This window comes from Maniola jurtina, chromosome 17 (genome assembly GCF_905333055.1).
Source record: "Maniola jurtina chromosome 17, ilManJurt1.1, whole genome shotgun sequence".
NCBI lineage: Eukaryota > Metazoa > Arthropoda > Insecta > Lepidoptera > Nymphalidae > Maniola > Maniola jurtina.
In genome coordinates, this window is record NC_060045.1 from 8439678 (window position 1) to 8719176 (window position 279499).

At 36.3% G+C, this 279499-nt stretch overlaps 11 protein-coding genes across 17 annotated transcripts; 5 read left to right on the forward strand and 6 right to left on the reverse strand.

Moving 5' to 3' along the window:
- Nucleotides 1–1307: 1307 nt before the first annotated feature.
- On the reverse strand, nt 1308–4714 carry LOC123874040. Its single transcript, XM_045919199.1, has 4 exons — nt 4613–4714; nt 3042–3412; nt 2147–2216; nt 1308–1645 (listed from the first exon to the last, which is right to left on the reverse strand). The coding sequence occupies exons 1-4, from the start codon at nt 4674–4676 to the stop codon at nt 1437–1439; spliced, it is 714 nt and encodes a 237-aa protein (XP_045775155.1). The 5' UTR covers nt 4677–4714; the 3' UTR covers nt 1308–1436.
- Nucleotides 4715–8432: 3718 nt separating this feature from the next.
- On the reverse strand, nt 8433–24427 carry LOC123874043. Its single transcript, XM_045919201.1, has 4 exons — nt 24271–24427; nt 13179–13264; nt 11633–11750; nt 8433–10467 (listed from the first exon to the last, which is right to left on the reverse strand). The coding sequence occupies exons 1-4, from the start codon at nt 24329–24331 to the stop codon at nt 10256–10258; spliced, it is 477 nt and encodes a 158-aa protein (XP_045775157.1). The 5' UTR covers nt 24332–24427; the 3' UTR covers nt 8433–10255.
- Nucleotides 24428–62505: 38078 nt separating this feature from the next.
- Nucleotides 62506–116666, forward strand: LOC123873692 (protein spaetzle 3). The gene is made up of 7 exons (XM_045918673.1): nt 62506–62777; nt 81203–82143; nt 89507–89628; nt 112539–112663; nt 113222–113425; nt 113797–113922; nt 114576–116666. Exons 2-7 carry the CDS (start codon nt 81381–81383, stop codon nt 114730–114732), a joined length of 1497 nt encoding a protein of 498 aa, XP_045774629.1. The 5' UTR covers nt 62506–62777; nt 81203–81380; the 3' UTR covers nt 114733–116666.
- A 787-nt stretch (nt 116667–117453) lies between these two features.
- On the reverse strand, nt 117454–119560 carry LOC123873696 (NFU1 iron-sulfur cluster scaffold homolog, mitochondrial-like). Its single transcript, XM_045918678.1, has 5 exons — nt 119361–119560; nt 119042–119268; nt 118393–118578; nt 117977–118164; nt 117454–117699 (listed from the first exon to the last, which is right to left on the reverse strand). The coding sequence occupies exons 1-5, from the start codon at nt 119429–119431 to the stop codon at nt 117568–117570; spliced, it is 804 nt and encodes a 267-aa protein (XP_045774634.1). The 5' UTR covers nt 119432–119560; the 3' UTR covers nt 117454–117567.
- Nucleotides 119561–122630: 3070 nt separating this feature from the next.
- Nucleotides 122631–138377, forward strand: LOC123873555 (piwi-like protein Ago3). The gene is made up of 17 exons (XM_045918419.1): nt 122631–122706; nt 123045–123170; nt 123682–123754; nt 124678–124768; nt 125162–125291; nt 126685–126856; nt 128565–128692; nt 129002–129165; nt 130215–130412; nt 131286–131435; nt 132466–132643; nt 132998–133255; nt 134068–134295; nt 134714–134897; nt 135989–136154; nt 136427–136645; nt 136977–138377. The coding sequence occupies exons 2-17, from the start codon at nt 123051–123053 to the stop codon at nt 137239–137241; spliced, it is 2724 nt and encodes a 907-aa protein (XP_045774375.1). The 5' UTR covers nt 122631–122706; nt 123045–123050; the 3' UTR covers nt 137242–138377.
- A 32703-nt stretch (nt 138378–171080) lies between these two features.
- On the forward strand, nt 171081–222362 carry LOC123873597 (protein drumstick). Of its 5 annotated transcripts, XM_045918482.1 has the most exons (4): nt 180543–180753; nt 207688–207948; nt 219467–219540; nt 219930–222362. In XM_045918482.1, the coding sequence occupies exons 2-3, from the start codon at nt 207731–207733 to the stop codon at nt 219489–219491; spliced, it is 243 nt and encodes an 80-aa protein (XP_045774438.1). In that variant the 5' UTR covers nt 180543–180753; nt 207688–207730; the 3' UTR covers nt 219492–219540; nt 219930–222362. The 5 variants fall into 5 exon arrangements, with proteins under 5 accessions (XP_045774436.1, XP_045774437.1, XP_045774434.1 ...); XM_045918480.1 differs by lacking the exons at nt 180543–180753; nt 219467–219540 and adding an exon at nt 171081–171412; XM_045918481.1 differs by lacking the exons at nt 180543–180753; nt 219467–219540 and adding an exon at nt 180068–180416.
- LOC123873594 lies at nt 172327–174678 on the forward strand. Its single transcript, XM_045918475.1, has 3 exons — nt 172327–172804; nt 172970–173073; nt 173980–174678. Exons 1-3 carry the CDS (start codon nt 172522–172524, stop codon nt 174595–174597), a joined length of 1005 nt encoding a protein of 334 aa, XP_045774431.1. The 5' UTR covers nt 172327–172521; the 3' UTR covers nt 174598–174678.
- LOC123873592 (protein ALP1-like) lies at nt 173072–175330 on the reverse strand. Of its 2 annotated transcripts, XR_006797716.1 has the most exons (3): nt 174720–175330; nt 174427–174552; nt 173072–173896 (listed from the first exon to the last, which is right to left on the reverse strand). XR_006797716.1 is itself a non-coding variant. In XM_045918472.1 (2 exons), the coding sequence occupies exons 1-2, from the start codon at nt 175155–175157 to the stop codon at nt 173087–173089; spliced, it is 1248 nt and encodes a 415-aa protein (XP_045774428.1). In that variant the 5' UTR covers nt 175158–175330; the 3' UTR covers nt 173072–173086. The 2 variants fall into 2 exon arrangements, 1 of the variants encoding a protein (XP_045774428.1); XM_045918472.1 differs by lacking the exon at nt 174427–174552.
- Nucleotides 179761–185502, reverse strand: LOC123874037. Its single transcript, XM_045919195.1, has 3 exons — nt 185430–185502; nt 180400–180596; nt 179761–179980 (listed from the first exon to the last, which is right to left on the reverse strand). Exons 1-3 carry the CDS (start codon nt 185500–185502, stop codon nt 179885–179887), a joined length of 366 nt encoding a protein of 121 aa, XP_045775151.1. The 3' UTR covers nt 179761–179884.
- On the forward strand, nt 211611–214511 carry LOC123873595. The gene is made up of 2 exons (XM_045918476.1): nt 211611–211957; nt 213753–214511. Exons 1-2 carry the CDS (start codon nt 211690–211692, stop codon nt 214430–214432), a joined length of 948 nt encoding a protein of 315 aa, XP_045774432.1. The 5' UTR covers nt 211611–211689; the 3' UTR covers nt 214433–214511.
- LOC123873593 (protein ALP1-like) lies at nt 212269–215164 on the reverse strand. Of its 2 annotated transcripts, XM_045918474.1 has the most exons (3): nt 214708–215164; nt 213167–213381; nt 212269–212902 (listed from the first exon to the last, which is right to left on the reverse strand). In XM_045918474.1, the coding sequence occupies exons 1-3, from the start codon at nt 215004–215006 to the stop codon at nt 212493–212495; spliced, it is 924 nt and encodes a 307-aa protein (XP_045774430.1). In that variant the 5' UTR covers nt 215007–215164; the 3' UTR covers nt 212269–212492. The 2 variants fall into 2 exon arrangements, with proteins under 2 accessions (XP_045774430.1, XP_045774429.1); XM_045918473.1 differs by having other exon boundaries at nt 212269–213381.
- Nucleotides 222363–279499: the final 57137 nt, after the last annotated feature.

Sequence of the window (279499 nt, forward strand, 5' to 3'; positions counted from 1 at the left end):
GCAGCAGGGTTACTGCCCGCCTAAGTTATCAAGATTCATTTTTTCAATTGTATTTGATTTTGATTTGAATTAAACACATTACAAACATATTATTATTTTTTACGCAGACTGACGTAGCAGACTGGGCACAAACTCTAAAATAAAAGTATGCATTCATTTTTTTTTTGTTATAGTTAATTAGCAGGTACAGCCACAGGCGAATTAGGTACGTACTAATAATATTAAAAAATCTTAATTAAAATAAAACTTCATAATTATTATGTACATTTTTAAAATTAAAAACAACATCGTAAAGGACAGCAAAAATCGGTCAAGTGTGAGTCAGACTCGCACACGAAGGGTTCCGTACAATGGTAAAAGATATAGACTACCTACTCTGTTTAAAAAAAAAATGCGTGGTGGCCATTTTGAAATTCGCCAACTTGCCTTTTTATTATTTGTTGTTATAGCGGCAATAGACATACCCACTCTGTGACAACTCTCGACCTACGGTTCATGAAAAACAGACAGAAGGACAGAGAGCGACGGCTTAGTAATAGGGTTCGTTACGTACGGAACCCTATGAATGACAAAATAACAATAAAGCATAGACATACAATTTTCGCTTCGCAATAAAGTATGTAAACTTATATAACATTTATCTTCATATCAGTCATCATCACCATCATTTCATCCGCAAACACTTTGGGATTCAAGACTCAAAACAGACGCTCCGCATTTCGACTGCAAATTCGCATGCAGTCGGCGTGCATTTGCACGTAGAGAACTTAGAACTCAGTGAGCGCTAACCATTTTGAGTCACCAACCAATTATAAACGGAACTATGTTTTCTGTACTTATTCTATTAGAGAACCTATGTTTTCAAAACACATTTAAAATTTAATTTGGAAACATAGTTTCGTTTGTGATTGGTTGTTGACTCAAAATGGTTAGCGCTCATTGAGTTTTTGTGTTTGTCATTTGAATGGAATTACGTAACAGAGAGAGTCCTATACTAACTGCTTTCCGTATAGAACAGGCAATTTGTCAAGTTTGGCGTCTCCAATTGAAGTATTTTAAACCAACTTCCAAAAAAGGAGGAGGTTCCCCGATTACTCAAAGACCCCTGGACCGATTTGGATTTTTTTATTTTATTGAAAGGGTATACTGGGCAGGTGGTCCCATATTTTGGTGAAGATCTGATGAATATCTTCGGAGATGGCGAACAGAACTCTTCAATGGATAAGAGCTGATAATGGGTGAGCTTCACTCTTGGATTTCTAATTTTGTTTTAATATGCTCGCTCGACTTCATATTTAGGTACATTACACGTGTAGCTAAACAAAAGTTATTTTTTACTTTTTAGTGTTTGTGGTATTTGAAGTCGGTTTTTTTTTTCTTTTGTTTTTTTTTTTTACATTTCATAGCGAATAGAAGCCCTGGGAATGTATTAACACCTAAACAAAATTAAGGACTAAGCCCATCACAATGGGTATAGATGCTACCGTGAATTTCATAGCGGAATTACAATTATCTTCTTCACAAACTTGGCAATCTATTAGGTCTAGTTTCGCCGTGTCTTTGTTTTGGGTTGCACATCTTGTTTTGTCATCGACACTTTGGATTTCATACGAACACCCTCGATTGATTCTTGTTTTCTCGCCATCTGAAAAATAAACACATTTATCGAATCAAGTCATATTGCTTTGCTACTCATATTATACTTAGAAGCAAAACTGTGTTTGTTTGTTGGTTTGCCCTTAATAACATCATAAGGGATCAATGGATTGATGTGATTTTTTTCTTCGATATAATATCACCTGAAGAGTTGGTATAGGCTACTTTTTATCCCGGAAAATCAAACACTTTTAAAAATGTATCAAATCGCGTGTATCAGCAGTTTTTTAATAAATTAGCCAAAAAATTGGTTAAAATCAATGGCCTAATGGCCAGCTCAGGTACGGACTGGGGTGAAAATAAGGATGAAACATAGTAGTTCGTATACAATTTAGTCCGTTATTGTACAATGCGGCATAGAATTCGATTTGGAATCTTTTTGAAAATTGTTACCTACTTTATAGATCAAATTGATCCAGATATTTTGGACCTCGAGCCAGGTAGACAAAATTCTCCCTGCTCTACGAATTATTCATTCAAATATCAGTACCTTCAAAGACGACTTTCACACACTTTGCGATCTTCGGTTCAGCTGCAGTCGCCCTCCTCCTTCTGCTTGACTGTAACGGTGGATAAGAACGTTTTACATTATTTTCCTCCCTGTTTTTAGGGTTCCGTATCTCCAGAGACAAAGAGGAACCCTTATAGAATAACTTCGTTGTCTGCCTGTCTGTCTATCTCTATCGTGTCTGTTAAGACCCGTCAAGGGAATGAAAACCTAGATACTTCTCAGTGACTTAAAGTCATGAATTTGGCAGGTAGCACTGTCTTATTAGCACAAGGGAAAAATCCAAAGATCGTGAATTTGTGGTTACATTAAAACGAGTCAGACTCACGCACTGAGGGTTCTGTACTCGGGTTTCCAACATTTTGCACGATAAATCAAAAACTATTATACATAAAAATAAATATAAATATAAAATAAATCTGTTTTAGGATGTTCCTACAGGTAAAGCCCTTTCATATGATACCCCACTTGGTATAGTTATCTTATTTTGAAAATTGAAACACATTTTAATTTTTTTTAAATGATATAACCACGAATTCGCGGTTTTCAGATTTATTTCTTTACTTGTGCTATAAGTCCTACCTACCTACCAAATTTCAGGATTCTAGTTCAAAGTACCCTATAGGTTTTCTTGACAGACACGATAGACGGACGGATGGACGGACAGACAGACAGACAGATAAAAAAAGTGATCCTACAAGGGTTCCGTTTTTCTTTTTGAGGTACGGGGCCCTAAAAATAACAGTTTTTCTTCAATTCTAAAATTTGGCCTCTCTGATGGATTGCCAGACATGCCATTAAAAGCTGAAAGTAACAGATCGCTGACGCGCAGTTTTAATTAACTAAGCAGTGAAAAATAGATCTGAGGACACACTACCTTTTCTGTGTTCATTGTGGCGTCTACTTGCTTTGTGGTAGCTGGGTCCACTTTTGCCACAGTTTCGACGTTTGTTTCCTCTTTGACTGCTTTACCCTCTGCGGCGTTTGTTTCCTTTTCAACCTTTCTATTAACTTCAGTCACTGCATCTGCTGCGGTGTTTGTAGGCGCTTCGGTCTTTTTGTCCACCACGTTATCTGTCACCTTATTTTCTTCTACTATGGGCTTTGTGTTCTCTTCGCCAGTTACCTCCGCTACATCCTTTGCTGCGGGTTTTGGGGCCGGCGCTGGTAGTGGGCATGTCTTTAAAGAATTCTCATAGATCTCTTTTGCTTCACAGTCTTCACACTGGTAGCATTGCAAGGAGTCCGCTGTTAATTAAATCATAAAATAAAGTAAAGTATGAGGTAATTTGATTCATGGAGCGGGCTATGTTGGGTTCTTGCTGAAGAAGGACTTAAACTAATCACGATATAGTTAGAGGACAACCTGCTTACTATGAACACCGCGAAAATAAAGTATGTGTGCAGTGTGCTTCAGTACATCAATTAGAAAGAATTATATTATATTTTTTAAGGTTTTTAGTTTTAGGTTCATTATTTTAATAATTTAGATTTTAGATGTTGTAATTGTAAATTAATTTTAAAGACACTACGTTAATATTAGAAAGAATCCAGTTAAAGACTTTAAACTTTCTATTCACACTTATCCTTGTAATCGGAAAAGTGGCCTAGACGTTTGTTATAGCTGTGACATTTTGACCAAAGAGGCAACTGTTAAATATCTTGGAATTACAATAGATGAACATCTTAAGTGGTCAACTCATATTCATAATGTCCAATGTGGCCGATTATTTCGCGATTATTGGATCTCGGGTTGCGGCTTCTTGGTCCCGCATCCGCAATTCTCAGAATGAGATTCTCGGGTAGGTATGCTCTGAGTGTCCTTTTGGGTGTTTTCAAGATTTTAGGCAGGATTTTTAGGAGATTTGCGAGAGGCTTGCTGTACATTGTGGCAACAACGGTAATAATATTAATTAATTAATGATTGAATTAAACTAATAAGAATTGATTTTATTGATTTAGAATAGATTTTATTTCATTTTTATTTTATCCAGATAATCTAACCAGAGCAATTAACAGCTGGCTGGCATGCAAGGATTATGATTTATGACGAAACAGAAAATATTTTAAAAGTTAGGAAATAGATTCAATAAATTATACTCTCTCGATATTTTACTCATACCTAAAAATAACAATTAGTGCATTATTTCCTCTCTATAGATTAAATTAACTAAGGGGCAATCAATTAAGGAAGTCTAGATACCTATTGAAAAAACAGGAAATTAACATTTAAAACCCAAATAGTTTTTACGGAAAATGGAAAAAACAGGAACTTATCATTTAAAACCAGAATAGTTTTTAAGCGCACAGCTCATACCACAGTTTTACGATATAAAACTGTAATAAATGTAAAGCTATAATAATGTTGACAACCTCTTTAAATTCAATATCTGGGGGTGAAATAGGAATTTGAAGTTAAACTAGTCATAAATACTGAAATAAAATTACCTTGCGTTGATGCCGCTATGACGAGGAAAAGAGGAAGGATGAAGATCATCCTTAAACCAGCCATGTTTGTGTTCGTTACTCCTAGCTCCCAACTGTACAGGATTACCAATAATAATGAGGCTTGACCAGTGTGATAACGAATTTATATACAAACATAACGCCTTATACAGGATGTTTCAAAGAACATATATTAATAGCGTCAGAATAGGTACGCATAAGGTAGGGTTCTAATAATAATACAAGTGTAAATTAAAAATTTATAACACCCCCGACAAGTGAAGGTTACATCAACTAGAAAAGAGCTGATAACTTTTAAACTGCTGAACCAATTTTCTTGGATTATAGCTCGGTTCATTAGTTTAGGAGCTACGATGCCACAGACAGATACACACGTCAAACTTATAATACCCCTCTTTTTGGGTCGGAGGTTAAAAATAACAGAAACAATATATTTATTATCTCCCGTTGTGAATTTTTTACTCTTTATTATACCTACTGGTTGCTTGAAAATTCCTCTTCATCTTGATTGCCTATAGCTGTAGCTCGATTCCGTACAACCAGCATCAATCATTATTACAATCGCAATTGTTGTTATTGGCTAAATGTATGTAAGCAAGTGTCAACCAATCTGAAGTGATTGCGATCGTGACGTTGCAGTAGATGTCATTCTACCGCAATCGAGCTGTGCAGCTGGTTAGTTACTGGTCTCACAATACCCGTAATATTATTATGTTTCTTAAAACTTCTTACCTAGTATGTGCTAATATCCTAGAACTTTTAGATTTTTAGAAGTAGGTATAGTGGTAGGAGTTAGAAGCTGGGACCACAGAGTAAGGTCTGGGACATTCATCTCGTAAACCTCCTCCTTTTTAGGGTTCCGCACCTTAAAAGGAAAAAAGAACCCTTTTAGGATCACTTTGTTGTCTGTCTGTTTGTCTGTTTGTCCATCCGTCGTGTCTGTCAAGAAAACCTATAGGATACTTTCCGTTAGTCAAGAATCATGAAATTTGGTAGTTAGAGTAGGTCTCATAGCACAAGTAAAGGAAAAAATTCAAAAAATGTGAATTTGTTGTTACATCACAAAACAATAATTAAAATGTGTTCATGAACAAATAATTAGTATTTCAACTTTCAAAGTAAGATAAGTATACCTATATTCAAAACAGAATTTTATTTATTCTTATGCGTAATAGTTTTTGATTTATCGTGTAGAATGTCGGAAAAATACCCGAGTACGCAACCCTCGGTGCGCGAGTCTGACTCGCACTTGGCCGGTTTTATTGAAGTCAGTTAAAAAGGGTTCCTTGTTTTACTATCAAAAAGATCATGGCTATATTATTTCATATTCAACTAGGTATATGGAGGAAGTATTCAAATTCAAATTCAAATTCAAAATGTTTTTATTCAATTAGACTTTTACAAGTTCTTTCGAATCGTCAAAAGCATCTACCACTGGTTCGGAATGCCTTTCCTACCGAGAAGAACCAGCAAGATTCAAATTGTATCCCCTTTTATTTATGGGGTTTTACGTAGGATAATGATAAGAAGTTGCTTTATCCAAATTCCTAATTAAATGCATTTTCCCGTAGTTAAAAAACACGTGTTTAATAACTAAGTAGGTATATTGTATAGAAATAAACCCGGCCCGGAACCTGCATGCTTGTGACTTCTAATGTGTAAAGTCTGTTCAGTAGTGGGCAAAAGAGGGGGGACGGGATGGTCTCTAAAGAGATTGGGCTATTGGGCTACTCTGGGATGGGTAAAAATTAATAGATATTCGGAGTGCCTGATCTAAAAATTAAACGAATGTTAATATGGTCTTAATTAAAAAATTATGAAATTTTAATTTTCGATAGGTTTCTAAGTAGTTTCATGTTTTCACTTCTGATACTTTTTTCGTTAGCTGTTTTTGCATGTCTATCCACTAATATAAGGGGCTCTGTTAAAGCAGATGGCTGTCCCATTATGCAATGGTTCTCTCTGGAAGTTGCAGAGAGTCCTTTTCGAGATGTATAGATTTTAATTTTAGACTTGACGGACTAAAGGAAAAGCCCTAAACCACATTCCTATACTTAGCCACGTAATCGGTACAAAACCGTTTATTTTACCTACACTCAGTACTTTATAATTAACTAGCTGATACCCGCGACTTTGTTCGCGTGGATGTAGGTTTTTTAAAATTCCCGTGGGAACTCTTTGATTTTCCGGGATAAAAAGTAGCCTATGTGCTAATCCAGGGTATAATCTATCTCCATTCTAAATTTCAGCCCAATCCGTCCAGTAGTTTTTGCGTGAAGGAGTAACAAACATACACACACACACACACACACATACAAACTTTCTCCTTTATAATATTAGTGTGATAACAAACAAGTTGATTATAAATACTTGCCTAACAAAGTCGACAAAGCTGTGATAACAGTAGTTAAGACTTCATCCTCCTATTCGGGGAAATCTGGGTTCAATCCCCGGCACCAACCTCTAACTTTTCGAAGTTATAATATACCTACTAGAGGATGCCCGCGACTTCGTCCCGTCCCGTTCATCCCGTGGGGACTGATTGATTTTCCGGGATAAAAAGTTGCCTATTCAATAACAGGGACGCAAGCTACCTCGGTAGCAAATTTCATACAAATCGATCAAGCGGGTAAGTATTTAGAAATCCCGCGGGAACTCTTTGTTTTTCCGGCATAAAAAGTAACCTATGTCCTTCCCCGGAATGTATCCTAAGTCTGTACAAATTTTCATTAAAATCGGTTCAGTGGTTGAGCCGTGAAAACGTAGCAGACAGACAGACGGACAGACAGACTCACTTTCGCATTTATAATATTAGTAAGGAAGTAAGGATTAAGCAATTAAATATTACTTGATTTAACGGTGAAGGAAAATTACACGCCTAAGAGTTCATCATAATGTCTTCAAAGGTGTGTGATGCCAATGCGCACTTGGCTAGTGTGAGTCGGGAATCGAACCCATGACCTGTTCATCCGCAGACAGACATGCTAACCAATAACTATTTACTAGACCAACGGGGTCGTATACAGTGCGTCACACATAACTCGTATACCTACCTCCAAGGCAATAGTGTACACAGACATCTTCTAGGCAGTGTTTCAAAGCTAATAAAGCATCAATGCTTTCCAAAATTCGTTGAACGCAATCCTATCTTTTTTTTTTTTTAATCTTTATTTTAAGAGATTATATTCGCTGGGCGAATATGCCTCTCTATATAGCTGCAATATAGTGCATTCTAAATCTAAATGAATCTAGATTAAAATCTAGCCAGTAATCTAGCCAGTATCTTATATACATATGAAAGAAAGAATAGGATTGGCATCGAGAGAAAAGACAGGAGTTGTTGTTGTCTTTTCTCGATGCCAGTATCTTGCCTAATAAATAGCTCTAGGATACATAGGTATCCTAGAGCTATTTATTAGGCAAGATATATAAGTAGGTTTTCCTAGTATTGTAAGTTTGTTCGGGATGAAACGAAAATCTCTAGATCTAAAACCTGTATATATCTGTACCTGTAGCCTGTGTATATCTGTACATACGCGAGGCCAAAGATCTGAAGTTCTACGGAAAAATCTTTTTTTTTATTCACTATAGGTAAGCGCTTGACCACAATCACACCTGATGGAAAGTGATGATGTGGTCTAAGATGGGACGCGTTTACCTAGAAGGTGCCTAAGACAAAGCTTTTATCATTATATTCGTCAAGCGCACTCTTAACTTGCATTAAAAATACAAAACCTTATGGTTAATTATTTATTACAATAATTAATTAATGTAGAAGGCAAAAAATAAAAATAATGTACAATTTACTTTTATCGATTTTATTAAAAATGGATACGCTAAGGTTTAAACGGACGGTCGACAAATGTTTTGCGATACATAGGTAATTAAATGCTTATATATTTTGCAACATTTATCGACTCTGGTTTAGATACAATATTATAAAAATAAATTGTCTTCGATGTCAGTGCCATTTTTGCTTATGGATACTTAGATATCTTTGGAAATCAAACACCTGTTATTTTCTTTCTACATTATAATATTTGTACAATTGGATAGCAGGTACCTACGTTTTTTTTTTGGTTAATACGGTTTACATTTATCGTAATAATATTATAATATCAACACGTCGTAGATGGTAACACTTAAAATATTTTATTTACGTTAAAGCCATTTTTATAGTCCACTTTTGATAGGTCATAGCGGTACCTACATAAGGTAGGTATATAGGTATGCAATGCACACAGAAATCCAAATAATACGGGTATACACTTGGTAGGAGCACCCACATAATATTATTGAAACCTGCAATGAAAAATTAAATACCTTTATAAGTATAGCAGAGACTATGTAGTTTTTATATACTTAACAAATTAAATAAATTAGATAATAATATTTTATTGGAAGTCAATCTTTTAGAAACCGAACTGTATGTCTGCCTATTCTTTTTTTACCATGTACGTCCTTGCTTCTTAACCATTGTCAAAAGTGGCTTATTAAAATGGTTTTATTATTACTATAATAAAGTAGGTAATATTATAACTATTCCAACAAGCAAAATGAACAACATTAATATTGGACGGGTTTAATATGTTGAAGGCAATGGTACAACATTGTATAAGCTTTTTATTTAATGACAAGTTTGTGTTTAAATGCGATCTCATATAAGACGATAATAAGTATAGACCTAATAAGTAAAGTCTAAGATAGCAACCTGGAACGGGTAATAATGGCAGTTTATTAAACTGATACCCTCAATAGAATCATAAGCTGCATAGAAAATTGATGCTTGTAGCAACATGGTTTAGAGTCGATCCATCGACATACAAAAACAACTTATGCAGTTTTTCTACAGTACGACCTTTCATTCCTTCTGTATCGCAGTTTTTTTTTAACACCGAGTCACAGTTTACGACTTAGACGGGAACTGGTGACAGAACGTTGTCACAGTTTACGATCGGGAACTGGTGTCTAAACTTTGTGGCTACGACGTTACTGGCAGGCGTCAAAATATGTTACTTACATTTGACTGTTTTTCTTTGATTTCACGTCTCCTATTAACTTAATATTTGACAGATCGTTGATTCAGGATCAAGCCAAGATTTCCCTATCTAGAGCGCTCACTATTGACACAATGCATTATTGCAACAAGAAAAGCATAAATTCAGCCAATCACAACAATCGGTTGTAATAATGATTAATGCAGGATATAAAAAAATTGCTATCCCTTTCACAATTTAGGAAAAGGACAGCATTATGTATTCTTAGACCTCTCAATATTGTAGTTTACTAGAGTTTATGTGCAACCGAAAGCTTAAATTAAGATTTATTTTTAAAGAAATTACAAACTAACAAAAATAGAATAAAGTAGGTACCTACATAAAAAATATGCAAAAAAATAAAGTGGTCTCGAATTTGACTTTTAATGTCAAATTTGCACTTACTAGCCATATATTTTTAATGCTGGCAGTGCTCTTCTTAGTTGAAATTTGAAACGCGTAGTTCGTATTCGACATTAGCGTGGGAGGAATTCAGGACCAAAAATATGGCGGTTTAAAGCTGGCCATAGACAAACAATTATTAGTACAATATAATAATTATTATTATATAATTCATAAATTAATATTTTTAATGCTTGCTGTAAAGATAAGTAGCAATAGCTGCTGCGAACGCAAGTGGGAGGGAGACGGAGATAGATCCAGCTCCATTGCAGAGGTCCTTGTCACACACGCTGCAATATTTGCTCTGTTTGTTGACATCCTGCGACATTTTCAGAGCATTGCACGTGGTCTGGCTGGCCGGGTTCACATCCAAGCAAGTACGGATTGTTGTTCCGGATTCTGAAAAGAACAAATTTTTTATAATTCAATAGAGCCGGCTGCACGCACGAAAAAACATGACTCATGCGGCGTTACCTCGCTCTGAGGCGTTCCATGTAAGGCTTGAAGTGCAAGCGAGAGCGCGGAACGAGCGACAAAGAAGCACAATCGGCCTTTGTTGTCACGTTCAACTATCGTCAGTAAACCGACTTTACAGACAACCAATTTTTTTCAAAGGGAAGTCAGTATATTTTGACGGATGACAACGACCATACATCACCCTCAGTTCTACTAAGTAAATCTAATATTATATCCGTAGGCATGATGTAGGATATAAAAAATACACTATGTTTATGGCCACGACGCTTAACTAAACTGATAGTTCTAGAATTAGTGCTAACCTTTCCACAGTGTTTTTGTGAAAATAGATACCTACCGAGCATTTTTTAGATCTGTCAATTTCGAGAATGTGTTCAACCGGATTAGCACCATCGGATATCGAAGAACAAATCAAAAGAACAGTTATATTATTGAAGCTGGTTAAAAATACTGCATCAATGTTAAGTAATAATGAAATTATGGAACATAATATAATACTCGTAATATGAAAATTTTCTTGAGTAGGTATTTCAAACAGATGAACCTATTGGAAATTTGAATACATTATTCACTAGTCGAGGGTGATTTATATCTATTATACTGATACCCGCGACTTCGTCTACGTAGACTACAAATTTCCAACCCCTATTTTACCCTTTTAGGGGTTGAATTTTCAAAAATCCTTGCTTAGCGGATGCCTACGTCATAATAGTTATATCCATGTCAAATAGGCCCATTCGTCCGGTAGTTTTAGCTGTGCGTTGATAGATCAGTCAGTCAGCTTTTCCTTTTCAACCCCCGAACCAAAAAGAGGGGTGTTATTAGTTTGACGTGTGTATCTGTGTATCTGTCTGTGACATCTTAGCTCCTAAACTAATGTTTAGGAGCTACGATGTCACAGAAAACTTTAGTTTCTTTTGTTTGAAAGGTGACTTGATCGAGAGTGTTCTTAGCTATAATCCAAGAAAATCGGTTCAGCCGTTTGAAAGTTATCAGCTTTTTTCTAGTTATTACTGTAACCTTCACTTGTCGGGGGTGTTATAAATTTTTAATTTACACTTGTATATATTTAGATTTTGATACTAACGCATGATGATTTTGTGGCATTGCCTCGGCGCGCCGGGCACGGAGTGGATCAGCTCAGCGGGCAGGATCTGGCTCAAGTAGCCGCGGTTGAAGTTCACAGAGTCCTGGCTGTTGCATTCCTGGAATCAATATTTAAAGTATTTCAAATAACTATAGCTACATTACATAATATTATGTTATCGGGAGGTCGAGGGTTCCGGGCACGCACCTTTAACTTTTCGGAGTTATGTGCGTTTTAAGCAATTAAGATAATAAATTATATCACTTGCTTTAATACAATACGATAGCGAAATCTTTATACCCATTTTTTTAAACAAAGTATAATTTTTTAATACTAAGACAAAAACAATATTATTGTAAGAGTTACACATTTTCGTACATATAAATAGATAGATGGATAATTATATAGTTCGATAGATAGATAGAAAGATAATAAATATATTACACATAAATGTATATATAACATTAAATAGAACAGAAGAAACTAACTTTACAGGTAAGTTTTGATTCGTCAATAGATTTACTGGTTTGGAATCCCTGACCGAAAAAGCAATAGCAAGAAACTCGGTTTATATCCCTATAAGTAGGTGCGGTATGTTTGCGCTCCCGATCGGCCTGTGACCTCACTAGGGGGACAGTTTTACGATGTCCTATCGTAAAACTGTGCTAGGGGTCATGCCTGAAAACCAGCGCTGCAGTCGACTGACTGCCGCATCAAGCTTAGGCAGCGCCCCGTTCAGCAAAATTAGATTAAGTTAGTTTTAAGAGGGCTCTCTCCGTCACTCGTTTCATACAAAATGTGGTTTTCCAGATTTCTGTTAAAATATTCGGTTTCAAAGTTACGCGGTCTTAAAAATTCACACACAAATCTTTGAGCCCTTGTAATTTTAAAATTACATATTTTTAGAAAAATCTAAAACACTATAGACACAGATATTAGTTTCTAGAATATGTCTGCAAAACATGGACTTTGGTTGCTTAGTATTCAAATGAATTTGGAACTACGTTTGTATGAAACGAGTGACGGAGAGAGCCCTGTTAAGAAGTGGGTGCTTGGGTCTTAGGTAACCAGAGAGCATAAACGTTGATAGGCTCCTTAGTTCCCTGGGAACTATGGCACCCTATATTCTGTTTGTAATTATCATGTTATAAAATTTTGGCTGAATAAAAGATATTTATTATTATTAAGGAAAACATCGTGAGGAAACCTGCATGCCTGCGAGCTCTCCATAATGTTCTCAAAGGTGTGTGAAGTTTGCCAATCCGGACTTGGCCAGCGTGGTAGAGTATATTTAGCCAAACCCCTTCTCATTCTGAGAGGAGATCCGTGTTCAGTAGTGAGCTGACGATGGGTTGATGATCTTATAACAATTATAAGGGAAAGTGCCCAAACATTACGATCGCATCGGTACTTTTCGTAGGTGGGTAGGTAACTTTTCCAAGCAGGTACTTAACCTTAATGGGAAAAGGTTCATAACAACCGGCGCTTTCCCTTCTACTAGTCAAATGAGTCTAGACCTCGAACAAAAATAAAACAATTCACGTACCACTAAAAGACTCTGGTTGGGGACGAAGGGGTCCTTGCATTTGGGGTCCGACTGGGAGTTGCATTGGTAGCATCTCATGCAGGAACCTGAAATCAAAACGAACATAACATTAAATAATAGTATTTTAAAAATAAAGTCTTCTTCAGTGTTTATGTTTTGGCACTAAAGTAACTGGACTGTAAACTGGAAAGTAAAGGACTGGACAGACCCCTCAAATGCCCTCAATATAATATAGGCACTATGTCCATTACTATTATGGGTTGACAATGACATCAAAGGTAAAGCCTACGTTGTCGTATTAGTTTACAAATTGCGAAAAACCAAATTAAATTTGAATTTCACGGGCAGACCCGTCGCAACCACCTTAAAGGAAATAGAAGAAATGGACTGTTTCCTTTTTTCCTACAAAAAAAGTCGATTGCGCAACAACGCTAGGTACCTACGTTTGCGACACGAATGAGTAGGAACAACGAAAACATGAGTAGATAGATATACGTGAATGTGCGTTTCGTTAGACTAAAATAGAATCGGGTGTGGCATACACCGGATGCCGGTTAAATTAACCATGAGCGGATCAACCAAACTTATCAGTTATTTGGTATACCTATCCATTTAGGACTGTCATCTGTAATGTTGACATTTTATTTCTACCTACCTATAAGAACAAGAAATTTACACTACCCAACTACCAACTAGGTTTTACTCTTACTACAAGAAATTTAAACTCAGCTGGGACATGCGTACTTCTAAACTACACCACGATCTCAGCTTAGTAGATTAAAAATAGGCCCTGTCCTAAATACTATAATCTTGCCTACATGATACTGTGATCATTGTTCTATTTTTAATGGTGAACTATAAGGTACAGTGACCTTCCAATAAATAAGTTTAGTAAAATTTTTAAACTAATCTATGTCTTCGGTTTAAAAATATCTATTAGCTCGAACATTCAAACATTTCTCGTTACAGTGTGTTAGTGTTAGAAAGAATTTGTTTGGAATTGAATTCCGTTGTGGGATATGTAACAGATGTTGTTCACCTGTGTTATTTTCGGTAGGTATGTAGGTACGACCTGTCGTCATGTAGTATGTACATGTACTACAAAACACAAACACACTAGTGCAAAAACTGTTTTTTACCTCCACCAATTGGTCCGAGAGGCCGGAAATTAGGAGGTGCTTGATCAAAGTTGTTAGAACTATTATTTTGTTTTCTCTGCATTTTGCTTCAGTATTCTAATAAATAAAGTAACATAACGCCATGCGTGGCAGGTTCATGAAGGATTAACACGAAAATTAGCTCATTCATTGCAATAATATATTTATCATTGGTCAAAAGTGAGAATTCTTGTTACAAAAGACCATTTTAGCCAATAGTGAGTGTCATACTATAAAGAGGATTGTCATAGCTACAGTGCAGAGAACAGTCTCTGTATCTAGTTGCCAAATTTTGTCGGTTGGTGGTAGGTCTAGTAACTAGTTTCAGAAGTAACCTTACAAATATCCAACAGTATCTAATTCCCTCAAAATCAATGAATCAAGTACCTCGAAATATGTTAAAGTACCTATAACCGAACATAGGTCCTTCCTTGAAACACGTCTATCCTAACGCATTTTTTTTTAATAATTTCAGTTTAATCTTTATTTGATACTAAACTTCATAATTTTTAAACATTTGTGTTGTACTTTGTTTTTCATAATATTATTACTAGCCATGACACCATACACCTATACCATTCTTCATGACATCATTTTTCATGACACTTGGATCGGTAAGATAAGGCTGACGATTAGTATCGTCAACTAACTATGATACTATGTATCTTATTTGTATTAGAATCGAATACAGCGGGAATCGATTAGGTACAAGGTGTTAGATATTGCTCCAGGCAAGCTGAGGTTAGTACTGATGTGTACATGTAACCTACCAAAAACTAATACCCATGGAGATTATGACTTAAAGAATTTGTTTAAAACTCCAATGTAACACCCCTGTAAACAGCTGATCACGGAAATTAACTCGTACAAACTTCTGTGAACTCGAGCGAGCGTTTGAACGTTTGTCAAGTAGCAGGGACAACGAAAGAATCTATGGCACTAACTATTTGGAATCAGATAATAATTTATCTATCTAATGTATACGAGTACTGCCAAACTCTACCCTTCCGTACTCGGGTAGTAATAAATCTAAGTAGATCTGTTTGTGTAAGTTCAAACGAAGTTTTAAGTGAGTCGAGTATAGTTATTATAACTACTATGTAAGTATCAAAGTAATATTCTATATCCATTCAATAATTTATTATGTCAGACGCAAACAAAGTACTTAAGTAGAAATATGAATTCAGGAAAGGAATTGATAAAAGGGAATTCGAAATCCGTGACATCTCTGCGTGATAAATCGTCATGGAATTGGATCTTCAAAACAAATATATATTTTCCAAGTTAACTAAATACATTTTAATATTATATCGAGTGGACATTAGTTTTGCGAAATATTACCTATTTTAACTTTTATTGTATCAATTTTGTGGTTTTTATGGGGTTTTCTTAGAAAAATTTTGCTTATGACGTTTTCTTTTATGCTTTTTTAAATTGAGTTTAGTCAATTTAAGAAAAACTAACTGTTTAGGTAAATAAAAAACTAAATAATAACAAGCGAAATAATCAAGTGGCTTGGTTTTTGCAACATTTTGTACACAACTTCTATTGACATCTAAGACGTAGGTGCGCGTTTTTTTCACCGATGACATCAGCGTAGGTACCTTTTATATATTTAGTTCATGATCAAACGCCTCACCTTCGAGTTTACACTAGGTATATAATAAACATGGTAAGCTAAATGCCGGCGGAATATTTTGCTTTACTTACTTGTTCACAGGATTAACCTCTGTTCCATTCATGATGGTCCCAATGTGGTAAGGGTCATCTACATTCCCTATATGCAAAACGAGATCGCCTATACCTAATATAGTCCTAGTGGATTAATCTGTACAGTTTACCTCTCTATATGAATAAAAGAAATAAGATCACTGTAGTGATAAGGTGTATCTTTGCAGTTTGCACCCTAGCGTAATTGTTTTTCTTCTTGTTTTTGAAGTCTATGTTCTGTGTTTTGTCGCAATAATTTTTTATACTACTTACTACTATTTCTACTTCTACTACTATTACTAGAGACCCACCCTGGCCTATCTATGTTATAAAAAATCTCTATGCAAAATGTCAAGTTTTTAGATAAAGCGCAGTGTAGCGATTTAAATTTCGTTAATGTTCCTGTCTTCCCACGAATAAGATATAAACACCATATAGGTAGGTATAATAGGCCAAAATTTAAATAAAAGCCATCGCTTAATCTCAAGGCCACATTAAGCCTAACTTATGAGGGAACCGACAACCATAATACCTACTAATTTTTTTTTATAAACTTTCTGGCGGCTTCCCAAATTTAGCACATTTAACATCATTGCTCTTAATGTCCCGTAATACTAGTTTTTTGTGTAATTATTTATGGGTGATAAAAAAAATTCAGAGAGCGTTTTTCATGGCCACTTTTAATAATGGTTAGGTATTTTTTGGCTGTTTTTCGCAACACAATTTTTTTCCATAACAAGTTAGACCTTGGCTGAAAATGACGCAGAGATGGAAGCGTTTAAATAAATAAATAATATAGGTAGCTATTTATATGCAAGAACGTTGGTACAAGGAAGATAGAAGTGTACAATTATAATAGTCAGAGGCCTATAACATTCGAATAAATCACATCTATTCTCAACGTATTTAAAGGTTTCTTAGAGAACACCTAATTACACTGAAGATCAAAATCATCTCAAATTAAAATTACCTGGCCTGAAAAAAGTAAAAAATCGCAAAAAATGCTCTAATAGAAGGAGTCATAACCTTCAGTACCTAATCGAAATAACAACACAGACATCGAGGAATTAAGACAATGTAAGCCAGAAAAGGATCAGAAACAGCTTGTTAATTTCGCAATAGACACAAACGACGTTTCTCAATTGATGTTAAAAAGGTCTACCTAGGATGTTTCGCACCAATTTCCTAATTGGACCAGTCATACGACTCACAAGAGTACTTAATATTCTCTTTAGTAGATTGGTACTTGCATGTGTGCCTCTTTGTCTCATTCCTTGATAAGTAGTGACCTCGTTGAATATAGTATCTTAATGGGACATTTTTTATTTCTTTTTAATTGCTTGACTGCAAAATGGAATGAATGACGTAATAATGTAATAACTCATTATTTAACAGAAACATCAGTTATCAGTTTTTATTTAAGTGTTTATTTAAGTACTAGATGATGCCTGCGACTTCCTCCGCGTGGATGTTGAGTGTTGACTCTTTGATTTTCCGGGATAACAAGTGTAAATTAAAAATTTATAACACCCCCGACAAGTGAAGGTTACAGTAACTAGAAAAGAGCTGATAACTTTCAACCAGCTGAACCGATTTTCTTGAATTATAGCTAAGAACACTCTCGATCAAGCCACCTTTCAAACAAAACAAACAAAATTAAAATCGGTTCATTAGTTTAGGAGCTACGATGCCACAGACAGATACACAGATACACACGTCAAACTTATAACACGTCTCTTTTTGGGTCGGGGGTTAAAAAATAGCTGTCCGTTCCCGGCATGACCCGTCCTTTTATTTGTGCTATAAGACATTGCTATCTGCCAAATTTTACGATTCTCGGTCAGCGGAAAGTACCCTATAGGTTTTAATTTCCTTGACGAAGTGATCCTATCAGAGCTAGTCCGCACAGTGAATAAAAATCGCACGATTTTTTTCGCAATTTTGTAACACTTGCAATCATATAGAGCGACACTGCGATTTAAAAGTCGCGCGGAATAAAGCTGTGAGTTGATACGAGTATTTTTTGCAATATGGAATATAAATCGCGCGTTTAAAATGCGCGAGAATAAAAATCGCTGTGCTGGCTAGGCCTAAGGATCTCTTTCCTTGCTCTGGAGATACGGAAACCTATAAATCAACGAGATTACCTAATCAACGTAATGTCTACGAATTAGAAATCCTAAATTTTCGCGAACGAAGGTAACTTAGTGAACGGACTAAGGTAGGTATATTACGTTTTTCTAGTAAAAAGATCCCATTTAACTAATACTTTAGGTATAATTTGATTAAATAAAACGCACTATGCATGAAATGAGTTAAATAAAGAGTGCGGTGAATCAACAGCGGTTTATGAAGAAAAACGTAGCTATAATAATACAAAAACACTAAGGTACTTAAATCCTAGACATATAAGTAATCTTATGGTATTTTCCATGATTACACCTACGCTACTTATCCTTCCAAAGGAAAATAAACTGCCAATAGCTATAAAAACAACATGTATTTTCCCGCGATTTCATCCGCTGGACTGAGGTTTTTTGAAAATTTCTTAGGAATGCTTTGAATTATCCGTAGTAAAAAATATCTATGTCTACAGATTGCTAGCTATATCCATGCTATATATATGTGCCAAATGTCAAGATGATTTCGGTGGTTGAGCCAAACTATTGATTTGCGGCGGATACGCAACGGAGATCACCGAAAAGCTTAATGTGGACCCACCCTAAGGTTGCGTTCAGTTGAAAACGAATTACTTATCTCTGAAAAGCATCTCTTTGAAAGATGAAAAATGAAATTACTGAACGCGAGTAGCGACTAGCGAGGACGAAATTGAATTAACTACTTAATGCAGAAGGTGTAAAAATGAATAGAAGCATATTTTTAAATCTAATAAACTTTAGATATTAATATCTACTTCAGAGTAAGTAAAGTCTAGTCTAGGGGTTTCACTGTGCTTTGCGATAGCCTGGGGAATGGCGGAACTGTGCAAGGCGCATCGCATGTTAGAACTATTTTGTGATACGATTTGATAACTTAAGATAATTTATTTAAATAAGGAAAAGAGAGTACTTAGCTATTTCCAATTTCATTTCAGCCCTAATTTGAGCTATTGTGCTCAATATCTATCCATCTTATTCATTGTAACTATTGTTTTTCCTAACGATTATTCGTTATATTATATTATCTAGTTAATAATCGATATTAAGATATTAAATTCTTTGGAGCTTTCTTTGAAAAAATAAATCTATAGCTACACACAAAAAAGGCAGGTAATTAGGTAGGTATCTTCTTTTACAAGGTTGTCCCAAAAAAATCACAACATGTGAAGAAAGTTGCATTATAAAAAAGCTTGGGAATCCCTGGTTTAGTCCATTACTATTGGTAATTAGTAAATCTAGGTTAGGGTATAGGCACATAGGTAATGTGAATTTCGCACGAGCAGAGATGCGAGTGATAGTAAAGGCATGCATTGTTATTGCAGTGGCTTTTATAGTGTAACTAATTAACGTGAATCGATGACTAACAAAAACAATTGACATGGTCTTGTGAACTATTCCTAGGTAACCTAACTACCTAAAGAACCTTTGTTCTATAATAGGTATCCTCATTGCTCGTAAATACTTGAAAAATATTGAACTGTGTGAATGTGAGTCAGGAGTAACATAAACAAATAAATATGGCAAAATATGGCATTAGACTCTTCACACTGATATTAAAATATGACAGATTTATTTCAACACGCGTCATTAATAGACCACCTAGAGGTACAAAAGTAGATACTCAGCCATAAAACGAATTTTTCAATGAGTAAGTATTAAAAATGCATGCAACTTCAGCATCAAAATCTTTATCATCGACGAAATGTCAATGAAATCAGCAGAGGGGCTGAAATGATCTCGGCTCACGTATTTTACGGCGGGACTAGTGCTGCTGTCGTCGTCGGCGTCGTTTAGATTTGCAGTGCCAAAAGATACGTCTCATTGCGGTTCTAGCTCTTGTCTTCTGCGGGTCAGGCCGTTTACGATTTTCTACTGGTTGCGATCTTCAAGCTGTTTTACGTCGAAGCAACAACGTGCAACAATGTAGCATGCTACAAAGGATAACATTAATTTTGCGACCTACAGCACGCGGTAGTCTATTTTATGCCGCTGTCAACGCGCAGTCATAGCGTTTTTAGGGTTCCGTACCTCAAAAGGAAAAAGGGAACCCTTATAAGATCACTTTGTTGTCTGTCTGTCTGTGCGTCCGTCCGTCCGTCGTGTCTGTCAAGAAAACCTATAGGGTACTTCCCGTTGACCTAGAATCATGAAAGGCAGGTAGGTAGGTCTTAGCACAAGTAAAGGAATAAATCTGAAAACCATTTTGTGGTTACATCATTAATTTTTTTTTTAAATGTGTTTCAATTTTCAAAGTAAGATAACTATACCAAGTGGGATATCATATGAAAGGGCTTTACCTTTAGACTCTAAAACATATTTTTATTTATTTTTATGCATAACTAGCTTATACCCGCGACTTCGTTCGCGTGGATGTAGATTTTTTAAAATTCCCGTGAGAACTCTTTGATTTTCCGGGATAAAAAGTAGCCTATGTGCTAATCCATGGTATAATTTATCTCCATTCTAAATTTCAGCCCAATCCGTCTAGTAGTTTTTGCGTGAAGGAGTAACAAACATACACACACACACACACAAACACACACACACACACATACAAACTTTCTCCTTTGTAATATTAGTGTGATAGTTTTTGATTTATGGTGGAAAATGTCGGAAAAAATACTCCAGTACGGAACCCTCGGTGCGCGAGTCTGACTCGCACTTGGCTGGTTTTAGTCTAGGCGCGCAGTACAATTAGAATATTAACACTAGTACGACAGTTTGGCAACGATTCTTACTACATTTTAAATACTTGTACCAAGGGACCCTGTGGCATGCAAATTACTCTGGCGTAAATGAAGCTTTAATTCTAATGTCGATGACTCGTCCAAAAAACACAATAAGTAGCAAAAACAACAATTCCAAATTCAAAGCCACGTTACGAAACGTGAGTAAAATTTTGAACCGATATAAGGAAAACGTGTAAATTGCATGATCAATGAGTTTGTATCTTATAGGTATCTATTAAGTACTAAAATTTAGATAAAATAATTATAGACTAGGTTTTTCTCGCCAAAGGTTTTAATAATCGCACGGGAACCTTTTGTTTTTACCCCAGGATGCTAAACGGTTAAAGAGATGGGCCGTGAAAAGAACAGACAGATAGACACACTTACGCATTTATTATAATAAATATGTCCTTGATAATGTTATTTGTGGTCGAGGGCCGAGGCCGTTCTATGCTATGAGATCATCTGATGATAATAATGATTAATATAAATAAATCTGTCCGTCCAACTATTTATCTATGTGTGTGTATATATGTGCAAGTGTGTGTGTGTTATGTATGTGTGCTTGTTGTTATGTAATTTTAATGGTCAAACTGATTAATGCGCCAATTTAGTTCCTACAAAGTAAATTGGAACTCAAGGACAATTTATTAATTACCAAATGTAAGATTACAACAACTATAGGTACAAAACGTTAGTACGTATGTCAGACTGACGGACTGACATATCATCAACGTACACGTACAGCTCAAACTGAAATACTAAACTAAACTAAAAAACTGAAATTTGCATGTACCTACTTGTAAGTATCCTGCTCAGATTTTTTTTTTTTCAAAAATTAGGTGTATCGAACTTTGGTCTCTCAGAATTGGCCGACGCGTGACGTCTTAACCACTAGGCCACTTAACCACTATAATGCATACAAAATGAGATCTCACTTGCCTATTTAACTTTGTGTCAACTGTCATGTTAATAAAGTACGATTTCAGTCCTTATTTTATAGGTGAACCCACAGAGTGAGCCGCACTTTTGACATGACAGTTGACACAGAGTTAAAATGGCGAGTGAGTTCTCATTTCGTACGGACTATACAGAGTTTAATCTAGACAAAAAATTCGTTTAGTGACGCAGTCGTTAAGTCTGTACTCTGGACTTACGCCAAAAATCGAAACAAAGTAGGTATGCGTGTACCACATAATTTTAACGTTTATTTCGAACTATTGTTCCAATCCAGATACATACCTAATTATTCATATTGTACATAATTGTTCGGGGATTCAGTGAAAGAATTTTCAGAATCGCTTAGCTCTGGATAGGTACTCCACATTAAATACAAAATCACCGACCTCTTTATATAATTACCTAGTGTAGATATATTCCACATACACCGGAATGCAAAATTAATTACTTCATAATTGATGATAGCAAAGTTGTTTATCATTCACTCTACCAACTTAAAATTATAAAAGGTGCAAGTTGCATAATTTTAATGTTTAATTCAAACAATTTTTGCAATACATATAACTACTCACATGATATTATGTAGTCCGCCCACATGGTTATGTAACATACAATTAATTATTTACTTAACACTTAATTGATGATAGTAAAGTTGTTCGTCATCCTTTATTACTTTAAATAATTGTAATTGGTGCGTAAACCGCATAATTTTAACGTTAATTTGGACTATTTTTCCAGATGGTAAAGTCACTTATGTAGATCACATGTATAGCTATGTATAATATGATTAATTAACTCTAAATTGATGTTAATAAAGTTGTTTGGCGCAACCATTACTTTAAATTATAATAGTTATGTTGCTACATCACGAAATTGGTACCTACTCGAGTCTCTGCTAGCTATTGTATTGTAAACCTAATTTGGCAACAGTTTCGTCACATCCTATTAGATCATAAGTCAGTTTCTCTTCGCATGTAGCAGTAGCTTTCATTCATGGCTTTATTCGAGTTTGTTTTCATTCATTCACCTACCTATTTACGTCGAATGCACTAAGTAGCCCTTCCCGAAAGGTAGAGAGTTGCTCATTCAAATTATTGGTACCTAATTACCTACTAAGTATGTACATTACATTCTTATTTATTTAAATCATCGTGTAGATATAGGTTTTTGCAAAATTTATGATTCCCTTAAAAATTCCACTGGGACAAATTAAATTATTTAAAAAAAATGCAAATGACATGTCTGTCTGTCTGTGTATTACTTATTTCATGACCAATCCGATAAACTGATTTTGACGTTTGTAGAAAAACATCCCAGTGACGGACGTACAGACTACAGACCTGCGTAGGCTACATTTTAGTCCGGAAAATCAAACTTCTAAAAACTAACCCACGCGGACGTATATTCTCTATCGGAGTTTGTTTTTGTGGATTTTTATGGAATTTTGGAATTTAATAAAAAAAAATTATTCATAGACAATGTGACGAATGACGACACTCTAATGCTACATAATTAATTATCTATTCGTACTACCATGTACTACTTACCGCTTCAAAAGTACATACAGATTAAATAGAGAAATAAATAAGGTTTTAATGTCTGAAGAAACCTTGACAGACAAACCGGATTTATTATTAGTCATAGGTACTTACCTACATTATATAGCAAGGATTAACAATGAGCAATAAAAAATTGATTGTTCTTCATACAAGTTTCATAGGTTGTACCTAATTGGTACATACATTGGTACATTGGTTGCATAGTATATATACTTAAATAGATAGTAATGAATAAGATACAGACCAACCATACTGTAAAAAAATTGTAAATAAATCAAACTATGGTAATTTTTGTTTGTTTGCATGTCTGGAACGCCTAAACCGCAACAGAAAATCACATACGAAATTGCACCGGCCTATTTGAATATACCTAAGCCAGTTATTTCAAACATGAAAGACCAATTTTGGTATAGGTAGGTACCTACTTAAGGGCTTACTAATACCACTAATACAATCGATATTAATTAATATTATAAATGCGAAAATTTATCTGTCTGTCTGCTCGCTTTTTACGGTATCTATTAAACCGATTTTGACGTAATTAAGGCGGAAAAAATAGTGGAAAACTAACTAGTTTCCACGGGATTTTTGAAAAACTAAATCCATGCGGACGAATACGTGAGTATCAGCTTAGTTAGTAAATAAATTAAACTAACTAAAGCGTATCAAATAAAATCACTGAAGGTACGTTTTAAAACTAGTGAATCGTAAAACTATTTTTTGTATAATATTGAGGCTGAACTTCGGAAAACTAATCATAGTACCTAGTTCTATTCTTAGAACTAGAGCTTTTATAAAAAAGTTTCATTTTGAAATACCTATTTCCAATAGAGCCAGTAGGACGGCAAAGCTGAACGCTGTCACTCCACTTCGGGCCATGGTAATTGGTAAACTATCGACAGGACTTCAAGTTAATATACGGGCGAACTCTCGCGACGTGTTGTAGGGACTGAGACGCCGACGCTCTCACCGACATAGCGTCGCCGGCTAACGCATTTACGGTTTACGCGTACGGTGAATGTGCTTTGTGAAAATTCCGGACAATCCTGCTTTTCATTGGGCATTTAATGTTACCTACACTGACGCCAGGAAGGCTTTGATTTCATATCACCGGTAGCCTATTACAGGATCAAACTATTCCTCAAAATGGAAGCTCAGAGTTATTCAGTGGGCAATGGAGAGAACTATGCTTAGAGTTTGTCAACGTGATCAATTCAGAAACGAGATATTATAGGAGAACCAAAGTAACCGACTAAATGGCAGTGGCCGAGGCTCACAGTTAAAAAAAATCGGTATACGTTAGGATCCCAAGGTGCTAGAATGGCAGCCTAGGAGCAGAAAGCGTCGAATCGATTTTCATGAAACTCATCTGATAAATAAGATTTCTATGACAATAATATTATATTCTATACGCAACGACGCGATGTGTTGTTGAAGTAGGTTGGCGAGTATCAAGTAAGTTTCTGTTTTATGTATGTACCTATGCATTTATTAGTTGTATTGCAATTCCCCGCCTTACAGTTCTATTAGATAAGTTCTTAAAAAGTAGGTACGGGTTGCCTAGAGGAGATTTCTGTTAGTAGTAAGAAAGGTTGTTTCTAATAGCAATAAAGATATTTAAATAAATAGATAAATAATTGACATGGATCGAGGAAATCTGAAGGGAAACGAGAGTTACCGATATAGCTCAAAAAATTAACTAGCTAAGGTACCAGTGGGCAGGATTATGTACGTTGTAGAATCCATGGACGCTGTGGCAGACGTGTTTAGAACTGACGGTCTAATGGTGGTGGAAAGTGACTGGACGAAAAAAGCGGAGGACCGAAGTGCGATCTATGTTCAGAAGGAGATGCAAATGGTCTAATCACGATGACGATAATGAAGCTAGAAACTTATTAAAAGTGATCAAATTATATCTAAAACTATTTATGCCATTCCTAATCCTCTCGAACTCGTGGTGACATTACTTTTCTTCTACTGGCGATAATAAATACCAGCACATAGTAAAGTTTTTGAATATGTAGCCACTAGCTTTACCCAGATATTTTTCCATCTATTTTCATGACTATTGCAGGCGTGCCTTATTTTTCGGAAAACAAAATAATATCATTAACCTTAATGTGCCCAAAGGTGTCAAGTGAATTATTGTAATTCAAGATGGCAATAAAGTTTGTTTACTACAGTGGAATAGGTGGTGAAGTTGAGGCCGCCAACTCCAAGGTCTAACACAATATGACGTATTCTAAATGTAGTAGGTACCTATTACATTGTTGCGATTTTTTTTTGCACTAAAAAAAGTTTTTACACAAAACTTCTAAAATACTTGTGAAATTCTGTTTGTAAAATTTTTTTGTTGGCGTGAACAACATGCCAACAAAAAACACGGTTTGGGTAGGTATGAGGCGGGGGGACGCCCCGCACAACCGAATGTCACCCGCACTGTCCCGCACCGAGTTAGCGCGGAGGCTTTCCGTGGGGTTTCCCCACCCCGATTGCCATCTCCACCTGTCGTGTACTATAGTACGCTTTATATAGTACTATAGTCGCTTTGGTAAACTAGAGGCTTAAAATGTATTAGGTACATATTAGATGCCCCAGCTTCGCACGTGTGGAATTTTCAAAAATCATCTCTCACGTCTACGGGGGTCTACGTGATCGTAGCAACAAAAAACCACGGATCATTGAGCCGCATCAACATTAGTCAAGTGGACGGCTCATGAAAAGGTAATGACTAATGACAGACAGACACGCTAATCGGATTTAATAGTGGGTACCTAGTATGGATACTAAATTGAGTTGTTGACGCGTGGATATTTGGCCATGGATCCATAAAATTATAATGGCACGGACTTACATTGCATCAAAACAAGTTGATTTCAAATTCATAAATCTTCAATGCACGATAAATTGCATTCCGGTTAGAGCTTTGGAACATAATAACAAATAGATATTATTTCCAATATAATAAATAGTTTAGTGCTCGCTTTCAAAGTGTCGTTCGTATGTGATAAATTGATGATGTTACCTCTTTCACTTTTGGTTTGAAACTACTTTCATCGTTATCATCATCCTTATCAACCGATAGACGTTCACAACTGGAAATAGATCTCTTGTCACGCGCCTGAATCCAACGGCTCCCAGCGACAGTTTGATGTATCTACCTATTGGGGGTATAAAAAGTAAAAAAAGGCAAAAGTCAAAATCATTTATCCAAAATAGGAACTATTGTACACCTTTTGTTTGTCCGATTTGTTGAATTTGAAAGATGACATAGTGGTGATAATTAATTACGTTAACTTAAAACTAAAGCTACGAGAGTTCCAAACGCGCCCAAGACTGAGAAGAGCCCACAAAAAACTCAGCCAAGTATTTTTTATTATTTTAGTACATAATAGTTCAATGGTGGGGGTCTGCATACTGCGTTTCCTGCTTGAAGAGTGAAGACACAATCTTTGGCCTTTAAGCACTAAGGAATTTTGGACAAGTGGACATCTCGAACGCTACCCAGCCGAATTGGATTGGCGGCTAAACTCTTTCTCGAAATTGGACCTTGCTGGATTGCGTGTCCCAGGTATAGGTACATATTCGTCTACAATTTCGAGTGCAGAGCTCTCAATAATTACTGGGTAAGACATGTGGTGGGCATTAGACATGATTTTCGTTATACATACTCATGTTCATTTCTAGGGTCACCTGTTGAGAAGGTACCTACTCTTGGTGATATAATAATTTCATTAAACATCAACGTAAACAAAAACCACAACTAGTTGGTAGTTACGCCTAAAATGACACATTCAACCCAAATGACGCATCAGGTTCAGGAGGAAATACAGAATTTGACATTGGTGTTAATAGAGTCACGTAGTCTCCTTGAAATAGATGAGATGGCTAGCTTTTTTCCATGACTTTGTCCACTTAAAAAACTATTGGAGTTTCACAGAAATCCATGTTTAGCCTTATAGAGAATATAAATGCAAAAGAAATGCTTAAATATTTGATGTTATAGCGTAGAAAACACATCAAAATTTGCTTGATCAATTTCGTGAAAAACCAGTTTTTTCCTTTTAGTGTACCTTACAATTGTTTACCTACCTACTCTGCTGCACTAGAAGAAAAATATACTTAGCTCTTATAATATGGGAAGTGTAGGATGATGGAAGGGGTATGGTAATTAAACCAATACCCCTTTGGTTTCTACAAGGTATCATACCGGAACATAAAATCGCTTGGCGTAGGCGTAGGGTGGGAACTAGCTACGACCGAAGCCTTCCACTAGACCAGACCACTGATTTAGAAATTATAAAATTCCAAACCCTACCGGGAATTGAACACCCTCTCACTAATAAGACCACAGCTCTTACCACTGTGCACTTCGTGAGCTCGAACTTGTACTGGACTTGAACGTGTACTTGAACTGGAAAATAAAAACATCGACGACCCATACATGTATCTAATCTGCATAGTATTGCAAAATATCTATACTTACTTAATTTTTTTAAATCACAGAGACTTAAAATCTTTGCAATTATGTTTATAAATCTAATCTTACTCTTAATCTTACTTATAAAAACACTAGTCTATCCCCGCGTAGATACGTCCGGATCGATTTAGGTTTTTAAAACTCCTTCATTTGCCGGGACAAAAAGTACCTCAGGTATATATATTACATTAATCTATGGTGTAATCCAATTCCTTTCAGCTACATCCGTCCAGTAGTTCTTGCGTGAAAGACTAACAAACATATTAAACAAACACACAAACTTTCACCTTTATAATATTACTAGCTGACGCCCGCGACTTCGTCCGCGTGGATTTAGGTTTTTTGAAATCCCGTGGGAACTCTTCGGTTTTCCGGGACAAAAAGTAGCCTATGTGCTAATCCAGGATATTATCTATCTCCATTTCAGCCAAATCCATCCAGTAGTTTTTGCGTGAAGGAGTAACAAACATACACACACACACACACACACACACACACACACACACACACACATACAAACTTTCGCCTTCATAATATTAGTGTGACTGTGATGCGTTGTGATTAAGGTACTTTTAACACAAGTATGTACCTACCAGGTATACTACACTTGTATGAATAAAAATATAAACGTACATGCATAGCATATTCATATAAACAGTGTGAAAATTTAGTTAAGGTCGTTAATGTTTAGAGACCTTGTAGTGGATAATGAGTATTGAGTCAGTAGAGTGCGTAGTATTTTATCCTATAGCTGATACCCGCGACTACGCCCGCGTGGATTGTTAGATTTTTAAAAATCCCATGTGGACTCTTTGATGTTCCGGGAAAAAAATTACTGACGGCACTCTTCAGGTCTACTATACTCATGCAAATAAAAATCGGCCAATTGCGAATCGGACTCGCACACGAAGGGTTCTGTACCATCGTACAATAAATAACACTTGATAATTTTTATTTTCATAGCCGCCATTTTGATTTTTTTATTATTTGTTGTATTAGCGGCAATAGAAATACGCATTTCGTGACAACTCTTTACCTATTTATTACCTATGGTTCACGAGGTTACAGCCCGACAGACGGACGGACAGCGACGGATTAGTACCTATAATAGGGTCCCGTTTGCACCCTTGGAGTAGGAACCCTAAAATATCACGTCGATCCGTTGCCCCGTTGCGACGTGATTGAAGGACAAACTAACAAACAAACAAGCATACTTTCGCATTTATATTATACGTAATGATTACATTACACCTATATTATATGCCAAGGTGTATAGGTACTAAGGTTGTACAAAGGGACATACTGTGATTGTACATATGGAATAACATAATGGAATTATTTGTGATAGGTACTCACTGTTCTCATAATATCGACTAGGTACCTACCTAACTCTTAGTAATAGTTAATTGTTTGAAACATAGTAATTATATGACTCATTTATAATGTCTATATAGGTAAATGGAGCCATAACAAGCCAATATTTTATTAATGACTTTGAACTTGATGTCTTTTAGTGTACCTGCTCTGCTATTCTTAATTCTTTTATAATCCATACTAATCACTAGGTAGTGCCCATACCTATTATAAATGCGAAAGTGTGTCTGTCTGTCGCCTAGTTTTTCACAGCACTTTCAATTTTACATTTATAACAATACTAGCTGATGCCCGCGACTTCGTCCGCGTGGATTTACTTTTTTCGAAATCCCACGGGAACTCTTTGATTTTCCACGGTATAATCTATCTCCATTCCAAACAACAAGTCCAGTAGTTTTTGCGTGATTGAGTAACAAACATCCAAACATCCACCCTTTCACATTTATAATATTATAGTAGGATTAGGATTAGGATTGATGGTGACAGTTTCCAACAATAAATACTCAGTAAAAAGTTTTCCATTAGATACTTAGTTAATACTGATCGGTTCTTTTATATCTAAGCCCTGCTTCAACTTGCCTACTTTCTATTCTATACCATCAATCTTAATCCATCAAACTTTATAATTTGTGTACCCTAGGTACTCTAACCGTGTGAATTATTTCTATTTTATCAAAGTTCATGCATAGTAATATTATTATGTAGGTAGATACATAATACTCACATAATAAGTACTTAACTATTATAATATTTCCAGAAAGAAGAATTATTTATTTCAACATCTATATTGTAATAAAATTTGTAACCAAATTACCACGAGGTGAAAACGTCGAAAGTTTTCCGAAATTTTCCTTCTATTGTATGTAAGTATAACTCCAAAGTATTTGAATTATTCTGAAATATATGTTCAATTTTATGAAAATTTAAAAAGTTCTGCACCTGGGTAGAGCCAACTTTCCTGGATTACCTAGTGCGCGCTTCGCCGCCACCATTGTCATTTCATTCCAATGCTCGACACCAAAATGAAATATAACCTACCTTACACCAAGACGTACCTACCTACCTACAAAACAAAAAAGGCATCTAGAGAAGATTAAGAAAAACTAGTCTTAAAATCTTTACTTTTAATAAAACTGTAACTGGACGACTTCTGTTCCTACATTAAATTTATTTTAAAACAATTTAATCAAAGCAAGCATTATATTGATAAAGAGCTCAAAACAGTACTTTTTGTGATTAGATAGGGATGTTATGACTCGACCGGATTTCGCCCACGGCGCGAGCGGCCAATTTCCACAGAGATTATACGCAATCGCCACGGCGGTGTCGCGACGAGTCCGTCCGACTATATAATCGATTAATCTCCTCGATACAACGATAGTTCCGCCAGCGTGTCGTCACGACTCGCAACGATACGCGACGAGAACGCAACGGATCGCCGCGTGACATAACCGCAACACTCTACTCATGTCCGCAACGCCTCGTTGGGCCTCTCAACTGTGGCGTAACGAGACGACATATCGTCGCGAGACGCGAGTCCACGACGTTATACTCGTCTAGAGTCACTCGTCGTATCGTCGCGATAGTATTGCTCCGTGGAGACAGGCCCGTAGAGGTTGTATGGGATTTGGTGGCATAGCGAGACTGTCGATGTCGCCGCGATACTCTCGCTTGTGGAGATGACGCCTTAGCCACTTGTACGGGAGATATTAAGTGTAGTGTACCTACAATTAGTGTACGCAAGCAGGTGCATTCTCATAGCCCGATGGCGATGGCATAGCCATATTTTGATACAACCAGAGAGGGGATCAGAGGACCGACGGCTTTAGGTGCTCTCCGAACTCCGAAGTACGTGAGCACAGAATCTATACTTCCATACTACGTATAAATGCGAAAGTCTATCTGTCTGTCTGCTACCTTTTCTTGGCAGAACAGTTAAACCGATTTTGATGAATTTTGGTTAGACAGGATTCTTAAAGGACCATCCGTCGAAGCGATTTACATGAAATTTGGTTCAGAGGGCTACCTCTGCCTATGTCAATTTAGGAACTTTTATCCCGGAAAATTCAAAGAGTTCCCAAGGGATTTTTTCAAACCTAAATCCCGGACGAAATCGCGAGTATCATCTAGTATATTATTATAATTATAGGTACACGGGGTGAACCAACTTCCTAACTAGTATCTACAATCTACATGCGTTTATCCTAGATTTATCGAATAATGCATTTCGAATAGCGCCGGTTTTGTTATTCCTTGGCGATGTAGGGCAGAGAAATGTATTCGTATTGTGTATAAAGTTCACAGCCAAGCTATTAAAACACGAGCCAACACTGAACTGTGTCATTTCGCATTTTGTAATATTACATCGGAATAGGTAGGTATTACAGAGTATTTTGATAACCTCGACAAGGTCTGGCGTTCCACGTGCTGGGTACAAAAGCATTTTCCTAAAGTATCAGGCATGGATTTAGGTTTCCCAAAACCTCGTTCCTGTGGGAACTCTTTGATTTTTCGGGATAAAGCGTAGCCGATTTCACTCTTCATCTATAACCATGCAAAGATCACGTCGATCAATTATTGCTCCGTTACGGCGTGATTGAAGGACAAACCAACAAACACACACACTATCGCAATTTATGTTATAAAATATTAAGTAAGTATGGGTATTGGGTAATGCTGATAGAACTCGATGACTTCTATGTAATGGATAGGAGCCGTTTGTTATAATTTTTTATTTTACCTTCCTTAAGACACAGCCTTATGCCATTAAGTACTCGTATATCATCTAATAGATATAGTTTATGTGATAAGTACGTTTTATGCTTATGAGATAAGTATGTTTTATGTCCTTACCTAATTTTTTTTAAAGTACTTTGCAAGTGTCCTTAAGCATTAAATATGCCTAAGCTGTGATAAAAAGGATTTAGATAATACGCCTATCGCTCACAAGCACTTTTAAAGAAGGCAAAATGAGTCCATGTTAAACGAAAATATGTAGAAAAAATCATAATTTTATTCAAAATGTATCCAAAGGCTAGCCTTATCTGATTTGTACAAATCATGCCCGCATGGAATTGTACTTTAGAATAGCTGCATTTCCATGCTGGACAGCTAGGCCGATTCTTTGCACAAAAAATGAGCAGCCCTTCAGTCACCAGTGAAGCTATTAACCACGGTGAAATGTCTTGTAAATTTTTTTATGCACTAAGAATCTATGGCCCCACGGCAAACGAACAAAAATGTAACTCTCGACTAGTGTGGTAGACTATGACCTAAACCCTTTTCATTCTGAGAGGAGACCCGTCTCAGTAGTGGACGGCAATTGGTTGATGATCATCCTGTGGATGATAATATTTTGAAAAATAGGATTTATCACATCTAAGTACATAAAAGCTTTAAACTATCCATTCTACCACAGTAGTTGTTTTATGAAAATCATTATTTTTAAAAATTTGATAGATAGATTCCACCACAGTTGTTGTTTTATGAAAATCATTATCTTTAAGATAGATCGATCAAAGCTAAATCAGTCAATTCGATAACGAATGGACTTTATGGTTGTACTGCAATAAAGGAACCACATTTATCAAGTTTTCTGAAAACTGGATAAAGTCTAGGCGTTGCAGAAAATGGAGGTTCACTGTTAAGGTGAAATGCCAACAAGTAGATAGTAGATACCATAGTGCCATAATGGCCTATTTTTATTCAACTTGTTGACTAGATATTGTTTGTCTAGCCTAGTAACATATTATTATTATGTACGTGAACGTTTGACGTCCAATCCAATCCACTTCAATCAGGGACGGACCGTGACTTTGCGGGGCCCTGGGGTAATACTACTTCGGTGCCTGCCCAATTAATCAACTAATTGCTATTTTGTCTAACCCCCGAACCAAAAAGAGGGGTGTTATAAGTTTGAGTGTGTATCTGTCTGTGGCATCGTAACTCCTAAACTAATGAACCGACTTTAATTTAGTTTTTTTTTGTTTGAAAGGTGGCTTGATCGAGAGTGTTCTTAGCTATAATCCAAGAAAATCAGTACAGCCGTTTGAAATTTATCAGCTGTTTTCTAGTTACTGTAACCTTCAATTGTCGGGGGTGTTATAAATTTTTAATTTACACTTTTCGATAATGATGACAGTACATGACACGCCAAATAGATAGAAGCATGAACCCTATTCAACTGTGAATGACTGTGCTTGTGAGAAAATACACCGAAAATAAATGCCGGGGAGTATACTATAATAGTTCAGTATTGTAGGAGAGAAGGGCTTAATAAATATAACGAGAAAATACAACCAAGAAAAGCTTCGGTAGATCCCCCGTTTCATGTCATAGACGTGCACACGCTTTAATTGATTTCAGGATTGCTAACCTTATGACACGATTTTATTTTTAACTAGATTATACTCGCCACTTCGTCCGCGTGTATTTAGGGTTTTAAAGATCCCGTAGAAACTGTTTGATTTTCCGGGATAAAAAGTTGCCTATGTCAATTACAGGGACGCAAGCTACCTCGGTACCAAATTTCATACAAATCGGTTAAGCGAATGGGTCTTTAGGAATCCCGTGGGAACGCTTTGATTTTCTGGGATAAGAAGTAGCCTATGTCCGTCCCCGGGATATAAGCTGACCCTGTTCCAAATTTCGTCAGAATCGGTTAAACTGTTGGGCCGTGAAAAGGTAACAGACAGACAGACAAACAGACAAACAGACAGACACTTTATTATCCATTTTCTTTAGTCATGGGGCTCTGGGCTACAGTACAAAACCCTTATACCTTAGAATAAGAACCCCTTATACAGATCTGCCCATGACTTCAATCCATCAGCCTGTTTGCGTCACTGCCTACATGCCTTTTCGAGAGTATGCCACCATGCCACCACACACGGTACTCCGCCTTCCTCATCCACTCGCTACCCTCCATCTTCTTCAAGTAATCAGTCCAGTTTGGGGTCTAGTGTTTTATTTACAGTTGAATTTTATAATGTCACACGACAAGGCTATTCTAAATACTAAAACACAAACACGTACCTAATTGAGAATTTGCTCTTGAACTAGATACAAGATTCCTAAGTAAGGTTCGTACTTCGTAGTTTGTATTCATACGAAAGTTGTTTCTTCCTATAGGAATATACGCTCTCATAGTCTTTTCAGCATACTCTCCTACATAAAACTCAAAGATAGGCATTTGAAATTGAACGACTTTACACACCTTTAAGATTTTTTTTATTCCGATACAAGTTAGCCCTTGACCGCAATCTCACGTGGTGGTAAGTGAGAGAACTCTCAAGTATGCAGTTTCCTCAGGATGTTGTCCTTCACTTTTTTAATTGGTTTTACAACGATATAGTATGAAGTTAGGTATGTTTGAATACCCAACCAAATTATAAAAATATTTTTCCCATTTCTCTAATATGATTGTCCGGGCACGTAGCCAATCACTCTTCATTATTTTAAACTACTTCACTGAATACCAATTTGTGTTGTAACTAAATCTATCAAGCCACAGAAGATAGGAGCACATTTTTAGGTTGTCGTGCCAAAAATTGTATGAACTTATGAAGCTCAGAATGAAATATAATATTTTTCGCCGAGGAATAGACTTTTAATCGCTTAATGTATTTTTAGGAAAATAATAAATAAAAAAATGTACTGTGCATGCTTAAAAGTACTGTTTATTTGACATTCATATTAAAAGCGAGTGATTCCTAACTTGGAGTTGCATCCCTTATCTCCCCAATATATTCAACAGATCTTTACCACAACAATACCTTTCAAATGAATTCGGGTAAAAAAGAAATAATTTCTATATTAAAATTTTCAGATTTTTTTGAAGTTGTTTAAAAATATACACCTGTGTGCGATCACCTTAACAATGAAAATTATTTGCCCGATTGAAAAAGGAAACTGAGCACCTATAGACTACAGGCCCATGTTTAAAAATGGGTGGGTCATATGAACCACCAGGTGACGTATACAGGACGATATAAGAGCATAAAATAATAAGTTTCAGCACTATGCCGTCACTTGTAAGCTGTCCAACAGAGTGCTGGTGAGAATTGAAAAGTGCAGGTAGAGTGAGTACATTTTGGTCATATATTTTTGTACGGCATTTTTACCATCGATAGATCCATGAAAAATAATAAGAAAGCGCGCAGTGCCGTAAAAAAATGGTGCGCCACAAAGTCAGTAAATGTTTTGATTTTCTGACAATTTCCGGGGTAAATTTGGTCATTTAATTCTGTACGGCACTAGTTTCATACTGTTTCAATACAGCCTCTAATCCATTATTCCGCAACGCCGTACAAAAATCATGCGACAAGGGGAAAAAATTGAGGGTAGCAACCCCCTCTCTTTCCGTGGTCCGGGGAGGTGATTTGAAACAACATAAAATTAATTTATTTTGAAAGTGTTTTATGCATAGATAATATTTTTTTACATGCCGTACATTTTCGTTGGTCCAAAGGTTTGATGTGGATATTATATACACACCCGTTCACTTCAGTTAGACGGCATAGTGATTTTATCATATTATCAATTGTTCTCTTCAAAAATATGTTAATGCCGTACAGTATCAGATGGCCATAAAGTACTACCCTTAAAATGGTAGCGTCATTTTCATCAGCCTAAAAGATATGGTCTGCATTAAAATGTACGGCATAATTTTTTCCTAATTTATTTATCTTAATACTATTTAAAACAAGGGAAAAGCGTAGAAAATTGCTATATTTTATTAATCTATGAATATTTAAACTTTTGCAATAATTTGAAAAATTTCAGTTTTTGTATTTATCTATAATTTTTTTTAGAACAGTTTCTTTTGAACGGCAATACTATATAACAATAGTATTTTACACTATCATGTTAAAAAAAAGTTGACGTACAGAGTCAAATGATTTTACAGCTTTAAAAATTAAGTATACCATGAAATTAAGATAATTATTGATACACATTCAAATGAACACTAATTTTTTTACGGCATTATTTTTAATAGTACTTTTGAGTGCTAGATAATGTTTTGGAACCAAAGCCGTACTTTGTCAAATCACCCCCCGGACCACGGAAAGAGAGGGGGTTGCTACCCTCAATATTTTCCCCTTGTCGCATGATTTTTGTACGGCGTTGCGGAATAATGGATTAGAGGCTGTATTGAAACAGTATGAAACTAGTGCCGTACAGAATTAAATGACCAAATTTACCCCGGAAATTGTCAGAAAATCAAAACATTTACTGACTTTGTGGCGCACCATTTTTTTACGGTACTGCGCGCTTTCTTATTATTTTTCATGGATCTATCGATGGTAAAAATGCCGTACAAAAATATATGACCAAAATGTACTCACTCTACCTGCACTTTTCAATTCTCACCAGCACTCTGTTGGACAGCTTACAAGTGACGGCATAGTGCTGAAACTTATTATTTTATGCTCTTATATCGTCCTGTATACGTCACCTGGTGGTTCATATGACCCACCCATTTTTAAACATGGGCCTGTAGTCTACTATACAAATAGGTAACTAGACTTTTTGAAGGTTATGGAATACGTGCTCATAATAATGTAGTATCACTACTTCGCAAATAATGATTGCTGCATCCTTCAACGTCATTGGTCTACCTACCCGCGATCTTTATAAGGCAAGTGATTTTCCTGCACCATTTTATAGTTCTACGTGTGACCAATAAATTAAGATATAACAACAGAATTGTAAATAGATAAAAGAAACAATATATTCTATTATTATTTTCAGCTACTCTTATGAATGAACCTACAAAAATAATTATTACGCCTGCACATAAATCTGTAACATCCTAAGCAACGCAAATTAAATTGTATATAATTTAATTGTAAGTATGCAATTACGTCTGTTTTTACAAATTTTACAATACTTTTACAATTTTTCCAGAATAGAACACGCCCAAGTTTCGCTAGACATCTGTCCTGCGCGGCGACAACCTCGGGCTCCTTAACCACTTCTATGCTTACTTTGAATTCTGTGGTGATAACTGATGTTACTCATGCAATTGCATAATGATTGACACTGGTTACAACGATGAAACTTTTTCAATCAGTAAGTAGGGTCACGACTTAACAGGGCTCTCTCCGTCACTCGTTTCATACACTCGTAGTTCCAATTTCATTTGAATATTAAGCAACCAAAGTCCATGAAATGCAGACATATTCTAGAAACTAATATCTGTGTCTGTGGTGTTTTAGATTTTTCTAAAAATATGTAGTTTTAAAATTACAGGGGCTCAAAGATTTGTATGAAAATTTTTAAGACCGCGTAACTTTGAAACCGAATATTTTAACAGAAATCTGGAAAACCACAGACATAGATATTAGTTTCTAGAATATGTCTGCAAAATTTCATGGACTTTGGTTGCTTAATATTCAAACGGAGACCCTGGGGCCATGGAGTCTTAGTGCGAAAATTTTTTTACGAGACATTTCACCGCGTTTAATAGCCTCATCGGGTGACAGAAGGGCTGGCTCATTTTTTGCGCAACGGATCAGCCTGGCTGTCCAACGCGGAAATGCAGCCAGTATTCTTGGCACCATTCCACGCGGGCATGATTTGTATAGTAATTAGATAAGGCTTAATCAAGGATAAGCTCTAAGTTTTATTGTAATATTTTCAATAAAAAATATAATAAAAAAAATATTCAAATGAAATTGGAACTACGATTGTATGAAATGAGTGACGGAGAGAGCCCTCTTAAATGCAAATAGATTCTATTAGACTGAGGGTTGTCAGGTAGTGTGGCCTAGTTGAGAAAACGTGTATCTGTCGTGCTGGTCAAGGAACGTTGACCTCATTCCATAACAGGATTTGTGATTGACTCCCGAAGGCCGAATTTTCCATCATCTATTTCAAAGTAAAATTTAAATTTAAAAGAAATGCGTAAGTGATGCATTACTAATGTTTAAGTACCTAAGTAATTATTTAGGTACCTTTTAATAATAACATGAGTGAGCAAATAAAATAACTCAAAAAAGCAGATAGTACTTATATAATTATTTTATGTGATTGCGATGCCGAAAACTGGATACGGAAATGGAAAATAACTTGAATAATAGTATTTTAGACTATTAGTAACAAAGGATGTATCACGTAGGTAAACTTTAAATTATTTTACAAAAACACAATTTCAAACTTAACTTAATTTACAAAAATAAGTAACACTAGATGATACCTGCGACTTGGTTCACGTGTCGCGTGGATTGAAAGGTTTTTAATAATCCCGCGGGAACTTTAAACTTATAATACTTAAAACAAAATCTTTCTAATTTACAAGCAAACAAAAGATTCAATTTGTGTTAAATACAATTTAGTTACAGTTTTACAAATTATTAGCTCTAGGTATATTTGTAATAAAATTTTATTCGTTAAACGTGAATGCTAAATTGTTTAAAGATTAACTAAAATATAGACTTTGTCGTAGGTCCTAAATACTTATTATATTATTTTATTTAAGAATTACTATTATTTTAATCAAGTTAAGAGTTTATTTTAGAAAAAGATATGGCTAGCTTGAAAATAATTGGCTCTGTTTTAGGAAACTCCAAATATATAGTTTTTTTCACTGGCGTAATTGCTAATAGCAACTCTTACGTAAGAATATTAGAAGCTCGGGCCAAATTCAGATTGGAATAGGAGACAACCTTGAGTAGAGTATAATAAATTGCTATCCTGTGTCCTCTGAGTTCTTTAATATACGTTAGGTATACTGTTGCGTTCTTTAGGAAAAATTAAGACTATTTTACATAATATAGCTACTTTATGAAATAGCAAGTAATTTTAACAGGAATACATTCTATCATATTATAGCATATATACTAATTTGTATATTTGTATGGTTGTATTGATTCCTCGGATTAGTTTAGCCTAATTTAAGATATTTGGTGGGTCTACGACCTACGTATGGTAGGTATGGTAACCTCCGCGCTAAGCCGTTGCGAACGCATCATCGCAGCCGTCACATACATTTTCAGTACCGAAAAATGCTTCCTACGCCTTTTGCAGCTCTCGCATCCCTCCGCCTTCTATAGTACCTAATTGAAAGAATTTCATCGATGTCAATTAGTACTGTACAATATGGACAGCCTTTATGGTTAGGCGGGTGGTCTGTATTTTGCTAGTCAACTGCACAAATACTGTAGCCTTTAATTAGTAATTTTGCCTATACAAACTTCGTGATTTACAACTGGTGCCATGGTAATGTAGAATCTAGTAGGTCCTGTTTGTTGACCGCATAGCTTCAAGCACATGTTATGCTAGCTAGGGTCCTGAAGTTTTTAACCCCCGACCCAAAAAGAGGGGTGGTATAAGTTTGACGTGTGTATCTGTGTATCAGTCTGTGGCATTGTAGCTCCTAAACTAATGAACCGATTTTAATTTAGTTTTTTTGTTTGAAAGGTGGCTTGATCGAGAGAGTTCTTAGCTATAATCCAAGAAAATCGATTCAGCCGTTGGAAAGTTATCACTTCTTTTCTAGTTACTGTAACCTTCACTTGTCAGGGGTGTTATAAATTTTTAATTTACATTTATTGAAGTTTTTCCCAGCTATAAAAATAAAATAAAATCCAAACAAAAGCATAAACAATGAAACCCGTAGTTTGAAAAGTTTTAGAAAATCGACTTACTTAATTTTATAGTTTCAACTTTCAACCTACATTTTGTAGGTTGACACCGTAGCAAAACAATGCAAGAGTAAACTACAACAATGCCTTCTTGTCTTTATGGTTTTGTACAGTGACTGTTTAGCTCCCATTGTTTTTTACTTTATTTTACCTACAAGCTCGGTGCGTGAGTTCCCGATTAGGCCCAGTTGGCAATTGGCACAAAAGGGAAATTTAGTACCGTGAATAAAATCACCATAACCATTGTGAACGGTAAAATTTATCACCCCGTTTGATACCGCTTTTGATTGCCTCCAAAACAGTGCTGTAAGTTAACAAAGTTTTATGTTTGGGGTAATCTGAGGCCTGAGGGTAACAGATAAGACTAAAAGTTTAGATAACTTTCATGGTTTAATTGATTTGCTGACTAGTTATATAGATAATAGGATAAAGTTTATTGCAACAAAACCACAACACACATGGAGCATAAGCACTAAGCAGACATAAAAATAAGAAGAAACACAATTATTGTGCTAAGGTGCAAAAGCGGCTTTATCACTAAAGTGATATTTTTAAAGACAACCCATATTATGAAGCTAGAAAGCAAACACTAGAATACACAGACATCATTTTTGTATCACTGCTAGAATACAAGCGGTTGATGCACAAAGCAGATTAAGGTTAGAAGAACTATTATAACCAGTTTTAGTAAACTTCATTTATTTCAAAAGCACTAGTAAAAGTTTAATTGAATAAAAACATTTTGAATTTTGAATTTTTATTTAAACAACTTTATTGCCTAATACTAAAATACTATGATAAAGAATAAAATACAGGATCGACTTAAACTTTATATTGATATCAGGATTATCAGCATTATAATTTTTCTAGTGAATTTACTTTTAGAAATTTTTAATATTTTTTTCCCGTTCGGTTCCGTATTTTTGATATACGTTAGTACTTATGTAGGTACCTATATAAAAAAAAATTTAGATATCAGCGTATCATACTATAAATGTATGGAAAATGAAAAAAATATGTTATTTTCACCAGTAAGCCTCTACTCGGGTCCTATGAAGGTCATATGGGAAACGGAACAACAAATTATCTGCTTGTCCTTGATTTATATAAGGTACCGGAAAGAATTTATGGCTTTTGTTTTCACTATCGCCCAAGGATTATCCTCCCTAAGCGGATTTATGTAACCGCTACCAAAATAGACTGTTGCGTAAAATATGGGAAATAACTAGGTTACTCATGTAGATACCTACCTACTAACTGAAATACGTCCCTATTCTGTGTATATGGAATAAATACTACACAAGTGTAAATTAAAAATTTATAACACCCCCGACAAGTGAAGGTTACAGTAACTAGAAAAGAGCTGATAACTTTTAAACGGCTGAACCGATTTTCTTGGATTATAGCTAAGAACACTCTCGATCAAGCCACCTTTCAAGTTTCAACCAAAAAAAAAACTAAATTAAAATCGGTTCATTAGTTCAGGCGCTACGGTGCCACAGACAGATACACAGATACACAGACACACAGATACACAGATACACACGTTAAACTTATAACACCCCTTTTTTTGGGTCGGGGGTTAAAAATACATCGACTGAAATTCGAACCTACAAGACAAGGACTACATAGCGCTATCGAGGGTTTTGATTTAGATTTCATGTACCTACTTAACTACTTAATCAAAATAATATAAACCAGCAGGTAAATGGGGTAATTATTTAAAGCCCAGGATGGGCCTTGGTTTAATCAAGCACACTAATTCTTCGTTAGATATGGTCAGCAATGTCTTTACGAATCAAAACTCCCAAAAACCTCTTGTCTTTAGGTCTTTCTTGGCCTCTACTGCCCTTAACGGTGCAGCAGATTTTCGGGGGGTTTTTTATGCCGTTACAAGTTCGCGCCTGACTGCGGTCTCACCTGGTGATAAGTGATTGATGATGCAGTTTAAACTATGGCAGCGGATTAATTTTCGATTCGGAGTCGAACTACGACTTTGCTGATAGGGTGGTAAGTGGTCACGCTCACGGCTGAAGTTCCACCAGACAATTTGGTGCGGTCTGTGTTGCACATTATCCTACCCGCTTTCTTGACAGTTTTATATTCTTAACTCTACTTGATAATAGAGTTCCATGGATTTACCAAAGTTCATGGTTATGGTATTTTGCATATAGCTACTTATTTTTGCATAAACCTTTGGATTAAGTAGATGCAAAATACATAGAACATGATTGGCAAAATAGGTACAACGGGGACGATAATTTGCAGAGCATGAACTTTGAACCCTGAGTAAGTTCCGTCGATACAAGCTAATGAACGTCCGGCGCCGACATTCCTGCCGAAGTAGGTCGACTCGATGGTGCTTTTAAAAACTTTTTGTGTAGAAATTGGATTCTCAATCAGAGTTCTTTATGTGTATCCACCCTTACCTTGACTGGCTCGATGAAATAATAATAACGATTGTCAATTAAAAATTTATAACACCGCCGACAAGTGAAGGTTTCAGTAACTATAAAAGAGCTGATAACTTTCAAACGGCTAGACCGATTTTCTTGGATTATAGCTAAGAACACTCTCGACCAAGCCACCTTTCAAACAAAAAAAAAAACTAAATTTTAAACCGGTTCATTAGTTTAGGAGCTACGATGCCACAGACAGATACACAGATGCACACATCGATCGGGGGTTAGTAAAAATATTTATCCTGACTAACTAGCTGATTGACTGACTGCTCTATCAACGCAAAGCCTAAACCGCTGGGGTGCTGGGTTGGGGTTGGACTTATTTGAAGTCCAACAGTGGATCTGAAACTTTGGACAGTTTTCTCTTGTTATATTATGTAGGTATAAGTAAAAGAAAACTATCCAAAGTTCCGTTCACAAATGGATACTTCGTAAATCTATTTTAGCAACCGGAAACAATAAAATTTCCTTGTTTACCCGTTCTCTCTATAAAATTATTACTGCTGTATAAGATTTTCCATTGGGTTTATGAGAAAATAAAATTATTAGCCACGAGTTAGTTAGGTACCTACCTATTTACCCCCCCCCCCCCCTCCCGACCCAAAAAGAGGGGTGTTATAAGTTTGACACCTGCATCTGTATATCTGTGTATCTGTCTGTGGCATCGTAGCTCCTTATCGAATGGACCGATTTTAATTTAGTTTTTTTTGTTGATCGAGAGTGTTCTTAGCTATAATCGAAGAAAATCGGTTCAGACGTTTGAAAGTTATCTCTTTTCTAGTTTTGTTATAGAAGTTTTTGTGTCGGGGGTTTTTTAAATTTTGAGTTATTCTGATGAAAATGGTAGAGTCACATAAGTAGGAAAGTGGTTGTCTAGAACTCTAGTACAAAATGGACAAAATATTGTGAATATTATTATAAATAATGATGAAGAAAAACTTATCAATAAAAAAGATACATTAAAATTATTGAATCTATTGATTGCATTATATTAACTTTTTATTTTTATACCTGTAACGCCATCTCTGCTGAGTATGCTAAAGCTCGTCAGCATTTAACTGGTACCAAGCCCAGTCTCGGAGACCTCGACACCGCGCGGCTAGTATGATCTAATCTGATCATACAAGAATAGTGTAATAGATGGCTCTGATACAGTGATACACCAATGACATCTAATAATAATTGATATATCATTTATTAAGAGGGCTCTCTCCGTCACTCGTTTCATACAATCGTAGTTCCAATTTCATTTGAATATTAAGCAACCAAAGTCCATGAAATTTTGCAGACATATTCTAGAAACTAATATCTATGTCTGTGGTTTTCCAGATTTCTGTTAAAATATTCGGTTTCAAAGTTACGCGGTCTTAAAAATTTTCATACAAATCTTTGAGCCCCTGTAATTTTAAAACTACATATTTTTAGAAAAATCTAAAACACCACAGACACAGATATTAGTGTCTAGAATATGTCTGCAAAATTTCATGGACTTTGGTTGCTTAATATTCAAATGAAATTGGAACTACGATTGTATGAAACGAGTGACGGAGAGAGCTCTGTTAAATACGTGTTGGTTATATAATAATTACCCATCTACCCTTAAATGGAAACGCATGACGTCCGCCCCCTAACGAGAGGTCGGGGTGTGATCTCGGGCACCTCTAACGTTTCGGACTTACCTACTTATGTCACTTGACTTTTACCCGACTGCGGCAAAGCCCACAGGAGGGTTATGTGTTTGACCTATATGTATGTATGTAATGTATGTATGTAATATATGTATGTATGTCCGTTCCTATGTTGGCTTGTAACTACTGAACGGCTCAAGCGATTTTGATAAATGATACGATATTAGACTCGTCTTGATGGCGCAAGTGTCACTGGGTACCTTAAATTCTTAATTTATTTTAAAACTAGCTGATGCCCGCAGCTTCGCCCGCGTGGATTTAGGGTCTAAAATCCCGTGGGAACTTTTGATTTCCCAAAAGTCAACGACAAAGTCTTTACTTGGTACAGATACCTTCAATATCAATCAATTTATAACCGACAGTTTCTAAATCCCATCAGTATTGATGGTGAGGTATCCTGCAGCGTCAGGATTGAGGAGTTGGAATCCAATTTTTTTATGAAACAATGTCACAAAGTTCCTTTATCGATTAAAAAAAAAATTACGCAAATCAGTTCAGAAATCTCGGAGATTTCGGTGTACATAGGTAGAAAAACACAACTCCCTTTTTGAAAGTCGGTTAAAAAAGTAGCCTATGTTACACCCTGGTCAATCCTCTACTTATCTGTGAAAATCCCGTCAAAATCGGTTCAGCCGTTCCAAAGATTAGCCTTTTCAAACAGACAGACAGACAGACAGACAGACAGACAGACAAAAATTTTAAAAACGTGTGATTCAGTGTTGGTATCGTTCAAATAACCATATGAGCTTAATATGAGGTAGTTATTTCGAAATTACAGACAGACACTCCAATTTTATTTATTAGTATAGATTATAGGTATCTAACTTACGATAAATGAAATTTATTAAAAAAATCTCAAATCTTGTAAAATAAAACAAGGCCAAGCGTGTTCTACGAAACTTGTCAACGGCATTATGGTGCTGAGAGGAAATGCGCATGCGTCGACATCGAGGCCGCCTCTGATCGATCATTTTCGCCTCTTCCTGTCCGCTAGAGGTCAACCAGAGGCGAAAGCTCTAATTTTTTTGATAACTCTACTGATATTTATGTGGTGTTTTATTGTTGTTTATATTTTAGCAATGCTATCTATTAATTAGCATGTATCCAATATCTCTTTTCTGTGGATCCATTCAAAGAGACGTAGACGTATCGTTACAATCGAACTACTAGGCATAGCCCTAGGCCTGCAATATGCATCCCCGCATAGTCGAAGTCCCACAGTCCTGTACGAGGCGATTTGCTTCCTCGTTTCTGATACGCACTGCTAAAATATGCAACGCCCTTCCGGCTGCCGTTTTTCTCGCTAGCTATAATATTGGTACCTTCAAAAGAAAAGTAAATAGGCACCATCTGGGCAGGCGCGCTCCACCTAATAGGGTGCATCATCTTCTGCTTAGTGCTTGCATAGTGATTGCAGTCAAGCGCAAACCCATTTAATTATTTAAAAAAAATATCTCATCTATTTCTCAATGTCTTGCTATAGGGTTTGCTAGACAACAGTAGGCAGTTAGTAGGTAGGTTATTTTAATTGGTTAAAATAATTTATTCCACAAATACACCAAACTCTACTTAATCAAATTTTCAAATGGTCGTAGGAAAGAAATAGCCAAAATAACTTACTTAATTGCCTTTCTAATTAATTCATTGCGACAATAATAGCCACTTGTAAAGCAATTTAGCTTGAGTAGCATCGCGCACAAATATGTTAAAAAATTATTTATTAATAAAACTATCTAGTTAAATTTAACTACCGCAATCCTTTCGATCTATTTGACACTATACCTAATATTCAACGACAGTAGTATTGATATTTTCATTCTAGAATTCCTAATTCCTCTAAAACTATCCAATATTTTTTTACAAACATAGCCCGTCTGGGAAGATTTGGGGTTTTCAAAATCTCATTTATCATTGATAAGTATTTTTTTAATCTCATATTTTAAGAGCCTAATTTTTCCTAGTGGGTGAACCTATGTGCCTATTTCAAGTAGCTTGGGGTATAACCTTGATATGTTATAGCTAGCCAGTTTCTCTTTTTATACCTTACATAACTCACATTATAAGATGTCTATTATAACATTATTATTTATGTAGAGAATTTCTCGATATCACTGTACTCTAAAGTTATATTTTTAGCACATAATAAATAACAAACATGTCGATTCACAGACACTTGTCACTCACAGTTCCTTTGTACTAAATACAATATTATCTGAAATATATTACCTAACTGTAGCAAGCAAAAACGTATAAATACACAGCAATGCATCATTATAATAAGATCTAAAATTGCATGGCACATTTTAACTCTTTAGTGTAAAATATGGCGATTACCCTACCCAAAAGAAATACATATATACCCTATACACAAGCAGGTACAATAACTGTCAAGGAATTGTTATGACTCGAAATCGCAATAATTTGATCTTAATCGTTTAATAAAGTTTGTGTATTTAAATTACTTCCTGGGATTTTTATTATGCGCCTTTCGAGAAATATTAAAAGTGGATTGACATAATATGTGTGGACTTAACGTACCTAATCAAAATAAATTCTTAAAGCTCGATCTCAAATTAATCCATGCTTCCCAGAAACATAGGTACTCTATATTTTTTTTATATTAATGAATAATTAATTTATTTTTGAAAGCATTTTCCAGACCCACCATTATAACCTGTAGGCTGTAGCTTTATGTCATGCATGAAATAATTTGATAGCTTGTAGGTAAGAAACAAAAGAAAGACAAATATGATTAAACCACAATTCTATAGGTATATAATAACGATAATGATCTTATTATAAAATAAAATGAATGTGCTCGGAAATTAGATTGTGTTGTCCTTAGATAATTTTAGAAATTGTTCGAATAAGAATGAAACACATCTTTTTTCTCCTTTATTTATTTAAGGGCTTTTATACCTATGTACATACCTGTAGCATTAAAGAATGCGTTGTATTGGCACTAGCAGAGTCCGTAAACACCCTTTTTACACAATTTTACCCGACTGCGGTGAAGCCCAAAGGAGGGTTATATGTTTGACCTGTATGTGTGTATGTAGGTCCGTTTCTATGTGAGCTTGTAATTTTTCGTTGGAAATCCTCATGGATTTCACCGCGCCCGGGGAGGCATTTAGGTTATGTTGGACTCTTACCGACTAAAACCTCATGGTGTTCCATCGCCTGGTGGCTGGGCTAACACCTAGATCGACCGTTCCTACTTGTATTATTTTAGTTCTTAACTTAATACACGACATCTAGAGCTGGACTTAGGTCATGTAGGTCACTGGAATATAGTATAAGGTTTAATAAACCCATAAGATCCACAGACACAGTATAAAGTTCACGGCTGCCGACAGAGCGTCTCGACTGGCATTAAATTGACCTTTCACATCGAGACATCTATTGCGAAATTGCGACCATGCGACTCCGCTGAATCAATACAGTTATTGTATCCAACACCCAACAATAAAACTAGGTAGGTATAGTAGTTGAGTACAGGCTCGAAGATAAGTATACAAATCTTTGCAAGTAACTGGTTAGCAAAAATGGCATATTGATGCTTCCATTTGTTTAAAAATTATATTTACCTACTATCTATACGTCCGGTTAAAGTCGAAAAATTTTGCATCCAAATTGTTTCAACATACCTTGGCCAAATAATTCAATTACGCAGAAGCAAGTTCGACGGGTAAGCCAACAGAAGAATTCGGCTAGGTTGGGCAGCTTTTGGGAAATTAAGTCAAGTCTTCTCAGCGTCAATTTTTCAATGCCTGAAAACTTAAATCTTTAACCACTATGTCCTTTCCGTCCTCACCTATGGCGCTGAAACGTGGACACTGATAAACGGCCTTGTCTACAAATTCAAAGTTGCTCAGTGAGCTATGGAGAGGGATATGTTAGGAGTTTCCCTAAGGGATGAAATCCAAAATGGTAAGATCCACAGCAAAACCAATGTCATTGACATAGCCCAAACTATTACCAAGCTGAAGTGGTAGTGGGCAGGCCATGCCTGTCGTAGAGGCGATGGCCGTTGGAGACGGAAAGTCCTTGAGTGGAGACCGCGTTTAAGCAAGCGTAGTGTGGGATGCCCTCCAGTACGATGGGCTGACGATATGAAGCGGCTGGCGGGAAATGGCTGATGAGGAAAGCTGAGGACCGGGTGTGGTGGCGCTCTTTAGGGAAGACCTATGTCCAACAGTGGACGTCCACAGGCTGATGATGACGATGATCTACACACTTTAATAAATGATACGATTAAGTGCCATATAGTAATCTTGTCGCAATTACGGATAAAAATGATTTTAGTTTAATTGCTGTAAGCTCTTGAGCTTTTATACTTACTACTTCATGTTATTTCCTTAAAGACGGTAATTAAGTATACTTACCAACCTAGTTAATGTAAAAGAGCTTTTATTTAATCCAAGGAGGAAAGAGCTTATAAGTAACTACCTATACGGATGTAGGTAAGTATATTATATCTACTTCATAAGAAACAAGGGTGTAATAAAAATTTATTTAAGAGGAGTCTCTCCGTCAGTCGCTCCATACAAACGTAATTCCAATTTCATTTGAATATTAAGCAACCAAAGTCCATGTGCAGACATATTCTAAAAACGAATATCTAACCTTTTGTTTAGATACACGGTTGTGGTAGGTGACGGAGAGAGCCCTGTTAACGTTCTCAATTCTTTCTTTTTGTGATTAGTACTATTCAGTAGATTAGTACCTACCTTCTCCATATATGGGTATTTAAAGTAAGATGGAAAATGAAACCTGCATGCCTGAGAGTTCTGCATAATGTTCTCAAAGGTGTGTGAAGTCTGCCAATCCGCTCTTGGCCGACGTGTTAGACTATGTCCAAAGCTTTCTCATTCTGAGAGGAGACCAGTGCTCAGTAGTGAGCCGGCAATGGGTTGTTCATAATCCATACCAATATTATAAATGCGACAGTGTGTCTGTCTGTCTAGCATTCCACGACCCAAGATCTTAACCGATGTTGATGAAATTTGGTACTTACGTCCCGAGGAAGGATTTAGGCTACTTTTTATCCCGGAAAAACAATGAGTTCCCACGGGATTCTTAAGGGCCCGTATGTTTAACTAATTTATCTGAAAGGTAGCTTGCATGCCGGAAATTGACATAGGCAACTTTTAATCCCGGAAAATCGAACAGTTCCCACGGGACTTTTAAAAATCTAAATTCTCGCGGCCGAAGTCGTGGGCATTATCCTAGTAATTAATAATATTTTGTTACTTAGTAATAGGTACCTATACATACTACCTAGTACCTACCTATTTTAGAAATCTTTCATGTTATCAGTAATGTTAATAGAATATATCTATTAACATCACTGATCACATAGATCTCCTAGGTCTCGACGTCTCGGCTAACATCAACTTCGGAAGATCCATCGAAGCCAAAGCCAAGACCGCCGCAAAAAAACTAGGCATTCTTAACAAGGTCAAGCAGTACTTCACGCCGCGCCAACTCATTACTTTGTATCAAGCACAAGTCAGGTCGTGCATGGAGTACTGCAGTCACCTCTACGATGGCTCCGCTAAGTACCAACTAGCGGCTCTGGATGCCGTTGACCGTCGAGCTAGGAGACTTATAGGCGAAGACTCTCCTTTGTTGGCGAAACTTCAAAGTCTCGATCACCGCCGTAAGGTCGCCGGCTTATCCGTGTTTTATAGGATATATTTCGGAGAGTGTGCACAGGAACTTTTCGATCTTGTCCCCCCTTCACCATTTTACCACCGAACCGCAAGACGTCGGGCGAGTTTCCATCCTTATGTCGTCGACATTCCATCTACACGCACGAAACGTTTTGCGTCTTCATTCCTCATACGCATGGCTAAGGTTTGGAATACCCTTCCGCGATCAGTGTTTCCTACCAATTACAATCCGGGTATCTTTAAAACAAGAGTGAATAGGCACCTTCTAGGTAAACGCGTCCCATCTTAGACCACATCATCACTTTCCATCAGGTGTGATTGTGGTCAAGCGCTTACCTATAGAGAATAAAAAAAAAAAAAATCACATGTCGCCTTTCTTCAATTCGGCTTCAACATGTCTTGAGCCATAATATAATAAAATAAAAATCTTTTTTCATCGCAAAACTGTATTTCGAATTTTGGCTCTCAATGATGTTTTACTTTTAGGCAAAATTCGCAACGACCTCATTCTATCATGAGACCAAAATTAACGACTGCACCGATCTTACGAAACGGTGTGATTTATGCTTATTGAATTCAGAGTAATGTTCGATATTTGTGTGATATTTAGAGCTTATGTTTTGCAAGACAAATAAATTACTGACGAAAATAAAAGTGGCTGTGTGAAAAAGACAAGCTACCTGTGTACCAAATTTCACATAAATCGGTTAAACGGATGGGCCTTTAAGAATCCCGTGGGACCTTTTTGATTACCCGGCGTAAAAAGTAGGTAGCCTATTATGTCCTTCCCCGGGATGTAAGCTCACTGTCTACCAAATTTCATCAAAATCGGTTAAACTTTTAGGCCGTGAATAGCCTAGCGGCGGACAGAGAGACAGACAGACTTTCGCATTTATAATAATAGTATGGATAGTATGGATAAGAATGGGCAAAGATTAAATAGGTAGTGAGTGAGCATCATTTTAGTGCACAAAATAAAGTAAAGTAGGTTTAAATACCACTAAAATATGTAATCTAGCGTGCACTGGTTTATGTCGAAGTCACGACTGAGTAGGTAAGTACCTACTACCTAGTTAGCTCTCATTCATTCTATTATAGAATATTTCGTTAAACTAAAGGGCTATAAAGTATTTAAGTACCCTTTGTTGTTATCCCTTTACTCGTATCATGAATTCAACTGCACAGACTGAAGTGTAGATTAAAAATTTATAACACCCCCGACAAGTGATGGTTACAGTAATAACTAGAAAAGAGCTGATAACTTTCAAACGGCTGAACCGATTTTCTTGGATTATAGCTAAGAACGCTCTCGATCAAGCCACCTTTCAAACAAAAACAAACTAAATTAACATCTGTTCATTAGTTTAGGAGCTACGATGCCACAGACAGATACACAGATACACACGTCAAACTTATAACTTTTTTTGGGTCGGGGTTTAAAAATAAAAATCAATGGTGAATATTATAGAAAGTATATTGATAACATAAAGGTCACAACTCACAATACACTCTGGTACAGATTTCCTCATTTTCCTGCATTATGACTTATGAGATAAGATTGTTCCGACATTCCTAGCAAGCCGTAGATACCTTGCTGAATCCTTTCACTACGACATTATACGACACGAAACTAATTCTGGGAACTGCACCAAGGCGCTAATGTTAACAATCATTGAAAACGCTCAAGGTTATCGATCAGTCATCGGGCTTCATACATAAAAGACTCATTTTTAGGGTTCCGTACCTCAAAAGGAAAAACGGAACACTTATAGAATCACTTTGTTGTCTGTCTGTCTGTCTGTCTGTCCGTCTGTCGGCCAGTCGTGTCTGTCAAGGATACCTATAGGGTAGGTACTTCCTGTTGACCCAGAATCATGAAATTTGGAAGGTCTTATAGGACAAGTAAAGGAGAAAAACCGAAAACCGTGAATTTGTGGTTACATCACAAAAAATTTGTTATAGGTAATGTACATATTTCAATTTTAATTGTGCATAATGTCGGAAAAAATACCCGAATACGGAACCCTCAGTGCGCGAGTCTGACTCGCACTTGGCCGGTTTTTTATTCGTCAATAGGAAACACATTCAGGGTGAGAGCGATTTCTAAGGCCATCAACACTGTTCATTACCTCAAGCATCAGAAATTGTTGGTCAAAAAACTTTCTCTTGCACTCTGCGAACACCAGAAGCGTATAGGTCGTATTTTCTAATGATTAAGTTACAGCTTAGAATATTATAATTTTGATACTCACAATTTGTACTTGACTATCGTAATAAATTAGATCGATGCCCGAAAAACCGATATACGTTCTTTTGCGCACCAAAAGTCAACTGAGTAGCGATGCCACGAGTCCCGCGTCCTTCTGTATTCCCTCAAAAAAAAAACAGGATCTATCTGATTTAGATAAACATAGTTTATGTTTTATATGAGTAGTTTTTATTACCCCGTGGTTCCGATTCCCCCGTGTTACCCTAATTGACTGATAGTCCACTGATAGCAATGCAATCCTTGTATTGAATATTTACCAAAAATCCAGCTCTTTGCCTCATTACTGTAATTATTTCAAAAAGAGATATTTTTATGATACTATAATTTAAAGAGCAATGCACTCACTTGACCGATGACACTGGGTTGAGATCGAAAGTGGTTAATTGATGTTTTCATTTTGAAAGTACAAGAAATATTTAAATTATTCTTATAGGGTTTTTATAAAGCCATAGGAGATACAAAAACTTTTAAAGTTTCAGTACAGTTCAAAGGGCGCATTTAAAACAAAGTCTTCAAAAGACAGCAATATTGTACGTGTGCAATGTGTTGCAATTTTCATGTGTCCCCTACATCATCACTTAACATCAGGTGGCCCGCCCAGCTCGTTTGCTCGTTATTCGGGAAAAAGCAAATCGAAGCCGGTAGACATATTCATCGAGATTCACGTTTATGGCGTACCTATATAAAGGACAATACTAATTAAGAGGGCTCTCTCCGTCACTCGTTTCATACAATCGTAGTTCCAATTTCATTTGAATATTAAGCAACCAAAGTCCATGAAATTTTGCAGACATATTCTAGAAACTAATATCTATGTCTGTGGTTTTCCAGATTTCTGTTAAAATATTCGGTTTCAAAGTTACGCGGTCTTAAAAATTTTCATACAAATCTTTGAGCCTCTGTAATTTTAAAACTACATATTTTTAGAAAAATCTAAAACACCACAGACACAGATATTAGTTTCTAGAATATGTCTGCAAAATTTCATGGACTTTGGTTGCTTAATATTCAAATGAAATTGGAACTACGATTGTATGAAACGAGTGACGGAGAGAGCCCTGTTAAAGAAAGTCAGAAAAATTCGTAAGAGAGAAGTAGGTGTAACATTGTAATTATGGATATATTTAAGTATTGACATCTCCTTAATTTTAACTGTGTTGTACAATTTCTAGTATGTTGTAACATTTTATTGATTGCAAGTTGTATAGCTAAATATTTGGTTAAGAATTTTATTTAATAACTCATTTGAAATTTTTGTTCTCTCTTTTAAATTATTTGCTCACTATTAATTTAGTCGATGTTATGGCCTATGATTATATTACTTCCATTTTCTGCTACCAACTTTCTTACATATAAATGATTATTTATTATTATTGTTATTTAACTACTTAGTAGGTAAGTACACCAGTGGTAAGTAGTACGACATAGTAGAAGGAGACCTCGAGGCGTTTAGCTCGCTACCGGATCGGGATATATTCGTGCCGGTATTTGTATCTGATTATATCTACATTGTTTTATTGGTACATATGTAAAAAGTATGGTATCATGATGTTTGTCATTGTGTACCTACTTACATTTTTTGTTATGGGGATTGATGGGCGCAAAAAAATAATTAGCGAATAATAGGTGTTTAAATAAACAGGCCAAAGAAACGTTTGTTCTTATTATGAAACGCTTCCTATTTTTTCATATTAGTTTTCTTATATTTATGTATTTTGTTTCTTTATTTGTTAAACACCTAGATCTATAAATAGTAATAATAAATATCTAGTGTAGTAAAGTGACTCAAATAAATAAATAATTAAAAACAATTGTGTTTTTTATTCAATAATTTACTTACAATCATACTGTAGGATCATATCAAATGTAGTCAAATTTAGGTATATAGTAGTCATTATACTAAAACCGTTTAGTATAGGTTTTCTTGACAGACACGACAGACGGATAGACGGACAGACAGATGGGTATACCTACCGATGGACGGACAGACGGACAGACGGACAGACGGACAGAGCGACAGACAGACAACAAAGTGATCCTATAAGGGTTCCGTTTGTCCTTTTGAGGTACGGAACCCTAATTAATCTTTAAGTAATTATAAAACAAGCACAAACCCCATTAATTTATACTTACCATAATCCGTATTGTTATGACCACGTGAGTCAATTGTTTAAAATGCAAAAACCTATCCACCATGGTTTTACCGGCCGTGCGGGGCCTGTCCGACCCGTTTTCAGTTCTTCGAAGCCATTTCCTCGCTTCAGGAACTGTTAATTGCTCCACTTTGTCATCACGCAATTTGTACCTACCGAGATAAAAATAGAAAAAAAAATCGTTATGGGGAAGAGATGTTTTCACCTACTATAATGGAAAATTTATTGACGACTTAGATGCGTTTTATTAGCATTATAATTTTAACACCTGAAACACGTATATTAATTAGATTTTAATTCCTAAAATGTGTTCATATTGCCCATGCGTAATAAAATTTATGAATGTTGTACACATATATTATACGTAAATTCTTTAAAAAAAATCTAGTTTCTTGTATGCAATGCGTTTGAGCGGTTTCCAATTCCAACAGATTGATCAATATTTAATTAATAATATCCAATAATTTCCGTTACCATATTAATTTGATTGGCATACACGCATTTTTAATTACTTACCCATAAGCTCATTTACGTCAATCATAAATTCATAATATGTTATTCTGTGAAATCACTACACTTACCTATACATTTGCAATTTTATACATATAATACTCTAACTAACGCAGATGACTAAAATAGACATAATATACAACTAGCTGATGCCCGCGACTTCGTTCGCCTGGATTAAGGTTTTTAAAAATCCCGTAGGAACTAACTAATCCCGGTATTAAAGTAACCTATGCAAAAATCATGTCGATTCGTTGCTCCGTTGCGGCATGATTAAATGAAAACTAACAAACAGTAGCGATATTGGCTGGTATTGATAATAATATGGGTAATGATAGCCAAAGAAAAACGCCTCCATAGTGAATTTAGAAGAAATTAGTCGTGACTCATTAGTTGTAATTTTATAATATAGTATAGAATGTCATTGATGAAATACCAGACTAGTGTCGGGAACAAAGAATGTACTGCCCCGCCCCCGCCCTAGCAACAGCTACTGAACTGTCGCCTTTATTAACCCCCGACCCAAAAAGAGGGGTGTTATAAGTTTGACGTGTGTATCTGTGTATCTGTGTGTCTGTGTATCTGTGTATCTGTGTATCTGTGTATCTGTGTATCTGTGTATCTGTGTATCTGTCTGTGGCATCGTAGCGCCTAAACGAATGAACCGATTTTAATTTAGTTTTTTTTGTTTGAAAGGTGGCTTGATCGAGAGTGTTCTTAGCTATAATCTAAAAAAATTGGTTCAGCCGTTTAAGAGTTGTCAGCTCTTTTCTAGTTTTCTTGTGATAAAAAAGGTTAGATAACCGTTAGGTTCATAATATTATGTCAATAGACAAATGTCAAGCTGTCAAGATGGACGTTGCCTAAATACATAATTATTTATTTGAAAATGATATTTTGGAAAACTCAAATACTTTGGATCGTCGGGGGTGTTATAAATTTTTAATTTACACTTGTTAAGGCGATGTGATTAGGTTTCATTCTCTCTCGCACATTCTAACATTTTTAATGATTGTGGAAGTATCACTACATTTTTAACAAATATGACTCAGCCAAGTCCTAAACAATAAAATTACATTAATTTTAGGCATGTCTTCATTGTATTTTCATTGTATTTCATAGAGAAAAACGGGGAAAACGTTCAGATTATTTCATCCCCATTTTGCTCTATCAAAACTACGTATATTACGATAAAAATATGTTTAAAAATGAACGTTATTTTATTGTTTAGGACTTGGCGAGTCCCATGTGTTAAAACTGTACTGATGCTTTTACAATCATTGAAAATGTTAGAATGTGTGAGAGAGAAGGCAACTTAACTGATCACAAAGGCGGGCGGCGGGGTAGTATATTCTTCGTACCCGACAATAGGATTTTCCGGTATAAAAAGTCTCTATATGTCTCTGTTAGAGTGTCTATGTATAAGTTATCTCTATATTTTAATATCCTTTACATCCTTTGCTCTACTTGGATTGAAAGACAAACCAACACAAAAGCACACTTTCTCATTTATAACATTAGTAGGGATTGTAAGTAGGGATTGTATATATATAGGTACTCGTAATTTAACAAAACAAACGACATTGTAGTAAAATATTTGTGACCAACAACGCAACGTTTTACCAGGAAACCTTGATTGAGAGAATACAGAAAAATAAGTAAATACACATACCTACTGAATATTATTTACGCATTTGTTAATAGGTAGTGACATAAATAACCACATATAATTCAAAGAACATGTAACTTTCTTAGATTTTTCATAACTTAAACACAAAATAGTAATATTGTGCAAGAAACTTGGCCTTAATATTGTCACTCTGCTATGCGACAAGCGTGATTCGTTGGCCACGAGCCTGATTAGTAATTACTTTAGTAACGAAAATAACAATTTAATAATAATAATTTATATATAATCACACTAAGTGCCTACTAATATTATAAATGCAAAGTGTGTTTGTCCGTCTATATGTGTCTGTCTGTCTGCCTGTCTAAAAAATACGGGAGCTTTACTTACCCCGTATTTTATTTTCGTAACTACGGGGTTCTGTATTATCATACCCTAAAATACGGGGTAACCCATAAAATACGGGGCAGCTGGCAAGCCTAGATATAATTGCTTTAAAAGTTTAAACGTACGTAACATCCAAAAGTGAGAGGTATCTACCAAGGAACCAAGAACCCCCCAAATTAGAAGCCAGCCTCTTAACCATTAGACTAGCCCTGCTACTAAAGGCCTAGCAGGTAAGTATTTATTTATTTAACATTGAATATTCATGAGGCATATGGCATCTACATAGTCTGGCATACCTCGTAAACTAAGCTAACGAGGAGATTTTTACGTTTGTATTTGTTTTATCGTGGATATTTATATTTAGTTTTGCGACTCGGCAAACGTCAGTGACCTTACCTAGCCACTTGACCATTCTCTGTAGGCTTCAGTGTACTTGGCATTTCAATGTATTAGGAAGTTTTTTTTGGTGTAGAGACAGAATATGCAGACCGTACTTATAAAGAGATCTATATTCTATACCAAAATATCCGTGACACAACTTGAGACAAATTCGCTTTATACTATACTTATTACTACTACTATAATTAATACTATTTCTGACTTCAGAACTTTGCGAGTACGTCCCTAGTCCCTACCTTTTGGTTCGGGGGGAAATCTTTTTAAGATATCCGACGTCCTAGGAAACACAGGGTTATGTATTTTACCTATTAAAACTTCACCTAAAAGTGCCTGGATGAATAAGGCTGAAGACTCTGTGATGGTACTCTTTAGGGAAGGCCCAAGAGTGGACGTCCACAGGCTGATGATGATAAAGATGCTGATGAAAAGCTCAGCTAATGTTGGGAGGCTCCAAGCTCTCTGACGAACACATCGGTGACCCCCCTTGCGTGACACCTATTGAGCTTGTCCCAGAGAAAATAGACCATGTCTTGCATGTCGGTATGAGATATGGCTGCGTGTGCCACAGCAAGGGGTCATCTCCAGGTACTGATTTATCTATCTGCGTCTGAGGGTTGTGAGTAGTTTAATACCCCTATCATTAATCACTCCATGGTAGAGGTTTTCTTAAGAACAAGTGTAAATTAAAAATTTATAACACCCCCGACAAATGAAGGTTACAGTAATTAGAAAAGAGCTGGTAACTTTCAAACGGCTTAACCAATTTTCTTGGATTATAGCTAAGAACACTCTCGATCAAGCCACCTTTCAAACAAAAAAAACTAAATTAAAATCGGTTTATTAGTTTAGGAGCTTCGATGCCACAGACAGATACACAGATACACTCGTCAAACTTATAACACCCCTCTTTTTGGGTCGGGGGTTAAAAACGGTTCTCAGCGCTAGTTTTAGATATAATCCAGATAAATCATATCAATTATATTTTGCAACATCAATAGTAGTAACTACTTACCAGTTAAACACTTCAGTAATTATTAAACTTTTAAAACAATTATTATCTTAACAATGATACAAGAAGTCAGCAAAAAATATATCAGACTTAATTAAAAACGGAACGCATTACAAAAACCGGAGCAGCAAGAAAACCCGGGCACTTGCGGAAATGCGGAAATCCCCCAACAATCAATTATTGTCATTATGCTACGACACAGGATAATGATTTTGTATGAAAAAGAGTTGACTTACTGCAGGTACAACGTCTTATCAGCACTGAAAGTGGGTAGCATGTAGTCTCAGTTATTGTCGTGTTTTAAAGTAGGTATACTATGTACTTATTGTATCAGGGCTATTGTATATCAGAGTACATACTACTAATGACAATACAGACGTGATGTAAACACGTGATGTTGAGATTAAATCACTTTGATAACATTCGTATCAATTAGCATCTATTCTTATTTATAGGCTTTTTTCGTAGATGTAAAAAATGACAATATAATAACAAGAAAATGATAAATTATGTGAATAGTTAAGTTTATCTCAGTTATACCTACGTATAGTAATTATATCATAATCAACCAATCGCCGTTCCACTACTGAGTACGGGTCTCCTCTCAGTTAGAGAAGGCCATAGCCTGCCACGCTGGCCCAGTTCACTTCACACACCATTGAGAAAATTATGGAGAACTCCCAGGCAAGCAGGTTTCCTCACGATATATAATTGCATATAATTAAAAAGCACATAGCTCTGAAAAGTTATAGGTGCGTGCCCGGGATCGAACTCCCGACCTCGCAAATAGAAGACCGACGACTTAACCAACAGGCTATCACCGGTTGATAGTTATGTATTAGGACCATGTAAAATAGTCTCGGATATGTCAATATTACGTCTTAGTTCCGTACACAGTAAGCTCTAGGGTTGGCAAAAGCGTTAGAATATAGAGCATACATTAAAAAAAAAAAAAAATTGTCGTTTATCACCTTGTGACGTTGATCGCCTTCCATACAGCGTGACGTTTATAATTAACAATGTTTAACACTTAATTTTTTTTAAATCATATTCTTTAATAATGAAATCTAGCCGCATAAAATATTGCTATACTTTACATCCCATCATTTTATTACTACAGCCCCTATTAAGTACCTATGTATACATAAATTACTTCACGATTTCATCCTTTTTTTGTAGCTGAATAGGAACATCTAATTGAACTATATTGAACGAATATTATTTCCTCTAATGAATAATTTCATAAAAATTCTTCTTCATCTCTTGGCAGAGCGGTCGTGGTCATCACGAAGCAACGTCTTGAGGGCAGATGTTATACGCCTCACGAGCATTCAGCACTTCTCCCTGCTGGCCGACAGCCTGGTACACTCGTGCATGGGACCGCCCACAGTGCATGGGCGACCTACAATCTGGTGCCCTCCAATTTGCTCTGCATGGCAAGACGCTCGATGGAGTCCCTCTCACGCCGGAAGACATTTCCGAAGAATTTTAATATGTGACTCCATACTAACTACAAAAGTCCTTAGTAATAGATATCCATACTATACATATAGTATAGATAGATAGATAGATGAAAGGCAGAGAGTTAGCATACATCCCGGAAACTGACATAGGCAACTACTTTTTTCCCGGAAAATCTAAGAGTTCCCACGGGACTTTTTAAAAAACCTAATAATCCACGCGGACGAAGTCGCAGGCATCATCTAGTCGGTTATAAGTAGTACAGTACAACCACGTACAACCAAATTAATAATGCGCATAGAAATCTTCGTCACTGTTCGGCAACAGTCGTATTCCCCGAGCGTCAGAAGACGATATGTATAATATAGAGTGGTTAAGTGCATTTTTAACAATTTTGTGTTTTGTGCTAAAAGAGATAAACATTGATTTATTTATCAGTAACGAAATTTTATTCATGCATGCATGCGCATTATTAATTTGGTTGTACTGTACTTAATTTTACCCGTGATAATGAACAGTATTATTGCTAACCCTATAAGATTGACAATGGCTGTAATATCCGCGACACCTAGAAGCGGCAATGGAAAACCCAAACTAAAACATGATAAATTTTCCATGATATAAAAGTGTATCCTGATTTGTTTATTTATACCGGCTCAAAGTGATCGTTCCAGCATATTATGTAAGGGGCAGTTTTGTATTACTTTACTTTAAAATTTTAGCAGATTTGCATTAAGTAATTAAACAAAATCGAAATAGGCACACGAGACTACAAGACCTTTGTAAGCCACCCATAAAATTCAATTTCAAATTCACGCTCGATCATAATTACACCTGATGAAAAGTGATGACGTGTCCTTAGATTTAGGGACGTGTTTGTCTAGAAGATGCCTATTCACCTGATTGTAATTGTTAGGAAACACAGATCGCGGAAGAGTATTTCAAACCTTAGCCATGCGTATGAGGGATGATGACGTAAGGCTTTCGCGCGTGTAGTTGGGATGTAGATGTCGACGATAAGGTTGGAAACTTGTCCGGGTTCTTACGGTAACGTGGTAAAAAATGAAGGGACAAGATAGAAAAGCTTCTAAGCATTTTCTTCTATTCCTTAAGACACCGACAGCCGGCAACCTGTGGTAATCAAGGCTCAGAAGTTTCGTCAATAGTGGAAGTCTTCGCCTATAGTCTCCTAGCTCGATGACCAAAGGCATCTAGAACCGCAGGTTGGTAATTCGCGGAGCCATCAGGCCTTAATGAGTCTTCTAGTGTGACGTTCCATCGAATGCAATGCATCAAGCTGCCAATATTTGGCGGAGCCGTCCCTTACATTGCTGCAACTTAGGTACTCCATACACGATCGAACATGAGCTCTGTGCCAAATTGAAAAATTAATTTTTGATGTCAACCCTACCTATAATTTTCTCATAAAGATTAGATACTTTTTATCAGTAATTACTTAGCAACAGATGAATCAGTTGCCATAAATGTGTATTAACATATTGCGTTTATGGATACGTAATAGGTACTTATCGTATTAGTCATTTTCTTCGTAACACACTATTTTTGGTATGTTGTTCTTGTAGTGCTAAGTAATTTTTGAGCTGTTACATGACATGGCGTTGTTTTAGGCAGTTTCTATATCTGGGATTTGCTTATGCTGAAATGTAAATTGAATATATTTTTCTTAGAGGATCATAATTCATGTCAATTTATGCCTAGAAAGCTTATAATTTGAAGAGTTTGAGCTTGAGTTTTCAATAAACTCAGTACCTATTCCTATATAATGCTTTATGCTACCTACTTAATTGGTAGAGCAATTAAATAATATTCCAAATAAAAAAACTTAAAGCAACTTTTTTAATTAGGTGTAGGTAGTAATTTAAATGTTAAATTGATTTGTTATACTTAATTGCATTTTACAAGCACGTATAAACCTTCTCATATAATTCAACCTAACAACGCTATTTTTAATTTTTCTAAACTAAGAGATGCTTCGATGACGTTTATGTCTTTTCTTCGAACTCTGGAGTTCGCGCTATTTATCAGTAAAATTTTATAATGTCTAGATATTTTCTTCGTGTACAAACTCTGCATGACGTACCTACTACCTAGGTATATTTTTACATTTAAACATCAGATTTTTATTTTTAATTTTAACCGACTTCCAAAAAAGGAGGAAGTTCTCAATTCGTCGGAATCTTTTTTTTTTAGGTAGCTCAGCATCTAAAATAAAAATAAAAGTAGGCTAATCCCTAGATTGAATAATTACGTTTACGAGTAATGTCCTCCTATCAGAGTTTTTATGTATTAAGCAGGTTTTCTATAATCAAATACAAATGCACAGTGACAACTTTACTCATCATGTAAATAGAGTACTACGAGTACTACTACGAGACAATGTAAAGGATTATTTACTTAAATGATACAAAAGCTCGGAAAATAGTTGCTTCAACAGCTTTCATAGTTATTTCTAAGAAGTTGTAACGGATAAGTATTGTGAAATAGTTAAATGGTGATGGTAAAAATAATATCCGGCTGAAAACTCAGGCCATCCAGGGCGCATTTGGAACCCTCCGGGCTTTAGTTTTACTTAACACCATTACATCAATAATTATTATCTTACATATTCAACGATTTACATTCAAAAATTGTAAAACAGTACCTATTTTGAATAAATGGCTGTAACTTTGACTTGGTAGGAAGATACAACCTATCAGTGATGCCTGAGTAATCCGGAAAGCGGTAACCCCATAAAAATCACCGTAATTCCCTACCACAAAATTGTACTCGGAGAAATTCGATCCGCTACAGTTTCCGCATGTTATTGTACACAGATCATAAATACCAGCCGGAACACATACATCATCGGAAGTTTTAAGGCTCTATTCTATATCTCGTACATACTGACCAGTGACAATAAAACTCTCAGAGTAAGAGGTACGCGTCATTTTGCTGATCCTAGTGTTCGCGCGACTAGCTGAGAGCGAGCACGCGCTTGCCCCACGATTACCGATAAATTAAAAAAAAAAGCCCGCCAAATTTTGACGTGAACATTCCGAAATCGAGTTTTAAAATTTCGACACGAAACAGTTTCGTTCAGTATTTTGTTACCTGTGGACATTTAAATTTCGAAGGAAAATAAACAGTTTTTTAACGATTACGTGAAGGCGTAAACGAGGACAATAAAGGTAAAATATTATGAGAGTACAATTTATTTAATGCACATGTTGAGTACACAGTTGCTGTTTCGGATATTTCTTCACCTATGGCATTTTGCTGTAAGGTTTATTTTCTATGGAAACAGACATGCAATGGTACAAAATGTGAAAAAGGTTTTGTGTGATGTAAAATAATAAACTTGGTGTCTTAAATTCAATATTGATTTACTTACAACCGTACTGTTAAGCAACCTTAAAAGTCGACTACAGTCTCGTATGGTGTACCTACCTATACTCGTAGATACCTAACCCTTATGAGTTAATTTTTAATTAGCTGCCCCTTTTAGCAAAGGCACAATATCATACAGTCTGAAGCTCTTTCTCGAAAGGTGATTCTCGGGGATGGTCATTGGCTACTTTTTATCCCGGAAAATCGATATGTTCCCACAGGATTTTTTTTTTAAACTAAACCCTCGTGGACGAAGTCGTGGGCATGATCTAGTACTTAAATAAAAAGCCATTTCTTGTATATAAGTTTGGAATCCGTTAATGTAGACTTTTAGAGGTAATGTTGAAATAAATAAACAAACAAGCGTTTGAATGCCCGCCGCGGCAGATACCTAAGTCATTGGCAAAATCTGATTGGATCGATGCCGATGTGAGGTTTGCGTAAATACCTACCTGTGTCATCTGACCAAGGCTGTTCTAATTGACTACCTCCACCGTTTAAAGTTAAAAGCTATGTGATGAAATTTTTAAAGTAACAGTTTAATAACGTAACATCTTGTATTCAGAAGTTTTTACCCGACTGCGGCAAACTCAAAAGGAAGGGTTATGATTTTAGCTTTGTAAAGCATGTATGTATGTACCTTCCTATGTATGTGGGTATGTATGTTTGTATCCAGATTCTGTGTGTTCCACCGTAGCGCCTAAACTACTAGGCTAGGCTTTTGATGAATGAGGTGTTAATCGATTCGTTGTAAGGGTCCGGGTGACATAGGCTTATACGAAAAAAATTGACCAAACGGATATTACATTAAAAAAAGTGGGGGTCTTCAAAAAAATTTTTTTACTATTGTATCGCGTGGCATCTTAAATGAAAGAGAAGAAAATTCTGAGTTCATAAATATAAATGTACTACAACATTAAAATATACCAAGTGACAGAAAAATAATTTTACTATAATATTACAGCGTTTATTATGACGATCGCAGTCGGGTTTTAGTTTCAACTTTATCTTGTTTTGATTAATTTTCAATATTACATATCAAAAGCACTGATAGCCTAAACGAGCCGTGGTAGCCTAGTGATTAAGACGTTGTTCTGCTATTCGGAATGACGGGGGTTCGATCCCGGGCAAGCACCTCTAACTTTACGAAGTTATATGCGTTTTTAGTGTTCCGTACCTCAAAAGGAAAAACGGAACCCTTATAGGATCACTTTTTTCTCTGTCTGTCTGTCAAGAAACCTATAGGGTACTTCCCGTTGACCTAGAATCATGAAAGGCTGGTAGGTAGGTCTTATAGCATAAGTACAGGAATAAATCTGAAAACCCCGAATTTGTGGTTACATCATTAAAAAAAATATTAAAATGCGTTTTAATTTTCAAAGTAAGATAACTATACCAAGTGGGGTATCATATGAAAGGGCTTTACCTGTAAATTCTAAAACAGATTTTTATTTATTTTTATGCATAATAGTTTTTGATTTATCGTGCAAAATGTTGGAAAAAATACCTGAGTATGGAACCCTTAGTGCGCGAGTCTGACTCGCACTTGGCCGGTTTTTTTAATGATGAGGGAAAACATTGTGGGATACCCGCATGCCTCCATAATGTTTTCAAAGGAGTGTGAAGTCTGCCAATCCATACCTGGCCAGCGTAATGGACTATGACCAAATTCTTCTTATTATGACACAAGAGACCCGTTCTCAGTAGTGAGCCGGCACGTGATGGATTGATGATAATGAAGGATAACTTATCTCTACTGGAGATATTTCTCCCAGCCATCCTAAGTGCAATTTCTAAAGAAAAAATATTTTTTCATTTCATTCCATTCAATTTATTCATCTGATTTTTTTACGTTTGGTTTGGCGATCGTTAATCATAATATGAGAAGAGGCGAAAAGCAAAATATATGTAAAATTAAAATAATTATGTAAATATATACAAAAATATTATATTTTGTTCCATGGAACAAAAGATTTCGAAATACATAATATTTCTTTAACTTAAGTAATTGATAGCCACAGAATATTGGCATTTAAATGCAAAGTGTTGCGAAACAATATACTTAATAGTGGTGTGTTAAAACCGTAAAAGTAATATAACCGTTCAAACCTGATTTTATTTGCTGATTTTTTTTATTATTTGAATCATCATCATCATCATCATTATCAAACGATAGACATCTCATGTAGGGACTTCTACACACTACAGTCTTGCGTGTATAACCTTAAGAAAACTGGCCGGCAATCACCCACGTGAATTTATTGAACCTACAGCATTTTTGAAGTTTTTTTGAATGAGAAAGTTGAAATATATACATAGATACATTGTTCATGACCTTAGACTAATTAATGGTTAAGGTCTGTGGCGGTAATTTAAATTAAACCACGAAAAGTAACAGGTCATAATGTGTCACCGCATACCTGTCTTAAGTCAGGTTTACACTCGTTAGCTGTTGATGTAATCGGCAATAACCTCGTTTAATAATAAAGTTATACCTAATAAAACAAGCTCGGTCCAGTGAGTTTGTGGATTATATGAAGCTACAAACTTAATTTGTTACAATCCACCAAAACAGACAAATCTCTATACAACGTGCAATATGCAAAATGTACCGCCCACCCTTCAACTACTAAAGAAGTAGGAAAAGCAAGCTAAACCACCAACACACAACACCACACATACGAGTATGTATCTTCTAGGACACAGCGTAAGTTTTACGCCGATAACGATGCATCGTCAGCAGATGTAGACTCCACATTAGATTTAGATTTGCCTTTTCACGAGTTTAAGAATATAATAGAAGTGTGTGTGCTCGTAAAAAAAACATATCACTTAATTATACAATCGAAGAAGAAGAAGGGAGATTGATTAGTGCGGGGCAAAGTCATACAACGCCATCTTTTATGACTTGAGGTGCCTACAACGAAAATCTATAACACTTTTTTGGATGGATTTAAATGAAACTTAAGCATAGTAATATCTTAGAAGCTTATGCATGTGATCTAGGAACACCTAATATACCCCCTTAGGGATTGAATTTAAAAAACCTTCCTTAACTGATGCCTGCATCTTAATAGCTATTTGCGTGCCTAATTTCAGCCCGATCTGATGAGTAGTTTGAGTTGTGAGTTGATAGATCAGCCAGTCAGTCAAACAGTCAGGTCAGTCAGTCACCTTTTGCTTTAATAAAGGTGTTTAGATTAATGTTGTAGTTCCTTGTATATCATCACATTCCGCAAAGCAGAGCCTGCTTCTATCCTACATACATTATGTCATTTACCTTTTTTGGTAAGCAGACCAGAGACATATTATTATTATAGTTGCGTAACATCAATTTTCAATGTAAAATTTAAGAGTTCACCTTGACCTTAAACTAATGGTTACTAATTTATGTGAGACGAAAGTAACGTGTCATATTGTGTCATCTTTGTCAGATACACAGCTCTGTTTCGGTTAGGTGTGATCGCCAGTCGCCAATTTTAACAACACCACAAGAGTTAGATATACAAGTGTAAATTAAAAATTTATAACACCCCCGACGATCCAAAGTATTTGAGTTTTCCAAAACATCATTTTCAAATAAATAATTATGTATTTAGGCAACGTCCATCTTGACAGCTTGACATTTGTCAATTGACATAATATTAAGAACCTAACGGTTATCTAACCTTCTTTTCTACAAGAAAACTAGAAAAGAGCTGATAACTCTTAAACGGCTGAACCAATTTTTTTGGATTATAGCTAAGAACACTCTCGATCAAGCCACCTTTCACACAAAAAAAACTAAATTAAAATCGGTTCATTCGTTTAGGCGCTACGATGCCACAGACAGATACACAGATACACAGATACACAGATACACAGATACACCGATACACAGATACACAGATACACAGACACACAGATACACACGTCAAACTTATAACACCCCTCTTTTTGGGTCGGGGGTTAAAAATATTATTATGAATATTACTAATACTATACGTGTGAATTTTTAATCACCGAATGATTAATTAAACTTATAAATTATTTACTTTTATGAATAAGTAGTGCTTACTTAGTTACATAATTTAGATAAGTAAGTAATTTTTATTCCTACTTAGTACTCAGGTATAATAATTATTGTTTGCCAATTATTTATTATATCCGGTAATAATGGCAAATATTTTTAAGAAAGTGCCACAAACCTATCCCACTCGTATGTATGTAGAATCTATGCTAAGAAGATGGAAAAAAATAACAATACTTTCCTATCGAAAAGCGAAGATTCACTTAAGATTTACTTAGGTACCTAGATCAAGAGTTAAATAAGTACCTAGGTACCTAAGAACCAACCATATTATGTATAGTTATTATGGGTGTAGTGTCTTGGATGCAATGTCTAAAACTTACATCACAACTTTTAAAAGTTATGAAATCTAGCAGCCCATAATTTATTACAGATTTCACATTTAGACTAGTTCAAGACATTAGCTTTGCATCTGTGTCAAAGTTAAACAGCCTTATTAGAACGTCTTCAAAATACCACGTCGCTATTAAAAACCTGTTACAATCCATACAAAGTGTGCGTAAGTGTGTCTGTCTGTCTGCTAGTTTTTCACGGCCCAACAATGTTAATGGCCTTAACTTGTATGCCGAGGACGGATAAGGCTACTTTTTATTTCGGAAAACCAAAGAGTTCCCACGGAATTCTTAAAAACCCATCCGCTTGACCGATTTATATGTATATGAAGGAAGCTTGTATCGTGGAAATTGGCATACCTTGAAAAATCAAAGAGTTTCCGCAAGATTTAAAAAAAAATGCACTGAATCCACGCGGATGAAGTCGCGGTATCGTCTGGTTTCCATATAAACAAAAAATCAATCTCAGTCATCAATAAAATGTTGCGTTACCTGATTGATGTAATGAGGTCGACGCATGGGACTTTATCTGAACTGAACTCAGATATAAGTTGTATCGTATTTAATGGTTTTACACATGACGACATTTTCATCACGCGTTTTCCGAAAGCACGTCGACTTAGCTGCAAACACTATTATCAATGTATGAGATACAGGCTGCTGATAACAGAAAGAGGCACGGTCTTCAAAATACTAAGTCGTCGCCTTACCACGTAAAACATGTTACGATTTCCATATAAACAAAAAACCAGCCAAGCGCAAGTCAGACTCGCGCACCGAGGGCTCCGTACTCGGGTGGATTTCCGACATTTAGTACGATAAATTAAAAACTTTTATGCATAAAAATAAATAAAAATCTGTTTTAGAATGTACAGGTAAAGCCCTTTCACAATATGATACCCCACTTGGTATAGTTATCTTACTTTGAAAATTGAAACACATTTTTTTTAATGATGTTAACACAAATTCGCAGTTTTCAGATTTATTCCTGTGCTTGTGTTATAAGACCTACCTACCTGTCAAATTTCATGATTCTAGGTCAACGGGAAGTATATAAGTTTTCTTGACAGACACGACGGACGGACGGACGGACGGACAGACAGACAGACAGACCTGTTGACCAGACATGTTGGAAAAAATACCCGAGTACGGAACCCTCAGTGCGCGAGTCTGACTCGCACTTGGCCGGTTTTTTTCATCGCGTATTTTTTGAACGTAAGTCGATTGCGCTGTAAATGGCATTGCCAATGTATGAGATACAGCCCGTTGACAATAGACATACGAACAGACAGCGGAAGCTTAGTAATAGCCTCAATAGCTCAACGGTTATAGGAGCGGACGAAATCCGAAAGCTCGGCGGTTCAAACCCCGCCCGTTGCACAAAATGTGAATGATTATATGCTGATTATATTAGTAAAGTCTCGTCACAAAAAATACTGATTCGAAAGCACAGTAATTATCTAATCTAATCTTTTATACAATCCCGAGCAAGTTAAGTATAATTGTTACGCTGTGTAAATGTGTATTTTTTAACTATTAGACTATGGGTAACACGCAGCACTAAGCATCTGTGTGGCAAAAAGCTCTCTCTTTACTATTTCTATAACTAATCTTCTGAATTCTGTGATTTTAACAAAATTATTTGTTAGTAATAAATCATTCAAACGCTTACCTACTTATTTTAACGCCTAGTATATGATTAATAACAAAATTGATGAAGGGGCGTACATTAGTGTAGTATAATTATTATTTCAAGTTATAAAATATAATATTTATTGCTTCAATTAGAAGGGTGCAATTTAGCATAACAAATAGACAATTTTAGTAAATTTAAATTACCTTCATTATAATCTATCACCTACCTGTTCTGTCTCTATGTTGTTGTGTTCTGTTTTGAATGCAGAAATATAGGTTTGTAAAAAATTAGGTATATTTATAGGCTCGAAATTCTAGGTTGTTAATTGTATTATAAATCTATGATAAAACTGCACTAGATTTCAAATATTATCTAAAAACTAATAAGTATAGATATTTTTAACATTATGACCGTTAGAAGTTAGAACCAAATAAATAAATGTCTGTTTTTTAATGGCGTGGACCATTGAAAAGGAACCCACGCCCCACCCCTTTCTGTAATCTGTGGTGTGGATTCTAGTTTCCTTGTTCAGGTGCCATCAAACCAGCATGTAACTGAAGTTTTCAAAAATAAATGTTAAATTTAAAATATTTCCTTTCATTCCAATTAAACAACAACTTTATAAGTGCTTTAAGGCTATCGTTGTCAACGATCCCCCGTCGATTTCCTACGTATGATATTATTGTTCTTATCTCTATCTGCCCTGGTTCGTGCATTCTCGGTTCCTAGATCGGTACATTTGTGATAACCAATTGAAATTGCTGTGATTGGCTGAATTTACCATGTTCTTGCTGCGACAGTGAGTTTTAGCCACTAGCGGAACAATGTTAGCCGGTCAGAAATGATTGCAATTAGTCAACCTGTTTGACGTCCGTGTTCTGTTTTCGATTACAAAAAAGAAAAAATTGTTGTTGCAATCATCAATTTTAGCAAATAGTGAAAGAGAGTCGGCCAATCAGAGGTCACAACTACCGTCACACTTTCTGTCACACTATGGCAGTAGGCATACCGAGTAATGAAAACAATTTTTAAATTCTGTCTAGGAAGTAGTAGGGTTGCCACCTGCCTCTTTTTGATTTACAGGCTACCACCATCAAAAATACGGGGTTTAGATTTGAAGAAATTTGAAAATTTGAAGTATTTAAAGAAATAGGCGGTGGTTCTCTCTGAAATGCATGGAAAGCCTATTTAGATATTTTAGTTTATTTGTAAGTTTTGTATTTTTTCTCCGTATGTTGCCGTATCTTGATTAGTGAACTGTGTTTGCAATGTGGTTTTAAATAAAAGATTTATTTATTTAAATAGCTTTTAAAAACTCTTAAGTTTTGTAAAGCAAAATGTTATACATTTCATGCATACAATCTTTTCATTTTAACTTAAAATTACATTTAATTTGTAATTCCACCTTCACAGTATCAATACTATGGCCGTAGCCAGGAATCGATTGCGGGAGAGGTTTTATCAGGGCCGGAACTGAATCCTGTCATGAGGAAAAAAACATTCGCTCAACTTTATGGGCTAATTACCTGGTTAGTGAAATTTCACCTTTCAATTTGTCAGTGAGATAAAATACAACAATAAAAAAGCGCGAGCGCAGTGAGCGTAAGTGTTTTTGGTTCAATACAGAAAAAATTAAAGTGAAAGGGAAACGAGTTTAGCCATAGCAAGATTATATTTTTAAAGCTTCCTATCCATACTAATATTACGAATACGACAGTATATCTATTTGCCTATCTACCCTTTCACGGCCCATCTTCTTTACCAAAATTTTGGTACTTACTATTCAGAGGTAACTTGCATCCCAGACATTTTTTTTAGGCGGCTTTTTAGCCCGGAAAATCCCCCACGGAATTTTTTAAAATCTAAATTCATGCAAACGAAATTGCGGAGTTTACACCAAGTAATACAAATTCAAAGCGCGAGTGAAGTGAGCGCGAAAGGTTTGATATATTTCCAAAAAAAATTGGTAAGCAAATGCAAGAAATAGTGTAAGTATTATTTTAGGCTTAGGTTTTTGACGGATTCCCAGGCGCAGTCGCCATTTCTAAATTTCTGGTCTGATGGGAGGCTTCGGTCATGGCTAGTTATATGGTTACTATGGCCCTAACGGCCAAGAAATTAGACTGCATCATCACTTACCACTAGAAAAGATTAAAGTCACGGGCTAACTTGTATAAAAAAAGGCTTACATCCTCAAACCAAGCCCCGCTGCCTTGGCTACGACCATGATCAATATCGAGTGGGTTTCGGCTACGCATTGCCGCAAAAGGAAAATATTCTTTCTACTGGACATAACGTCAGTGTTTGATTTCGCCAGCCAGGTTTCTGTATCCCGAAATACGGGGTAACCAGTAAAATACGGGGCCTCTGGCAACCCTATTCGGAAAACACTGTCACATTCAAGTTAATGTCAAATATTTTGTTTTCAATTACAGAAAGCTGCATCAATCATTATTACAATATTTTCTTTGTTGTGATTGGCTGAATTTTTGAGTTTGAGCCAATAAACAGACTGTTTGCCAATTAAACGTCATAACAATATAAATGCCAGAAAGTTTAACCAAATAAAACAAACTTAATGAGAACCTAGTGAGAATGCAAACGGCACACAATTTATAATACATATTATGTTAGTCGTATATAATAGATATTATAGTAGTCGTTCACTTTGGTAATAGTCAGATTGTCATCAGTAAAATTGATATTGGTTGATGTATCGTAAATTATTGTTTCGGTGACAAATATTTTTATTATCTATTTATCTTTGAACAGAATGGAATAGAATGAAATGGAATGGAATACAATGATAAATTTTTATTCCTGTAAACTTTTAGGTAAACTTCAAAGTGTTTTTGGATGGTCAGACAAATTTACCACTGGTTCGGAATGCCGTTCCTACGTTTTCTAGGGTTTCGTACCTCAAAATGAAAAACGGAACTCTTATAGGATCACTTTGTTGTCTATCTGTCTGTCTGTCGTGTGTGTCAAGAAAACCTCTAGGGTACCCGTTGACTCAAAACCATGAAATTTGGCAGGTAACCTAACTGCGTAATTTTGGGTAGTTTTTTTAATCGATAAAGAAAGTTTGCGACATTGTTCAATAAAAAATTTGGATTCCAACTCCTCAATCCTGATGTTGCAGGGGACCTGACTACTAAAGCTAATGGGATTTAAAAAGTGTCGATTATTAATTGATATTGAAGGTATAGGATGCTGTAAGAAATTGCATTCCTAAATCCTGGTGATCCCTCGGGATTTGAAAAGGATCATCCGTTTAAATATTCTTACGTGATACAGAAACAAGTTGCATCCCGGGGACGGGCTATTACGGAGAGGCAACTTTTGTTCTGGGAAATGAAAGGATCGGGATTTTTAAAAACCTAAATCCACGCGAGCGAAGCTGTGGGCATTAGCTAGTTGTAAATATATTTAAAAGCTACTATAAGATAATAGATAAGGTACTTATTTCCTTATATTTTTATTGTATGGCAGCGCGCGGTTTTAAATTATAAATTGCACGTCCTGTCCTTTTCTGTAATACATTTTTTTTTCAATATCTACCGCTTTATCTCATAGCAAGAGTCCGTAAGACATAATACAGTGAAAATAGGCAAAATATACAATTTTTGCAGTTTCCACGTCAGTACCTGTCGAATTTTTCTAACAGTGTAAGCAGCAGAGCTGAGTTTACCATCAAGTGTTGATATGTGGGTGTTCCATAGAAGCTTTGCATCTAACATTATACCGAGAAACACGGGGTTCTCCTTTATTTTCAACATATGATTATTTATCAATGAAATTATGTCATTTAAGGTCCTGGTATTGGGCAGTGTGAATTCAACACACTTAGATTTCTTTGCATTTGGAAGTAAATTGTTAGCAATAAATCAGAGAGTGACCTGTGATATGGCATTACATATAGTATACATTGTCAAAAATTATAATATTAAAGCTGTGCGTATTGCGTGAGGAATAGGTTGCAAGAGAGTTGCAACTTGCAGGGTTTGATGCATGCGCTATTGCCAGCAAACATGAGACATATTTTTATCTACAGGCAACGTCTGAGTAGGTAACGCATACGTCTAACGCAAGTTGAAATGTACCAGTGTATTTAGTTAGACCTATCGACAAGTTTGGAGTTGGGTGCAGTCTAAATGTGGCCCGTGTGTTTAGACTGTCAGTTTCTGTCAGTTTCACGTGTCGTCCCCCGCACTTCACCACCCCGCTTGCACAAATCGAGACAGCACGAAATTTTCAAGATTTCTGGGTGTAATTTCTGGTTTTCGTAGTTCCCACACAATTATAACAATATAAAATATATAACGATAATTTTTTTACTACATAATATTCATTAAATTTTCTAGGTCTGTGGTTTTTCCAAATTTCATTAAATTGCTCCATTGTCTAGAAAAACGAGCACAAAGTTGGGCCTTTTTTTAAAGAAAAATACAAATCTTTGAGCCCCTGTAATTTTAAAACTACATATTATTAGAAAAATCTAAAACACCACAGACACAGATATTAGTTTCTAGACTATGTCTGCAAAATTTCATGGACTTTGGTTGCTTAATATTCAAATGAAATGGGAACTACGATTGTATGGAGTAAGTGATGGAGAGAGTCCTGTTAAGCCATAAAATTCCGGAAAAACGTGCGTGGGTGAAAACTCGTCGGTTGCGATCGCAATAAAAATATTTGACATAGGAATACCAACCGGGCCTACATTTTATTATCGTAAAATTATTGCTATATAAGTTTGCGTTTTTTTTTAATTGCAATAAAAAATCGCGGCATTCGCATTCACGGTCATTGCTACATTCCAATAAGTTCCAATGTAAAGCTAGCGACTGACCTGTGTTATTCGAATGTAATGTAAACACTAAACATGTTACAATGCGAGCATAATATGTTTAATCAGTAGTTACAGCGATGGTAGCTGCTTACCGCGAGCTCCGGACGTTCGCAGCGAGCTTCGCGTTGCATTTTTAGCAAAAGCCGTAGCGTGAAAAGTTTCTTGCGAACGTTATTTTACGATAATATTAAGGTTAGTTGGTGCCTTTACAAGTACAAGCTTGGTCCACACAAATATCATTTTGTTGTTGCAAAGGAATCATGATTCCTAGTTAGGGCATAAAATGTGTGGTATGTACAATGTTTTTTTTTTTTTTCCATACAAATAAGACAAAAAAATTTACAAAAATAACATCAGTATGGTTGTCAATTACAGGTGTATAGGTACTTTATAATAAAACTAATCTAACACTAACCTAAAGTACAAATTCTTAATATATGTATACAGGGTGGTCAAAAAGTCGTGGATCAAACGCAATAGGGAGATAGAGGAGGACATTTCCAGCAAAAAATATTTCTACAGCATGGCCTTATTTAAATTGCCCTAAGAGTTATGAATATTTTTGAGATTTTTAACAAAATACCAGATTCTCTTACAATTAGACTAATTTAAAAAAAAATGAGATAAAAAATAATAAAACAAACGATGCTGTGTCATTACTAGATAATGTATCAGCACTACAAACCTTCTATTGAGGCTCTGGGTGCCAAATTACAAGAGCAATTAATTTTTTTCCAAAACTTTTAAAGCGTTACCAAAAATTTAATGTCACTTTAAAAGCGCACTGTGAAAAAAAAATGTACTACGGAAAAGTGACCCTGCATCAGAAAAACTTGCTGATTTAATGCCAATTTAAATGAGGTATAACACATTACTCTTTGTTTCGTAATTCTGGTATTATAATTGTTTTTTCATATCAAGGTGCAAATTTCAGTAGATTAGTTTAATTCAAAATAATTTTGAAGATTATCATGCTGCTAGTTAAACTGCTAGTTTTTTGTACGTTGGAATGCTAGAAACATCACTGTGCTTGTCACACTTAAAATTTGTGAAAAGAACAGAAACTGTTCACTACCACCACGTGCCAGAACTACCCAGAACGCCCTCTTTTCTAGGAAACAAAAGGATAAAAAAACTATGCCTCTCTTTCACATCCTTCCTTATTTCAACAATGCAAATAGAAATGATGATTAGTGTGAACGAGAGGCATAGTTTCTTTATCCTTTTGTTTCCTAGAAAAGATGAACTACTTGCAAGACGGGCGTTCTGGGTAGTTCTGGGTGGTTCTGGCACGAGGTGGTAGTGAAGAGTTTCTATTCTTTTCACAAATTTTAAGTGTGACAAGCACAGTGATGTTTCTAGCATTCCAACGTACAAAAAACTAGCAGTTTAACTAGCAGCATGATAATCTTCAAAATTATTTTGAATTAAACTAATCTACTGAAATTTGCACCTTGATATGAAAAAACAATTATAATACCAGAATTACGAAACAAAGAGTAATGTGTTATACCTCATTTAAATTGGCATTAAATCAGCAAGTTTTTCTGATGCAGGGTCACTTTTCCGTAGTACATTTTTTTTTCACAGTGCGCTTTTAAAGTGACATTAAATTTTTGGTAACGCTTTAAAAGTTTTGGAAAAAAATTAATTGCTCTTGTAATTTGGCACCCAGAGCCTCAATAGAAGGTTTGTAGTGCTGATACATTATCTAGTAATGACACAGCATCGTTTGTTTTATTATTTTTTATCTCATTTTTTTTAAATTAGTCTAATTGTAAGAGAATCTGGTATTTTGTTAAAAATCTCAAAAATATTCATAACTCTTAGGGCAATTTAAATAAGGCCATGCTGTAGAAATATTTTTTGCTGGAAATGTCCTCCTCTATCTCCCTATTGCGTTTGATCCACGACTTTTTGACCACCCTGTATATTTTTAAAACAATGGAAAGTTAAACTAAAAAAAAACACAAAAATATCCACTATCAATGATCACTAATTAAAACTATTCTCTTTTTAAATTTGTTTAATTTGTCGTGAAAAATGTCCACATCACTAGCGCCTGACACACATACGTCATTATAGCATTTAAGAGGGCTCTCTCCGTCACTCGTTTCCACTCGTTTCATACAATCGTAGTTCCAATTTCATTTGAATATTAAGCAACCTAAGTCCATGAAATTTTGCAGACATATTCTAGAAACTAATATCTGTGTCCGTGGTTTCCCAGATTTCTGTTAAAATATTCGGTTTCAAAGTTACGCGGTCTTAAAATTTTCATACAAATCTTGGAGCCCCTGTAATTTTAAAACTGCATATTTTTAGAAAAATCTAAAACACCACAGATACAGATATTAGTTTCTAGAATATGTCTGCAAAATTTCATGGACTTTGCTTGCTTAATATTCAAATGAAATTGGAACTACGATTGTATGAAACGAGTGGAAACGAGTGACGGAGAGAGCCCTGTTAAGCATGCGAGGAACGGGTGAGTAGCTACACGACAAGGTCCGATTATATGAAACATGAAAGAGACGAATGTTAACATACATATGTCCTTACTTCTATGTAGGTAGACGTATAGCATTGGGCCTTCGTGATGGACATAGAGTAGGTGCACCAGAATAAAATAAATGTGGCCAAAGCCTTACTACTGCTCGAGATGTGGTGACAAGGTCGTTAATCATACCAAATACTTGGTACTTGGTTGCTACCAAAAAATTTTTTTAAATGTATTATTGTTTGTTTTAATAGCAGTTTTTTTTCAACGCAAATACCTATCAAAGGCATTGGACTTTGTTTCATTTTTTTTTACAACGACATAATAATATTATCACCGCCCTTTGATTAGAAACATTAAAATACTATCATTTGTATAGAGCTACTTTTACTGAAGGTCTAATCTAGAGAAAGAGTCGTATACTTATCACGCCTCTTTTTCCCGTTACGTAAGAATTCCATTGGCACAAACCATGTATGAAAGGTAATGGATAATAATAGAGAATTCATTAAATATCAGTCTATCAGTAATTATATTATATTACAAGTAGGTAAGTATGTACTTGATTAAAAAAATATTACTAAATAGAATTGACAGACTGATCGCTATTGTATCTTATAATTAATTTGGTCATTGACTTCTTCCAGTAGCTTTTTGCTTTGATCAGGAACAAACAATAATTACTGAGCGCAAAAACTGTGGAGATTGCAAGCGGTTATTATTAGAGCGATCACGTACATCCTGCCCCTAAGCGCGAAAGTTATCATTGTCACAATGCTACAATCTCAATAATTTTTGTGATATTTGTATTTGTATTTATTTATTCTTCGTTTCAGACTTATAAAAGCACTTACGAAAGTCAAGATCAGTACAATACACTGAAAAAATACGTCTAACAAATATGTAGGATCTAAATAATAATATCAAAATGTAACAAATAACAATAGTAACAATAGTAAACCAAATTTCTAATATTACGGGTACACAAGTAGGTACATAATTTTAAGCCTAGCTCGTTGAATAGCTTGTGCAGGGCTACATTTTCCATGCGTTTTTATCATCTATATAATTATTAATCTTATAATAACTTTTTTAATTAAAAATATTCTTGCTGCAGTTTGCTGCAACAGCTACATTTTAGGCTAAAATGCAAGCTGTTAGCTAATAGTGAGAGTGTCATTCAATCATAAGGATTGCGATCGTCACTGACTAGATTAATATGACACTACTAGCTGACGCCTGTGACTTCGTCCGCGTGGATTTAGGTTTTCGAAATCCCGTGGGAACTCTTTGGTTTTCCGGGATAAATTCCGAATTTCAGCCAAATCCGTCCAGTAGTTTTTGCGTGAAGGAGTAACAAACATACACACACAAACACACACACACACACACACACATACAAACTTTCGCCTTTATAATATTAGTGTGATAATATTCTAACAGGTATTCAAGTCTAACAGCGATCTTGATCGCCGAAAAAATCAGAAATGGACTTACTCTAACTTACTTGCGAGTCGAATGTTTGAATGTTAGAAAAAACACCGAGCCACAAACGTTTGCTACTGGTATCTTAACCATAATATACGAGAATTATGCTGAAAAATAATGGAATTAGTTCAGTTGTTTATGATGTCCTACCAATAACAAACAAAACAAAACCAAAATAAAAAACATAGTCAACTGCTAAATCACAATTACTTAAAACATACTAGACGCTATATAAACAGTTCTATTATAGTTTAATGTTAAAAATGTGAATAACAATTAAACACGGAGTTTGGGGAAATACGTGCAAAAACGTGTATCTAACAAAAGTTTTTTGAATTAACTAGTTATTATGTAAATCTTCAATTACTTATGCCTGTTTGGTTCAACTACTTATTTTGCTTATATTACACGTGGAATTTATTTGCATAGTTGGGTAGGTTCTACCAATAGTTCATATTATTTTCATCATTCTCAACAAGTGTAAATTGAAAATTTATAACACCCCCGACAAGTGATGGCTACAGTAACTAGAAAAGAGCTGATAACTTTCAAACAGCTGAATTGATTTTCTTGGATTATAGCTAAGAACACTCTCGATCAAGCCACCTTTCAAACAAAAAAAAAAACTAAATTAAAATCGGTTCATTAGTTTAGGAGCTACGATGCCACAGACAGATACACAGATACACACGTCAAACTTATAACACTTTTTTTTTTGGGCCGGGGGTTAAAAGGGCTTTGGCGAGAGTCTGTGCTGCTATGCTGGCCAAGTGCGGATTGCTAATATGTACGTAATTATATTATTATACTCGTATTTACAACGCGACATAATGTCTTAGCAGAAAGTAAATACAATTACATCAGCTGACAACCTTCAGATAGATCACGGCATGTAAGTGCGTAGTAATACTTGTACCTACTTGCAGTGTGTGCAGGGCGTGTTGAGAGTGATGACATATGCATTCGAAACATGGTCGCTAACTATGGGCCTCGAATGCTCGGAGACACTCAGAGGGCGATGGAGAGATGGCTTGGAGTCTATCTACGTGGTCAAATCAGAAATAGGGTGATCCGTAGGAGAACCAGAGTAACCGAAATAGCTCAACGGCTTGCTAAGCCGATGTGGCAATAAGCAAGACACATAGTTTGAAAAACTGATGGACGTTGGGGTCCGAAGCGTAGCGTGCAAGAAAAAAGCGTTCAAAGACCCCCAACGTCAGGTGGTCTGTGCCCCCAACAAAGACATAGTGAAGGACATCAAACGAGTCGCAGGGAGCCGCTGGATTCAGGCGGCGCAAGACCATGTTGTGTGAAAGCACCTTCATGAAACCTATGTTCAACAGTGGGCGTCTATCAGTTGATAATGATGACTTGTAGTAAGCTTCAGAATAGCGCGTTTTGTAGTCTTACTTCAATTTTGTTACAGTGCTCACGTAAACTATGGTCCAGGCCTAATTGATATAACATTTCTTCTCCAGAACTTTACCAATTTACAGCTTGAAAAAAATTAATTTAGGACATTTAAATAATCTCGTGTAATAAGCTAATGCTTATCACACGAGATTATTTAAATGTCCTAAATTAATTTTTTTCAAGCTGTAAATAATAAATTAAATTAGCGAGCTTTAAGCTATTGATGCTAAAGATGATTGATATTTTATGCTGTTTATTTAGCCACAGATTTAGCTTAGCAAAAAATAATATAGACAGGTATTCAGAGCACTCCATACTTACCACATATAGGTACTAATTACTGAACCCCATTGTTCTCTCTATTAATTACTACATCACATAGGCCTCTACAATCTACGTAGGTACTCCTATTTGACACAGTATAATATTTTCTTTCGACGGAATGTAAATCTGTGATTTTCGTTTGGCATAGATATTTACATTTTGTTATAAAACGTATCAGACAATAGTATTTTTTTTTTTAATTTTAACGATTATTATTAGCCATGCTAATCATGAGACCAATAACTCCCCTTTCCCCTCCAATTAAGCGTAAAGCTTGTGTCAGGAGTGGGTACGACAATAGTGGAGTGGGTGGATTTATTCTGAACGAATACTTGCTGATGTCCGAGACTTCGTTTGTGTAATGTGGAAAATCCCAAGTTTTCAAGTGACCCTTTTAAACTTAAATTTTTTGAAAATACATATAACTGATCAAAATCACATAACTAAAAAGATTATCTCCTGAACTAGCAGAACGGGTTTCTACCACACCTTTTAAAACCAAACAAAATGACATCAAAAATGAAAATTTTAAAAAAATACATAGCGGATTTGCATGCGCAGCGACGAAATATAATCTTGCTGCATTTTAACTTTTGTTGATCTTAACCGAAAATTTATGTATCCCAAGCTTGCCAATCTCTTTTGAGTAGGTAATTTATACTTATGCTTTGACATGCTCCGTCGTGAGCCTGATGCTCTTCAGCGATAGCTGCAGACGTGCAAGGACGACACGAATCTTGCCTAAAATTATATTATATGCCAAATAGGGTGTTTAGGTATGTGTGGGTGTATAAATATTGTTCTAGTCAGGATTAGTTGGTATATTCTCGCATAAAAATTATTAAATTAAGTAATTAAGACATATCCGACATATCCGATAATATTAGAAGGCGTGACCAAAATGAGATGAATTTCATAGACTAATTACAAAATAATTGCCCTTTGACTGCGATCTCACTTGGTGTTAAGTGATGTTGCAGTCTAAGATGGAAGCGGGCTAACTTGGAAGAGGTATGGTAGTTTGAGAAGTCCTATAGGCTTCTCTCAAATCACGTAACGCTACAACACTGTTAGGTATATCTTAACATCTTAAGATATAATAATAAAGAATCTGTAACGAAATTGAACAAAGTTGATATTACGAAAAGGTCGACAAATTAATTAGCGGATTAATCGAGCTCATTGAAAGTTATCGCACAGATAAAAAATTTAGCATCCATTGTTTGCACAAGGATGCGGGTGAATTGTATGTCGTCGGAAGATTGGGTTTTCCTAATTCGGTGCCAAAAGCATCTGCAATAGACGTTCTCCGATCACGACTTGTGCCTTTAAAATATGAATGCCATTTGTTAAGGCATGTGGCAAGGATATCACGAAACTAGGGAAATCCAGCCATAAACCTTTGTTTGCTGGCTTACAAATTGGTTCACACAGCTTCAGAAGTATAATTATTTTTGGAGCACATTACGTCTATATCACACAATGAACAAAGTTTAATAAACCGTGTGTTCAAAGTCATCAAAATCATTATTTACCTTTGCAAAGGTTTATTTTAGAACTTATCATTATAAAATAGCCAAAATTTACATAAGAAAATATTATGTTGTTACAGGTAAACGTGGTGCTCGTGTCAGATAGGAAGCAGTGAAATAAAGTGGCAGTGCAGTGTGCTCTCCGTTGCAAACATGAGAAGACGCTCGCGAACCTGACTGTATTAAATAAAAATGAAAGTGCAACAGTGCATCAACATTTAAGTTGACATTTAAAGCATGTCAAGTAAACACTGAACTATGGCTCTGACGAACTTCACGGTGGCAGGGATTGCCGGCGCGACGCCCGCGCTCACAGCCACGCCACCTACTCCATTACGTGTCAATCTAGATGATCTCCTCTACTCCCCTGAAGAACATCAGGCGGAATATGCCCCGAACTACGCTGGCAACGAGCCCTTCCTACCACCCCCTGATATACAACAACCCAAAAGATCAAAAGTTAGAAAACGTGCTGGCACTGCGTATTTACCCCCACCTAATCAATTCACCCACTACCCAAGACAGGATAACTTCCCTCAAAATCCCTTTAATAGTCCACTAAATCCCCAAGTTTATCAACAGCATACAAGACTTGATTTACAACCAGAGAATCAGAGGGTTCAAGAAATTAACACACAATACGGTAATACGGGGCAATATGTTCACGATCCGACTGGGGACTATGATTATGAACAGAGGAGAAATGATAAAACTCGACCACCTTACAACCCAGGGTACGCGGATAATCCTTATGGACCAGCAACCACGCCCGGTCCGCCATCTAGTCGAAGGTTTGGTGCAGATCAAAGCCATTTAAATCGTCCTACGACATCGCCGTTGCAAAGTGTGACGCGAAAGCAAAATGAGGCTGGAACTAAGACTAGTAGTAGTGGTAGTAATACACCCCCTGATCGTCCTCGTGGCTTTACCAAAGTTGAAACAGGAAGCTCAGGCGGCAAGACACAACTACATGCAATTCTAGACTACGATGATGATTATTACGAAGATGTTCCTGGATCAGGTGAATATAATATTTTAAATGTTTATCCATTAAAATTAGTTGTATGCAGTTACAAAATATAAGTAGTATTGACTGGAACGTTACAATTAGATTGTTATCCGCTAAATAGTTTTAATACCAGCCTACGAGACATTGAAAAGGCACGATCGGTCCAATTACTTCCACTATCAGTCGATAGCCTTCGAGGCCAGCTTAAGATATGAAATGGGAGCGAACAACCAATTTTATTACGCGGTTACGATCAATAATAACAGCAAACACCAGTCGTATGTATCCATTAAAGTCCAATGATTGATCATTTCATGTACTTTAATGTTAAAACGAGGGTCACAGTAGGCGCTAAAATTGATCGCTTACGCTTTTATCTTAACTTCTATTACTTTAGCCTTCGATTGCTTTAGTGCCGGCTGACCAATGCCAGCTAGACAATGGATAGTCTACCGTGGACGTTGGTACATGAACATGAATGCTGACAATGCCCTAGAAAATGCGACCGCGGCTTGCTAATTATTCTATAACTATGTCTTTCATATCACCAATTAATCAATTTACCTTGTATAGACAAAAAATTATAACAACTGCAAATGATTGCATGACTGCCAGTTTTTTGCAACAAGTAATGTAATGTTATCTACGCTATAGACATCTGCGACATGGAGTCAGTGATAGATATTTTTCTATTGGTGTTGCTGAAGGTCAGCCTCAGCGTCTATACACATGTATCAAACCCGACTGACTGACTGATTGATTGACTTATCTATCAACCCACAACTCAACCTACAGGACGGATCGGGTTTCAGAGGGGTCTCTGGGATCTCAGGGGGGTGAATTTTAAAGACCGCATAACTTTGAAACCGAATATTCTAACAGAAATCTGGAAAACCACAGGCACAGATATTAGTTTCTAGAATATCTCTGTAAAACATGGACTTTGGTTGTTTAATATTAAAATGAAATTGGAACTACGATTGTATGGAGTAAGTGACGGAGAGAGCCCTGTTAAAGGCATGCAGGTAGCTATTATGACGTAGACGTCCGCTAAGAAATAATTTTTGAAAATTCAACCTCTAAGGGGGTGAAATAGGGATTTAATATTTGAGTAGTCCACGCGGATGAATTCGTGGATATAAGCACATTTTCCGATCAGTCTATAACACACACTTTTACTTAGATGTTGCTTAACCAGAAGCAAGTTTTCATGAACCGCACAAACGACTATTAACATACGTGTTTATGTGTTGGGATTGCGTGTAAGCGTCTTTACTTTTAAGTCAAGCGTACAAAAACACCAGTTTCGACCTTGGTTTCACTTTCGAACGTTATTATCATCAATTTACTTTGAACGGTTACTCTTACGGTACTTACATGTGGAAAGTATAAAGCTATGGCATAATCTCGTCTGGATATGTAATTGTTGTTATTGTGTTGTGTTGGTTGTGCGTACCTACGATTTTATAGTAAGTAATCTCTCAGTGCGTTGTGTTCCGCTTTCCTGAGCGTTGGGACTCCTTTCCTTTAATCACATAATTGTAAAGGTTTCTTGGAAAAATAACGCGAGGGGTTCTGAGATCCTTTCGCATTTCTTGCTTGTTGATATTTATAGTCATCACTCATCAATATCGGATTAAATTAAAAAAAAAAATGCAGGGGATACCTCGAGTTGCTTATTTGCATAAACGCAATATCGATCAACACCGCGCTCTGGTGAATTATACGACACACCTCTAATACGGCATTTGCCATTTACCTATGTCAAAAATAAATTGTTTCTCAGTGATTATCAAATAGAGGGTCTTCCAAATACGTAAAACCGAACGTCTTTTGTTAGTTTTAAGCGTACTAACAATTTTAAACTATCGATTAAACTTAAAAGCACGTCAAATTATTGTAACGTCACATGCCAGTATTTCATAGAATAGAAGCTCGCGTATATAGCGCGTGTTTTGACGTTTGATAAAAAGATACTGATTTGACTAGTTGTCAGACACCGGATTGAATACCAACGAACTTCTGACTGAAAGCTCCGAATGAGTAAAAAAGAGACATAGGTACAGCCGTTACTTACTACAACAATAAACAATAATTGTATTTATGTGTCGTCGACATTCCATCTACACGCACGAAACGGTTCGCGTCTTCATTCCTAATACGCATGGCTAAGGTTTGGAATACTCTTCCGCGATCAGTGTTTCCTACTAATTACAATCCGGGTATCTTTAAAACAAGAGTGAATAGGCACCTTCTAGGTAAACGCGTCCCATCTTAGACCACATCATCACTTTCCATCAGGTGTGATTGTGGTCAAGCGCTTACCTATATTGAATAAAAAAAAATATCACTCATAATGATATAAAATCTAAGAGTTGTCTATTATGAGGACAATAGCTATGATAATACGATAAGACAGGGTTTATTGCACACGATATGAATAGGAAATTTATCGATATTACTTGTCGATGTTAAAGTTTTATTGTCCACGTGTAGAATTTTAAAAGGTACCTACTTAGTCTATATTGGAATTCTATGAAAACAATGCATGGGAATAAATTGTGTGCCTACTAGACTTTCTAAGAAATGGGTATCAACCACCGCATAATAATAATTCTAAAGCAACATTTTGCAAAACCAATTGCTTGCTCTAGGATGACTGTATCTTAAGAACCTGTTATGGGAATCGTCATATTCGTCGTTTATACCAATAGGCGACCATTGTTAGATATTACACAAGATGCTAGTGTATTAGTGGTAGTAGCAAGGTGCAAGTGCAGTAGCACAACGTCATTCCTTTCATCACTGAATCTGTGCTAATATTTCCTCACACTCAGGTTTCACGGAATACCTGCTAAAAAAAAAACAAAATTAAAAAACCCCCGACATATTTTTATTAGAATTTGGGCTGGACACTAATTTGTATTGGTCGGGTAGTAATAACCGGTCTAATAAGAAAACTAGAAAAGAGCCTATAACTTTCAAACGGCTGAACCGATTTTCTTAGATTATAGCTAAGAACACTCTCGATCAAGCCACCTTACAAACAAAAAAAACTAATTTAAAATCGGTTCATTTGTTTAGGAGCTACGATGCCACAGATAGATACACAAACACACAGATACACACGTCAAACTTATAACACCCCTCTTTTTGGGTCGGGGTTACAAAACGTGTGACACGATTTTTAGATTCACGCTGTATCTTGAATAGTTCCTGAGCCAACGAATTTTAGCGGTTAATAATAAATAAATGAACCTCCAAAGCTAAATGACCGAATCTAACAAATATTATGCTAAAGCCCTTTCAAATACCGACCTTAGTTTGGGTGACTATTGCTCTAGACCTGTTTCTTTGTGCACTGAATATCTAACTAGTTCAGACAAAGATAACGTGAGTCAAATAGTTTTTAAACATTCTAGTAGGACACCTTTTGTGTCTTAGTAACAAGTGGTTGTACAAATGTGTAGTAGGTACTTAATACAAAAATTACTTTTTATTCTTTGTCTAAAATATTTTGGAGTCTGATATTTTTCTTACAGATTGTCTAGTTAGTTCAACATCACGAATAGCCCTTCATAAAACTGTTAACCAAAACGCATTTTTTATCAATCATGATGCCTAAATGAACATACCTACCGCAATAATTGAATGAACAAGTGTAAATTAAAAATTTATAACACCCCCGACAAGTGAAGTAACTAGAAAAGAGCTGATACCTTTCAAACGGCTGAACCGATTTTCTTGGAGTATAGTTAAGAACACTCTCGATCAAGCCACCTTTCAAACAAAAAAAAAAAACTAAATTAAAATCGGTTCATTAGTTTAGGAGCTACGATGCCACAGACAGATACACAGATACACACGTCATACTTATGACATCCCTCTTTTTGGATCGGGGGTTAAAAATTACCAAATTAGTAATCATGTAGAAATCAGAAATGGCATTGATCAGAAAATCAAAAGCTAGGTCGTGGTAAAGTTTAATATTCGACTTTGAAATTTTTTAACACTAGAAACGTCTCATCACAATTCCCAGATTTAGTCATAATCTTTTTATTATGCTTAACGCTGACACTAGATACAAATCTTGGGTAATCTTAAAAGGTCATATACGTAATCTCAAGGATAACTATTTTCACACAAATGTGATGCAGTTAAAGCAACCGAAAGGTTTTATAAAGTTTTAAGAAACTAATCCTTACACTTTGTACTGCGCTTTGTACACTTATGGTGGAGTGGACTAGAAACTAGGAAAACTTAAGCTTTGCTATTCAAAGAGGACATAGCGCCATCATATTGTTGGGTACCATGTCCATAGGTGATCATTGATTGGATGACGTATATATTTTTATAAATATTTTTGAAGTACCTACCTAGGTTTTTTGGTAACACAAAATGTCATAAATACTAAGATAAGAAATGATATCGAAATTAGATTCATCTTGAGTCTTGACTTATGTTACTCGAACCATGTATATTTTAGAGTTTATAGTTCTTAGATCATTCAACGTAGGTAAGTTTAGTCAAGAATTTTAAGTAACACAATTTTAATAATACAAGATATAAATCTTTAAAAATATTTATGTTTATCTAATACAAGATACAAATCTTTGAAAATCTTTATGTTTATCTACAGGCTAATCCCAATAAATTAGATTTTTTTGTTGCTAGACAGGTAGAGTTTAATTTTAATGTTATTTTTAGAAGAGACTCTAAGATGTGTAGGAACTTATATTTATACTTATATTACATATAATAAATTAAATTACATAAATGACATTTGTAGGCTATCTTAGAAATACAAATTCCATTAAATAGAGGATTGTTTCTAATTTTAACCGCCAGGATATGGAATGCCTTTCCAGCATCAGTTTTCCCCTCCACTAGAGGTAGATACCTTCAAGTCAAGAGTGAATCTGACTAGGCATCTTCTAGGGAAGCGCAATGCACTTAGACTGTCTGATTGCAGACAAGTTCTAGTCTATAAAAAAAAACTGCACTAAAACCGCGAACTGCTGGTAGATAGCGATAAGTAGATGTAGTAAAATTGTTTTTCTGTCACTTGGTGTATTTAACATTGTACCTCTACCTACTATATTTATATTTTATGAACTCAGATTTTTTTTCTCTTTCGTTTAATATTCCAATGGATACAATAGCAAATAAAATTTTTGGAGACCCCTACTTTTTTGAGTATAACATCCGTCAGATCAATTTTTTTCGCATAAAATGTAGCCTATATAACCCGGACCATAATAACGAATTGATTGACACCTGATTCATCAAAATCGGCCCAGTAATTTAGGCGCTACAGTGGAACACACAGAATCTGATACAAACATACATACAAACAAACATACGCATAGACTGCTAAAATCATAACCCTTCCTTTTGGCTTTGCCGTAGTCGAGTAAAAAGAAGAGAAGTCATACAATGAAATTTGAAAATCTATGTATGTGTAGTAGGCATACTAATTTCAGTTAAGTATATAAATTGAGTTACTTGCACAGTAATTTAAATTGACATTTTCCTTCTTCACAATTTATGTAATGGTTAGTGAATTTTAACGAGATGCTTTACAGGAAATCATTGTTGAGTACGACGAATTGGAATTCTAACTAATGTTATTTGTAGGAGTACAAGGAATTTATTGACTTCATCTTTTTGTTTCAAAATTGTATTCAACAATTTGATATTTATCGTACCCAAAGCCTCTAGTAGAGACAAGCTGACTGTAAAAGATAAACCAATATTATGTATGTATGCATGTATTTATTATTTATATAATAACATTTTTATTTCTTGTTTTCGTCCCCTTTTACCCTTTCTCACTAGTCGTTTTATTTTCGTAGACGTAGACATGCGCTAAAAAAGGATTATTGAAAATTCAGCCCCTAAGGAAGTAAAACAGGGGTTGGAAATTTGTGTAGTCAACGCGAACTAAGTCGCGGGAATAAGCTAGTTCATACTAATATCCATACCAATCTTACAAATGCGAAAGTGTGTCTGTCTGTCTGTCTGCTACCTTTTCACGGCCCAAGAGTTTAACCGATTCTGACGAAATTTGGTACAGAGTTAGCTTATATCCCGGGGACGGACATAGGCTACTTTTTATCCCGGAAAATCAAAGAGTTCCCTCGGGATTCCCAAAAACCCATTCGCCTAACTGATTTGTATGAAAGGTACCGAGGTAGTTCGCGTCCTTGTCATTGAAATAGGCAACTTTTTATCCCGGAAAATCAAACAGTTCCCATGGGGTTTTAAAAAACCTAAAGCCACGCGGATGAAGTCGCGGGCATCCTCTAGTACAGCTAATAAATAAATCCAAAAACTAGCAACTCTAGTGAATAATTGTCAGACATCCTAAACAAGATCTATGCTCTTTCGTAACGTGTGACCCGAATTTGAGGCGCCCAGTGACGAAATATTTTCAGCGAACGTCTGCAAGGTGTCGCATCATTTAGAAACACCTATTAGTTATCCGCTAGATTTCTATGATCTACTTATGATGCCTAGATTGCAGATTTCTAGCGCTTACTAAATCTTTCGTAAGGACTTAATTAGATTTAAATGTTAGATCATCTAACGTCATAACTTTTTGGCATTTTATGATTTAATTTTATTTTAGAACTAGCCGATGCCCGCGACTTCGCCCGCGTGGAATCAGGTTTTTGAAATCCCGTGGGAATTCTTTGATTTTCTGGGATAAAAAGTAGCCTATGTGCTAATCCAGGATATTATCTATCTCCATTCTAAATTTCAGCCAAATCCGTCCAGTAGTTTTTGCGTGAAGGAGTAACAAACATACACACACACACACACACACACACACACATACAAACTTTCGCCTTTATAATATTAGTGTGATAACAAAACCTAACCTAACCTAATGTTGCGCTTTCCGGTGCGAGATTGGCAGAAAGCACCTTAGGACCCCAACGTCCAGTTAAAGCTATAATACCTAATTAATAGCATACGCCCGCGACTTCGTCCGCGTGGATTACACAAATTTCAAACCCCTATTTTATCCCCTAAAGTTGATTTCAAACTACGCAATATAGTATATAATAAGTAAATATCGCTCACCCTACTTTTAAATGTAGATACCGTACTTTTATATGTAATAATATAACATCTAAGTGTGAACAGTGACATTTAAAAGTAGGGTAAGCGATATTTATATATTATATTTTATTTCCGTAGTTTAAAGGCAACTTTAGGGGTTGAATCACACTAATATTATAAAGGCGAAAGTTTGTATGTGTGTGTGTGTGTGTGTGTGTGTGTGTGTGTGAGCAGTGCGTTTCTAGATCAGTCAGTCAGTCAGTCAGCTTTTCCTTTTATATATTTTAGATTATTTGAATGGTTTCAGATTCTGGTCAGACCGCGGTGACGCCTCTGCAAGGTCCCATATTGCTGCGCAATGGGAGCGTGCCCGTCGTGCCCTTAACTTCCTACCCCACGGTCAACAACGGCTCTTTTTACCAAATACCAGTAAGCACATAGTTTCCTTAATTTTTAAGTAAGTTACTATAATAAAATTTTATACGCAAGAATTTACGTCAGTATGTTTATTTTTTAATTCTACACAGCATGGTACGGGAACGCTAAATCGTTTGGCGGCACGACTTTGCCAGTAGAGTGGTAACTAGCCACGGCCGAAGTCCATCACTAGACCACATAAGAGAAAATTTAAAAATTACTAGCCGATGCCCGCGACTTCGTCCGCGTGGATTTAGGTTTTTCTAAATCCCGTGGGAACTTTGATTTTCCGGGATAAAAAGTAGCATGTTATGTGCTAATCCAGGATATTATCTATCTCCATTCCAAATTTTAGCCAAGTCTAGTAGTTTTTGCGTGAAGGAGTAACAAACATACACACACATATACATAGAAGTAAATATTTATTTTTTATTTTATTTAATAGGAAGCCAACGGTATACAAAGAAAAATAATTATGACGACTTATATAAACTTAGGACTATCAATGTATACTCACTTACAGGCTAACTCAACATGCTTAATCTACAACTTCTAAATAGTAAAACTTAACCTAAGACATTCTTTGCATAAATTCTATAATAATTAAATTAACTACTCAAAAAGCCAAAAGTACAATAATATTATAATAAATATTATAAAAAATATATAAATATTAGTGTGAAGTGTGATTAAATTCCAAATTTCCCCTGCCGGGGATCGAACCTGGGACCTTCCACTAATAAGACCACGGCGCTCACCACTACGCCGGGGAAGTTAAAACTTAACTCGTGTATCCTTTTTTGCTCCTTCATAATAATAATACCAGTTAAATATATCGCTTCCTGATATTATAAACAAGTGTTTATCATAACTCCTTGTCAACGTGTCTGCTTTATGCTTATCAATTGCGAGTTTATTATCACGGCAGTGATACGGTCCAATTCTACTAAAAACTTTACCGATAACATACATTTGTAGTTTATAATATAAACTGTCTTTATAATATTATGTATAATTTATATTATAATATAAACTTTATACTTACCTGTAATATAAATTATACATAATATATAAGGACAAAAAGAATACGTTTTGGAAGTTGCTTGGTTAGGTATAGATTATAGAGATCCGTGCTCAGTAGTGTGATGGGTTGATAATGATGGATGGTGGGTGGCTGCAAATATACCTAATGATTTTCCGAGATAAAAAGTAGCCTATGTCCTTCCCCGGAATGTATTCCAAGTCTGTACCAAATTTCATTAAAATCGGTTCAGTGGTTGGGCCGTGAAAGCGTAGCAGACAGACAGACAGACACACTTTCGAATTTATAATATTAGTATGGATAGTAAGATCATGTTCGTGATACCGTCTTACAGAGAATCGAAAAATCCACAGAGTTCTGAAAAGCGTTGAAACGAGAAAGCTCGAAGAAGATTCGCTAACTCACTAACATTATCGATGCTAACATTGAATGTTAGCCAGTGACTTCATTTGACATTTGCTTCTACACATGGAGTTCTAACCATAGATATGTAGTTCTAACTACATAGCATCTACATAGCTGCTTCAGAATAGAATAGAATAGAATAGATTTTTATTCAAATAAACTTTTACAAGTGCTTTTGAATCGTCAAATAATTTACCACTGGTTCGGAATGCCGTTCCTACCCGAGTGATAATAAAAAAAATCATAGCAAACCTTCAATGGATTAAAAATAATATGCAGATGAGTTCGATGGCTATCATTCAGTGTTATAGTAGAGTCAGGCTAGATAAAAATAGAAAATAATTTTAAAATCATACGTAGGTAGGTGCATTCATGAATATATAGGCATCCTAGGATTACTCATATAGTAAGTGACTACCTACCTACAGTTTGAATGACCTAATGATAAAACGTCTACAATTTTTATGACTTTATTCTGTAAAGTACAAGTAAACTGGTCGGTGGTTTCATACAACTTATCACTTTTGCATCATAATAAATTCCTGTACGTATGAGCATAGTATAGAAATTAGTGTCATTTTAAATGTTACAGCTGTCACAAGGTTGACACTTTGACGTGACTACCGGCATAATAGTTTAAGGCTGAGATCTATAGAGTGCACTTAGACTTTGCACCACTGTTAAAATGAGACAGGGTTATGCCGCTGGCATAAATCTGTCTCGTTTTAACTAAAACTTATGTCTAAGCAAAGTCAAATTGCGCTCTACTTATAAACAACCTAAGAGTCTCTACGCTCGAAAGTTGACATATAAATATGCTAAATATAATGCTTAAAAAACCGGCCAAGTGCGAGTCGGACTCGCGTACCGAGGGTTCCGTACCCGGGTATTTTTTTCGTCATTTTGCAAGATAAATCAAAAACTATTATGCATAAAAATAAATAAAAATCTGTTTTAGAATGTGCAGGGAAAGCCCTTTCATATGTTACCCCACTTGGTATAATTATCTAACTTTGAAAATTTGAACACAAATGCTATCGCCCACGTCGCTTTTGCAGCGATAAGCAGCAAAAAAGGTCGCGATATTGTAGCAATGTCCGTGCCCGTGTCTAAATGCAAATAGGACTACTAAAAATGTATCGATACATAGCCGCGCATTCAAAATGCGCATTATCAATAATTAAAAAAAAAACCGACTGCCCTGCCATACTATGTAGTTTCAAAAAATTATATATAATATTATAGCCAGTATCACTCAGGATGATGTAAGGATTCTAACCCCATACATCCCAATCTGTTAAGGCATTTAGAAGTTATGGTAGAATATTACACTCCTTTTTTGCGCAGACATGTAGAAAGTCGTCGTGGGCGCTGGCCCTTAGTAAATCTCTACAACATAAAGACAAAAGACGGCTCACCTCAAAGCTAAATAGCAAACAATCTTTCATTCATTATACAATTGGATTTATACGCTGCAATCTTGCCTATTGTAGTTAGTGTCTACCTTAAATGGGCATCCTATCTTGTTACTTGCACATTACCTACACAAGTACATAACATAATTTATTACACCATAATACACAGTTAATATTATATCATTAGCACTTATATTAACGTAATTATGCTATGGCTTCTAAGGCCATGAACGCGAAAAAGTGATAATAACCTAGTGGTTTAAACGGCGGCCTCCATGTCGGGGGTCCCGGGTTCTATCCTGGACCTCAAACTTTCGGAGTCATATGCGTTTTAAGCAAATAGGTCTCACTTGCTTCCGTTAATGTGAAGGAAAACATCGTGAAGAAATCAGCATGCTTGATGAGAGTTCTCCATAATGTTCTTAAAGGAGTGTGAAGTCTGCTAATCCTAATCTAGTAATCTTGGCCAGTATAGTAGACTACGGCCAAGCCCTGATCATTGTCAGAGGAGACCCTAGGCCTCTAATAAAAACCTAATGAAAAACGGCATCAATCATTATTACAAACTCAATTGTTGTGATTGGCTCAATCCATATTCTTGTTGCAACAAGGTATTGTAGCCAATAGTGAGCGAGCGTCAACCAATCAGAGGTGATTGCTATCTTGACATTGTAGCTGTCATTTTACCGCAAACGAGCACCAGGACTCAGTAGTGATTACACTGCACTGTGGTTTTACTCTACACATTGATTGAGTGCCGTCTATTATCTCTAAAGGCTTAAGGAAAACCATGCTATAAGAATTATGTCGCATCACTATTAACAGAGGGGCAGGTCAGTACGGAGGTAGGTATAATATAAAAAGAGGACGTATGCTTTAAAACGTTACTTTGTAAACTAACCTTAGTAAGTTAATTACATAGGTAGTCAATTTTATCGTTATTAAACAAGTCGATATTTTGTGTTTACTTTGATTTTGGGTTCCGTAACCGAAGGGTTCCAACGGGACCCTATAGGCTATAACTAAGCCTCCACTGTCCATCCGTCCGCCCGTCTGTCTGTCAGCGGGCTGTATCTCGTGAACCGTAATAGTTAGAGAGTTGAAATTTTCATAGAACGTGTATTTCTATTGTCGCTAAGACAAATTTTTGAAGAGGACGTTACCAATTTTGAAAGTCCTTGAGTAGAGACCGCGTTTAAGCAAGCGTAGTGTGGGATGCCTTCCAGCATGATGGACCGCCGATATAAAGCGGCTGGCGGGAAGTGGCTCGATGAGGAAGGCTGAGGACCGGGTGTGGTGGCGCTCTATAGGGAAGGCCTATGTCCAACAGTGGACGTCCACAGTGATGATCGTACCAATTTTAGAAGTGTGCCAGCTAATTACAATGAGGTACCTATAATGCCATAGCAAACTTGCAGTTTCAAACTACTAAATGCGGAACATTTGAGCGTACTAGTTAAAGACCTTGTAACTAGAATTAAATTAATGAAAGGAACCGGCACGAGCGGACGGAGGGGAGCCTTAAGATGTGGATAGATTCAAAGCGCGACAGAAATGTTTCTTAGAAGTTGCATTAACTGTATTAAAGCGAACCGATACGTATTATCAAATGATTTTTCGGGACGAAAAGTAGTGTGAGTGGAGGACCTGGAGAGTAACATAACACTCTACAAGTTTTCAACAATAACCGCAATAACCATGCAAAAATTCAATCAATTGTCTGATTGAGATGAGAATTTAGCAGATAATGTGTATAGATGACATTAAAACACCCAGCTGGACAGTGGGCACGCACAAAGTGCGAGGAACACGTCACCAACGTCTGACACTACTAAAAGCTATGTAAATTAAAAATTTATAACACCCCCGACAAGTGAAGGTTACAGTAACTAGAAAAGAGCTGATAACTTTCAAACGGCTGAACCGATTTTCTTGGATTATAGCTAAAACACTCTCGATCAAGCCACCTTTCAAATAAAAAGAACTAAATTAAAATCGCTTCATTAGTTTAGGAGCTACGATGCCACAGACAGATACACAGATACACACGTCAAACTTATAACCCCTCTTTTTGGGTCGGGGGTTAAAAATAAGAAGAAAAATAAGTCCCCAACGTCGCTTCTAGCAGTTGTAACTTGGAATACAAGAACTTGTACGAAGGTTAATAGAATTTGTTAGCTTTAAATGTAGATGAAGAAAGGTGTAGGCTGACGCTGCCGTTGCGCTTTGAATCTGGCCAGGCCTTAAATCAAATCAAGAGCAGATTGTTCATACCAGTTCGCCACATAGAGCGCCGCCCAATAAACAATATTAGTATTGCGCCGGCGCAGAAACCGGCAGGAAACGTCCGTTCGACCGACGACCACGCGTTTTGCAGCTTCCTTTTATACCTCACGACATTTTACGGAAAGAAATAGGCATTAAACTAAATAGTACCTAACTTACCTACTTATACAGTTGTGCTAGAGTGAACTAGAGTGAGGAAACTCTCGGTTTGATCCATCAACTGTCAATTATTAGGCTACGGCTGACGAGAAATTAAAGAAAAATAGTTTTTTCATAGCCTACCAAGCGTCAAATATAGGTAACATTCATTAGACGCCTGCCAGTGATGTCGAAGCTTCGAGGGCTTCGAGGTTTTGTTACAAGTTCCATAACTATCGTGAACCTGTGATTATGCTGAGCGGAAAACGTTTTTCGAGTTGTGCCACACGTGACAACTATAATAATTCCGGTGCTTCTTTCTTCTACTTGAGGCATTTTGGCTTAAGAGGGCTCTCTCCGTCACTCGTTTCCACTCGTTTCATACAATCGTAGTTCCAATTTCATTTGAATACTAAGCAACCAAAGTCCATGAAATTTTGCAGACATATTCTAGAAACTAATATCTATGTCTGTGGTTTTCCAGATTTCTGTTAAAATATTCGGTTTCAAAGTTACGCGGTGTTAAAATTTTCATACAAATCTTGGAGCCCCTGTAATTTTAAAACTACATATTTTTAGAAAAATCTAAAACACCACAGACACAGACATTAGTTTCTAGAATATGTCTGCAAAATTTCATGGACTTTGGTTGCTTAGTATTCAAATGAAATTGGAACTACGATTGTATGAAACGAGTGGAAACGAGTGACGGAGAGAGCCCTGTTAAATGCTCAAACGGGGTCGGGATAACCAACCCTTAAATATCTCCCTATAACATGTTATGTGGGGCACAATTTACAAAAAAAAGTCTTTCTTTCTTCTTCTATCTTACGAAATATCGTTACAGTCTCGTAGCGTCTTCCGAGACAGTAGGTAGCTGTCCATGGTAGCATAGTGCCTTAGTCACAGGCGTGGGCGAAAGATAAAGAATACAAAACGATTTATGAGTCTATTAATCTAACTAATCCAGTAACCTTATAAATATAACAAGTTTTTTAGGTTCCGTACTTCAAAAGGGAAACGGAACCCTTATCACTTCGTTGTCTGCCTGTCTGTCGTATCTGTCAAGAAAAAGGAATTAGGTAAAATCTATAGATAGGCAGGTAAGTACTTCCCGTTGACCTAGAATCATTAAATTTTGCAGGTAGGTCTTATATATTTAGGTCTTATAGCATAGCACAAGTAAAGAAAAAATCTGAAAACCAGGACTTTATGGTTACATCACAAAAAAATTATCAAAATGTGTTCATAAACAAATAATTAGTTCATTTAAATCATATATGGATGGCGCTGGCCGTCCACTTAAACGACCGTCCGTAACATCAAAGTGTTATATCTTCTAATGGTACGGAACCATAGATATGTATACGGAACCCTTCCCTTGACCGGTTTTTTGGTGCTGTGAAACAGAGTCAACGGGCTATTGTGACTGCAATAACAAATCTACTTACCATTGCAATTAATATCCTATTTAGATTTTTGGGTAAAGCTAGAATTATTTGTAAAATAATGATTAAAACTTAGAATAGAAGGAAGAACATTTTGGATGAGCTGTTAATTCATTTTTGAGTTTGTCTATTCTATTCTATTCTACAATAAGAATATACACCCCAAGGTGGCTGTTATAGGGTGGATAAAAGCAATAAGCGCCCGTGTTGTCCTCTATCGGGCAGCGCGCAGCGTGGGCACTTTATAAGGCAGACGTGAGCGATTAATAAGATCTAAGACCATTGATATAACATGCCCATATTCGACTGTTATAACAGAGCGTTCACCTTGCCTTGTACAAAGCCAAACAGCTAACCTTTTGTAAATAAGCTTGTATCAAGATTTATCATCAGTTCGCGATGCACGACATTTTTTCGCAAAACCTTGAACTATATACGCGACTAATCGAAAGCCTTAATATTTGGATGTACTGAAAATATAACTTGCCAATTTTGAGAGACAATGACAATTTTTCCTAATAACTGAGAATTATTAGGAAAAATTTAATATCCGTGAATAGCTAGGTTAGTTTTGCCGCTGATTAGGCTAAGCGTATGCTGACACGCGGCTGGCGTAGGATAGCACGTACAGATTTTGCAGGGCAGGGCAACCAGACGGCAGTATGCTGTGACGCAGCTGAGTGACACTGACTCGTTCAAATTAGTACAAAAAAAAAATAGTCTGAGTCGACGTGCACGCGTCGCGCAGAAATCTGTGCCGGCACTGCAACGCGACGCAGGACAGCACTACATGTCTGCGTCGCACATGCCTGCGCCGCCGCCTTAGTAAAAAACACCGCCACCGTAGCGTACGTAGTTGTCAGTAGCAGTACATCCATTGCATTATAAAATTTGCTCTACCCTGCACTGCTCTGAATTATGTCGCAGTGCATGTCAGCATACGTACAGTCCGACAAGCTCTTTTGGCACTTGATGAGGGCGCTGTTTTAGCTTTATGGCCACAACGAACTATCAACAAGTGCACTTCTCAAGAGGCGGCTTTAGTTCCAATTTTGGCCACGCGCCAAAAGAGCCTTGTCGGACTGTAGACTGCATGGTCGTAACCGGAAAGGGCGTTTGAGGATTCAAACCACCCCTCTCTCTTATGCGGCATTTTTTTATTTGTCGCCACTTTTCACTCATCTTTTAAATAGAATAATTAATTAAAATAAACAAAAATCTTAATAATTAATTAACTTAATGAAACTGCTTTACTAACGTAAAACTTAATGAAGTAATAAAGTCATTAAAATATCATGAACTAATAAGGAAGACTGCTAATTAAAATGCTTAACAACACTCATCATAGTACCGACTAGCAAGTCACAACAATCTTATTTGCATGCCCACGCGCCTTAACAAATCCTTCGCATATTAATTAGTGTGTTCTGCACGCTTTCTCTACTAAAAGACCTTTGATGATTCAAAAGTTTTCAGTAAATTGAATTACAAAGGCACCTACCTACTTACGAAAATAGTTATAAGATCATGTAAGTATAAGATTAGTGATTGTAGTAGATACATTTAAGTGTTAACTTTATTAATGTTCAAAGTAGGTTCTTAGTTTCTTTTTCGAAAATATCTATTTCTCTGCATTGTACCTACTTATACTTTATCGTACTTATTAATATTGCTATTTAGATATTTATAACTTTCTTATCTTACGAATGAATTATATTTCGAGCACAGTTACACAAAATGCAAGTCCAAATTAATTTATAACACCCCCGACAAGTGCAGTTACAGTAACTAGAAAAGAGCTGATAACTTTCAAACGGCTGAACCGATTTTTTTGGATTATAGCTAAGAACACTCTCGATCAAGCCACCTTTCAAACAAAAAAACTAAATTAAAATCGGTTCATTAGTTTAGGAGCTACGATGCCACAGATAGATACACAGATACACACGTCAAACTTATAGCAACCCCTCTTTTTGGGTCGGGGGTCAAAAACTTGATGAATTAGACAGAATTTTATTACAAGACCTCTTGTTGAGTTGAAGTTATACGTAAATTCAATGTAAACGAACCCATTTCGCACGTGAGTCACTAGACTACCAGTTACCACGTTTTTAAGAGCACCTACGTCCTACGTGGTCTGAATTGAAGCATTACGTATTAGATTGTAATTTATAGCTTGCGAAAATATACCATATTTTACCATATTAAATGTCAGAGTGGCGTGTTAGATTCGTAGGCAGCTGCAGGCTTTGTTTTAAGTACTTCGAAGATTTTGATATCGCGGTCTGCATATCAAATAACTAAATTATTATAAATAAATAGGTATCTACCTTCCTCTAGGCGTCGTATGGGTACTTACATATTAGGTCTTTAAGAATCCTGTGAGAACTCTGATTTTTCCTGGATAAAAAGTAGGCTATGTCTTTCCCTGGGATGTAAGCTAACTCTGAACCAAACATCAAAATCGGTTCGATAGTTGGGCGGTGAAAAGCTAGCAGACAGACAGACAGACACACTTTCACATTTATAATATTATAAGTATGGATTCAGTAGTAATGGACATACAATTCATTTTATAATATTCATAATACTATGCATATATTATGTATACCTACCTACCTAAGCATTAGCGCCACATAGATGAGTCGAGAGGAGTATAGCACCTATCGAGGCTTTTTGCTCACAAATGTTATGTAAATATATTTAAGCAAGCAAGGTTATTGACACACTTGCGTCCAACATACGGAGAATTCGTTTTAAATTGCTAAATAATGAACGCTTACTAAATGAATGACTCGATCCAGTTCTCAACTTTATAATTGCATAATAGAAATAGCATCCTAAATCATTATAATATTATATTTGAAACTTTAATGTAAAACAATTTAATTTATTGGTCGATCGACATCGTTTTTATATTTTGGCTAAATACTCAATACCTACCCATCTTCTTCTCAGTTGCTCGCTCTTGACAGACCGGTCGTGGTCTTCATTGCCCACTAACGAGTGAGCGAAAAAAGGTGCTTAGAAGCCTTCCTCGTGCACTCGTGTAATGGAACAACCACCGCCGCCTTCACTTGATCGGGCCATCTCAAGAGCAAGGTTTTCGAAAAACCTAAATCCACGCGGGCGAAGTCGCGGGCATCGGCTAGTATTATAAAGGCGAAAGTTTGTATGTGTGTGCATGTTTGTTACTCCTTCACGCAAAAACTACTCGACGGATTAGGCTGAAATTTAGAATGGAGATAGATTATACCCTGGATTAGCACATAGGCTACTTTTTATCCCGGAAAATCAAAGAGTTCCCACGGGAATTTTAAAAAACATACATCCACGCGAACGAAGTCGCGGGCATCAGCTAGTAATAAATACCATGTGTTCAAAGTTGCGCTCTACTATAGGTTGTATAACTTAATACTTAACTATTACAATATAGAGACTTAATCCATCCATACTAATATTATTAATGCGTTTGCTTTCTGACCGACAGAAAGACCGATTTGGAGTTTCCACGGCATTTTTAAAGGTTAATCTATTTAAACATTTTGGCGTTTGGTACAGTGGTCAGAGATAGCTTACAACCCGAAGACGAACACAGGTTTTTATCCCGAAAAATCAAGGAGTTTCCATGGAATTTAAAAAAAACTAAATCCACGCGGTCGCTATCGCGGGAATGTTGTATTAATTTGTGATTCTTTATTCTTTCTAAGTACTTATTTATACTTGTTATTCTCTTAAAAATAATTTAATCTTGGTATGCAAGGGTGTTTCGTCCATCTGGATATTATATGAGTATAAAATGTTTTCGTATTCACAGAATGTTTCGAGTGCTTTGGCATTGTAATTCTCAACACTCTAGCGTTTCCTTCACATTGTCTGATTTCTCGTGTGATAAGACCGCAAGTCTGTGTATGAATGCATGGATTCGTGTCATACCTATTATTTGAACTGCAATGAACCTTGTCTTCATCGAACGAAGTTACCAGAAAAGTATTTCTCCTTAAAAAAATATTTTTTAGTTTTTTTCGCCGTCTTTGGTATTTTTTTTTAGCATAGTTTATATCCCGAGGACAGATAGAGGCTACTTTTTGCCCCACAAAATCACCACGGGATATTTTCTAAAACGAGGACGAGTTCGCGGCATCATCTGTTTTCTACAGAGATAATCCCAGAAACATCCCAGAAAATGAAAGAGTTCCCACGGAATTTCTAAAAAATTTAAGTCTACGTGGACCAAGTCGACAGCATCATCTATTTTAACCCCCGACCCAAAAAGAGGGTGTTATAAGTTTGACGTATGTATCTGTGTATCTGTCTGTAGCATCGAAGCTCCTAAACTAAGGAACCGATTTTAATTTAGTTTTTTTTTGTTTGAAAGGTGACTTGGTCGAGAGTGTTCTTAGCTATAATCCAAGAAAATCGGTTCTGCCGTTTGAAAGTTATCAGCTCTTTTCTAGTTACTGTAACCTTCACTTGTCGGGGGTGTTATAAATTTTCAATTTACACTTGTCTAGAGAAATAGCTTGCATCCCGGAAAATCGTATAGTTCCCATGGGACTTTTTAAAATCCTGCATCTACGCGGACTAAGTTGCCGGTATCACCTAGTTTTAAATCAATAAGTATAGTAATAGTATTTACAACATAGTTAATGATTGACAGCCAGTTGTACGGGGAAGCGTCACGGTAACTAATATCACCGGATGCATCTTAGGATCTCGAGTCACTATGTAGGTATAACAATGGCGCAGGCGCAGCGCGAATAGCGTCTTTTTTCGCAAGCCGCTTACCGCTGTGTTATTATTCGTTATAAAATTCGTTTATGTATTTAGCACACTCTGAGGAGTGGACGTGTTAATTAAAAAATTGAATCCGGTAGCGTTATGGATATTATTCGCGGTTTTTGTTATAACAATGTGAGTGATTTTATTTTTTTATATATATTTTGTAGGATTTTATGACTTTTTCTAGCTTGCTTCTTATGTAGAGTTATAATAATGATTGTTGTCTACCTATTTACTCTGCCTTAGCGACTGCCTGGGAGAATAAGACTTAGCAGACGAACATAGTCTACCTAATATACCTATTATTTGATATCTAATATATTTTTTGTAGCAAAGTGCTTAAGTAAACTACTTATATCAAGGAATATGTTACTCATACTCATATTTTGCAGTATCCACTATCCAGGTATAGTACGCGACAGGTTGAGATGGCAATCGGGGTATGAGGCGGGGGGGGGGGGGGGCGCCCCGCACACCCGCACGTCACTCGCGCTCAACCGCAGCGTGATAGAACGGGGGAGGTGCGGGTGTGCGGGGCGCCCCCACCCCGATTGCCATCTCAACCTGTCGCGCACTATAGCTGATATAGGTACTTAAACTTTTTATAGACTAAACAATGATATGTTTCTCACACGGATTTTACGTTATAAGAGACTACAAAATCTCGGAGTTAATGGTGCGTACTCGTACCTCGCACATATTATGACAGGATGATGAACGCTAAAAATTATTTATTAGCTAGGGAGTACGTACATACCTTACTATATACCCATATAATGACCTTATTACTATACCTAGGTATAGTCAGGTCGTTGGTTGATAAAAAAATTAGCACCACCGATTTTAATTTGAGGGCAGATGTTTTGCGCCTCACAAGCATTCGCCACTTCTCAGCTGGCCGATAGTCTAATATCGTGCAAGGGACGGCCCGTAGCAGACGTAATTTGGTCGATTCATGGCATTTGAAGATCTTCCTCGCCCTCTGGTACGCTCCCCCAAAAACGTCACTTCGTGAGACCACGACCACTGTCAAGTGTCACGACAAAGAAGAATTTAATTTCGTAAGGCTTGCTTATGGATTGTTGCGTGAATGAAATATCATGAACGAACTAGAGCTTTTTAAGCTTGGAGCTCGAGAAGGTCCATTCTTTAAAACTAGTGTTTCGACGCCGGAATTTTATCAATGTTGATATGTAACATCTTAGGTACTAACCCTTAAAACCAGGTAGAGCGGGTGCAGGGTCTGAACGCCACTGCCACCTGAAGAACCCTGCTTTATTTTAATTTGAGATGCATCTGTTGTAAAGTTCCATTCCCGGCAGGAACTTTATAATTTCTAAATTTCTGGTCTGGTCTGGTGGGAGGCTTCGGCCGTGGCTAGTTACCACCCTACCGGCGAAGTCGTGCCGCCAAGCGATTTAGCGTTTCGGTATGATGCCGTGTAGAAACCAAAGGGGTATGGGTTTAATAAATACAGCCATACCCCTTCCAAGTTAGCCCGCTTCCATCTTAGACTGCATCATCACTTACCACCAGGTGAGATTGCAGTCAAGGACTAACTTGAATCTGAATAAAACTGAAATAAATAAAATGAAGTTACTAAAACAAAGTAAAAATCTAACGTAGAGCTAGATAAACAGATTAAAAAAAACACGTTAATCACGTGATGAAGACACGCCAAGGAAAAGTGACAGAGACGTTTGTGGGCGTAAATTGGTAGAGGTGGGCAGCTTTTATCTGTCGCGTGCTTTGATTGTGAAGGCTCAGACGTGTTGACAAGGACACACTATGATTTAGGTATGATAGATTTAAACCTCTATGAACTCAAGTATACCTAGTTATTTTCCCGAAGTTTTAGATCCTTCTTATCACATTAATATTATAAAGGCGAAAGTTTGTATGTGTGTGTGTGTGTGTGTGTGTGTGTATGTTTGTTACTCCTTCACGCAAAAACTACTGGACGGATTTGGCTGAAATTCAGAATGGAGATAGATAATATCCTGGATTAGCACATAGGCTACTTTTTATCCCGGAAAACCAAAGATTTCCCACGGGATTTTGAAAAACCTAAATCCACGCGGACAAAGTCGCGGGCGTCAGCTAGTATGTTAATAAAATAAACTTGGGTCCATCCATTTCCCTAGCTTTTGTTGGCAACAACTCGTTCTCACGTTCGGTGTTGCTTGGTGTTGGTGGTTATGCTGTGGTCGTGACGTCAGAGCCCCCTCCATCGAGACGAAAAAGATGGCGCTAGGGCGAGGACGTGGCGTGGAACGACAAGTTTCAGTTGCTGTTTGCGCTCCAACCGATTTACATTGCATTATACGGGTTGAATTTACTATCTGAGACTTTAATTGTTTACATCAGAAGTGTGTAGTAACTTACGCTTTGAGGAAAAATCGGTCGAAACGCAAACGTACTTTTCCACCTAGAGGTCTTCATGTGCCAGGACACCGTCGGCCGCGATGGAAACGTAATAAGGTATCTCGTAAAGATACCGAAACTGTGAGTACTTTGAATAATTATTAAAGATTAAGTGAATATGGTTTAAATTACTAAATCGTATTCTCAAACTTTTGTATAGTCAGGTGAGATAATTCGTTACTAAACTAAGTTGAAGGTATCAGCTAAAAGTCTGGCACAATTTAATATTGCGTACAGTCTATAAGTGGTCCTCGTGGGAATAGTGATCGGTAAACGAAATTGTCTTTTAGTTCCAAATTCAAAGGAATATGTTTTAAAATGGTTAATTTTTAGTTTGTTCGAATTTTATTTTGGAACTAAATGTTAAATTCACGTTTGTCTCAACTTTTTTTTCGAACAAAATATTATTTAAATTATAGTAGAATCAGTAATATACGTCCTTAGAAGATAATAATTTAAAAACGTGTGACGATTGAGCTTGTTATTTACATAGAAGTTTTTATAATAAAAATATTAAACATGTGGGTAGTATACGTGACGAACAAGTTAAAATAGTATAGTGGTAGTGGTAAAAGTAATCGAAGAATGTCTTAGGTTAGTCAAACTTCACAAGTGAAATGTTAGCTCAGATATAAATCATGATAACCAATCCCGAACTCGTATACTGAAATGAAATGAAATTTATTTATTTGCTGAATATCAGTTGTTGAGTTCAAAATTATAACTAAGCAGCGACCTTCATATTCTACTTCATAAGCATGCAAATATTTAATACTCATCAGGAATAATCCGTACAAATAATCCTGATGAGACCAAAAAGTGAATTAATTTCTATGGTAACATGTCTCTTAATTAAATGTCAATATTAATATTATAATAATAAGTTATTATATTAATTGTAAGTAAATGTTACATAATATATGGGGTTAAAAAGTGTATATTTTTGATACATGTCACGAGGCGTTTATAGATACCGGAAGTAGTTGTCCGCGCATATCAAAATCGTTAGTAAAGGGATTTCAGTTTAAAAACATTTATTTATCAATAAAGAGCATAACAGTCCTTTTAGATATCAGGAATTACTGCTATTTACATTTACAATGGTAGGTACTTACGCACATGATATCAAGTATCCGTTTTAGTACTTCATATTATCTACATTGAATAATTGTGTGGGTAAGTAATAACATCCATACGTTTACAATACTAGTTTTTAGGGAAGTTTACGTAATTGTTCTTCTTTTAAAGCATAATTGGGAGTGTATCTATCCTGTTATTATTTTCCTGATAGGAATACAAGTTTGAAGCGCGTACGAGTGACTTATATTTAGAATTTTCGTATCTTTATAGAGGTAATTCTTTATTCTTTCTTTATTTGCATTCATGTCTTACATCATAAATAAAAAAATATCATAATATTACAACATGAAACCCCGTTGGGGCGTTGCAAAGTAAAACATATGTAATAATCAAAGGTAATATTACAATTCTTATGAAATATGAAATATGAATAGCAAAAATTATGAATTAATTATATGGTCATTAAATAAAAATAAAATAAAAAGGTCACATATAAATAAAGACTATGGGAGTTTTCAAATTATGTCCTATTATAATTAATCAGACTTTAAAAAAAAAAAGTACTTACAAATAAAAAGTGGTTAACAAAGTTATTACAATCTTCTTATATCGTATTATCGTATTATTGAGGTATATTCATTCAATAGTTCATGCACACTGTAGTAACATTTTTGGATTAGCCATTTTTTTTAGTTTTGTTTAAATATTGTTTCTTTTGTTTCACCTATTATTATTGCTATACAGGTTATTTAAATCAGTAAATATTTAAAAAAGAGCCTTTGTTGCAGTTTTAAATAAGTACTGTACAGGTTCACCTTAGTGCTACCTAAGTAAATAATTAATTAGATAGATAATAACTTTAAATTATTACAGTAAAGATTATTTACATATGAAGTTTTAGTTTTATTTTTTTATATTCTGCGTGCTCATCGACATAGGCATCCCCTTTTCGATATAATATTCAATATACAATAGAATAGAATAGAATAGACTAGACTAGAATAGAATATGATATAATATAAAAGAATAGAATATAATATAATAATTCAAGTAAACTTTTACAAATGCTTTTGAATCGTCAAAATAATTTACCATGCATTACAATATGATGTTTGACTAGAGCGTTATAATATTAGGGCGTACTTTTGGCATACAAGATGAATAATTTTACGTAAGGTTTCTATTTAAAGATAAAGCTGAATTTTTTTGTTGATACAAGGGTTTTTAGCAGAATTACAAAAAGGTAATAAAAAAAAAATGTGTTAACATTCCTTTTGATTCAATTGCGTTAAGTGAATTTATTTTTACGTTATAGGTATGTACCTATTGGGTACTAGGGAGTAATAACTTGCTTGGACGGAATGTAACAGAGTGATCCAATTTGGTTTATCCCCGAGAAAAGTAATGTAATAGTAGTAGACTCGTATACACATTGACCTCTGAAAGCATTTTAGCTATTTTTTGTACATCCAAACAGAGAACCGTTTTGTATACATGTATAAGTCAATTAGATTGAACTAGAACGAAGGTAAAAGGATTGTACATTATATTTTAATAAAATAGACACAGACAGACTAGTAACGATGAAAGTAATATTTCTCTTCAGAGTTAGAACTATTGCCTGTAGTCTGTTCAATTCAAAAGTTTTGTTGCATCTGTTGGGTACCTGCTTCAAAAACAAATAATAATTACGGATTGTGGTGTGTATAATATGATAATGAAGCTTTATTTAGTTTGTAAAGTTATAGTATATCATTAATAATGCAAATTAGAATAATATTTTAAAAAAAATAACTATGATTTATGTTGGTAGTTAATACCTAATATTACAAATTTGGGTAAAAGCTTCACATTTGCGTTGAACAAAGAAATATTCTTGTCCGGATAGCTAAGTGGGTATTATTAACTTGAGAAATTCTCATTAAAAAGATTACAATAAGAGGGTAGACAAATGCAACATTTTTATGCTCTCAGCTGCAATTCTGTGCTATAATCAGGACGGGCCGAAAATAATAAAGAGTGACAGTAAGAGTATATTGTGCGAATAGAAATATTAAATAGCATACAGTGGCAGTAGATGAATTCCCTGCGCGAATGGACAGATGAATGAGTTAAAAAGAAAGTCTTGGTTTTGGCAGTGGCATGCATCGGTGTCGCTCATAATCCATGACTCTCTGTTTATCATTTTTAATTAGCCTAATAATTATTTGAGATAGCGTAATTTAATATTTGCATATATGGAATATGAAATACCAATTATTATTATTGTTTGATACTAGAGTAATTCATGAATTAAAATAGTTTGTGGGTTATAAGATTATATTTGGTGACCAACCCTTGTAAGTAATAATGCAGTGAACTAGTGAAATCATTAATATAACTGCAGTTAAGATATTGATTAGTTTAAAAAGTGATAGTTTTAGTATGATAATAATTATTTAAAGTTAACTTTGATAGCACCGGCTTTACAATCAAATGATCCGTTTATAATAATAAAGCATTGATAGTTAAAATAAAATGGATGAGATCAAATATGATTCTTATGAGATCAAATCACTTGTATTATGGTGAACTAGGCACCGGTGATCCCTTGCGTGGATGCGCGGTAGATAAAGATAGTGTGGTGATTGCATACGTGGATGAATAGTGTCGGAGCACTGTGTGGGTGCACGATGCTATGGCATTGAGTATGTGTTCAGAATTTAGTAAAGAATTTTGAGATTTAGTAAAGAGGTATGATCTGATTTTAATCGTGAGTGCTAATGCATTGCTTCTTTAAAGAATATTCATGGAGTATTAAAAACCGTGTTGGCAAGGCTACCCTGTGTATTATGTTGAGTAATCTATTTAAAATTAAGTATGTATAGCAACATAATTGATACAGCGAGCCGTGATAAAATTTTGGAAGATTAATTAGTTGGAATATTGCACCATGGATATAAGATATCACACTGGGATACGAAGCTTGAACTTTGATAAAATATTCGAAAGATAATTGGGAATATTGTACCATGAATATAAAATATCACATTGGAATACGATGCTTAAACTTGAAGGCGAACTTGGTACGCTTAAGTGAGTGAAATGCTCTTTAAGTGCAAGTGGTCTTCAAGTGATCTTCTACGATGCTTGACCTTGATGGCGAACTTGGTACGCTTAAGTGAGTGAAATGCTCTTTAAGTGCAAGTGGTCTTCAAGTGGTCTTTTATAATGCTTGGAGCTTGAAGGTGAACTTGGTACACTTAAGTGAGCGAAATGTTCTTTAAGTGCAAGTGGTCTTCAAGTGGTCTTCACCAACTTGGTACGCTTAAGTGAGCGAAATATTCTTTAAGTGCAAGTGGTCTTGACCAACTTGCTGCATTTAAGTGAGCGAAACGCTCTTTAAGTGCAGTTGGTTTTCAACTACGACAAATCTGGTCCCCTAAGTGTGGCAAAGTCCCTTTAGATGCGGTTGTTTTGTTCTTTAAATTGAAAGCTGTTGTTGTGATGAGTGATAACGAATGGACAATATTCCTGGATCTTACGAGTACATAGTGGAGGTATCTTGTTAAGTTGCGAGCTGTCGTATGATTGTTAAGTGATAAGTGACAATGAATGGGCAATATTCCTTAGGAAGTTAGGAAGGATCCTTACAAGTAGGTAATGTGAATCAGGTGTTAACGGTTGTTTATTTTGCAGTAATTTTATCCCGACTCGTGGGGTGCCCGGGGCGGGCACCATGCAGCATGGCCGTGTTGGCAACAACTCGTTCTCACGTTCGGTGTTGCTTGGTGTTGGTGGTTATGCTGTGGTCGTGACGTCAGAGCCCCCTCCATCGAGACGAAAAAGATGGCGCTAGGGCGAGGACGTGGCGTGGAACGACAAGTTTCAGTTGCTGTTTGCGCTCCAACCGATTTACATTGCATTATACGGGTTGAATTTACTATCTGAGACTTTAATTGTTTACACTTTCTTTACTTTAATATTAATTTAGTGAGTGATAACTGAAGAGACTTATAATAATAGGTGCTACTCGGTACCTACCTACTAAATAGCTAGATACCTATTACCAGTTATATAAAACGACCTAACCTTTTTTTGACACGGACGTAAGGTCTGAATTCCCGCTCTAGGTTAGCTTAGAGCGGAGCGTGCAGCTTTTGTAATATAATTTCTTCTTTCTTTCTTTTCTGTTGTGCGTGTGTCTATCACTTATACCACAGTTTTACGAATAGTATATCGTAAAACTGTGCTTATACTTAACTAATGTTGCGTTCATATAACCACGCACCGCTGCCTGCTGCAAAAAAAAAAGCTTCGCTGCAAAAATTACAGCTTGGTTAGGCAGACTTCTTCGCAAATAGCGAGTAAAGATTTCTTATTATACTCACCTACCGAATATAGGTTTTTATATAGGTACTTGCGGCTTTTGGCCAAACTTATAAGTATTTAAGGACTAAGGTAAGTATATTAAAACGTAAAGAGACACAAAATTTAAGCGCTTTTTAACTTTTAACACATTAGAGTGTTAAAAAGCACAAGCAACCCATTTCCTCATGATTTCCTTTTCTTAGTTTGGACGCGTTTGTACAACCAGCTTTAACTACCTACTCAACGCCGGATCGATTTATTTTGCACGGATCGATATACCTACCCGATTGTATCCTAATGTTATTCTTATATCGACACCTCCCACGTAAGTTGTTGTAAGCCACAAAATTGCCATTTTGCGTTTTTTACATAACAATGTCTATTTTTATCTATTTTATATGTTCAATTAAAAAAAATCCTAAAAATGTTGTTTTTTAAAGTACTTATGAGGCGTATAATGTTGTATTTTTCAAACGAGGACGACGTAAAATATCATATCGACCTTTACAACGTTTTATGTGGGGTGAAGTCGCACGTTTGCGCCTCGTATGTAACAGATACAACAGATCACGCCGGACTTCAAATGAAATGTTTATAACTCAAGACACTGATATGTCACGGTTGTGTTTTCATTTTTTTATTTCATTATCGTATTTTAGTAATTTAATAGTGATGCCAAGCTAAACTATTGTATAGATTACATACAACAATTTACGTCGTTGAGGACACCCAAAAATAGTGTTGTATGATGACATACAACCGTTTACGTTGCAGAATTATAATAAATTTTGTGTTAAGTGATACATACAACATTTTACTTCGGCATTTATTTCTCAAAATTTTGTTGTATGATTACATGCTATATTTTACGTTGCTATGACATTGTTGTTTTTCTTACATACGACATTGTGTACAAAAAAACTTTGTTAAAATTTAGTTTGATGGCGACGTAAACCTATGCTAGTCAATGAAATAACTAATCGGCTCATCATACCACTAGGTTACCATATAATTAACAAAAAAATCACTACTACAATATATTATTTCAGAGCCTACCTTTCCAAGAAATAGGTTGGTAGAACCTGCCAGGTGGTGGAGTCCAATTTCTTTACGGCCTATCGTCCAAAAATAACAAATATTTTTTATGATTTTAAAGCTCATGGCCAGAAAAAGGCCAGAAATGATACTGTAGTCTTCAGCAGATGCACCTACCTACTGGCAGATCTCTATTGTACAAACACGTGACTTATGGATCTTTAATTTCGTTTTAAAGATACCATAGAGCGGAACAGGAACTCAAAAGTATTCACGAAAGATCTGTCTACTAAACAGGGCCTGCTGATACGACAAAAAACTGACAACACCTCATTTCAGCTAAACTTGAGCTCTTGAAATAAGTGAACTAGTTCTATGGACAGTTATACACCACAATACAAAGACTTGTTGAAGATTTGGCTAAAGATCCCAGAGCTAAATTGACGGGACACTATACCCAAGATATCCCAGATGCCAGTTTATACGAGATAAGTATGGCTCTCAAACAACTCAAGGATAAAAATTCGCTCGGTGATATCAGAATCACAGTAGAATTCCTGAAAGCGGGTGGCAAACCAGTACTTAAGGTCTTTCAGCGATTTTCCAATCGCCATGATGGAATTTTCAAACCCGTCATGGCGATAATGCCGTAATAAATAATAAGTAATGGTTTATTTGTTGCAATGTGGGCACAAAAGGTTAGTGAATCTTATATTCAAATTAATCTAGTTCATTGCATAACGAAATTACAAAGTTACAAACATTACTCAAGAAGAGTCATAGACTCATCTCGCTGCTAAGCCATGTCTATAAGCTGTTGTTATCGTAAGTCATTATGAATCGTCACAATAATAAGTTCGATGACTTTCAGCATCCCTAACAAGCTTGATTCTGAAAAAGCTTAAGCACTATAGGTTACATTCATAAGCTGTGACATGTTATGCATAATATAACTGAAGGCTATTATAATAATCTGCCTCTTTGCTAAGCGTTTGCAAACTATGAGAAAGTTTTTGATTTGGTGGAAACTGGGGCTGTATTAAGGTCGCTATTGAGATGCTGAAACAACTGCCTGTTCATACAAATGCTGAAATAGAATCCTGTACGAAAACACCATGTCAGTCGACATATAGGACCAGACTAGGCCAGTCCAATTGCAGTGACAGAGTGCACATTGAGACGTAATTCTCTGAAACTCTTTACCGCTGCTTTGGAAGAAGTCCTTATCTTTAAGCTTGGATTGGAATGAACTTGACATTAACATCAAAAAAAATTCACCTTCGATTTGTCGTTGACATAGTCACTATCGCAGAAACTGGGAAACCTCATTAGGTTTCCCAGAGTTTCTACATTTACAGCTCAATGACCTTTGCAAAGTTTCACAACAGATGGGCCTGAAAATGAACATGAGTAAGACGAAAATTATGTCTAATTCTTATGTCTCGGCCCACCCAGTAATCGTTGAGGGCTCTGCACTCGAAATTATAGAAAAGTGTGAGCCTGGAACAGGTACCTGGACCAGGTAGGTAAGTGCAATTTCAAGAAACAGGTCAGCCAACGAATCCGACTCGGCGGCAGCGTACGGAAACTAAATTAGTCTTCGAACAGTGCGTGTTACCAGTGATGACATATTATGGATCCGAGATAATATGGTCACATAATATTATAATGGGATTCATAAGAAAGTTCAGAGTCACTAAGCGGGCAATTAGAGAGCTATATTTGAAGTTTCTCTACGTGATCGAATCTGGAATGTGGATATCGGTAGAAAAATCAGAGTAACCGGCATAAATGGGTTGCGAAGCTGAAGTGTAAATGGCCGGGGCACATAATTCGAAGGACCCATAGACGCTGAGGTCCCAAGGTGCTGGAACCTCGCACTGTAAGGCGCAGCGTTGACAGACTCCCACTAGGTGCACAGACGACATCAAACGAGTCACAAGGAGCCACTGGATTTAGGTGGTGCAAGACCGTGGCATATAGAAGTCCCTACAAGAGACCTATGTACAGTAGTGGACATCCATTGGTTGGAAATGATGAATCGGACTACACATACTACATTTCGTTTTAAATTTTAAACGACGTACACTGTTGTATTTAACACATACGATGACACTCAACCCATTTTTTCCAGCGTAATTTGTTGTAAGTATCTTATACAACATTTTACAAAGATGATACACGCCGTAAAATGTTGTATGAACAAAATCTCAGAAATGTGAAGTATTTCTATAAATTATCTTTCAGAATATGGTAAAGTACTGTAAACTATAACTAAATACCAAATTTCACAAAAATATATTGAAAAATGGAGCTTTAATTTCAATTTATATCTTTAAAACGCTCTACTGAAAAGTTGTAGTTTTGGGGTTACAACAACTTACGTGGGAGGTGTCGATATAATACCTATACTCGTACTTATGCCTACATTGATAAAATCGCGTCCTGTTAGACAGATTTAGAATGTACGTAGGTACCTACTTCCATTACATAATGTGTCGTTCTATTATTTTTTAGATCTTGTGGACTGCCCTGTCTCTGGCCTTGGGATACGAGCTGCAAGGTCAAATAATCCGAGGAGTGCCGTGCGTCAAGCGTAACTTTCAACTCTATTGTCCAACCGCCGGCAACACTTATCCTTTGTAAGTGCTCATTGTTTCGTATCAAATTTGCATCCGTGGGCTTCGAGACTGTCTTTCTTTTCCTATGGTAATTGATGATTACACACTGTTTTTATCCGCAATCGAATTCTCTTGTACCTATTTACCGAGTTATCACAGGTACCTGGTACAGTCAAAGAATGTAGGTACAGTCTAACATTACATTCATGAAAAACATTTATTTCTGGACAGTCATTCATAGAAATGTAGCACCAAAGTCGAACACTTTCAAGGGGAAAAAAGAAGAATATCTAAGAATTTGTATTTTCTGTCTTTCTGAGAGGAAAATTGCAATAATATGCTAATGCTTCGTTGCCTTCATCCATCGCGGAATTCGCTTCAGTATGACCGAAGCTTTAAGCTAAGCTGTACAATATTGCCTAGATTAAAAACTTGCATAGTTTTTAAGAATTTTTGTTGAGTAATTTACCTTATTATGAGTTTTCTTTTCTCCTTCAATCATTTAGATTGCAGTATTATTCAATAAGAGCGAACAACCCCCAGAACACGTTTAAAAAGTGATAAAACCTCTCATTCCAGAGACAAGATCGAGACGTTTATAGACGAGAACAAAGCGCTAATAAAGCGCATGTATGGTTCTTTCACGATACCTGGAGGGAATAGAGTGAGAAGAGCGCCTGGTGTGCCTGACATGCATTCCGGCGATTCGTACTTCCGTCACGTGAGACAGGCGTCCAAGCAACCGAATCTGCCAGATGCGCAAGCTGTTAATAGCACTGGACGGTACGTATCCAAACCTTACTAGTAATCGAGTCATTCTGGTAAAGCTGAAAATATGTAATCAATCAGTTAACAGCTCTCTTTAGAAATAGGAAGGCACTTCAACGGCACTTGCGTTACTCTTCTCTTATGTGCGTGTGTGTGAAGGGGGGGGGGGGGGGTGGGGGGGGGGTGGGGGTTACGAGAGAAAGAGAGAGACAGTGAGTGAGAGAGTGAGATATAAGCTTATACAAGACAGAAACGCGTTTCTATCTTGCGAATTCTTTCAAAAGTCGCCATTTATTTAAGCATCTGCGAAATGATCCTTTCTTACCTGGAAGGTACTATTATGTATTCTGTGGCTCTACCTTGACACAAAATGGTGACTGTTCCAGGATAGACGCGTGCGAGAGTAAGACGGAGATCATGACGCCGTACTGGGCGCTGAACTCTGCGAGGAAGCTGCGGGCGATAGTCAACACTATGCACTTCGAACAGGCTATACACCAAGAAGTTTGCAGGTAAGACAATATCATAATACACTAATTTACGCCCGCCACCTATTTATGAGAGGTACTAAGTATGTCAGAAACCTTCCGGCAAGTAACCTTCTCAGAAAATATAAGTAACGTGTGACGGTCTGAAACTTGGATAGATTTGACCAGCATTCTCGAAATAAGAAACGGTTATCGAACCGTTATGCACCGATTCCGTTAACCAAGTTACAATAAATTGGAAAAGTTACTAAGCTCTCGCGCTCATCATCTCACCCCTCCCGCACCGTTCCACTACCGAAGGAACCTATACTCAGTTATAAGTAACTAGAGGATGCCCGCGGCTTCACCCGCGTGGATTTCGGTTTTTTAAATCCCGTAGGAACTCTTTGATTTTCCGAGATAAAAACTAGCCCATGTCCTTCCCCGGGATGTATCCCAAGTCTGTACCAAATTTCATTAAAATCGGTTCAGTGGTTGAGCCGTGAAAACGTGGCAGACAGACAGACACGCTTTCGCATTTATAATATTAGTATGGATTAAGTCTTGTAGCAACAAAGATTTTGTAAACTACCCACAGATCCTTGCCTTTGTATTACACTTACTTTTTACCCGACTGCGGCGAAGCCCAAAGGAGGGTTATGTGTTTGCCCTGTATGTATGTATGTTTTTTTTTTCAGCAAAAAATCAACATCAAGATGCTCCGGGGACTGTGGCTGTGAACAGAAGTACAAATGGCATAGGTTACTGGCCTATGACCCGAGCGACGATTGCGCGGGAATTTTTATGGATTGGTTCTTGTTTCCGTCTTGTTGCGTTTGTAGGTGTAAGCCATAGAAAAAATTGAATTGTACAAATTGTATGAAATGGAATTAAAAAGAACCAGGTCATTGTTATTTTTTTCAAGCGTTTAAAGTTTTTGGTCAGCTTTACAATCTCGTCGATATCTTGATGTATGTGACTGTGCCTATCGGTTGTACCTTGTAAGTTGCATCTATCATTATTACAATCGCAATTGTTGTGATTGACTGAATTTATGGTATTCTTGTTGCAACAATGCATTGTAGCCAATAGTGAGCGAGTGCCAGCCAGTCAAAGGTGATTGCGATCATGACACTGTAGCTATCATTTTACCGTAATTGAGCCGCAGATTGCGATGCACGACGGCGACATACGGCATGAATTTTTGCTGTTTTAAAACAAAAATTTGCGTTCGCTGCGCTCTTGATTGCTATCTTACTGTCAATTCGAAAGGTAAAATTATGAAAAATTCCACTGACCACTGGGATCTGTTTCTACATAATATAAAGAGCAGAGAGCAAGTGTAAGTCCCAATAGTCGCGTAGCTAAAATCCTACCTTAATTAATTATTATAATAAGACCTTGAACCGTCAAAAGAGAAACTAAATCTGTTTTATTTATAGTAGGTACTTACCTACCTATTTGAGTACATAAAAATATTTTCATTAATTTTTTTGTACTTAAAGTTTATGATGCTATTAAATAGATATTTAACGTGTTAAGATCTAGAAACGCCTTTGTACCTACCTGTAGGTAACTTTAATAGCTAGGTAACCCTAGCTTTAGTTAAATATGGACGCTGTTCTAAATCTAAAGAATGATGTACTTACTTTATTGTTTACTACAGCAACACTGCCATCATATTTGTAAATTTTATATTTTTTTTAGGAACGCGATATAGAAATCTTCCTCATTCAGTCATTGTACAGGAATTTCTAGTACATAAAGAAAACTTGTAAATAGACAAAAAAATGAGAAATTTAAGTGATTTAAAAGTGTATGAAAGAAGCTTTAATAAATAGCATATTTTAGAGAAAATTCACTAAAGAAAGGCACATTACATTTTTGAAATTGTAACAAAAATTTTAATGAATGTTTCAGATAGATATAGAGCACCTTAATAAAATAGTTGACTTTTGTAAACGGGCTCCGCGTCAGGTGCCAATTGTAAATCCGGACTATCTCCGAGTAGATACTAGATACTAAGTAAAATCCTGGAAGGTAACGCCAAGCACGACAGATAGTAATCGATACAGAAGGATGTTCACAAAAAAGTTTATGTAGATACAGAAAGTTTATATGCAAGAGTCACAGATAAAGTCTTATTGGTTTCACTTTCAAAAATAAAAGCCTCATTGGTTTCACTTTCACTTGTGTAAGATGGGGACGTTCACTTTTACTCCCGGTGACTTAAGAATTGATCTCTGACATGACTGGCGTTACTCTCCCCTGCTCTACCTGATATCTACCCAAGACTAGCCTTGGCTTACAAAGAGTCATTTTACACTATTTGTATTAAGTTTTGCCTATTTGCAAATACTGTAAATGTAGGTACACCTATTTGATCAATTAAAACATTTTTGTCTTCTGTACTATAAAAATAGCATATATACTTAGTTCATATTCCACAACTTATTGTTCAAATAGGTAGCCAAAATATTGTAGTACCATTGTCTCAAGGACTAGGACTATAAATTATTTTCAATAGGTAACAAAACTGTACAGTAATAAATAATGATGGATTAGTGAAATAGATACCTACAACCCCTACTTAATTAGTTCATTGAGTTAAGTATCATGTCTGTCTATAAAATAGGTACCTACTGTTTTAATATTACTTGTAGGTAAGTAGATTTTGTACTTATTTTACTACCTACTTATTCTTAAGTTAGTAGCTGTAACATAATATGCATAACTTTTCCTGTAATCTTTATTATAGTTATAATAATAATTATAGACATGAAATATGACACAATCGTGCTTTCATTTAGACATCCAATCCTCATCTTTCTGTAATCTGTATAAATAAAAATTAATCACTGAAATGTATGTACAGCATTACTTCCAAACAACTGCATCAAATTAGATAATTACATGTTTTGTTGTGTTAGTAATTGCCAGGGCAACGTTTGTACGAAATTTTTTCGAAAAATCCACGGGATAAGACAGTTCCCACGGGACACGAACGAAGTCAGGTTAACAGCTAGTTTAAAGATGAAAAACTGGTCAAATGCGAGTGGACTCGTATACGAAGGGTTCCATACCATCCTACAAGATATTTTAATATTTTTATGTGGAACACAGCAAGTTCATGACAACAGCGCCATCTATATGTGATTCAGGAAATTATTTTTATCGTGAACACATTTTAATTTTTTTTGTGATGAAACCACAAATTTTGTTTTCGGATTTATTCTTTTAATTGCGCTATAAGACCCACCTACTTACCAAATTACGTGATTCTAGGTCAACGGTAAGTACCTAGGTTTTCTTGACAGATATGTCGGATGGATGGACAGACGGACGGACGGACAGACGGACAGACAGACAACAAAGTGATCCTATAAGGAATCCCTCTCGAAACTCTCAGATTATTTTTGAAGTATTGTAACGTAGGTAATCTGCTTTAGTACTTACCTACTTTAAATTAAAATATCTACTTGATAATTTAACGCACCTTTTTTATGTTTCATTAATCTGGCACTATAATATGTTGGACCACAGTAGTAATTGTTGATACTCAATAGAAAGAAACCATTGAAAATACATGTTATAATTTACATATTAATTATTTACTATAATTACAATATTGACAAGTTACTTTTACCTACATTTCCTAAATAACATTAATATAATTTAAGTATACTAAACTTATTCCTTCTTTTCTTTATTCTTGAGCGCTTCAAATTCTTTGAAGACTTTTTCACTCAATTTGTCTCCTTCGTCATCTATTTGTTCCACTGCTAAAACTTCTGGGATATAAAACTGCATCATGTTTTGTACCTGTAATAATAATTTTAATCAATAAAGAGTAATACTATATGATGCCCACGACTTTGTCCCCACAGATTTAGGTTTTATAAAAATCCAATGAGTACTCTTTGATTTTCTTGTGTCAATGATAAAAGTTTCCTATGTCAATTACCGGGACGCAAGCTACTTCTGTACCAAAATTATCAAAACCGGTTAAACTGTTGGTTGGCTAATAAAAATGTTATTAAATATTAAGTATGGACTATGACTAAAATTACTGTAGGAATTCTGGGCTTTCAAAACTTACTCCATTCTTCAGGGTCACAATAGAACTAGGGCAAGATGAACAAGATCCTTGCATTTTGAGTCTCAGTACACCATCCTTGAAGTCAACGAATAGAACATCTCCTCCATCTTCTTGAACAGTTGGCCTGATGCGAGTATCTAACAGCTCTTTTATCATTTGTACTATTTCATCATCATCTTCATTGATTTCTGTAAAAATAAAAACAAAATAAAATCGCAATCATCCTTCAGCAAGTATGGATCCCTGATTTGGTTGTTAATGATGCATTTCATAAGAAAATTTTAAGTCATGCATAAAAGCAAGATCTTGTAGTATCTCTACATGATCAAATCAGAAATGAATAAAGAGCGGTACAATAACAAGAGTAATCAATAAAGACACAAAAGTTAGTTAATATTAAAAGAAGCAAGGCTTACGAGTATCTCCAGATGGTTTGGCATCAGTAACAACTGGCAGTCCACTGGCAAAGAAATCCATGATCGTGGCAAAGATGTCTGGTTTCAGTAGCTTCCATTCAACATCATCATCCTGTTTAGTAACAGTAACAAAATCTGAGCCGAAAAACACTCCTCTGACACCTTCTATACGGAACAGCATTTTGGCTAGAATTTTCATCATTATCATTATCAATAAAGGTCGTCATAAATAGATATCTAAATATATCAAAGGAAAAGTATCTATAGACTGATCTATCAACACAGCTCAAACTATTGGACAGATTGGTCTGAAATTTGGAATGCAGAAATCAACTAAAAGATTTTCGAAAATTCAATCCCTAAGGGGGTAAAATAGGAGTTTGAGATTTGTATAGTTTGTGCATAAGGTATTTGTAGTGCCCGACTGAACATTTAGTCAAAAAACCATCTTCAGACAAAATGGGCTGATTTATTTCTAAAAAGTTCAACAAAACATAACCAATAACAACATAAACTTAAAAAATAATTAATTCACTTTTAGACAATCTTGCACTCTAAGGGTTTAAAACCTTAAGCATCTGCTTCAGTCTTTTTATACCGGTAGCTAAGTATGTTTGTCATTATTAATGCTGAAAAAAGAATAAGTTACCTAATGGACTGCATTGTGCTGCTCCAATATTAGGGAAATCCAACGTTTGGCCAGGTTCTAAAACTTGAGTTCCTGGTAGGAATTTTAAGCTGTTCGGATTTGGCGTTTCTTGTGTTTGAATAAACATGGTACGACAAGCGCAATTGTTCAACAGCGGCTTATTTTTGATGGCTTTCGTTAACTCGATAGGTCGTTGAGACAACAAACTGAAGCATTTTTTCCCATCCCTATAAATTATAAATTAAAATGAAGAAAAATATGTACTTAATTGGATGTTTGCAGTGCTGTTGGAACAGAAAGCCGAAAACTAAAAACGCACCTACAGACAGGACCAAACAGAATTTTAGATTTACTTCCACTCCTTATTATCCGAAAAGAATGGCGTATCATTTTTATTTCTTTGTTATTATTATCGCGATATTTAGGCGTTATGTACGTTTTATTGAGAAAATCAGAGAAAACGCATATATTATTTTTCTGGAAAATGGTGAAAATAAAAATTTTGACAATGTCAATGTCAAGCGATGCTCAGCTATGTCAAGATTTTTTACTGTTTTACGGCTCTGGCCTCTGGAGCTCTACAGTGCAACTAGGATCTTTTGGCTCGTGGCCAAAATTGGAACTAATGCCGCCATTTTGCCCTTGTACATGGTGTTGCTAAGTAAAAAATCTGAAAGTCATCATTTTTATTTTTAATATTCAAGCCATTCCAAATCATAGCATCACGATATATCCTCGTAATCGATACAGCTTAAATATGTCTGCAACTTATAGCTATACTTAGCAATAAGTAAATATAGTATTTGAGCAGGTACCTAAACATGATAAGTTGCAAGTCCCTGGCCTATCAATGGTTTTTACAATTCTTTTTCGATGTAGAAACAGGAACGGCTTTCCTTGGATGAATAAATACTCAGGATGGTATGCTCCGAAAAGTCAAATGAAGCAGGGGAACTGTCAGTTGATGAGTATGTGTGCGTTATGGAATGATACCATTCACATATGAAAATTTGCCTATTTTCCTATTTTTCCCTATTTTTCCCTTTCTCGATGATTATTAAAAAATGAGATCTCATTAGATTAGTCTTTATTATGATAGTTACAAATCGATGGATGTTCGATGCTAGAAAATAATAATTTATCGATTGCAACGTATTAAAATTTACCTACTCTGTTTTTACATAATTTTGATTAATTACAGTATAGGGCCTCTGGCCTTATTGAAAATCTCTGCTTAACAGGGTGCCCATCACCATGTTTACTATATAATCGTATCCTGACAGTTAAAAATAAAAAAGTTAAAAAGTCAAATATAAAAACGCAATATATTCACTAAAAATATTTAATAATAATCCAAGTATGTACCAGTTAGCGATTTTATTTAGCGTATCTCGCAGGGTTAGTAGACTATTCACTACTTTTGGTGTTATACACCGGGCAAGTTTACATCCCTATATCGTAGATCTCTTACCAAATTACACAAAGCGGCTCTTGGGTAGCGGTTTTTTTTTTCTCTAAGCCAAATTCAAAGTTATTTATTCAAAATGGGTTCATATTTTATTTGTCTTGTGTTTTCTGACATTTATGACCTTAAAAAATACCTAAATAAAGATAAATATTCTAGCTATCCGTATAGCGTCCCATCTTTGACCACATCACGCGTGACGAGTCCTCCGTTCGTCGCTAAGGTTGTTTTGGTGGGTGCCTACCAAAACAACCTATCATGGACTAACTATAACTAAATAATATTATTAATGTAGTAAGATTTTGATTACCTATTTATTTATTTCTTTATTGCACACACAAACATATACATTTACAAAAAACATAGAAGACAACATGGTAAGTACGTTGGACAGATAAAAACGTATGTTTTTATCTGTCCAACGTACGTACACCAATTACGTAGGTACCTAGGTACTTCATGATAAATTTGGCATGCAGCTAATATGACGGAGACTGGTATATTAAATGTACTACAATTTAGTAATAAGTTTTGTTTTAGTTAAATTTCAATATCAATTTAAAATCTTTTAATTAACAAAACAGCCTTTTTCGCTTAGTTATATTATGATTGTCATCAAAAATAAAATATAAAATTTGTCTAAATATAATGAAAAAAAAATTGCTCATTTTTAGGCAAAATTACCCCATTTATTTTCTGACAACCCTAGACTTCAATTTGAAGTTGTGTAATTTGCACAGCACGATTACGATACGATTTAAAATTAAATTATTTCATTGAAGTGTCAAACAAAAAAATATAATCACTACGTTGTGTCAAATGCGTATCGGAAGGTGTTAAGTGGCCAGTTTCGTAGAATTTATGTTGAGTTTGTGTGCGTGACGTGTAATTACACAGATTTGGTCGATAGTGGGTCGATAGTTGTGCTTCCTTCGTTTGTACGGCGGGGTCACCGGTTGCGGCTTTCCTTATTTCTCTTGCAATTAAAATTAGATAAAAATTACTCGATTTTCAACATTGACATTTTCAAGATTTTTCTTAAATTTGAAAGGATTTTATTTGCTGGCAGCTTCTTTTTCTTCTTCTTTTCTTGCTTGGTGGCTTTTAGTAATGCCCTATAAGCTTACAACCTGTCAATGCTATCTAAGTGCCTGCCAAAAGATCCTTGTCAATGTCAATGTTGAATGAAAAATTGGTAAAGCTGCCCCTGTTTCCACATAGGAAAAAAAATAATAGAAACATTGAAAAACCATGGACTTGCAACCTATCATGTTTAGGTACCTGCTCAAATACTATACTTGCCTAGTGCTAAATATAGCTAACAGATAGACCATAATTATGCAGTATTTATCATCAGGATATATCATGAAGTTATGTACATGGAATGGCACTGATATTTAAAAAAATAGTGAAATTCATATTTTTTACTTAGCAACACCATATACAAGGAAACAGCGTGACATTTTGGACATTTCAAAAGATGGCGATGGAGATGTTATAGTGCGTTTCATCGAATAGTACCTATGGCGTTATGTTGGCTCCCCTGTCTGTTGGGTGGTCATTGGCACCATATTGGCATGAGAAGACGCAGATTTTGTTTATTTTCATTTGATTTTCATTTCATTCATTCAGGAAAATCAAATGAAAATAAACAAAATCTGCGTCTTCTTATGGATATATAGTGCCAATGACTTGGACAGACAGGGGAGCCAACATAACGCCATAGGTACTATTCGATGAAACCAGATGAAACGCACTATAGCTATAGTTCCAATCATTCTCTCCGGATTCGTGATCTGTGCTTCCAATGTCGTTCCAATCACAATTCACTGGTTCCAACTTTGGCTACGCGCCAAAAGATCCTTGTCGCACTGTATCTCATAGCTTTTTGTAGAACTTTTCATGTAGTTTTCGGAGTTTGTACCTTTTTAACAGACTTCAAAAAGGAGGAAGTTCAATTCCAACAATTCCATTCAATTCGTCGGAATCTTTTTTTTAGGGTCTATTTTCGTAGGATTTGTTAGGTATTGATCTTTGGTTATTGGTAGGACTTGCTATTGCCCCTTGCCGCTTCCCGCACATCATCTGGCAACGCTGCTCGTTGTATTTTTTTTTTCTGTGAGTCGTTACTCTGCGTTACTCGTTGAGTCGCGGGTAAATTCATGAAACTTGTTGTTTTAGAAGGCCAAACGATTTATTGGTAAGCGCTGCAATAATGTTAAGAAATAATAATTGAAATTTAGAGTGCATGTTTTTTTATAATGGGTACATAATCCTTAAGATAAATGTGGTAGAAATCTTCAAAAAAGCATGCTCAGCAAGTTTGGTTGTTTGCGACATAACTAAGATTTTTTGAAGTAGTACTCTCAAATCATGCCTGCTTATTAAAAAAATTGGTTTATTCTGTCCAATTTTGTTTAGTTTAAGTTGTAAGTTTCAAATTTTTATAATTTTTGATATAAGTACGATTTATGTACCTATCGAATGTAATGGTGTTGTTACAAGGTTAAACTTGTTTTTGTGGTGTTCATATTGCAGGCAATAATGGCAGACCCAGGGAAGGGTCGGGGTCGAGGCCAGGCGTTGCTGGAGGCTCTCAGATCCCATATGACTCCTCCATCATCTGAAGAGCCATCTCCACAATCTAGTGCTGCTCCTAGTGCTGTAAGTGGAACCAGAATTAATATTAACATGAAATTAGTTTTTTTCGAAATTCTGTATAACACTATAATAGTAATTAAGTTAAATACGTGTTTTAAAGTGACCCAACTAAGTCACTGAGATGTACCTCCTCATAGTAATTTGCTGTAAAACATTGCTTTGATTTTTTAGAACAGTAGGTATCGAAAAGTTGTGGTTTAATTGAGGTTTCGATAATGTTGATATCAGTCTTTTTTTGCCTATTATGAATAAATTTAAAGTCAATATAAGATTCAGAGAGTTGAGATATGCTTTGCCTTTGTATATGATAGTAATTATTTTATGCATATACAATTAAATAAATATCACCTCTAAGGTGAGTTAGATGTAGTAATTTCAATAATGACTTAGACAAACAGACTAATGGACGGACGGATAGAGAAAGTTGCACTATAAGTTTCCATTTTTACCATTGTGGTATGGATTCCTAAAAGTAACTTAACACTATGTATGTTAAATCAGTTTTTCTTACCAGGTGAGCTCAAGTACAATGAGCGGAAGGGGCAGGGCGGCAGCTATGCTGTTATCAAAAATGCAAAAACCTGGCCGTGAGTATCTTTCTTTCATTCCTGAACCTATTTTGTGATCTCGAGGCCAGCCAGGATACCCAGCCAGGACTTTGCTAGTGTAGATGAATGAATGAATGAATGAATATACTTTTATTGTACTCCACAAAATTAGTACAGAAAAAACACATACAAAGCACAACAGAATATAGGCAGGTAGGTACAATTTGGCGGCCTTATCGCTACCTAGCGATCTCTTGCAGGCAACCAAATTTAAGTTTTATGAAAATTGTGTGAGTACACATTGATTTCCTGGTATGAAAAGTAGCCTATGTCTCTCTCCAGGTCTCTAACTATAGCACAAAATCCACTGATCCATTGCTCCGTTGCAGCATGGTTATGGGACAAACCAACAAACAAACACACTTTTGCATTTATAATATGGGTATAAATTGTCCTAAAGCAGAACATACTGTAGAAGTTGGATAGCTAAGCTGTTCTTATGACGCTGAAGTCTGTCTGTAGGTCTCGTACCATACATCCATGTGGACGAAATCGTGGGAATCAGATTGTATAGTATAATAATTATATTTTTTCATGAAGAGATGTCATATTGCTGAATGTCACAACTTCATCCGCGTGGATTTAGGTTTTTAAAGATCCTGTGGGAACTGTTTGATTTTCTGTGGTAAAAAGTTGCCTATGTCAATTACAGGGCCGCAAGCTACCTCGGTACCTTTCATACAAATTGGTTAAACGGATCAGTCTTTAGGCATCCTTTGGGAACTCTTTGATTTTCTGGGATAAAAAGTAGTCTATGTCCATCCCCGGGATATAAACTAACTTTATACCGAATTTTGTCAGAATCGGTTAAACTGTTGGGCTGTGAAAAGGTAGCAGACAGGAAGACAGACACACTTTCGCATTTATAATATTAGTATGGATTTACTTCTTTATATTTCCAGCCACTCATTTTAGCCCAGCATCAGATGTCAGCCCTAGTCCAAGCACAGTCTCAGTCGGGAGAGGCAGAGGACTGAAGCTACTGGAAAGTCTGTAAGTCACACTGATACATCCGATTATTATTAGCGGGAACTACTGAGTTTAGATATAATCTATGGCGGAAACTAATTTTTGTAAGATCCAATTTAGTGGCAACAGTATTTCAATGCACACATTGACACAAGCGTATGATTGTAGGATCTGACAAAAAAAAAACGGACCAAACTTTAGTGATTTGTCATATTAAAAAATGGCAGCTCCGATTTAGTGGTGATAGTATTCCTATACATATGTTGATGTTGAGTTTTCATATGAATACCTAATCCTTTTCCATAGAGAAGAGTATAGACACTTCCAGAGATAAATTGAATTTGAATAATGGGAATAATTTCATTATTATAATACCATTCACATAGTGTAAATGCTAAAAAAAAACATAATTTTCAGGAAAGTTGCTTCCCAGATTTCTCAGTCTACATCTGCCAGCAGAGTTGTAGAGAGTTTGACTGGGCAAATGGCAGAAAGCACCGTCTCCACTGCTCATACAACTGATACAGTGGGGAAGAATAAATTCTTTGTGAGTTTCCATATTTTTTTAAACTCATCCACTGTTCAAAACATTATGAAACTTGTAACAAAAGGTTTTACCTACACGGGCAGGTGTCAAATATAGGTGGGCTTTAAGGCGTAGGTATCTTCGATTTCACGTCACCCCTAGCCTGATATTTGACAGATGTCGATTCTGGATCAAACCTAGAGCTCCCTCACTCTAGTTCACTCTGACATATCTGTCTTTTTAACCGACTTCCAAAAAAGGAGGAGGTTCTCAATTCGTCGGAATCTTTTTTTTTTTTTTTTTTTTTATTTTTTTTTTATATTTTTTATGTATGTTCCCCGATTACTCAAAAACCCCTGGACCGATTTGGAAATTTTTTTTTTTGTTTGAAAGGGTATACTGTGCAGGTGGTCCCATATAAATTTGGTGAAGATCTGATGAATATCTTCGGAGATGGAGAACAGAACTCCTCAATGGATAGGAGCAAATTGCTCGCGATCAGTGTAATAAGTTAGTAAACAGTAGGGTTTTAACTGGGCACAGCATATTATAGTACAGTGGGGCCACTAAAAATTGTGAAATAAAAAAATTTCAAAAGAAAAATAAAACCGACTTCAAAAACGACAAACACTAAAAAGTAAAAAATAACTTTTGTTTAGCTACACGTGTAATGTACCTAGGTATGAAGTCGGGCGAGCTTCACTTTTGGATTTCTAATTTTGTTTTAATATGCTCGCTCGACTTCATACCTAGGTACATTACACGTGTAGCTAAACAAAAGTTATTTTTTACTTTTTAGTGTTTGTCGTTTTTGAAGTCGGTTTTATTTTTCTTTTGAAAATTTTTTTATTGGATCATCATCAGCTAGTAGTTTATATGAGTTTGTATCTCTCTCTAAAAGCGCTCTTGAGCGAGGCGGCGCGGCAAATATAGTTTATAAGTTTCTTTGGAGTAAGGCGCTGTCGCATCGCGCAGCACAAATTCGTATGGACCTCTTGTCTGACTGTCTGTCACATCAATTTAAAAATAAATCAGGAGCTGTAAAGTTGAAATTAGCACAGTTATAGAAGAACAAGACTGTGGCTTGTGGTAGTTCCTACAAGAATTAAGGCTTAAACGGTGGCTAATAGAAAGGTGCTTCTACACAGTAGATGAATTTTTGAAATTCAATGAATAGTTAAAATAAATGAATCTTTAATATGAATGACTCTGTAACTTAAATATGAATGACTTTGTACAAATTTTGCATGCCTGATTATGTAAGGTGAAACATTTCTACTATGTATTACACAATATGTATTTAATAACATCTAACTGTAAAAAATGTTTCTGCAAATAAAAATCTTGAAAATCTTGAAGAGGACCTTCATCGGTTGACGCTGATGACGACGCTAAAGTTAGTATCGTGTTACAGAGAGAAGTAAAAGTGACACCACCTGTAGTCAAAAGGGGCGAAACTGGCACACCCTGCGAAGTGACTGCAAACTTCATTTACTTGAATTTTGAAGAGAACAACGTGTTCGAGTATGAGGTTCGGTACGAACCGGACACGGATGCCAAACATTTGCGCTTCAAGCTCTTGAACGGTAAGAGATTTTTTTTTCTCTCGTCTGGCTTTACTCAGATTAGCCAATGTCAAGTTTGTAGTTATTTTCAAGTTAGTGAAACTATAATACAAGTATGGACTCCGTCTGCGCCGGCGCCCGCTGACATACCCGTGGCGCCCCGTTAGAGCGCTTCCCAGTCAGTCACCACCAAAAAACACCAACTAACACAAAAACCAGCCACTCTTAACAAAAAAAAAAACACTCCAAAAAAGCACAGCACGCGCGCCAGCAAACGCCATGAAGTCAATTTCCAAACGGTAAGAGATATATATCCATCATCATCATCATCATCATCAGCCTGTGGACGTCCACTGTTGGACATAGGCCTTCCCTATAGAGCGCCACCACACCCGGTCCTCAGCCTTCCTCATCCAGCCACTTCCCGCCAGCCACTTTATATCGTCGGTCCATCGTGCTGGAGGGCGTCCCACACTACGTTTGCTTAAACGCGGTCTCCACTCAAGGACATCATCAAGGATGTATATCCATAATATTGCTAAAACCGGCCAAGTGCGAGTCAGACTCGCACACGAAGTGTTCCGTACCATCGTACCAGAAATAACACTTCTAATTTTTTTTAAATTTTCAAGGCGGCCATTTTGTTTATTATTTGTTATAGCGGCAATAGAAATATATATTCTGTGAAAATTTCAACTTTGTACCTATTACGGTTCACGTAATAGGTAGAGGTATACACGCAATAGGAAGCACATAAAAAGAAATTCGTACCAAAAGTTTGTAACAGTAAAAAGAAAAACGTGAGAAGTCGGTTCGGAAGCACTTATATCTATAAGCCTTAAGAACACTATTTATTTTTCGGAAATAACTGGCAACCCAGGAAATGTCAATGGCCTGTTTGCTATGTTTTATTAAAAACTAGCTGATGCCCGCAGCTTCGCCAGCGTGGATTGGTCAGATCCCCTGCAGCATCAGGATTGAGGAGTTGGACTCCAAATTTTTTATGACACAATGTCGCAAAGTTCCTCTATCGATTAAAAAAGAAATGACGCAAATCGGTTCAGAAATCTCGGAGATTTCGGTGTACATAGGTAGAAAAACACAACTCCCTTTTTGAAAGTCGGTTAAAAAAGTAGCCTATGTTACTCCCTGGTCAATTCTCTACTTGTCTGTGAAAATCCCGTCAAAATCGGTTCAGCCGTTCCCAAGATTAGCCTTTTCAAACAGACAGACAGACAGACAAAAATTTTAAAAACGTGTGATTCAGTTATAGTATCGTTCAAATAACCATATGACCTTAATATGCGGTAGTTATTTCGAAATTACAGACAGACACTCCAATTTTATTTATTAGTATAGATTAGTATAGATTTTACTATACTCATCCGCGGAAAGAAGTTCGTATAGCGCTGTTTCTCTCTGTTACGTGATCCCATACAAATGATAAAGCCAAAAATCTCAGTGGACGCTAACCATTTTGGGTCACCAACAAACGAAACTATGATTCCTAATTGAATTTTGAATGTTTTTTGAAAACATTTCCGAATTGAATTTCAAAGGTTTTTCAAAACATGTTTGTGATTGGTTCGTGACTCAAAATGTTTAACGCCCATTGAGATTTTGTCTATCATTTGTATGGGAATATGTAATAGGGAGAGTCCTATAGTAACTTTTTCCAGGGATAGAGTATAGAGTTGTATTAGTATTAAAATAAGCGTGTTAATTACAGAGCACAAACACTTGTTCAAAGAGAAGACGTTTGACGGCACTACACTGTATGTACCACATTTGTTGCCTGACGAAGCACTCAACCTTGTGTCCACCAATCCCTTTGACGAAAGCAAAGTTAACTTGAAAGTGAGTATACTATTACTTATTATTACGTAAATATAAAGTGTTAAGCCTTTGTTGCTTAAATAAATGTAAAGCTGTTTAAATTTATTTAATTTTTATATTTTCTGATTTAATTGATTTATAACATTTAAAAAGTGTACAACTGTACTTACTTTGAATAAAATATTTGGCTTTGACATGATTTTTAACACGTTTTGTATGGTAACGTATGGTATCGTATGGTATACTTACAGCAGCAGTTGCAAATATCGGTGGCCCGTTTGCGTGGAGCCTTATCATATTAGTACGGATTAAAACCATTCTTTGTTGCAGATAATATTCCGACGCACCCGGCGCCTCAGTGAGATGATTCAGATATACAACAATCTGTTCAAGCACATAATGAAGGACCTGCAGCTCGTGCGCTTTGGCCGGCAACACTTCAACGAGCACTCGGCCATTCAGATACCGCAGTATAAGCTGGAAGTTTGGCCTGGGTAATGTCACAATACTTATCAGTGCCTTCCAGGTTCAAAACCATCACTCTGCAAAGACGGTTAAATAAATAAATTTAGCAGTATTATTCAGCTTGTACACCCCTGCATGTGAAATGAAACTACAAAATGACTCTCTATAGGAAGGGAAGGAACTGAGGAGGTAAAGGGTGAGCCCTTTCCATTCTCCCATCTGTTTCCCCCTATCTCCCATCTCTCCCTCTCTTTCTCCCCCTCTCTTACTTCCCCTTCTCGCTCTCTCTCTTTATCCTTCTCCTTTCCCCTTTCTCTTCCTCTCTTATCCTACCTATAGATCGTCATCATACTGAGTCAGTAGATCACATATCTCTTTTAATCTCATCACTATTTATTATTCAACTGGCAGCCTAGAAAACATCAATTTGCTTTGTTTGATAAAGACTAAATGTTACTAATAAGTTACTTAGACAAGTTTTTCTTTTCCTAAAATATTTAGTGTTATATTTTCTTCCTCTCCTAGTTTCTATTTATTTAAATTGAGAATCTGGCTAGCAAAACGGCGTAATTACACTGCTCATTAGCATACTGTTTTTTGTCGGCATGATTTTGGCCCATTGAATACAAATCTGAACTCATTTCCACAGCCAAACAGCCTAGAACTGCACTGAAGTTGGATCCAAAGTTTATGATTTCAAACACTGAATACAAACTTAAATTCATTTCCAAGCAAAACAGCCTACTGTGTTAATATCCTTAAAAGTCAGTGATTTCGATCAGAACGGTACAAATATAGTAGAGGTTTCACTGCTTTCTTTCGATTTTTTGCTCCTCTTGTAAAATTTTGTTTTGGCTAATTATACCGTTTTGTTCGCTAGTTCCTCAATAGTGCATTACATTTTGAGAACTCGCTCTCCATTTTTGCTCTGTGTCAACTGGCATGTCAAAGGTAATATTTTACTCCTTAATCTTAGGGTAAACCATAAGTAAACTGTAATTTTAACATGACATTTGACATAGAGCAAAAATGGAGAGTGAGTTCAGAAATTAATGCATTATAACCTCTTTGATTTTAGCTATGTAACAGCAGTGGATGAATACGAGGGAGGTCTCATGTTGACACTGGACTCCACACACAGAGTGCTACGGACTCAGAGCGTACATTCGCTTATCAGGGAAACACTAAATTCTGAAGGGTCGAATTGGAAGAACGTTTTATCTGATATACTGGTTGGCAGCTCCGTTATGACCACTTACAATAAGAAACTGTTTCGGTAATTAAAACTTCCTAAATTATTCTCGTACATGAAATTCATAGTCAAGATAGGGGCTTTTTATGGGTCCCCTAAAAAAGTCTTTGACTATGAATTCCAGTGTTAATTTCTCAATAGAAGAATCAAGTACTTTTGAATCGTCAAATGCACATCTACCACTGGTTCGAAACGCCTTTCCTATCGAGAAGAATCAGTAAGAAACTCGGCGGTCGCTCTTCAAAGATTCGATTTGCAATATATGCGTTGCTGGAGCGAGTTGCAAGTCAAATCCATGCTCGTTTATCATTTACATAATCTTCCATGAGGAGTTTCCCTAAAGTATAAGATCCACAGGAGAACCAAGGTCACTGACATAGCCCAAACTATTAGCAAGCTGAAGTGATAGTGGGCAGGCCATGCCTGTCATAGAGACGATGGCCGTTGAGCCGGAAAGTCCTTGAATGGAGACCGCGTTTAAGCAAGCGTAGTGTGGGACGCCCTCCAGCACGATGGTCTGACGATATAAAGCGGCTAGCGGGAAGTAGCTGGATGAGGGAGGCTGAGGACCGAGTATGGTGGCGCTCTATAGGGAAGGCCTATGTCCAACAGTGGACGTCCACAGGCTGAAGATGATGATGATGATGAATCTTCCGTGAGAAATCTAATTTTTGGATCATAAAATTTGTATGAGGTTACGTAGTAGGCAACAGAGAGGGCTATACTAAATTATTTATTTTATTTTATATTTATTTCTCATGTACCAAAATTGTAGGTAGTTACAAAGTTATAATAAATTATGATAAGCACATTAGAAATGCTTATCTCTACACAGAGATTTCTTCCCGCTTCCCTTATAATTCCTGGAATAGAACATATACATATAAATTTTTACAGAGTGGACAGTATAGATGACACAATGAATCCAATGTCGACATTTAATAAGAATGAAAAGGGACAAATGGTGAAAATAAGCTACATGGACTACTACAAGAAGTACTATGGTATTGATATCATGGACGTCAGGCAACCAATGCTGATTTCGAGGTTTGTTTTTTTTTGTTCGAAATAAAAATCTGTATTGTGCGGCCGTTTGTGTAAGCTCGTTCACACAGGCTGCGTAAGCGTAGACGTAGCGCGTACCATTGCGTTGTAATGTATGGAACTGTATGAAACATGGCACACCGCTTGCGTAAAGCGTGGACGTCTGCGTAACCCAGTGTGTTAGGGGTTTACGCGCGTCACTACGCACGTGTCACGTGTACGTGTTTGGTGTGAATCGGCCTTTAAGTTTGCGTTTTTGACATCTGTCAGTTACATACAAAATAATATTGTATGTCCTTTCGCATACATTATATTTATATGTAGTTACTACACGACCACTTGCGACGCTGGCTACGTTTTCATAGTTCTAGCGCCGGATTCCACATAAATTCGTTGACATCGTACGCCATTAAAAGTTAACAAGAACGTTGTGAGTGTAATTTGCCGGACGACTCGTGCAATTCTAGTGAAAAGAACAAGAAAACGGGCAGTTTCATACTGCCCATGACAGTTCGATCTTCATCTCGCAGCACTACAGTCCTGTTGTGACCACAGCCCATGCAATTGGGTCGAAATATCGATATTTCAAAATCATCGTAAAAATCGTTGTACACATCCATATTTACATTTTATGTCATCAAACCACGAAGTAAGCCTAAAATCTTCACTAGCAATGTATTAAGCTGTGATAGCCTGGTGGTTAGGACGTCCGCCTCCTAATCGGAGATCGGGGGTTCGATCCCGGGCACGCACCTCTAACGAGTTATGTGCGTTTGTTTAACGGTGAAGGAAAATATCGTGAGGAAACCTGCATGCCTGAGGGTTTTCCATAATGTTCTCAAAGGTGTGTGAAGTGTGCCAATCCGCACTTGGCGCCACGTTGGCCAAGTACGGATTGGTAGACTATGGCCAAAACTATTGCTAGACTATGGCCAGTTTCTTTTCATTCTGAGAGGAGACCCGTGCTCTGTAACCCATCACCAGCTCACAGTGATGGGTTGATCATGATGATGATGATGAATGTATTTTGTAGAGAAAGCAAGCAATTGCCAGGGTGTGAACAGAAGACCGATTTCATGATATGCTTGGTGCCGGAACTGTGCCAACTTACTGGGCTCTCGAAGGCACAGAGGGAGAACTTCCGATTGATGAAAGATGTCGCAACATATACAAGGATCACGCCGAACCAGCGACACTCTGCTTTCAAAAAGGTAACTAACTCTTATGAACTAGCTGATGCCCGCGACTTCGTCCGCGTGGATTTAGATTTAGAAAAATTCCTTAGGAACTCTCTGAGTTTCCAGGATGAAAAGTAGCTTATGTCGCTCTATGGGTCTTTAAAGTCAGGGCAATCCGTTGCTCCACTGCGGCGTGATTGAAGGACAAACCAATAAACCAACAAACAAACATATTTTCGCATTTTATAATACGAATAGTGATGTTTAACCGCTTTTGACCAAATATGGTACAGTTCATTGAATTTTGGGCTGATTTATGTAAAATTTTACTTCATGCAATTACGCCATTTTATTTGCTAGCTCCTCAATTGATTTTTTACTTTTCAGTTCATCCAAAATGTTCTAAACAACGAAACTGCGAAGAACCGTCTCAAAGGCTGGGGGCTGAGCATAGCTCCGGAGACCATAAACCTCACAGCAAGGACTTTGCCACCGGAGCCTCTGTTCTTTGGCAACAATGTCAAGGTGCCGGGCAAACCCAACGCGGATTGGAATGGAGACATTTGCAGGAATGCTGTCATGCACGCTGTGGATATATGGAAATGGGTCGTGTTGTACACTGATCGGGACAAAAACGTCACTAATGTAAGTCTAATCGTGATCGCCAGGTCACTCTTTGCCACTAGAGCCTAGCTTCTTTGGGAACAGTGCCAAGGTGCCAGGCAAACGAAATGCCCGGAGTAATTATATCTGCCGGTATGCTGTCCTGCAAGCTGTGGTTATATCGAGATGGGTCGTCTTGTACACTGATCAGGACAGAAACGTCACTAATGCAAGTCAAAAGCCTTGCGATCTACTGTTATGCCTTGTACTGGCACGTGAGCTACTGGCAGAATCTCGATACACATGCGAGAAGCTCGATTTAGGTTGTAACTGGCATGCGAGTAACAAGCATGTGTATCACCAGCATTAGTCTTATCTATCTATACATATAATAAAATTGTAGAAAAGTGGTGTCTGTACAGTGGAAATATATAAAAAAAAGTAGCAGGGGTTGTTATTATATCGATGCCGAACCCGAAATTGTAATTAATTTTTTTTGTCTGTTTGTCTGTTTGTCTGTGTGTTTGTGCACGCTAATATCATAAACGGCTTATTCGATTTAGATACGGTTTTCACTAATATATTGTAGTAAGCTTCACTTAACATTTAGTGTTTATTTCATGTCAATCGGTTCATAAATAAAAAAGTTATGTCAATTTAAAGAATCACGGCGAACATTTTTAACGTACATGCTGCCCAAAAAGTCACTATTCCACGCGAACGAAGTCGCGGGCACAGCTAGTGCTATAACACAATTTAGTAAACTGAAATCCACGCGGACAAGTCATTGGCATCCTAGTACTACATAGCTATATAGAAGACATTGATTTATAGATATATTTTTTTTATTTTAGGATTTCGTCGAAACATTGAAGCGGTGCAGCCGGCCGATGGGTATACAGGTATCCAATCCAGACCTCATACGTTTGCCTAACGACCGCGTGGACACCTACGTACAAGCTTTAAAGAAGTGCATCGTTAGCGATCTGCAATTAGTCGTGGCGATATCACCGTCGATGCGGGATGATCGCTATTCGGCCATCAAGAGGATCTGTTGTGCGGAGAACCCTATACCATCGCAGGTATTGTCACACTACTAATATTATAAAGGTGAAAGTTTGTATCTGTGTGTGCGGGCGTGCGTGTGTGCGTGCGTGCGTGTGTGCGTGCGTGCATGTGCGTGGATGTGTGTGTATGTGTGTTTGTTACTCTTTCACATAACCGACGGTACTATGCCGTGTAGAAACCAAACAGGTATGGGTTTAATAAAAACTAGGCCATACCCTTTCCAGGTAAGCCCGCTTCCATCTCAAACTGCATTATCACTTACCACCAAAGTGTTATTTGAAGCAAAAAAGTGTCATTTCTTGTACGACGGTACGGAACCCTTCATGTGCGAGTCCGACTCGCACTTTACCGTTTTTTTTCGTTACATCGAATTTCAAATCACAACAGTGCTCAATAAGTTTTCACTTCAAAAACTCGAGAGTTAACTTTCAGGTAATCAACGCTCGCACGATATCGAACAGCCAGAAGATCCGTTCGATCACTCAGAAGATACTCCTGCAAATAAACTGCAAGCTCGGCGGTACGCTGTGGAATATCAGCATCCCTTTTAAGTCCGCCATGATTGTAGGCATCGACTCTTACCACGAGGCGACTCAGAAGAAAGAGAGTGTTTTCTGTAAGTATGACTTTTTTACCCGACTACGGCAAAGCGGAAATAAGGAAGGGTCATGATTTTAGCAGTCTATGTATGCATGGATATATGTTTGTATCCCGATTCTAAGTGTTCCATCGTAGCGCCTAAACTACTGGGCCGATTTTGATGAATGGGGTGTCAATTACCTAACAGATGTTACATCAAAAAAAGTGGGGGTCTTCAAAAATATTTTTTTGCTATTGAATTGAGTGGGGTGTCAAATGAAAGAGATGAAAATTCTAAGTTCATGAATATAAATGCACTACAAAATTAAAATATACCAAGCAACAGAAAAACACTTACTATAATATTTCAGCGTTTATTAAGAAGACCGTAGTCTGGTTTTACTTTTCAACTTTTTCAATTTCAATTTCAAAACCTTTTTTAACCCCCGACCCAAAAAGAGGGGTGTTATAAGTTTGACCTGTGTATCTGTCTGTAGCATCGTAGCTCCTAAACTAATGAACCGATTTTGCTTTAGTTTTTTTTTGTTTGAAAGGTGGCTTGATCGAGAGTGTTCTTAGCTTTAATCCAAGAAAATCGGTTCAGCCGTTTGAAAGTTATCAGCTCTTTTCTAGTTTTTACTGTAACCTTCACTTGTCGGGGGTGTTATAAATTTTTAATGTACACTTGTCTTTTCTATGGCTCTACCAAGTACCAACTCGTTGCGTTAGACTCAGATCCCCGAGCCCGTTATTGGTAAAATTTTTCAGCTTACAGCAAAGTCACAATGTCGCCTGTTTATTGGTCTTTTATCGGATATACTTTGGAAAGTGTACTCAGGAACTTTACAAGCTTGTTCCACCTTCACCGCACTAGCACAGAACAGCGTCTAACACAGAAATAATTGTCATTATGGATGTTGCAATTTAAATAGCATGATTGTCGTCAAGCGCAAACCTATCTCACAATAAAAAGAAAGAGTATTAGTGCTATACTTGAACGTTTAATATTAAACATAGCATTTTGACAGTAGCTAATGTCAGCTATGCTTGGAATTTCTCTATGTGATCAAATTAGAAATGAGATCAGAGTAACCGGCGTAGTATTATTTTCTTTTGTTCTGTCAACAGCATTTGTGGCCTCGTACAACCAGTCGATGACAACCTGGTACTCGAAGGTGGTGTTCCAGAAGCGTGGCCAGGAGATCGGCGACTGCTGCAAGTACTGCATCGTGGAGGCGCTGAAGCACTACCTGCGCGTCAACTCCCAGCCGCCCGACCGGATCATTATTTACAGGTTAGTGTTCTGGTGTTTTATCACCAGTCTTTCTGCTCGTACAGCCAAGCGATGACGACCTGGCACTCGAAAGTGGTGTTCCAGAAGCGCGGCCAGGAGATAGGCGACTGCTGCAAGTTCTGCATTGTGGAGGCGCTGCAGGACTACTTGCGCGTCAACGGCAAATTACCCGACTGGATTATTAAAAAATTTAAACATAAAAATAACAAACACTGCAAATTGTATGGATTGTATTCGCTGTATCCTAAAATGACTATTTTAAATGTTTACAGGGACGGAGTCGGCGACGGCCAGCTCAACACCATAAAGAAGTTTGAGATCCCGCAAATGAAGATCAGCATCAAGGATCTCAAGGAGGAATACAATCCCTCCATCACGTATGTCGTGGTGCAGAAGCGAATCAACACGAGGATATTCCTCAACCAGGGCTCAGAGTTCGCGAACCCCAACCCAGGCACAGTTCTCGATCATACGGTTACGAAACGAGATTGGTGAGTTATTTTTTTAAATGTTTTTATGTCCCATAGCAAAAAGAAAAAAGAACTCTTATAGGATCACTTCGTTGTCTGTCGTGTTTGTCAAGAAAACATATAGGGTACTTCCCGTTGACCTAGAACAATGCAAGTTGGCAGGTTTTCGGATTTTTTCCTTTACTTGTGCTATAAGACCTGCCTACCTGCCTTTCATGTTTCTAGGTCAACGGGAAGTACCCTATTGACAAACACGACAGACAGACAGACAAACAACGAAGTGATCCTATAAGGGTTCTGTTTTTCCTTTTGAGGTACGGAACCCTAAAAACATATCGTTTCTATTGTGCAGGTACGACTTCCTCCTCGTATCACAGAAAGTGAACCAAGGGACAGTCACTCCGACTCACTACGTCGTGGTCTACGACGACAGCCCTATGACGCCAGACCAGTGCCAGCGGCTCACGTACAAAATGTGCCATCTGTACTACAACTGGCCTGGCACGGTCCGCGTGCCAGCGCCATGCCAGTACGCCCACAAACTGGCGTACCTAGTGGGCGAGAACATGCGTGTAGCACCGTCAGAAGTACTGGCGGATAAACTGTTCTTCTTGTAAAGTTGTGACTCCCCGCAGGTCAATTGCGTATCTCGTTGGACTTCTACAGTTGTACGCTACGCAAAGTGTCTCAATCTACGGTGTGCCGCCACATAGCGGCCGTAATGTGACGGTGAAACGAAGAACTTAATGACGGTTGTCGAAACGCTTTTGCTCAACGTTTCTAGTACGAACCGCTAGAACGTTTTCCCTTCCGGTACCTGTTTCCTGCCACGTATAACCTAAATAACTTCAAGAGCGAATATTCGTCTTTTATATTCTATACACGGAGAGAAGTTAATATAAGGCGAGTGCCTAATCGTAATCCCATACAAATGACAAAGACAAAAAGTCAGTGGGCGTTAATCATTTTGAGTGACCAACCAATCACAAACGAGTCTATGTTTTCCGTACTACTCTATTCACGGAAACAAGTTTGTACGGAAAACAAGCTCGTTTGTGATTGGTTGGTCACTCAAAATGACTTTTTGTCTTTATCGTTTGTATGGGATCGCGTAACGGAGAGAGCCCTATATTAACTTCTCTCTGTGGAAGGAGTTAAGGCAAGTGCGCGTCTTGTCGTCAAGGGCAAACCTATCTTGCAGTAAGAAAAAATGGTAAGGACACGTGGCATGATACATCATCGTTACAGTGGTCACGGGTGACTAGAAACTGGCAAGGGAGTCGACGGTTCAATGACGTCATTCGACGTAACATTACGACCGCTATGTGGCGGCACCTCTTGGAAATCGTAGATTAACAAGTAATAAAATTATAAGTAGCAACGTCCATGCTAGCAATATCATTGTTTATCACTGAGATTCCGTGTTTTATACCATAACTTATGTTATGTATTATGTAGTTGATAAAATATACATGGTGTAACCAGAATGCTAGCAAAAACTTGGCGTTATTATTCTACTACATTAACACAATCCAATGCCAATAACTACAAACTAAGGCAAATGCCCTATTTTGTAGTTTTAGTGATTTTGTATTTTTCAAACATTGTTATAGCGTGCAAAACTCAGGTCAATGCCCCAACTACGACGCGGCATTGACTTCAAGCGACCTGTTTACGGAACGTTCGTTGACCTCTAGCGCCAGTCAGACGTTTTATTTGGAATATATTGTGAATTTAGAAAAATACCGGATTTTTACTTTTTTTATAGTTTTTTTATGGTATATTATCAGTAATAATCTGTACTATCACCTGTCTTCGTTTTTGCTAGCGTTCTGGTTACACCCTGTATGTAGCTCGAGTCCTGTGACAGATTTCATCCTAATGACGCTTATGAAGTTCAGTATTTTATAATGGTAAAAATGTATGAAGAATGTACCCGAAAAATATCATACATACTTTATTTTTACGCGTTTATGCACATTAATAGTGACGTTCTTTTGGTATCATTGTACAGGAGCGGTGTCTGTGTGCTCGATCGTACCAATAGGGAAATTTTCCACCGAGCGGTGTTGTGCTCTCTATACTTCTATATATAGTGCAGATTCCTAAACGCTCCGTTAGTGCGATTCAGATTTGCGTGTTCTACTTGAGCTTTAGCTGTACCGTACTAGTGCTGCCATCTAGTGAGAGATTGGGGTGAGTGGCGACCGGCTTGGGTTGGTGTAACGAGTGATTATTGATTGATTTCTTCGTAAGAGTGAGAGGTGTCATCTGCTTGCGAGTGTGGCAACCGCCACATCACTCCCCTCCGAGACGAAGTCATAGTGTAAATGATCCAAGAGAGGTGGTGTTGTAGTGTATCCGAAGGGGAATGGCGCTTGGCTTAACCATCCAGAGAAGTGGCGTTATATGTATGCTGCTGTCTGCTGGTGGAGTGCAGAGCCATTGTGCCCTGACGGTTTGTGTGCTTACATCCGGCTTACTGGTTTCGATCTGATTGATGATGGCTGGTAACTTTGTAGTTGGAATAATGTGCGATGGATTCTTGGCTGCGCATCTCAGTTTGCGGTGTGCCATCAGAAAGGTGTTGCGGTATATGTGATCAACCTTGATCGCATTGGTGTGTGCCGCGCGGTGGTGTGCTGTGTGTGACCACTTTTGATCACGTCGGCTGAAGCGGTGGTGTGCGATCCCTCTTCGATCACGTCAGTGTGTGGTGTTCAGTGGTTTGCGGTCCCTTCTTCGTTCACGTTGGGGTCACCAATGAACGGGAGCGGTGTCTGTCGCAGCCTTATTTATGTCACTCTGACAACTGTCACATGACTCGAGCTATATTTTATCAACTATAGTGTCATTACGCACGTTCGACTAGTCGCCCGGCAACTCAGTCGATGGCGATCTTTAGATTATCATATGGAATTCGTCGTGTGTCGCAGGAAGTTGCGGCGATTGCGTGCGTATACACAGGGCGACTTCCATATAAATTGCAGATTCTAACGGTCGCTGTCGACCGAGTTGCTGGGCGACTAGTAATGCGTAATGGGTCTTAGGCTATAGAAGAAACTACAAGCTTAATTCAGGGGATTTTGGGCTTGTAGTTTGGATTTCCGCAAAGTATTAAAATAAATAAATAAAGATAAATAAACGAATAAACATCCATTAAGGCTATTCACTATGCTACGCAATAATAAACTAGGAATTCCTACATAATACTTCTTAAAAACCACACTGAGATACGCAATAGGCCTGTAGGGTAGAATAACATTTTACATCTTACTAACGTTGACTGAATTCTATCGTCGAAATAAAATGGACCTTTTTACTTTGTTTTAAAGCTTAAATTCGCTCATACTTCACTCCAAATGGGAAACTTCCTAAGTTAAAATAGGCGCTGTTGAACTTTGAACTTTAAACCAATGAGTCTTAGGTCCATTTTAATCTGACGTTATTGTGTTGAGATGTGAAATCTTATACTAACCCTATTGCTAAACAGGTATAAGACGCGACGTTTATAGAACGGCAGAACGTAATAATAATATTGCGATATATTTAGATATATAAGATTTGGAATACAAGAAACTGTATGTCACTCAATAAGTTAGTCCTTGACTGTGATCACACCTGGTGGCAAGCGATAATGCAGACTAAGATGGTAGCGAGCTAACTTGGTAGGCGTATGATGCTTTTTCAAACCGCTAATCGGTTCCTATTTCGGACACGCGAATTTGCGTTCCCGTACGCTGTGCCTCAGCGTATGGGTACGCAAATTCTCTAGGCGGCACAGCTTTGCTTGTTGATTAAAACAACTGTCAAACCGTCAGACGGAGACCGTCAAACGTCAGTATATAATGTAAATACCCGTCAATCGTCATACAGATTCTTTTATTTCAATTTTTAGAAGTAATCTGTTACGTTCCCGTCGTTCTTTGAGTTATTACTTACTGTGTTGTTCATAGTTGTTGATTAAGCCATACCTATCATATAAAGATAATACGTGTTCAATGACACTAATTATAATGATATTATACCTACTCTAATCTAAATGCTAGTCTGAAAACAGTACTATCCTTTTCATAATGTTCTCTGTGAAAAAGGGTAGCAATACTTTTCTAGAACTACCAATTATGTTTAGTTTAGAGGTTGTGTATAAATGAATCATCAAGTTTAAAATGTTTAATAATTGTTTACTTTTGTATGATTTAGCTATAAGTTTATAGTTTAAGGAAATAGTTGCTCATTTTTGACAGTTCTAAGCAATAAGTATTAGCTTTCAAGTAAATCAATCATGCCACTAAATTTGGGGTTCCGTCAATTCAGATCAGCCTGTATGCGTCCACTGCTGGACATATCCTTTTAAGAAGCGCACCACCAAACTCGGTCCTCTGCTTTCCTCATCCACCTGCTCCCCGCCACCTTCAGGTCAACGGTCTAGCGGGCTGGAGGTCGTCCCACACTGCGCTTACTGATACGTTGTCTCCACTCCAGAACACGTCTGTCTCATCGGCCATCGGTTCTGCGACATACATGACCTGCCACTTCAGTTTGCTAATCCTTTGTGCTTTCGCTTTTGTTCTTCTGCGAATTTCCTCGTTCTGGATTTTATCCCTGCGAGTGATACCGAACATAACTCGCTCGCTCGCGCTGACCGATTTTGTGGTCGAGACCAACTGTCAGTGTCCACGTTTCCGCTCCATACGTCATCACAGGTAGGACACACATGGATAACCAAATGTTAATGGAAATGCACGCGAGAAGTTTACAAAGACAATTTTTTAAAGGTCTTATAATGAGACTCCTTTTGATGCTTATGAGCGTCTTTGCAAAAAGTAAAAAAAACCGTCTTTTAGCGTTTGGGACGTCTTTGGCGTATCGGCCGCCGCGGAAATGGAAGAATTGGCTGATCATGGTTGGGAAGTGTAAGGCAAGAGATCACGAGGAAGATCTATCAGATGGTCAGACCAACTGATTGAAACTGGTGCAGTCAACTTTTACAAATACCTAAAAACAGATTCGTTGGAAGGATATCGTTTATCGCAAAATGTTGACTCGCTAGAGAGGTGATCACGATCTTGTCATAAGGGACACACTGGAGAGAGAGAGTTAGCGTTTGGGTCGCCCTGAATTACATATAAGATAGTTATATCAAGCCCAAGTCAGGTCGTTCATGGATTACTGCAGATGTGACGCTCCGCTGAGTGCTGACTAGCTGTTCTATATGACGTTGATCGTTGAGCTAGGAGACTCATAGGCGAAGATTGTACACTACTGGCGAAACTTCAGAGACTTGATTACTGCCTTAAGGTTGCCGGCGTATATATACTTTTCAATCCTGTCCCCCTTCACCTTTTTACCACCCTACCTCAAAACAGGGCAACTTTCTATCATTATGTCGTTTAATTCCATATACATTAGGATGGTACGGGATATGATTAGACATGATTATCGTCTTGCTAATGTTCATTTTTAGGCCCACGTGTTGAGAAACTCTGCTAAGGTCATTGAGCACTGTAAGTCTTCCAGAGTATCGCCATAATGACTATGTCACCAGCAAATCGAAGGTGACTGGTGTATTCGCTGTTGACGTTAATGCCAAGTCCGTTCTAATCCAGAAGTTTGAAGACATCTTTCAAAGCACCGGTAAAGAGCTTCGGGGCGATTACACACCCTGTAACAGTCCCCGCTGCAATTGGATTGGTCTGGTAGTCTGGTCCTGTATACGGGGACGAGGTGGCGTTTTCGTACTAGCACTTCAGCACTAGAATATACCGGTAGTCGATCCGGCATTGTAGCGACTTTAATATAGCCCAAGTTTCACCAATTGCAGGCTTTCTCATAGTCCACAAATGCTGAGCTTCTCGATTACAACTCTTCATTCTTCTGTATAACCTGCCGCAGCGTGTGGATGTGCTCTATGGTATTGTACCATTTTCGGAATTTGGCGAAAAAGCCCGTATGCCTATAGTGAATGAAAAAAAATACATTTCAGTCAGCCATAAATTGTAGACGGTGTGGAACACAATCCAATTACGAGAAAAAGTTTTGCTGCCAAATCCAACTCGGCTGGGCAGCGTTCGGGTAGCTTGGAGATGTCTTCCAAAATCCTTCAGTGCTCTTCGAACAATGCGTGTTACCGGTGATGATATTGTGGATCCGAGAAATGGTCGCTAACTATGGGTCTCGATAAGAAAGCTCAGAGTCACCAAATTGTACTGCCCCAAGATGCCCCAACAAAGCCAAACGGACTAGGGCCCATTAGTAGCCGGTCGACGGACAACAGGGGGCAGGGCATAAAGCCTAGGTCTGTCGTAGGAAATAGTTAAAGTAGGAACTAAGAAATAAAGAATAAGAAAGCTCAGTGTCACTCAGCAGGCGATGGAGAGAGCTATGCTTGGAGTTTCTCTACGGAATCAAATCAGAAATGAAGCACCAGAGTAACTGACATATAGCTCAACGGGTTGCGAAGCTAAGGTGGCAATGCGCAGGGCATATATTTACGGCGTATACAGTCCGGCACTTTGGAACTAGACCATGAATTACTTCATAAGAATCCTGAAAAACTGCTAAGGCACAGGGGCCAAAAATAACTTTACACTCTACGCTAACTCTAGTTGCTAATAAGTTTACTTTAAAATTACTTCGTGGCCTGAAATTCATACATTGATCAGTTTAATTATTGCTTTGTGATTTATAGTCAGCTATTGGGTCAGGTGTAAGGAATCAAATAAAGCTTTATTATTATTATTATTATTGGGTCAGGAGACGGAGCTAAGAACTTACGGAAATGGGCTACTATTTTCTTAACGCCTTATTATGACGTGATATTAACATAAGGTGTGCCCTCCATACATAAGAAAGTACTATAAACATGTTCTCACTAATATAAGAGTTTTAAGCCCCTATTCGGTTCATTTGTTTTTTAATCCCACCGAACTCACTTTATCACCTTTGTAAAGGGCAAATAGAAAACACGCACTATTAACACGAGCGCTAATTACAATTATTCGAATTGAATAGTGTCTATAATTGAATGTCTTTATTCCAAAGAGGCACCCGCCGCATTTGCAGTATCATTAAGTAAATTGAGACCACTGGAAATTTTTAGGTAGGTACCGTATCTATCATATAGAGTCTAAAATTATAGATCTGATAATCGATAGATCGATTTGTGATACGAATATTTCGGAGCCATGTAATGGGTGTAGAATTTAAATGATATTCATCAGACAAATGGATATATTGCTTCCCCATTTACTTTGCTGGTCGATTGCGAAAGTTGTGTTCATTCTCGATTGTTGTGATTGGCTGAAATTATGGTAGGTAACCTTACTGCATTTAATTCAATAGTGTTACAGCGTCAGTCAATCAGAAATGATTTACTGTCGTAGCTGTTATTTTATCGCAATCGACCAGCCGAATGTATGATATTTGTTTAAATTTTCCCATTCTGATCGCAACATTATAGCTGAGTCGCAGTCAGCGAATTTTTCACACTGAATTCAATCTCAAACTCATAATATTATATACTCAAATTGGGTGCCGTTGTACACTTTTTGATTGTAATTGTGGAATTTTACGATTTAAATGTTCTCACGGTTTATTGTCAAGTCGAAACGAAGCGACGCGACTAGTCTTCCAAAATATTACAAATGAAACAGAACTATCTACACTGAGTAATGTACAAAGCGTGAAGCAAATTAAAAGAAAGGTCCGAATAGGCTCGTCAGAATATGTACATTAAGTAGTAGTGATAAAGTTTAATTTACATTGCAACATCTTAGTTTTCGCGCCGCTTCACCCTCCCGCATGTCCTTTGAAAATCAGACCCCGTACTGAAAAATGAGTTGCCTGTGGCTCGTTTCATTGTAATAACTTCTTTTTATTAAGACGTGCTTAGGATTAGGAAAGTTTTCTATTTTCATAAAATTGAAAATTTTATTGTAAGTTTTGATTAAAGACAATTTATTACGTGTTAAGATTATCTTAATGTTGTCAATAAAATCAATTATTTTTTTATGAGCAAAGAAAAGAAGAAATAATTTAGGATAGTTGATTATGTACTTAGAATTAAGGAGTTGCGCAATAGGTAATAGTTATTCGTTATGCAAGGCTGAAAAGTTATTTGGCTCGAGTTTTTGTATTGAATTCCGAGCAAGTGAAGGATTGTAATAGGATCCTGAGCGTGGCGAGGAATTCAAAGGCACGAGCGCAAATTATTTTGCAGCCATGCGAAACACACAACTTTTCATCTCACTACACGATAACAGACCAAAACTGCGTACTGAATACAATTTTTTTTTGAAAAAAGTTTGCATTGGGTGCGTTCTGCATTAAAACTTACTATCAACTAGCTGATTTCCGGACTGAGTCCGCGTTGATTTGGGGTTTTCAAATATTCTGAAGGAACTGATTTTCCAGGATAAAAAGTAGCCTATGTGTTAATTAAGGGTATAATCTATCTCCATTCCAAATTTCAGCCAAATACGTTCAGTAATTTTTGTGTGGAAGAGTAACAAACTACATACACACGTGTGTGATTTAATTTCACTATGGGGTTATTTTAATAGAAAGAAAAAGTAAAATAGACTTTTCACGCAGATTTCGAAGGACAATGTCTTTCTGAGCTAGTGAGATGAAAAGGTTATTCTATAATCGCAAACCTCGCACTCAATGCTGTATCAGCGAACAAATGTAAAGAGCCAAAAGGCGCAGTCTGGCTAAGCGCATATTATTTGTAGACTGCTGACTGACTTGAGTTGCAAAGTGCACCTAAAGGTGCGTTTCCATTGAAGCGGAGTGAGGTAGAGACGTATTCAATATCGTCATGATCAACCCAACGCCGGCTCACTAGCCAAGGGTTTTTGCCATAGTCTGCCCCGCTGGGCAAGTGCGGATGTGCAGACTTCACACACCTTTGAGAACATAATGGAGAACTCTCAGGCATGCAGGTTTCCTCACGATGGTTTTCTTCACCGTTAAAGCAAGTGATATTTAATTGCTTAAAACGCACATAACTCCGAAAAGTTAGAGGTGTGTGCCCGGGATCGAATCTCCGACCTCCGATTAGGAGGCGGACGTTCTAACTACTAGGCTATCACAGCTTAATATTCAATATACCAATCATGTTCTTTATTCAGGATAAAAATCACGTCATCTTTCAACTACCTGCTTCGTCTATTGCACACGGCTTCGTTTCAGTGGAAATGCACCCTTAGGCTGGCTATCCATTGGAGTGAAGTGAGCGGAGACGTGTATTTCGACCAATCTGATTATTGATAGATGGTGTGATAAAATTAATGTCATCTACCAATAGTCTGATTAATCTCCGCTTCGCTCCCTTTCAGTGAACAGGCCACCTAATTAAAATGAACCGTCAGCCGCAAATAATTCAGCCTAATGAGACTGCGCCCAGAGAACTGATTTTGTGCTATTTCTTTACTTATTAAAAGTATTTTTTTACTTACCTAGTATAAGTTTTGACTTATATTAATTTACTTTTAGCTATGGATAAGCGTTTTTTTTTCTACATAAATAAGTAATATTTCGTAACAGTTAAGTTTATTTTTCTTGCTAAGTCTGGTCTGTTGCTATTTTTTATGCGCTTTGAAAAGTTCCAATAGTCCATGTCAGTCAATATAAATGTTACAAAAAATATTTGTATTTTTTATTTTATTATTGACTAGAGGATGCCCGCGACTTCATCCACGTGGATGTAGGTTTTTGAAGGTCCCGGGGGAACTGTTTGGTTTTCCGGGATAAAAAGTTATCTATGTCAATAACATGGACGCAAGCTAACTCGGTACCAAATTGCATACAAATCGGTTGAGCTGATGGGTCTTTAGGAATCCCGTGGGAACTCTTTGTTTTTCTGGGATAAAACCTATGCCCGTCTCCGGGATATAAGCTAACTCTGTACCATTAGTTGTTAAAAAAGTACCTACAGATGTTGGCAACAACTCGATAATTCTCGGATCGTAGGTACCTAAGTCGTGACGTCTTCGTTGCCTGTTTCAAATTTTTGAAGTCTTTTAAAAAGATCTTTAATTTTAAGAGACGCCTCCTACATACTACCTCATTATCATAAGAAATTTTTGAAAATGGTAAATGACACGTTTTTGATATGTATGTATATTTCCTTAATAAAGTGGTAGGCAAGAACACTACTTCAAAAATTATAATTCGTTTATAGATGATTAAAGATTTTTTCATGAATGATTGTTTTTATTTCCTTCGTGCCTATGACAGGCATTCCCATCGACACTTATGTGTGACGTGGTGATCCTGTGCCGTCGACACGCATACGCGTTCTTGAAAAAAACAATAAGGCCCAGTCTAGGGGTTTTGTGCCAGGTCATAAAAGTAATTGATCCTCAAAGTGTGGATGGATCCTCAAATAAACCAACTTAGGAATTTTTATTCACCTATTACCTATTTGATTGTGGGATCTTTTCTGTTTACCAAGGTCTACATTAAATACTTATGATGAGAGGAGTGCAAAATGACCTCGGCAATGGGTTGATCATGATGAGGTTATAAATTTGGTCTATAAAACTATCTGTGGTGTCTACGCTGCCTGCTCAGTACCTACCTACCTACTGAGTAGTAGATGTAGCCTGTAGGGAGAAAGTATATAAGTACCTAAACATACCAACAGTAGATCATAGGCGTGGATCTTAATCACCAATTATGTAAATGCGAAAACTAAAACTTCGTAATCTGAGCAATTTTAACATTCCAAACAAAAGCCGAAAAGTCTGACGTAAAAATCACTGCAATTACACCGAAGGTTATTCGTCTAATCGCCGCGAGTCCGAATATCCGAATTATTCGTCCTAATTGGGTGCAATAGAGTTTCAGCCCGCGGCCTCACTTGACAGAAGACACGACTTGCACGAACTTTGCACGGAAATTATTGCCAACCCTAATCTAACGGCGGAATTCAAATAAGGTACTTGCGGTAAACAAGGGCCACCTTAATTTAAAGCTGATGAAATGGTATAAATTAAAAAACAAAACAAAATATTAAATCACAAGAGAAATATTTAAGGTTTTATTCGTCTAAAACAGTATAAATATAGATGTTTTTATCACCATTTTGAGCAAAAACTACGTTTTTTTAAAACCTTAGCTTTGGCCCTTGTTAAACTTAGGTAGTATAATAAAGACCAAAGATTATTATAGTATTTAAAAGAGTAACGTTAATTATCACGCAGCCTTCTAATTTCTTTTATCTTACATTATTATTTTGGCATTAAATCACAATTTGGCTGCAACGAATTATAGGAAAAAAACAATGTGGACCTTATTAAACTTATGTAACAAACATATAAGAATAAAAAAGTTTTACGTTGAAATATCCACAAAGATACTATGTTTTCAAATAAAGAATTCTTTACTCTTTCTCAATTTGAGACAGGAAATTCAAAACAAATCTAATAAAATTTAAAAAATAAAATTGACGGCCCTTATTCAACATATGAAATATAAAACTGTGATATAAATTTTTTATTAAGTGTTAAGTAACAAATATATCAGTAAATCCTAGAAACTCAACACTAATATAATAAAAAATCTTTTTAAGCAGTCTAACCAAGAGAAAAAATCAAATTATAAAAAAAAAATCAACTACATAATCAAAACAACCCTTAATCTTAAAGGGTATTAAATAAAAAAAATTGAGATCAATTAGTTGCTGTTGCTCTAAGTAGTTTTAAATAAAACAAACAAAATTTTAGCGCTTCTAAAACGAAAAAAGAAAAATTTTACAAAAATAAAACAAATAAACCATTTCACATTTTCTAAACAATAAAAAATTAAGTAGATCTAAATTAAGTAGATATTCTCGTTTTAGAGATTCGTTAAAATTTGGTATGTTATTTTTTTCACAAAAAATAAATGCTTGATGTCGTATGATTTTTGGTGTCAAAGGAAAACCTATAGATGCAAGTCTTTTGATTCTCAATGCTAGGTCATTTTCTTGTTCTGCGGTCAAAACTGTGCGACGCCCTATTTGTTTTTCTACTTTTCCAGATTTCAGATGATTTACTAAAGTTCTTCTAGGAATACCATATGTCGTGGCCGCTTTACGTTGAGACATCACTCCTCCTTTAACGGCGTCCATGGCATTTTTTAACTGTTCCAATGTCCAGCTTCCACGAGCGATAGGTTCCATGGCTGGTGTCCTGAAAGCTGGCAAACGGATTTTATTTTGACGTAATTGACTTACTTCATTTCATTAAAACCCTATCTAAATAAGTATTTTTAATTTTGGACACATACCTCAGAAAATATCATTTAAATGAAATGCAGTATCTAAAAATATTACAAGATTCGTAAGTTTAATAAGGGCCGGCCTCTATTACCTGCCCAGAATGTGGCTCTCATTAGACTCTTAGACTAGTTTTACAAAATCAAATGAAAAATTTACATAAAAAACTAAAATTAATGATTAACTTACCTTGATTTGTCCGGAATAACTTTTTTTTGAAGTCCTTAACTAGAGATTACATTACATTTGTGTATTTTTGGCCTAAAAATTCTGCATTCATGCGAAGTTTTTTACTAATGAGTAGCGTAGACCTACTCGTCGGACGGCGTCGTGGCTACTGACAAGATGCTGGATCGCATGGGGTTGCGCGTTCGAAAATTAGCTTTCTGATTGGTTCTTTAGATGTGTGCGTGAAAGGAATCTAAATAAATGTATTAGAAATATGTTTTTGTAGTAATGGACCTTGATAGACACCGGCCCTTGTTACCCGCAGGTACCTTAGTCATGAACCCATTATCGTCCAACTACTCAGTACGGGACCTTCATGATAAGGGCTTAGGCCCTTGTCCATCACGTTAGCCTAGTACGGATTGACAACTTCACACCTTTTGAGGACATCATGGAGAACTCTCACTCAGGCATGCAGGTTTCCTCACGATGTTTTCCTTCGTTAAGGCAAGTGATACTTAAGGAAAAGGGGGTACGATGGGGTAGGTAGCTGAGAGAAGGTACCTACACAAATACTTAATTTTTATCTTACTCATAAGTACCTACCTAGGAGGTAATTATTGTTTAAAACTTTTGAATTAATGGTTGCCAACTACGAGTTATTTCAGAAGAATGCTATTGTAGATATGGTGGCAAAGCATTTTATCTTCTAATTTTTTATTGATTCGATGGTAGTAACCCAAATATTATGTTTAAAAATTTTAAACGCGGAAATATTACGCTGGATATATGCTGATTGAGGTTATACCTACATACATAGATTTAATATAATGTAGGTACTTAACTACATTCAAATGGAATTTGAATACACATCGCGAAGAAATTTCTAGCTAACCTGCGAGCTGACGCAGCTAATCTATGTCGGTCTGCCTCGAATAATCTGAAATACCGACACCGTGTGTGGGTGTGCTTCGTTTAACGAAAGAGCGGCAGTCCATCAGGGGGGAGCGAGACGGCGCTATACAGAGGGAAGAGGACGGAGGAACACGCAGCCCGTGGGAAATGCACAGTAGTGGTCAGATCAGACTGCGCGCGCGCCGGCCCAGTGCACGTATTATTGTAGAATCTCCGTTGCCTTACAACAGCTTACGAGGTTATGATCCGTCGCAACTGCGTCTTTATTCCGATGAGCATAAGCACTATTTTAAGTTCACAGGCGTGGGCGGATTGGTTGTTATTTTCGCTTCAGAAGACATATAGACAGGCGGCGAGCATAATGCGATGGATTTTTTAGCGATCGATTGAGTCGGTTTCTGCGGCGGGCTTTGGCTGGGATGCAAATGCGGTGTTTAAACAGTCCGGCACACGCCTAGCGCTATCGGGAATATCTTCATGCTTTAATGAATGTGTACTCGGAAATTAAGTCCGCTTGTTTTGTACACAATCGTAGGTTGCATAAAAAACTACCCACCGCAGTTACATCGATACATTTTTGATATCGATACCTAGGTACCCCTACTCTATATAAGATACGTAAGGTAAGGTAACCTATAAGTTTCTACAATCATACAAAGTTTAATGAAACTTCCATGGGCTTTTCAAGCCCGCTTCCATCTTAGACTGCCACCACCCCATTTCCATCATTTAGGTACCACCTTCCCCCCTAAACAATGAGCTAAAAAGCCCTAAAAGCGCCGGGGCAATTAGGTGTCAATTGTCTTGTGTGGCACAACTCGAAAAAGGCTCTCAGCTGAATAATTTGCCGTATCTAGAAAGTTAGAGTCTTCTACATAGTTCTAAGTAAGTAACAAAAGGGTTTTAGTAAAAATGAATATTATGTAAGTCCTACCAACGAAAAGGTAGGTAACCACGAAATATAAATAGGTATGTACTTACGTAATGCTAATAACTTCCCCGAATTATTACGTAGGTAAATAATTCAGGAAAATTATTAGCATGACTTTGACAAAACCTCTAAGTAGGTAAGTTACTGGAATGGCGACCCGACCCTGCATTGGAAAACTCAGCATTGAAAATACCCCCAACTCTACATGAATGGATCAAGTTGACAGCAGCATATCAAGAACATGTTCTGTGGAAAACCTTGCAAAAGACCTAAGTGGGTACCAATGTCTATATTTTAGTTTGCTAGAGGCTTCTTGCTGTAATGGGTACGTTAAGGGCACTATACGTGGCCCAAACAACCTCATTATTTCGAACTGACAATATTAAATGAATACAAGTGAAAAACTTAACTCCAGAAGATCTAAAGCGCCGGGCAAATCACGTCGCTTACGCGTTACTCCGAGAAGGTTTCTGCGATTTTTCTAAATTTCATAATCAAACTAGCTTATTCCTGTTACGGTATTGTATTAGTCTGTGTAATATCCTAACGTCATCTGTCACTTGTCACATACTTGTTACTTGTCACCTATCGCTGTCTTGATACAATGTCTGTCTGTGTCGTGTGAATGGAAATAAAATCAAATCCAAGAGCATCCATCTTTTATTTGTAACACACCAATGAAATATGGTGCCAGAACAGGGATCACAATAAAGAAAAACAATGCAGGACGAAGATTTTGTGAACACAAAGCCTAGAAGACCACCAGGTCACAGCGAGTCGTCAACCAGCCACGCCATGACGCCATTGCCAGTAGGCATGACCCTGCCGCCGTTCATCGTTGAAGGTAACAACGTCCCATTGCTATGGAAAAAATGGCTCACACGACTGAAAGTCTATTTAAAGGCAAATAATTTAGATGAAGCCGAAGATGCACGTAAAACAGCCATTCTCTTGCAATTCATCGGATCAGATTGTCTGGAAATTTTTTACTCATTTGACCTAGATATCGAAAAAGTTAGTTTTGGCGATCTCTGTAACAAATTTACACAGTATTTCACTCCGAAAATAAACGTCACGATAGAAAGGCATAAATTATTTAGCAGGAAACAACTACCAAATGAATCTATAGACACCTATGTCACGGATCTAAAAAATTTAAGTCACACTTGTGAATTTGGTGACATACGTGAAAGCTTGCTCAGAGACATATTTAGCTGGAACTGCAACAACACTTACTATAAAGAAAGGATTCTAATTGAAAAACCGAACACCCTAGAGGAGGCAATAAACATAGCCAAGCGCTGTGAGTCTACTAAACAACAAGCAAAAGCATTGGAAGACGCATCATTACATTTCATAGGACGCGTGTCAAGATCACCAAGTCGCAGAGACTCTTCCCATAGAAACAGGTCCAGACACCAGTCACAGCAAACACGTCAACGCACACCATCAACGTCAAGTCAGAGGAATACATCATGTGGTCGGTGCGGTCAGGTACATAGATTCAAGTGCCCAGCTCAAGGTGTCAAGTGCAGAAAGTGTAATAAGTCCAATCATTTCGCTCAGTTTTGCCGTTCACATCAAGTAAAAGTAGTCAATTGTGAAAATCAGTCTGTAAATAATGAATCTTTGTTTTATGTTGGTTCTGTCTACTGTATACAGGATGATAAGTCTAATTTGTCAAAACCTTGGAATATTGATCTATGTATAAACCAAATACAGGTAAATTTTTTATTAGACACTGGAGCAGACACAAATATTCTATCCATTCACACATACAACTCATTAAATCTGCCACTTTCCAACATACACAAAAGTAAGAACACACTTTCTACATACAGTGGAGAAATTATCCCTCTGGTAGGTCAATGCAATTTGTCAGTGATTCATAAAAATAAGTCATATACAGTTAACTTTCATATTGTCGACATGAAAAGTCAAAATATTATAGGTAGGGATACCTGTAAAACTTTAAATTTAGTAAGAAAAATTAATAGTGTTTCTTTCCAGAATTTAACATGTCAAGATATAGTTGATACAAATAAGGACTTGTTTGAAGGTTTAGGTTGTCTAACAGATTTTCAATGCGAACTAACCTTGAAGCCTAATGCAACTCCATCTATAGAGGCATGCAGAAGGGTTCCATTCCGTCTTCATCAACCACTAAAACAAGAGCTAGAATCTATGGAAAAAAGTGGAGTCATACAACGAGTTGAAGAGCCTACTGAATGGGTAAGCGCTCTAGTCTTAACCTCAAAAAAGAATGGTAAATTACGTCTGTGCATTGATCCTAGAAAGCTAAATCAGTCAATTTTAAGATCACATTTCCAATTTCCAACCTTAGATGAAATTAAATCTAGTCTTGCTGGAGCTCAGTATTTTTCAACATTAGATGCCAATAAAGGCTATTGGATGCTCAAGTTGTCAGAAGCTTCTTCTAAGCTCTGTACATTTATTACACCTTTTGGACGATATAGATTCACTAGGTTACCCTTTGGTATTAATGCAGCTCCAGAAATATTTCATAGAGAAATGATAAAAAGATTTGGTGATATTGAAGGTGTTAAAATTATGATGGATGATTTTCTTATTTATGGTAGAACTGTAGAAGAACATAATCAACGGTTACAAAAAGTCTTAGAAAGAGCACGTCAAATTAATGTAAAATTTAACAAAGAAAAGTCTGTGTTTTGTCAAAAAGAAGTCAAATATTTAGGCCATATATTTAGTGAAGAAGGTGTACAAGTTGATAAGTCTAGAGTAAAAGCTATTTGTAACATGCCAAGTCCTAAAAATATAACAGATCTTCAAAGATTCCTAGGTATGGTCAATTATCTTAGTCCATTTATTAAAAATTTGTCACAGCAAATAAGTCATTTGCGAGCACTTTTATCAAAAAATACTGAATGGTATTGGTCAGAGCACCATGAGTCTCAATTTAATAATATTAAAAAAGTTATTTGTTCAACACCTGTCTTAACATACTATGACCCTAAAAAGGAAATAATTTTATCTGTAGACGCATCGAAGGATGCCATGGGTGCAGTGTTATCCCATGACAAGCAACCCATTGCATATGCATCTGCTTCTCTAAGTAAAATACAACAGTCCTACTCGCAGATCGAGAAAGAACTACTAGCTGTCCTCTTTGGTTGTACTAAGTACCACCAATACATATATGGTCATAACATAACAGTGGAGACAGACCACAAACCTCTCATAACTCTTTTCAAAAAAGCTCTATATGACATTCCCCCAAGATTGCAAAGAATCATGCTTAGACTGCAGCCGTATGATCTAACTGTTGTATACAAGCCTGGTCGTTACTTATATATTGCAGATACTTTGTCTAGAGCAGCATTAAGTGAAACTTGTTTGTCAGAAGTTGATCAAGATATAGATTTACATGTTAATATAATAATGTCTAATTTGTCAGTCAGTCCAGAGAAATTAAAAGAAATTCAAGAGTCTACAGTCCAAGATCAAACATTAAGTCAAATAATTCAATATTGTCACAACGGATGGCCTGAACATAAGCGTTCAGTTAGTCAGTCAGTCAAATCTTATTATAGTCTCAAAGATCAAATATATGTCATTGATAACGTTGTCTTCAAATCTAACTGCATTATAATCCCAGAGTCAATGAGAGAGTATATATTAAAACTAATTCATTCTGCCCATCAAGGTATAAACAGCTCAATCCGTCTAGCAAAAACTACAGTCTTTTGGCCAAATATGCAAAATGACATAGAAAAATATATAGGTCAATGTAACATTTGTCTATCTTACCGTCGAAATAATAGTAAAGAACCAATTATGCAACATGAGTATGAAAACATACCATGGTACAAAATTGGTATAGATATTTTTGAATTTGAACGAACTAAATACTTAATGGTAGTTGACTATTATTCAAAGTATATAGAACTTGCCAAGTTAACATCAGGCTATTCAGCTAGCCAAGTAATTACACATTTAAAGTCAATATTGGCCCGTCATGGAATTTGCAGGATTGCAATAACAGACAATGGCCCCCCGTTTAATAGCAAAGAGTTTAAGTTATTCACTCAAGAATGGGACATAGAACACATAACTTCTAGTCCATACTTAAGTAGATCAAATGGTTTAGTTGAAAGGACTATTGGAACTATAAAAAATATGTTAATTAAGTGTAAAACTGACAAATCTGATATGTATTTAGCATTACTTTTGTACAGAAATACCCCTAAACAAAGTCAATATTCACCAGCAGAGCTGTGTATGTCTAGACAACTGCGTACAGTAGTTCCTACTGGAAAAGAAAACTTGCTACCTAAGCTTTGTGATATGAATAAAATAAAGAAATTAAATGAAAAACAAAAGTCATACACAAAATTTTATTATAATAAACATACAAAAATGCTTAAACCATTACATGTAGGTGATAAAATCTTATTTAAACACAAACCTGAACACAAAAAATGGGTTCCTGGAGTTATTATCCAGATAGGTCCTGAACCTAGAAGTTATCTAATAAATAGTGAACTAGGACAGTTTAGGAGAAACCGTCAGTTTATCATTAAACAGTCAGTACACACATAATATCATTTTCCACAGCACACAACACAGTCAGTATACCTATAAAGATGTAAACAAAATGAAATTGTTATTTGTTAGTAAGTTTGTTAGTATTTCAATTATTTAAAGATGTAAACAAAATGTTAGTATTTCAATTATTTTTCAGGAAAGGTAAAGGTTCAAAAAACAAATGTCAATTTTAGTAGTAGTCTGTCAATGTATCGAGAAAGGCAAAGGTTGTAAACCATGCAGCCTGGATAGTCATAAGTGATTTTCTTGTGGTGTTATAATAAATAATGTTGTACTTGTACTATGTATGTATATACTTGTGTTTATAAAATATAAAAAATCTGTCGTTGTCATAATAATAAAATTGTTAACAGTAAGTACCTAGTGTAAAAAAAAAAAAAGGGAGATGTTACGGTATTGTATTAGTCTGTGTAATATCCTAACGTCATCTGTCACTTGTCACATACTTGTTACTTGTCACCTATCGCTGTCTTGATACAATGTCTGTCTGTGTCGTGTGAATGGAAATAAAATCAAATCCAAGAGCATCCATCTTTTATTTGTAACACACCAATGAAATAATTCCTGCAACTTCGTCCGCGTGGACTGAACGAAAACACCTATTTTGAGTTGAATTTTCTAGATTACTTTCTTAGCGGATGTCAAAGTTTAAGCTATCTGCACGCCTTTCAGTCCGATCCGTCCAGTAGTTTAAGCAATGCGTTGATAGATCAGTCAGTCAGTCAGCATTTCCTTTTGTACCTATATTTAAACTAAAGAAAAACGGACTATAGTAGTGTGATCTTTATGGGTTAAAACGTTGATCTATGCAAAAATTCTTACGAAACCTTTCGCTTGTGAGGCACATTCAGCAGGGCACGCTTCCTATGGCACCAATACAAAGTGGGGTCAAAATTAAACGGGAAAGTGTGACGGTTGGTAGATGGTTTATATACCAAAATTGTTGCGAAATTATTTAAAAACCATTGCCCACCCAGATCTAAATCACAATGGCCTATAATTCGTATCGGCGTCCCACGCCGGTGTCGGCCGGTTCGACACATTCAATTAAAGAAAACCCGAATATTTATTTGTATTTACTTCTCGACACAATATATCCACTCTCAAATGCATTTTGATCACACTTTTTTACTCCTTTTTACAAACACTTCTGCAGTAGGTATCAACTTTTATGTGAATTCTTTAGGTACAACCATAATGTTGCCAAATGTAAAGTGAGTTTTTTTTATATTTTTCACGTAAAATTTACGTGCAAATGGAATCAAATATCAGCAACTTTAGAGCTTTTTTAACGACAGCTTAAGGTCTAAATAAGTACCTATACTTAGGGAGGTACCTTCACGTGAGCATAAGGAGAAAAAATCACTATGGTGTTTGAAGATGGTAAAGAAGGAATACATTGATAGGATATTAGATTGATAGAATCAATGGGTTATGAAATTACAAAATTGAACCCATAAGCACAGTTAAGTAAGTAAGTACCTGAGTACTTACTTTTAGTACTTACTTACAATCAAGTAGAAAAGGAGGCTTTTAACTACCTGTTAATTCCTTACTTTTTCTTCCTTTTTTGACGACTTGTCTGGCGCAGTGGTGTCTTCGTTTCGATCCTGGGTTCGAGTCCCGGCAGGGGAAATTTGGAATTTTATAAATTCCTCTGGTCTGGTCTGGTGGGAGGCTTCGGCCCTGGCTAGTTACCACCATACCGGCAAAGTCGTGCCGCCAAGCGATTCAGCATTCCGGTACGATGCTGTATAGAAACCCAAGGGGTTTAATAAAACTACCATAGGTATTACCCCTTCCAGGTTATCCCGCTTCCATCTTAGACTGCATCATCACTTACCACCAGGTGAGATTGCAGTTTGCAGTCAAGGGCTAACTTGTATCTGAATAAAAAAACTATTAATTCAATATCGCCGTCAAATAGGTATTTCTCATATGTATGTATTAAATAAAGACCTTGCATATTATATGTTTTATTATCTCTAATCAAACCTTTACATAATGTATCAAACACAATGTGTTTCTGGGACAATAGTGCGTCTAACAACGGTGGGCTGGTCATATCGCTTACATATCTTAATTAGGCCTCACAACGTGGCCATCGAGTCCTTTTCTTTTTTATTATACATCCGCCCGCCTGTACGACCGTGACGAATATTTGTATAGACGGACAAACTGAATTATCTATGAGGGAACCTGTTAACAGCCTATCGGGTGGGAGTAAAGACCAAAATTGGTGTATCGAACGGCAATATGCGTTGGCGATCGAAGAGATGAGACGATAATAATTAGAAGGAATACTGACGAGCTTGTTCGATTTTCCATATCGATCTGTAGATATAGGTGTATAACAATAAATAGCTACCTACCGCACAGCCTTGAATTTTCAATTTTGGTAAGCCTACTAGGCCAGGTAGCACTAGTAGGTAAGTAGTCTGTAACTCTATGAGTAGGTAATATCTATTATTTAGAGTTTACTAGCCGATGCCCGCGACTTCGCCCGCGTGGATTTAGGTTATTCGAAATCCCGTAGGAATTCTTTGATTTTTCGGGATAAAAAGTAGCCTATGTGCTAATCTAGGATATTATCTATCTCCATTCCAAATTTCAGCCAAATCCGTCAAGTAGTTTTTGCGTGAAGGAGTAACAAACATACACACACACACACACACACACACACACATACAAACTTTCGCCTTTATAATATTAGTGTGATGTATATTCTATTATCTATGTAATCATTATTAACAGGGCTCTCTCCGTCACTCGCTTCATACAATCGTAGTTCCAATTTCATTTGTATATTAAGCAATCAAAGTTCATGAAATTTTGCAGACATATTCTAGAAACTAATATCTGTGTCTGTGGTGTTTTAGATTTTTCTAAAAATATGTAGTTTTAAAATTACAGGGGCTCAAAGATTTGTATGTAAATTTTTAAGACCGCGTAACTTTGAAACCGAATATTTTAACAGAATTCTGGAAAACCACAGACATAGATATTAGTTTCTAGAATATGTCTGCAAAATTTCATGGACTTTGGTTGCTTAATATTCAAATGAAATTGGAACTACGTTTGTATGAAGCGAGTGACGGAGAGACCCCTCTTAAAGCTCACGAAGTTCCATCCCACCGCTGACGTCGAAGCACAAGGGACCGGCAACACCTTCTCTACTTACCTATACCTGCTTCAAGGTACCTACAATACTTTTTAACCCCCGACCCAAAAAGAGGGGTGTTATAAGTTTAACGTATCTGTGTATCTGTGTGTCTGTGTATCTGTGTATCTGTGTATCTGTGTATCTGTGTATCTGTCTGTGGCATCGTAGCGCCTAAACGAATGAACCGATTTTAATTTAGTTTTTTTTGTTTGAAAGGTGGCTTGATCGAGAGTGTTCTTAGCTATAATCTAAAAAAATTGGTTCAGCCGTTTAAGAGTTATCAGCTCTTTTCTAGTTTTCTTGTAGAAAAGAAGGTTAGATAACCCTTAGGTTCATAATATTATGTCAATAGACAAATGTCAAGCTGTCAAGATGGACGTTGCCTAAATACATAATTATTTATTTGAAAATGATGTTTTGGAAAACTCAAATAGTTTGGATCGTCGGGGGTGTTATAAATTTTTAATTTACACTTGTTAGAAAATTAATTGCTAGGGCATAAAGGAGGTTTCATATAATACAATTAAACAATCTACTCGTATCTATTACGTATTTGTTACATGTCACCTACAAATCCGTCTACCTAAGAGATACAAAAAATGATTAGGTAATCATCACAAATTACATTAGCCAATACTCAATACCGACGCACGAAATTGGTTCCCCATAATTAGTAGTTTAATTTACATACCAATTAATATAATTTAAAGCTCACACAACTCATCTAGCACATTACGAATGCAGACAGATTTGTGCGTTCACCCTTAACATTGCACATCCTACTGAATTAGACATTACGCCACACTAATGTAATCTTAATTGTTTAGTCAATAAAAGTTATATTGCCTTGGCATAGCTTGTCAAAGACCTACTGTGAGTCTAGGCAGTCATAAAATCTGAAACGTGAGAAACCCTGCCGAGTTCTTATAAAATAAGTGCCCCTGTGCATATCTTTATTTGCTTAGCTGTTGTTTTATTAATAAAATGCACCTGTATATATGTCTACATTTAAGCGTTTCTTTTCCTACACAGACTTAGATATAGTTTAGCTAGTTTTTACTCGCGATTTCGTCCGTATAGAGTTAAGTTGGCCAACTGATTGATTAATTTAGAAAATTAATCGCTAAGAGCTTATTTATTGTTTCTTGATTGCTGTTTTATTTCTCGTCACGACAAATTTTGGTACAAAACAAGTTGTTAATAATTAAAAAGTTCCAAAACACGACTGCCCAGCAATATCTATCGATTTTTAAAAAAAAGTCTTTAACTCGGGATGATATTCCTAAGGATACTAACGACACGTCAAAAATCTGTTCAGCAATTTAAAAGTTATGGTGAAATAAAGAAACACACATGCCTATCTACTTATACACCCTGAAAAACAATACACTCCTTTTTTGGGCAATCGTATAGGTACCTAACCTACCTACCTAACAAATGTGTTTTTCCTATAACAGCGCGTCGCGTTGACCGTTCCTACAGTCAGTATTTCTTTGTTGACCGTCTTTAAGTCAGTATTTCTTTATTTTAGTTTAGTTTTAAAGCAAATGTCCTTAGTCTTACACATAAATCAATAAAATCAATTTGTCACGACGATAAATTGCATCAATTAAGTAATTTGATCACAAGGTAACATGTGGGTTGGCAACTTAGCACTTTAGATACGGTATTGGAGTCACGCAGGCTGAGTCGCTTAATTTTTTTATGAATTCGTAACATAAAAAATCAATTAGATGCTTTATTGTTCCTTGTGTACTTCAAGTGTTATCTTAATAGGTATATTACCTACTTAATGATAACTGATTTAATAGGAAATTGATGATTGCATACCTACCTTGCTTGGAATTTTCCAGTAGGTGTGTCGGTAGGTAACCTATGCATGTGGGTATAGTTAGTAGATAGTAGTAGAAAAGTAGTTGAAGATTATTACATTTTAAAGAGGTTGTAAATCGTCATAGTCTAGCCCTAGATATATAAATAAATACCTTTATAAATGCCTACCAAATGAAGTTTGTAGGTAGGTACCTATGGTCCTAAGTAGATATGAGTTATTAATCTAGGGTTAGATACAATGCATTAGGGGACTGGGACGGAGAAGAATGTCGTGGCTGAAGAACACCAGTGCAGTGGTTCAATAAAGCACCCAATCACTACTAGGAACTTAAGAGCTGCTGTGACAAAAGATTGAATCGAAAACATGTTCGCAAATCTTTGATAGAAGAAACACCCTAAGAAGAAGAAGATGGTATCCCTACTCTTTCAAAAATCCAGATAAGTAAAAGGTGTCAGAAGAAAAAAAAAGGTTTTCAAAACATCCCTGAAGCTGCTGCAATAAATGTCTGAAAAAGAAATTAGCATAAGGCACATACTCTCGCTTTCATCATCGCTCATCGCTTTTTATTAAAGTATTCAAATCTTCAGCATAGATACAAGTTTCAACTAGGTACATAATATTTATGTTCCCAACGAAGATAGATACAAAGGTAGTTAGTTCTTTTAGTTTAAAGCCTGTTTCAGATCGGACACGTTTCAGTCTGTCCGTCGCCTCGGGCGTAGCGTGGGAACTCGATGCACCGCTCGCTGCAGTACCAGGTAGGTAGGTAGGTATAGTCTATAACCACTCGCCATAATATAAGCACTTACCTAGGTATTACATGCCTACTTACATAGTTAAAGGTATTCGACCTTAGGTATTACTTACGTAGGTATGTGTTATGTAAGTATACCTAGCTCCTTTATCGTGGAAAATTTTAAAATATATAGGTAAGTAAGTCAATGACATTGAAGTAAGTAAACACCTCTGAAATTTGAAGTTGGTGTAAAACTTAGTTTTATGCTGATAAAAATGGTCAAATTAGTATCTCAAAAAGGAATCCTACTATTTAAAATACCCTGAAATATTTGATCAGCTTCCCCATACCAAAAAGTTTTAAAAAGCAAACGATGCGATGGGGATAGATAATCTACTTATTAGAATCACTGCAGGCTTCAGCAGACTTCAGGGGTTTTCGGCAAAAGTGTTAGAGGAACATGTTACTATGTTTTTTTGAGATAAGAAAGGTTATCTAGCTGAAAAACTTTGTGACCTACCCCAAGTATCAATATTTGGTTTACGTACCTACCTTATAGTTTTCGAGCCTCGAAGTTTTAAGTATCAATAAGTAAAGAAAGTCGTTTATTTAATCTCATATTGTAGCTTATCATCATCAATTTGCGTTTCAAAGTCCTTTGGTAAAACATCTTCTTAGCGCGATTTAACAATAGGATCCGTAGATATAATAGCTTTGTATGGCTCTACCTATTAGAATACAGCGTTGAAGTAGAAGATATACTACCTATTTCTAACACAAGTCCTACCGTAGACAACTTTCTTCCGCTGTAGGTACTTACACAAGTAAGAAATTATTACTATTGTACGGGTACTCTACAAGAGTGGAGATGAATGGTCGCTATATAAATTGTTCACAATAAGTTGTTCCTATTCTATTATACAGGCGGTTCGCTTTACGGACGTCAATATAAAGGGGGTATAAATAAGCGCGCGCGTCATGTTCACCGACCACGTCAGTGTATGCCGTTATGCCAGTATATTATACTCTGTCTTGCTTTTATGGCTCAAGCATACACTATGCAGACTTCTCAGTTCGCTTACTGAAGACAATATCTTCATAATCTGGAGTCCATGCAGACTAATCCCCTTGTACAGGTAAGGAGGTAGGTATTGAATAAAAATAAAAATAAATCTATAAAATTTTGCAAGAGAGAGCGCTCTATGTTAGCTCCAAAACTGGCAGCAGCGAAAAGTAGTCTTTACTATACGATGGGCCAGCTTAATGAATTCTGGCGTTATATTGTGTGGTATTGCAAATAATGATGTATCAGGCTGGTTTACAGAAAGGATCAATGGATGATGAATGCTGAAACTTTGTGCGATGGGTTATATCTAACTATCAAAATTGACATTTAAATAACCCACCAAAAACATTTCATGTAAAATGTTGCCAAGACTCACAAGTTCATAATGTTTTCACTGTTAAAAAGTTATGAGATCTCTAGTAGAGCCAAGCCCCTAGCTGAGCTTAGATTTGTGCTGGTCATGGGAGCTATCCCAAGTCCAAAGTATATAGCTTTTAAATGCTCGTGACTATATCACATTTATAACAATAAATAACAAATAACTCTACTTACAAGCTCTGATTCAACAAACTCTATATTTTGGTTAAAAAAGTACGGTTTGGCCGTTTACAGTTCGTGGATTTTTTATCTGAAATGACATAGGTATATAGCTTCTGCGACCATCACGAAGTACAATACAAATTAGTAATTGTCGAACAAACTATTCCTTATGGCCTTAAAATATGTTACGACTTATGTCATGTAATAGTTTCACGAACATTTTTTTTATCAGTTGCTGAGTAGGTAGTCTACTGTTTACCAGATGAACCGTTGCAGCTTCAACAGGGAGAGACGAGGGAGTCGAAAGTTCTGCCAGGGGTTTAACTCTAGTGCTCGACGAAGTCTATACAAATAACTAAAGGCACCATTGATGATCCTGGACCTCGGAACGAATTGATGAATCCACGTTTACTTTGTGCGATGTTAGAAATTAGGCACCTCATCTTCGCCGTTCAATGTTGTAGGTGTATTTTGTCTTAGTCTTACTTGAGAGGAAGCATCATTATCAATCGTTGTAGTAGGTATAATAGCACTAATCATAGATATAAAAATATTTCTAACTCTATGGTTGTAATTTTCAAAGAAAACGTATGTACCACTTTCGGCAGAAATCAAAAGTCTTCTCAGCCTTTCTAAGGACAAAATCAGTGAAGCAGTTTACTGGTATTGGTAGCGTCACTCCCAGACATTCGAGGTCACTTCGGAAGTCCACGACCGCCCAAGTTGCAAATAAGCTCAAGGAATGAGGGTATTAGGTATGCAATATGCATTTACCTTTCCGCTTCGTTTCACCTTCCGCCTTCAATAAAGTTCCAATGCAAACAAGTTAGACTTTCTAAAATGCTAATGGATGCCGTATGTATGCTTACCTACTGTACAAGCTCACACATGGTATAAGGTGCATAATACAGGTTCACCTAGCTACCCAAAGCTGAAAAAGCGGTGAGAGCCTATAGTGGTTAAAATGTCGTCGACGACCTCTATTCAGGAGGTCGGAGATTCGATCCCAGACCCATACCTCTTACTTTTCCTAGCTACTTATTCGATTTTTAAGAAATAATAAACATCATGAGGAAACCTGCATGTATGAGAGTTCTTCATAATGCTCTCAAGGTGTGTGAAGTCTGCCAATCTGCTCTGAGGCAGCGAGGTGGACTATGACCTTTTTTTTATTCACTATAGGTAAACGCTTGACCACACACCTGATGGAAAGTGATGATGTGGTCTAAGATGGGACGCGTTTATGACCTTCCCATACTGAAAGGACCCTTCTCAGTCTGAGAGGAGACTCTTGCTCAGTAGTGAACCGGTGATGAGTTGATGATGATGATGATGAATAAATAGGGAGGAAGTCTTTCGCATTGAGGCACAGCTGGTATACCTACCTAACCTACCTATGCCTCAATGGAACTTGATAACTTATTTGCGATGCATATCATGACGCAGTTTCTTCACTGGTATAGGTACTTAGCTTTAATCGGTTGTTTAGGTAGACTACGATAGCTTTCCCATTTTCAAGAAAATTTATGTAATGTTTAACTTTTATTTTGTATTTTTTTAAGCGGTGATCTGAAAAGCTTCTTGAACACTAAACGTATTATTCGAGTTCTGTACCCGAAGTCCGTCCGTCTGTCCGTTTGTCAGCGGGCTGTACCTCATGAACGTTATAGTTAAAGTTTTCACTCAGTGCGTACCTATTTCTATTACCGCTATAACAACAAATAATAAAAATTTCATAACGGCAGCCATGCAAATAAAAAAAAAAGTAGGTACATACTACATACCTACTGAGTGTTATACTTTCCTAGTGTAAAAGGGTAAGAAATTCAATAAATTATAATTTTTCGCATAGGTACGGACCCCTTCGTTTGCGAGTCCGACTCGCACTTGCCCGGTTTTTACAATCAATGGGTCTGTGCCATATTTATCATCTAAGCTATAGACTCAAAGAGGCACCCTATCGTTTTCCGCAATATTCCTAGAAAAGTATTGATTCTTTGAGTATTAAATGGTTTGTTTCATATTATCTGTATGCCTTGTAACTAACTTTGTCGGTCGCAAACAATGACTTCCTGTGTGGTTGGGCAAACGTTTTCCGTTGTTGGAGGTACTTACCTTAGGTAGGTATATCCTCCAAGTGCATACATACAGACATACATACATAGTTACACTTAGTATACTTACACGTATATTATATACTTGTTTATTTCACTAAGTGAGCTCTTTTTGCTAGGTTTCTAAATCCATACCCATACTGTACTTAAGTGTACTTGTACTTAATACCCCCGACAAGTGAAAGATACAGTAACTAGAAAAGAGCTAATAACTTTCAAACGGCTGAACCAATTTTCTTGAATTAGGTATAGCTAAGAACACTCTCGATCAAGCCACCTTTCAAACAAAGAAACTAAATTAAAATCGGTTCATTAGTTTAGCAGCTACGATGCCACAGAAAGATACACAGATACACACGTCAAACTTATAACACCCCTCTTTTTGGGTCGGGGGTTAAAAATGTACCTATCTGTCTGCTAGCTTTTCACAGCCTATCAGTTGAACCTATTTTGGCGATGCGTCCGGATGAAGGATAGGTAATATTATGACGTGATTGTATAGGTTCAAAATTTTCTACGGGATTTTTAAAACCTATACTTACGTAGATATAGCGGGCATAACTATTCGGTACACAAATAGGCTGCATCGTGGAGATGGGCATAGGACACCTTTTATCCTGAAAAATCAAAGAGTTCCCACGGGATTTTTAAAAACTAAATCCACGCGAATGTATAATCTAGTCAAAGTACACTAAAACATAAAGAAATTATGTACCTAAGTAATTAAGAAAACGAAAGCAATCTGGTTATTAGATTTATTTGGTTTTCAGGGAATTTTTCATAGGCAAAATTGCTTTTGAACGTGAAAAAGATTGTGGAATTCTCCTTTATGCTTATTGTTGTTTTCTTCGAAAATGAAATCAGCTAATTTATCAACGAAATATTGATATTAAACACGAACTCAATCCAACTTATCACTAATATCCAAATAATTATGTAGATGTAGATGCAACGGATCGAATTACAGTCCGTTGAGGTGTTTTGAAATTACCTAAAAGTGTTTATTTAAATCTTAAAGCTGTTATTTGTAGCGCATTATTACGAAATTGGCAAACAACAATTTATTTTTTATCGACATAATTTACCTACCTTACTTTTAAAGAGTCATGGAATGTTTTCATAAGGCCGAAATTAATGTTTGGATAAAAAAAATTATAATTATCATAAAAGCAAGTGTTTTTAGGATGCCGTAGTAAAACAAGAAACTCTTGTAGTTTCATAATATAGTCTAAGTAAGTATTTCTGTCTGTGTGTCACCAAAATTTTAAAAATAAAAAACTATGAGTGTAAACTTGAAATTCACTACTATTAATTTAGAATAGAAAACTCTTACCACTACACAAAGACGTATTCAAACGAACAAAAATCAGGCTATCTAAATATGTAGGTACTTATATACTTATCTCCTGAAAATAAAATGCGAGAGTCAAAAAAAATATTCTTCCTTGAATTTTAAAAACATTACTAGGAGGCTAACGATAATATACCATAGACATGTTACGATATAATTCGTGCTCAGCGATGAGTGGACAGAAATAAAAACGCATGAGCGTAGAAGAGTTCTACAATTTTGAACCAAGTAGGCCTAAGTAGTTTTAAAGTCTTCACTTTAGAAACTTATTCAACATTATAGCTACTTTTTTTTACATATACATTATCATCGGAGAAGGCTTAAACCCTAATTCGCACGAGCGTTAAAAAAGCGTTGCGTTAAAACCCGGCGTTGCGCTCACAATAAGTAGGTACAGAGTGCGCGTTAAAAAAGCGTTGACGTGTGAACAAATACTTGGGAATGCATATTTTGTTCTATTTTGAACGCTTTTTTAACGGACATTAAAAAAGCTCTCGTGCGAATGAGGCCTTAAGCAGGCAGCATTTTAAAGCTTGAAACCTCACAGCTAAAAACAAACAAATTCGCATAAACCTATTTTTTATGTGGCAACAAGTCGATTCTTGCATCGATACCCAGAAAACAAATAACCTGGCCTTGTCCTTACTTCGTTCTCCAATGTTATGACTTATTTGTCTCGCCCGCGTAGATTTATCGACATTCGCCAAACTAAATCGATGAAATCTGCATAATACATTCATTAAATAACCGGTAAATTGATTTTTTGGCATCTCGCTTCTTTGTGGCCAATGGAAATAGAAACATCTGGGATTAGGTTAGATAAGGAAGGAAATAAGACAACAAAAAACGTCTGTAAAACGTTCTTGGTGACATTTCAATTATAATTTATGTAAGACCGAAAAAATATATACATAATTACTAGACTTTTAGACCATATGGATATGGCAAAAGCATACTTTTAACACGTTGCGCGAAACGAAACTACTTAGGTTTTTGATGCGTGTTGAGTGACATCTTAATTCTCAACCCACGCTACAAATACATCGCAAAACTGGATATACTATCTACAAACTGCATTTACCTTTTATGCCCAATTTCCGATTTAGTGAAGTAAGTAGTATCGTAGTATTCAGTGATCAAATTAGTAAGCCAAACCAACAAATTAATCGTTGAATTTTCAAATTGAGTTCAGAAAAAACCTCAAATTGGAACAATTATTAGGTAAGTGATTTAGTGGATATATAATTTCATTTTATTGATCATAGAATCGGTACTTAATTTAGCAATAAGCAGTTATTCAGTATTTCTGCAATAAGATTAAACATGATATCTCGTTATATGTCAACTATTAGCATAATCAATGGTTATTAGTTATCATATCAGTTAATTTGGATAGCGTTTAGGACACTGGGCGCCTGTCTTTCTGGTTATGTCAAAAAACTACGATTTGATTTGCCTCAAGCGTCTTTGAGCAGCGCGTGTTACAAAAATGCTTCTGGCCTTATACTAGTCTAAGAGGAGGTGTCATAGATTAAATCTATTTTAGCAGTATACTTCCATGTTGATCAGGAATTGAAAAAAATGTTGAATTTTATTCAATGTCATTAAGTTCACTTGTCTAAATAAAATGTAACTATAATAAAAAGAAAGGACTGTCCTGTCTGTCGACTTGGTATTTAAACAAGTGTAAATTAAAAATTTATAACACCCCCGACAAGTGAAGATTATAGTAACTAGAAAAGAGCTGATAACTTTCAAACGGCTGAACCGATTTTCTTGTATTATAGCTAAGAACACTCTCGATCAAGCCACTTTTCAAACAAAAAAAACTAAATTAAAATCGGTTCATTAGTTTAGGAGCTACGATGTCACAGACACAGATACACACGTCAAACTTGTACTACTACTCGTTCGCGCTAAAGTTTGCACCTCGCTGGAATGCGGCGCCTCTCCCACTTACCCGCTCACCTCCCCGCGGCCGTCTTATCGCGTCAGTACGGTTCGCATACCGTACCCAAACGTCAGTGTGACGTAATCAACGCGAGTTGCAAACTTAGCTTGACCGAGTAGTAGGCCTATAATTACTTACCTATTGTATGTGCTTTGGCCCTAAATACTCGTATATCGGCGTGCTCATTGATGACGGACCCACGCCAGTGGGCGTGCTATCATTTTGCCTCTACAGAATGCATTACAATTTACATCACGAGTGTAACCTATCATGAAATGATAAAAACTGGTCAAGTGCGAGTCGGGCCTCGCTATTTTAGGGTTCCCTACATAATTTCCAAAAAAAATTGTTCAAAAACTCCAGATAGGCAATTAAGCCCGTTACCAGGTAATTATGAAGATTATATTTTGGGTGATAAAAAATTTTTTCTCCGAGCTAGAACATCGCAATAAACCGTGAAAGAAAACCCCAAAAAGTGTTCGTTTGTTTCGGTCACAGCTTACAAACTGTATTACAAATCGCTATTTTCAGTATTTTTTGTTTAAATATAGTAGGTAGGTATATGGTACATGATATACCCGGATTTTCTATTCCTAACTAGTTAAGTTTTTGAGATAGCTTTCGTCGCAAAAATGGTCTACAATGGACAACTTTGACGGCCCTCCATTTCCTTATTTTTTAAGATAAAAAAAAATTAAAATACATTCGCACTCTACTCAATGAGCTCTAAACAATGATATCCCACAAGTATTATGCATTAGGTATGTATGAAAAAAAAAATTCCTCCCTGAAAAATATTTTAATTGAATTTCTAATTCAATATTTGGATTAACGGTGTAGAAACACCAAATATCAAAATTTCAAGTTTGTTACTCATTTCGTTAACGAGTAGACCTGTGACACGCGGACAAATAGACAGACAGACAGACAGACGGACAGACAGACAGACGGACAGGCATCAGTGTGCCATTAATAGGGCTCCGTTGTTACCCTTTGGGTACGAAACCCTAAAAAGCACGTCTTTTTAGTATGTCCCATTTACTGCATTAAAATATGAAGCCTCACTTAGGCCTTTAATATAAAAATAAATGACAACATCAAAACACCATAAAATTTTACACCTTCAGTTTTTATGTTTTTAGTACATATTTGGGAGCTTTTGAGGCTTTTGCGTCAAAAATAAATGAGTTGGTATTACCTACTAATATTTTTTTACACTAATGCAACATTTTTTCATGCTTGAATCACCTACTGTGCTTTAAAAAAAATGCAAAGCACCACGCTTTGCGAAAAAGAGTAACAAACATACACACATACATTTGCCTTTATAATATTAGTGAGATGTCCAGCTGTAGACGTGTATCGGTTGACGATGATGATGATCATCATCATGTTGACTGTCCCTATTCATTTTGATCGCCGTCATTTTTTCTTCGCCAATTCTTTTGGCCGCCAGGTATACCTACTCGTAAGTACTTAGGTACGACAGTACTTTGATGGCTGGCATTAGGCTTGCCGATGTGTTTTCCAAGGTGGATGCTACCTAGGTATAGGATCGCTTTATAGTTTATAAGATATAAAGTTGATTAAACTTTTTAAAGCGAAGCTTTTTGACGTTTGAAAGATCTAACTCGTGAAAAGTGAAACGAACGAATGTGGTGATAAAATTAACCCTATTGGCAGGTACCTTTCAGTGTACAAGATTTGATTTCTTTTTTCTACATGATATTATCTATTATTATAGCAGTTATGAATCCTGAAAAATCTTCAGTCTATTTGATCTCTATTCACTACGTAGGTACAGTCTTCAGCTGCTGTAAGTAAGCCTGTAACCCTAAAATGTTCAGTCAATTCGACTTCTATGTAGGTATATAGTACCTATCAGTCTTCAATTCTAAGAACTTTATAGTTTATACCACCTACTTACCTACCGGATGCCCCTAAATTTTTGATACGTTACTACTTATCTACTCATAGAACACAGCAATCAGTATAGCTAATCATTTATCATTTCACCTATGTTTAATCAGCAATAGGTAAGGTGTGTTAGGCGTAGCACGACTAGCGACTCATTGAAAAGTGATTCATTGATTGTAGTTTTTAAAACGCCTATAGATAAAAGATACTTTATGGCCACAGAATAAAAAATATCCAGTAGGTAGGCAGGTAGCATGACTTCATTGTTTTATAGAAAAAATCTTATTTTCCTTTTCCATGGAGTGATGTCAGAGGTTTTTACTACTTTTATTAGACGGGTAGGTAGAGTCATTAAACTGATACAAAAGCTCTAATGAACAGAATATATTATGAACTAAGTAGGTAGGTATAGTAATTTACGAAACAATCGTAAAATAAAAAAATGTTTTTTTACACACAGCCACCTCGCTAATGTCTAATATCTACATATTAAATTCTTCAATTTAAAAAATCCAAAAATATTATATCGAGGCAGAGAAAAAAGAAAGCACAATACCACGTCCTCTCGTGTGCTTTCTGTGCAAGGGATCTACATTCATATACTCATAACCCTTTCTTGCTGTAAATTGCATCAATGTTTTTTGCCACACAGATAGTTAAAATTAATTTGTCAAGAACTTAATTGGTATGTCTGAATTATCTGCTAGTTTATATGGTTTTTAAAAAAACAGGGACTAAAAAACTGACATATTGATACAGTTATCAAAATATTCGAACAGAGCCGCGGTTCGGGCTAGTATGTGTAACAGACTTGTGTGGCAGGCGGTCAGCGGATTGTCTCAATGTGTCAGCACCGTAAATAACAGCATCGTTGGACGTCATTTGCATTTTTATTGTCGCCTGCATCATACGGAATGGATAAAGGCTGTAATTTAATCGCCGGCCCGCAAAATTGAATTATTTATTATTCGATACGTTTGTAAAACACAATTATTCGGCGGCCGAATGTCATCTGTCGATGTCTTTTTTGGTATCAGTCCGAATCGGTCGGTCCTGTAAATTCACATATTTAAAGCTAAAAAAATTGCTATCATACTTTCCTGATTTCTTTTACAAGCAGTTGTGTCGCAGCGCTGATATTGTTCGGTCTCATTTATACGTTTTAGAGAATTTTTAAAGTTTCTCATCGCGCACTTTCCGCAGTGGTTGTTTTTTTTTTAATCACCGGTCTTAGCAAACTACACAAATGGGTAAGCCTTCTTTATTACGCTTTTTATTATAATGTTACTGAATGCTGATGGAATCCGATAACGATTTACTTTATATTTTTATTTCGCGCCGGTTATTTATTAAGAATTTTGTATTAATGCATGATTATAAAAAAGCGAAACCGACTTGTAATTTACTGGTTGTGCGTTGGACCTCGAGAATGTAGCGAGGAATTCGGTGGCAGATTGCAGATTAATAGTATTAATCATTCCCAAATATTTGCATTGAAATACCATATTCTTTTTAATTGATTCTAATGCGATAGAGACTTCTTGAGAAACGCGTTTTATATTTTATTTTTCGGTTATAATAATATTTCGGCGATATTTCACTTTCTGTTTTTATTTAAATATTTTTGCGGCTGCACATTTTTACAGTTTTATTTATTTTTTCTTGTTTTAGAATTATTTGGATTTTTCCAATCAAACATAAGTAGCATTATCCTATGTTTATTTTAAAAGATTTCGTTATCCTTTACGGACAAAGCGGTACCCGTTAGCCGATTATGTTCGTACAAGGCTCTAACTCTATTTAGTCCGTCATAGGCACGGAGCCGACGGGAAAATATCTGATAATCTTCTCAGCGTCTACCGATCTGCACTGTGGTACCGTCGCGTTCGAAATTACCGACGATTATTTGACAAGGCAACTAACTCCATATCCGAAACATTGACACAAAGACAGCGTGGTTGAATAGGCTAAAGAATTTAAGCCGCGACTGTACACGGCTCGAAAGTTCTCACAGCATCATGAGAATGCTTTTTACAATCGATATTCAAAAAAGAATAGCATCGATGTCTCTGTTGTCAACGGACGATTCTCTCGGAGATCAAGACAGCTGTAACTCGAGATCGCACTCTATACGCTGAAGTGTAAGTTTTGAAATCGTGCGGTGGTTCAATAGCCGGGTCCACACCGGACGATCCATCGCGCTCCGATCGCGCGCGGCAGCAGCGCGATCCAAAGATGCAGGCGGTGTGGACGTGCCGCGCGCGATCCATGCGCACGTATTGGAGCGCGCGCTCCCTACCTCGCGCGATCCGTGTGCGGTCGGTTTTTGTGCCAGCCTCAAAGGTGCCTCAGTTGCGTGATGCGCGCGGTGTGGACGGTTGTGTTGGTTCGCGCGATCCACCTCGCCATGGACATCTCAGAAAGTCGCCGTTTGATATCGCTTTATAAAGAATTTAAATGTTTATGGGATCCCAAAGATTCTAATTACACCAATAGAGGTGTTAGAGATGATGCTTGGTGTCAGATTTCTCGTGAAATGGGGAATAAGTCGATCGAGAACCTAAAGAAAAAAATGCGATCTCTGGCGGGAGGCTACAGAAGGGAGAAACACAGAGAGAAGCAAAGCCGTATAACTGGATCCGGTAAGAAAACAAAGCTACTTTTTATCTGTAGGTATTAAAATTATATATTTTATTATAAGTAATTACATCATAATATTTACTGTGGATTTCACGTGATTTCGCTTTTTACATTTAAGCTGTTAGAAATACACGTGGTTATTTTAATGAGTAACTTGTTTATTTCAGGTGCTCAAGATACATATAAATCAAAGTGGTTTGCGTATGATGACTTCGACTTTATGGCGGATAAAAATGAACCCGGAACCACACGCGATACATTGGAACATATTGTGAGCTATTAGTTTACTGATATTCATTTTGCCAAACTATTGTATGGTTTGTAACAAAGTGTCTTGCTAAGTGGGACCGTATTGTAGTGGCATTTTCTGTTGCTCTTCTTGGTACGACGGCCATCGGTTGTAGCGATTGTGATGGCGGTTCATTTCGCCAGCTTCCAGGTATTACATCTCCATTCTCCTGTACTGTATCAAACGTTCCTGGCGATATAAAGTTAGGATTACTGCGTAAGTAGTTATATAAATGAACCGTTGCCAGCACGACTTTAGTCGCAGTTTCTGGTTCCAAAAGCATAGGTTTACGCAGGACTCTGTAGACAGAACTAAGTACTCCAAACGCGTTTTCAACTACTCTACGTGCTCTTGACAGTCGGTAGTTGAAAATTCTTTCACAAGAACCCCTTTCCCGTGTACCATCGTATGGTTTCATAGTATAATCATTAAGCTGAAAAGCTTTATCACCTAGTATATAATAGGGTACCTCAATTTTATAGGGAACTTGCAATATCTCCGGTGGAGGAATATTTAGCTCTTTTTTTTCAAGTTTTTTATATAAATTTGTGCTTTTGAACACGCCTCCATCTGATATTCTGCCTTTAGTCCCAACATTCACATACAGGAACCTATAATTTGCATCTACTAATGCAAAAAGAACAATACTAGGAAATAATTTGTAATTATCAAAGTCGTTGCCACTATTAAAAGGCGATTGTATAGCGACGTGTTTGCCGTCCATCGCTCCTATCACGTGTGGGAAATTCCACTTATTCTCGAATTGCTGAGAAACTGTACGCCATTCTTCTTTAGTTGACGGCACCTGAAAATAAAGGAGATCTTAATTATAATATAAAGCTGAAAATAAGAATAAGCAGTAAATAGTAATAATAATTGTTGTTACAGGTAGAATCTGATACGACTGATGGGGAACTTGAAGTTAATACTACAGTGAGCGAAAACGAGAACAGTAACATTACTAGTGACACACAACCGGAGAGAGCCAACCACCACACAGATCAGAGTAGAGAGCAGAATGATCAGAATGCACAATCCAGTGTCCAAACAACAAACAAAAGAACAAAAAAAAGAAAGAAAACTACTTCTAATAATGCAGATGACATATCAGATGAAACTCTTTCAGAGGCTTTCCAACTTCTGCAACAATGTGCTCAGCCACCACAACCGGAAACTGATTCTTACATTGCTTTCGGGCAGTATATATCTACTGAATTGCGGAAATATGATGCAGTAACATTAGTTAATGTCAAAAATGCTATATGCCAAGTTATTTTTCAAGCTGACACAGGAAGATATGGGGATAGCAATTATGGATATTACACTAATTCATACCCTGGCACACCAATAGCATCCACTTCATCACAGTCCCAGTCTCTACAACCTCAAAATTATCCAGCTCCAATTCCACAGACATCACCGTCTGCTCATCTAGCCTCCAATTCATCGCAGTCCCAGTTTCTGAAACCTCAGGATTATTCACTTCCACAGTCACCACCGAATTAAATAAGTACCTACCTATATCATGTTTTCAAAAAATAATTAATAATTGTAAACATGTTACTTCTTTAAATTATGATTGTAATACACTACTTTTTTATTGAGTAATAAAGTATGGTTTTACTTACCTTTACATAATCATTTAACAGGTCAATGATGGCTTCACAAACTTCAGGAATAATTATCGATATAGACTGTTTGGAAATGCGGAACAGATACTGCAAACTGACGTACGAATCTCCAGTTGCTAAAAATCTCAATGTTAGTAATAATCTTTCCTTCACAGTAATGGCATCTCTATAATTTGTATCATTCTTTCTTAGCTTGTTATTTAATAATGAACACAATATCTCAAATTGATTAGCATTCATTCTTGCAAAATTGTGTTCAACTTTATCTGACACTAACTCTGCGTACAGCTGAGTCCCAGATTCCAAGCGATTTTTGTAAATTTGTTTCACCCAAAACCGTCGTTTTCTTTTTTGTGATTTTTTGCGCAAGCATTTAAGCAAAATAAAAGTTACTGCTGCAACGGCAAGACGCCGCCGTTGTACGTGTGACTCCATATCGTACAAGAGTTAGACTGGCTGAATCACGGATCGCCTTAGGATCGCTTGGAGCGCATATTTGGGATCGCAAGTTTCCAAGAGTGGATCGGCATAACACGATCCACGATCCACGATCCGCGATCCTGGATCGCGGATCGCGGGATCGATGGATCGTCCGGTGTGGACCCACCTAATGGTATTTTATTGTTCGGTTTGAGTATGAATTGCGTCAGCGACTAAAAAGACAAAGCATGGCGCATTGTGAAGCTAATGATGAGCCAAAACATTATTTTTAGACGAAACACGGCTAGGGTTACCATATATACCTATATAAAATTGAAAAGCCCTGACCAGAAAAATAATATTTTCATTAAATATCAAATGTCTGGTAGGTACCTACTTCATATTATGTACCTATGAAGTACCTGCCTACTTACTTGACATTTTGTCAGGAGTACACGCGAAATAATAACTACTAGCTGATGCCCGCGACTTCGTTCGCGTGGATGTAGGTTTTTTAAAAATTCCGTGGGAAATCTTTGATTTTCCGGGATAAAAAGTAGCCTATGTGCTAATCCAGGATGTAATCTATCTACATTCTAAATTTAAGCCCAATCCGTCCAGTAGTTTTTGCGTGAAGGAGTAACAAACATACACACACACACACACACTCACACATACAAACTTTCGCCTTTATAATATTAAGTGTGAAGTGTGATGTGATCTAACTACGTAAGTATTATATTACCTATTAGGCCTTTACTAATTTTCTATGCTTATAATATGGCTTACACACGTTGAATCTGTCTATAAAATAAACAATGTAAGTAAGTGCCTATAAGCTCGTGTGCTTTTCATTAGTAAGACTATATTAATTATAAAATACCAAAGAGGGGAATAGCCCTATAGAAAATAAATATACCGTTATCTTCGATAATAAATGGAATGATATACCCTAGTATTATAAATAGTTGACATAAGAAAATCACTTACGATAGTTTAAACGTTAGAAAACTAGCGTTTAAACTATCGGGAGTGATACCCACTTTAAGTATAGAATGTACCGGCTATAATTACGTATTTAAGTAGTCGATGTATTCCAACTAGTTTCGAACCCATCCGGGGTCCTTTTTAGGGGTCCGTACCTCAAAAGGAAAAACGGAACCCTTATAAGATCACTTTGTTGTCTGTCTGTCTGTCTGTCTGTCAATAAACCTACAGCGTACTTCCCGTTGACCTAGAATCATGAAATTTGGCAGGTAGGTACGTCTTATAGCACAAGTACAGGAAATTTGGGGCTACATCATTAAAAAAAAAATTAAAATGTGTTTTAATTTTCAAAGTAACATAACTATACCAAGTGGGGTGTCATATGAAAGGGCTTTTACCTGTACATTCTAAAACAGATTTTTATTTATTTTATGTATAATAGTTTTTGATTTATCGTGCAAAATGTCGAAAAAAATACCCGAGTACGAAACCCTCGTTGCGCGAGTCCGACTCGCACTTGGCCGGTTTTTTATAGGGACTCTGCTCGCTGCGCATTGCGCGGTAGAGACCCTATGAAAAAGGACCCCGGATGGGTTCGAAACTAGTTGGGATACATCGATTAAATATTATGTGAGTATAGCCGGTACATTATATGCTTAAGACATCCATTTTATTTATAAATAAGTAGGCCTAGAGTCTGTTCCCTTTCATTCCTTTTTCATTGGAAACTTACATATTTTCAAAATCCAAGACGAAATTCTGCCAATCGTCTATAAATCTTGACATGTCAGGAAAGATCCCGACGTCTGGTAACCCTAGGCACAGCTAGCCATACTGTGAGCCTTTATAAGGTCTACAGACGATCTCAGTAAAGATTATAATCCGCTTTTATGGTGCCGGTAGCTTGCTAGTTTTTTGATCCGATCGGATAAATGGACGGACAGATTTCACGAGTTCATTTATATATCTGACTATGTTTCAAGCTAAAATAGTTATACCTACTTAGCTTTAAAGTGGGCTTAACTAGGTACATACTTGTTCTATTAACTTAAAATTCTTAGCCAAAAATTCCTTCCACTTAATACACACTTTTAAAACAAAGTTTAAAAACTCAGCCCAACTCAAAAAAGAAATGAAATGCATTAAAAATTTTTGGCTGGTTGTTTATCTAGAAGTAGCTATCAACTAGTAGGTGGGTGGGCAATAAGATTAAAAAAAAAGTAGGTACGAAATGGCAAGATATAAATTAATTAAGAGCCAACGTACAAAAATACAAAGGACAAGAGATTAATAATAAAAATCAAATGTCATAAAAATGTATTTTTATTAAAATGTATGTATTTATTCTATTCATTGATTTTTAAGATTGTTACATATATATATATATATATATATTTATTTTTCTTGTCTTTAGTACCTAATTTTGTTAATCTGGAGGTGGGCGTTAACAACTGCAACACAGTTTGTACTTAACTAACGCAGTTGTTATCGTTGTTTATTTTAAGGCAATGTTAAGTGTAAATAAAGATATTTTTCATTTTTCATTTTTCATTCCATATTATTTAATTTATCAATCAATATTCATATTCATCAATAAATATTCATTCATTCGTAAAAAGAGAGTATCTACCACTTACATCGATACAGTTTCTGGCTAGTTACTTATTAATGGAAATTTTAAATTACAGTACAGTACACTTTTATGAACAGAAAAAATTATAGATAAAAATAATTTTATCAGAATGAACTTTTGCAAAGTGCTTTTGAATCGTCATGTGAGTCTACCACTGCTGGTTCAGAATGCCTTGTATAGACAAATCCCTCTCTCGCTGACATCTCGATAGCGAGATAACCAGCAAGGTGGTTGCTCTAATAATTAATTTTAATTACCTACTTATTAAAGCGTGTAATTACCTATAGCAATCCCGGGCATTGCTAGAGCTTGTTAAATCTACGTACTTTTATCATAGGTAGGTAAGTTGTTACTTACAAAATCTTCGATTGTTGTCGTCGCGTCATCGATCGACATCGTCAACCGATAAACTGTTGGACATAGATTTCTTAGGGACTTACACATGCTGTGATCTGGCATCGCCAGGATCCAGCGCCTTTCTGTGATTCGTTTGATGTCGCCTGTCCTAGTGGGGGGTCTACCAACGCTGCGCTTTCCGGTGTACGTTCGCTATTTTGGCATCCTGAGATCCCAACGCGTAGGTTCGGTTATTCGAACTGTGTGGCCCACCCATTGCCATATTATCAGCTTCGCGACCCGTTGGGTTATGTTGGTTCTTTTACGGATTTCCTTATTTCTGTGATTGTTATGCATTTTTCATGTGCGCCCTTACAGCATTAGATTTGAACATTGATTAAATTGGAACTTTGAATTTGAAAATTAGCAACGGATGTCACCCGATGTGGCCAGCCGTCATTTATTTTGTCAACAAAAGTGAATCTGACGTAGTTTCGTGTCGCCATAAAGTTACTGATTATATTATTATCGATTGTTTCTAGCCATTGTGTGCAAACATTCGATCTGTGACACCATTGGCTAAGTTCGTGCAGAGGCACTCTTCAGTCCATAATGTCGGAAAATGATAAGAAAAGACATCTAAAATCAAATTTTCATAAATATGTTTTTCTAGATGGAACAGCAATTCCATTAAAAATTGTATTTTTAAGTGAATCTTACAGATATCTGAACAAAGATTTGTAAAATTGGTTTTAAAATTAGGAAATTAGCAACGCATGTCACCCGGTGTGGCCAGCAGTCATCCATTTTGTCAACAAAAGTGGATCTGATGTCTTTTTGTGCCGCCATAAAGTTGCCGATTGTCGATTGTTTCTGGTCATTGTACGCAAACATTCGGTCTGTGACACCATTGTCTAAGCTCGTGCGGACGCACTCCTCAGTCCATAATATAGTACAATGGGTCTATAAGCTTCCCGTCGCTCGCCATGATGAATTCCAATTTCCTAAACAAAGAATCCCGTAATATGTTTTGATGTTTTTGGGCATTGTCGCGTTTTGTCACCATCCACGCTTGATTAGACGATAATATCTGTGACGGGACTAAATGTAGAAGAATGAATTTGTGAGGGATCTTTTTTTGGGGAAATCTTGATTATTGTTTGTCGGATTTCGTCTAACTGCACGTTTCACGCATGTCGCGTAGGTATTCCGTTATGTCCTATTTGTATTATCCCCTTTGAAGTATGAGGAGTTTTTTCTTTGAGACCTATAAGGTGGTACTGAATGGTTTTTTGCTTGATAAAATATAATCTCTATTTGTAGATATTATTTAATTATTTAATATTACAGGTTTTATATTTTTTCTGAAGTTTTATAAAACTTGAAATTTTTTTTTAAATAAAACAAATATTATATAATACTTATTTATTTAAAAAGTAAATTACACTAGGTACATACCTAATTTAAAAAAGATTTGAGTAGGTAATTTCTTAACTAACTACCGACCAAATTTAATTTAGTAAAATCAGTAAATACATAAATACATATAAATTAATATACCGATGAAATAGATAATAAGATCTATTGGTATCGCTTTGCCATATTATTATAGCCCTTTTAGGTAGGTATGATTGATGATTGTACATTATGTCGAGTGGGAGCTAAACGTCAAGAGGCGGCGCGTAGCGCGGTAGCCGCGGGCGCACATAAATAACCGGCTTCACCGCAAACAACGACGTATTTACTACATTATTTTATACATGCGCTCGCGCAATACACGGAGGCTCTAATACGCGCCCAACCTACATAATAACGAGAACGCGCGGAAGGCGTAACTCGGTGGCAATCTAGCATCTCGCTCCGCGCCGCCGCGGGCGCGCGCCTAAGCGAGACAAACGACCACAAATTTATTAAAACGAAAAAAAAGCTCAACTGCTACTGCACTCCGCGTCGCCTCCACAGAACTAGATACATTTTTCCACGTCGCCTTGCACGAGCGAGAGGCGCGCTCCTCGCGCGGGTGCGAGCGGGACGGATAGCGTTTCGCGAGGAGGGCGCGCAGTTAAACGGCCGGTCATGTGGGCGCTGCCGGTGTTGCGCACGCGCAGCTACCTCGGCACGGTCGAGTTCCACGCTCACGCTGCGTCGTCCGGCTCGCTTAGCCCGTGTGACCTTTACTCGGTGAACTTAGGAAGCGTCTTTCGGTGTGAAACGTTCATTAGACCCCCTTCATCCCGCACGATCGTGGTCTTCCAACTCATCAGTGAAGGGGAAAGAGTGAAAAAGATGGCAGGCGATCGCCAGCGCCGTGGCTAAAGGTATTCGTAGAATGCGTGATCTGTATCGAGCGGGCGGCGCGAGGTGCGGGGTGCGGGGCGCGTTCGGAAGCGGTGGCAGCTCCCATCGACTCCTGGGGTTATTCTTCCTCAGGCCACTGCTGCTCGAGCTACGTACCAGGCGAGCCAGTTTTTTCTTTCCATCGCACCGCACGCCACACACTCGTTAAGCCCGTGCCAACACGAGAAGTCGCCACTAATAAATTACTGTTTTTTACTGCACTCGAACAGTCTACGCCGTGCAGCCGACTAATTTATACGTAAAAATAAACATCAATCAGCAATAAACGCCGCTGTTCGCACCCGAGCCCCGAACTCTGTGAGTACTGCATGTCTCATCTTATGTTTCTTAATCTAATCGAAGCTCTCTTAATTTGCACTTTGCTGATTGCGAAGTAACTACCTGCGCAGCATCAGACTACCTTGACTTAGGTATAATAAAAAATATCTGACATAGCAATTAAGAGAGCGAACACCTCTATTTGCAAATTATTTTATTTCCATTATGTTATCTATATTTACAATTTTTTAATCATTTTGTTCTACCTATCTTCTACTGTAAATTAAGAATGTTTTGATATTTTAAAAATAACAATAGCCAAAAGTTTCACTATTTAGCTATATTTTACTCATTATGCTTTTCAAATTTATTTTTATCCGAGACCAATAAAAAATTACCAAGCAAGCAATAAGGTGTTAACTGCAATCATTCACGCTATATCCATAAATAATTTGAATGATGTCCAAACATTTTTATTAGCATTTAAAATTTTATGCAAATACAAGGAGCCTAATAGAAGTAGTAGGTGTAAAAATTTATCATAATATTATGTGTACCTACCTAAATTTAGCTTGAAAGCAATTTCAAGACGTCGACGCTTAAGGTGTTTTTTATGTGAATTGTAAAAATTTAATTTGAATATTAAGCATTATATTATTTTTGCATTTAAATGCGCTTGGGATAAGTTATGAAGGATTCGGTATAAAAAACAAAAATACAAGCCCTTTAGTTATTTCAATAAGTCCGTCCATTACTATGTAAATGTGATCTTAGCGCCTCTTGGCGTTAGGAAAAAAGTTATCCATGCCCTCATACAATTTTTTATAAAATCACTGGCACCCGACTTGAGCACCATTGAGTGTCGGATCGGGTCTATTTTATAACGATTTATGGTTTATTTAACAATAAAGAACCTTTCTTCAATGGTATTGAAAAAAACTGGCGTTCACATTATTATGGAATTCAGAATGGCCTAATATGTTGCATTGTTGTATGGGCAAAGCTTTGGAGTGCATGCATCATTAAATAATATGGTTTTTGAGTACTTCGAATATTTAGTTCCCATGAGATTTTTCTAAATGGGAGTTTGTCATCGTTGAAAATGAAGAAATAGCTGAAATTTTTAATGGTGTATTATCACTCATTATCTACTAACCCTTATTAACCTCCTCTCAGTAGAATTTGCTTCCAAATTGGTTAACTTGATAATAATAATATCATAAGTGGCACAATATGTCTTACGTGACATAAATAATATATTTCACCAACTGAATTATTTCTATTAATTTGATTTTTCAAGTTAACAGATAGATTTCGACTTAGTTTTCGTTATTATAATAAACCCGTATCCAAAAGTGCGTTTCTTAGTTTGTTTGCTATTACTATCTACTTCAACAACGCTTCAACTTTTTTAACCAATAGGAAAATCAATAAAGTCTAGTTTTTGTTAAATAAGTATTTTTAATCTATCCATCTTAACATAAAACTGTTTCTACTCAATACTTCGCATTTTAATGTAACCCCAATTTCTCATTCCTGACTCGATAGTCATTTATATGTTTGAGAAAACTGTATTAACTATGTTTTTCATAATATTTCAAGCGCAATAATTCATTCTTATCATTTGGTCTTCATATTTTCTGTAGTTGTTTTTAAAAAAAAACATTTTTCTCTATTTTCTAAAATTTTTACTTTTTAGCGTTTGTGGTTTTTGAAGTCGGTTTTATTTTTCTTTTGAAAATTTTTTATTTCACGATTTTTAGTGGCCCCACTGTACTATAATATGCTATGCCCAGTTAAAACCCTACTGTTTACTAAGCTATTACACTGATCGCGAGCAATTTGCTCTTATCGATTGAGGAGTTCTGTTCTCCATCTCCGAAGATATACATCAGATCTGAGCAAAAAGTCAAACTCATCATAATACACAATACTTACATAATAGGTAATAAATCGTATAGGTATGCCTGATAAGGTAAACTGTTTCTTACACGTAAATTAATTTAAGATCTTTAATAATATGTAACAGTTAAACGATTTAAATAAATGAATTGAAATGAAAGATTCTAATAAAGTTATTAAGAAAATATCCTAATTTAATCAATTGGTAGATATTGTATATCGCGAACTAAATGAGTTACAAGAAAAACACAAGGAAAACATCTTTATAACTTTAATGTTTGGCTAATTCACGTGCTTATACAATGCCAAAGGCAGTTAAAACATATCTGTAATTACTGACATCGGCCTTTATAACCCAAGAGCTGGCAGTTTAAATTGAATTTTCGCTATAAATTTTATGCAGTAGTAAAATTACTTTATTACACACAAATTGCATAATATTAGGTAACATTTAACTTTATCGACATAGATTTATTTGGTATCATTAGGTACATCACTTTGCAAAAATGTTGGACATCTGTTAAGTTTAATTTTTTCACCGTAAGGAATTAAAAGCATTTTACTTTTTTAAACTAAATTTTATTGTAGAAAATTATGTACTTAGTTAAAAACGAAAATGGCACTCACTGAGGACTGTCTACCTACTACACTGACAGAAGTGAAAACTTAGTAAAATTTAGTTTTACTGTAGAATAAATTTTAGAATAACATTTTACTGTAGAAAATTATATAGATAAGAAAAATTAAAACTATGAAATAACAGGGGATTTTTGGCGGGGCTTCAAATAACGGTAAAAGAAACTTTATTCTCATTAAGAATTAATTGTAGTAAAAGAAATTATAATTTGTAAATTAGCTTAGTTTTTACATCTACCGGCACTATTAACCGAGACGTAACTTTAAAGTTCTACCCATCCCAAAATCGCTTAGCGCGAAAAGAAAGTTTTTACTTCAGTAAATGGCTTGTTTGCATTTTTGGGAGTGTTAAAAGCGCATGCAAGCTCTTAAATCATGAAGCGTATCGCGGTAGTGAATAATTATTTCACGCTCGTTCTTATTCGTGTCGGAAGAACGCTTGAATTATATAAGTTAAACGATTTCGAATAATAATTTTATTGTAACAACCACAAACAAGATGCAAAATAATTACCTATAACCATTTTGCAAGAATTGTACCTAACTTTGTAAGATATCAAGTAGCAGACATAGACATTTAACTTTTCATTACAATAATAATATTATATTGAATGCTGATAGTAAAACAATAGACAGGTGTGTGACGAAATCATCAATATTAAAAAAGAACAAGTGTAAATTAAAAATTTATAACACCCCCGACAAGTGAAGGTTACAGTAACTAGAAAAGACCGAAAAGACCTGATAACTTTCAAACGGCTGAACTGATTTTCTTGGACTATTCCGCGCCTATGATCTAAATTATCTGAGTTTTCCAAAACATCATTTTCAAATAAATAATTATGTATTTAGGCAACGTCCATCTTGACAGCTTGACATTTGTCAATTAACATAATATTATGAACCTAACGGTTATCTAACCTTCTTTTCTACAAGAAAACTAGAAAAGAGCTGATAACTCTTAAACTTCTGAACCCATTTTTTTGGATTATAGCTAAGAACACTCTCGATCGAGCCACCTTTCAAACAAAAAAAAGTAAATTAAAATCGGTTCATTCGTTTAGGCGCTACGATGCCACAGACAGATACACAGATACACAGATACACAGACACACAGATACACAGATACACACGTCAAACTTATAACACCCCTCTTTTTGGGTCGGGGGTTAAAAAGAAAAGACCTGACTGACTAATTGACTGACTCATCAACACCAATAACAACAAAGCTAGAATTTTGCACAGAGGTTTTACTTAATGTAGACAAGGAATAGGTCTGGATTATTCGAAATTCCCACGGGATATGGAATAAAGAGGAGTTATATTTTTGCCCAGCGCAGCCGCGGGCGGTCGTTGGTAATGTATCATATTATTTTAAGCCATTGGAGTCAATAGGTAGGTACTTATAGGAAGATAAGCAAGAGTCTACCTTAGTTTTCATTAAACAAATATTTGTAAAAAGTCAACGAGAAAGTAAAAATCAGCCAAATGTGAGTCAGACTGGCGCACCAAGGGGTCCGTACTCCGGTAGGTATTTTTTCCGATATTTTGCACGATACATCAAAAACTTTTATGCATAAAAGTACCCTTTAAGTTTTCTTGACAGACACAGACTGACAGACGGACAGTCAGGCAGACAGCCAACAAATAGCCTATAACGGTTCCGTTTTTTCTTTTGAGTTACGGAACCCTAAAAATTTGCATTTAAAAAAGTAAACATTTGAAATTGTGTTGGTAACATATTTTGGAATGCCGAGGATGCGCTACGGGGCGCTCACCGCGCCACTTTCTTTTAACTTCGCCGAACATTTTCGTCGTATGGGATAAAAAGACAAAAAATTGTCACATACACGACCTGTAAGAAGCTTAAAACAAACCTTCGAGATGTTTCTTATGAAACAAAGTTACTTATTTATAGATTTCCCTCGCTAACTATGTTATCTAATGGACAACTAACAAAGGACGTGGATTTCACGTATTTTGGAATACCCTCTATTTAATAATCACTGAGAAATAATTTGTTTTTGTCATAGGTAAATACCGGATTAGATTTGATTAGCAAACTTTTTAGCAAACAATTAGTTTTGATTAGCAAACTTTTATATCTCGTTCTCATACAGAGTAATACGTTTGCAAATAGTTTAGGTATCAATACATGGCAATTATATGGGTATTACCCATTGTAAATGGAGTAATTTGCAAAGAGCAATCGTCGAGTTTCTTGCTAGTTCTTCCTAGTAAGAATGGCATTCTGAATCATTGGTAGATTCATTTGACGATTTAAAGAATGTGTAAAAGTTTATTTAAATAGAAAATCTTTCTATTTCGAGTTCTATGTACCTATAACATAATTAAGTCTGCCATTTCACTTACTTTGATTCCGCGTAGCTTACCCCCAGTCTAGTTTACATACTATTTGAGAACCAAACTGTCCTGTAAACGTCTATGTTATTAACACATTGCCTCATGTTTACGAGCCGCAGGTTGGAATAATGTCCAAGCTCCAGAGACAATGATTATTATTTATCGTCAGAATCGCTTTTGTCATAACGCCGACCAGTCCGTAGCGATCATACGTCCATTAATTCTCGTTCGATGTTTAAATATTGATCGGGAAAACGAAATTGATTATAGTGTGTTCCACAGAACTGAGATTCATGTTACCTATAATATTATAAGGGACCAAAAGACTCCTCGAAAAATGAAATTAATATTATGAATTTGCATATGCAACCAGTTTAACTAATAATGTATTTGATTTAATCTCCCAGAAAACATTTTAGAGATGTATTTCAATAAGTTCAAAATTTCTGTGAACCACAAAACTGAAAAATCCGATAACAATGTATTTGTTTGAAACGACAAGAGAGATTAGGAATAAATTGCTCTAACAGTTCTAATATTTCTAATAAGTTTTAGTCTTTTTTTAGTATTTATTTAGTATTATCGTCAACCTTCTCATAATTTTTGTACTAACAACCACATGGTTTTAGACGTGCTTACAATGGTGATGTCAGGACAATATATCTATACCCATTTGCTAAGTATATTATTATAGTTAGTGCTCTTCTTCTATGTACGTGTTAGTGCTTCAAGAAATCTTAGTAAATATTAAGTGACTTTTTGACATTTGTTACACCTATGGATGAAACACCAAAAATACTTCAAATCACACTTCACACTTCACACTAATATTATAAAGGCGAAAGTTTGTATGTGTGTGTGTGTGTGTGTGAGTGTGTGTGTGTGTGTATGTGTGTGTATGTTTGTTACTCCTTCACGCAAAAACTACTGGACGGATTTGGCTGAAATTTGGAATGGAGATAGATAATATCCTGGATTAGCACATAGGCTACTTTTTATCCCGGAAAATCAAAGAATTCCCACGGGATTTCGAAAAACCTAAATCCACGCGGGCGAAGTCGCGGGCATCGGCTAGTTAAACATAAGAACCACTAAACATTTAAAGACGCTTTTCGATATCCGGAACTTTAGCTTTTTCCTTTGGCTCAGAAGAAACTGTCAATATATTAGTTCGTTTATGTACAGGAAGCATACATAGGTACACAGACGATGATAAGTCAATAATGTACTTGTACATAACGTCCTCTTAACATAATTCGTCAGTTAGCACAAGAATATGGCAGGAAACTTATATTTGTAGGAGATAAAAAACAAAGGTTGGTCGAGTTTCGGCCCAGCTTATCTGACTAACCACAATAGATAAACGAATTCCTTTCTTGGATGTGTTAAATATTAACAAATAGAACTATGTTTAGGCCTTGAGTTCTACATCCCCGTTGAAAATCGGTGATGAAACTTGAATTACTAACTTAGAATTAGACTTCGAGATAATTCAATGACTTCGAGTGGTGTAGATATACAATAGAATTGAAACAAGTAAATTAACACGTACTGAACAGTTTTATTCTACCTATCCACAATGTCGTCAATTCATTGTTGACAGATTTTCTGTCCTCAAGTTTGGGTAGAAATGACTTCTGCAGCATCAGTATTGATGACGGAGTCCTTTGTTCCCTCTTGGAGCTTATCTGCAGCAGTCCTTGTTTCCATGTCTCTCTGGCCTTGGCTACTGCCTTTACATGGTACCACGAGAGTCCCACCCTTAAGGTCTACTTCAATGGACCTCCTCCAGGTGTTATCTGTATTATCAAATTGAGTCACAGTAATTTATTGTCTACTACGCTTCTTTCTCTTTAAAATCTTTTATGTTTACTTTAGCTAAATATTTTTAAATTAGTTAGTTAAATCGCGTAAGTATCTTTTATCTTTTTTTACTCAATTTTCTTCACTATTGATTCTGTTAAAATTCCTTGTAAACGAACAAAAAAAAGTTGCAATATCAAATGAGCAACACAAAGTTAATGAGTTTGCTTAGGAATGTTTGCTTACAAAGTGTAGTTATATCTAATATTCAATTTGTTCACACAAATTCGCAGCAGTTGTATAAAAGCACTTTGTTCAAGGCGCTCTTTTTAATCTTTTCCTTTATCGATATCCACGTTATCTGTGTTTGTGCACGGGCCAGACACGGGCAGTATTTTGTTCGCTGACTCTTTGACTATTCCGCCTGATAACTTTGTTCAGCGATAAACTTTACAAAGACCGGCTAAGTGCGAGTCGGGCCTCGCTCTTTTAGGGTTTCGTACATATATATATTTTGATCACAGCTTACAAAGTACCTAAGTACTACTACTTATGAATTGTTGTTTTCAGTAGGTAGGTACTTACCTATTTTTTGGTACAATATGCAGTGTATGATACATACCTAATATTATACCGAAATTTCATATTCCTCCTTAGATTAGTTTGTCACAAAAATGGTCTACAACTGACAGCTTTAACTGCCCTCCATTTTTTATTTTTCAATATAAAAAGAATAACAAATATGTGGACAATGATAGACCCAACATACCTATTATTAGGGTAAGAAGTTTTTCCGGCTCCTTTTTTTATAACTATGGGATCTCCTGAAAAAAAAATTTAATTGAATTTCTAATTCAATATTCAGTTTTGGGTCAATGTTTTACGATCCAAATACCAAATAATTGTAGTTCAGAGACATGTGGACAGATAGTGACATCAATAGGGCTCCGTTTTTCTCTTTAGATACGAAACCCTAATAAAACTACTTGCAGTACGCCGGGTCTTGCGTGTTATCACTTAGGTATTATTATTTTATAGTGTTGTCATTACAATACGCGTGTCGCGTAGGTACGCGACCGTGAAATGTTATTCTCTTACCTACCCATTCTTATCGTGTATCTAAATATGTGTCTATTGTGTTTGAATAATTTTATTTATAGTACCTACATATAATTTTTATTACTTAGGTACATAATTCTATAAATTAAATTTTATAATATAACTAACTGATGTAGGTATAGATTAAAGATAGATTGAATTACTTTAAATATTTTGACTTTGACTTTACTTTGAGTTAAATTGTTATCGGCCTCTCTTATCTAGACAAAATAAACCTACCTGTCACAGCTACCTACTTACCTACCTACTCCTTAAAAAACTTCAGACGTAACAAGACTTCAAACATAACAAGACTCCATTGAGCCAAATATGGATCAAAGTTCAAGTGGTTCGCAAAATTACCACCTAAACATCCTGCGTGGAAAAATCCCACTTCTGATATTTATTTTTAAGTTATTCTTTTACACTCTACCTAAAATAGATTAAACACTTCGCACGTTCATTCAAACTTTCAAAGTTAAGCCCATTGAGCCAAATGTTTGCTAAGACCAGTTCACACCGGCGCTATTTGACCACAACGGATAGCGCCACAGGTGACTATACCTGATTTTTAGAGATCCGTAGCCGAAGGGTGCCAACCGGGTTTTTTAACTAAGCCTCCGCTGTCCATCCATCCGCCCATCTGTCTGTCAGCGGGCCGTATCTCGTGAACCATACTTCTGGTACTTAAGTAGAGAGTTGAAATTTTCGCAGAATGTGTAGGTATTTCTATTACGACAACAACTAACAAATAATAAAAAAAAACAACCAAATAATAAAAAATTCAAAATGACCGCTATGAAAAAATATTTAAAATGTGTTCTTTGTTTTACCTGCCTACAATTGTACGGAACCCTTCGTGTGCGAGGCCGACTCGCTCTTCGCCGGTTTTTTGTGTTCTAAGCGAGTTAGATTTGTTTAGATGTTTGCGGTCAGATTTTGGAGTGTTTAATGGCTGTTTGGCTTTGAATTTTTTTGTCGTCGGAATTGAGATTTCTGTTGGTTTTATTTTCATAGCGAGAGGAAGCGTATGCGTTACTATCAAGATATCTAATGGCAAATAATTTACGGATTTGCCTAATGAAATGAAATTGGTATGTACAGTAGGTACCTATGTAGGTAAAGGTACCTAGTACCTAAAATAAAACCTCGGTCTAGATACCTACAACCTGAACTGCAATAAAAATAACGTAGGTATAGGTATAGGTAGGACCTCTCTCAGACTTGGGCGCGTTTGGAACCCTCGTAGCTTTAGTTTTAAGTAACGTAATTAATTATCACCACTATATCAATTTCGACCATCAAAAGGAGTACAATTGTACCTACTTTGAATAAATGATTTTGACTTTGACTTTATGCACTTGTGAGTAATCGACAATTTAAGATCTAAGCAACTCACATTCTACTCAGTGTAAGTAGGTAAGTAGGTACCTACCTACCTACCTACCTATGTGCTTCGAATAACTTGGTACCTACCTACTTACTTAGATATCTTTTACAGTTACAGTACCTATACTTAAGTACCTAGGAGTAGAAATCTCTCCTACCTATTACCTAACTTTGTGTCAATTGTCATGTCAAAAATCGTATTTTTGTCCTTATTTTAAAGGTGAACTATACTTTTGACATGACAGTTGACACATAGAGTGGCGATGTGAGTTCTTATTTTGTACGGACTATAATAATATGATAGTTTTTTTTTCTCTTTCGTCTGGCTTTACAAAGATTAGCCAATGTGAAGTTTGTAGTTATTTGTAACAAGTTAGTTAAACTATACAAGTATGGACCCCGTCTGTGCCGGCACTCGTCGAAATACGCACGGCACCCCTTTAGTGCGCTTTCCAGTCAGTTTTAACAAAAAAAAAACACTGCAAAAAGGCAGAGCACGCCCGTCAGCTAACACCAACACAGACGAAGTCCTATGATAGTTTGATACATTCTTACGCACATATTTCCACAGTTAAACAGATAAAAACAGTTCACATATTAAACAATCACCTAGTTAATATTCTGGTTTAAAAGCCAAGATAACCAACAGCGTCCCACGTCAAAAACCTCCGAACATCAGGGAGAAGAAAGTTCCTCCCACGCCCGTACGGCAAATAAAAAAGTAAAAATTCTTTTTTCGAATTCCCCAATCGGCTACCGAATTACACGCCACGCCTCTGCATTCTGATTGGTGCACAGAAGCCGGATTAAATTTTTTCACGCCGTCCGAGCATAATCAACCCGTTTGATAGATAACGTTATAAAAAGGTCTTTTATTTTGTGCACTTTGAGCGGTTGTCTCTTGAACTATGTCTATGAATATAAACTATAACTGTACCAGTATGATTTCATGATAGTAAATTTATATTATGATCCACACTAATCCATATCCATAATCCATAATAATCCATATTACCTATTAACTAATAACATAAATTGGAAAGTGTGTCTGTCTGTCAGCTAGCTTTTTGCGGTCCATTCCAACCGATTTTGATAAAATTTGGTACAGAGGTAGCTTGCATCCAGGGATAGGACATAGGCTAAGTAGGTACTTTTGGTACCGGAAAATTAAAGAGTTCCCACGGGAATTTTAAAAATCTAAATCCACGCGGATAAAGTCGCGGGCATCATCTAGTGATAGATAAATAGGTAAGTATAGGTACCTGCATAGTTGGCAGATTTACATAAAATAGGTAAATGCATTTTCACTATCTATCTATTATTTTTATGGCATTGTCTAGTAAGTATAATCCGAGTAGAGAGAGAGAGCCAGGACGTGCCTGAACTTCGTTATTTTGTAAAAGCTGAAAGTTTCTCTGCGTTAGTACGTATCAAACTAACTTATTTTTCACTACAAAATTAGACAAAATCTTTCAAGCAGGAGTTATAGTAAACTTATGGCGCTTGTATGAGAAACCGATCAAAAGCATCCATCATCGATTTGAATACTGACCTACAACCAAGCCCATGAGATAAGGCCCTGAGGGTGCACCCATGTTTTAATTATGTAGGCAGACATTATGTTGGGTCACGAACTCTAATAATACGACCTCCTTGGAGAGGAGACGGGCCCTTAACTCTTGTTTAATTGCTATTTTGATTGGTCAATTCCTTTTTAGTATGCGAAATAAAGTTCTATGTCTTAATCAACATTGTATTAATTTTATTGAAATGTGTATGGAGTTGTGACGATGCTTTAATGATTAAACTAGAACCTAGGTAACTACTTGGCAGTGGTGTGCAGGTCATAGAGGCATAAATGCATTGCTTACCCAAGATGAATTAGCTGAAAGCTCATTTTTTATCACGACTTAGTAAATAAGTAACCTAACTAATGCTAACCCTAGCTTCAAAACTTGTGTACGCCACTGATACATACTTAGATAGAGAGATTTCTATAAAGTTTTTCTTTATATCCATAGGTAGGTATAGGCTCAACGGTCAAGGAGCGGAATAATATCCGAATGGTCGAGGTTCTAATCCCATCAGTTACTTACCTAGGTACTTAGGTACTTAGTTAGTTACCTACCTTTGTCGTAAGTAGGCTTATCTAACCTAAGTCCTAACTCCTAACACAAGCGTCAGGTTAGATGTTCTAAATTGATGACCCAAAAAAGATTGTAAGGCCCCATTTAGAAAAAGACCATTTTATTATGAGTAGCTTTTAGGTCCTATACCCAGAGTTTGTTTGGCGATTGAAAAATCAACCATTAATAAAACAAAAACCTTACTGTAACTTTTCCATTGTAGAATAGGTCGTAGAAAAACAATTCTTGTAACGGAGCATGTGCGTAAAATTTTCCATTTCTATTTTCAAATCGACCAATCAGTAGTCGTAAATACGAATGAGTGGAACGAGCACTGTTATTAACAGTAGCTCGATTTCTCCTTTAGCTTTGATTGGCTCCCGCGTACACCGGTAGCCGACTCCCACATAATATTATGTACGCACGCATGTTATGTAGGTACGCGTGTATATTTGTGTGTGCATGCCTTGGAGCCATACCTAGGTAGGTTGGTACATAACAGTAAGAGTTGGATTCAGTGATTTTTAACCAAGACATATTATTACGTTCATACTCGTATTACATGGCGTATGAAATCCGTTCCCACTCATAGAGTGTAGATATAATTTGAAAATTATTTTTGCATTTCCTAAAATGCACACGACGGCAGTTTTGCACGAATTAATTATTAATGAACAAAATAATGGGTACTGTTAGTCGTGACATGCTTCCCTTCATTGAAAGCGAATTTATTACACACTAGCTGACGCCCGCGACTTCGTCCGCGTGAATTTAGGGTTTTCGAAATCCCGTGGGAACTCTTTGGTTTTCCGGGATAAAAAGTAGCCTATGTGCTAATCCAGGATATTATCTATCTCCATTCCAAATTTCAGCCAAATCCGTCCAGTAGTTTTTGCGTGAAGGAGTAACAAACATACACATACACACACATACATACACACATTGATTATAAGAAGGCTTTCGATACGCTGGAAAAAGAAGTGCTACTCTTGGCCATGCAGGAGTGTGGCATTGCAGGTCCCACCAATGAGTGGTTCCGCAATTATTTGTCGGAAAGAACCATACGCACCGATATTGATGGGACTCAGGGCGACGAGTGGCACGTAACCCTGGGAGTACCGACTGGCTCAATATACGGGCCAGTGGGTTACCTGATGCTCGTTAATAGTGTAGTCAATGTGATTAAAAAATGTCGAGTATATATGTATGCTGACGACATGTGTCTGCTGTACGCGTCAAAGGACGTGAGGGAGGCGCGCGATCATATCCAGTCAGACTTTGAAAATGTGATTAAATGGGCGCATGATAATGGTATAATTATTAATATGGAAAAGACGAAATGCATGCATATATACTCGCCATACAACAGACGGGCTAAAATGGTTCAGTATAAAGATATAGGTATAGTTGGCCACAGCTATGACTGCTTGCATGGTGCTAAAGACTCGTGTGTATGTCCACAGCTACAATATGTAGATAATTATAAGTACCTAGGTTTGATCATAGATCAAAATTTTAATTGGAAATCTCACATAGGAGCTGTGTGCAACAAGCTAAGGTCAATATTGGGAAAATTTTATCACCTAGACCGAGTTTTAAGTAAACATACAAAACTAGTAGTATACTATGCGTTAGCAGACTCAGTAATTAGTTATGGCTTGAGTATTTATGGCAGAACATTTAGTACCTATCTCACAGAAATTAAAAAAATACAAATTAGACTTTTAAAACATATTTTAGGAAAAAAAGAGAAAAAAAAATACAAAGGACAATATGACAGTATTTTTAAAGACTTACAAATTTTACCTATCAACAAAAAAGTAGAATATTTAATAGTAAAAAATAATTTTTTCTCAACTATTTATAAAAAAAAGGTTAAAATGGGGGATAATCCTAGAATAAATAGGAAGGTGAGATTCTCAATGCCAAAAACCTATAACTACTATGGCAAAAGAATAAACGCATATATAGTACCCAAATTATATAATGTAATCGGCTGGGCTGAGGAGGACAGCGATGGGCTCAGTGAGGGAGTCCTTAAGAAGAGGTTAAAGGAACACCTACTTAGGGACTCCCTAACGGAGTAGGTAGGTTTAAATAAATATTTAGTCGTAGTATAGTTTATTATAAGTATAGATTAAGGTGTAATGTAATGTGTAAGTTAGTTATATAAGTTAAAATAAGAGCGCCACCTCGCCAACAAACTGGCACACCAGTTTGGCGAGCGATAATATTATAGTTTCTTGTAAATTTTTTTTGATTAAATAAATAAAAAAAAAAAAAAAAAAAAAAAAAAAACATACAAACTTTCGCCTTTATAATATTAGTGTGATAAACACACACACGCGCACACACATAGGTACATACACACACTCACACACACAACCGCATCCACAAACTTTCGCCTTTATAATATTAGTAGGAAGTGTGATATCTGAGCGCTCTATCTGTGATACCTATTAATAAATTACCCTAAGCCTATGTCTATGGTTGACCAGTAGATATTAAAACCTAACTTTTAAATAGTGACTTGGTTGGATAATAATAGTAGGTATCTACGATAAAAATAATAAAAATACAAAAGGTTCTTTAATTAATGAATAATTTGTATCTAGTATCTACTGTATCTACAGATCAATAACAAAACATAATTATCTATATCTTTATAATAAAGAATGCATCACAGTTAAAAAGTTGTTAGCATTTATATACCACAGTAAAACATACGCAATCAGCCGTACAGAGGGAGGCACTGCGCCGGAGGCGACGCGGAGCGCCCAATATATCAGCCACACTACGATTCTTAGAACAGCGGTGCTATTGAGTAAGCATTAGGACTAAAAAGTTTTAAAAAGTTTAATTTTTACTAATATTATGAATGGTAAGTCGGCTGTATGTCTGTTACCTTTTCATGGTCCCTCCACTAAAAAGATTTTGACGTTTGGTACAAAGGTAGCTCGGCCTCCTGAAGACGGACATGCTACTTTTATTCCGGAAAAACAAAGAGGTTCACGCTCATTTCAGACTTAGGAATATAATACTTCAATCAATATCTTGCCTATAAAGCAGCTTGACACGAGATTTTACGATTTATGAGACGACATTTTAGCAGTTATGTTTTTCAGTCTACTAGAATCTAAATATACCTTTTCGTAGCTAGGTACCTAATGCTTCTTGTTATTCGATCATGGATGATGCATATAAATCTAAATAATATCAGAGGTGATACGAAGTAGGTAAAAGCGAAATCGGCAGATGCAACGATGCTTTAGAAAAAGTTGGCACACGCTCATAAATACCTAATACATTGTAGAATAGTCTTAACAGAACAGTGACGAAGCAATAAAACATAAATAATTTAAAACATAATAATTACAATATGATGATTACCATCATGTATTATTGCTATGTCATTAACATATTGTAATGGCAATCGTTAAATCCATATTTATTTATGACTCTCCTTATGAATGTGACTCTACATAGACACAACAGTTAAAACGAAAATGAATATTGATTATTATTAAACTAAAACGAAATTAAAATATGGAGTAATAACACGTAGGCACATACTCGTATTTCTTTCGATTTTGAAGGTGATTCAATTCAAAATTAGATAAATCCTATATAAACCTATAAAACGATTTCATGATTTAATTGCCATCCATCTACTAGATGTATAAAATCAATTAATGTAGGTACATAATATTAAACTTATGCATAACATCTATGCATAAGTTGCATAGATGTTGCTATGCAACTTATGCAACTATGCATCTATGCGTTTAGGTCATTATTTTATAATACGTTAGATTTACTAGTACCAAAACCTATACAAAAATAATTTATTACCAATTTTTTTTTAATATTTATATTTATTAAACCTATAGAATATACAGGGCATTTTTTGTTACATTCAGCGCCACAAAACTACTGGTTTTACCGGGCACTGGGTTAACATTATAGTTACAAAGACTATAGAAATCAGCATTTTTTTGGTGTAGTAGTGCTGTAGTAAAGTAACAAAAGTCATTAACTTTTAAAAGTCTTTAGAAGTAATACTTTATATTCGACTCCACTCACGGCTCTGTTCCGCAGCGCGCATACCGTTCCTGTGGGAACGCGCGGGACATAAACTGTTTCGTTATTTCTGCTCACTCTCTCATTTGTATATTATAATTTGGCCCCGCTTAGAACCTGTTTCGATTTAAATTGCTATTATGCTGGTATTATGTGCTTTAAATAATAATATGTTCAAGTGATTGACTTTGATAAAAAGTTGCGAACAACTCTACCTCCTACCTATTATTTTGGCCTCCTTTTGCTTATACTGGTTTAAAAATAAAAGCCTTTGAAGTTTTACATTGCTGTGCAACGATTTCTATGCTCATAGAACAGGTAGGTAGGCACTAGGCATTTATTTTAATTTTGAACCCACAACTTTCTTAGCTAATACGTAGGGTACTAGATACCTAACCTAGGTACCTACCTATCGAAATAATAAGCGTGTTAAGGTAGGTTAGTAAGCACAACCAAGCTTAGTTATCTATCCCCTTGCACAATTGGGTCAAAATAGCTTAAAACTAACGGAATAAGTAGTTCAGTTACCTTGCTAAAGTTTTAAACTTTTTTAAACTTTAAGGGCGTCTGGCAGGGGGTTGCCACGACACTTAAGTGTCTGGCAATGTATGACGTGATTTCTAATAATATTGCAAAGAAAATATAAAAAAAATAGAGTTTAGTATGTAACATTTTGTACACCTTTATTACCTGTTATCTCCCAAAAGCCACCATGATCCTAACTTCATAGTTGCTGATCGTTCCTTCCTGTGTTGGGGATAATATGCAGAGAAACTTTCAGCTTTTATAAAAATACGAAGGTTTGGCCCTCACTGGCTCTCTCTATTAGAGGTAGGATCAAAGTAATTAACGAATTTGAGCGAAAAAATTGTAAGGTAGGTACCTATTACGGATTATTCTCTAGCCTTTTCGAATACGTTTTAAAACAAGACTCATTCTTCATTGCTGTGGATTTATTTCCAACCCGGGGTAATTATAAAACCATGATTCAGCTCATGCCGGGCATTCTCGTGATTTAAAGGACAAGGCTTTACAATAGCTCTCTGTCCCTTCCTAACTTTGGGCGATTTTTATCGGTGGAAGAGGGATGCAGAAGATTGTTATTCATTGTTCGTAAAAATGTCCAACAGAATGATAAACATAATTTCGTGTTGAAATACAGAGACATGCGCGGTACAATATGGATTCGATTTTTTCTTCACTCGAGACTTTATCTTTTTTTTTCAGAATAATGCAATAATGCTAAGGTAGGTGCCTATAATACTTGTAAAGGGTTACCTTTATTGAAATGCTTGTAATTAGAAAATTTATTTTGCTTTGGTTGTGGCGTGTGTGTTGATTGTGGCAATACTTAGAAATAACTCTGTGAAGATTTCAACTCTCTACTTCTACAAAACGTCGAGGGTTCGACGTCACTGTCAAGCGTCAAATGTCACATCACATTTGACGCAGGTATCCCTAAAGTAGCCCAATTTTCCTTTGATATCACGTCACCATAGCCTAATATTTGACATATCGTCGATTCAGGATCGAGCCGAGAGTTCTCTCACTCTAGCTCACTCTGCTAATGGTTCAAGAAAGTGTGGAAGCTCTGCCAAAAATGGAAGCTCAGAAGCACAACTTTCGTTAACAAAGAGAGGCTTGTAAATGGGCTATAAAAATTGCATCTTACTGTAAAGTGTAAACCTTGTTGACTATACAATAGCTCAGCAATAAAATAACAATTAATTTTTATTTGCGTACTTTCAGCATTTTACAATGACATCATTTTACAATTGTTCGTTGCACACCAGCGCCACAGTTCACGACAGTTATAGGAACTTGTAAAAAAATGTCGAGGCTTCGTCGTCCCTGGCAGGCGTCAAATGTTCCTACATTTGACGCTAGGTAGTCTAAGTAGCCTGTTTTTCTTAGATTTCGCCGCACCCATAGCCTAATATTTGACATAATATCGTCGATTCAGGATCATACCGAGAGTTCACTCACTCTAGTTCACTCTGCCAATATACCCTAACATGCCTCCCAAAAAAGCTCGTTTTAAGCCTATCGTACATTAACCTGATTGTTATTTAAAGTTGCTTGTCGTAACTTTCAACAAAAGGGAAAGCCTCTCGCTCATTTGTGGGCCATTAAGACATTATAATATTTACTCTACAAGTGGGTATGTGTCTAATTAAATAACAAATTTTCAATTATGGCCATAAAGTTTTGCGTTCAGCAATAAATAATTAATCTTAAAACGACAAAATGACATTACGACTCTAGTGTCATTATAGGTCATAGAAGTTATCTTACAAATCTTACAAAGTTTGAAAATTATTACATTTAATCCCGCTTTATTGTTTCAATTTTGCGTGCGTACGGTCATCGACCCGAACAAAAGAGCGCGTGAAAGAGAACGTATAGCTGCGTGTCAGAAAGGGAAAACATCTTAATTAAGTATATCTTAAATAAGTAGCATACATACATTTCACGAAAAGCAAAATTTCTTACAATCAAAATGCGAAAATTCACATTAAAATTGAAAACCGACTTGCAAAATATCTTGATCATCATTCCTAGTTTAATTAGTGGAGCAAACATTAATAATAATTATTGTAAGCGAGAAAATTTGAAAAATTACTTTCTATGAAAAATCGTCTGTGAAATTAATGTGAAAAAATAACAATAATTTCATCAAATGAAGTGCGAAAATTGCAAAATTACTTTCTATGAAAAATCGTCTGTGAAATTTAAAAAAAATTAAAAAATAACAATAATTTCATCAAATGAAAATTATTTAAAAGTAGCAATCACGCCCATCGCTAGACTGCATTACAACCAATCTACCAACAAGAATCTATACATCAATAATTGTACAAATAAGACGGCACATACACTGACGACGGGGCCAACGTTTGTTCAAATTCCAAGAAAGCGGACGCCGAAAGCCGAATGGACTCACGCTGACTCGGCACTCGGCCTCTCTCGGCCTCGTGAAAGACGGACAATGGCCACAAAGCGCGGTAATAGACCGTATTAGATGCGCGCATAAAGGCATTGACACAATAACTTGATAAATACTGCTTTTGAACGAGACGCGTGTAAATCGCTCTTTATGAAAGTTTACATTGTTCTTTTTTAATCGAGTGTATGGTGGGCTTTTGATTTGACAGATTTTTTATAGAGTATATTTTATTCTATACGAAGCTTTTGATCATGTTCGCTAAGCTATAGCTAGGTATTTTTTAAATGTTTTTATTAGGAAGTTGTACATGTACCTATATTCCATATATTTTTCTGAGATTTTGAAAATAATGAGAGATCAATAAAATATACCACATGTTTTATTGATCTCTCATTATTTTATAGGTAGTTCTGGTTGAATGTCTTTTAATATCTAATGTTCTTGTTGCGACATTATTTTAAATTGTGATTCCTTTCAAAACTCATCACTACACATAATATTATTACTTATTAGGTATAAACGGGAGTGTTTGTTTGTTGATTTGTCCTTCAATCACGCTGCAACGGATCCACGTGTTTTTTTTCAATCACGCTGCAACGGATCCACGTGTTTTTTTGCATGGATAGCTATGTTAAAAAACTGGAGGGTGAAATCGGCTTCTTTTTATCCCGAAAAACAAGAGTTTGCTCGGGATTTAAAAAACCATAATCCATGCGGACGAAGTTGCGGGCATAAGCAAGTAGCCAATAAAAGCGTGTGCGCCCGAGTTATGAATACGGTCAAATTAGCTGCGCATTAAAGATTTAAGCTGCAAGTGATAAAATTTTAATTACACGATACTCGCATATGTGTAAACGGCTTAATAGCTGTTTTACAACCTTTGATCCTTGCTTTGATAGTTCAGTCAGGTTCAGTGAATAAAAGTTAAAGTTTGATAGATTCCTGTATTATTTGCTGCTCGTTTCAGTTCTTTACAACATGTGAACTCATACATTACGGATAATGTATTGAACTATTAAATCGTTGGAGATGTAGCAAGTAGTGTAAAGCTATTTTAAACTATTTGGTTTATTGTCGGTCTGGTTTGTTACTATGTTGTTAAGAGTTCGTGTGCTTACGTTTGTGGAATTTTGCGTAATTAACTTTAAAGTGGCAGTTTTTGTGGTGATCATTAGGTTTGTATTCTGTAAGCACACCTCACAATATCGTCGGTGCAAGATTCTGTAAGTACATTGCTATTAATGAGGCAAATGTGTATAGGATTATGTTGCTGCGATCATGCGAATGTTGCTTATTATAGGCACCTACCTATTAATGATTTTTTTATTGAATAAACTTGAATCGAGTGCTTCTTTCAAGTTAATTCCGACTGGCGAAGTGCATTGTGGTTTGGCAATGGGAAAAGCCACAAAGCTCATTTTTCACTATGAGATATAATTATATTATAGTCCGGTCAAAATAGACATTCAAGGTGCAATAATAATTCGCATATACCTATCGCATTCGGACTATAATATAATTTATATCCCATAGTGAAAAATGAACTTTAAACTACAGAAGAAAAAGGCCTTAAGTCGAAAATTTCAGATAGTATGACGATCTTTCTGGCGCAGTGGTGAGCACCGTAGTCTATAGGTATATTAGTGGGAGGCTCCGGTTTCGATTCCTGGCTGATGCAATTTAGGAATACCTACCTACTTGCACAATATACCTACATATAAACCAATAAAATTACTTTACTTTTGTAATCAAACTAGATAATGCCCGCGACTTTGTTCGCGTGGATGTAGGTTTTTAAAAATCCAGTGGGAAGTCTTTAATTTTCCGGGATAAAATGTAGTCTGTGTCACTCCCAAGGTCTTTAGCTATGCCATGCAAAAATCACGTCAATCCGTTGCTTCATTGCGCCGTGATTGAAGAACAAACGCACAAAGCACACTTTCGCATTTATAATTTAGTAGTGATTAAGAATCTCCACCCTTTTTGAAGTCGGTAAGTCACCTACCATTTCGTATCCTACACCTGTAGATCCCTTTCACTTAAGATCGTAATTAATGAACGCGTTGAGTCAAGCTTTGAGACACACCTTAGACCTCTCACCTCGCGACGAGACCAAATGACGCATAACTGTTCAGACATCGGGGTTTTAGGGGTCCGCAGTAAAACAAGAAACCCTTACTTATACTTAACTAGCTGACTATGTCTATGACAACTTCCGCGTGGATTTAGGTTTTCAAAAATGGGTACTCTTTGATTTTGGATGAGAACTCTTTAATTTTCCGGGTTAAAAAGTAGCCTATGCCCTGCCTATGTTCATGGTACAGTAGATTCCAAGCAAACTGGTTATGACAGACGGACAGACAGACACACGAGTGATCATATAGATAAAAGCTTCTGTTTTTCATTCGAACTACGGAACTGTAAAAATATTATATTCCTACCAACTTACGTTGTTTATTGTATGAATCTTAATTCACAGTAAGTAAAAAGTAACACAAATATACCTATAGGTAATTGACATTGAATTGAATGGAATTTTACAACTAGTAAATTACCCATGACGATATTTTATTTCGACGAAATAAATTTACAAATTTAATGCAACAAAGTGTTCGATTAAATTTCTAATTAAAACACCACCTGTATCTACCGCGAACGCCGTGAATCAAGAGGTCAGTAGTTCAACGTTTATGAATCATAAATCCATAGAGCGTTCGTCAATATAACGCAACTTTAAGTTCAGGTGGATCTGATTCACAGGTAAAGATGTGCGCACATTGCTTGGCTAATATTATTAAATTATGCGATCCACGCTCTGGGGCCTACCTGGTCCAAAGGTTGTCCATCGCCATTCAGCGGGGCAATGCTGCCAGCTTGATGGGCACTTTTGGTCCAGGGGCAACCAGGGGTCGTCTTTTTGACGACTAGGTATAACTAATAGTAATTTTAATTTATAATTATTAATGTTTTAGAATTTACTTATTAGTCTTAATGATAAACGATAATAAAATTAAATTATCACCACATACTCGTAGTTAGTATGAGATTTTTCGTGTCACTAACGTTTTCGAGACTCCAATTCTATGAGCTTCAACACAATAACGTCAGAGTAAAATGAACCGAAACATTCTTGATTTAAAGTGGAATTTCGTATTGTAATTTTGCTAGGTTTCCGTTTGCAGCACTGACTGTGGATGTATAGACGAAGTTGAACTTTAAAACACGGCTATTACCGTCCATTTTACTTTAACTAAAGTGTCTGAGTGCTCGATTTGTATGAACACATTTTTTACGACGTGCTCGATGCTATTGACGTCATAATTATTTTGATTAATGAAAAGCACCCTTTACAATCAGTGATAGCCTAGTGGTTAAGATGTCTGCCTCGTGTTCGGGGCTGGGGATTCAATCCCTGGCACGCACCTCCAATTATGTGCGTTTTAAGCATTAAATATCACTTGCTTTAACGGTGAAGGAAAACATCGTTTGGAAACATGCATGCCTGAGAGTTCTCCATAATGTTCTTAAAGGTGTGTGAAGTCTGCCAATCCCCACTTGGCCAGCGTGGTGGACTATGGCTAAGCCCTTCTCATGCTGAGAGACCGTGCTCAGTAGTGAGCCGACGATGGGATGATGATGATGATGACCTTTTCGCGGCTCTTGCGGTTTTGGCGGCTCTTGCGGCTCATCTTACGGCTGTGTGTAACCAAGATGGATTCTGAATCACCCAAAGATCCGCCTTAAAACAAATGACACAGATAGATCGTTACTAGATATGATATTTTTTCGACATTTGTTTCGGCGACCACAAAGATTCGCATAACTTCATAAGTCATAACGTTTACAAGGAAAATTTTGCCTCGCTCTATGTGGTCTCATACCTATTGTTAAATTAATAACTTATTGAATTCTTAATACATTTTTTCAGCTAAGCTAAAACAATGACTAATTTTAAAAGGTTGACTGATACTCGTACCATGGATTCACAGAGATGATCGTTTTCGACAATAGTACACGGAATTTATTCTTTATTAATCAGGAGTGCATTGAAAGGCTAGCGATAACAGTGGCGCGTGACGTCATCATCCGTTCGTAAAACAAGCCGCCGCCGTCACTCTGCGTATTTCATCAGTTTATTTTTTACAGTATACAGTACTTACAGTAAATCGTTACACCTTAAATATCACTTGCTTTGACAGTGAAGGAAAACATCGTAAGGAAGGTCTGTGGCCAACAACTTCTTATTCTGACAGGAGACCCGTACTCAGTAGTGAGCCGGCGATAAGTTGAAAATGATGATCATACCTACCTATAAGTATCAAACATACTGATATCAGAGTTCGATGGGCAGGTTATATCAGTATCGTTCAACCATAATGCCTTTAAATTCCCAAGATTTATTTGAACATGAATGTTGAGTTAACAGCTATTGTTACCTTAGAATGACGATAATTTCTTCAAGATGAGCAGTAAATTTAAGATAAACTCGGGACCATCTCTCATACCATAAGAGGCATTTATTTTGCTACTAAAGAGGGAACTTCGTGACTATCAGATGTTTATCAAAAAGTACCGGCAGACTGTAACCCTAAATGGTAGCTAAAATGTCGAAATCTCAACAACGGAGCTTCTTTTGCGTGCCATCGTTTCGTGATACCACCATAATGCATGGTTTTTATCATCGGAATTAATGTTAGCAAAAAATAGGTACCTCTTAAAATTCTTATGTTATGATGAGAATTCTAAACGTACCTATGCTCATACAACAACAAGATATAGTTTAAAAACTAAAATCTGAGTAAATACTTAGCTCTTAAAGTACTAGTTCAGTACCTATAGAAAGACCTATACCTACTTAGGTACTTACCTAATTTTGAAATTTCGTAATAACCAATTCGGTCAATTAGTGGTTGTACCTATTTGATATCTTACTACATAATACTACCTATCAAATTTTTTAAAGACGTTTTTATTTGTTATCATTTCATCGCCGGCCCACTACTGAGTATACTAAGGTCTCCTCTGAGAAGGGTTTAGGACATAGTCCACAATTGGAAGCATGCAGGTTACCTCATTATGTGTCCTTCACCGTTAAAGTAAGTGATATTTAATTGCTTAAAACACATACAGCTCCGAAAAGTTAGAAGTGCGTGCCCGGGGACGAACGTCGAACCCTTTGAATAGGAAGCCGACATTTTAATCACTAGGCTATCACTACTTTTTTGTCATCATAATGCAATTTTTTATGTCATTATAACAAAGCTCACGTGCACATGGATCGTTATTCGTTATGTAATTTTTCAAAGCTATCTAATAAGCAGTTTAACGATTATGAGGAAAGCGATGAACTGACAAATATATACACACATCACACATATGCCTACATGGACGGTTATACGTATTCACGATCTTAGTTGGGTAAAAATAAACGTCTTAAGTAGATAGTATAAAATAGTAGGCTATGAGAACAGCAAACAGTTTTGATTGTGCTATAAAACGTCTGCGAAAAAATTTACACTTGTCTCGACAGTTAAATTTTACGGCTACTTTAATACACGGCCTTAAGAGCACACACACAGCGAATAAAAATCGCGCGATTTTTTTAGCAATTCTGTAACACTTGCAATCATATGGAGATAAAAAAGTTTATTTGAATGAAAGTAATTTTTTTTATTGTCCCGATTAGAGGCCAAATCTAGTACTTAAAGAAATATTTTATTGAAAATTAGAGGGTATCCGGCGTGTGCTAGAAAAATGAACCCTATGCATTGTTTTAATGGTCTAAAACCACCGTCGCATTATTGCCTTTCTAATGAAATCAGTTTAGGATACATCGGTTGGATGGTTTCTAAGCCTATAAGGGACATGGGTAGAAATAGTGTTTCAGTTTTATGTTATACCTACCAGAATCTAGATAATGCCCGCGACTTCGTTCCCGTGGATTTAGGGTTTTTAAAATCCCGTGGGAACTTTTTGATTTCTGGGTAAAAAAGTAGCTTATGTCCGTGCTCAGGATGTAAGCTAACTCTGTACCAAATTTCATCAAAATCAGCTAAACTGTTGGGCCATGAAAAGCTAGCAGACAGACAGACAGACACACTTTCGCATTTATAACATTACAGTATGGATTAAAGATTCATAATTTTGCAATAAAATTACGCGGAACTATAGAAGCTGGAAACCGCGATCTGTGGCTAATAACAGAAGCCGAGCAAACGGTAATTTTGGCGGGTGCAAGCGCCGCGCCAGTGCCGAAATAAGTAATATCGTGAGTGGAACGCACGCACGGTAGCCCCAAGCCACCCGCGGCTTTCCCACCGAGTACTGTACTGTAATCGGTGCCATTTTAATGCTTGTACCCGTAATTATACTTAGTACTCGAGGTAAAATAGTGGTAGCTAGTGAGAAATGAGCAAAGTGAAGGTGAATTATGAAATATTAGCGTTCGCCCGCGTCGAAGCGTAATGGAATGTCTTGTGAAAAAGAAACAAGTTCTCGTAGCGTCTACTCTACGAAAAAGACTCTCTGTAGTCTGTTTACCAAACCACTAAAGTTTAGTTTAAATTACGTTTCTTTCTGTATGTAATATTTTCGATTAATTTCATACCAAACAAAATTTAGTAAGTAATTTCCAGAATAATCATCATAGTGTGCCCCATAGAGTGCCCAATGTTTCACTGACCCTTACTCACTACGTATGCCTGGTAGAGTTCGCTTCAAAGCGATAAGGCCGACGATTGTTATGTTTATTATTTTATTGTTTGTTTGCATTTTTGGTGTACATGATAAAGTATATTTCATTTATTTAAGTATTCATTATGTTTGACAGCTTTCACGCGAAAAGCTTCTCCATCTCAGCAATTCCAGAATTATCAATGGATGATATGAATTCATGTGTTTTTAACAAAGTATTGGCGTTGACTCCGATGTTTTTTCCGAACTAAATTTTGAATATCTATATCTGTTTCTTTTTGATATTGCTAAAAAAATAGATAATGAATCTTTCTAACGCTACTCTATCTAGCACCTCAAGTTAGTAAAAATTAGTAAGAAAAAGATGCGAAATCTCTAAAATTCTGTACCTACTGTACTCTAAAATCTACTTACCATTGTTTCTTTTATTATTGTCTGCGTAGCTGCGTGAGCCAGTGCATATTTCCCATGGTGCGAGGCACCAGCCTACCGACTCGCTACCTGTTCATTCAGCGAGCACATGGTGGGGGCTACGCGCCTTCCGCGTAACGTTATCAGTAGTTTCCGCACCCTCGCGCCAGCGCAGTTGCCAAACGCACCCGGCCTACGTCGCACGTTCGTGACACTTCTAGTCATCACCTCTCCGTGTATTTTGAAACCGCGCTGTACTAGAAAGCTTACTGAAAGTGTTGTTAATATTGAAATAAGAAGTACAGTGAAAGTGCTTGCTTTACCGCCTCTTATAGTTTCCTAAGGTGCGTATTAACTATTCATTATAGTGCTAAAATGATTTAATGGACGTCTCGATAGTTATCCAAAAGTGTTAATGGAGATATCTTTATCGATATAATACTCGTAAAAACGTGCGTTAACACCAACATTGCACACGAGCTACGATGCCAGTTATTACGTATTATGTAGGCGATGTTATAAACTAATAACGTCTAATGACGAGCTTATAGATACAGTTTATACCATTTTATACGTGTTTTATTCTATGCCTTTATAAATGGCGTTCAAACAAATATGGAATTAAGTACGCTTATCTGAATTAACTGTCTAGTAGCCCAAGAACAATCAGTACGACAACATTTTCTCACGCGCGACTTTTTCATTGATAATAGCATTGCAAAAGTTGCGAGTGAGACTTCGCACTGACTGTGCTAGGGCGACTGGAGTATACGCTATTGGTTTTACACACAGACATATCGCTGGTTTTACAAGCTTTTATTTTTCAATGCCTAGAGTCTAGAGTCTAGACTCAAAGCCTTCAAAAATCTAGACAAACAACGACAGCAGCGATGACGGAGTTCCTAGACGTCGCAAATTACAATAACAATAATTAACTAAGTAGGTACCTGTTAAGGAATAGTTCACATTCGCACTGTGGGAACGCGTATGGACCACGCGCGCTGCTGCTCTCGCTCGCCTTTGCCGTCGCGGTCTGCAGTGTGATGTGCTTCATTTAATTCCTTGTATAACTTACAAGTAGTGCAAACGTTTACTGTAAAGCGAGGAGGTGGTAACAAAACGGGGTAATTGCACGTAATAAAATTTTACAAGAGGACCAAAAATCCGAATGAAAGCTTTTGAAATACTGTAATTATACCGTTTTGATCGAAATCATGAACTTTAGACTCAATTTCGAAACTAACTCATGTTACAAACTCATGTCCAAGCAAAACCAGTATTCAGTGGACCAAAATCGTCCGTAGGTACCTATTTATTAAGAAAAACAAAATTTTGTCCATAAGAGTAATAATTGCTTAGTTTTGTTCAATTACCTACGTCGTGCTGTTTTCGCCCAAGCCTTAAAACAAATGAAGAATTACCCTTATCTAAATCAACTGTTGCACAAGTTGGGACCTTATAACTTAGACATTAAAGTTGAATTCCCTATGTACGTTGTACTGATAAGTTATCATTGTCACACAGGCTCACTAGCCCCGCCCGTAGCGAGCACCATAGACCAGACAAAATGTTCGCCGTGATGCAAATCGACGAGGATCACACCAGGGACTTCAGGCGTAAGCTGCGCCCCAAGTGCGAGTTCGTCTGCAAGTATTGCCAACGTCGGTTCACCAAGTCCTACAACCTGATGATACACGAGCGCACCCACAAGAGCCCAGAGCTGTCTTTCAGTTGTGAGGTCTGTGGGAAGAGTTTCAAAAGGCAGGACAATTTGCGTCAGCACAGGTAAGCCGTTTTTTTTTTTAAATTTTGTACTGGTTAGCCGTACTTAGCCGTACCTTTAATTTTTTTATAGTTTTGAATCAAACTCAAAATTATTCATTTAAAGTAGGTACTATTGTACACCTTTTGATAGACAGAATTGTTAGATTTAATTTTGTAGGTGATATTATAGTTGTGATAATTAATTACGTAAACTTAAGACTAAAGCTACAGGGGTTCCAAACGCGTGCAGATCTGAGAAGAGCCCAAAACGAACTCAGCACAACACAAATTTTTTATTACTAACTAGCTGATACCCGCGACTTTGTTCGCGTGGATGTAGGTTTTTTAAATTCCCGTGGGAACTCTTTGATTTTCCGGCATAAAAAGTAGCCTATGTGCTAATCCAGGAAATAATCTATCTCCATTCTAAATTTCAGCCCAATCCGTCCAGTAGTTTTTGCGTGAAGGAGTAACAAACATACACACACACATACACACACACATACAAACTTTCTCCTTTATAATATTAGTGTGATTATTTTTTTCTTAAAATAATCTTTATCAAGCAAATATCTGAAGCCCGCGCACTTCATCCGCGTGGATTTACGAATAGGTTTTCAAAAATCTTGTAGGAACGCTTTGATTTTCCCGGATCACATAATAAATTGCCAACAACTTGAACAAACGCTCAAAGTGTTTTTTTAGGTCTAGTTATTTGAATTTTGAAGGACCTCACTGCGGGCGTGAGGAAATTTCTTCCGTACGAAAGTACGTGATTGGTTGATCAGAATCGCCCGTTTCCCACGATGCGTCTACTTTCCACTGCAGCTTTTTGCCAATCAGTTTAAAAATTGACAAAGATTATGTTGATATGAACCGCTAAGGTTTGGAATATAAAATATAACCTGGAGAGATACTTCAAGGCAAAAGTGAATAGGCATTCTATTGATAGACCTCATCATTGCTTTTCCTTAAGCATGATTGTCACCAAGCGCAAGCCGATCTCACAATAAAAATAATACGTTTTCGAGGTATTGCGTAACATGCCTACCGACCTACATACTCGTGCTGTGGTTGCGGCACGGGACACAAGGCCGTGGTCACACTAGTCACTGTGAATTAGGGTCTAGTCTGTCACACAGCCACTCAGCTGTGATATACTGAGACGTCAGTTGTTAGCTACTACTGTTACAACCTGTGACCGCAGTTTAGCCAATTGGGACGCAGAAAATGTTTTGATATAATGGATGCCTAATTATTCCGATTCCTCACATTATAAATTACCCTAAGTAAGTTTCTAAGTAGGTTAAAAATATAAATAGGTTTGTTAACTAGTTAAAAAACTTAATTATGAAGTGTACTACTTATATCAAACTAAGTAGGTACATACCTACATGCGTCAGGACATCCCCAATTACTGAAGATGTATATTTACACATCGCTGACAGAATGTCGCCCCCTCATAATTACCATACAATGTTGTGGTAGCTACTTTCACGTTGACAGGGTAACAGGGCAATTCTTGTTTCCCTCGTCTCCTAAATATTGGTACAAATAGGGGCAATTAGCAGTGTTCAAAGTTTTTTTTGATTTTCAACCGACTTTAAAAATTATAAATGTCATGTGTTTGTTATAAAATTAAAAAGTGGGTCTATTGTTGGTACACATAGAATAAAAAGGCTGCTTTTATTGCGGAAAATCAAAGAAATCGCATGGATTAAAAAAAAACTAAATCGACGCGAATAAAGTCGCATTTATTACTTAGTAATCAATGTTTTTATTTATTTTATAATTGTTAAAAATGTACAAAATATATTCATTAGTCTTTGAGATAATCGCGGCCGTAATATTATATAGGTACATTCATGCGTACATACATACCTACATAGGTACATATATTACATATATACATACATACGGGTTGAGTATATCATAACCTCCCTTTTTTGAAATCAGTTTAAAAAGAGCATACAAGTTTTGACAAAATATAACTATGTTGCTAAGTAATCTATCGGCAGATTACAAATAAGATTAATTTTGGTCGTAATTCGAGAGTAAGCTCGTTTCAGTCGTAGCTTTCTAAACAACAAATTCTTTTTGAATCTCCTTTAAAAAATACACAACACATGCATTTGTTCCACGCGTACGGGGGTTCCGTGTGAAAACCTCGCTCCGTATCCGGGCTACCAAGATCTTCGATAGATCGCTCACGACGCTCGTGAGCTCGTGATGAGCCCGTGTGTTAACGGTGCTTAATAGCCCCTAATGCTTCCGAAACTGTGCGAACGCGGTAGCCCCACACGTGAACGTATAATTTGCAGTTGCCGTACAAGGAACAGGCGACTTAGTATAAATTTGCCGATACGTTAATCGATTTCGAATATCGAAACACTATAACCACCAGAGTAAAGATAAACCTAGCTTCAACTTTCACCATACGTCTAAGCTATTGCACCAAGTTGAAACTACGAAGTCAGCAATTGAAATATTCTACTCTACTGATACCTAACTTAAAAGTACAAAGGTTGTTACTTTTATGTCCACTTAAATAAATACATTTAACCTTATCTTTTTGCATTGTTGGTAAGAAAAAGATGCAAATATCTATTTATCTGAAGATCGAATCGACACCATTGTAAAACAAAACCTGTAGTTTACTAATATTATATAAAGAAAAGATTTGTTTATTTGTTTGTAATCGATAAACTCTGTAACTATTGAATCCATTTCCAATAATGTTCTCATCATTAGAAAGCTACTTTATCCAGAAGTAACATAGGCTTGAAATTACGTATAATGTGTACCGCGACTACAGTCGCGGGCTACAGCTAGTTACTGAAAAAAAGATCGTCAAAGCAATCAACACTATATATTATATTACTCTGACTGTATACGGTCTCAATGTTCGAAATCAATCAACGTTTTCGAGATGTACGAATGTACTGATAACAGTACAGTGTGCAAGCCGCTTGACCTGCCGAATTGATTGCAGTTCAAGCGGTGCGCTTTGCCAAATTTTGGTGGTTTACGGTAAACGCTTTATAGATTGTTGGGACTGTTTGATCGTTTTCGGTATTATTCTGACTTTATAGTGTCTCAACGTTCGAAATCTATGAACCTTGTCGAGATGTACGAAGTCTTACTAAGGGTATAGTGTGCACGCCGCTTAACCTGCCGAACTCGTATTGCGGTTCAAGCGGTGCGCTTTGCCTATTTGGTGGTTTACGGTAAACGCTTGATAGGTTGTTGGTACTGTTTGATCGTTTTCGGTATTATTCTGACTTTATTGTGTCTTAACGTTCGAAATCTATGAACCTTGTCGAGATGTACGAATTCTTACTAAGGGTATAGTGTGCACGCCGCTTAACCTGCCGAACTCGTATTGCGGTTCAAGCGGTGCGCTTTGCCTATTTGGTGGTTTACGGTAAACGCTTGATAGGTTGTTGGTACTGATCGAACGTTTTTGGCAGATACTATTGACGTTGTTTTAATTTTTTTTTTTCAAGTTTTGCGTCGTTTACGCACGTGATATTTCTTTGACATTGGTTTTTACTTGAAGTTGTTTTTAATCCAAAATGAGAAAACAGTAAAGTTAGAGGCATCTGGACTAAATTTTCGAAACTTTTAATGTTTAAATTTCGTATAACTATTTGCTATGTGTAAGGGCCGAAACACATAAGCGCGTTGCGGCGCCGCGCCGCTGAAATCGGCAGTGCGCTATAGCGGTGCGGCGCCGCAACGCACGACGTGAATTCCAGCGTTATGACGTCATACTTGTTGACAAGGATGCAGTTTGTTTCTAACACTCTTGCAAACAACACGTGTCAACCGAGAAGCAGTTTTAAAATTAAAATGTCTGACGTTGACGTCGATCTGTTTATATCTTCGGTTCAGGAACACCGTTGTTTGTGGGATACTAGTGACGAAACCTATAAAGACAAATTTATAAAACAAGAAGCATGGAAAAGCATTTGTGAGATCGTTTATGTTGATTACAAGGAAAAAAACTCAACCGAAAAATCAAAACTGGGTAAGTAGTAACATATAGTCTTAGGCAATGATATTTTAAACTAAAGATAAGTTACGTTCATAGTAATTTACGTTTTAAATCTGTTCCTGTGTTTAAATCATTACCTCCCAGCAATCCAAAACTGCACACATTTGCAAGTTTTACTGATTAGCAAACCAAAAGATATGAAATAAAACGCAATTGAAAGAGATAGCTATAATTTTAATGGTTGCACTTCAAACGTTTCTTGTGCATAGAGTAACATTTATAGTCGTAGAGTGGACACTTGATTCAAAACTATTCAAAAGTACATAGATAAGAAATAAAACATCTTACAAAAGTAAATCACATTTATTGAAAATTTTAACAGTGAAATAATTAATAATGAAAGAAAAGAAATAAAATACACATTTTTAACCGACTTCAAAAAAGGAAGAGGTTACTCAGTTCGACCGTATATATGCTTTTTTTATGTTTGTTCACAACATGTTAAATAGTTTGAATCAAATGTATTAAGGTATTATTTGTATTTTGAACTGAGTAGGTATACGAACATTCATATTTTGTTTAATTGCCAACTTAGGGCGCCAACATCACTGGAAAAGTAATTACAAAAATCATTCCGTATTAGATGTGGGCTTAAATTATTTTCATTTGCTGTGGGCAAATGCAACATTTGCAGATCAGAATCATCAAAGATAATGTCATCGGTCGCTTGTACTCCATCTCGATTCAAAACAAAGTTGTGCATTACACAACATGCCTTGATAATGTCTGTCGCAAATTCGTATTGCACATTCATAGATCGATGAAATATGCGCCATTTATTGGCTAGGATGCCAAAAGCGCACTCGACATATCTTCGGGCACGACTCAGTCGATAATTGTAAACTCTTTGTTGTACCGACAAATGTTTTCCTGAGTAAGGGCGCATGACGTTATTCGAAATTGAGAATGCTTCATCTCCTACAAAAACAAATGGAGTTTCATTTTGAGAACCTGGTAAAGGCTTTGGTACAGGAATAGGTAATTTGCGTGTCATAATCAAATCATAAAGTTTAGAGTTCTGGAAAACGGTGGAGTCACTTTCCTTGCCATACGCTCCTATATCGACAAAAATGAATCTATATCTAGAATCTACAAGAGCTAATAAAACTATTGAATTATAGCCCTTATAATTGTAAAACAGTGATCCACTGTGCGCAGGACATGTAATACGGACATGTTTACCATCAAGAGCTCCTATGCAGTTAGGAAAATTTGCTTTCTTGTCAAACTCAATAGCGACATCTTCTAGAACCTGTTTTGTTATAGGAGGTATATTTTGACTTGATAGATGTTTCCATATGGCGCGACAAACTGTCCTTACAATTTTTGCTATTGTACTTGCTCCTCGGAAGTAATTCGTATGCATGGTTTTAAAGTCACTGCCGGTTGCTAGAAATCTAAAATGAAATAATAATTAGTAGGCAAATAATAAAATAATACAAATGTAGGTATAATCAAACTCAAACCGCGCAGGTAATAGTGTTGCTAAAGGAATAGATTTTCAAAGATAGACAGGTAGTTTTTCAAAGAAGTACTCAATAAATATTTTACATTATGGTTGTTCTAGGCAAAGTCAATCAGTTTTTAACTTGCCTAAGTCAAGAAAAAGCAGAAAATTATTCTTTTTCGGCGGCCAGCCATTTATATGAAATTGGATGGACCGAAAGTACTTATGAAAGTTATATCAAATTTTATATGTAGTATAAATGGAATCTAGGGAATTTTAGTCTTTATTACTATTTTTCACTTGTGAAGTTTTTTGTTGCAGGTAATGATTTAGTCAAGAAGTGGAAGGCCATAAAAGATAATTTTGCTAAATATCAAAAAAAACTAAAAGATGCCAATCGATCAGGAGCTGGAGCTGCAAAAATTAAAGAATATCACTTGAATAAACAATTACAGTTTTTGAAAAAGGTTTCACAAAATGCAACTGATTCCAGTTTATGCGTAGCGGAAGGAGATATTGAGAATGAAATAACGGCATTGCCTCGTTATAAAAGTCAACCACGAAAACGAAAGGCAGATGATAAGGATGATATTGAAGAAGATTTATTGGCAATATTAAAAACACCGGAGAATAGACATTTGCATTTTTTCAAGGGGATTTTACCATCTCTACAATCGTTAAATGAGAATCAAACATTGATATTTCAAAGTCGGGTGCTTCAAATATTAACCGACATTCTTCAACCTTCAATTCATCAAAATACACATCACGGCTATAATCAAGAATATCAGCATCAGGGTTACAATCAAGGATATTCAACTATGAGATACGATAATACGGTTCAGAGTGGCTACCACACTTCTACTCCTGGAAGTTCGATTACTGAACAGAGGACTACCTCATCATCAAACCAACAACGTCCAATAAATTCACCATTTTTACTGGACGAAACGTCAGCTACTTCCTATGTTTCACAAGATGAGGAGTTTGATTTTTCTTAAATTGATCATTACATTTTTTAAGGCCTATTAAAGTATTCTTAAAGTAAGAAAATTGTATAATGCAAAAAGCTTAATTTGATTCTGTCTTGTTTCATTTGAACCTGGCTTTGTACCACTAGGTACCCCCAAACCATGAACACTAGTGATGCAAAATTTTTATCGACACCCCGCTAGTACCACAGGTGTATAAAGCCAGGGGTACAAATAAAACTAAACATTTGATTCCGAGTGCCATAAACATCAATAAAAAAAAATAAGAAACCTATTTGTTTTACCTTAAAGTTAAGCCCAGCATTTCCAAAGCAGTAACTGGTTTTCTTCCTTTATTTTTTTTCTTCTGTATATATTTTGATAACTCGCTTAATAGCTCTTCAAATGATGATATACTCATTCTAAAGTAGGCAACAAATTTTTTTTCGTCTATCTTTAATGCTTCGTATTTTTTAGAAAAGAACTCGCCATTTGGATTCATACCCTTACTTAATGGATGTATCCAGTATCTTCTTTGCCGTATTTTTAAGATAGAATAATGTCTTCTTAATAACAAATAAGCAATAAGTTTATTACGATCCATCGCAGAGAGACGTCTATCCACACTCAAAAATCACGAGAAAATGGTTGCCCTACCATAATGCCCTGTTTCGCGACGCCGCAACGCGGCAACGCAACTGCCGATTTTGGCGTTGCGGCGCCGCAAAAATAAGCAGTTTGCGTTATGTGTTTCGGCCCTAAGACCGTTATGACAAAAAATCTGTTTTTCGATTTGTTTTGTTTTGTTTCAGTTAGCAGTTGCTTCGTTCGATATCTAATTTGAGATAGAATCTTGATCTTGGAAGTCATTCTGTTAAAGCTAATATTACGATATAACAGGACAATAATGAAATTTCGTATTGAGGTCCTCATATTTTTAAGTCGGTTAGAAAGTAGGGAACTGCTGGCCTCATACGTGTTCCGCGTAAACCTGCAGGTACCTCAGTACACAGTCATTTAGCAAAATAATCGGTAGCGGTACTTCACCGCCATCGGCGCTCACGTTCGGAGGTGCGATTCACACGACTGCCACATCTAGTGAATACACGTATAGCCACAGCTTAAATATATACAGCGAAGACGCCCTTGATGTTTACGGTCATAGCACCTATGTATAATAACCCGGACCAGGGCCGGTCCGTCAACAAAGTTGAACTAGCCAGGTAACCTCCCCCTGAGAGGACATTCTAAGTAACATATCCAAAATATGGCAATAACTAGCCGATGCCCGCGACTTCGCCCGCGTGGATTTAGGTTTTTCGAAATCCCGTGGGAATTCTTTGATTTTCCGGGATAAAAAGTAGCCTATGTGCTAATTATTATATGCCAGGTTATTATCTATCTCCATTCCACAGCCAAATCCGTCTAGTAGTTTTTGCGTGAAGGAGTAACAAACATACACACACACACATATACACACATACACAAAAACTTTCGCTTTTATAATATTAGTGTGATTTCTTTGCTTTTCTGTTTAACTCTTCGTTATTTTGTGCGTCAATTCGGTTACCGTATCAGAGGGCCCTCCATGGCAACTTGATTGGCTTAGGCGGCTTAGTTTGAAGGTTTGGGAGAATGGCTAAGATCAGAAAGACCATAGGTTCCAATTCTATCGATGGATTCTCTTATTCTCTGTCTAGCTCTAAGCTTATCGCTTGTGATGATGTGAAGTGTCATTAACCATTTATTCAGGAGATAATCTTTTAAATTAATGCTAACTCTTATTTGTCAAAAACTCACTTTCTATAGAATTGATAATAATTAGAATTTAAGCGTGAAACTAAGTTTAATATTAAAGTTAAATGAAGATTAAGATTAATTATTTCGCTCACAAATAATCTCAAAATGTTAATTTTTTGTTCACTTTCACTAAGTAATCATATTATGAAAATCTACAATTCTCAATCGGAACACGATACCGGCGAAATCCTGAGAAACAATGGGAATGTCGGTGACATTTATGCAAACTTAATTAAGCGTACATCTGAACTATAATTTATCGATTCCAGTAATCGTAATTAAGCCTAGCCTTTGACGTGTCGATAACAAAGGGCCCAGGCCCCAGGCTTAATTGCGATGCGAAATCGATGCTCTACTAAGTTAGTGGAGTGGGTCATCGGTGCGGTGCTCTGTCTATGGTGCATTGTGATCTATTTAATTTTACTCTGATTTGACTGTACTGGGTACATCGGGTTTTATTTTATTTTACTCATGGTTCAGCCATATACAGTATGTTCCTCAGTAAGTGGAACCCCAAAAAGGGGTGAAACTAGATCATATAATCGACAAAAAATAGGAAAAAAATTATTAAAAAATATGATCATATTAAAAGTTATAAATCATATTTATCACTGATTTACACAGTCGTATCTATATATTCGTACTAAAATAGTAATTCTGACAGTGCGTTTATTGGTTTATTTATTATTCGCGTAATTTATTTCTATACTTTTCAAAACAATAACACACATGCATACCTAATCATAAAGATATAAGTTTGCATTCTTGAAAATAGACATATCATAGGTACTTTTTGTCCCGGGAATACAAAGACTTCTAGGAGATTAAAATAAAATGTATTAATTAAGTAGTTAATGCCTTTAATATTGTATAAAAAGTTTTAGTTTTAACTATCCAAAGCACCATATCAAAACCTTTTAGCCTAACTAGTGTGCACGTAGCCTTAGGCGTTACTTGACTTTATTTTGCCATTTAAAATAAAACCGGGGAATGCTAAAGAGCTGACATTACAACAGATCTAGGCACGGGTGTACGCTTTACAATGGTACACAATTGTTCGCGCGTTGTCCGAGGTGGCAATGCGGTTAATTAGCTTGGGAAATATCTCTCATTATACAGGCTGATCCTTTTCGGTTCTTTAATTATCTACTAAAAATAATAAACTATTTATTTAAAGAAAATACTTCCCGAAAAGATATACATATAGGTAATGCTGATGAATAAAACACTAATAATGGCAATATAAATGTTTGCGTGTATCCGGTGAGTAGGTAAATGGGAAAGAAGTGAAACTCGGTTTATATTCTTAAACGCTAACTATCCGGTGGAAATGTTTTTTTAATTTGCAACAGTTAGAAAACTAAAGCCACTGGCTGAGATGACTTTATATCCGTCACCGCAACTTCCCTCAATTCGGAAAATTTTCATAAAATCATCGTGTTACTCATTCTTACACGGCTAAAGGTTTACTTCAAATCTATGACGTCATATCCGCCACTGCTATTTCCGTCGATTTTCTTTAAATTACCTTCATACGGTATCGTCGTTACTTATTCCTAAGCGTTTAGAGAAGTTTCACTTCAAAAACCAATGTTAAACATTTACCCTGTATACAGAAACAAAGCGTTCCGTTCCCACAGTCGCACATACAGGGTGTTCGCTCACGAACTCGGCCGGTGTTGTTTCGCGCGGAAGTATAAATGCCTGTCACCTACGCCCTTTAACTGCGCCGCGGAGATTCGGCGAGAATACGATCGCTGTTACGATTACGTGAATTGCGCTATCGGCCCATTTGAATAGTTCAACGTTTACAATGAACCACACAGCGTGCGCAAGCTTTTGGATTATGTTGTTCTTTGCTGTTATTGCACTTGCGTTGATTTAAGTACCGATGGACTGATTATGATGCTTATAAAATCAATATTGCGTTTTGCGTGTCCTATTCTGTAGACTTGTATCATCTATGAGCCTCTTATGGTTTCATCAACTGCATTTTAAAAATATAAAATTTTTTCTTAGTAATCTTTTATAAAATGAATTAATAGATTAGTAAACCTAATAATTATTTTTTTAAATCTGATAAACTTGCAAAAAAAACCTAAGGAATTTTAGAAGAATACTTACAAAATAAAATAACAGAATGAGCCCTTAGCTCCCTGGTTCGATTTTATTATTGTTTTTGTCAATATTTTCTATAAGCGATTCCTCTGATAGGTATTAATAGCCGCTTCAGATCAGTTGTAGATTTGTAGGATTGTAGGCAAATGCCTACAATCCTACAAATCCTACAAAGTTCTAAGATCCGTTTACAAGAGATGCTGTATTTATTTTTATCTACCTACATTCTTACAACTTTTTGTATTCACATTCAACACAGATAAAGAATAACATGTAGAAATGTATATTTAGAAGGATTACGTACCTACTTCTTGATCTGTATTCAAAAGTTAGGATTTGGTGGACAAATCCTCTGTTTATTGTTAGGATAGATTATAATCTCGTTTTAGTTTGTAACGGTTTTTTAACACGATTCACTAATTCTTTTCTATCGAGTTCTTTTGCAATGTTTTGGTAACGGTATGGGTCCCTTATTTTAATCCTGATTTGAGGTTACTAACATTGTTTAAACTTTTTGGCACACTTTTTTGTTAGATGCACTTTTGGAATAACGGAATTTATGGTTACATAAATACTCTTAGACTAAGTTAAAATCTATAATACTATTGTTATGTATTTCACAGAAGCACCTAGTAATAAGATTATTTTCACTACTAAAACAATGTCGGAAATTTCAATTAGAATAAATTTTTGTACTGCACGAAATTTTTATTCCAATCATATTCAACAATAGCAATAGGTATACATACCTACTTGAAGACGAAAATACATCTACCTGTCTGCCTATTTGCTAGCTTTTTATAGCACATCTGTTCAACCGATTAAGATGTTTGGTACAGAGGTTGCTCACATCCCGAAGACGAATATAGGCTACTTTTTATCCCGCGAAATCGAAGAGTTCCAACTGGCTTTTTAAAAATCTAAATCCCACGCGGATGAAGTCGCAGGAATCGTCTAGTATAGGTATTAATAATAATAATTTATTGTTGAATATGAAACTTAAAAGCGTTAACTAGTATGATGCAGTTGATGTTAAATTGAAATTTCCTATAGAAAATATTATGTGAACTTCAGGTATTTTACACAATTTTAACAATTTTCAAAAATATCACTTTTGACTAATGATGTTTTTCTCAATTGTTGTAGATGTAGTCAATGCTTGTGGCGGTGAGGTGATGGAGAAGCACGATCATCAACAGCGGTCTCTCTTACACAATAGAGTAAGGTTCAACAACATGTCCATATACCTATCTTTATTGGAAAACAACCTTTATCACCTATATATATGATATAACAAATATCATCTTAAAATATTCAATAGTTCAAATTTAACATCATGTTAACAATGAAGTTGCTTATCTACGTCGTATTTTTGACATGTTTCTAATATGGAGACCGCATTAAAGCTCTAATTACTTCAATATTACTTTTTTTCAGTAAAATATAGAACAAGATCGTGCTTATTGTTTAGTCCACAAGCATTTCGCTTTGGTTTAACAATTTATTGGGCCATTTCCTTTGTCATTTTCAACTAAAATTACGCACATTTAAACCCAATATGTAATCATTTGTGTGAGGAAAGAAAATAACATGAGATATTTTGTTACAGAGAAATACACTACAATTCCAATAAGGAGACCATGAATATGAGATGGTGATTCACTATGCGATCACTCGAAGACCTGCGTGACGTAAACCACCTGGGATTTTAACAGTATTCTTGCTTCTATTGTTGTACCTACACCAGAATGGGTCATTGCAATGATTTAAAATAATATAATTGTAATTTAAAATGCTTACCGTCCGATAAATATTTAGTAAAGACAAACTACAAAGATGATAAAAATTACCTACAGTTCATCGTGTTTCGTTTTTAACATTGATAAGTTTTTATTCGCTATGTTAAAAATGAAATTCACTTTTAAATTTAAACCAATGTTTTATTAAAGGTTTACTGGACAGTAAGAGAAAAAATTGTAAATGCTTTTAGATGAAATCAATCTATTCGTTGTAATAATTCCGCCATGAAAGATAACTTAAAAATGTTTATCCTATCTTTTTGAGTAACTATTACAGCTAATAGTCAAAAATTTAAATAAAAAGTTCATTTTTTGAATTTGCTTTAAAACATTCTGGTATTTGTAAATAGTATTTATTAGAATAAGTGATGTTAGCATAATATAAACGGCTTAACTGCTTAGCTATTTTTTATGTAAAATAATATTTATATAATATTTAAAATATTGTTACTAATATAATCTTCTACGTAGAACGTAACATTGATAATATGCAAGGATATGAGTGGCAGAGAAAAAAATGTATGAAGGTGTTTCAGGACTACTTATAATAAAAGTATTTCCTTTAAATAATAACGCATATGTTCAAAATATTCATTTACTTACGGAAATTGCTAGATCAATTATAAAAAATTCATTCATTAAATCAACCATTACCTTAATACCTACTACGGGTACTGAAGAAAAAATAAATCAAAAAGTAGCATTGGACCTTTCTGTTTTTAGAATTCTGTAAGTCCGAATGAAAAACGCGACCCTTACCTATAGGATCACTCGTGTGTTTGTCTGTCTGTCTGTCCGTCTGTCATAGCCAACTTGTTCCGAACCTATTGGACTGAGTGATAGACTGATAGTACAATTAACATATTTAAACGTTCGGAACCCTCTCCACGCGAGTTCAACTCGCACTTCTTGTCCAGTTTTTTATGTTTCTTTTTTATATATTGTGTTATTATTCTAAGGATTTATTCTATTAATTATATAATATATCAAGCTTTTATATAACATTTCCTGTCGCTTTATGTACATTTTAAGGGTTGTTCCTAATGCTTAGAATTATGAGTATTTTTTTTTAATTTTAGTAATGACACGGCTAAGCCTTATTATATTGTAAGTTTTGCTATCGATTAAAATGTTTATGAACAATTTTCTGGCCTTATAAGTTAGAGATTGTTTATAGCTTTTCTAATTGAATTATATAGTAAATAATTATTACATAAAATACAGTGATAGATTTAAGTTGATAGATCATTTATGATTTTTTTGTTCTAAAACTTTCATTTATTTTAATCAAAAGAAAAATTATTTTCAAAAGTTATAACTGATATCTGGATTGGCTCGAAAATAAAAATGAATATACAGATTTTAAGTAACCATTTCTTTTAAAAATTTGCTTGCAAAGAACGTTTCTTTAATATATAGAGAAAAGTTATAGAACTGAAAAATTATAACACCATATTTATAGAGTACATATGTTATCCGGAACTACCTTTATTTCGTAAGTAAGCGAAATAATAAAGGTACAGTTTTACAATAAATGTGCCCAACAATGTCTTTACAAAATATATAAATATAAAGTTTATATATGAAACTGTTATAAGACTTAATCACATATTGTATGTTTAAATTATGCTTAGATTATGTACGTCTAGATATCTAAATAAAAACCACAAGATTAAATAAATCTTTCCATTCATCAAAAGAATGATTCCCAGGAACAATTACTATAATATTGTTCATTATTTTGTTCATTGTTCTAATTAAATAGTTAGTTCTAACAGACAAACTTCGTTAGAAATTGTGAACTAAAGTGACCGTTGATACTAGCACAGAGGTCTGATCCACAAAATTTATGTTGAATTCCCAGGAACAATAATTGTAATATTGTTCATTAATTTATGCATTAATGCATTGTTCCATCTAAATCGAATAGTACAGTTATGATTTAATTGTTTTTATCTTTGAAAACTAATTTTTATATCGACATCGCGTCCGTAGGTCTAGCAAGTAAATAATCTAAGCAATGCTTTAAAAATAATTAAAAATATATAATTATGGTGACAATTGCGGTGGTTAGAGAATATTCCATGTGCCAATATGTGACAGGCATATCTGTCGTTTAGCCATATTTTTATATAGATTTAGCTGTGTAAAAATTTATTATAATATTTTTAATGTTATAATAACTATGTATGTATTCCATTTATTGTGTAGATCGATGATAAATAATAAATAATGTATAATGACTTGCTTGTTTTTATTATGTATGTTTTATTTCCCCTTTTATAGTTACAACATCAACATGCCAATAAATATTTATTGGATACACGCCTACGCTTTTATAAAATATTAAATGAGGAATGAATTTTTACTGCTAAGTAGGTACCATGTGTTACGCAAGTATCTAAAATATTTGAATTGCAGCGATAAAAAAATAACGCGCCAATATTTGGTAAATAAGTTGCCGCGTTAAATCGTTGGCAATTGTTTAATTTTTTTTAATACAAAATAAATAGGCTATTTTGTATTTTAGGCTTTGTCCTTCCCCGGGGTGAAAGCTTTGCATCAAATTTCATCAAAATAGTTTAAACGAAATGGGCCGCGAAACGCTAGCAGACAGACAAACACAGTTTCGCATTTATAATATTAGTATGGAGTAAGTATAGATCATGATAATCAAAGAAATATTGCTGAGATCTAAATGAGTAAGTACCTATATTAGTTTCAAAACTATCATGTCATGACCATTGAGTTCAATAGAATAAGAGAAGCAAACCTCGTCAATCGGAGTGTAAGAAAATGCCATTAAATTATACCTATAATATCTTAAATGTTATAAATATCTTTATTATTGATAATAGACTAAAACAGGTCAGTTTACCTACTGAATGAAAAAAATCAAGACTGACAAACTCGTGCGCCACTTCACTTTGAGCGATAATGCTAGTGGATGTCTAGCACCAAAGCTTCAATGAGAACTTCAATCACCTCTAATTAGGTGACGCTCTCACACTTTTGGCTAAAATCCACTTCATCAATATCTACTAATACTTTTCTCTCATTTATTTATTTTTCACATTTTATCCTATTTTTAAACAACAAACAATAAAATAACAAAAACAACAGAAAAAATAACAGAAACACAGAAAGAACAAAAAATAAAATAACATCAACAACAAAATCAATAAATAACAGAAACAAAAGAGAAATAAAATAACATAAACAACAAAAAACTAAGGTAACGGAAAAAAAAACATTGAATAAAAATATGATAAAATGGCTCCCACTAGCAGCGGGGTGGGTTGGACCCAAGCCGCCAGTGGTCAGGGCTCCAGAGTGAGGAACCTCCTCACAATGCGTGCCGTCTCAAGAACCACTGCCTTCTGTATCTTACCCTTGATCCAACAGTTAAGCGACAGTTTCTTAAGATGTTGGTCGAAACTGTTCGCAATAAGACCGTGGACTGATACAACTATCGGTACAATAATCGCTGAGTCAACACTCCACATGGCGGTAATCTCGTGGGCCAGGTCCAAGTATTTCGATACTTTTTCCTTTTCTGCTTTCACAAGATTATCATCATGTGGAATAGTGACATCAACAATCATTGCTCGACGCGCTGATCGGTCAACTAGCACTATATCAGGTCTAGTGGCTACAATATACCTGTCAGTGATAACCAACCGATCCCAGTAAAGCAGGGCACTGCTATTTTCAAGAACTGACATAGAAATGCCCTGAGCAAGTACCGGGGGCTTACCTGTGATTCGGCCCATATGAAGGTGGAAGGTTCCTCTAGTAATATGACAACTCTATGGTCATGTCTACCAACCTCACGATATCGACGATAGTAATGTTTAATGATTAATCCGTATAAAGGCGCGTATCGGTCAGGTATTTTTGCGCGAACAGGTTTTCGCGTAACGCAGTAGCAGTCCGGCTGTGCGCGTTAGTCATCGCCTGTCCGACGTAATCTAAGCCCTAATTCGCACGAGCGTTAAAAAAGCGTTGCGTTAAAACCCGTCGTTGCGCTTAAAATACAAAGCGCGCGTTAAAAAAGCGTTGACGTGTGAACAGATACTTGGGAATGCATTTGTTCTATTTGAACGCTTTTTTAATGGACGTTAAAAAAGCTCTCGTGCGAATGAGGCCTTAGTACTGCATTCCCAAGTATCTGTTCACACGTCAACGCTTTTATACTTCTAGCGTCACTTTATATTTCTAGCGCAACGCCGGGTTTTAACGCAACGCTTTTTTAACGCTCGTGCAAATTACGGCTTACGATCAGTTCGAACTTCGAACATCGAACTAAGGTGAGTACTAACTACTAAGTAACTACTAAACTAGAAACGAAAATTGGATTTTCGAAAGAGAAATATAGAGCAAACTAGCTTCTAACTGCCCGCGTCTTCGTCCGCATGGACTACATTTTCAAAATCCTATTTTACCCCCTTAGGGGTCGAATTTTCAAAAATCCTTTCTTAGCGGATGTATGAACTATAAGCTAGTTTTAGCATATCGCTTCAAAAAGTTTGAGGTGAGGTTCAAAAGATCAAACCCTGAGGAATATAAAGATTAGATACTAAAATCGAACAGAAACTATTAGTTGTATAATAAATAGTAGAGACTATAGACTCTACTAGAGACATTCGTGCTTCCGAATCGTGGACTACCCAAGACGCAATCGAATAAAATAAATAACACCGCGAGTTCAGCAGAAGACCTCATGAGACTAATTTCGCTCACGGCGCGTTGATACAATGCGCGGAAGCGAATCGCCATTCGACGCTAGGAGATAAACGTGAGCTTTAACGTGAACTAATAAGTATAAGTTGCTTTTACCGACTTATGGGTCTATAGGTTCCTTTCTCACTACCTATACGGGATGACTGGTAAAACGTCACGATCCCGTTGAGATTTTTAGGGGTCCGTACCTCAAAAGGAAAAACGGAACCCTTTTAGGATCACTTTGTTGTCTGTCTGTCAAGAAACCTATAGGGTACTTTCCGTTGACCTAGAATCATGAAATTTGCCTGGTAGGTAGGTCTTATAGCACAAATACAGGAATAAATCTGAAAACCGCGAATTTGTGGTTACATCATCAAAAAAAATTAAAATGTCTTTCAATTTTCAAACTAAGATTACTATACCAAGTGGGGTCTCATATGAAAGGGCTTTACCTGTACATTTAAAAAAAGATTTTTATTTATTTTTATGTATAATAGTTTTTGATTTATCGTGCAAAATGTTGGAAAAATACCCGAGTACGGAACCCTCAGTGCGCGAGTCTGACTCGCACTTGGCCGGTTTTTGTCTTGCAGGATATCTTTTGGATAGGTATTTTTTCCTTTTAAGAAATGCGCCGCCCTACCATCACCAGGTGAGATCGTAGTCAAACGTTAGCTTACCAAAAGAAGAAAGAAGTCACAAATTAACTGTGACTAACATACATTAAGCAAGATCATTGCAACATAATTTTAACGGCGAATACGTGAGTCATCCGTTTCGCGAAGATCTCATCTGAGATGTTATCTTTGTATCCTACGGAAGCCTGAGCGGCGAGAAAGTACATTTTTATACTGTAACTCACATAGCTTCCCACGACATAGTTATATCGCAATCATGAGGTGTGTACTTATTTAGTAGGGTTCCGTACCCAAAGCGTGCCAACGGGATCCTATTACTAAGCCTTCGCTGTTCATCCGTATGTCTGTCTGTCCGAGGCACGGAGGAAATCAATAGGCCAAATTCGAACCTGCTAAGTCTGGATGCAGTCTAAAGCAGTAGATATAACTGCAATTTTGCAGCTGGCTTATAACTCGGTAAGTTTGCACCTCGCTGGAATTCGACGCCTCTCCCACTTCCCCGCTCACCTCCCCGCGGTCGCCTTGTCACGTTAGTACGGTTCGCATACCGTACCTAAGCGCCAGTGTGATGTAATCGATGCGAGCTGCAAACTAGCTTGACCGAGTAGTACAGTCCAAATGCAGACCCTTTGAAGGTATACCTAGACCACAGTGTAAAGATAGACACAGTAGTCCGACGCCTTTGGTCTCATGGTACATGACCTCTACTTAGGGCCCTAACTACGTAGGCCGGCTCGGGTCGCCTCTTTGTCGCTCACTTACCGCAGGATTGCTATGTCTAGACGTCTTGTCGAACCTGTAAATGTAGTTGCCTTCAAACTACGGTAATATTATATTACATCTCAGTGTGAACAGTGACATTTCAAAGTAGGGTGAGCGATATTTATATATTATATTATATTTCCGTAGTTTGAAGGCAACTTTACTCTGTGCTCAGAGTTTATAATATCTTCCTGCATAGTAATTACAAGCAAAAATAGCTAGTATCTAGTAGGTACCGTCTTCGTATGAATAATGATATATAACATAGTGTGTATGTGAACGAGGCTCATTAGGGTAACACCTACATGCGCCCACACAAGGCAGACGTTGTAATACAACTCTGCACTCATTGACCATCGTGTACAATAAAGCCTTATTTGGCTCTATTGTCGAGGGTAGCGTGGCCTAGTTGCAACTGCCTACTTAGCATTGAAGTAGAAATAATACTTCTAGATACCCAATAATATGGGACGATAACATAATGAATAGATGACCCCGATATTGTACATGTGAAAAACTTAAAGTTTTTAAAATCCTGTGGGAACTCTTTGATTTTTTGAGATTAAAAAAATCAATTTTCTTTCCCTGGATACAAGCTCACCTCTTTTTTATCTCTGTACCTTCCATCAAAATCGGTTAAACGTATAGATCAGGAAAAGCTAGCAGACAGACAAACATACAGACACACTTTCACATTTTTAATGCTTAGTCCTACCATCTGAAACGCAATTGTGTAGCAAATAATTTAAGGCGGACTTTCGATTCGAGCGAGTGGACGCTCTACTCGAAAACCCACCTTAATTCAAAGCTCACAATCTAAATGCTTTGAGAAAGAAAACCAAACACCGACAAATTAGTTACGAGACGTTAAATTTACAAGTTGGTTATTCGTATTATAAAATCAATAGCGTATAACAATATAAAAAATTCAAAACGAATGGGTACTTCCTTTAATGATCGTAAAAACTATAATTTTTTCAAATCGATTATTTCACAGATTTTCTGTAAAGGCAAGCCACTGACCTCGACTAATACAAGTACGCTGGAATTACGAATGCTGACCTGTTTCAAAACGACTCGATTTTCACCATTTTGGCGCTGATAGCAACAGCAGTAAGCGTGAATGTTAGTGATGAGACAATATTTTGTCAACATAGTGTAAGTGGGAAGACCATTTTTCACGCATCATTTTGACGCAGTGCCATCGCTCGGTGGCTCACTTCGAAACGGAAAACCAATTAAGTACTGTCTTGTTGTATAAATCTCTTCCAGCGTACTTATAAGTCTATTATGCCCATTTCAGTGAGGTTTAAAACGGATTCTACGTTTGAAAAACTATAATTGTAGATAATAGTTCTATGGAAATAAAATAGTTTTATGGAACAGAAAAATATAAAGAACCTTTTACATGTTGGGTTTTAAACGCCTACTAACTTAGTTCACCTTTTGTGCTTTAGGGTCATAGGTGATGATATCATGTAATCCCATATTATTTTATTAGTTAATAATACTTATAATTTATTTATTTTGGGTTTCTTATCAAACAGAAATAAGTTTATTTCTATGGAGGTATTTTATATTCAGTAGGTAGATATTGTTCAGTCGTATCCAGTCGGATATAATATAGGACCTGAAAGTGATTTAAATAAATACTCTAACTGTTAGTTAGAGTATTCATTTAAATCACTTTCAGGTTATGTTTCACTGTAGATTATATGTTAGAGTCTAACATACCTACAAATCAGTCTATTATTTTTATTTCATTTTATTATTTTATTAGAATCATCAACAGAATTAATTACTCGTATGATGATTTACGTGCCAGGAACTGTACGACATAATAAGTAGTGTGATTGCTTCAAATAATTACTTTTTTAACTAAAAACTAATAGTTTAGAAATTATTAATTATATTAGCTTAACATAAAGCAAGCAACGGCATTATTTATTAGTAAATGATACCCTGCGGCTTTGCCAGCATGGTTTTAGGTTTTTAGAAAATCCAGTGGGAACTCTTTGATTTTCTGAAATAGAAAAAAGCTAGGTTCGGTCCCAGGGTGTAAGCATCTCCGCACGCGTCAAAATACATAAACAGGTGGGCCTTCAGAAATCACCTAGGAACTCTTTGATAAAAAAATAGCCTATAAGTATCTATCCCCAGGATGCAAGCTATCTCTGCATTAAATGTGAACAGATGGACAGACTCTAGCAGACGGACAGACACACTTTCGCTATAATATCGGATATGATATGGAATTGGATTATTTCTTATTAATCTATACTATACTAATAAATAAAATTGGAGTGTCTGTCTGTAATTTCGAAATAACTACCTCATATTAAGCTCATATGGTTATTTGAACGATACCATAACTGAATCACACGTTTTTTAAATTTTTGTCTGTCTGTCTGTCTGTCTGTCTGTCTGTCTGTCTGTCTGTCTGTCTGTCTGTCTGTTTGAAAAGGCTAATCTTTGGAACGGCTGAACCGATTTTGACGGGACTTTCACAGGCAAGTAGAGGATTGACCAGGGCGTAAAATAGGCTACTTTTTTAACCGACTTTTAAAAAGGGAGTTGTGTTTTTCTACCTATGTACACCGAAATCTCCGAGATTTCTGAACCGATTTGCGTCATTTCTTTTTTAATCGATAGAGGAACTTTGCGACATTGTTTCATGAAAAATTGGGAGTCCAACTCCTCAATCCTGATGCTGCAGGGGATCTGACCAATCCACGCGGGCGAAGCTGCGGGCATCAGCTAGTTATTATTATTAGCGGATTATCAACAGGCGTTCAACGGCGGCGTTTTTGTATTTTCCAAGTTTACATGGGTCTTAATAAGTACGTGTTTATCAATGGTACGAGAAGATCCGTGAATGGTGCCGATAGATCGAGTTTTCAATGGTTTGCGTGTTCAAAGTTATTAAATAAAATATGAACCTACCTACCTATAAAATTGAACGATTTGTTGTGTCAACATCCTCCAAATTCATCAAAAGAGATAAATCTGGTGAATTTATGAATTATTGCTCGGTTATTTAAATGCTATCAATTAATTGATTTTGATGATAGGTCACTGCATATTTTGTATATTGTTATGGAGATTTGCGTAAATGTTTGTTTTTGTGTTTATGACGTGCGCACACGCTTGTTAGATTAAATTGAAAAATTATTTTTTGCCACAGATTTGAAAATATGTGAATAGGTAGGTATGATAAAAGTATAAAAAAGCGGCTATAGCCTAGTGGTTAACCGTTAAGTTTTCGGGTTTGGGGGATCCGGAGCTCGATTCCGGGAACGCATCTCTTACTTTTCGTAGTTATGTGCATTTTAAGCTATTAAAATATATTGTGCGGAAACTTGCTTGAGAATTCTCCACAATATTCTCAAAGGTGTGGGAAGTCTACCCATCCGCCTTGGCCAGCCTGGCAGACTATGGCCTAATTTCTCTGTATTTTATTCCAGTTTTATTCTTAGTCTATGTTATAAAGGAACCTCTGTGCGATCAGCTTTCCAGGTTTTGGGTTTGGACAAGGGGTTGGGCTGGGTGTAGATGAAAGCAGAACTTTTTAACCGACTTCCAAAAAAGGAGGAGGTTCTCAATTCGTCGGGATCTTTTTTTTTTTTTATTTTTTTTTATTTTTTTTTATGTATGTTCCCCGATTACTCAAAGACCCCTGGACCGATTTGGAAATTTTTTTTTTGTTTGAAAGGGTATACTGTGCAGGTAGTCCCATATAAATTTGGTGAAGATCTGATGAATATCTTCGGAGATGGAGAACAGAACTCCTCAATGGATAAGAGCAAATTGCTCGCGATTACTGTAATAGCTTAGTAAACAGTAGGGTTTTAACTGGGCATAGCATATTATAGTACAGTGGGGCCACTAAAAATTGTGAAATAAAAAATTTTCAAAAGAAAAATAAAACCGACTTCAAAAACCAAAAATACTAAAAAGTAAAACTAGGTATGAAGTCGGGCGAGCTTCACTCTTGGATTTCTAATTTTGTTTTTTTTATAATATGCTCGCTCGACTTCATACCTAGGTACATTACATGTGTAGCTAAACAAAAATTATTTTCTACTTTTTAGTATTTTTGGTTTTTGAAGTCGGTTTTATTTTTCTTTTGAAAATTTTTTTAATGTACTTATTTAGAGATTACAATCTAGAGTCTTGCTACAATAAGGTATAAGTGGTAGGCAATAGGTATTATACCTACTCATTAGTCAAATCAATAGATAATAAGCATCGAAAGACCCCGGCGATGATAAAATATGAATAACCATCTATGGTAAGTCCGTGCCATAAATTGATAAAATAAAAATGTCGTTCGCGTTGTTCTAATCTTATTTACATTTCCTAATCAGTCCAACGATAGAATTTTTAAAGAGTTAGGTCATAATTTCTATAAATTTTTAAGCTGTTACTAATTTACAATGTATAATAATAGGTACATAACAAATTAGCTTTTAGTATACAAAAAACTTTTTCGGCAGTCCGATCGCTGATATAATTAGACAGAAACTACAGGGTAGGGGAGAGTTTTTTAGGTGGGCTTTGAGGGAGTGTGTGATGAAACAAGCGAGTAATAAAATTAAGATACATACTCTGTTCGTTTCTTGAGCGAGAAAATATTTGATAGCTAGTCGCTCTCTCGTCGGCGCGGTGCAACGGAACAGCTGAACTAATATTTAGCTTTTAGGTAGGTATAGGTACTCAAGTAGCTGCAAATGCTATTATTAAGGCAATCGCCATATTATTGTTGGTGTATGGATCGCGTATGACTGATGCGGTCGATCTCTTGACATGGATCGTACTCTGTGGTTGAACCGAATACGCCGTGAAATTGACTTTCGCAGAAACGCGCGTTTCGTATCAATGTTGTCGTTATGTTATTGCGGTGACTTTTAGTTTATGATGATCCCGCTTTATGGTCTTTAATTCAGAGCTTAGGGTAAGCCATTGAACTAAATTAGTAGGTACCTACTTGTAGGGCTATTTTAAACAAAAGTCGTGTTCTGTGAACATGATTAAATTTGTAGGACACTGAACATGTTGTGAGCAAATACGATTTGCAGCCTGCAAAAGTTTTTATCTGGCATGACCTGTCTAGTTCTAGTACCACATAGAGTTCATTGGCATACCTATAAGCGTTACATTTTGATAATAAAGGGTGGTTATTCTATCAGTTCAAGCGTTGAGTTCAAGTAATCTTCTTTATATAGACGAGAGAATGCCCACGACTTCGTCCACGTGGATCTCCGTTTTAAAAAAACCTATGGGCATTCTTTAATTTTCCAGGATATAAAGTAGCCCATATCACTCTCCAGGATTTGAAATTTATGCATATGCTAAGATCGATCCGTTGTTCCGTTGCGGCATTGAAGGATAATCTAGTAAATCAACACACTTTCATATTTATACTATTAGTAGGGATAATTAAGAGTTGAAGAGGTTAGAGTTGTTTGAAAAGAACTGTATAGTCAAATACCTTCGGCACCATCGGGTAGTGTACTGTAATATATCAAGCGAGGTTCTCTTATTGTCAGCGTTGCATCCGCGGGCGACACGGGACGTTTAAATGGCCACGACGTTTCGCAAACGTTTGATGCACGGCTAGCGAACGTCGTGTTGGACACGACGCCGTTCAACTCTTTAGTGCCCTTCATTCAAGGGAATAAAATGAACTTAGGGTTGGTAAGTATACTCTTTTATAGTAATACTTATCATTTTATACAATGCGTAAATTCATATAGGTACCTATTAAATTTAGCAAAAACATAATATGTTTTTGAAGGATTCAAATACACTGAAACTTTCAATAGTAGACCGTCTAAGACGCAAGCTTTTGTTACTTACTAGGTGAAGCTATTCAGTCGAAGTCACAATAATTCTGTACTAGCCACTAATATATTATCAAGCCCAGTTCTTTTATTTTCAGCGCTGTATCCGCGGGCGACACGCGCGGCGGCGAAAGTTTGATGCACGGCTAGCGAACGTCGTGTGGACACGACGCCGTTCAACTCTTTAGTGCCCTTCATTTACAGGAATTAAACGAATTAGGGTTGGTAACTATGCTCTGTATGATAACATCGTTTCATATAATACCTGCATAAACGTTGGACAACTGGTAACAACTAGCAATCATTAAAAAAAACCTGTCGGATTCCACATTTAACTTAATTATTTACTTAAGCTTTTTAAAGCTTCCATGAAAATGTAAATTCTCTTCATCACAATGAAAGCGTTAATGCTCCAACTTTTTTATGTAATTTTAGACAGCCCTTATACAGGTACAAATGTATCCAGAGCGGTTCTGTCCATTGAATAAATCGTGGCCACACCAAGCGAGCGGCAGGCATGTGCAACATTATGCATGTCGCGTGCCCAGCTTGAACCTGCAGAGATTGCCAAATGAAAGGATATGCATTTTTTTAAATATCTCTAATAATTGTTCCTAAAAGATAAATAAGTAAAGATATTCCAAAGATTGCTCTGGCTTAGTCACAGTATGATTTAATTCCATTTCACCATTTGTTTCCAATTTTATGCGATATTTTAAATTCATTTTATACCTACCCTGTATGTATAGATCCAAAGTGATGGGGCGATTATCATCGATAATTATAATTTTTAATATTTATCAATAAAATATATACTAATATTATAACCATATCACTCAATAATATATGCACTAACGTCATCTTTAGCGAAAGAGTGCATAGGAAACTCTTGTATCTACATTTAGTTTATAATACCAAAATATACAAAATATGTATTTAGTATATCTACATACTATATACATGCAGACACAGAAGCTCAACTTTTTTGCACACAGACTGTACAATACAAGGTCAAGACATGTTATATGTGTACCTATATGTACATTTTATTAGGTTTAAAATCAAATAGGTGTGACTCGAAACAAACGCATCGTATTGGAAATAAAAATCTAAACAAATAGAAAGTTGACACACAAGATCACCCACATAATTACCTATCCATCTATACTATACTATAGATTCTATTATCTATAGTTATTAACAAACGACGGCATACAAAAATTTGACGCACGTGTTAACAATTAAATCTACAGTCTAACAAATGACCGCTCTCAACAGCAATTATACCTGGTCACGGATATTACTAAACATATATAACGGGCCGACGGACAGATCTCAAATTATATATTAGATACGGTGGTTTCGCACCCACACATTTCCGCGTTTAAGTGCCTTAATGATCTGATATTATATTACAATATTGTGACTGGTCTGGCCCCGTTGTGAACTAGTCAATGGAAGGAATTAATTGGGATTGAATGGAGCTGAATATAAGAACAAATATAAGTTTTTTGTTCCTAATAGATTTAAACTTGATAGTTTAGTGATGTCAAGACTCAAGTGTAAGAAGAAAAGGGACAGATTTTTCGTCGATAAATAATAAAAACAGATTTGGTGTTTTATCAAGCAGTCAATGATGAAAAGCACCGATTTGGAAGACACTGGGTTAAAGCAGTCAAAGTAGAAATTTCATTTCCATTCGTAATTGGTTTTACAATGTTGTGCAAAGCAGTAGGTAAGTAGGTAAAATAATGAAGTTAAATTAAAGTCAATTTGCTGTAGAAAGTTAGCCAACCGTTCATTAGAAAAATAACATCATTTACTAAGTTGACCCTCACTGAAAATTTCTCGAATTTCATTAATATGCGATTTCTCGATAATTTTTTTCTTGAAACTTGCCAACACTATTTAGTGGGTGTTATCATGTAAGGTGGCAAAAAACTAATTTGAGGTGTTGATTTTTGTGGTAATAAATTGGTTTTGCAAGAATTTAATTGTCGTCTAAAGGTTGAGGATGCGCGAGCGTCTCGCTTGCGAAAGATATTGAACGATCCCGAGATGTTGTCGAGTGCGGGGCGGTGTGAGTACCGATCGCGACCCGCGTAGGCGGCGGCTTGTAGTGATGCGAAAATATCTTCGCATCACTTTATCGATATCGATAGTTGACTTTAATGTGACGAAATATTACTGGAAGTTCTTTAATACATACTGTGTCAGACTGAATTGCAGCTTTAACGTTTTACTACAATCTTAATTGTCGTCCAAAGGTTGAGGATGCGCGAGCGTCTCACTTGCGGAAGATATTGAACGATCCCGTGATGTTGCTGAGCGCTAGGCGGTGCGGGTACTGTTTACGACCCGCTTAGGTAGCATGTGGTGATTTTTTATCGATATCGACAGATTAATGTACTATTTAATAAATTAACTGTTGCTCGAAGTTCTTTAGTAGGTACATAACAAATGTAAGACTGAATAGCGGTTTGACGTTGTAGTGTACCTATGTCCGTCTCCAGGATGCAAGCAATCTCTGCACCGAAAAGATAATATCCATAACTTCATCCACGTGGATTTTAATTTTTAATAAACCCCGTAGAAACTCTTTGATTTTTCAGGACTAAAAGTCGCCTACGTTTTTCCCCGGTTGCAAGCTACCTCTGTACCAAATTTCATCAAAACTATTGAACGGATGGGCCATGAAAAGATAGCAGCCAAACAGACAGACTCCACAGCACAGTTTTGCATTTATAACATTAAGTATTTAGATTAGTATGGATTAATTCGAAATTTAAATCACGGTAAATATATCGATATATTTGCAGGACATCCCTTATTCACTGTACCCGTAGTGGAGAGACCGGAGACATAAGGTCAAAATCGGTGCCATAAGAACGCGCCTTTAAATATATAGCCTTGTACGATAAATGGCGAAACGTCTAATGCTATTTCATTTGCAGTCTTCCTTACAAAGACGGAGTCAACGTGGAGTGAAATCAATTAAATGTCGCCGAATGATATTTGATCTGGCTTTTTGCTGTGTCTCTGACTGTAACTAATAATAAATAGGTAGTTACCTACCTATTTAACATTTACATTCTTTGCTTCAATTATTTCAATATTTCATATTATAATTAGATAAGTAAGACTTTCTGTTAATTCTGTTAGTTTTGTGCCATTTATTTAAAAAAAATCAGAACATAGTTTATATTAATGTGTATAGCATGTAATTCAGTAAATAAAGGCTTATTCTTATATAGGGTATTACACTTAGATATTTTAATTTACTCCTCGATTGTGCTATGTAGATTGGACTAACTAGTAGGTACCTATTGTATCAACTAGGTTTGACGATCTACCTAATAAAAATATCATGAGACGAAAATAGAAACATAAAGATTAGTAAAAGATTTAGCTATGAAAGGTAAAAAAAAAAATGTAAAATCGTTTGGAATCAATATTTGCACGTAATAAAATAAAATTTTACTGTGTCATAAATTTTGACGTTTAAGTAGGTAGGTATATCTACTTATTGAAAATATTATACTAAAATCAATAATAACAGCAGACGAAAATCTATTTAATCATGTTTAGAAATGACAAAAAGTCAATGATCTCCGTTGATTTGTCAATTTGATGACTTCATTATGTTGATAAATGCGTGATACGCCCATCACTAATGAGCAGTTATGCAATATCGGATGGATTCTTGAATTCTTTAGAGATGTCATCATAATATCGATATTTTTATTGAAAGTATTTTTGATTGGGTTTATCATTGTTTAACATACCTAATTTTTAGTTTGCATTTCAATATCCTAAAAATTCCGCGAAACTGCTGAGATAAAATATAATGATATAATTGTATTTTGAGCAATTAAAGTAATATACCACTTGCTGTAAGCGTGAAAAAAAAACTTGAATTACTGATAGTTCTCTAGACATATAATATTCTTAAAGGTGTGAGAAGTCTGCCAATCTACACTTGGCCTGCAATAACTAGCACGTGCACACTAGTCGATATGTTAAGATGATGATGATGATGATGTATAGAAGCAAGCGTTATTTTGTGTAAGTCCATGATATAATATACAAGGAGCCATAAGATTAATTTGCTATAATCCGTTCAGATTATACTAGACTTGTACCTACTCTCGGATTATATGCACTACATAAATTTCAAACTCTTATTTTACCTCTTTAGGGGTTGAATTTACAAAAATCCTTTCTAAGTGAATGTCTATGTCATAATAGCATGCCTTTCAGCGCAATCCATCCAGCAGTTCGATAGATCAGTCAGTCCTTTTCTCTTTATATTAGACTAGAGGATGCCCGCGACTTCGTCCGCGTGGATTTAGGTTTTTAAAGATCCCATGGGAACTGTTTGATTTTTCGGGGTTAAAAAAATGCCTATGTCAATTACAGGGACGCAAGCTACCTCGGTACCAGCTTTCATACAAATCGGTTAAGTGGATGGGTTTTATGCGAATCCCGTAGGAACTCTTTGATTTCCGGGATAAAAAGTTGCTTATGTCCGTCCCCGGGATATAGGTAAGCTAACCCTGTACCAAATTTCCTCAGAATCGGTTGAACTGTTGGGCCGTGAAAAGGTAGGAGACAGACTGACAGACAGACAGACACACTTTCGCATTTATAATATTAGAATGGATGTTGTGGATATGTCTAGAACTTACTATAAGTATATGACGATGTGTAGGGCTGTCAGCATGCCGTTTTATCGTACACATCGCTTACATTGAATTTGTGCTGCATGGTATGCAGACTGCAGAGTGTGGACGCGCCCTTCGTCTCCGCCCCCCATTGTTTTGGATCACAATAATTTGTTAGCAAATCAAAGGGATTCGAACAATCGGATGTTTTTCAATTGATTCGAATAGGGTCATTTATTGAATGCATGATTGCGGAGGATATGTGTTTACATTTTTCAACATATAATTTTTAGAAAGATAGTGTACCTATAACAGAGATTAGAGATGATGACGCCAATCCTGTTGAAATCAAAACTTATCACTACTAATATTAGGTATACCTACCTTAGGTACCTACCTGAATGCGACAGTGTTTTCGTTTGTTGGTTTGTTCTTTTACGCTGCGAAGAGCAACGGTGTGATTTTCTTTGGATAGGCACAGATCATACTTAGTAAACCTACTTTTTATCCTGGGAAATCATAGAGTTCTCATGAGATGTTTAAAAAATCGAAATCTACGCGGACAATTTCGGAGGCATCATCTAGTTTCAAATATTTGTTTTTTTTTTTTGGAATTTACGAGTAGATCTGTGATCTAGATAGATCTACTCGTAAATTTTAAAGATGTGCCTTCTAGCAATAACATTTACAGAAGTTAGCTCTGGCAAGTGTTAAGTCACTTGCACATCACGTGTGCTTACTGTTTCACTCGCAGCAAGTCAACTTCTGAAATAGACAGCTTTTGCAAATTTTAATTGCTAATGGACACATTGTGGCGCTCTATAGGGAAGGCCTTTGTCCAACAGTAGATGTCCACAGGCTGATGATGATGATGATGAATGGACACTTAGAAAAGAAGTCTAATTAACAAAGTACCTAGGTACCTAACATTAAGGCCTAGGCACCTACCCATTAAGTAAAGAAATTCTTGACTTGTAGGTAAATATAATAACTAAGTTAATGTTTATAAATAGTGACTCTAAAATCAATGGTAAATAGTTTCTTTAAAGTTCCACAAAGCAAACCATACAACTACCATGAATAAAATTTAAAAAAAAATACCGCACTCTAAACTCGTGAAAACAACAAAATTCAAATCAATTCACGTCAAAGCAAAAGTTTTACAAACAAGAATAGCCTTTGGCGGCATGTTATTAAAGTTGACGATTTATTCCTTTTGAACGCGTAATTCTAGTAGCAGGTCTTTGTATGGTACTCCAGAATAAAAGATCCATAAGTGATATTTTATATAGGGAAAAATTTACCTTACGTACGGTAGTTTAAGAGTGGTTTTTGTATACACAAAAGCCAGGTAAGACCAGTAGCCCGAGGACAATAAGCGATCCGTCATTGAGTTAGATAGGTGGGATGATTACACCGTTTCGTATAATGCCGTAGGACAATTTGAATATAAAGCAGCCTTAAAATAAGGCTGTTCTCATCAAATTGGTGTTTCGTTGTTTTATATGCCTTAGGGATTTCTTTAAGTTGTCGGGATTGATTCCAAAGATTTGCACTTTGAATAAGTAGGTAACACTTTATGTCAATAAAAAGTAATGAAAAACTACATACTAGGCGGGTAGAATAAAATAGTCCGTAATTAACTAAAATGTTTTTTTTAGAAAAAAAAAACCCCGACCCCGGCGCCTGTAGAACGTCTTTAATAAATTGAAGATTTAAATCATCATCAACAGTTCAAGGTTAATATTGGATTGTAGTCGGTTAATCAGTGCAAGTTTTAAAAATATCAGTTGGATGACTGACATCTCTACACCGGTTGAGGAAACAGCTGATAAGTAAGTAATCCTCAAACAGTGTAAAATACGATACATATAGTTTCAAAAATGCAATGGGACTTTTCTGAGATAAAAAGTATATCCATCTCGGGAATGTTATCTTTGTATCAGGTAAGAGAATGGACCATGAGAAGGAAACAGACAGATAGACCGACATACCGACAGACACACATTCGCACTTATTATGTTTTTCCAAAGTATACGGTGTTTATTGAAAACACGTCTAAAGGTGCCCACGCACTCGAACTAAACTGACGCGCGTACGTCACTGCTGCGCGGCGCGGCTGGAGAGAATATCGTGCGGGGCGCTGACGCGACGCGCAGTTCAGCTGCAGTTCAGTTCAAGTGCGTGGGCACCTTAACAGGGCTCTCTCCGTCACTCGTTTCATACAATCGTAGTTCCAATATTTCATTTGAATATTAAGCAACCAAAGTCCATGAAATTTTGCAGACATATTCTAGAAACTAATATCTGTGTCTGTGGTGTTTTAGATTTTTCTAAAAATATGTAGTTTTAAAATTACAGGGGCTCAAAGATTTGTATGAAAATTTTTAAGACCGCGTAACTTTGAAACCGAATATTTTAACAGAAATCTGGAAAACCACAGACATAGATATTAGTTTCTAGAATATGTCTGCAAAATTTCATGGACTTTGGTTGCTTGATATTCAAATGAAATTGGAACTACGATTGTATGAAACGAGTGACGGAGAGAGCCCTCTTAACCCGTCAATAATCGTCGGGGCATATTTCACCGTCGATATTTCAGCGCAAACTGTTTATCGCGGCAGTGTTTATCTGTGTATGTCACCTCACCACGCAAAGGTGCTTGATATTATGTCTAACTCTCTTTTTCCCCCGACCCAAAAAGAGGGTTGTTATAAGTTTGACGTGTGTATCTGTGTATCTGTCTGTGGCATCGTAGCTCCTAAACGAATGAACCGATTTTAATTTAGTTTTTTTTTGTTTGAAAGGTGGCTTTATCGAGAGTGTTCTTAGGAAGAAAATCGGTTCAGCCGTTTGAAAGTTATGCTCTTTTCTAGTTTTCTTATAAAGGTTTTTGTGTGGGGGGTTTTTTAAATTTTGAATTATTAGTAAAGAAATTGACACGCGCAATGGTTTGAAAACAATCCCAGATTTGGTCAGGATTTTAATAATAACTAGATGATGCCCGCGACTTCGTCCGCGTGGATATAGGTTTTTTAAAAATCCCTTGGGAACTGTTTGCTTTTCCGGGATAAAAAGTTGCCGAAGTCAATTTCCGGAGTGTAAGCTACTTCTGTACCGAACGTATAAATCGGTTAAACGGCTAGACCCTTAAGAACCCCGTAGGAACCCTTTGATTTTCTGGGATATAAAGTAGCCTATGTTCGTCCCCGGGATGTAAGCTAACTCTGTCCCTTCTCCTTGAGCCGTGATAACGTAGCAGACAGACAGACAGACTTTCGCATTTATAATATTAAGTATGGATTAAGTTCAAATCCGAAGTACAGTGTACAAATTGTTAAAACCACGCGTAACCCGTCAATAACGCTCGGGGCCTTTTCACCATCGATATTTCGGTGCACCGTATATCACGCTAATGTTATCTGTGACCCGCTGTCGGCTTGATGCATTGCGCTTGCGTTCCGTTGGATTAACGAAATTAATTTGTCGCAGCTGCGATTGAGACGACATTCTTTTAGAGGTTTTTACATTTTTATAATATGAATACCTTCTTTGAAATCTTTATACGCGAACCCTTAAATGTGATTAGGAACAAGTCTTATCTTTGATATCTTTTGCAGAATAACATCGTTTATTTAATTGGAGCTCGTTAATTATAATAAGTATAAGCTTTTTAAAAATTAAAACGAGGTGGTTTTGTTAAATTAATTTATTTGTGAAAAATTCGCAAAGTATCGAACATTTTTTGGGAACGAAAATTCATTTCTCTCGGACAATACATATAATGTTTAATTAATTACAATCTGCACACAATTATAGGCAAAGCCGAGACTAAAAGAGCTAGGCAAGTCATTTTGGTACAGTGCCACAAGTGGCCACAAGTATAAATAATAATAATATAATAATAAACATTTATTTTCAGATACTTCATCCATATAGTGATAAAATAATAAAGCGTATCAGTTTGAATTAAACTGTCATACCTGTGCCTTCTAAGTAATGTACCAGGTAGGTGAAAGTATGTCTAACTTATCACCGTATAAAAAACAGGTGTAGAATTCACTTCCTACTTCAAAATAAAGGTTGCCAGATTTTAATAGGTGTTGAAAAAAATTATGCAATAAAATAGAAAATAAAGTCGTTCCACGGTGTGAAAGCACATTCCTAATTGACAAAGGTGCTTGAATAGATATGTTCGAAGCTTCCAAAACCGTAATTTAGATAAAGATGTGTGTTCCAACACTGCATAAATACGACATGTCAAAACAATCTTATCGGCTGACCACCTTGGTGCTTCAGAATTAATGGAGAGTTGGACACCAATGGTACCAGTTTTTGTTTTCATAAAATTTATTTGCGGTAGGTAAATGATTTAATGTGATAACACGCGGTAAACTAAATAATGTGTTTGTACATTAGAAATAAGAATTTTAGGAAATATTATTATAATAAAATATTATAGAATTGATGAATTTCATGATGATCAAATTGTATAGAACTCATAAGATTGTATAATTATGTTGTTGTATTGTACATAAGTATATATGTATAATGTAGGTATATTATACTATGTTATATATTATATAATACCTTTACTATTATTATGTTATATTAGTACCTGTAACTTTAATGAATAAATATAAATAATAATAAATAAAACCGTTTATTTTCAGTCTTTTTATTCCACACTTAGATATTATGTAGTATTTGCCGTAATGATAACTTGAAAATATTAACTATCTTTATAGATAAACTATAAAGTCTGTACGTACATATTACCATAAGAGCCACAAATTGGTTTATATGAAATAAATGTTTTTTGAATCAAAACCGGAGTTTCGAAGCCCTCGTGATTCTAGCATTATGATACTTGCGTGGAGAAAATCGCGGCATCCTTATAAGACCTTAATAAAAAAATTATTTCACCGAAGGAGTTGTATTTAAATTACCTTTATAGGTTGTTAATATTATTGCGCCTCTAACCCTTCGGTAAAACTAGTTAATTATACGATCACAGTCAATAATGATTATTGACCTTATAAAATCATCAATAGAACCGATCGTCGTACAAAGGGGTCCGTCGAAACGGCTTCCCCATCGAAAAAACAAAGCCAATTTGGTCTAATAAAGTATAATTAGAAAACAAATTTTATAGACGCCCCCTTAACGCGTGTTACCGCGAGTTTTAATTAATCAAATCGGTTTTATTGCGTAGTCGGTACTATAGGGATGGTATTATGGTGTGGTGCCTTTTCTATTGAGTGATTTGTTACGCGTGCACTTTAGGGTTAAATCGGATGCCCCTTTGGGAACATTGCTAGCTAGATAAATAATCAAATTTGAAATAAAATATGCAGTTTTAGTTTTTTATGTAAAAAAAATTATGTAGGTGTTCTAATTTCCTTCAAGTACAGGTAAACCATATAGCTATAAATAAAATTGTAGAATAGGCCGCATTCTACTTTTCATTATTATGAAGATACCATTAGGTATATACAAACCTACTTAGCTATGGTTACGTTTTGATTTATTAAATACTAAATTAAATAAAACGCATAATAAAATCAGCAGAAAGTAATTGTAAAAATTACTAACCTATAATCTTAATTATGACTATACCTAGTCATAATTAAGAGTTTGTATTGATGCTCTAAAAAGCGCTGCGAAAGGAAAAGGGTTCCGCATAAACTATCTCCGGTTTATTAGTCGGCAGATGAAATTTGACTTCTAATTCGGCTCATCATACTTAGGTATATAGGTATCTAAATGGTAAAATATCCGTACAACAACAACGGAGATTTAGACCTTAAAATGCACACCAGGTTTGTAAGTGTGCATTGTATTTGTAAGGTTTACATCTCCTGAGGATGCTCCGGTGTCGGGGCGAAACGTGCGTCGAGTGGTTTTGGGATTTTTGTGGTGCTGCATGGTGGTGCTTCGTACTGCTTGCTTGGTGGCTGGATTTTCCTGCATGTTAAGCAGTGGGAGAGCGGGCAGTGCATATCGCATGCTGGATGTTGCACCATACAGATTTGTCCTGTGTTGTGGATTATAGCAAACTAGCCGATGCCCGCAACTTCGCCCGCGTGAATTTAGGTTTTTTGAAATCCCGTGGGAACTCTTTGATTTTCCGGGATAAAAAGTAGCCTATGTGCTAATCCAGGATATTATCTATCTCCATTCTGAATTTCAGCCAAATCCGTCCAGTGGTTTTTGCGTGAAGGAGTAACAAACATACACACACACACACACACACACACACACATACAAACTTTCGCCTTTATAATATTAGTGTGATTAAGCTTTTGGTTCCTTGTATTATGTGTGACTTCCGCAAGTAGCGCCCGCTTCTATACAGCTTTACAGGTCGTCTTGGTCTATGTGGGTGAATTAAGTTTCATATCACAGAACCCTAATAAAGCATTCTATCCAAATTTTACGATTACATCTGCATTCAAAACGTATCAGCTAACTCCGTACATCGGTAAGAATAGCATAACAGCCGACCCACACTCATCAAACACACCGATATATAATTAAAATTGTTGGTCGGTCTGTCAAAACGTCTCCAGTGGCACATGACGGGACTGACAACCCATAGAACCGATTATTACGCCTTCACAGTCGCAGGTTGCGTAAAACCTGGTAATTATGTGTTTTTGGAAATACTTTTGTTCCATTTTTTAATAGAAACAAGAGTATATCTATTACTAGCTTATGCCCGCGACTACGTTTTCCAGGACTACACCAATCCTTTATTTATCCCTGTAAAAACACACAGAATACAACAAGGGTTCCTTTTATTCTTTAGATACGGAACCCTAATTACACTGCCCTTTGGTGTAACGATGTTTCAAATACAATAGACTACCCAAATCAGACTTAATTAATAACACACCACATTTCTACGTCTAGTTTTTATTTTTATGTCAATACAATGTAAGATTGCTATCAGATACAGCAGGCTCCATAATCTTTTTAAATGCGCTCATTTTTAAAACAATTTCCTATCTGAGCGTAAAACTCATTCAAGTATACTAATCTAAGTTTATTGATGAGTAGACCACCTCAATCAGTACAAGCGAAACCCATTAAGGGCGAAACAAACTTGCGATAATTGGCAAAACTTTTTTGTTCGCCATCTCTACGTGATTGACGTGACCACTACATCTTTTTGACAGCTCTGAAGTGTTTTATTTGTAGGATCTCTTATACAGTATGCTTCACATGATGCGTGAGTTTAGTTCAACATAGTACGTAACTACTGAATAACTAGACTTAGCTATACTTACGGAGATAAATCTGAGTTTTATAAAAGTCTCACTTTTTTACAAAGTTTTAGTTAGTCCTCACTGACCTAATACAAAATTCGTTCTAGTTTGTTACTAATAATACTTAACTGACTTCTTTTGTAATTTAAATGTAGATATATGTGTTTTTGAGAAATGATTCATTTCTCAAAAATACGAAAATCTAATTTAATAATATAGTATTGTTACCCCTCAACAAAGAAAATATGTTACTTTTCAGTAAGCTGTTTTGCCTTTAAATCTGAAAATATAGATGAAAAAATGTATAAAAATGGAAAAGGGTTGATCTGATACTGGTTCTCAAACTTTAATTAATTACAATAGTATCGTAGGAGACACCTAAAAACTTTTTTCCAAAATCTTTGGGATTGTTTGATTTTAACCTAATCATTTTTATAACAGCCTGTATAGTGCGTTATACCCGCAGATGCGTATCGATACATTAACGACGGGTAATCGAGCAAACTTCGCAACCACAAAAAAAGTGTAACAGAAGCCGGTATGCGCGAGCCCTAATGACCGCTCCTTAGTTCCATTAACCGAGTCAAATATAACGAAGCGGATAATTGCGAATTTGTCTGCATTTCGTTTTGTTATGGCATCTTTGAAGCATTTTAAAATGCAGGAGGATAAAACGATGAAAAAAGCTGTCTGTATGAATCGGCCCTTATAATTAGGTATTTAGGTTCTGCCCTGGTAGAATTTGATCAAAGCATTTGAGCTTCGATAGCTCAATGAAATCCGAAAAGAAGTAAATAAAAAATCGGTTATTTGCGAGTTGGGCGCGCATACGAAGGGTTCCGTACCATTGTACGGGGTATAGTTTCATGGCGGTCATTTTGAAATTCTTATTATTTGTTGTTATAGCGGCAATAAAAATACACATTCTGTGACAGATCTCTACCTATGGTTCACGAGATACAGCCCGCTGACAGTCAGACGGACGGACGGATGGACGGACAGCGGAGTTAGTAATACAGTCCTGTCGGCACTCTTAGGGTACGGAACCCTAAAATCATTTAAATTCGACAGCAAAATCGCCCATCATTGCTATCCCAAAATCAATCGAAGCTACCGCATAACCACTGGATACATTCAAACAATAAAATGTATCTATCACTCAGCCCCCATATAATTATGTAGTCGAAAACCTTTTAGAGAGTCATTTCTAAGAAGATCGTGGGATCTAACTTTGTATTGGCGGCCAATCATAGCATAATTACTAGGTTTGGCTATCAGTCGCGATCGACATCGACAGTGCATTAGGCTTGGGGTCAGATTTCGGCCATTTTAAAGGTATTGTCAAGAGAAAGACCTCCTGTTTTTGATTCTCACGACCTTTCAATAAAGTGTTTCATAAGCAAATTTTTTCAATAGCGAAAACACCACAGTTTTGGGGTCTGTACTCAGACAGACAGACAGACAGACACACACACTTTTGCATTTATAATATTAGTATGGATTTAAATCTTCGGTTATTTAAAAACTGCAAACAAAAAAATGTCCTATCCATCAAGCTACTAATAAGCTAGTAAATCGGTTCGGACAAGGGATAGTATTCGAGCAGTGATCTGGAACCGCACTCGCTGGCTATTTGTCCTCAAGATAGCAAGGCGCTGCATTTGTAGGACGGCGTTATGCAATAGCATTACATTTGGTTTTAGGCTTATTTAGTGGTTTAATGAGAACATTATTATTTCGTAAGTGCTTTTATAAGTCTGCAACGAAGAATAAATAAAAATACAAATACAAAATTATAATGCAAATAGCAGGGACGCAACGTACAATGATATAAGTACATATAATTTTGAAGAAAAAATAAATTAGAGGTATTGATTAGCTTTTTTTACATAATGACGCAGATAAACTTTCAGCTTTTATAAAATAACAAAGGTCTGGCCCTCGGGGGCTCTCTCTCTATTAGAAAATTTCCCAAAAATCTTAATTATACTTGTTGCTATGAAGCTTAAAGTGAACAACAGAAGCGTATCGCTGTTGGGTATTTCTGGCTTCAGCTTTTGAAACTCCTTTTAAAAATAAGTTTGAGTTTCTACTGAAACGGAAACAAGATAAGCATTCTTACGAGGGCGGCACTGAAAATTTCGGGAATCAAGGAAGTGACACAACATTACTATTTAAAAATGTATTTATTGCTTTTCGAAGTATTCTCCGCGAAATTTGACACATTTTTCCATACGATGGAACCAAATCAATCATTGAAGCAACCATTCCATTCGGAAGTTGGGGTCTTCAAAATGGCCGTTTTGTAGACGTCGACAGCTTCTTCAGGTGATGAAAATCTCTGACCACGCAATGTATTCTTTATTTTAGGGATAGTACAGAAATCATTAGGGCTTAGTCGGGGCTGTACGGCGGATGGTCTAATAATTCTATGTTTTCTTGCTCTAAAAACTCTTTTGTTCTGTGCGCGGTGTGAGAACTCGCATTGTCGTGATGGAGGATGATGCGGCGGTTGCAGTTCTCTTTACGGAGTTCAGAAACGACCTGTGGCAAACAAATGCTAGCATACCATTCTGCATTAACCGTTCTTTGTCCCTCAAGAGGAATAGTCGCAACATGGCCGGTTTTGGAGACAAACGTGGCCACCATTTTTTTTGCAACACTTCGTGAACGAACAATTTTTGTTGGCTTTAACTCATTTTCGAACACCCAAACTCGTGACTGGTTTTTTGTTTCGGGTTCGTACGCATATATCCAGGATTCGTCACCTGATACGATGTTGTATACAGCATTTGAGGATCCTGCGTGGAATCTTTCGAGAGTTCTGACGCACCAAGTAACGCGAGCCGCTTTTTGCTCTTCACAGAGCAAATGCGGTATCCATCGGGAAAACAACTTTTTTACACCTAATTGTTCATGCAAGAATATTTGTATTTGACTCATGCCAATGTCTAAAGTTGCCTGAATTTCGCGGTATGTCACATGTCGATCTGCCTCAATCAGCTTACGCACAGCATCAACGTTTTCTTGGGTGACTGCAGTTTTTGGACGACCTTGACGGGGATCATCACTGAGCTTGACACGTCCACGTTGAAATTCAGCAAACCAGCGATAAATTGTGGTTTTGGATGGGGCTTCATCACCAAATGCAGAAATCATCCGGTCAACACACTATTTTTGTGTTAAACCACTTCGAAAGTCATAATAAATCATCGCTCTAGAATTTTCTCGAGTCAATTCCATTTTCTCAACGACTAAACAAGTTTGACAAGACATTGTGAAAAGACCGAGAATCTTTTTTTAAATAAATAAATGGTATTCGATTTTTAAAACCAAGGAGTTTTCAATTAAAAAGATTTTAATATGACAGGGACAGTGGAAATATTCCATTCCCGATACTTTTAGTGCAGCCTATGTATATTCTGTCTTGTCTGTGTCTCGCCTATGTTGATCTTGTATGGTCCATTCTATCTTTAATTGTTACCTCTTCATTTTATTAGTAAGACGTTCTGTTTGTGTCAAGCCAAAACCAAGCATCACAGTCCACTGTATAGAATGCAATTTTGTTGCAAATTGTTACAGAGATGTTATAAATATCTTCTGTGACAATATAACAAGATTATAAAATAATTTAAGTAAGCAGTTATTAAGTATTTAAGTTAGTAAGTATTTTTTCTTTTTTGTTAGAAGCTGTTTGTTCTGGTTTAATTTTTATTGTTGTTAAGCTTGTTTGTTAAGCGTGTTTGTTGCCCTGTATTTATCGTACCATCGTACCATTTAATCGCGCATGCCACGTCTACCCAGATATTTGCACATGAACTACCTTGTTATTTTTACGATTGTAGTCAGTTTTTTGGACTGAATAAAAAAAATTAAAAAATTAGCCTTCATTGTATAATACCGTCCACTCCGGGTATAAAAGAGGTACAAAATAAATATTGTTAGTGTACACGTCCTGCCCTTGTAGCGCAGCTAGGACATAATCGGCTAGACTTACATCAAAGTTCACTTGGTAATCACTGGTTTTTGCCTGTTTTTAGGGTTCCGTACCTCAAAAGGAAAAACGGAACCATGATAGGATCACTTTGTTGTCTGTCTGACTGTACCTCTGTCGTGTCTGTCAAGAAAACCTATAGGGTATTTGAGGCTGACCTAGAATCATGAAATTTTTGGTAAAAATCCGAAAACTGTGATTTGTGGTTACATCACATAAAAAAATTAAAACGTGTTCGTGAAAAAATAATAAGTAATTAATTAGTACATATTTTGAATTTTCAAATTGAAATAACTATACCAGGAGGGGTATCATATGAAAAGGCTTTAAAAATCTGTTTTAGAATGTACAGGACATTTATTTTTTTGCATCTTAATGGTTTTTCATTTATCGTGCAAAATGTTGAGAAAAATGCCCGAGTACGAAACCCTCGGTGCGCAAGTCTGACTTGGGACTTAGCCGGTATTTGGTCACGTAACATACTCTGACTTCTTACCAAAAATATATTGTATTTACACTTTATTGTATGCAAGTTATGCTCCATAGCACAAACGTCTATTAAGGAAGACAAAATGTAAGTACCTACCTACTCGTATTTGTTGGATTTAGAGATTAGACCTCTTTAGAACAAAACCGTGTATTTCCGGTATCTATAACTTATTGTTCCGGCGAAAAGATGACCAACCGACTGTATGAAGTCTATCTTCAGGCCATCTTTAGGCATATATTTTTTTTATAAGAATATTAGCCATGCTAATCATGCCTAATATCCCCTTTCCCCTCCAATTAAGCGTAAAGCTTGTGCCAGGAGTGGGTACGACAATAGTGCAACGGGTGGGGTTTTGAACCGCCGACCGTTCAGAATTCAGTCCGCTCCTCAACCGTTGAGCTATCGAGGCTATATTATAATTGTATGAGTTATAAATTTACAGAAATACCTATATGTTTTTATCATTTTAAACACATAGGGCGTCAATAGCTATTACTAGCTTTTAATGTCTACATGCTTGCGTACATTGTATTATATTAATTAGATATTGTTAATAAGTAACACTGCAAAACCAACAACAATATTGTCGGCTCGTTTAGTTTAACCTTAAATGGCAATTGATTCCTACAGAGGGATGGGTTTATGACTGTGCGAATGGTCGTTTTATTTTGCATCGTTAAATATCGTTTGTCTGTTTAAAAGGAAACCGAAAGTTTACATTTTCTACATATGACGAGTATATTAATTAGCATAGATATTTTGCCTTGACTGCGACTATGGTTTTACATGTAGCTTACATAGGTACTAGGTATATTCGAAACTACACGTCTTTATTCAAAACGTACCTACCTAGTTAATTTTAATATTCAACTGTAAATACTCATTACTTTTTATTTTATTCAATGACTAGTTTATGCCTGCGACTTCGTCTGCTTGAACTACACTCAAACCCCTGTTTTACCCCATTATGGCTTGCTGGTACGTTTGCTTGGGTGGTAACTAGCCACGGCCGAAATTTTCTTCTCGACAGACTGGGTCATTGTTTTATTTCAAACTTACTAGTTTTGATTATAAAACTGCTTAATTAGGAGTTTTAGTAAAAAAAAACGATAAAAACTTGTTATCATCTTCACCATAACGTAAGTCAAACCACAATTTTATCAGTGCCACCCAAAATCACACAAACAGCACCTTGATGGGGCATTTCAGTTTTATTGGCCCAAAAGTCTCGATTTGGTGAAAAACGATAAAATAAAAAACCGGTTAAGTGCGATTTAGACTCGCACATGAAGGGTTCCGTACTATTAAATACTATGTGTAATCATCGATGTATAATGTAGGTACACGACGTTTTGATTGTTTAGATTTTAATGGTTGCCTGGTTTAATGGTTCATTATTCGGTTTTCGACGCGTTCTGTGAAAATTTCAACTCTACGCGCTGACAGACCGACAGACGGACGGACAGCGGAGGCTTAGTAATAGGGTCCCGTTGGCAGTTGGCACCCATCAGGTACGGAACCCGAATAAAAAATGGCCGGAAAATAATATAAAATCGGGAATGTGTTTTATTCGGCCACTTGAGTCTTGATATCCATTCAGATAAAAAAAAAGTCCTTTTTATGCCCCATTAGTCACCACCTTTAAAAACTGTCATCCGCGTACCGTACAAAACTTACGCACGTTGCAAATATTTTATATACGAAAAAAAGGAAATAAAAAGTTTATTTAGCCATAAATCCGGCCACAATCAATTACAGGGTCATTAACAATAAAGCACGCAGGAATTTACATTACACAAACGGGTAAACTGACAGGGAATCCTAAACCAACACTGAAATGGACATAATACCCATAACAAGTACGCTGGACTAAGGCTGAGATCTATAGAGCGAACTTTGACTTTGCTTAGACTTAAGACACTGTTAAAACAGGACAGCATTATATCGCTTACATAAATCCATCTCGTTTTAAGTAATAGATTTCAGCATTAGCGTGACATTCAAAATGACAGTTAAGTATTTTTTGTGTAGATTCGAAGCCGAGCGTAGCCTCAGAATCGTAGATTAGGCGTAGCGGGAATTAAAATGGACACTTTGAGTCAAGTTGACGCTTAACGCAAGACCTTTTGACTTGTTGACAGAATATGTCTCGAAAGCTCACATGACGCTCAGCACCTAAATAGCAAAAATCAAGTTGCTTCAAAGACAGGTCGGCAATCGCAGGTCCAGCGTACTTGCATTAGTAGAGGTCAGTGTAAACTAACCATATAAAAGCAACATTTTCCACTGCTCAATGCAACGAATAACGTTCTCGACCATAATTCAAGAGACGTGACAAGGTGACGCAATGCAAACATATATAAAGTGCTCGATAGGTCTCTTTATGTTGGTTGATTGTACATGAGTACTTTTGAGAGCGTTATCGGGGCAGTACATTAGTGGCGACTTGACACGACCAGTCTTCTGTAAGGGTACAGCTTGTATTAGCGGCTCCTAATTTATTAGGAACGATACGACGACGGACGCCGGCCACCCTGACCACGGGCCCATTCACACTGTGAGGGGAGCTTCAGGGGAATAAGACCACGAAGGTAAAATTTCAATTGTGTTCGCAGTGTGTCATTTGCAACTATTTTGGTACGCTGTCTTTCATTATGCCATTGCAAATTTTTCCAACAAAGATATCTTGCATATGTCTCTAATTTAAACAGATACCACCAGGTAGATTTCAACTTTATAGGAATTATGTACTTGAAAAATAGTACACTTAAGTATGACTGTAGTATTGGGCACAAAATAATTTTATTTACGATTCTACTTAATATGGTAAATAAAAATTAGAAACAAGAAACTAAGGAAAGTATTTATTAGTTACCACATTAGGAAGATAAATCTTCTTTTACACTAGTAAATAACTGACACAAACCAACAGCTCTTGAGACACTAGTTTCTTATAATTGATGAAAAAATATTTGGGTCATTTGTTTATCTTTTGTTACGTATCTAAATAATTATAAAATTAGTCATTTTTTAATCAATGACTACGCAGCGTCGAACCGGAACGCAAAATCCGCATATATATCCGCAGCATAGCTTTTCCGGTAGGGTGATAAGGTTGTGTGTATTACGAACGAAGCCTCACACCAAATAAAGAGACCTTAAGTTGGGTAGGAGTAGAAAATATTCTATAATGCTTTGTTCAGTTGTCACTTTGGAATACGCTAGAGCAAAATAAAATTGATAAAAAAATGTGAAAAAGCATCCATGCCCATAACGCCCCGCTCTCCCCTACATTTTTATTAACACCCCAGACCCGATAAACAGGATACGGGAAATATATTTATTTGTCCAATCATCAAATGTAAGGGGTTCTCGGGTTACACCAAATGATTCCATGGCAATCGGCCGGTGATTTGTTGTGATAATCTATACTAATAAATAACGCACTCCGTTGAACGATTTAGCTGCTTTCCTTCTGATATGTATTTGATTCCTTTTGTTCCGTTATTGATTCATCAAGCATTTGTATTTTATTGTTTCACGACAATCCACGGCCACAACATTGATAATCTTGGTCTTCTCACACGAAAGATCTTGTACGCTTGAAAATACGTATAATAATTTTGTCGTAAGAAGCATTTATTCAAAAATGTTATAGCGGTCATTTTTCTGTTTAAATAGGGATAGCGTTTCATGCTTATAAGGAATGGTAACTGGTGAGTGATATTCTATCATCTAAAGAATCAGCAGTCTTCTTGATGATAAGGTTCTTGCAAAACCGGCATCACACTTCACACTATCACACGAATATTATAAAGGCGAAAGGTATGTGTGTGTGTATGTTTGTTACAACTTCCCGCAAAAACCACTGGACGGATTTGGCTGAAAGGAATGGAGATAGATAATATCCTGGATTAGCACATAGGCTACTTTTTATCCCGGAAAATCAAAGAGTTCCCACGGGATAATTTGATATATCTAATATTGTCATATATAGCATATACATATATATTTATATTATATATATATAATTACTTTTTTTATGTTTATTAGTATATATATATAAATCTTTTAAAAAAATTCCTTGCGACTTGGTTCTATCCAACCCTAGAACTTCTCCTTTTAGCAAAGGTTGCCTGGTAGAGATTGCTCCAAGCAATAAGGCCGCCTTTGCACACAATTGTTTTTTTCTGTTTTCTTCTTACTGTGTTGTTATCCTTTACATGTGTTTTTGTGTGCAATAAAGTGTTTCTATCTATCTATCTAATATTATAAATACGAGATCGAACCTGGAATCTTGTGAGGTAAATACACTGGTGTACTGGAGAGATCATTAGAACTTGGTAGGTAAGATACAAAATTTCTATCATCATAAAACAAAGATATAATGTCGTTAGCGCCCACACCAAAGCTACTTTTACTGTGCTTTCTAACACCCGATAAAACATGGTGACAAGAAACGGTCGCGGAAGCTGGTGAAGCCTAACATTAAGATTTTAATATTATGTGCCTAGGAATCATAGAAATTGTGACTTTGGGTAGAATTTAGAAGGGCTTAGGCCATAGTTCACCATACAGAAAAATTACGAAATGGCAGACTTCACACATTTAACAAGTGTAAATTAGGTAAAAATTTATAACACCCCGGGTAAGTGAAGGTTACAACTAGAAAAGAGCTGATAACTTTCAAACGGCTGAACCCATTTTCTTGGATTAAGTATAGCTCTAAGTAGAACACTCTCGATCAAACCACCTTTCAAACGAAAAAAAAATAAATTAAAATCGGTTCATTAGTTTAGGAGTTACGATGCCACAGACAGATACACAGATACACACGTCAAACTTATAACACCCCTCTTTCTGGGTCGGGGGTTAAAAAGAATCAGCAAAACTTTTTATTAAGGAAGCGGTTCATAACTTTTTTTAATCCACAACTTTGTTAATTCGGTTGTTGTTCTAATCGAGTGTGTCGCAATGGATGACAGTTAGACAGCATTACGGTACAAGAAAGTGCCATAAAATGGTTATCTCAGTCATAATTCAGTCCACAAATGACACGGTTAAAGCTACTTTGTCAGTGGGAGAGTCGCTGTTTTATGGACAAACACTGCCACTGGGAAAGACAGGCTTTTATGGGTAGGCGAAGGCGTGAAAGTGCAGCCTTAAATTGTTTTGCGAAATGAGGTTCTAGAATATGTATTTTATTAGCTATGTGAGATAATTTATAGAGGCAAGCTGAATTCTATCGCAAAAAAAGTTCGTCAATATATCGCTCAATAAATACTCTTTGAAATTTTTTAACCCCCGACTCAAAAACACCCCTCGTGTTATAAGTTTGACGTGTGTATCTGTGTATCTGTCTGTGGCATCGTAGCTCCTAAGCTAATGAACCGATTTTAATTTCGATTTTTTTGTTTGTAGGGTGGCTTGATCGAGAGTGTTCTTAGCTGTAATCTAAGAAAATCGGTTCAGCCGTTTGAAAGTTATCAGCTCTTTTCTAGTTACTGTAACCTTCACTTGTCGGGGGTGTTATAAATTTTTAATTGACACTCGTATTATTTGTTGTTATAACGGCAATAGAAATACACATTCTGTGAAAATTTCAACTCTCTATTTATTACGGTTCACGAGATACAGCCCGCTGACAGACAGACGGACGGACGGACGGACGGATGGACGGATGACAGCGGAAGCTGAGTAATAGGTAAGTTCCCGTTGGCATCTTCGGGTTGAAAACCCAAAAAAAAGGCTCTTACGCACGTGAGATCGAAACTGCGATGCAATATATTTACTCTTATCTCGAGCAGAATTCTGAAGAGTGTTAGTTTTCTCTGGACGAAATGATAGCTAAAATTGAAGGTGACTAGGTACCGTCTCCTAGAGATACCATAAAAAAAATCCGCGCCACTCACTCTACGACATGGTGGTGTGGAAATGAGTTATTTGGCCAAAACGAGTGTTGGAATGGGCTTTGTGGCGTTTGTACGCTAAAATGGTGATTACATAAATTGTAGGAAATTGTCTCTAGTTTAATTGTTACAAAACCATTTTCATCGTAAAAAAAGTTATCGCCAAAAAACTGTTTTTGGACGCCATTTTTCCATGATAACGGCGCGCGCGGCAAAGATACGAGGTTGCAAAATGAAAATTCGGAAAGAGCACATTGAAAGCCATAAAACCACCAATTTTCAAAATTCCCGGAAAATTTTCCTGGTAAGCCCCTTTTTGAGCACCAAATGACTCGACTATATTGTCACGAGATTGTTCCTAGGCGGTGGCATTGCGCGTAGAAAGGGAATGATTAGTCGTGTTATAATATGACTAAAACTCTTCTACAAATAAAAAAAAAGGATAAAGTTGCCTTCAAACTACGGAAACATAAATAATATAATATATTAATATCGCACAACACCGAGAGGAATGGGGCGTGCACGTGAGGAGGCCTATGTCCAACAATGGATTAACAAGGGCTATGAAAGAAGAAGAAAGAAGAATATCGCTCACCCTACTTTTAAATATCACTGTTCACACTTAGATGTAATTATCAAATTAAATATTATAATTAAATATTACATCTAAGTGTGAACAGTGACATTTAAAAGTAGGGTGAGCGATATTTATATATTATATTATATTCCGTAGTTTGAAATCAACTTAATGATATTAAATCATCTGCTTAGTTCACATGCAAGAAGCAAAACTCCAAATGTTTTGATTACTCACAACACAACAATGTCAAATCAAACATTCAAATAAAGATTTCAACTAATCCCCTAACATTTGTCACTCATATTCATATTAGAATCGTCAAGTTTATCTTAACACACTCAAATAAATTGCTAAGACAAATCTCTAATAGTTATAATAAACATCGTATTCACTGGTTAAGAAGCTTGCTTGCCTTTTTAATTTGAGTATGTACCTTGCCATTTAACTATGATCCTGTATTCAGGTATATTGTCTTAACAGCAGAGGTCTTTTTGGATTGGATGTTTGACATCTATATCCGAAACCTTGCTCTATCCCTTCAAAATATCTGGAGCTCTGGACAGGTAGGCGAGAAAAAAATTAAGTAATAATCCGACCACAAGCCTATGATAATCTGATGGTAACGCTATTTTGTCCTGTGTGGTTTTGGGTGAAAAAATGTGTGACATGATTATGGGTAACCCTTCGGACAAAAAAGTCGTGCGGCGTTCACATAGCGCATTTTAGAAACAGAGCCTTCATTTTTTTTCAATGAAAAATAAATTATTTAACGTCAGCCACTTCAATAGTTCCGAACTCTACTTATGTTATGAATTAGGTATTCTATTATGATACTATGATGAAATCTATCTGGGCGCCTGCCAGTTTTATCGCTCAGATAATAATGTTGTTCAACTTTCCACGATGCAAACATAGATGCAGTTCTAGAATAGTATAATACAATTTTATTCGTTCATATCAACACGTCAATACAATTCAAACGTTTAAAAAAATACAAATCATCCAAGCCGCTGTAACCAGACTAGGCAATACTAATATTGTATGATTATATGTTATATTATTACTGTTATGTCTAAGATCTTAATCATTTAATTTGGTTCATAAATTTTTTTTTTTGATTATTTAAAAATAATATCAGCCATGTAAACATGACTGAGAAGGTACGATAATTGTGAAATAGCCGGAGTTTGAATAGTTGATCTTTTGAATTTCAGTCCGCTCCTTGACCGTTCAGTTAAATAACAGCCAAAGTAAATAAGTTATTAATCCATTTGTATTAAGTATGTAAATAAAATCTTGTTGTTAAGTATTTGAGGAAAATTGTATTCTCTTTTAAAAAAAATAAAAATAACGTTCCTAAGTAGTAATCAACACATCACAGATTGTTTATTAATTTCGGCCGTAGTGGGCCTAAGAATATTTTAATATTGCCGCCATGTAACCCCAGCGCAGACCAATTATTAAAAGAGCGCGGCAACAGATAAGGGATGAAAGTAATACACATGATAACATCAGGGTTGCCTTGTTAGCCGCAATAAAATGGTTTTTGTGGAAAAATTAGAGCGAATTTTTTGTCGCCCCCGTCGCGCCTGGCGGCAATTTGTCGTGAGAAGTGTTTTGATTCTTCTTTGACGTCACTGGCTTTTGATGACGTTATTTGGAGAGACAGTTATAGGGGCAAGTTTTATTTATTAGATTACCTTATTCGGTGGCTGTATAAAAGGTAATAATAAACGAAATGTCCATTTTTCAAAGCTTAAAATAGTTTTTGAACTTTGTCTCATGTCTTTTCTAAAACGTTGAAGAATGAATCTCTATTAAAAGTAATTTTATCTAGTTTAAGGAAAAATATTTTTAGTAATCTTTGTTATTGTATTATAAGACAAGTGTAAATTAAAAATTTATAACACCCCCGACAAGTTATGTTACAGTAACTAGAAAAGAGCTGATAACTTTCAAACGGCGGAACCGATTTTCTTAGATTATAGCTAAGAACACTCTCGATCAAGCCACCTTTCAAACAAAAAAAATTAAATTAAAATCGGTTCATTACTTTAGGAGCTACGATGCCACAGACAGATACACAGATACACACGTCAAACTTATAACACACCTCTTTTTGGGTCGGGGGTTAATAACAACTAACTGGCCCGCCCCGGCTTCACTCGAGTGGTTTTTTTTGAAAGTCAGTGAGGGCGTGGAATTTCCAAAAATCCTGAAATACTCACCATAGCGATTTGGCTGTGTGTTGATAAATCAGCCTCTACTATGTTGTAATGAACATTTAGCCACGACATACGATACATAGCGTAGGAGGACATACTAACGAGGCCTGGACGTGGTAAATCACAGGGACCACGCATTAGCTCGTAATCTGACTCCTTATAAATCTATATGATACCTACACTGATTGTTCTTCATGCGTGATTATTGGTTTCACGACAACTTTGAAAAATATTTATGCCCTCACTCATTGACACTATAGTTTTGTGAGTTATAATTTCTTTGATTTTTTTTGTAACCTATGTAAAGCATTTCTTAAACGCAGCCAGTAAATAAAAAGCTCATTAGTAGGCACACTATTGACATTTTAAGTTTATTTAACCCCCGACCCAAAAAGAGAGGTGTGATAAGTTTGACGTGTGTATCTGTGTATCTGTCTGTGGCATCGTAGCTCCTAAACTAATGACCCGATTTTAATTTAGTCTTTTTGTTTGAAAGGTGGCTTGATCGAGAGTGTTCTTAGCTATAATCCAAGAAAATCGGTTTAGCCGTTTAAAAGTTATTAGCTCTTTTCTAGTTTTCTTATAGAGGTTTTTGTGTCGGGGATTTTTTTAAATTTTAAGTTATGTAAATTGGCACTGGCTAAACTAGATTAATTCGTATTTTTGTCAGTGCGTAATTCAGCCCTACCAACTGTATAAAAGACATATCTACCTACCATAAATATCCGTAGCATTTTAAGATTTAATACTGAAATAGTAAAAATAAGCAGTAGCAAGTAGGTAACTAAATGAAAAGCCGTTTTCTAGTTCTAAATCAAAATACTTATAATAATAACTAATAAAATATGAATTTTACCGTTTACTTTTTATTATAAATGGCGTTTGGGGCAAATTCTGGATGGATTGGATTTTTCTTTGTCGGTAAAAGTAATTCAGGCCGATTTCTATCAAAGAAGTAGATGGTTCTATTCCAAATAATAGCTATGCCTACCTACTTACTTGAATCTATTCGCAATCAAAAGTGATCATCTTATTCCCACTATTTTAATATCACGAGCAAATTTACAGATAATAAATAATATAATAATATTATCACCTACCTACCTACCTAGCTATTTATTATTATTATGATAAAAAACCTTTATTCAGTGACGCGTACCCTGATTTACTATCGTCGAGATCTCGTTAATCCTTCCACCCACACTCCGAGGGTCTAATCAGCTCATTGCAGACCTTCGATAGCCAATTGAAAATAAATCAATTCAGGCTCTACATTATTTTGGTTGGAAACTAACGACCAGAAGGTATGTTCAGAGGTTGATGCTTGATGGTAAAAAAACCTTTCTCAAGTCCTGTACAAGATGCGAAGGAAAATAATTTCTGAAATAATGCCAGTAATAAGCGGTGATAGTTTAGTAGTTAGGAGGCCAAACCACCTTTCCAGGGTACAAGTCAATCCTCTAACTTTTTAGAGTTTGGTGCGTTTTAAGGAATGAAACATCACTTGATTTAGCGGCGAAGGAAAACATTGTTAGGAAATCTGCATGCCAAATTTTTTTCTATAATGTTCTCAAAGGTAAGTATGTGAAGTCTGCAAATCTGCACTTGGTCAGCGTGGTGAACTATGGCCTGAATCCTTGTCCTTTTGACAGGAGACCCGTGCGTAGACGTGGCGATGAACAGGTTGAGAATGGAGATAATGTTATGAATTGATGAGGAATCTCATTCTGAGGAATGACTCGTGCTCAGTAGTTGGCTGGCAATTACTTGACGATGATGGTGATGAGTCAAAGATAAAAGCACACTAATCTAGAATATGATGTTTAGTAGACAAAGGTCGTCATTGATTTATTTTGAGAGACCATGGCATAAGACTGTGACGTGGAAGTCTCTACACAAGAGGATTATATGTCCAGCAGTGGACGTTTATCGGTTGATAATGATGATGATGAATCATGGCAAACATCTTTGAAAATGATAGGTGTGGATAAGACTAATAAATCGAGTGGGTACACCAGCTATAATTGCAGCATAAGCAGACAGTATGAAAGTGAAATCTTCATAACTTTTTGTCAAATTACGGGTTGCGTCCCTCGAAATTGTTCAATGAAGCTTATTTGCATATAATGATTGCGAAAAGGGGATAAATCATATGAAATCCACACGTCACCGATACCATTCATGGCCACGACATCGACTCTTCGCCACGCCTGATCTTGCTTATAATTATACGGTCAGGTTTTAATAATTTAGATTGCCGCTATTTTGGTTGGGCTTATTTATGTAAAACATTTATTTTAAAGATGGACCATTTCACAGGTAGCATGTGAAAAATCACGTGAACAGCCTTTTTATGATTATGTAGGTAACACTTGCTACCTTACTGAAAAAAGCCCTGAAAAACTACAAAGCTAAATCACAAAGTTTAAAAATAATGACATTTGATTCCGATTTATTGTTTTTTCTGCATGCCGGGGTGTGATCCTCCGCCGCGCCCGGTACAAATACGTATTTCTGATGTATATGTAGGTATATTACATTTGTTTTGGCTTTTAAATCTATCTTTTTTATGTACGGGCGTGAGAGTCAGTAATATAAGTTAATAATATCCTACCGACCGAATTTCGGCGTAGGCCGCCAATAGAGATTAGACTCTTTTTCCTCACTTTCATAACCCGATAGGATGGACATGGACATTCAACACGACCGGAGACGGATCAGACGCGGGATCGACGGCTTTACGTCTCTCCGAGGCACGGGCGTGACACATCGCCATCTTCCTAACTTCAGGCTAGTGCAGAGGATTTCTTAACAGAAATACCCAATAGTTACCTACTTTCCTGGGAATTAAACATGCTGTCGAACATGCTAGCAGTTCATAAAATACTAAGTAACTAGGCATCTATATCAATGTTTCTACACGTAGGTACATAAGTGAAATTGCGTTTATGGCCTTGCAATTGTAGCGTTATGTATTGCAAGCGCACGCGCAGACATTGCCGTATCGAGTTCTGAGTTTCTTACTGGAGGTACAGATAGCAAAAACACACTATGATTGAACTTTTACCTGTTAATAAAACTCGTGAACTTTGGACTAGTATGATTCTAAATTAAAATAAGCTGAGATCCTGTGGTTTTACGAGTACACCCTGCTAAATAGGGAGTCCAGTTATGTGCGTTAACCGACTGAATATCACTTACTTTAGCGGTGAAGGTAAAAATCGTGAGGAAACAAACCTGCACTAGGTATAATGTTCTCAAAGGTGTGTAAAGTCTACCGATTGCCAATTACCACTTGGCCAGCGTGGCGAACTGTGGCCAAACTCTTCTCGTGCTAAGAGGAGAATTTGATGATAGTAAATTAATTTTTAGAGATCCGTAGCGATCCGTACTTACCTCATAATGAAAAATGGAACCCTTAATAGGATCGCTTTATTGTTCGTCTGTGTGTCTGTCCGTGTATCAAGGCTCTTTTTCTCTGAAACGGCATGAAATAAGTATCAAGTTATTTATAACTAGTGAATTAACAAAAAACAATGACCTCAAAGTTTGAAAGCGTATTTTCATAGGTACAAAAGCTCCATTTACTATCATCAAAACCTACTTTCCGATGAACTACAATCTTGGAATTTGGCATAAAGATAACCATTTCTTTAATTATTATTTATTAGTTCACAATGCCATCTAGATTATTTTGTTTTTAAGGTGCTCGAATAATTTAACCAAGTACTTACATAATTAGGTAAACCTACGTAAGTATCCTTCCAACTTCCAAGGTACGGAACCTTCAGTGTCTGAGCTTGACTCGCAGTTGCCGGGTTTTTCTCTGGAAAACAATACTCATCTCTGATGTTTTATTTCATTAGTACCTACGTTTTGACGTCTTTATACGAATGCATGAGTGCAATAATATGCACATATTTAAGCTCGCTTGTGCAATTTGATTCTCGCGACTTTATTTACAATGTCTTATGATTTTACTGAAGTAGCTATTCTGTAGGGAGCGATACTTCTATTTAAGTTATGGTTCACATACACTTGAAATATTAAACTCTGTGTTTATTTACAACTATCATAACATGGAGATCATAATCTAGGAGATTGTGACCACCAAAATGTTATTGAGTTGTACATCCAAACTGTAAACGTAATTTTTTGATTTATTTTTAAAGTTCTCTATGATAGTCCTCATATAGTAACCTCTAAAACAGTTCTCTGCTAAAGCTAGTAGTACATACTTTAGAATCTTTCTTCCATTTTTTTTAATGTCACAATTTATTACATGGAGCCTATTTTTAAAAAATCAGCGCCAAACAACCTAACTAAAACAAATAAAATATTATTATATTAGAATATTCAGGTGCCTTTTATCCAGAAATTCAAGTGAAACTCAAAGAAAATCTTCTAGGCTATATCGTTTATCTAGAGATCTCATATCGTAATATATCTCATTGATAGATTATGTAGGTAATAATTTTTCACATCATCTCTTAATGATCCGCCTAGTCTGCTACTCTCCAATCTCCTCCTCCATCTATCTCCGTTCTTGTGGATACTAGGGCTTAAATTCCTACAGAGTGACGTCTGCCGGGTCACAGCTAAAAATCAGCGCCCTGCATTTATGCGTGTTGACGCATACGGCATAACCCATGTCGAATTGTACACCCATTCAGGGTGTGTTACAGATGAAAATTTTATATTTTTATGTTTTTTCTGTACAACAGCGAATAAATATATTTTCTTTATTTATTTCTTTTTTCTCAACCCTCTGTCTTTCTTTCTCTTATCCTGCAGTTGCAGTCCTTGTGACCGTCTATAGACTTTAGTTTTCTCTGTACTCGATTCGGTCACCAGCTCGCGGTCTACTTTCTTCCTGATAATTATTTGATAGTGTCCAGAGACATTACGCGTATTTCATACAGATAATCATCACCACAGTGGACTATTCGTTCGTTGAGTTGCAACTTTTTCAATGATACCCCCTATTGTTAAAATATGATAATACGTGGTGAAAATTAATACAATCGCTGGATGTTGTGATTGCCACATGCGAGGCTCGGGTTTCTTTATAATGGAGGCTTAAAAATAATATGCAAATCCACGATGAATTGAATGAAAAGGGCAAGCCCAAACTCCTAATAATAAAAATAAACAATAAAAACTGCTCTCTACGTGATACTTGTAGTTGATCAAAAACAATCAACCTTTCAATTTTTTTTTCTATCATCATCATCATCATTGTCAACCGATTCACGTCCACAGTTGGACATCTAGGTGTCTATTCTGGTGAAGGATTCCCACACGCCACGGTCTTGACCGCCTGAATCGAGTGGATCCTTGCGACTCGTTTGATGTCATCTGTCCACCCAGTGGGGAGTCTGCCAACGCTGTGTTTTCCCATTGGAGGTCGCCATTCTAACCCCTGGGGATCCTTGAGGGTTTTCTAACTAGCCACTTCCACTTAATAGAAAAAGCTCTTGAATTTATTCCAGTTACATTACCTCAGAATCAATCCTGAAAAAGGAATTTCAATAAATGTATCTCGACTGCCATTTCTTTTATAGCTAGAGACATTATTTTTATAAATAAGGTGCGGTACTATATTCTCACTTTCACAGTCAACCGTATTGATTTTTGGAGCATAATATCCATAATTGTTATTTGCACGACATTTTGTGAACAGTGCCAAATATAACAGGAAGACCTATCCCGTCACCTTCAAGCGCCACTAAATTACAGACAAGTGTAAATTAAAAATTTATAACACCCCCGACAAGTCATTTTCAAATAAATAATTATGTATCTAGGTAACGTCCATCTTGACAGCTTGACATTTTGTCAATTGACATAATATTATGAACCTAACGGTTACCTAACCTTCTTTTCTACAAGAAAACTAGAAAAGAGCTGATAACTCTTAAACGGCTGAACCAATTTTTTTGGATTATAGCTAAGAACACTCTCGATCAAGCCACCTTTCAAACAAAAAAAAGTAAATTAAAATCGGTTCATTCGTTTAGGCGCTACGATGCCACAGACAGATACACAGATACACAGACACACAGATACACAGATACACAGTCACACAGATACACAGATACACACGTCAAACTTATAACACCCCTCTTTTTGGGTCGGGGGTTAAAAACTGGCCTAAATCAACAGAAATAAACCGGAAGACAAAAGATCGGACGCGATAACATTACCTAATCGATAATTGTATCTTCGACACTTCGAGTCACACGTTGTGTCGTAAAAGGTGAGAAAGTAGACGAAGATAAAACTATGAACGGACCTGAGCGTATTTGCTGTTCGAAAAGTAAAACTCAAACGATTTTCATCTCTGTTACACCAGCTATAAAGTAGATAATCATTGGTATGAGTGGCATTAAATGTTGGGTTGTAGTGAAGTCGCGAAGAGCATGGTAATAAAAAAGGTGAAATGTCTTAGTAGAAGCGACGCAGGACGGCTTGCCGATAAGGGACCACCGTGGTGGATTGGGCCTCCTTTACTGTTCCTTTCCGGTTAGCAGGTTATTGATAGCAGATTTTGCATGGGTGTTTGAAGTAGAAAGTTTGCGGTTGCTCCAAAAAAACTTATCATTTTCGCTTCAACTTTTGCAAACACGGTCAAGTTAGTAAATAGAGCTTATGCATAAAGAAGAGAGACCACTACTTACTGCCTCTTTTACTGTTTTAATCATTTTTTACAATGCACATATTGTAATATGGTTAAGTATTTGTAATCTGTGATAATGAAAGTTAAACAGGGTCGGTGAATTTTAAATGAAGTTGTAACATTAAAACAAACATGCACGCACAACAGACGGAAACGTTTAAGTGCAGAAACCAGCCCAAAGAGAAGAAAGAAAGAACATAACATTAAAACTTAAGAGAGAAGAGATGAGGATAAATTAAAAAAATAGAAGGGTTGGCATACAGTAATCTAACGAGATGAGACTACGTACCGGAAAAAGAAACTTTGGAAGACAACTATTCCCTACTGATGATGATTCCCGATGATGAAAACTTGTAAGAGACTTGTCCAACACCGGTAAGTATGGCGTGCACGGTGCACTTGCAAGTCTAATAAGTTTATGTCTAATAATAATGGATAAGTAAATAAAGGCTGATACAAAACAAGAAGTAACTCAAGTTACTTAAGTATTTGCAGAAAGTAACATTTCTGTACAATGATATTAATAAAATCAGGCTAAGTTATGGCTAAAAGAATTTGACGAAAAATTGCAGACATTTTAAATTCTTGATGAAAATTAAATGATTGTAAATGTGGTTCCGTTCATCGTCGAACTGAATTGATACCACTAAGGCTATATTGTATGTAGAGACTTTATTCCCACTGGTAAAGTGTAGTCGATAATCGAATGCCGACTATCGTGACGACATATCGAGTGTATAAGATTACAATCGCGTATATTTGAGACGTCATCATTATAGCCCCTTGGCCGGCGGTCCCATCACCAGTCGGGAGTTATCGCTCAATTCTGGTGATATAAATTTGTAATGAAAACTTCGATGGCTGATATTATCAACACAGTAATTTGTTGGTTCTCCATTCAGGACCCGTTCCAACATTCGTTCAATGAAATTGTAAAATGGTAGTCTTTTATTTTTAATTAGAAAAAAACAAAAGATTGTTATAGAGAGTTTATCGGAATGCCAGTTTTTTTATATGAAAGAAGTTGGATACTGATCAAGAAAAGGTTCGAAAATGTAGTTGAAATAGGTTTTTAAACCTATGAGTTACAAGTCTAAATTAAAAATTTATAACACCCCCGACAAGTGAAGGTTACAGTAACTAGAAAAGAGCTGATAACTTTCAAACGGCTGAACCGATTTTCATGGCTTATAGCTAAGAACACTCTCGATCAAGGCATGTTTTAAACAAAAAAACTAAATCAAAATCGGTTCATTAGTTTAGGAGCTACGATGCCACAGACAGATATACAGATACACACGTCAAACTTATAACACCCCTCTTTTTGGGTCGGGAGTTAAAAAGGGTCCTATTTCTATTTTTTCACATCGTTTAATATAATAAGTAAGCAAACCTGAAGCTAATCTTATTACTGATATCCGTTTTAGTGACAGGTTTCGAAGCCAAGAACAACATTGGGATTTTCACGATCCTCTATTTACCATAGTAGATGCAAACAAACTCCCATATTATGGTCCTTTATCATCCCACGCGCTAAAAAAGGTACAAAGTATTCAAACAAAATAATATTATGTTCAGTCTTCATCCCGGAGATTATCTCACCAAAGTGACCACAGTTTTGGAACGAAAGTTAATCGGATTTTCTATGTAAATTTATTGTTGGGAAAAAATAATCCCACCCAGTTGCTGAGGTGTTGTGTCAAAGGATTTCGAAGGCCCCAAACCGGACCTTGTTTACTGCTGATGGATTTACGACACATTTAGACATCTCTTTTTACTTTGAAATTGATAATGTCGATGAAAAAAGGCGTATTTACGAGGGGTAGAGAGTAAAGTCGTGTAGCAAAAGATTTGCAGCCGATGCGAAAGTTTTCATACGAATGATTTATGACTTTGGACGAGTGAGTATGAAAGGTGGCTACTGGCTTTATTTTGTCCAGTTTTTAGATAAGTATGTAAAGAAATTTTGTGTTATAATCTTGTCACGTTAAGCCACACAATCGCTGAGAAGGCACATTCCTTTGTCAAGTTTCACTAACACAGATTTAAAAATCTGTCATTTAATTAAAATTTACTGTTGATCTTGTAAAAAAATTTCCCGTTGTTATTTATATAACATCAACGTCATTTTTGTATATTTTTTCCACGGTTGACTTTTTATGAATCTTGCAATGCCCCGTTTCGGATGTTATTTGAGTGAAATCGTATCATGATAAGGATGCAAAATTTCAAATTTAATGATTGACATCAGCACTCTGACTCACGAAATTGGGTGATAAAATAAATCATATAGATTTTATATCATATTTATTTCCATTTTTATTGTGAGGACCTTCGTCATTTATCGATTCTTTATCACTTTTTACGTCAAGAAACACATTCGGAACTCAATGTTCATCATTACGTTCAATTGGAAAAATCCAGACACGTAACACGATCCAAATTCGATCGATAAGACTGCACCTTAAAAGGCGCCGGGCAGGTATGCGCAGGCGCCGCCGCAGCCTCTCATGCAGAAAACAACTCTCTGATGAAACGAACGCTTAATCCGCTCTGACGGTCACTACAGACTCTAATTAAGATTCGGATGTTCCTTCTCCGTCACCACTTTGTATTGACCCCACCTCCTGCGAACAAAAGGAAAACTTTACCACAATTTTTCATTCAAAATCATTACATAGGGACTTTGTTATCTGGTCGGGCAGTATTGGTTGATGTCTCTTTATCTTATCGTAATGATTTTTCAGTTTTAAAATCTTGGTGTGCGGTTTCCTACGAGATAACGGATAGGTTCTATTGAAGTTTCTCTTCATTGGATTACACGTCTTTACTTTGTAACTGATATTTAAAATGTATGTTATCTATCACTTACCTACTTGAGATTATGATTTGAACCAACATAACATTCTTCACTACTGTACCTTTATGTATATTGAATTGAAAGTGGTTTACATTTAGCTATGCAATTTTTTTGATGTTGTATATTACTGAATTTATTACTAACGTTTTAATTTGGGACTTTCCATGCTATGCAGACAATTTAGGTACCTACAAATACGATATTGAAATGATAGTGCATTATGTAACCAAATATCTTGCAATTTTTTATCAACGATGAATCAATATAAGCGTTAATGCATTTTATTACCACTTAATTCAATTAAGTAAAAAGGAATCGTATCTATACTATCATAATTCGTAATGCAAGCAGTTCAATAAAGATACAATAGCTCATTGATTAAGGTTTCTGAATAAAATCTGACAGGTTGTAAGTACAAATTTTTACAGTTGGACGTACCAACATTTAGTGAAAAATGTTCAAACACAAAATTAAGTAGTTTAGTTAGTTAGCAGTTCGATATGACGTCTACTTACGTTACGTGATGAAGAGCGTCGTTGTTCTGGATAGTTGAAGAACTTAAACTTTATACTAGTAACAAAGCTAGCATTATGCATAAGGCTAAACACAAACAGCAATAACAGTGAGTATAATTTGAGGTAAATCGAGGCGCGACAAGGAAGAAGGCATTCGATAATCTTGTCCGGAAGAACTGGTATTACAATGGTGTACACTCGGTTTAAGGTGTATTCACATCTGAAAACAATGTGTCCAATATCAGACCATTTGTCAGAAAGATGAAACGGAGGTATCATGAAATTGTAAATAATGTTGTATGCGTTGCATTGGCAATGATGGCATAAATGGACCCGAGACATGGTCGCTAACTATGGGCCTAAAAAGCTCAGTTTATTCAGCGGGTGATGAAGAAAGTTACGCTTGGAGTTTCTCTACGTGATATAATCAGAAATGAGGAGATCCTTAGGAAAACCAGTGTAACCAATATTTGGTTACAAGCGGGTTGCGAAATTGAAGAGGCAATGAGTAGGCAATAGTGGCAATAGTTCGAAAAAAATTGCGGTTTTCAGATTTTTTGCTGTACTTGTGCTATAAGACCTACCTACCTGCCAAACTTCATGATTCTAGGTCATCAGGAAGTACCCTATAGGTTTTTTGTCAGACACGACGGACGGATGGACGGATGGACGGACAGACAACAAAGTGTAATAAGTGTAGTGTAAGTGTATAAGGGTTCCGTTTTTCTTTTGAAGTACGGAACCCTAAAAAGTGACGTTGGGGTTTCGAGGCACAGAAATGGCGACCTTGCATCGGAAAGCGCAGCGTGGGATCTCCCCCCAGATCCCACATTCATCCGGCGGCTTTGGCATGTGGTTGTCTCTACAAGAGACCTATCTCCAGCAGTGGACGTCTGTGGCAATAATTTTTAAATCTCATTACAAATCGCGCACCTGCAACAAATTAAAAATTTCACTTCAAATAATATGGTGTGATATCTATCTGTAAAGGTTTATTTCGTGTTTATTTTGACTAGTAAAATAGTTTAAAACTGTGTAATATTTTTTTTTAAACATCTTACAACACAAATGTTTGGTTATATTTCAATAAATATTACCTACTTATATTCTATTAACGTGTTTACAGATACATTTATTTACGGAGGTTTTTCAAATACATTTGCTTGCAGTGTGATCGCGGCACAAGTCGCGACAGTCGAACTAATGTCAAGGCTCACAATCAGCTGCGTGGGCGCAGGTTAGTGTGGACGTGCCCTTACAATTTATACCATATCAGGTTTATTTCAACGTCGCTAGATTTTATTTCGAAGGCCGGAAGACGTAGGATCTCAGATTATCTCTATTTTGTGGACTATGCTTATAATAGCTCGTGTTGAATAATTTCAATTTAATTTGAAAATAATTGTTAAAATCTGGTTTATCCTAATATGCATGGAAAATTTAAAATAACAAAAATATTTTTAGACAAGAAATCAATTTAGGTATATATTTTTTTAAAGAGCCCCACTGAGTTTGTTTCCTGGTTTAAAAAAACTGCCATAACCCTTCCAGGTTAGCTCGCTCCCTTCTTATAGTCTGCATCATCACCCATCTTCATGTGAGATCGCAGCACAAACCACTAAGCATTCTCTGTGGATTGCAGTGAAGCTAAGGGAATTAAAAAAAACTATTGAGTGTTCATCTTTGACGTCGTATCCCTGTGAATCGAACGTGTATAGCTCTGTATCGCACGACGGTAATTGAACGGCGATGTAAAAGGAATCTACGCTGCAAATAAAACAAGAGCGCGGCTATAATCGCCCTCGTCCCGCCCCGTGCTCATGCTGTACGGTCATTGTGCAAGATAAACTCACATACACACTCTCCGGTACGCTTCCGAACCGGGTAGGCAAGTGAAATCAATAGAAGATAACCGGCGACGAGGATCCATACGTTTCTTATGTTTCTTTTCGAGTACAGAAACACTTAAAATACCTACTATAATAGACTACAAAGTCAAACCAAAGGGAAGCTTATGATTTTCTATTAATTTACTGTGAAATGGTCCTTAGAAACTCTATATGTTGTATATCAAATCTTTGAAAAGAGCAACCGCCGAGTTTCATGCTGGTTCTTCTCGGTAGGAAAGGCATTCCGAACCAGTGGTAGATGCTTTTGACGATTCAAAAGAACTTGTAAAAGTCTAATTGAATAAAAATATTTTGAATTTGAATTTGAATTTGAATTTGTGGGCGTTTTTCAGGCAGCCCAAGACTGTGGTGTGTGGAAGTCTCAAGTAAAAGTCTCAATCTACGCTACAAATGTAAGTGTAAATCAACAATTTATAACACCCCCGACAAGTAAAGGTTACAGTAATTAGAAATGAGCTGATAGCTTTCAAACGGCTGAACCCATTTCCTTGGATTATAGCTAAGAACACTCTCGATCAAGCCACCTTTCAAACAAAAAAACTAAATTAAAATCGGTTCATTAGTTTCGGAGCTACGATCCCGCAGACAGATACACACGTCAAACTTATAACACCCTTCTTTTTGGGTCGGGGGGTAAAAACAAGAGCGGCTCGTGGGATTTTTTATACCACGTGGACGAAATTGCGGGCCTCATCTAGTTTTAGAAAAATAAAAAAAACATAAATACCGCCGGAGGTCAGGCCGCGGTGTCGGGACCTCCGGAACCGGGACGTATACAGTTTGCTTGAAATAAAAGTGCACTGTATGCTCCATTGAGCGACTTGAATTGCAACGCGTAGGATGTACTTTTTCGGTCAGGTTTATGACACGCCGATTATTTGAAATCTTAACCCTGAACGGGTATAGTGTGATGGTAGAGTTTAATATTGTTGCTTTAGTTTTCAGTTTACGTAATTATTACTATTATATCATTATCTTACAAATCCAAGAATTGACAATCAAAAAGTGTACAATGGTAATTATAGTCCATACAAAATCACTTCTCACGCGCCATTTAAACTCTATGGGTCTACTGTCATCTCAAAAGTACGGTTCATCTTTAAAATAAGGACTAAAATCTTAATTTTGACACATAAAGTTAAAGTGACACGTGAGAAGTCATTGTTTGATTGTCATCATTGATTGGTTTGGATCACTATGAGTCTGAACCTACACCAAAGCCTCCTTTTCAATGCAAAGTTAAAAATGCAATATTTCAATCGACAGAAAATGTTACCGCTGTCTCTTCGACTACTTTTATTTAAGAATCAAAACTGTTTTCCCCCGAGGTAAATTCATTGTCGTGTTAAGAAGTCGGGACGTATAAAAATCGCGCTGACAGCGTACAACGTGGCGCCCTCCGAAGATCGGTTTATGAGATCCGATTTGTCAAACTGTGTCCTTTTATGCGGGAATGTTCTGTACAAACAATGAATACGTAATTAGTTTCGTGAATATTCGGATGCGATTTTAAGCCTTAAGGGTATAATTAATGGAGATTATGGTAAACAACTACAAGCATGAGTTTGTAGATGAGTTGGTTGTTATTATCTGCTTACTACTAAGATGCCCGCGACGTCTGCGTGGATCTAGGTTTTTAAAGATCCCGTTAGAATTTGTCAAAATCCTTTCTTAGGCTGCGATTACACTTGTATCGTCATTGTATAGTTTTCTAAATATATAAAAGAAAAAGTTGCTTGGCTGACTGACTGACTGGCTAATCTATCAACGCACAGCTCAAACTACTTACTAAAAACGAATCGGGCTGAGAATACAGATAGTTATTATGAGTAGACATCCGCTAAGGAAGGACTTTTGAAAATTCAACCCCTAAAAGGGGTAAAATAGGGGTTTGTTGTAAGTCGTCGGCTTAAGCTAAGTACATAGTAGGTATTTATTAAAGTGAATATTATGGCGAGCATAACTTAAGCTACCAACACAATAATATGATTAAAATAAATCAGCTCCCATTTCCCACTCTGATCCGAATCTCCAGATCTTTACGTCAAATATTTTGTCATTTTCAAAGCATTTCATTTTGAATAATGTCTTCATCTGCATCTAACAAATAGATACGAAATCAAAGCACATCGGTCCGTGATTCACGGGAATCAAACCTGCATTCCTTGCTACCATCCCTATCTGTGCTCACCATCGGATGATCAAGTCTTTGTTCACACTTTAACACGGATCTAAGTTATCTGATTGTGTTTAATTTTGTTTTGTGGTTTTATTTGTTCTTGCCATTGATATACCAACGGCAGAATACTGAAACATCTAGGTATAAAAAGAGTATTGCATCTCATATTTACACACACAATTAGCACAAGCTTTACGCTTAGTTGGAGGGGAAAGGGGAATATTAGTCATGCTTAGCATAGCTCATTTTAAAAAAAATAAGAATTAAAATAATTGTAAATATTCGTTCACAACCCTAGAATAGAAATAAAGCCTTTGTTGTTTGCTATATAAAATTCGCAAAAAAATACTTTTAATTTGCCTACAACTTACTGTAAACAATCGATAAGTCGTGCTATGGTAAAAAATGCAAAGATGCATTGGCTGTTTCCTGGTTCTGGTTTCCGAATCGGTGATAGAACTCTATCACCTATCTCTACAACCAGAAAAAGATGGATGTGTTGCGTGAAAGGAGATCGTGGATGGAAGAAAATCGTACAGAAGGCACAAACAAGGAAGGAACAAAGGGCTGTATTGCCGAAAGAGTATGTACCTAAGTAGGTAAGGTCAATCACTGCAAGTGAATAAACTTGACGTTCCAAAAGAACCTGTTATAAACCAGGTATTTGTACCTAATAGCATTCGTCGTCGTCGTCATATTATGATAGCACGTCTACTGCAGGACATCAGAACATGCATATCTTGTAGGGACTTTCATTTGCTTCAATATTTCGCCGCCTGGATCCAGCGGCTACTTGCGATTAGTTAGATGTCGTCAGTTGTATTAAATCATATTTTTCTCTTTTAGTCACAAAACTGTGTATCTTTGACTTTTAATATCAATGGTTTTTATGTTAGGTGTTTGTGTGATCGGACAAATAAAATAAGGGTCGATTCAGATTACATCGCGGATCACGTTTGTCTGCGGAACAAGACTCTTGAACTACATCTTTGGACCTTCCCATTTTCTCACCAGGACTAGTTACTTCGACTTATCTGGCCCGTTATATACCTTAGTGAAAAGTGACCTAATATGATATACTTAGTAAGTACCCTCTTTAGCACGAAGTAATGCCACGCAGTTCCGTGCTCACCTTGGACACACCCTGCCAGCCGGCAGAAGTCCGTGGGGATTTTTCCTCCCCCGAAGAAAAAAAAGTAGATTTGTCTCTCTCTTTTGTCAAAATTGATAAACATTTTTTATCTCTTTCTCTCTCGTTAATTAACGTAAGAAGTTCGTCATATTATAAAGATAGCGATATTATTGACAAAGTGAGTACCTAAAAGCAGGTCCAGGTCCAATTTCCAAAATCCAGAGCCTCGATAGCTCAACCAACATATTGTGTTTGCTGGACATATTATTCTTTACTCTATTCTGTGATTAAATATTTCCTGTGTCTGATCATCACTTATTGTATTAAGTAGGCCCTATCTCAGGCCTTGTCGACTTGTGGCCTGAGGCATCTTGTTTTTAACCGACTTCCAAAAAAGGAGGAGGTTCTCAATTCGTCGGAATCTTTTTTTATTTTTTTATTTTTTTTTATTTTTTATGTATGTTCCCCGATTACTCAAAGACCCCTGGACCGATTTGGAAAATTTTTTTTTTGTTTGAAAGGGTATACTGTGCAGATGGTCCCATATAAATTTGGTGAAGATCTGATGAATATCTTCGGAGATGGAGAACAGAACTCCTCAATAGATAGGAGCAAATTGCTCGCGATCAGTGTAATAGCTTAGTAAACAGTAGGGTTTTAACTGGGCATAGCATATTATAGTACAGTGGGCCACTAAAAATTGTGAAATAAAAAATTTTCAAAAGAAAAATAAAACCGACTTCAAAAACCACAAACACTAAAAAGTAAAAAATAACTTTTATTTAGCTACACGTGTAATGTACCTAGGTGTGAAGTCGGGCGAGCTTCACTCTTGGATTTCTAATTTTGTTTTAATATGCTCGCTCGACTTCATACCTAGGTACATTACACGTGTAGCTAAATAAAAGTTATTTTTTACTTTTTAGTGTTTGTGGTTTTTGAAGTCGGTTTTATTTTTCTTTTTGAGGTTTGACATTGATACGTTTTGAATCGCGGCAAAAAATAATTTATAAGACATCAAAGTTCAAGTAAGTATAGGTATACATTGGTACCTCTGGTTTTGGACTTTTGCGTTTTAGCGCAATATGAATATGAATATAAAAGATTCGGGTCAAATCGACCCATTCATATAACTACCCCGCTACGTAAAATAAAAGACATAAATATAAACTACCTGATTTATGTTATATTTAAAGTTTAACAACCGATATCGAAGTATTGAACGTAAAGTTAACGTTTTTGTCTTATAAAATTTATTTTTAAAGATAATTTACTTTTATTGAGGTAACAGGTGACACTCGTTCAGACTCAAGAAGTTCCTACTTATTTATTTTAACCATTGCTATAGAAAAACTGGACCTTTTTACAATATTTTCCATAAATAGCAGAATTTAATAAAAATATTTTCGATACTTCTATTTATCTGCTATAAAGAAGAATTTTTATTTCATTAAACCTGAAACTTTGAACTATTGAAGAAAAAATTTAATACCCTACAGACAAATGATTTTTACACTCAAAACTAACAAAATAGGCAAATCAGCTTTACTAAGAAACTAGATCAATATCTAAGTACGTTGAAAGGCAATAGAAATGGCCTAATGGATTTCTAAAATACTAGGTCATCATTCCAAAGTGGAATATCAGTCGCAGGTGTTTGTTATCTAAACAGTTCGCTTCCAAAAATCTCAATTTCCATGAAAAAAAGTGATAGTGGAGGTCACGATGTAAAAAGACCTCCTTTATTGGAGGCATAAATAAAAACGACAGAGGAAAAAAAGGCTTTAAAAGAAAAGGCACACAGTTACCAGAGTCCTATCAAAAAATAAACATACACAAGTTTCTACTTAGGCGCTCTGTTCTTCTTTCTTTGGAAGGGGAGCTGTAAAATTTATGATTCGGTGAAATATCATCTGTTTCAATATAATATGTGGTTACGGTGGGCCCGTGTTTATGTTTCTTATGTACTACTGCATAATACTTTACATCTAACTTCAAGAAACCGATAGGTACCTACTAGGACAAGGATCAGAAAAGAAGGCTCCGAGTTACTCAGTGAGTGCTGGAGTGAGCTACGCTTGCCTACGTGATCAACAGAAATGAGGAGCTTGTATAGAGTAACAGACATGGATCTACGAGTTTTGAATTTGACAGTGGGTGGAGGTATTAGCTCAAAGAACCGATAGGCGGTGGGATACCAAATATTGATATTGATATTGCTGATCGCAAAAAAAAAATCGGAATCAAAAAAGGATCGGAGAAAGCAACATTGGAAGACCCTTGACTAGGTATATGGACGGATATTCTCAAGTGAGTAGCTGGGTAGGTATTACTGGACAAAAGCAGCACTAGACCATATTCTGTGGTCCTGACCTGTGGCTAGAGGTTTGGATTGAGTTGAGCTATCGCAGATACTTTCACTGTAATACGAGTAGTTTTATGTACCTACAATCAGTAATGTGATGGTCGCTTCTTAATAATAGCGTCATTTAGATCTATGTCGTTAACTTAAATTAAATCTTATAACCCATGGCCTAACTGCTTATAGCTTTACAAATTGTCACAAAAAACGTCTACTCAAACTAGCCCAACCCATAATTATGTGTTTACAAAAATGGCTGACGCATTTAACCCTTGCACTGATTATACGTTTAAGGGACGTATTACACCGTATTTTTCATTAATGAAAACTGCACTGAAAAAAGGAGCAAACCATAATCTTTTGATTATAGGACCCGTTAAATTATAAAATCATTATAAATACATCTGTGGGTGCATTTAGGGGATTTAGTTAATGGTTATTCTATTGTTTGCTTCGCATTGATAGAGTTTTAATTTGGTGGGGCGTTTACACCCTTTTTTGATGTACTTTTTTGTAAAGTACACTTTTATTGTTACCTACTAAGTACTAGTTATACACGAGGGGTACGTATCGTCTATTGACAACAATTGTTCGACCGGATTATTGGATGCAATTAATGGATCGAAAATGATCTCTTGGATTAATATTTTTAGACGAATAGTAAATTTTATTTTACTGAACAGCTTACAATGATAGTAGAAAGTTATAGAAACGGTTTTCAAAATTCTCACGTTTTTAGGTAATAACTCAAAAACTAATTTTTAGGGTTATCCGCTTCTTAACAAAGGTAGGAGAAAGTTTCGTCGGTACCATTAGAAGGTAACGTGAAATCCAAAAGAACTGAAACGGTGAAATTGTGTCAATACTGTAAAAATAAAGTTATGCAGTTTAATATTTCTATATAAAGACCCGACGTTCTGCAGCGTAACCTGAGAGTTATATACGAATTCACTTTCAACCTGTATCGCCGGCGACAAACATCGTATAAATTATCGGGGCACAATCAAGAACATCCATAAACCACTCGGGAATGCGCGGACAATCGTTCATTGAGGTACTTATTTATTTTAAATACAATCATCAGGGGTGCCTCCCGCCGGGCCGCTCCTGCGGCGCTGTCGCGGGCCCCCGACCTCGGGCTTCTTTCGGGCCCCTTTAATCAACTGTCATGGACCCGTACGATACCATTACATTACCCCGTTCGCGTCCCTACTTATTAAACACTAACTCTTATGTCGTGTACATAAAAACGGTTTTTTTGAATTCGGTTGTGATTTGATTGTGATTTCAAACTAGGGTTGCCAAGCATTCTGTTTTGGTCCGGATTTTTTTGTTTTTATAGCATTCAAGGTAGATTTTAAGACGAGGCCTAGCTCGTACTGGACCCAATAATACTCATAAAATTGATTTCGAAAATGGTTGAACTTTAAACATTCTCTCAAAATAAATGCAATGTGGCTTGGTACATTTTGAGTTTTGACTTAACTATTTAAAGCTATTGTAGGCTCTTTTTTAGGGTTCCGTACCTGAAAAGGAAAAACGGAACCCTTATAGGATCACTTTGTTGTCTGTCTGTTGTGGTTACATAATTAAAAAAAAATTAAAATGTGTTTTTATTGATTTATCGTGCAAAATGTTGGAAAAAATACCCGAGTACGGAACCCTCAGTGCGCAAGTCTGACTCGCACATGGCTGGTTTTTGTCATTGAGTCCCGTATTATAAAATTTGTATATGGTAAGGCTACTGTAAATTGTCATGATTCGTAAGGGAACGATCCACTGTGGACGCCATGTTTATTTGATTGCGGTGCATTGGATTTGATTTGGATCGAATGACGTTTGAAATTCAGTCACTGGCAACAATTTTCGAATAGAGACAACTAAACTATAGCATTTGATTAAATTTTTTACTTTTTTATCTATTTGGAAATGAATTGAAATTAATTATTAGGTACTAGATGATGCCCGCGACTCCATCCACGTGGATTTAAGTTTATTTAAAAATCCCGTGGGAACTTTTTGCTTTTCTGGGATAAAAATTTGTCGAAGTTAATTTCCGGGACGTAAGCTACCTCTGTAGTCTGTACCAAATTTCATATCAATCTGTTCATATCAAATCTGTTTAACGAATAGATTCTTAAGAGTCCCGTAGGTACTCTTTGATTTTCCGGGATAAAAAGTAGCCTATGTCCGTCCCCAGGATGTAAGCTAACTCTGTACCAAATGCAATCAAAATCGGGTCAGCGGTTGAGTCGTGAAAACGTAGCAAACAGACAGACAGGCAGACATACATACAGACAAACATTCGCATTTATAATATTAGTATGGATTTATCGTGCATTGACTTTTAAGCCCGACGACCGAAAATCATGATGAAGTAGATGAAGAAGTGGTGGCTTGTTCAATAGTCTGCATCCACGAGATAATAAAGTTCAAATTCAAATTCAAATTCAAATTCAAAATGTTTTTATTCAATTAGACTTTTACAAGTTCTTTCGAATCGTCAAAAGCATCTACCACTGGTTCGGAATGCCTTTCCTACCGAGAAGAACCAGCAAGAAACTCGGCGGTTGCTCTTTTCAAAGATTTGATATACAATATTATGCCATGTATAAAAGCAATTGAAGTCCTGCGCATTGCTGGAGCGAATCGAAGTTCAAATCCACGCTTTTTTATCATTTACATAATCTTCGATAGTATAATATGCTTTTCTCAAGAGCATATTTTTAATAGATTTTTTGAACCTGTGTAAAGGCAAGTCCAAAATTGACTGAGGAATTTTGTTATAGAAGATTATACCCATTCCCACAAATGACTTTTGGACCTTCCTGAGACGGAGTGTAGGAGTCGCAAGCCTGTTACGGTGTCTAGTCAGCCTGTTGTGTAGATCGCCAACCTTCTTGTAACTAAGAATATTTTGTCTTACAAAAATTATGTTGTTGTAAATATATTGAGAGGCTACGGTAAGGATACCTATTTCCTTAAATTTTTCTCGAAGTGAATCGCGTGGTTTTAAGTTATAAATTGCGCGTATTGCCCTTTTTTGTAATACAAAAATTCTCCCAATATCTGCCGCTCTACCCCATATTAAGATTCCATAAGACATAATACTATGAAAATAAGCAAAATATACTATCTTTGCGGTCTCCACGTCAGTTAATTGTCGAATCTTTCTAACCGCGTAAGCAGCAGAGCTCAGTTTGCCAGCAAGAGTTGATATATGGGTGCCCCATTGCAGCTTCGCATCTAAGGTTATCCCCAAAAATGTAGTAGTCTCTTCTATTTTCAAAATATCATTATTTATCATTAAATTAATGTTACTTGTGTTCTTGGTATTGGGCAGTGCGAATTCAATACACTTAGTTTTTTTTGCATTTAAAAGTAGATTATTTACAGTAAACCAGTGAGTTACCTGAGATATGGCACCATTTATATCGTCAAAATTGTCCTTATTTCTATCGACTTTAAAAATCAAAGACGTATCGTCAGCAAATAGTACGATATCGCAAATATTTTGGACTACATATGGTAAATCGTTTATGTATACTAAGAACATGAAAGGACCTAGAATAGAGCCTTGAGGAACACCCATTAGTGAGGCTGATCCGGATGACTTCACATCATTCACACATACTGTTTGAATACGATCACTAAGATAGGACGCAATGAGACTAAGCGCAGTGTCTTTGATTCCATAGTGGCTCAATTTAACTAAAAGAGTCTCGTGCTCAACGCAATCAAATGCCTTGGATAAATCACAGAAAATACCAATGGCATTCTGTGACCCCTCCCACGCATTGAATATATGCTTTAACAGCATTGCGGCCGCGTCGGTTGTTGATCGACCTTTAGTGAAGCCATACTGTTCAGAATGGAGTAGCTTATTTAAATTGAAATGCTGAAGCAGTTGGTTGAGCATGATTTTCTCAAATATCTTGCTCAGTGTTGGCAAAATTGAAATTGGCCTGTAATTGTTTGGGTCACTTTTGCTACCCGATTTAAAAAGAGGTATCAATTTACTACATTTCATGAGATCTGGAAAAGCGCCTGTATCCACAGACTCATTAAAAATTAAGGCTAGATATGGCGCAATAATATCAATAATATTGTTAATTATTTTTACTGATATTCCCCACAGATCTCCGGTTTTTTTGCTTTGTAAAGATTTGAACACTTTAACAATGTCATATGGAGTAACGTATTCAAACCTAAACAACACACCGCATTCAGTGACATTGGCCCTGAGAAGATCATAGGCTTCTGTTGGTGAAGAGCTAAGGGAACTAGTAGTGATGACTGGAATGTTCTGGAAAAAATTCTCAAATGTATTTGCAATTTCAATATTGGAGTCAATAATACGGTTATTAATTTTTAGCTCCAATTTATTGTTATGCACTTTTTGTTTCCCAGTTTCATCCGTGATGATATCCCAAGCTGCTTTAATTTTATTATCAGAATTAATAATTTTTTGCTTTATGCAGAGTGACTTTGCTTGTATGCAAACCTTTTTGAATAATTTTGAATAATTTTTTACATATTCAACAAATGTGGGAGTGTAGTTATATTGTTTTTCTGCATACAAGTCGAACAACTTATTTCTACTTTTATAGATGCCAACAGTAGCCCAGTCACTAAATTT

Excerpts from the sequence above, each read along its gene's own strand:
- LOC123873594 (XM_045918475.1), top strand. The coding sequence starts at position 172,522 with ATGCGCGCGGTGTGGACGGTTGTGTTGGTTCGCGCGATCCACCTCGCC. Across the intron at positions 172,805-172,969 it reads AAGCCGTATAACTGGATCCG|GTGCTCAAGATACATATAAA; the intron begins GTAAGAAAACAA and ends TGTTTATTTCAG. Across the intron at positions 173,074-173,979 it reads GCGATACATTGGAACATATT|GTAGAATCTGATACGACTGA; the intron begins GTGAGCTATTAG and ends TTGTTGTTACAG.
- LOC123874043 (XM_045919201.1), bottom strand. The coding sequence starts at position 24,331 with ATGGCCCGAAGTGGAGTGACAGCGTTCAGCTTTGCCGTCCTACTGGCT. Across the intron at positions 13,265-24,270 it reads ACTGGCTCTATTGGAAATAG|GTTCCTGCATGAGATGCTAC; the intron begins GTATTTCAAAAT and ends TTTTGATTTCAG. Across the intron at positions 11,751-13,178 it reads CCAACCAGAGTCTTTTAGTG|GAATGCAACAGCCAGGACTC; the intron begins GTACGTGAATTG and ends TATTGATTCCAG.
- LOC123873595 (XM_045918476.1), top strand. The coding sequence starts at position 211,690 with ATGACGTCATACTTGTTGACAAGGATGCAGTTTGTTTCTAACACTCTT. Across the intron at positions 211,958-213,752 it reads AACCGAAAAATCAAAACTGG|GTAATGATTTAGTCAAGAAG; the intron begins GTAAGTAGTAAC and ends TTTTTGTTGCAG.
- LOC123874037 (XM_045919195.1), bottom strand. The coding sequence starts at position 185,502 with ATGCCATTCTTACTAGGAAGAACTAGCAAGAAACTCGACGATTGCTCT. Across the intron at positions 180,597-185,429 it reads AATTACTCCATTTACAATGG|TGTGTGGCGTGCGGTGCGAT; the intron begins GTAATACCCATA and ends GGGCTTAACGAG. Across the intron at positions 179,981-180,399 it reads TACCTTTAGCCACGGCGCTG|GCGCGCGCCCGCGGCGGCGC; the intron begins GCGATCGCCTGC and ends TGTCTCGCTTAG.
- LOC123873592 (XM_045918472.1), bottom strand. The coding sequence starts at position 175,157 with ATGGAGTCACACGTACAACGGCGGCGTCTTGCCGTTGCAGCAGTAACT. Across the intron at positions 173,897-174,719 it reads TGTTAAATGATTATGTAAAG|GTGCCGTCAACTAAAGAAGA; the intron begins GTAAGTAAAACC and ends CTTTATTTTCAG.
- LOC123873593 (XM_045918473.1), bottom strand. The coding sequence starts at position 215,006 with ATGGATCGTAATAAACTTATTGCTTATTTGTTATTAAGAAGACATTAT. Across the intron at positions 213,382-214,707 it reads ATGCTGGGCTTAACTTTAAG|ATTTCTAGCAACCGGCAGTG; the intron begins GTAAAACAAATA and ends ATTTCATTTTAG.
- LOC123873696 (XM_045918678.1), bottom strand. The coding sequence starts at position 119,431 with ATGATACGCCATTCTTTTCGGATAATAAGGAGTGGAAGTAAATCTAAA. Across the intron at positions 119,269-119,360 it reads CTGTTTGGTCCTGTCTGTAG|GGATGGGAAAAAATGCTTCA; the intron begins GTGCGTTTTTAG and ends TATAATTTATAG. Across the intron at positions 117,700-117,976 it reads TTGTGACCCTGAAGAATGGA|GTACAAAACATGATGCAGTT; the intron begins GTAAGTTTTGAA and ends TTATTATTACAG.
- LOC123873692 (XM_045918673.1), top strand. The coding sequence starts at position 81,381 with ATGGCTCTGACGAACTTCACGGTGGCAGGGATTGCCGGCGCGACGCCC. Across the intron at positions 89,629-112,538 it reads GCTCTTTTTACCAAATACCA|ATCTTGTGGACTGCCCTGTC; the intron begins GTAAGCACATAG and ends ATTATTTTTTAG. Across the intron at positions 112,664-113,221 it reads GCCGGCAACACTTATCCTTT|AGACAAGATCGAGACGTTTA; the intron begins GTAAGTGCTCAT and ends CTCTCATTCCAG.
- LOC123874040 (XM_045919199.1), bottom strand. The coding sequence starts at position 4,676 with ATGGCTGGTTTAAGGATGATCTTCATCCTTCCTCTTTTCCTCGTCATA. Across the intron at positions 2,217-3,041 it reads CCACAATGAACACAGAAAAG|TCAAGCAGAAGGAGGAGGGC; the intron begins GTAGTGTGTCCT and ends CCACCGTTACAG. Across the intron at positions 1,646-2,146 it reads TGTGAAAGTCGTCTTTGAAG|ATGGCGAGAAAACAAGAATC; the intron begins GTACTGATATTT and ends TTTATTTTTCAG.
- LOC123873555 (XM_045918419.1), top strand. The coding sequence starts at position 123,051 with ATGGCAGACCCAGGGAAGGGTCGGGGTCGAGGCCAGGCGTTGCTGGAG. Across the intron at positions 123,171-123,681 it reads CTAGTGCTGCTCCTAGTGCT|GTGAGCTCAAGTACAATGAG; the intron begins GTAAGTGGAACC and ends TTTTCTTACCAG. Across the intron at positions 126,857-128,564 it reads GCGCTTCAAGCTCTTGAACG|AGCACAAACACTTGTTCAAA; the intron begins GTAAGAGATTTT and ends TGTTAATTACAG.
- LOC123873597 (XM_045918480.1), top strand. The coding sequence starts at position 207,731 with ATGTTCGCCGTGATGCAAATCGACGAGGATCACACCAGGGACTTCAGG. Across the intron at positions 207,949-219,929 it reads GACAATTTGCGTCAGCACAG|AGAAATACACTACAATTCCA; the intron begins GTAAGCCGTTTT and ends ATTTTGTTACAG.